The sequence below is a fragment of the Pseudorasbora parva genome, chromosome 18 (assembly GCF_024679245.1).
Source record: "Pseudorasbora parva isolate DD20220531a chromosome 18, ASM2467924v1, whole genome shotgun sequence".
NCBI classification, from domain to species: Eukaryota; Metazoa; Chordata; class Actinopteri; order Cypriniformes; family Gobionidae; genus Pseudorasbora; species Pseudorasbora parva.
The window spans coordinates 29,293,420-29,499,917 of NC_090189.1; the positions used below are offsets into that span (position 1 = coordinate 29,293,420).

Consider the following 206,498-nt stretch of genomic DNA (forward strand, 5'->3'; position numbering starts at 1 on the left):
ACATACATGACCACACACTCACACAGTCCTGAAATATTTGTAAAGGAAGTGTTTAAGCTCCAACATTAATATCACATCTATCACATGTGCTTTAAAAATGAAAAACTAGCTCAAACTACTGCTTATTTGCAAGGTCACAGACTTTTATGTATAGATGCATTATAGGTCTACATTGCTCATATGCAAAATATAACCTATTTAAGACATTCATAAAATTTGATCTAACATAATCAGTTCAATATTGTTTAGAAGACGGTGGGCAATTTAATGCATGAATCATCTTCCTGTTTCAGGAGGTGTTGTGCTCCTCTCCATTACCATCAGGAAACAGAAGCCTGCAGCCTCCACAACGTGTCTTTTCATCAGCCTCATTTTCACACCCCGTTCCTTTCTCCATGTACCACTATCAGCGCCAATTTAGATAAATATTACTTATCAACAGTGAAGGTAGACATTGGTTGCTGGAACAACTTTCCAACCATTAACTTGCAATGCCATCCATGCAAATCAGCAGAACCCATTGAAACCTTTAAAAATGACTAAAGACAATCATTTTTGCAAGAAAACTAGATTATTACTTTTATTATTAGGTTATTTGGTGACGCTTTACAATAAGGTATCATTAATTAACATTAGCTAACTTCTTTAGTTAGCATGAACTGCAAAGGATTTATTAATCTTTGTTCATTTCAACATTTACTAATACATTATTAAAAGTTTTTCATTAACAGAGGAGAATTAGTTAATGCACTATGAACTAACATAATGAACAGCTGTATTTGTAATTACTAACATTAACAAAGATTAAAAACAAAATTACTTCTCATGGGTGGTTTATGTTAGTTAATACATTAACAAATGTTAACTCATGAAACCTTATTGTAAAATGTTACTGGTTATTTAATTATGCTTTTTAAATCTTTTTTTGTTTTTATTATATATATAAAATGTATCAAATTATATCATGTTTATTTATTTTAATTTTGATGATTATAACTGACAACTGAGTGGTACCCAGTGGGGTCTTCTGCTGTTGTAGCCCATCCGCCTCAAGGTTGTGCGTGTTGTGGCTTCACAAATGCTTTGGTGCATACCTCGGTTGTAACGAGTGGTTATTTCAGTCAAAGTTGCTCTTCTATAAGCTTGAATCCGTCGGCTCATTCTCCTCTGACCTCTAGCATCAACAATATTGGATAATGGATGTTTTTCCCTTTTCACACCATTCTTTGTAAACCCTAGAAATGGTTGTGCGTGAACATCCCAGTAACTGAGCAGATTGTGAAATACTCAGACCGGCCCGTCTGGCACCAACAACACTGCCGCGCTCAAAATTTCTTAAATCACCTTTCTTTCCCATTCTGACAATCTTTTAAACAATGGCGTGCACGCGCAATTATCTAGACTATTTAAACCTGACTCAAATTAGTAAGATCACATGATCCTCAACTTACTGTTATTTAAGCGCGGATGTTTAGCTCGGCTCATTCAAGTCAGGTTTTGGACTTGAATCCCTGCTTTTCTAAGCGGCTTTTATGGAACAGCTCCCTGGTTGCTTAAAGGGTTACTTCAGCGATTAGCATATGGCTTTGTATCAGTAGAAACCCTGGAGTATATTCAAATGATTGTGCTTTCCCCCCTCATATCCCCCTGAGACAAGAGATTTATGCATTTTATTTCGATATTTGCATCATAGGAGGAACGCTTGGCCAGAGGCTAAAGACTACAGCCAGCAGAGGGAGCCATTACCGCATGTTTTGAATCCGCGCATGGGGGATGGGAGATTACACTCAGCTTGCAGGGACAGCTCAGCTGGCAGCTACTAAACAGGTACTCATTTAAACGGAGATATGGTGAGCAATGTAAGTCTTTTAACTTCTCAAATTAATTTTTATGAAAGTTATGCTTGCAAAGGTGTAGTCGCGATTACCTCAGCTCTCATCACTCCTGCAGTTAGTGCTCAGTGCTGTGATACTCGCGCGGTGACTCACTCATTATATTGAACAGACACGTTCAGTTTTTAATTGTAGTGTCTTCTCTAACTCAGTCACAGTAATCTCGTTGGTGGGAATGGCCTCACAGGGCAGCGAAGCATTCTGGGAATTGTAGTCTTTCATCCCCATGGGACAAAAATACATTTTCTATCTTTTCTCAGTCAAGAAGGCACCAAATTCAAAAATAATTTCACATTTCTACTCCATTGATGACCCAGTTTAAATACAGATTCATCTTCCCAGCGCTGAAGTTCCCCTTTAAGCATATCGAACATAACTTAATGATTATTTAATGGATTTATTAAAATTATTTATGAATGACAGGCAACACTGCAGTGACAAGGCAATCTTTATTTGAACAAATCATCATGTAGCCTAGTGTGAAATAAACCCCGCGTCAACCTATAAAGACACATTACATTTAATGCATTAAATTAAATAATAATATAGGTGCTCGAGTCTGTCAGTGTAGGTGTCACGACCATCATAGAATGTAAAAAACGCACACACGGCGACATGTTCCGCAACTCGGTGTCATGTCAGTGTCAGTGTTTGTTGCGATAATGTCAGTGACATGACAATGAAGACCGGATGTGCCAATACACGCATAGTTATAGATGTATATGTACACATATCTGCGCATAGTGACATATGTGCCATTGGCTTCTGTGTGTCACGTCATGTTTCATGTCACTTAATGTTGCCATAGATATGTATACATATCTGTGGTTGATACTGCCAGCTGCCACTGTCACTCTGTTTGCAAGCGTAACTGTGTTACTATGGTTACCGGTGTTTATAGTGGCGGATTAATTTCGAACTGCAATCAAACCAACTGTAACTACCTGTGCATTAAACGGTTTTACTGCACACCTTCCAGCCAATCAGAATCGAGTATTAAAACAGACCATGGTATAAACATATATATAGAGTGCCTTGCGAAAATATCCGGCCCCCTTGAACTTTGCGACCTTTTGCCACATTTCAGGCTTCAAACATAATGATATGAAACTGTAATTTTTTGTGAAGAATCAACAACAAGTGGGTCACAATCATGAAGTGGAACAAAATTTATTGGATATTTCAAACTTTTTTAACAAATCAAAAACTGAAAAATTGGGCGTGCTAAATTATTCGGCCCCTTTACTTTCAGTGCAGCAAACTCTCTCCAGAAGTTCAGTGAGGATCTCTGAATGATCCAATGTTGACCTAAATGACTAATAATGATGAAGAGAATCGACCTGTGTGTAATCAAGTCTCCGTATAAATGCACCTGCACTGTGATAGTCTCAGAGGTCCGTTTAAAGTGCAGAGAGCATCATGAAGAGCAAGGAACACACCAGGCAGGTCCGAGATACTGTTGTGGAGAAGTTTAAAGCCGGATTTGGATACAAAAAGATTTCCCAAGCTTTAAACATCCCAAGGAGCACTGTGCAAGCGATAATATTGAAATGGAAGGAGTATCAGACCACTGCAAATCTACCAAGTCCTGGCTGTCCCTCTAAACTTTCAGCTCATACAAGGAGAAGACTGATCAGAGATGCAGCCAAGAGGCCCATGATTACTCTGGATGAACTGCAGAGATCTACAGCTGAGGTGGGAGACTCTGTCCATAGGACAACAATCAGTCGAATACTGCACAAATCTGGCCTTTATGGAAGAGTGGCAAGAAGAAAGCCATTTCTTAAAGATATCCATAAAAAGTGTTGTTTAAAGTTTGCCACAAGCCACCTGGGAGACACAGCAAACATGTGGAAGAAGGTGCTCTGGTCAGATGAAACCAAAATTGAACTTTTTGGCAACAATGCAAAACGTTATGTTTGGCGTAAAAGCAACAAAGCTCATCACCCTGAACACACCATCCCCACTGTCAAACATGGTGGTGGCAGCATCATGGTTTGGGTCTGATTTTCTTCAGCAGGGACAGGGAAGATGGTTAAAATTGATGGGAAGATGGGTGGAGCCAAATACAGGACCATTCTGGAAGAAAACCTGATGGAGTCTGCAAAAGACCTGAGACTGGGACAGAGATTTGTCTTCCAACAAGACAATGATCCAAAACATAAAGCAAAATCTACAATGGAATGGTTCAAAAATAAACATATCCAGGTGTTAGAATGGCCAAGTCAAAGTCCAGACCTGAATCCAATCGAGAATCTGTGGAAAAAACTGAAAACTACTGTTCACAAACGCTCTCCATCCAACCTCACTGAGCTCGAGCTGTTCTGCAAGGAGGAATGGGCAAAAATTTCAGTCTCTCGATGTGCAAAACTGATAGAGACATACCCCAAGCGACTTACACCTGTAATCGCAGCAAAAGGTGGCGCTACAAAGTATTAACTTAAGGGGGCCGAATAATTTTGAACGCCCGATTTTTCAGTTTTTGATTCGTTAAAAAAGTTTGAAATATCCAATAAATTTCGTTCCACTTTATGATTGTGTCCCACTTGTTGTTGATTCTTCACAAAAAAGTACAGTTTCAAATCATTATGTTTGAAGCCTGAAATGTGGCAAAAGGTCGCAAAGTTCAAGGGGGGCGAATATTTTATAGGGCCGTAGGCTATAGGGCTGGACAATAATTCAATATCAATATATATCGCAATATAATTTTTTTTCCAACAACGGTGATATGATAAAAAAAATCATGATTTAAACACATTTCGATATACATTAGCCTACAGCATTTCTCACTGACGGATGTTTAGGTCAACCAACCCTCTTCAGAGAAGTCAACCCTCTTCACCTCTCAGAAACAACCCTCTTCACCCTGGGCGACTAATAATATCTATCATAAAGGCTTAGATTTTACTCAACAGTGCGTGTCTAAGAGGCTAAGAATAAGTTTAGCATTTTCACTCTCCGTCAAGCAATATGTCCGTTTCAGGTCAGCTCAACTGATGCGCACCTGCATTTGACATACCGTAAACTCTAGCGTGAAGGCGCACAACTCGCAGTCGCTTTGCTAAGAGTGCTGTTTCTCTCTTTCGCACTCTCTCTCACACACACACACACATGCACACAAAGAGAAAGAGGCTTACATACCAAGCAGAATCGACTCGCTACATGTAAACAGTATTCTTTGTTGTATTTTCCTCTCATGTGAGATATTTTGTATTGATTTGAGCTGGTTATTGTATTGGTGAGTTATTTTGAATTCAACTTCAAAGATTATAAAGAATTTGCTCAAAGGAAGTATATGTAAGATTGTGGCCAAAACTGGTACTGCAAACATTTTCAAATGACTGTAGAGGCGTATCCCCTCTCCCCTCCCCCCTGACTCAGGGTTGCCAGATAAGCTGCAGGATCTGCAGGAACATTTGTAGCTGCAGCTGTAGTAACTAGAGCAGAGCTGGCAACCCAGATGCCTAAACACTACTGACTTCGTGATTGGTAGATAGGTGGAGGGCGGAGCTTCAGGCCAAATGCAACAAAGTATTTAAAAAATAACATGATTTCTTAATGTCTAGTGACATATCGGGCATTTTATGATTAATTGAAATACATTTCTAACAGTTCCTTTAAATTAGCGTAGAAATCGCACCCCAGCAGCAGCAAATGTATGCCGCGAGTGTCGTCTAGCAACTCTCAATAGGGCTGTAAAAGCCTAACTCTGGGCTAATCACATTGTGTATAGAGTCGGTGGGTGGGGCTTAACATAATGATGGCCAAGTTGAGCTTGCGTGCAACTAATAAACACAGGAACTGGCAAACGGCGGTCTTTCGAATCAGCTTTGATCATATTTTCTTTTCTCTGAGAAAAAAACTAAGAACGGCACTGAAGTCATTCTTAAGAAGGGAAGATGTGTTCTGATTTTTGCCGACCGGATATGGCGAAAGTTTAATCTGTCAACAAGCTCTGTTTCACCTTCGTTGTTCTGGTTGGTGTAGCGCTATCCTATCGCGTGCAGAGGGAGTTTGAAAGACAACCGTTTATCCCGCCCCTCGGATTGAGCCCTGTCAATGGTGAGTTTCCAGACCAAACATCTTGATGTGGGTCTGGCTTGTCAGGCTACCTTTAAATTATATTTATTGATAAAATCTAGTAATTTAAAGGTAAATAAAATAAAAATAATAACAAAAGAAATTACAAAAAGTATAATATAATATATAAAAGTAGGTCATTTTGACCCACAAGGGAAGTTTTTGCTACAAGATGCGAGAGAGGGATAAAGGTTAAAGACAGCATGAAACGGAAGTTGCAATAGTCTTTTCTTGACTATTTTCCCCATTTCCCTATTTCTACCCTAATTACATAATAAAAATTGTGTATTTTGTTTAAACGAACAATGGTCAAGTCCTATACTTAATTTTTTTTTTTTTCATGTTGGTTTAGGCATCTGGTGTACATAAGGTAAGCAGGTCAAGTGTGCACTTTTCTGCAGTCCTACTTCTGCAGGAACTTTTTTAAAATGACAACTCCGGTGAGAAATGAACCTAGGGGTAATTAACAGATGGTTACAGAGTAGATCGTTCTCTGGGATGCATTTTCATGGAACTCGAATGTAAAGAGTTTTATCTTTAAAAACAGATTAGCTTATAACACTAGTCTATGGGGCACAGAGTAGTGAAATTAAATCGCTAGTTAATACCACTAACAAGGCTAAAAATAGCCTCACACTAACACAGCAGCATAATGAGGGTCCCTACATGCAAAACGAAGCATTGAGAACTTTGTAAGAGTACAAACAGTTTAATAAGAAGACAGTTTATAGACATAGTGCATTACGCGTTCACGGACAGGCACCATCTTGGAAAACACTCTCGACTCATCGAGCGACGAGAGCTATGCTAAGTGATGAACTGTGACTTGGAATCTCATATGGTCCGTTGTTTCCGGAAGAAAACATTGAACACAACAGAGAAAATAAATAAATAAATAAAAAAATGTCCATGTTATTACATTTCACAAACTTAATTCCTATCGACCAGCTCACTTAGAACAGCGCTCGTAGATCGATTCATCGAGACTGTTTTTCGAGATGGTGCCTGTCCGTGAACGCGTAAGGCACTATGTTTACAACGTATCTTCTTATTAAACTGTTAGTACTCTTACAAAGTTCTCAATGCTTCGGTTTGCATGTAGGGACCCTCATTATGCTACCGTGTTAGTGTGAGGCTATTTTGAGCCTTATTAGTGGTATTAACTAGCGATTTAATTTTACCACCCTGTGTCTACCCTGTGCCCCATAGGCAAGCATTATAAGCTGATCTGTTTTTAGAGATAAACTCTTTACATTCGATTTTCAAGAAAACGCATCCCAGAGAACGATCTACTCTGTAACCATCTGTTAATTACCCCTAGGTTCATTTCTCACCGGAGTTGTCCTTTAAGACTAACACATGATTTACCCAACAAGTCCCTTAATGGTTCAAATCAGTCCCTTTGGTCCTCACTGAGAGAATGTGCTGACTGATGCAAGGTATAAAAAATGGAAACAAGTCTCAGTTGAGTGACCCATTGTCGACAGATTTCGGGAAGGAGCAAAACACCACTGCAGGTGAAGATTGAGTAATTAAAAAAAGATGAATGAGAAAGAGATGAGATAAACCTCTCGTCGATATCGGGTCCTGAAGGGAGAAGATAAAAAGTACCCGAGCGGCCTGTTAAGTGAATAGGGGTCAGCATGTATGTAGGTACAATTAAACCGCAACCCACTGCGAGAGAATTGCCACAATGACATCAAAAGCTCCACCATGCTTGCTCTCTCTCTCTCTCTCTCTCTCTCTCTCTCTCTCTCTCTCTCTCTCTCTCTCTCTCTCTATTTATAGACTCTCATCAGCATTGGATGGAAGGTAGTGTGGCTGCTTCCCTCCCAGTATTTTCTCTCCATGGCCACCTATGAATAGTCTGTCACAATGTCCATTTCTGCTCCTCACATTTTCTGTTACCTTGAAATTCAATTTTTAGAGGTTGAATGGCTGTCAGATGGCGTGGGCTGATGTGCTAGTAAATGTGGGCTATAAGGTGTTTCTCAATGTCAAGGATGCTTCCTTGGAAGGACGGATCCTTCAAAGTCACTTCCTTCAGAGGCTAGGCGAGGCTCCTCTTTAGCATTCGGAGAACACGTAAATGGAACAGGCTAGCAAGTGCACGTCATTGCGTCATTATGTCAGTGAAAAGGTCCGTTGGCCATCAATAACGTTGTGTAAAAAAAATAAAAAAGTAAAAAAAAATAATAATAATAATAATAATAAAAAAAAACGTGTAACGTTATTTTTATTTTTTTAATATCAATACAGTAGTAATTTGTACCGGTATTTAAACGTTAAACTTTACTTATATTTACTACGGTTATAACAAATGTTTGGTAACGTAAATAAAAGCATTGTGGCAAGCAGCGAGGTGAGGGTCCGTGGAGTGATAATGAGCGGCAGCTGATCGCCGCCACACCGGTCTCGGCTCACGGCAGTGACGGGAGTATAATTGGAGGAGCATGGAAGACGAGAGAGGACTAGGCCTGGACTTTATGTTATGGTTTTTTTATGTTTTATTATGTGTGTGCTGGCAGTCGCACGTGAGAGGGCTATTATAAAGTTGTTGAACGTTTGCCGGTTCCCGCCTCCTTCCTTCCCATCTACAAACAAACCGATACAAGCATATTTGCCCCGTTCACGCTCCAAGTCCGACTCCGGGAACGTCTGATGGCAAAGCTGCGCGCATAGGATTGTGGGTGATTTGAGAACGCGAAGTGCGCGAAGGCTACTCATATGCATCCTTTCCTGTATATGACATATTTTTCGAACGAAGGACTCAGTCCTTGGTTGAATTCCGAGGATCCTCGACATTGGAACAGTCCTTCGTCGGATGTCGATGACGTGGCATCCTTAGAATTCTGGCTTCCGAGGATCCTTCCTTGACATTGAGAAACGCCTATAGTCAAACTATATCCTTAGGCAATCATAACATGCATTCAAATATTCTCTTTACAGAAGAATATTACAATAAACCTCATGTTTATTTAAGGAAAACCATCAAAATTCTGATCCATCTAGTCAAAAGCTGGATAAGACTTTAGAATAATGGTCTGTCATGAATAAGATGCAGGAAGTAACACAGGAAGAAAGAAGAAGAAGAAGAAGAAGAAGAAGAAGAAGAAGAGGAAGAAGAAGATATACAATATGTGCCATCACACCATCAGTAGCCTAAAATTTAGGGATTTCCTTATTAGGTAATCAATAACTGCTGAATGAGATTATAGTGATTAATAACTATTAACTAACTATAAAAAAAATCATAAATAAGTACCAATTCATGATTAATCACAACATTATTGTGGCTCTGCAGGAACTACTAGTGATCTGGACCATTATTTTAAATTCAAAAACAATTTTCACTTTAAAATAATGGTCCTGAACACTAGTTCTTCAAGAGTGACTAGGTAACACTTGAGTAATTAGTGATGCATGTTATGATTATAATAATGACATTAAAGTTGTTGAATAGTGTATTTATCAAACTGGCAACAGTCTTGTGACTCAAAAGATTGGTCAAAGCTCAAGTTTTAGTAGTCATATGAACAGTAGAGATGAAACCGGCAGTGCAGCTGAGCCTAAATTGTGTAATCAATTTCTCTATTGATCACTGTGCCTGCTTTCCATTGTCGATCGAGGTCATTCACATGTAATACGTTCCCATTTTCTGTCCTGGCATCCTTTATGGAAAATAAAGAGTGGAAAAGCATGTTTAATGGACAGGACAGTATTATGTATGCACGTACGTACGGATGGATCAGCCAAAATTACAGCTTAGATGATACATAATTACCTTGTAATGAATTCCCTTTCCCTCCTAATCAACAGCTGGGCTCTCATTCCACTTCAGCAGGCAGCAGTGATCATCATATTCTCACATGCACACTTACACTTGATCACGGATGGGCAATCATTGCTCTCTTAGTCAGCTTTGTTTTTATGTACATTATCCAGCCAGCTTGATGATCAAAGACACAGTGTCCTGCACATAAATGTATCATGACAAATCACATCAAATCAAAGTTGGAATAGTGAACACTGTCGATTAACTAGACGCCTCGTTTCCCACTCAAAATACAGTACGCTTGCGGCCTCTAGTGGCTTAATTCTGTAATACGGTACTTTAAAAAAAAACTGCTTAATTATTTCTCACCTTTATACAGAGACAGAGAACAAGTCTTTTCATTTTAATGACCTGATGTATTTCAGTTATCAAGTGTCATATGGCATTAAGGTTGATATCGTCATGAAAAAAATAACCATACAATTTCATAAGATGTTCTGAGATTAGCTATAATTTAGCAGGCACCTAAATAATGTAAGAGTTGCAGAGTCTTGCATCTGCTGTTTCGAGAAGCACAGGAAAAGAAGGACTCGGCTGGTTAAAACGCAACAAGTCTGCCTAAATAATAGATGAAAACACAGTTCAAGTCTAACCTCTCCCTGAGAAAAGGCAGAATGCGCACTTGAAATAAAGAAACTTTCTGACACTGGTAGAAATAGATGATTTTTTGAAAACATCTGACCGAGGAATAATGCATGTGGTACATGTATTCAAGTAGATCTGTGTTAGTTATATTTACAAAATGTTTTATAACTCTTAAATGCATTAAAGTCTCGCCAATCGTTATTACATTTTCGGGTCTTTAGCGACCCGGATCTATATTTAACACCGATGAATCTCTAACCTGTCGTGACAATAAAACTTTACTGATGTTAGAGTAACATTACAGAAGAATAAAATTAAGCATATTGAGTGTAGCATCGCTTTATCATTGTGTATAAGACATTGCCACCTTATGGAATAAAAATGAACGTGGAGTCACTGAAGACCCGAGGTATGCATGTAAGGGTTAACATTACCCGTTTTATTCTTAATATCTTTATATGCTATATTTATTTATTAATTTACTGACATCTCTAATAAATCAAGAATAATTTTCAATTTTATTTTGTTTTATAGATGAATGAAATCCTAATCAGAATAAAAGACTTTCATTTGCATACAAGTATTTAAATATCATACACAGAAAAGCACACTGGATGCTTTTATAATACATAACGATTATGTAAGGATTGCATGGCATCGTCTTGTTTATTTCATGACGCTGTGGTCTCTGTTAAATTCTTATCTTCTCAGCCAGAGACAGCAGCTGCTTCCTTCCTTCAAAGAGCAAAATACTCGCAGACATGGCAGAGTTCAGGCTGTCCACACCGTGTACCATGGGGATCAGTAATCTCCGTCCTCCAGTCCTCTCAGCCAATCGCAAAGCCTCCCGGCTCAGACCGTGTGTTTCTCCACCAATTATGAGGCCTGTGTGCCTAGCAACCCAGTCTATGTAATAATACTGAGTCTCAAGGGATTTGCTAGTATCAGAATCCTCAAAACCACACAAATCGCCATCCTCATATTCCATCTTCCTTGGGTGCTGATGGCCTCTGACCCAACCATAATCAGAAGGCTTTTTTTGTTTCTGAGGGGTTACAGTATGGTCATCTTCAGTCACGGCATAGCTACAGTTGTCAGCTACGTGAATGGCTGCTGTTTTGGGCAGGTGACATGGAATCTCTTTCCAAGTTAGGCTTGGGATTATGGGGAGACGGAAATGAGCGCCCATGGCTGCCCTAAGAACTTTGGGCTCCCAAACATCCACACAACCTGAAATATAAACAAAACACATTTTTTAAAATCAATATCAGCATGTGTAATAAATTTCCATTTCCTTTTATAATAATTTGATAAATTCATGGCATATATTACTTTATTCTATAAAATCTATTTGGTTTGAATACATTTGTAGTACTTTTAAATACATATGTAATTGTATTTAAACAAAGCCACAATATGTAATTTTTTGCCACTAAAGGTTGCTTATTTAAAACAAAGGCATAGATTGTTGATGCCTTGATTTTGCAGAGCTTTTATTCTGCCGCAGACGAGTGCTTCCGCTTCTTCCGCTAACGCGCCTGTGGGGTAACGTAGCGCTTTTTCCTGGGAAATGCAGGTACGATGTCATTGATTGGCGACGCACAGACTTGGACCATGTCCTGGTTAAAATTGCTTATTTGTCTGGATTTAAAAATTCTTAGAAACATTTGGTTTAAATGTATGTACACAACTCAACAAAATATATAACATTGTTCTAGGGATGGGCATTTTTGTCAATTTTTCATTTCGATCATCGATAGGTCTCAAAAAACAAGTAATCGATTAACCGTGTGCGGGGCTTGTGCGGGACGTTTCCGTCACGGAGATATGAAACTATTTTAAGACTGTTATGAAAATGTATGCTGACAAAAACATGAGATGTCTATGGAAATATGAAAATAAAAAATAACTGCTAGATTATGATGCATTAATGTCCTTGAAAAAGAAAACAACCGTCTCAAATAACACAGTCAATGATCGGGCATTGTATTTGAGCTGAAACTGTGAATACACCACACCGCAGAGCTTTGCTAGAAAATTAATAAACTCAGTCAAACGCATCCAATTACATCCATTACAATTTACATCTGTCCAAAAGGACGCAAATGCGCACGTGAACTTGGCCATGCTAGTGTTTTACAGGCTTGAAAACGAAACTCATTTTGAATACGCTCTTCTCTTAACAACAACACTAATACACGGCAGCGAAACCACATATCATTTACAACACTATAATCGTGTTCTTATTATAATTTTATGTAGCCTACATGACAGACTGCACGTAATTTTATTTTCATGATCAAAGTGAGTAGCCTACAGCATCTCTGCGCATTTTCGAATCCATGAGAAACAACTTTAAAACAAATCTACTGTTAAAAAATGAGTAACACTGCTGCATCATAAATGAATGATTCTGAAAAAGAAATAGCGTACCTAAAAATAATATGACCGTCTCAAATAATCCAGAGTCAATAATGTCGGGCTGTTCGCATTTGAGCTGGAGCTGAAGCTGAAGACAATGAACGCCAGCCGAAATAACGGCAGCGCTTTGCCAGCTGGTTATTAAACTCAAACAAATGTCCTCCTATATGAGATTAATCAGATAGATATAGACAACATATAATCAAGTATTAAACAAGTAATCTTACAACTTGCATCTGTGGAAAAGGACGCGGATACGCAAATGAACCTGACCGCGCTCTGACTAAGGTTGGGGATTTCCTTTATTGACAGATTGGCGCCGCACATCTTGCACTGTATTTCATGATCATTCAGAGAGATTTAGGCATCACTGCGTGCTTCAGTTTCACTTTATTTTGCCGTCTGGAAGGCGTGCTGTCTAATGCTAACCAATCAGACCTCAGTTACCGTCCAAAATGCCGCAATAACCAATCCAAGAAATATACAAATATATTTTTTAAAGATCATCGTTTTCATGATCGATCGTCGCTGTCACGTTCAAGTGCTCGAGTATTCGACCACTGTTGCCCATCCCTACATTGTTCTAGTAGTTTTTGGATATTTTGTTCCACAAATCGTACATATTGTGCCTTAAAAGCCCAAAATGTAATTTGTCTGACTGTCCTAACAAATTAACAGAAAACAATTCAAATAATAATAATAATAATACAATAAAACCCTAAATACTATGGCCTCATTTTAGGTTTAAAACCTAAACAAATGTTATAACTACCAGTCATTTTAAAGCTGTTGAGATAATTAAAAAACTTTTGTCCAGCAATTTGTATATTCTCCAATGTAAAGGTGGAACAACTGCAAACATGGCTCTTTTATTATGAATAGGTAATAACAGTAAACATGATCATGCCTCATCCAGAGTACCCCAACTAATCTTGGTAGCAGAGTGAAAAGGTTTGTAGATCTCTCTTAAATACTGGTAAAAATGACTCATTTCAGGTATTGGTAGGTTGGTACGCTTTCCATGTCAGGTGGTACAACTACAGTATATATACCATTCAGGCATAACATTATTCCTAATATTGTGTTGGTCCCCGTTTTGGTGTGAAAACAGCCGTGACCTGTAAAGGCATGGATTCTACTAGACCCCTGAAGGTGTGCTGTGGTGTGGCATCAATATGATCCTTTACAGATCCTTTAAGTCCTGTAAGTTGTGAGGTGGAGCCTCCATGGATCGGACTTGTTTGTTTAGCACATCCTACAGATGCTCAATTAATTTGAGATCTGGGGAATTTATCATCTCAAACTCGTTGTTGTGCTCCTCAAACCATTCCTGAACCAGTTTTGCTTTGTGGCAGGATGCATTATCCTGCAGAAAGAGGCCACAGCCACCAAGGAATACCATTTCCATGAAAGGGTGTACAAGGTCTGCAACAATGCTTAGGTAGGTGTTAAGTGTCATCCACATGGATGGCAGGACCCAAGGTTTTCCAGCAGAACATTGCCAAAAAACAAGACGCTGCCTTCATCCTGGTGCCATGTGTTCCCCATGTAAGCGTACTCGGCCATCCATCTGATGTCAAAGAAAACGTGATTCATCAGACCAGGCCACCTTCTTCCATTGCTCTGTGGTCCAGTTCTGATGCTCACGTGCCCACTATTGTCGCTTGCAGCGGTGGACAGGGTTAGCATGGGCACCCTGAATGGTCTGTGGCTATGCATCCCCATACGCAACTGAAAAAGCAATGCACTGTGTATTCTGACACCTTTCTATCAGAACCAGCATTAACTTCTTGAGTAATTTTAGTTACAGTAGCTCATCTGTTTGATCGGACCACACGGTTCAGTCTTTGCTTCCCACGTGCATCAATGACCCTGTTGCCGGTTCACCAAGGTTCCTTCCTTGGGCCAATTTTGATAGATGCTGACCACTGCAGACCAGGAACACCCCACAAGAGCTGCAGATTTGCAGATGCTCTGACCCAGTTGTCTACCCATCACAATCTGGCCCTTGGCAAACTTGCTCAAATCCTTACGCTTGCCCATTTTTCCTGCTTCTAACAAATCAACTTTTGAGGACAAATTTATTCACTTCCCCTGTCAATGAATATAAAATCATAATGTTATGCATGATCTGTGTATATACACAACTATTTGGTTGTACCGACTGACAGTTAAAAAATAATTTAAACACTTTATGACCCACCCATATACACCTGTTTCTAAAGTAATTTGTTTAAGTAATGCTTGTGCTATTTTGTGAAAATATGTTATTACTTTTTACGTGATGGTTACACCACATGATATTTTTTGAATGACTAAAATTAACTTTTGGTTATGAAAATTGTATAAAGGTTTTTTAAACCCATAAGAAAACAACATGAACACAAAGAGTACATTTATTAAACTTGGCACGTGGTTTAAAGTAGTGTTTTTTTTCTTTATCATGGACACTTGTTTGTCATTGAGCCTAATAAAACAAGTATCTTTATACACAGTTAACTGTTACGCCGCATTCACACGGGGCGTAGGCGTTAACGCTTCCCATTTACTTTGAATGGGTGACATCATCCGTTGCCGAACTGAATTGTGGGTTCCGTCGCGGCGCTTCACTCGCGTTGCAAGCGGCAGAAGTTGAAGAATTCTCAACTTTTCAAGCGCCAGCGCAGGCGTCATCCAATCAGATCGCCGTATGCAAATATCCTACAGCAGACGCAAGCCAATTGCGTTCATTACTGCTCCGTGAACCATCCAGACTATAGACCGTTAAAAATCCAGACGCAGCTCGTGGACCACTACGTGATATTCTTCCCGCTGTCGGCGCTTTTTCAGGATTTAATGTACTTAACAGCTTCGTGCACCTGTGCAGTGCGCTGACAACAACTACACGGGCAATCGCACTCGCACATACAACCAAAAAAGGCGCTTTTTTGTGTTGTGTTTTGGTCCAAGCGGCAAGTTAATGTGATTGGCTGTTGTCACTATGACGATCGCGTCAGCACCATAGACTGTAAAAAAATATGGACGTAGTGTCCGTGACGTCACCCATAGGATTCTGATAAGCCGTTCTGAAGCTTAAAGTATGGGCGAGCTGGGCGTTGCCATCTTGTGAGCGAGTCAACGCGTGTCACTCCCGGATAACAGAAAATGGGCAAAAAGGCGGGATGTGCGCGGAGCTGAGGTGACGCAATAACTATAGACGGCAGATAAATGGCTATCCACTTGTAACCACGCCCTTAATTATGCAGAACCTTAAGGCTTTATATAACGTAAACGAATGAGTTATAAAAAAATCCACCCCCCTCAGAGTTGTCATGAAGATCAAAATTAGCCTTATAAGCCAAAACCACAATTTGTACCAGGCTGTAAACATGCTTTTTTTCTGCTTTAAAGTTGAGAATTTTAACATGGGGCTCAATGAGATTCTGCTCCCTTCTGGAGCCTGTCCCTAGTGGCCAGTTGAGGAATTGCAGTTTACATTACTTCCGTATTGGCTTCAAGAGAGATCGCGGGAGGTTGCCGCTTGGTCAGCACCCAGCTTCAGCCACGCCCTCCGTCAAGCGTTAACGCCTACGCCCCGTGTGAATGCGGCGTTATTGTTCAAATAAAGGAATACTTTATGCTAACTGCTCATTAAAGGAATCACAAGTCTAATCCTTTAATACTTTGGCATAGAAAAGTTTCAAAACTTCAAAGAAAAAGCATTGCTGGTACCTTTAGTCAGCAGTACACTATGGCACCCTGCAGCAGCGGCGGAGCGTAACACTGCGCCCAGGTTCCCAGGGTCCCTCATGTTGTCACAAATCAATGTCAGAGGCACAGGCATGCCATACTTTTCTTGTGAGAATGTTAAAAGGGAAGCATCAGGCCGTTTGAATATGGCTGCAATTAGAGAATGTCATGTCAAGCATGGCTTCAGCAAAACAGGTTCCAAATGAAGGTGCTTCAGACAATCAGGACAATTTAATTTACTTAAGATACGTCTTCTTACCTATTATGTCTTGTGAGGTATCAAGATCAGACCAGACTTTATGATCTTCCATCCTCACTTTCACAATGCTGGTACTTCTTAGTTTATCCAGGGGAAGCTCCCGCAGCGCATCCACAGAACTGAAATAAACAGTTTGTGCTATAGCCCCTGCATCCAGAGCACTGCACACGAGACGCTTTCCCTCCAGAACAACTTTACCCTGCTGCTCACGAAGCTTCTTAGAACGTGCTATGTTGACCAACCTCCTGCATATGAAATGGAGAATAAATGCACATTTTCAGTTAATAAGGGGACTACAGCACTTACTGCAAATGCGTTACATAAAAAACTACAGTTACTACTATTATTAGCAACTTTTTCAAATTGAAGAGTAAATGTAGAATTGCATAAAATCAGGCACCAAAGTTGGTAACTCCAAAGATTGGATTAAACAACAACAATGACATTCACAAGATGCCAAATACAGATTCAAAAAGATGTACCTTTTTCATAACCATTGGGAAATTCACCCAACAATGAAAATTGTCATAGTTTACTCGCCGTCATGTTGTTACAAATCTGTATGAGTTTCTTTCTTCTGTTGAACACAAAAGAAGACATTTTAAAGAATGTTCAATGTAGCCATTGATTTACATAGTAGTAGTTTTTTCTACTATGAAAGTCAATGGCTACCATCAACTGTTTGATTACCAAAATTCTTTAAAATATCTACTTTTGTGTTCAACAGTAGAAACTCATACAGGATTGGAATAACATGAGGGTGAGTAAATGTCTGATGACAAAATTTTATTTTTTGGGAATATCCCTTTAAGTGATTATATTTGCTCTTAAGAGCACATTTGTAACTATTATGAATAAATAATTTGGAATGATAACATTTACAAAATTGCCAATACATTTGCCTTCATTCACATAACAAATCATGTATTTAATATTCAAATGTTATCTTTAGTTTTTTGCAGAAAAAGTACAATATAATTTTAAAAAATAAAAATGTCTGCACATGTTTACATTAACAAAGCAAGTGATTTAAAGAATCATCCATATTTAGTAACTATTGCATGATTTCTGATCAAATACAACATGAGATATGGCGACCAGTGCACATAGAAGACCTTTTGTGTGTGTCTGGAGTCTTTATTTCATGTGAATATAGGTTATAAATCATATCTCTTTTTTGTGCAATTTTTTTTGTATTAGACTGATTTATTTGTACTATCAGGCATAGTAACAGCTAGCAACACAATATCAATAAAAGAGAGCGTCACTCACGTCAAACGTTTGTCGCCAGGCTGTGTTTTTTCATACAGCAAACCATCAACTTCTCCTAAACGGAAGGTGGTGGATTGAGGAGCTTTATTAAGAACCTTTTCCCGACGTAATTGTGAGAACCCAAATGAAAGCTTGTTGTTGTCACTTTGGCTGACATTTGTAGCAAAGTCGGGTATTAGAATGCTCGCTTCTTCAGGCGGGTTTCTGAAAGTGTTGTCTTTCTGTTTATTGGTTTGACAGACGGCCTGATTCGAATTTTCTATCGGGTCATTCACTGAAGTTAAACCAGATACACGTGTGCGTCTACGCACATATCTTTTGATATTAACGTCATTACATCGCAATGTCAAAGCTGGTTGAAATATTGGGCACAAGAATCTCATGCTTGCAATGCGCGTCGCCATTTTGACAACTGGATTTCCGGTATGCGATTGCGAATTTACAAATACTACTATGGCGAAGGATGGATCTAATATTAATGAGTCACGCATTTGTTCCAGAAATATAACCCATAACCGAATTAATTTTCAAGAGCCATGTGTTAGCCAAACTTTATACACTGATTTTAATATTTCAACCTGTTCGAATTTTCGACTATATTTCGATCAAATATTCTGAAATATCTTAAAATAACCCTTCTCGCTGATTCAATTCGATTTTCATTTATTGTTAGCTCAGGGGTTTAAATTTACAAGAGTGGAGTAACCTTCTATGAGGGAAAAATACGTCATAATGTAATTACAGTTATAAGATTATTTAGGCTACAAAATACTTCAGCACATATTCATATCGCAAATTGTATAATAACACATTTTAGCAAACATATTTTATCTAAAATGTTCATAGTCATGCTTTTGATGCGATTATCATTTAAAGAAATATTAAATATTTAATATTAAAACCGCATACAGGCCTTGACTACATTTTAAATTAACAACATGTTCATGGCATGAAAGTTTTAATATGTTTCTCTGTTTTCCCTATGAAAAGCCTCACGTGTCCTCTAAAAGGGGCCACATATGGTTGCTAATTGTAGGAGAATGATTTTAGCATTGCTTTCTCAGCATCATAATTCATGCATTATGGGCAATTATGCAGCTACTGTTATAATCTATTCATTTCAAAGACATTTGATGTGTGTATTTGTGTTTGCGCATGTATGCGTATTTGTGAAAAAGAAAAACAGAGACAGAGAGAGGAGTTAAAGCTAAACTATCATTATACAATAAGGCTGTGAGAAACATGTTTATTATTTGTCAATGTAGGCTACCATATGTGCAGAGATGAATCAATAATGTGATCATCTCTGTACTTTAATGGAATATATGTGATATGTTTTATGTAGCCTACACGTTTTTTTAACATGGAAAAAAGTTTTTGTAAATTGTCTTTTTGTGTGTAAAGTTGTCTTTTTTAAATTGTACTTTTTGTAGGATATAACATCAATGTTTAAGACAACAAAACATTTTTTAAATAAAATTTATAATCAATGATTTAGAAACAATGCTAAAAAAATATTGAAGGTTTATAGAAAACATGTTTTCATAACATAAGTCATACCAACTGTCCAGTCATACCAATAACACTGAGATAATCCAATCCCTTGTTTTATGCAACCCACTGATCCCAAACAGATCAGCTGTCACAGGACGTCACTCCACATTTGAAAAAACAAAGCAAATGCATTGTCAGTAACTGACATATACAAACATTTATTAATTAATATTATAGTTATATATGATTAAAACCTATAAAAAAAAATTGAACTTGAAACTTCTTTACTTGAAATAAAACAAACAAAAAAATAACTGGTAGCCTATGAGGTAATGCAACAACAACACATTACAATATGACTATAGATGAACTGGAAGCACGATCCTTTAGTGCTAAATGTTTGATAGCGTCGTCATGTTTCATCATTAGGTGTCAATAATTCAGCATGGACAGCTCCTGATACTATTTTGAGAGGTCGCTCAAGTGGGCGTGGTCTAAAAACTAGCAAGCAATCCGATTGGGTGACAGCAACGTGGGAGGATGCGCAGTATTCGTCGACGCTATCGGAGATTATCTTGTTTTTGTCGCCATATCTGTCAGAAAGATAACGCTTGTTTTTGATGGAAAATTAGTTCGACCTCATACTTCAGTGTAAGACACAATGTAAAAGCGCTTGGCCTGACCGTACTTGAGCGATCATAACAGTAATGCACATAGGTTGTGCTCTGTCACTGAAACTACAGGCGACAACATGGATGAATGTATAAGATTCAACTAATGTTTCACGCAGAGAGACAAATGTGATGGGTGCCGATGCTAGCAAAAACAGCAAGGTTAGTCTTTATATTATGTTCTTAGTATGAGTGATGAGAAAAGCTTATACTTTGCAGAAGTATTTTGTTCATGGCTGCTCACTGTGTTACTTTTATGTTTGATCTCCCAGTGTAGAAGTAAAGCTAAATCTTATTAGAGAAATTTAAGTCACATTTGATTACACAAAAAAAGTATACTGATAATAGGTATGTTATATAAAATATGTTATGTTTTTTATTTATTTTATATACAACTAGGGTCTTATGAAGCTGCAGTTTTTGTTGCCATGCAGGGCATTAGAGTGAGTTTAAAACATTTATTTATTTACTGTAATGACCAATGAATCATGTAGAACTGTCTTTTTTACTTCTTACTTCTTCTCTCTTCACAATAATGAGTCATTTACATGAGTCATTTCTCATTTGTGTGGATTTGGACTGAAAGCAAAGCCAAAGGACAAGCTGGGACATTGGAATATGGATAATTGGAATATGGATAATATATATATATATATATATATATATATATATATATATATATATATATATATATATATATATATATATATATATATATTCTTCTTTTGGCTTTTCCCTTTCCGGTCGCCACAGCGAATCATCTGCCTCCATCTAGTCCTATCCTCTGTATCCTCTTCTTTCAGACCGACTACCTTCATGTCCTCCTTCACTACATCCATAAACCTCCTCTTTGGTCTTCCTCTTGACCTCCTGCCTGGCAGCTCTAAGTTCTAACCTCAGCATCTTATCCATTTTTTGTTCAATTAAATGTGACTTAAATTAAATTTCTCTATTAAGATTATATATATCCCATGAGTCATGATGCATATCTATACACTATATTGCCAGAAGTTTTGGGACGCCTGCCTTTACATGCACATGAACTTTAATGACATCCCATTCTTAATCCGTAGGGTTTAATATAGAGTTGGCCTACCATTTGCTGCTATAACAGCTTTAATTCATACCAAAGGTGTTCTTTCGGGTTGAGGTCAGTTCAGGCCTGTCAAGTTCCTGTTGAAGCAGGAAGGGGCTGTCCCCAAACTGTTCCCACAAAGTTGGGAGCATGAAACTGTCCAAAATGTCTTAAGCATTAAGTGTTCCTATCAGTGGAACTAAGGGTTTAAGCCCAAATCAATACCTGAAAAACAACCCCACAACATAATCCACCCTCCACCAAACTTTACACTCAGGCAAGTACTGTTCTCCTGGCAACTGCCAAACCCAGACTCGTCCATCGGAATGCCAGACAAAGAAGTGTGATTCATCACTCCAGAGAACACATCTCCACTGCTCTAGAGTTCAGTGATGGCGTGCTTTACACCACTGTAAATCTTGGATGCAGCTGCTCGGCCATGGAAACCCATTCCATGAAGCTCTCTACACACTGTTCTTGAGCTAATCTGAAGGCCACACAAAGTTTGGAGGTGTAGCTATTGGTTTCTGTGTACTGTGTGCCTCAGCATGCGCTGACCCCGCTCTGTTATTTTATGTGGCACACCACTTCGTGGCTGAGTTGCTGTTATCCCCAAACTATTTCTAATTTGTTATAATACCTATTGTTATACCTTTGTTATAATATAATTAGGGCTGTCAAAATTAACGCACTAATAACGTGTTAATGCAAATACATTTTAACGGCACTACATTTATTAACCCAGCGCGCATTTTCTGTTTGATCCATAGCCGTAGTTGGAGGAATATAGATCAGCCAGAGACCTAAAGTATACCCCAGCAAACATTAATAGGGAAAGAAAAGAGTTAAAAATAACTCTGAAACAAGTGCAGTTATAGCCTGCATGAGCTGCCATATTTTCTGCTTAGCTTTTATTAGATTCCAGGTCGAAAGAAAAGTGTGTTTTTTACACAGAGCACATTCTCTGCAGTCCGAACGCGAATACACTGAAGCTCACTCTCGCTCATGTCTGAGATAAAACATTAACACCATCACCGCTTACAGTACAAGTGTTGCCTTGAACTAAATACATTACAATCAGCTAAAACGAATACACAGGTTACTTTTCTGAACAAGAGCACTCCCGAGTCTGTGTTCTCCACACTTCTTCAAGACTTCACGTGAATCGCGGCACAGTTTGGCACGCACACACACACACACACACACACACACACACAAAATAGGGAACCTGCAGCTCTTAAAGGATCCACGCTATATTCCTACTCGTGGAATATGGACCTCCTTCAGGTATGGTGTGGTTCTGGTCCGCTCACAGGTCTTCATGACAGCTTTAACATTACCAATGTTTCATACAAACTGTGTCCTGTTCTGAACTAAACTGCCAGCGTAAAACTCCCTTTATTTATATTCTTAAAATGAGAGAAATCACTGCTTATTCTGAATTTATAAGCTTAGGCTTAAGAGACATGAACAAGTTCTTTGAAAAACATCCATGACCTTTGATACATGTCTAGTCTTTATGCTCTGAGTATGGTTTCACTAATAATAAACATACATTTCCATAAAGCATGCATATTTGTCCATACCCGTGTTGATTAGAGTATTATAAACGTAAAAACATTCATTTAAGGTACATTTAGAACTAATAAAAATTTGCGATTAAATTGTGATTAATCGCGAGGTAATTCATGACAATATGCGATTAATCAGGATTAAATATTTTAATCGATTGACAGCCCTAAATATAATACATTTTACAAATGGAGATTGCCCCTTCTTTTTACAAATGGTTGTAAGCGTGTCTGCTTGGCTAGGTGCTTGTATAGTTTGTTTATTTATGTATAATGGTGACAAAGAATAAAACATCCTACAAGGAGGAGGATATTTTACACAAGCATATTTTTTTATTTACAAAAAAAATGCATTAGAATAATTTTTACTTAAATATATATATATATATATATATATATATATATATATATATATATATATATATATATATATATATATATATATATATATATATATATATATATATATTTATTTATTTACCTTAAATTGTTTTGTTTGTAACCCATTATTTTCTAGTACATTTATCTCCTAGTAGTTTATTGTTTGTAATGAGGGCTGGGATTGAAAATTAGATACAGAAACACCCGTGAGCATTTTTAAAAATAGGTCATTGATGGGATACGGGTAAACATGTAATGATTTTTTATAATACCGTTTATTCACAGCAGTACACAGGGTCAGAGGAGCAATCACAAATATCCAGATGGAGGGGATTTCTCTCTGCTGTGGGGATTTCTCTCCCAGCTGGGCTCTGCAGAATCAACCCATTACAAATCAGATCACATAGAATGATTTGTGACAAGGAACCGTCCATTCCTGATGACCTGGTGTCCTCATTACCGGGCCCTGAGAAACTTCATATGGAATGGAGTTTTCCAAGCTTTATCAACATGTTTCTGCCTGAATTCCCCCACCGCAATGTCCCAGGACATGAACATTTTCAGGTGAGAGATGCCAAAGGCAAAATATGAAAATAAGCTCACTTATCAGTCAACAGTTTCTTATTTATTTTATGTGTTTTTCACAGTATTTTATCATATCGTCCAACTCCTAGGTCCTGGGTTACATAGCAAAAGGATCTTTTGGTCCCATTTTAAAGGTTAAGGATAAGTCGAAGCAAAAGACCTACGCAGTTAAGGTAAAAACTTCATCTATAAGCCAATCAAACATTTGTACACACCTACATATTGATATACATATTGATACACACACCTTTACATACTGATCAACGCTGCCCTGTGACTTTTATTATTAAAATAGCTTTGTCACTGAATCGCTACATTTTATTTTTTAGCAATGAGGGGGTAACATTGCTGGTTTTGAAGTAATTAAACTCACAGCTCTCTCTCTCGATCTCGATAATGAACTCAAATGAATGCTATAATTCATTCATTTAAAAAAGTATGCATTACTTTATCACTGTGTCCGATTCAAAGCAGGCCAAAAGCTAGATCTTACGTGCCTTTTTCATGTAACTGATGAAAAAAAACCTCTCCGGCCAAATATAACCTCTCTGGTGGTGCTGGAAACATCAATAACAGCTTTAAGTGGTCAATGCTGGCAAATGACCATGGTACAGGGCTCTACATAACGCCCATTTTGGGCGCATTTACGCCTGAAAATTACTGCGTGTGACTGAAAAATATTTAGACGCACAGATGCGGGTGACCCGATCGATTCTCATGAATGGATGTGTACAATCGGAATAAAAACTACAACTCCCAAAGTGCATCAACACAGAGAAACTGTTAGGCTACGTTTTCTACTGCAATCAACTGCTTTTCATGCATTCATTCAGCAGAATAAGTGCAAAAACGTGTGCGACGGACTACACTTCTTGAACAACGATTATTTACGAGGTGAAGCGGGTGTGATGACGCAGCCACACGCACTTTACCAGACACATCACGCTGATGATTTACAGCCAAATCAAAATTAACTGGAAATACCACATTTGGATTATCATAAACAGGCTCAGAAATTAGCGGATGCTTGAGGCAAAAATGCCATCAAAAAATAATTTATTATTAATACATTCAAAAAGCTCTTGAGTTTAATCTTTATCACTTATGCTATTTCAAAAAATACTAAATGTATTTAATGAGCAAGTATATCATGGAGATTTTTTTCCAAACCGTGTTTTTGTCTTATCCTGAACCACTATGGTACACATAAAATAAGTGTTTATATTCCCGCTGCGGATTAGCACCGTATCTGCGAGACTACCATAGACACAAACAGAGAGATGTAGATCCGGCTGCAATGTTCTTCCGCAAGACGCATGCGGTTCTGTTTATGAAGCACCAGAGCGCCAAAAGTTACAGCTTGCTATTGCTCAGAGTATTGATTGCATATGTAATACTGATCTTGTACAAAAATCCAATAGACAAGTTGATATTAAGTAACAACGTTTTACCTACAACACTTTCTTTTTGTGAAAATCAAAGCCACAGAAGATGACATTGCCATTTATTTTGCCATTTATTTTGTCTAATGTAGGTTATTCCAAAATCTGAGATTTTGCGCTTGGGAGTTTTGGAGCAGTCTAAGGAGGAAGTCATAGTCCAGGTGAGCCCAAGTCTTTACTTTTCTTTGATGTCATCATTATTTTATTTAATGGTATGTCATCTTTTACAGGCACTGACTTTAAGCTTATGTAATAAGTAGTACACTCAAAAAAGTAAGCCTTTTTTTAAGATGTCTGCTATTTAATTAATAGTAAAATTCCATTAAAATTAACTGAATATAGCTTTTTTTGTGTACGATAGAGAATGCGGTGGTGCATGTTTTAGTATCAACAGAAAGAAAATAAATGCAAACTCACTGAAAGAGAGCTGAGATGAATATTAGCAGGTCTCTTTATCGCCCTGGTACATGAAGAGGTTGAGTTCAAAACCCGCAGAGGTTTGTGACTCACTGTGACTGTGCTCTTGTTGTCAAACTGTTGCCTTGCAGCGTCAGGTCCGCCACCCTTTTGTCCATGACCTGCAGGACTGCTGGCAGACCCAGCGGCACATCTACATTAGTGAGTGAATCAGAACACACCCCTGCCCCAACTCTCCTCCTGCCTTTCCCACCACTAAATCAGTCTCCCCTCACACAGTGCAATGTGGCCCTTTACCCACCAAGAAACGAAAATCTCCCTGGAGCTCCCACAAACTATCATTCCACTTCAAATCTGTGAGCAGCTGTGAAGAGGACATGTAAAATAAAATCGATACACTAATTTTCAACGTTTGAGGTAGTTCCACCTCAAACTCATGCAATTGGTTGAGCAAACGTTGCTGTGTCAGGATGCTCAAAAGCCAATGTTTGGGAAGTGCCCTGCGCCACTTTATTTCAACCTTTGGAATGGCTGACCTACAGTTGTCTCAACATACCAGGGGAACAGGGGAAAAAAAGATTTTTCTTGATATCTCCTCGCAAATAAAAGTTATTGAGATTTATCTGACCAAAGTTTCTAATAACTCCTACTCATCTGCATTGACATAAACTGGCCACTAGGAAATCGAAAAGAAGGCTCCGCCTCTTTAACTTTGTTAGCTCGGGCTCTGATTGGTCTAGAATCATGATCGACATGTCTATAAAGAGCTGAGATTCTCAGCTTTTTTGTCGCATGATGCAATATGTGATGACATCAAAAATTGTGGCTTACATCGACAATCAAAACTAGCAATAATAAGAGTATTTGTCTGCATCACATGTTTTGATCTGGACATCGGTGACATATTACAGTGTCATTTGGCCATGCTTGCTCACAGACATGTAAAAATAGTCTCATTTTGAAGCAAACAACCTAAGGAACAAGCATGTTTGAGCTAGTAAGCAAGTAGCTTTACAACGAGTTTGTGATCCGAACAGGAATATGACTCATGTGTTTGCCTGTTTAAAGGAGTCATTTCCATCTTTGTGATTCTTTTGATAATAAATTTACTGTAAATTATGGGATCGGTGCAATTAACTGCTCAGCAATATTCCTGAGGTCGATAGCTTTCATTTGATATATGACTTGTCTATTTTAGGTGTGTTTGTGTGGTAAAAATATGAAATTTTATATTATTTGCATGATTTTCATTGGGGGGGGGGGTCAAATTCAGGGGGGTCGAATTCAGACCGTATTATTTTCTTCTATGTAATATAAATGCAGAAGTTATTGGGTTATTAAGAAAGCTGAGGTTCTAATCTTTCAAATGATACCATATATGTCTAGTTTTGTGGTGCAGAAGTTATAGATTTTTTTTAAAGATTATGATGATGCAATTTTGGACCCACGGGTGGGTCCAAGGGGGGGTGCAGAGCTGATGTGGTTAATGTGAATTCACGCCATGTTGTAATTACCGCAATTATGTGATTTCAACTTGTAAAAAGCATCCATGTCCTTGTAGATCTCGTAATTACAGCTTGTAAAATGGGAATTGTTTGAGAGTGCCTACATGTGCCATGTGACTGCTGTACCAGGCTTTGATAGTGGTGCCATGGAAATGCATAATTCAGAACAGCTCAGAATATAATGTCATGGGCTGTCATCTTGTGACTAGACATTTAACCCAAGTTTATGGCCCGTCCAACTTGGGTATCAAAATGATCCACAATCTTCCCAGTGGTAAATACGAATTGAAGGGGGAATTCATGTCCGTTTTTTTCTAGGAAACTCGTGTTTACCCTAAATCCCGAAAGCATGTGAAGGCAACATTAGTCGCACTCCTATGTTTTAGGACACCTCAATCCAAACCCAAAGTCCTTTCCCAGTGATTTTGATTGACTGCATTCGTGAACGTGAATTTCCTTCTACTTTGATGTTCAGTTCACCCCTTGAAGGCTTTCTCCTAGCTAAAGCTACTGTATGATGAACGTGTTACTGCCTTACCACCATTTGATTACCACCTAATTCCTTTATTCACAGACTGCACTGTTTTGCTTCTTGTTTTGCTTACACTGTTTTTTAGTGTAGATCACTATTGGGATTTGTTTATATCACCGGGATTCTTAAACTTAAGATCCTGTTTAATAGCACAGATGCCTGGGTTTCACAGACAAGGCTGACTGCAGTTCCTTGAAACATGCAATGTTATTCAATGAGTTTACGTAATGTCCACTGAAAGAAATAGGGTGAGACATATCAAACAGCCCCTCCCCTTTTTAAAAATAGCTAATAGCGTTTAGTTTATATCACAGCTTGGCCAGAGCCATTGAGCTCGGTAAATAGCTCGTCTTTCACCTCATAATCACTTTAAAAATTCATTCTGTGCACAATTAAAATGGGTCCGATACGTTTTGTGGTCTGCGCTGACTCGCGCATATGATCCGCTCTATACTCTCGTGTCTCTGGTCCGAAGCAGAATGTGTGCGGTGCCGAGGTTCGCATGACACTAGCGCAAAACTAGACTTCATTCTCCCCAATGGAAAGCACATTTACACTGTCTGAATCATTTCATATCCCCTATAGAGTGCACCATGAAGAAAATAGTAAATGTGCGAACAAGTGACAGATTTTAGCCGCAGCTTCAGCGGCTATTTAAAATGGAAGGGGCAGGATGTTTCAGATTCGAGCGAGCATTTGACTGGACAGAAAATCTGATGAGAAGCTGAAGTGCGGAGTGATGTCATCAAAATCATTGATCCATATTGGCTAGGGGTGTAACAGTACACAAAACGGACGGTTTGGTACGTACCGCGGTTTTGAAGTCACTGTTCGGTACGGGTTTGGTACAGCTTTTATACAAAATTGTTTTTATTTATTTTTGTTAAACAGTGGTTTACTGAAAAAAATGTGTCTATCCTTAAATTAATTCAGTTATAACTAAAAGTTTCTTAAATATAATGCTGTAAACTATATAGGGAGCCCGTACTTGCACATTACCATAATATTAAAGGTTAACAACAGAGCCCAAAATAGAACTATTAGCCTAAATTCAGTTGGTATTTATTTTTAGACACTCAAATAACACATTGTATGAAAACATGTAAACTTCACAAAAGGCTTAAGTTTTTGCATTAACTTCTAAATCTAATTATAAAATTATTATTTTTCTCCACATTGCTGAAATATAATCATTTATACACAGTGGCTGTCATTTTCATATTTTTATTTAAACACACATTAAATAATCAAGACATCACTAACAGGTTAAGTAGAATGTATATTCTACTATATATATAAATAATATTAGCCTTTATAATATTAGCCTTATACTATATATATATATATATAGGCTAATATAGTGCATATATTTAGCGTAAGAGTTGATTTCTTTAGTGAACTGTTTATGTGAGCTGTTTTATTGACATCTTCTGCACGGTTGAAACACTGATTGAGTGATTACACGACATATGATATGTATCCTCAACATACCTTAAGATATTAATTCATGTTTATTCTTTAGAAAGAGATAATTGGGCCGCTTCTTGAACTGACGTGCCTATATGACTGAATACTTAATATGTCCGTGTGGGAACTCGGATTGAAGTGTGTTCCGCACTTAAAACAAGCTGACTGTAAACTGTTAAAGATTTTATTTGCAACCGTACAGTACACACGTGCGCGTCCGTACCGAAAGCCCTATACTGAAACGCTTTGATACGAATATGCGAATTGGCAGAAGTGAGTGACTGTGTGTTTTGAACACTTATATCTTCTAAATGTGAATTTTGTCATTGTTTTGGAGCAAACTAGCTTATAGATAAGAGTAAGGGTAACATTCATATTCAAATTCAAAACAATTCCATTTTGACAGACTAAAATACATGTTTGAGCTGTTAACTTGCATTGGCGTATCTTAAAATATATCAGTGCCATTGTTTTGTCTCAAGTAAACACCAGTAATGTTTACAGAAGCTACTTAAATGCCCTAACTGAACTACGGCCAAATCCTGGCTTAATCTAAGCCCTGTCTGTGAAACCAGGCCAGAATGTTCTGTACTTCATCTAAACCGTGATTGTTTTACCAGCCAGTGGTCTGGTGAGAGCATAACTGTTAGAAACAGATGGTCTTAACTGATGTATTATGAATCTGGTCATCTCCCAAAGTGACATGTTTTCTCTGCGTTCACTTGCCCTTTCTAATGTTTTTATGTTTATTTGGGATTTCTACAATCAGGCACTGTTTATATGATTTAATTTTCTTTATTCCCTCTTTAGTGTGTGATTACTGCAGCACAGGAGACTTGTACACATACTGGGTGATGATTGGTCAGTTCGGAGAGGATGTGGTAAAAGTGTTTGCTGCCGAATTGGGTTCTGCTTTAGGTAAGCAGATTGCTGAGTCACATGATCCTTTGGAAATCAATGCTAATTTGGTGCTCAAGAAGCAATTGTTAATTTTCTCAATGTTGAAAGCAGTTGTGCTGGTTAATATTTTTGTCGAAACCATGATGCTGTTTTTTTTTAGGATTATTTGGAATCAAAATCTTTTGTAACATTATACTGTTACTGTTTTCAATTTAATTTCTCCTACTGTCCTTGATGAAAAAATATTAGTTTCTTATAAAATAAATACAATAAAATAAAAATCCTACTGTCCCCAAGTTTTTAAAAGGTGGTGTATATTACATGGTTTCTGCAGGTCTAAAGGCTCGTTCACACCAAGGAAATATAGTTTTAAAATCATTCTAAATGTAGAATAGCATAGTCCATAGTCCATACCACAACTATAGAGATGAGGAATTAATAAGTAACGGATATCTGTTGAAAGTTATATTTCAGTCTTGCTAATACAACTCATTGTTTCTCCCTAGACAATTACATTTGTAAAACATATTGATGTATTGTTTTCCCTTCAATTTATTCCTTCCATTTTCTTTATATGGGCTTGAAAAGGTCTTTAAAGGGGTCATATAATGCCATTTTTGTACAAATGAATATATTTTGGAGAAAGAGTCTCTGAGGACAAATCCATATCATTTTGTACCGGAGTCGGACCTGGAACAAGATGACGGCCCGACAATTAAGGCTCGAACGGGACGTTTCTGAATGGTTGGTTAACGAAATGTCACTTTGATCTATCTTTGTATGTACTATCAGGAAAAATGTTAGCGTAGTGAGATACAAATACTAGTTAGTTCATTGAGAGATTGATGTTACAGCTAATGCCAATAAACTTTTTATCTGTAAATGTAGGCTTGTCAGTGATGCGTAACGTTATCTATGCAGTGTAATTACTGTTACAACATGATTTTTATTGTTGACAGTAACAGACACTGTTAAAAACCATCTACAAACGTAAGCTTAGGTGTAGTGTTACCACATTAACTTTATCACCAGCGTACACAGTTTGTAATAACACAATAACCATAACGCGCTGTTCATTATAAACGTGGGATTATGAATTATATTGAGAACGTCATACATAAAAAGCATCCCGTAATGTAAGTTAACTTACCCTGTAAACTTTAGCCGCATTCATCGTGAAGCGTGCAAGCGTTTCAAACTACACTCACTTCTTCTGGAGGTGCAGCAGGAACACAAATAGCTAGTACAGATCCTTTTTTGAGGAGCAGCTTCTTAGTAAAACCTGTCTTCAGCGGTTAGGACTTAGGAACATCAGAATGACTGCTGTGTTCATTATTACAGCCAAGAACAGAACCCCACAATCGCTTAGACGCCATTCTGCTCTAGCGTATCAACAATGGCGGACTGTGCTGATGACAGAGCTTGCTCAGGGCGGGTCTGAGGTGAAACGCTGCTGTCAATCAACAATTGTGGGAGGGGCGTCCGACTGTATGACATCACACGGTCGAACTGCTCGATTTAAGACAGTGGAAAACATATAAGGAGATTAAAAGAAGAAAAAAAAAAGCATAAGGAGATTAAAACAAATCCACTGGATGGATTTTTATCATTGTAGGATGGTTGTGTACAGGCACTGCCAACACACATTTCCGTACAATCAACTTGTAAAAGTACATGTACCATTATATGACCCCTTTTAAATGTCTTACGTTTACCTTCTAGATCGCCTGCATTATATACATTTCATATTATATTGTATACATTTTTACTTATCCTGTTAATGAATAAGTTATAAGTGCTCACCACAATAATTGTGTTTTATCGTCTCTGTTTTATAGGATTCCTTCATGACTGTGCAATCATCCACCGTGATGTGAAGGTATACACTTGTTTTATATAGTGATGTAATGATAATAAATATGTCTGAACCCAAAAAAAAAATATTTAAAAAAACATTCACTGTTGTATTTTAACAGATGGAAAATGTCCTTCTAACAGATCAGGGTAAGGCAGTTGGTGTTCTTTGGTAACTCCAGTGGAGGGCAGTATGTGACAGCTTTTTCCATGTAAACATGGAATATTCTAGAACATCCAGCCATCACGCTTTCAAAAAGGCCTAGAGTATTTACAGAAATATGACATAGCAATACAATATTAACATATAATCCAATTTCTATTGTAATATTTCAATATTTGTTTGTTAAAATGCTGAAGTGAAATGTGGCATCAAAGCTCCTAAAATTAAAACAAACATCTAATACACACACACATACACACACACACACACACACATATATATATATAAACATCTATATATGTACTGTGTGTATAATTAATATTAATTAATAGTCTTATACAATAATAATCTTGTATTAAAGGATAAAAAATAAACTTCCAGTGTCATTATATAAATGTGAGGTTCTACTTATTACTTGTATCTTATTACAGGTCACCTACGACTGGCTGACTTCGGTTTGTCCCGGCGTCTTGAGCGTGGAGGGAGGGCATTCACTATTTGTGGAACAATTCAATATATGGGTAAATCTATAATAAAACAAGAAATGAAAACAAATAAAGAATTACTTTGAATCATGTGTAGAATAATGTACATAAATAGTCACTTGAAAATGCATTAAATTATATTTATGGCTGAGCAAATGAAAGGATGTTTATGTCTAGCGATGTGTGGAATGTAAGCAGTATTCTTCTGAAATCTGTCTCTTCAGCTCCTGAAGTCCTTAGCGGTGGTCCGTACAACCACGCTGCTGATTGGTGGTCTTTCGGCATCCTCCTCTTTGCACTGGCCACTGGAAAGGTGAGGACAAATGCACATATATCTGCACAAACATGGTGTGTTTTTTTGTTTATTGTGTGGGGGGAGTGGCATGTTTGTGTGTGTGTGATGTGTTTTTTCTGCCAAGTCATTCTTAACTCCCCCTCCCCTCTCCACGCTTGTCTCAGTTTCCTGTGTCTCCAGAACCGGATCACTGTAGCATGCTGAGGAGGGTACGCAGCTTCCCTTATGAGATGCCAAAAAACTTCTCTCCTCCTTTTGCTCTGCTGCTTACAGAGGTGAGACCTGGTCACCTGATGGGGTGCTTGATTCGCTAAAATGTTCAATTCAAAGTAGTATCAAAGATTTTATACATAGGAAGACGGAGGTGCACTTTGATTACTTATGAATTGGTCAAAGTGCAACGCCCAATATGGCGAATAAGCCCCCCATTCTAAATGAAACAGCCAATTGATTGGTGAAGTCATCGCGTCACTGCAGCTGCCTTTAGAAGCGCCGGTTGCTATAGAAACAGGCAGTGTTCTGCGACGTGCGCATGTGCATTAGCTTTGTCCATGCTGAAATATGTTTGTTTTTTTTGTCTTGATTTGTGCATCTATTGTTGTCAGATTTCATTTTTTTATTTTAAATATGAAATTTAGTGGTAAGTTTGGTGAACAGGTTCCTTTAGTCAAAGAGATAGGAGCTGCACTTGCATGGCTGAGAGGCGTTTCAAAGATGGCCGCCAATTGATATGACTTGTCTTAAAGGGACTTTGGTAGTATCAATTTTGTCTCTGAAATAAACCCAAAAAATAGATTCAAATGAGATCATTAAAAAAAAGTTAAATAAAGGGATACTCCACCCATAATATTCTGAATATTCTGCTATCATTTACCCACCCTTGTGTCATTCCAAACCTGTATATATTTAGAAAAATGCTGGGAACCAAATAACATTCAAGTCCATTGACTTCCATTGTACAGACAAAAAACACAGACATTTCTCAAATGATCTTCTTGTTCCGCACATAGCGCTACACCATCAGAGCAACATGAAGTTGAAGCAGAGCTCGCTGACTGATTAAACATTCGCCGTATCCGGTCGGTTAAACTCCGAACACATCTTCCCTTTTTAAGAATGACTTCAGTGCCGCTCTTTGTTCTTTTCTCAGAGAAAAGCTTAACTCCAAGTCTTCCGAAGTCGCGGTCAAAGCTGATTCGAAAGACCGCCGCCGTTCGCCAGTTTCTGTGTTTACTAGAAGCACGCAAACTCAACTCGGCCGTCATCATTATGGCCCTGCCCGCCGACTCTATACACGATGTGATTGGGCCGTCCAGATTGAGAGGAATACAGCTCAGATGGGTATTGAGAGTTCCTGGACGACACTTGCGGGCAAATTAAATTTGCTGCCGCTAGGGTGCGTCTAGATTTCTAGGCTAGCGCTTCCGGGTTCTACGTCAGAATGCTGGCTCTGCATTGGCCGGCTTCTGCGTCAGTATCACACACATGCGTTGTGGTGCTCACGTGAACAGCGTCGGCCAATACAGAACCAGCATTCTGACGTAGAACCCGGTAGCAGTGCACTGTAACACAGAAGAGAAGAAATATTTCTTTTTGGGAGTTTTTTGCACACACAAAATATTCTTGTTGCTTCATAACATTAAGGTTGAACCACTGTAGTCACATGGACTATTTTAACGATGTCTCTACTACCTTTCTGGGCCTTGAAAGTGGCAATACAATGAAGTCTATTGGGGGATACATAAAGCTTTTGGCTTTCATCAAACATATCTTAACTTGCGTTCAGAAGATGAACGACATGAGGGCGAGGAATTAATAACAGAATTTTTATATTGGGGTGAACTAACCCTTTTTTTTAAAAGGCAGCGCACTAATTCCTGGTGTTGATGTGTCACTTCACGTCACCTTCAAGAAATAACTCATTTAAACCTATTTTTACTCTCCTCAGCTTCTTTGTAAGACTCCAGCACGTCGCCTTCGAACCCTGGAACGCTTCAAGCGCCAAACCTTTTTCCACGGCACGCCATTTGATTCCCAACTGCTCCAAAAGACCCCCACGGAGCTGATCCTGGAGCTGAAGAACCGGCCTGACCGTCCTGCCAAAGCCCGTCGAGGCCTGACCCTGGAGCCCTTCGCAAACTTTGACTGTGACTTTCTCTTAACCTCACCATGCACCCCCACAGTTCCAGACCTTTCCCCAACTCTGGCCAACATGGAGCGGGTAGAAGCGCTCATGCAAAGCCATGTACCTCAGGACGATGCTTCCCAAAGAGAAGTGTTTGTTTAACTTTTTAAGAAATAACACACTTTCGAGTGTGTTCACTCTTGGCACGTTTGGTTAGATTAAAACAAACCCTGTTGCGATTGCTCTGTTGTGCAAGTGTGAATGCTGCCATCTGAAACCTAGTGTGCATCAAACAAGCAGACTCTGGTGGCCGTTCGAATGAAATATGAACGCAATACAGACCACAGACATCTAAATTAAGCAAAAACAGGACATGTGTTTAAGATGCGACAAGCATTCCTGGTGCTGTTTTGACTCCTTTACACATTTTATAAGCTCTTCACGAGTTCTAAGCTGGCCAAAATACCATCATACGTTGGCCGCGCACATACAACGTGCGCATTTATCAGAATGCACTGCATTGTTTTGGATGTTTGGTGAGTTTTGTCACAAAATATGTCATAAAAGCTGTTTTTTTAATATCTCTTTAGGTTAAGTGTTAAAAAAATATAGTGTGAACGCTAAGCAAACCAAGAATAAATCTATCATTTTCTTTTTTCTGACCAAGAGGACCGAACTACAAGTGTGAACACACACTAAGAAGCATGTGGGGGAATGCTAAAACCTTAATAGTAGGTAATTCTTCCACGAAGGAATATGCTTAAGTGTATTTCATTTTTATTGAGACACTATAGCTCTTACATTGAATTCCTTACCTTTTGTTGAGACATTTGGTGAAATGTGGTTCATAGTTCCTCATATCCTTTGACGTTATTTGTCTATGTTGTCCTTATTAATGATCCAGCACTGCATTTTCTTTCAACAAACATACCATAAATTCAGCTCTCCCTGGTTTTATAATGTTTTGAAAGCTATGCAAACCCTCAGGGATATACTTTAGTACTAAAGACAAAATCTACACTAATTTCCTAACTACTAAACCTAAGCCTTCTGAAAAAGTATTGTTCATGGGAAAAATAGTCAAATGTGGACATCTATACTTTTATATGAAACAATATGCTTAGCACTGTTCATTTTATTTGCATAGTGCACAGGAAAGGAACTGTGGTAATGTGTTATACAAATTTTCCTATTGGCTTTATTGTTCCTGATGTTATTTTAACCACTGCTGTGGGTCTGGCTGGATCAATGCCCTTGTATGCATGAATAACCTTGTCTCCCTGAGATAACAGTTCTTGTTTTACGCCCAGAATGCCTGACACCAGTGATCCTTTATTAAATACGAAGCAAAGAAAAGGGAAATAATGTAGTAAAATGTGTGGGTTTTTTATTAGTTTTTTTATTCATGCAATGTAATTTATGCTGTATGTGGTTTTTTTTTTTTAAAGCTCCACCCACTGGGGGAACACAATACTGCAGTGTCATCTCAGGGTTCCTACGCAGTTTGGAAAAGTATGATTTTTTTTTTATTTGAGTCATTTCAAGGTCAAAGTATGGGGGGAAAAACGGAGCATGGAACATTTGTTTCCAAACTATTGCCCTATTCAGTTTTGTGTGTGTGTGTGTGTGTGTGTGTGTGTGTGTGTGTGTGTGTGTGTGTGTGTGTGTGTGTGTGTGTGTGTGTGTGTGTGTGGATAGAGAGAGAGAGAGAGAGAATTAATTCAAAGCGTACATTTTCATTATGCAAAACTGATTGTCTTTACCGTAAGTTCTTGTTTATGTATGTTTACTACTCAAACCAGCAACAGATATGAGCTATTATTATTGAGCTACAGTATATATTTGAAAGCACTTTTTTCCATACCAGATAAATATAACTAACCATTTTATTGGTTTGTATTAAATATCCACTATAGAACTTTTTTTTTTCTTTTTACATTGACTAACTAGCTATTCCGGCATGTTTTATTATATTTGTAAGCGCCTACGTGCTGGTGTACAGCACACCTCAAGCAATGAGATGTACCGATGTGACGACCACGCGAGGTCACTTTAAATGCTCATGAATATTAACTATTATTACAATAAGGTCGTGACCAAAGCCACGCCCCGATGTGGGTTGCTTTTTCTAAGCGGTCACGTTGCGTTGCGGCATTGAAACTGGAGGCTGTCGACAGCAGGGTATCTTTTGCATCACTCTCCTAAGCAGGTAAGTTTTTAAAGTCTTTAAATTAAATATGTATATAATTATAATGACACTGCAACTTTAAAGAATGAAATGTCATGTATTCGTTTTGTATCAGATTATTTTTTGTTGAATATAATTTTGTTAATTGCTGTATTTGAAACGTGTGTGTGTGTGTTCAAATGTATTTTTAAATGTACTATTTGTTTACATTGTAGTGTGTTTATTTGCTTTGACGTCAGAAGTTAATGCGTATCATCCGACAGGTGGTTCTCATTTTGTTATCAAAGGCCTTCTCCATCATGGTAACGTTAACTTACAATAATTAACACTTGTATATAGCAGATACTTCATAAAAGCTGCCTCTTTAATTTAGACAACTTTTGTGACGCATCTGCTATATTCACACACCTTATTTTTTGATTCAAATAGCAACTGTATAAAGAGACAAACATCATCACGTCTACATTCATGACATTCAATGTCACCCTGGGCAGCACGGGTGAAGACCCCATCCTCATCATCATCTCTCTTCCGTATATTTAGTGGAGCTAATAGACAGCTGACAAACCAAACTCATGTAACAGTGTTTATTAAAAGCATAATATTCATGTATAGGTCTGTAGAGTATCAGGGATGCGACTGATGTCTTCAGCAGGGAGTGTGGCCATTCTGCACGTAGGCATTTCATACATCAGTGTAGCTTTAGCCTAGCGGAAATTGAGCTAACGCGACGAGACTAGCGTGTCCTAATGTCCTTCAGATTTAATACACATCCTCACAACATACATGTTCTCCAACGAGCTATTACAGTAATTTACATCTAATTTAGGACCTGTCACTCGCTTTAAATGTTCCCCTCGGTGGCTTAAACATCCCACCTGCACCACTACCGACGCAAGCAGAACGCGCGCGTCGCGCTGCGTCACAGCAGTGCAGGAGGTTTGTAATGAATCACGCGAGCTGTCGTGCATGTATACGTGATGAAGATGGTGTCTCTCCTCTCTGAGGACGTAGCAGGGTCATGTATAATGTTGCTCAAGGTTAAACGGACTAAGCTGATGAAAAAACGACTAAGCTCAGGATGCGGTTCTCTAAAAACGGTGGCCTTTGACGCATATATTTTTCTTTTATGCAATTTCCTGTATCCTTCGCATGGACATTGTAGTTCTCAATGTATATTACATCTGTTTAAAGAAGTGCACGTGATGTGACACAATAAGCTCATCATACAATTTTCTCAATTGAGAAAGTGGTTTTGAATGTACATTTAAAACAAATAGTTTAGTGGGCAAATTATCTGTAAAGAATACTACCCATAATCCTGAAGTGAAATCAGACAAAGTGTTACCATGGAAACTAAAATGGTTGCGAATGAACTTGGCAGACACTCTCAAACAGCTATTTTTAAATTAAGGAATATTTTGCATTGACCTGGAAGACATGAAATTAGACTTGACAATTCCTATTTTTTTATGGAATATTGATGTATTTATTATAATTTATCTGTACACCCTATGTTTTTTTATTTTTTATTAATCTACATACCTTAACTTTAATCATAATAACTTCCTCCCTCTTGCAATGACATCATCTGTGATGCTTACTGGCACACAGATGGGAGATGGCACTCATGTGAGAATGGCCAATAGCACTTTTTTTTCCTAGTTTGAGAAACAGTTTGAAATGTCTTGCATATACATCATAATAGGGAAAGCTATTGTGACTTCTATTTCATGCTGACTTTAAAAGATATTGTTTTTATTTTAAGTCATTGTTTTTATTGTCTTTCATCGATCATAAATATTTTTTTGCTTTAGTTCAGTTTAGTTAGTTTGTAATGCCATGATTTGTCTCGCTGGCTGGTTTGTTTTATTGAAATCCCTATTGAGAAAACAACTGTGAAAGATGCTTCCAGAACAAATGTAGCTGATAAATGCACGTGTGGGTAGGAGTAGTGGACGTCACGTGACGAAAGGTCTTTGCAATTGGTCGGGAGGGCTGCCTGTTAGGGTGTGGCGAAAGGGTTATGTTCTAGCATTTCATCTCTCGGCATGCATATTACTCAGACCTGCAGAGATCCCTGTCTAAAAAAAAAAAAGGCCGGTCACTGTTGCGCATGATGCAGTACAGAGAAATCGATCTTGTCAGCTGTCACTGATGCCTAAAGTGTTTTCTTTTAGAAGCATCTTCTGCAAGGCCACCCACAGTACTGTGTATTTATATATCCCTATAAACATTTTTTTTTATATAGTTAGATCTGGATATATTAAAGGCTTGTATATTCAAGCATTATAGCATTAATTTGAAATCGTTAACTAAATGATTTAGAAGCGCTGTCTAATAAACTGTGTCATCATGACTCATCAAATATATTCACTTGCATGTAATGACTCTTTGTTAATGGCTAGCTAGCTAATGTGGTTTTCTGAAGAAGCTGTTGTTTAAACGGGGCTGCAAAATGCCTTATAATGAACTGTGACATTAGCAAGCAGTCTAAATAATATCATAAAATAACATTCATCAAAAAAACTTCTATTATAGTCATACTATTATAGTTCTATTATAGCATCCTTTTTGTTAAAGAATATACGATTGTGGCCAAAACTGGTTCTGCAATCATTTAAATGACTGTAGAGGTGTATCCCCTCTCCCCCTCCTCTCAACTCTAGGTTGCCAGATAAGCTGCAGGATCTGCAGGAACGTTTGTAGCTGCAGCTGTAGTAACTAGAGCAGAGCTGGCAACCCGGATGCCGAAACACTACTGACTTTGTGATTGGTAGATAGGTGGAGGGCGGAGCTTCAGGCCAAACGCAACATCAACATCAACAACAGTTAAGGGCTGCAACAACAACTTTTAAATGACAATATCCTGGCCTGACTACTGTTGTCTGTGATATAAGTATTCAAAATTAACATGATTTCTTAATGTCTAGTGACATATCAGGGCCATTTTATGATTAATTGAAATACATTTCTTACATACAGTTCCTTTAAAATACTTTTACAAAAAATAAATAAATACATTTAGATGCAAAATAAAAACATGCTATCAAGAATACAATGTAAAAAAAATCCAAAGTAAATTGCATATAAGCTACCATATAGAAGTGAGTTTTAGGACTAGAATATAAGTAACAATAAAAAGTGAATGCAAATAATGAATTAAAATAATTATTATCAAATAGATAAGCTCTGAACCCTCAGTACAATCCAGTAATGCCTGTGAAGTAAGTATTTACTTCATTATTAGTGTAGCACACAGTCTTATGGCAAGTAAAAAATGCTTTCAAAGCAGCTTTCAAAATGGCCGCCAGACAGTGAACACATGAAACTCATAACTCAGTGTGCAATCGTCTGATTAGCTTGAAATTACAGGAGGTATATAGTAACACATATCAGTTGGTTAGTAGGATGATGAAATTATTTTGAGCTCAAAGATAGTAGTGTTCTTAATGGGTTATTGAGATCCATCCATCCATCCACTTTTATTGAAGTTCATGGTTTATGTGACAGCAATTGTGTTGCAAGCAAAGGGCCAATGAAGGTCACTCACTTTGAATCAGGACCAGTGGACATCTATTCACCATGGGTCACTGACTATGGTCACACATCAAAATGACCTCTGTTTACCCTTTGCTCACAACACAATGCCAATCAAGCCAATGCAGTCCTTTAGCAGTAGCATTGCTCAAACTAAAGCCAGTAAGTGAAGCCTCCCATCTTACAGAGTGAAGAGATGGAATGTTAAAAGCATGCCGTAACGCATCCCTCGCAAAACTCAATAGATTTGAAATAGCTCTATGAATGAGGTGAGCGGCAGCCCTGGGCTGTGTTGTCCAGTGGAAAACCAATTGGAATCATCCACAGAGCTTCAGAGATTGTGTGCTTTCCTGTCATTTCAGTAATACTGTGATAAGTCATCTGCTAGCAAAGAAATACAGCAGTAGACGTTAGATGTAGAGAAACAGAAAGTTATTGGTTTCAGCCAGCTTGAAACCAATAACTGATTAATTTAGTTTCTCATTAAAACCTACATGAATTAATTTTAGTAAAATATCAGTTAAGGACAATACGTGAAAGGTTTCTCTTTTTCCATGCATTTTGTGCATGAACTGGTGTGTTTAGGGACACTGCGCAACCAACCTTGATTTACATCTACACCGACCAGCCAGTCTGTGCCGGTTTTGGCTTGTTCCATTCAGCACCGAGATGGGGGAGCACTCAACCTGGAAGACTATAAAGACATAGGAAGAGATTTAGACAAGCAGTGAACTGCAGTCAATTTAAAATATGAGTCATAAATATGGCAACATCTGACTAAGTGGCTGAGAGTATGAAAAGGATCCTTGTGAAAAGTGCACTTAATTTAATTTTTAATCTTGTAATTTACCTTAAATCATAAAATATACTTTTAAAAACTGTACTTGGCAATTAGTATTAATTTAACACAATTCCACAAAATTGGCCATGCTTTAAAGGGGTCATTGACATTGATTGTTTTTATTATTTTAATGTTCCTTGAGGTTCACTTGTCCTTCCAAACCTCTAAGACCTTTGTTCATCTTCGGAGCACAAATTAAGATATTTTTGATCAAATCTGAGCAATTTCTGAACTAACCTAGACTGCAGCATTATTGCCACTTTCAAGGCCCAAAAAAATGGTAAAGACATTGTTAAAATTGTTCATGTGATTCCAGTGGTTCAACCGTAATTTTATGAAGTGAGGAGAATACTTTTTGTGCAAAAAACAAACAAAAATAACAACTTTATTCAACAATCGTTTCTCATTTGTGTGAGACTTTTGCACTGTTAAAGGTGCCCTAGAATGAGTTGAAACAATATGTTCAAATGTTCCCTGATATCTACATAGAGGGTATGTGGTAGGGCTGCACGATATTGGGAAAAAATTACATAGCGATATTTTTTTCCCCAACGATATATATTGCGATATTGAGACCCATCAATCCAGGCTAAAGTCAATAATTACCATTCCATGATATTAATAATTTCACTAATAAGCAAGCTTCATTACAAGTGACAAAAAGAAATGTTGGAAAGTATGTGCAAACATGAAACTCAGGGTTGCCAACTTTTAAGTTTAGGTTGGAGTGAGATTTTTTGAGGGGCCGGGGGGGGGGGGGGGGGTGTAATGCTTTTGATCTTGATTCAGTATCAGTTTATATCTAGTATATATACTGTACATAATAATATGTTTGTTTTGGCACTAGTTTAAACATTTCTTGGGTCAAATTATATGTGCCATTCCATAATATTCACTTGTGACTGCTTATATAAGTATCTTTATTCATTAAAAAGATTAGGATGCAAGTTATTTAAGTTTTGAAATTTCACATTTAAAGAAATCTAGTGTTTGATCATCATATCTAAATATTTATTAGAATGCAAAGACTGCAATATATTTTTGAGCAACTAGATTAGATACATGTATATTTATTAAAGAGCCATAAGGCACCTAATGGCATTACAAATAAACATTAATATTTTTTAGCCACAAAATGACTCTAATTTGCCTCTTTGAATTGGAATTCTCTATTTTAATATTAATTACTACACTAATTGGAATATACATTTTAGAAGAAATACAAATATTAGAAGAAAAATATTTTAAGTGGTCATTTATTGACAATAATTGTTGCACAAATAGTATTTAGTACCAAAAGATCTCCTCAAAATATTCAATAAATATAATTTAATGAGTATGAGTGTGACCTATTAGTAAGGAATACCTGAGGGCTAAATTCAAGAATAACATTAATGTTAACAATGTTGAATCTCTATCACTCTCCATAATAAAACGATCCTGTAAATATGGCTGACTTAATAATCAATAAACACTAACACTATGCTGTACTGTTTACCAAAACTTGCAGCAAACATCTATATGGTGAAACTGTTGTGTATCCGCTTAAGCCATTTAAATTCATTGGCACGGCGCTAGAAGTATTGAGCGCTCATGGGCCACGTGACCAGCGCTCGCCGCAGGAAGACGAGAGCATGCAACTCCGCTTTTCAACGCCTCTGGCTTTAACATTATGCCACATTAGCGCCAAAACGCTATTTATTGTTTGAATTTCATTAAAACACATTTAAAAAAATTAAAGCTTATAGCTTTGTTTAATATCAAAAGCAGGTTTGGCAATTTGGCGTGAGATTGAGTTGGGCGGAGTGAGAGCGTGAGACAGAGCCTGAAAGCGTGAGTATCACGCCAGATGCGTGAGAGTTGGCAACCCTGGAAACTAAACCTACAGTAGGTGGCAGCTAGCCTGACAAGCCAGACCCACATCAAGATGTTTGGTCTGGAAACTCACCATAGACAGGGCTCAATCTGAGGGGCGGGATAAACGGTTGTCTTTCAAACTCCCTCTGCACGCGATAGGATAGCGCTACACCAACCAGAGCAATGAAGGTGAAACAGAGTTTGTTGATAGATTAAACATTCACCATATCCGGTTGTCAAAACTCTGAACACATCTTCCCTTTTTAAGAACTTCAGTGCCGCTCTTTGTTCTTTTCTCAGAGAAAAGCTTAACTCCAAGTCTTCCAGAATCGCCGTCAAAGCTGATTCGAAGGACCGCCGCCGTTCGCCAGTTTCTGTGTTTACTAGAAGCACACAAACGCAACTCAGCCGTCGTCATTATGGCCCCGCCCGCCGACTCTATACACGATGTGATTGGCCCGTCCAGATTGAGAGGAATACAGCTCAGAAGGATATTGAGAGTTCCTAGACGACACTTGCTGGCAGATTAAATTTGCTGCCGCTAGGGTGCGTCTAGATTTCTAGGCTAGGTGGCAGCAGGTGACCGTCTTAATGAGTGAGTCACTGAGTTGTTCATTCAAACTGAATCGTTCAGTAACACTTGTTGCTGTGAGTGAGACGCGTTACGGGTCTGCTGTGAATGATTTTCACTGCTGAAATAGAACAACAACACTAAATATTGCATCTAAAATGTAAGTGACTTTAAGTGAATGTTAATTAGTTGTTTATGGAACTGTCATATGAAATCAGTGTCATTTTCAGTCGTGATGGTATTCAGAAAACGCTCAAATCTTGTCATTTTTCTTTGAGAGGATGCACGAGCGTAAACAGTGTGACCTTATTATCGTCAGTTCATTGTATATTATTATCCTCTATCGATCTTCACTTGCACTAAATTAATGCACAGACATTCTTTCATTTTGGTGATTCGCTCGTTATTTTTTGTTTTAATCAGGCTCTTGTCCGTCGGGCAAGTAAAATTCTCTTTCACTTGTCTTTCAAAAAATCCACTTGTCCGGGACAAGCATTAATGTCGAGCCCTGCTTTGTATTCGTCGTAAAGAGCTTTGTGGTGTCGTTTTAAGTGATCAGACAAATTGGTGGTTTTCTTGTTTTGTGGCCACAGGTTTCTGACACACTATGCAAAGTACCTCATCCTCCTTTTTGTAGCCGAAATAGTCCTAAGAAGATGATTTCTGATACGAATGGGTTTTTTTTTTTGCAGCGGATCCTCTTCGTCGAACATTTTAGCAATAAATATTTGGCCGTGAGCGGTAAGCAGCAGCAGCAAAGCCAACCAATCACTGTGCAGGCACGCGGAACGTGCATGTCACCCCAGCAACAAACTTGTGTTTACTGTGTGCTACCGTTCTCTTAATATACCATGGGCTACTACCCTTCACATCGCATGTGCCGGCGATGTGACTATCGCTCACGCGCACATCAAGATGTCGATGTTAAAACAGAATATCGTTCAGCCCTAGTATGTGGCTTATTTAAGGGCAAAAAATGTCCAGATACAGTTTTACAGGTCCATTTACAACCCTATAAATTGTCCCTAGGATGTAATGCTGTTTTTGCCTTATTTGGAAGAGTAATGGATATTAATGCTGAGCTCTGCTCTGATTGGCTTATTTCAGCAACTCACAGCACACAGCAGTTCAGTTGTTCAGCGAAGCGGCTCGTGAGTCCTGACAGAACACAGACCGACTGAATGACACTTTAAACAGAACATCTCAAATGGAGATTGCTAAAATGCAGCTTAGCCTACTTGTTTATTGGTGTTTTCAGAGGATCCGCACGCGAGAGAGAGCTCACGTGCATATGGTTGCCAGATTGTACATGTTTAGGTAAAACACCGGATACTATAATACTATACGTGTTCTTCTTATAGAAAAGCTCTGTTTGGGGGATTTAAATTGACTGAAATCTGGCAAACACACGAACACTCTTCATGCCCTTAGACAAAACCAAAACCAGTAATTTTAGACTCGTCTTTTTTCGTCAACGATATTGCATGTTTATATAAGGCTAGTCACAATGTAAGCTACGCAGTGACTGTGATGTACTCTGAAATATTTTATCTGTGGGAAGGGTATGAAAAGTCCTCACGTCTCCTGCACAGCCTGGAACAAGGCGTGTCCATGAGAGCTGCCGTTTTCACTGTCCTCGAGGGTTGCTTGTTTATCTGCAGTCCCGATGATTCGGCTCCGTCAGTTCCGCCTGACAATGAACATTTTTGGACAGATGCAAATGTTGGGGGCGTACATATTAATGATCCCCAACAATTGCATCACGGTTGGCCTTATGTTGAGAACCACTTATTTTTCCGTGGTGTTTTTCATGCATGAGATTTATATAAGAAGGAGGAGGCAATGGTGTTTGAGACTCACTGTATGTGATGTCCATGTACTCAACTCTTATTATTTCACTATGGAAAGGTTAATTAAATTTTTCATTCTAGGGCATCTTTAATGTAGTGTAAACAGTGCAGCGTTTCCGAGTTCTATGTCAGAACACCGTCTTACCATTGGCCGACACTGTTCATGACGAATGCGTTATTTCCAAGTTCTCTTTATCCTAAAGTGCACTTCTTTTCCACAAAGGAAATAAACAATGTCCTTTAAATGAAATGCTGCCAATCCAGCTCACTAAAAGCGTGTAGTAACAGATATTCACAGACAGTGGGGCATGTCTAATGGGGATTGACAGCAGAGATTAGAGAATTGTGATTGCATAACAGCAGTAGAAAAACGCTCTGCTGGCTTTAGTCTGCATTATGCAATTCGGCCTCACTGAAGAGCTGTGAGGGAGAGTGGGCAGGAATATTAACCAACCATTTTAGATGCATACTGAATAATAGGACACGGTTTTGTTTATTCATAGCCAGCAGTCAGATGTATCCAGGGAGACAAATTGTTGTTCCTTGTGTGACTCTATGGGTAAAAAGACTAACCTGCTTGGAGCACTGGCAGGCAGTTTCCCATTCAAGTCATGATCTGACTCCCAAATTAAGAGCAGCACAAATGTTTTTTGAGCAGAAAATCAGCATATTAGATTGATTTCTGAGGGATCATGTGACACCGAAGACTGGCGTAACGATGCTGAAAATTCAGCTTTGCAATCACTGGAATAAATGCCTTTTTATATATTTTAAAACATATAAAAAGAAAACAACTGTGATTTTTAAATCGGAACAATGTTTCACAGTATTACTCTTTTTACTTATATTAGTTTTTTTATGACTGTGGGGAAGGGAAATATTTAATAGTTTTTAAATATGAAGGGGGGAAAAACACTAAACTTGGTGACGTTATCTGGCAAAAACATGACAACTGTGCAAAATAAAGCATACATCGACTACAACATAATTGGTTATTAACATTTCATTTGTCATCTCTTGTTTTTGCACGTTCATAATTTCTTTGAATGACAGCCTGTCAAAATGATGACCGATTTCATTGTGTTATCACAAATAAAACGATTGACTTAAACAATACGCCTAGAAAATCTTTAACAAATTTTATGTAATATTTAAATAAAGTCTGTCATAAAATGTACATTTTCCTAGGCTGGAGATCACTTGTGGCCACTACCACATGTGTGTTTGTATATACACTGCTCAAATTAAGGGACAACTTAATTATCACAGTATAACACCAAGTTGATTAAACTTCAGGGATATCAGTCTGTCCAATTAGGAAACTAAGTGAGTGTGAATCTGTTTCAACTGCTTTGGTTCAAATGCAAGTGACAACAGGTGCACTGGAGAGGCAACAGCAAGACAACCCCCAAAAAGGGAATGATTGCAGGTGGTTCTTGTCACTGTCTGTAGCATGAGGCACTACCTTCAAACCAATCAGGTTGCACAGTCAGTCCTGCTCCTCCAGTATGGCACATCCATGCGTCCCATCGCAAGGAGGTTTGGTCAGAAACAGATTTTATGAGGGCCAGACGTCCTCTAGTGGGACCTGTGCTCACAGCTCGATTGGCATTTGACAGAACACCAGAATTCCGTAGTCCGCCATTGGCGCCCGTGCTCTTCATGGATGAGAACAGGTTCACACTGAGCGCACGTGACAGATGTGAGAGAGTCTGGAAATTCCACAAGTGTGTGCGACATCATCCAGCATGACTGATTTGACGGTGGGTCAGTAATGGTCTGGGAAGGAATATCCTTAAAAAGTCACACAGACCTCCACGTGCTAGTCAATGGTTCCCTTACTGCTGTTAGGTACCAGGATGAAATCCTCAGAGCCATTTTCAGACTGGTGCAGTGGGCCAAGGTTCCTCCTGGTTCATAAAAATGCATGGCCACTTGTAGCTAGAGTGTGTAGGCTGTTTTGAAATCACGAAGCCATTGACTGGCCCTCACGTTCCCCAGACATTAATCCAATTGAGAACCCCTGGGACATCTGATTCTGAAGCTGCCAAGTAGCACCACAGACTAACCAGAAGCTCACTGATGCCCTGATCCAGGTCTGGGAGATCACCCAGGACACCATCCACCATATTGGCATATTAGCACATATGTTGCTTTGATGAACTTCATGAAAGTTGGATCAGTCTGTAACTTCAGTTTTGTTTTTTGTTTTTTTGATGTACATTTTGGGTATATTTTTGAATCCAGCCCTCAGTATGTTCATGATTTTGGTTTCCATTGACTGTTTTCACATAATATTTAGTTCTTAAATTATAGAATGTATTTAAAGTTTTTCAAATGTAATCTTTCATTCACTGAGATCCAATGTGTGAATTTTATTCTCTTTTTTTGAGTAGTGTATATACCATAGACTGTAAAAAAAAATGAACGTAGTGTCTGTGACATCACGCATTGGATTTTGATAATCCACTCTCAGAAAAAAAAAGTAAAGACGAGCTGGCCGTTGCCATCTTGGCAATGCGTGAGTCACGCCCGGATAACACAAAATGGGTAAACAGGTGTGATATGGGCGGAGCTTAGGTGACGCAATGACTATAGACTGCAGATAAATGGCTATCCACCTGTCACTCAAAGTAACCATGCCCTTAATTATGCAGAATTTATATGCGATTAATTTATATAATGTAAACGAATTGAGTTATAAAAAAGTCACCCCCTCACAGTTGTCATGAAGGGCAAAATTAGCCGTATGGACTAAACCAAACGTTTTTTTCTGCTGTAAAGTTGGGAATTTTAACATGGGGTTCAATGGAATTTTGCTCCCTTCTGGAGCCTGTCCCTAGTGGCCATCGAGGAATTGCAGTTTAAATTATTGGCTTCAAGACAGACCGTGGGAGGTTGCCGCTCTGTATATACGCACAGATTTTTTCCAATTTGTGAAGTTGCTGGTGAGATGGATAAAATGACAGTCATGTCTGTTCCTCTGTTACAGGTCACTTTGAGCCACAGACATCATGACACACCAATACCCCGCACTCACAACTGCGCAGAAGAAGGAGCTGCAGGACATCGCTCAGCGCATCGTAGCTCCTGGGAAGGGCATCCTCGCTGCAGATGAGTCCACAGGTCAGTGAGGGTTGCACCATATATGAATATAATGCATTCAGTTTGACCATTTACTCTCGCATCATGTTGACGTTTGACATTCTGTCATTCTTTGGAAATCGAGACATGCTGCAAAACACCCACGTCTGCTTTCTGCCAGTCTCTAACATCATGATTTTTATGTCTGCATCTTTACAGGTAGTATGGCAAAGCGTCTGAACCCAATCGGCGTCGAGAACACAGAGGAGAACCGCCGTCTTTATCGTCAGCTCCTTTTCACTGCTGATGAGCGCATTGACAAGTGCATCGGTGGTGTAATCTTCTTCCACGAGACTCTCTACCAGAACGCCGATGATGGCACATGCTTTGCCAAAATGATCAAGGACAGAGGCATCGTTGTGGGAATCAAGGTACAAGAACGATCAAACCGGTGTGATTAGAATGTTCAGTGCGTCACATGATCCACTGCAAAATTCAAATGTGGTTTCTTGGTTTGGCTGGTGCTGATCCAGAGATGCATGTGCTTAGCACTTCTCATATATCACAACTATTTAAATTTTTTTTTATAGTTTTTAAAATACACACTGATGTGTAGCAGTAGTAATCCTACATACACACCTATAAGGGGAAGACTTTATAAATAACACAGTAGGCAAAGGATTAGCATAAGATTATCAGGATAATGGAGGTTGTTTATGTTTGCAACAACCAAGTGCCCTAATTGTAGCTGTTTGAAGATTAAAGGCGTATTTGTGTGAAATATTCTTCCAAATTATACTTGTATTATTGCTTACTTATTGTTTATTGGTGAATAAAGCATAATTAAAATAAAATACTTTTCAGATTTATTAAATTATTAGAAAATAAATTTTAGTACTGGATTATTAGCAATGCTGCAATGCATGACAATTTGATCCTAAAGCAGGTTTTTTCTCTTTTTCAGGTTGACAAAGGTGTCGTCCCTCTGGCAGGAACAAACGGAGAGACCACAACACAGGGTAAGCTTACAGTTAACGCTATTTAATTTGTTAAAAAGGATGGCAGTTATGATGTTATGTTAATGGGCATAATGGGTTAATGGTTTGTCTTAAGGGCTTGATGGTCTGTCAGAACGCTGTGCTCAGTATAAGAAAGACGGTGCGGACTTTGCCAAGTGGCGCTGCGTGCTGAAGATCAGTGAGACCACTCCCTCAGAGTTAGCCATCATGGAGAACGCTAACGTCTTGGCTCGCTACGCCAGCATCTGCCAGCAGGTGAGCTCTTTAATTCTTGGCCAGTTTTGTGTTGATTTTAAAGGGGTGGTTCCGTGTTTTTTTTCTAGACTTGGTTGTGTTTATGGGGCGCAGTATAACATGTCTTAATACTTCTTTTAAACCTTTTAAACTTTTAAAACACCGTATTTTTTTAAATATTTTGCCTTTATTTCACACCGCTGTCTCCACTGTCCTTTGAACGGCTCGTTTGGTTCCTGCTTCTATGAAAGCCCATCCCTCCGAAAAAAAACGCAATGGTCTTAGATTGGTTAGATGGCTAAATGTAATTTCATGTATTTTTATTGGCTGAAGTGCCAAGCACAAGTTGTCCAGAAACGCCACGCCCCTTACCATTACGGGCAGAAGTCACATCTGGGGCAGTGTTTCTGTTAATAGCAAGGGTTTATGATGTCACCAACCCGTGAAGAAGCTCGTTGTAGTCCAAACCGGCCGTTTTTGTAGGCAATAAACAGCCATAACTTTAAAAGACAATATCTCTGTTTGCATCGAACTTTCAGCTCTGTAACTTTACATATACTGCTATGCTCAAGCAGAAAAATTACACACTAACTAAAGTTACAAAAAGTGAAATCGCATGCAACCACCCCTTTAAAGCAGTGTTATTATTGTTAATAAAAATAAAAAAAAATATGTCATTTACTCGCCCTCATGCTGTCCCAAACCTGCAAGGGTTTCGGTCATCTTCAAAACACAAATGAAGATAATTTTATTGAAATCTGGGAGATTTGTCACTCCATTGACAGTCTTACTTGACAATACCTTATTGGTTTTTGCAGAAGCTGAAACATGCTGTGGAACACAACTTTTTTCAAAAGTTTTCCAAAAACGTCAACCTGCACCAAATTTAACTTACTGCACATGCGTAAAATCTCACTGAGATGATACAGACATCATAACGTTATCACTATTCTTCTGGCAGGATCATTTTATTTAGCAAAATATCCAGGTCGCACTCAGTCAACCATCATGTTTGGTTTAAAACGCAACTCCACTCGTGTTTTGCAAATGCTTGTACATTTTCTGTCATCCTTGCAGGACTGTGATATGAAATGTGGAAAGTAAGGTATTTTAGCAACTGTGAATAGCACATAACTGGCAAAATAGCAGTATAAAGATACATATCTATTGGTACAAAATGCGCCACATCATTAAATATGCGTCATAGTTTTCAAATATCTCCATCTTCACAGTTCACACTATGACACGAAGACGGCATTTTCAAATGTCTGCTTTGGAGAGTGATTTCAAAAAGCTACGCTTTCGTTGACTAAAACTGCCATTTCAGTGTGGACGGAAGGCCAAAACGGAGAGAAAAATGTGTTTTTTTTAAACGAAAACGTATTAGTGTGGCCATGGACAGTACAAAAATGATTAATCGAAAAAATGATTAAAGCTAATTAGAAATATATCAGGGGAGAAAACCAAAACGATAAAAAAAGAAATGGCAAAAGCACATTGTCGGAAAGCTGTAACAACCACGGCCATCTTGGGTTTGTAGAGCTTCTACTACCTGGTGTCAGATGGCTGGGTGTATACAGTTTACCTGAGTTGTCCTCACACATGCTCCAAATAAAGTTCAAAACCAACAAAAATACACAAATGAAACCGTCCAACCATGCATGTTCATCATCACACTAATATCATTTCTAAAATGTAAAGTTTATAAATACTCCAATAATATTTATAATAAAAAACTACTAAAATGACACAAAAGAGATCCAAGTCACAAGGGTCTTGATGTTTAGATATTTTGTCGAAGCTAAACAATAGATATGACAGAGATAGTCAATGGAATGTGAGGATTTTTTTTATGTAATAAATATCGTCTTTGTTTTTCAGAATGGAATTGTGCCCATTGTGGAGCCAGAGATTTTACCTGATGGTGACCATGACTTGAAGCGCTGCCAGTATGTTACAGAGAAGGTACATAAAAACAGAAATCAAGTTATATCATTTGAACCGAAGTTTGTTAATGGGTTGACACGTTTCATTTACTTATTTCCCATGTATCTCCAGGTCCTTGCTGCCTGCTACAAGGCCCTGTCTGACCATCATGTCTATCTGGAGGGAACTCTTCTGAAACCCAACATGGTGACACCTGGTCACTCCTGCCCCACCAAATTCAGCAATCATGAAATTGCCATGGCAACCGTGACAGCGTTGCGCCGCACCGTTCCCCCCGCAGTAACAGGTGAGTCTATGCTGTTTGAGGCCTAAAGAATGAGGTTGCTTGTCATTTAAGATTATGAAGAATGCAAGAATACAGTTACTACTGGAAACATAATCCGTTTCGTAATTCCTCTGGCAGGCGTGACTTTCCTCTCTGGAGGTCAGAGCGAGGAGGAGGCGTCCATCAACCTGAACGCCATCAACACCGTCCCTCTGACAAAACCCTGGGCCCTCACCTTCTCTTATGGACGTGCCCTGCAGGCCTCTGCCCTGAACGCCTGGCGCGGGGCCAAGGACAATGAAAAGGCCGCCACGGAGGAGTTCATCAAGCGTGCCGAGGTCAGTTATTCAAATAATTTCCTGATTAAGGTGCAGTCAAATTACCAAAGTTTCACTGGCAAGTAAGGTCCATTGTCACTTTCAAACCAAGCAGCTTTCTGTTGGTTAATATGGCAACTTTGTTTGCACACTTTTGCACAAAAATTAAGCACACTTTAATGCAAATTAACATTGTATGAATTATGTTGTTAAATATAGTTTTTATTTATGCTAATTTTTCTAAATTAATATTATTATTAAATTATTATTATTTATTTTATAGATTTTTCTATATTATATTCATTTAGATCGTTAATCTCTTACAGAGCCCCTAAAGGGACATGGTAAGGGAAAAATGATTTCAATGTTTTTGCGTTCTCTCGCAAATGTTTTGCGTTCCCCATAAACTTTGTGTTCCCTCACAAAACTGTTCTTTGCAAGCGAATACAAAGTTTTCTGGATAACGCAAAACATTTGTGAGTGAACGCAAAAACATTGACATAATTTTCTATTCCTTCTCATTTTTTTCATGTCCTTTTAGGGGGCTCCATAAATCTCAAATAAAGGTTTTTTAAATTATTTTCATAAATCATGATAGGCTAAATTCATAGGTAAACCTTGAATGACTTTAGAGCTGTTACTAACGATTATTTTGGTAATCGTGTAATTGGTTGATTATTTTGACGATTAATCGAGTAATCGGATATTATTATTTTTATGGTAATAAAAATCAACCCAAGCAAAGACCTAAACCTTTAAAATTACTTTAAAATAGATATACAAAAAGGCAATAATATTTGGCTACACTGTTAAAAGTCATAATTTGCTAAATATAAACATTTAAACAAATATAAACATAAGAATATAAATCATTGTGTGTACATTCGGTAACTGGTTTTTAATATCTTGTGCAGCCTTAGAAAATGATCTAATAATGCGGTTCATTGATTCTTCTCAGTGGAATGCGGCACCTCCAGTATTTTGCCGTTACTCAACACTGGTAATTTGCAGTCAAGGACTTTTTTAAATCGAGTATTAATCATTCCAGTGTGCGCTTTGCTTTAAAACATAAGCTCTGTCGTATTCTATAGTACTTGAAGAGGGACAATAATACTTGAAGAGTACAATAAGTGCGCAAGAGCCTGTTACATTGACGCACAAAGAACAAACTGCGTATGTGCGCGCTCTCAATCACTGATCGCACGTTGCATTCACGTACAGACACATTTCAGTACATTTGCGTCGTTTCCACACACACTCGGGAAGGATAGGCTAAGGATAGGATGTGTAGGCTGCTGTGTTTAGTAATCGTAGGTTTGTGTAGTCAAATTGGCTGTCAAAACAATCTTGTTTGTTGTTGTTGCTCTGTACACACTATACACTGAATTCTGTAACGTTTTTTTTCTTTCATGGTGTGTTAGGTGTATTATAAAATATGGATGCCTTATATTTAGTTTTCAGATTGTTAACTCTGCTGGATATAGCAAATGATGACAAAATGAATGTGTTTAATGAGAGAAATGCTGTAAGCGCAATTTTTTACGATAATTACGCATTTAATCATGATTAATCACACAACAAGAGTGTGAAAAAATAATCGATTGACAGCCCTAATATATAGCTATGTGAATCTGTATGTAACTGCTGGGCTGCAATTATTCTTTATGTAAGGCTAATGTAATAAAATTGCTGATTCAGGCAGCATAACCTGACCTTTGTGAACTTTCCTCAGGCTAACGGATTGGCTGCTCAGGGCAAGTACGTCTCCAGTGGAACCGGCGGAGCAGCAGGACAGTCCCTTTACGTGGCCGATCATTCCTACTGAGCATCCCAGCATTCCAGCTTCCGCCAGCCAATAGTATAGTGCACAGCTGCTACCCTTCCTGTCACCAACCAATCACAGGCCTGCGCTGTCTTCTGTACTTTAGGGTTGTCGTTGCAATGTCTTATATCTATTTAAAATGTATTAAACTTTAGAAACAGAAATGGGAGAACAATAAAGGTACGAAGCAGATTTTTATTTTTGAAGAGTTCTAGGCGTGGTTTCATGCTGAAAACAAGAAAACAGTATTTTTTTGTGAGTGGTTAGCAAATGTATATGTATGTCAGCCATTTGTTTTTATTATTCCAGTTTAAGTCATTCCAATGCAGGCACCAGCCACTCGAATTGACTTGTCACATTCCTTTCAGTGCGGTATGACCTCATCAGTCCTCGTGATGTGTGGATGATTTGAGTATTGGAGTTCAGAACTGTGTATCCCAGCAGGGGCCGTTTATTATATAGGAAATGAAACAGAGTAATATATAATTGCTAGTTAACATTAACTCCAGACTCTGATAAATATTATTTTGTGTTGTTCACGTGTAATATTAATGCATTGTCTGGGTTGTGATTACTTTTCAAGAAATTTAATATAAAATACTAATAATATTAGTTTGAAACAATGACAGTTATTTTAAAATTCTGCTCTGTTGTGTTGTGTGCTTGGGTGTATCATGCTCTCCCTTTCCTCCACATATAAGTGACAGTGCTACATGAATAAAAAACTTCTGTTGGTTGTAAATGGCGGGGCGGACCAAAATGTGGAGCTTCTGGGAAGGGGAGTACTCACTGCTCTGTTCACAAAATGTGATGTGATTTGATGTTGTTCTCTAAGCACTTTGTGTGTCAGATAGTAAAAACTAACATAAAAATAATTTAAAACCCAGAGCCTCTTCGTCATTATTATGCAGGTATTTCATACACCATCGCTTACAGTTGCAAATTCAATTAAATTTGACAGCTTTCCTCTACAGACCCCTAGCAATTATCTGAATTAAGCATATTTAGTTTAGTAAGCATATTTAGTTTTTTTACTTAATATTATAGAAGGCAGTTTGTATAATAAATGGGCAATAAACATCTGTTTAATCACTTAATGGAGAAACATCAACAACATCACAATGGAGTTCATTCATTATTTTAAAGCATTAAAGGCACATCCAATGTTGTGAGACCTTTAGATGTATTTGATTAAATATTACAGAAAATGAATATTAAAATTAGCTGTTTAAATTAAAAAATTTTCAGGTCTTTTATTGTTTTAATACTGAAGATTTTGGCATACAGCTCAGGAAAACCCCAAATTCATATCTTAAAAAATTAGCATATCATGAAAAGGTTCTCTAAACGAGCTATTAACCTAATCATCTGAATCAACTAATTAACTCCAAAAGATTCCTGAGGCTTTTAAAAACTCCCAGCCTGGTTCATTACTCAAAACCGCAATCAAGGGTAAGACTGCCAACCCGAACCTGTCCAGAAGGTCATCATTGACACCCTCAAGCGAGAGGGTAAGACACCGAAAGAAATTTCTGAACGAATAGGCTGTTCCCAGAGTGCTGTATCAAGGCACCTCAGTGGGAAGTATGTGGGATGGAAAAAGTGTGTCAAAAAACACTGCACAACGAGAAGAGGTGACCGGACCCTAAGGAAGACTGTGGAGAAGGACCGATTCCAGACCTTGGGGGACCTGCGGAAGCAGTGGACTGAGTCTGGAGTAGAAACATCCAGAGCCACCGTGCACAGGCGTGTGCAGGAAATGGGCTACAGGTGCCGCATTCCCCAGGTCAAGACACTTTGGGCTACAGAGAAGCAGCACTGGACTGCTGCTCAGTGGTCCAAAGTACTTTTTTCGGATGAAAGCTAATTTTGCATGTCATTCGGAAATCAAGGTGCCAGAGTCTGGAGGAAGACTGGGGAGAAGGAAATGCCAAAATGCCTGAAGTGTCAGTACCCACAGTCAGTGATGGTCTGGGGTGCCATGTCAGCTGCTGGTGTTGGTCCACTGTGTTTTATCAAGGGCAGGGTCAATGCAGCTAGCTATCAGGAGATTTTGGAGCACTTCATGCTTCCATCTGCTGAAAAGCTTTATGGAGATGAAGATTTGTTTTTTCAGCACGACCTGGCATCTGCTCTTCTGGCATCCGACCTGGCAGTGCCAAAACCACTGGTAAATGGTTTACTGACCATGGTATTACTGTGCTCAATTGGCCTGCCAACTCTCCTGACCTGAACCCCATAGAGAATCTGTGGGATATTGTGAAGAGAAAGTTGCGAGACGCAAGACCCGACACTCTGGATGAGTTTAAGGCCGCTATCGAAGCACCCTGGGCCTCCATAACACCTCAGCAGTGCCACAGACTGATTGCCTCCATGCCACACCGCACTGAAGCAGTCATTTCTGCAAAAGGATTCCCGACCAAGTATTGAGTGCATAACTGAACATAATTATTTGAAGGTTGACTTTTTTTGTATTAAAAACACTTTTCTTTTATTGGTCGGATGAAATATGCTAATTTTTTAAGATATGAATTTTGGGTTTTCCTGAGCTGTATGCCAAAATCATCAGTATTAAAACAATGAAAGACCTGAAATATTTCAGTTGGTGGGCAATGAATCTAAAATATATGAACGTTTAATTTTTATCATTACATTATGGAAAATAATGAACTTTATCACAATATGCAATTTTTTTGAGAAGGACCTGTATTGTTTACTTAGTCCTTTGAATTCATATGGTATTAATTGAAGTAAAACGTTTTTAATTATTTACCATTACCCAAAATGTTATATTTAATATAAAATATTTAACCCACATTCTATGAATTCTATAACTATTTATACACTTGCAAAAAAAATTGAGCCACTTGCAGTATGAAAATTGGAATAAGAGGGATCATACAAAATGCATGTTATTTTTTATGTAGTATTGTTCTGAATAATATATCTAACTTTTTTTTTAACATAAAGTCCACAAGACAAACAAAAAAAAAAATCCTGAATTTATAAAAAAATAACCCTGTTCAAAGGTTTATGAACCACTGAATATTTAAACTTTTTTTTAAATAGTTGTGTTTGATTCCCTCAATTGTCTCAGTATGAAAATATGGAAAATAAACTCGAACAACCATTAAAAAAAATAATAGTTGTAGATCATCCACGGAACGACCTATTTTTTACACTCTATGGGAACGACGCACAGTATGGAGAATCAATGGTTTATAAATTGATTGGTTACCAACATTCTTCCAAATATCTTCTTTTGTGATCCGAAGAATGAAATGTATACACTGGTTTGGAACGACATGAGGGTAAGTTAAATGATCACAGAATTTTAATTTTGAAAGTAAAATAACCCTTTAAAAGTGGCATAATTTATAACTTATACCGGAAGAAAAACGCTGACTAAACCCGCCCATCTTTAACTCTGATTGGAAGCCTGCCTTCTAGCATCTGATTGGATAGAATCGACCAATCGCGGGTCTTGTGGTGGTCATTTCACGCAGCAATGGCAGCCTTGCAGCTTGGTGAGTCTTGTGCATGAATTCAAAACCATTTCCTTATTTTACTTTCGATTTTTTTTGTGTGTTTTTCACGTATTCTTCTCATGAATTTCTCTTTATGAGTGCAGGACACTGTCAGCGTCTCGCTTAGTCATGTTAAGCTCTGGTTTATGTTGAAAGGGCAGTGTCGGCTTTACTCACAATGTTTTTTTGAATGGTTGTGACATGCCTGTTTACCACAGTTTGAATGAATAGTCCCTATTTAGCATAATTCCCTAATATGTTCCCTTTGGTTATACCAGAAAAGCAGCGAGGGCGATATGCTGCTCTGGCCATCGCTGCAGTCGTCATTGGTGTGGGCATCCCGCTATGGTGGAAGACCACAGAGACCTACCGCGCCTGGCTGCCTTTCTCTGAGATCAGCGAACTCGACAGCCTCCAGGTAACCGCCACTGCGTCCTTCCTCAAGTCAGACTCATGTTTGTGTCAATGTAAGTTCAGAAATGATACATTATCATGTGCTTGACAGCTCCAGCTAAGTGTAGATATCGAGGTGGTCTTCTCTCGGGGAACACTGACCCCAGAACAGCAGAAAAAGGTTCCACTCAGTCATGTCAATGAAAAGGAGCACCAAGTTGATAGTAAGTGACCCATTTGTGTTTGGAAGCTTCATAAGGTTAGTTCACCCAAAAATGAAAATTTTGTCATGAATTACTCACCCAGATGTTGTTCCAAACCCTTCTTTTTGATGAAATCTGACAGGTTTCTGTACCATCCATAGACAGCAACGTAATTGCAACTTTCAGGATCCAGAAAGGTAGTAAAGACATCGTTAAAATAGCCCATGTTACTCCAGTGGTTCAACATTTATGTTATGAAGCAAAAATGAAACAAAAGTAACGATTTTTATTCAACAATTTCGTCTCGTGTGCATCAGACTCCTACACTGTTGACATTGTAACAGTGCAGCACTTCCAGGATTTACGACAGAATGCCGACTCGCCATTGGCTGATGTTGTTCACGTGAGCACCACCACGCATGTGTGTGATGCTGACGCAGGAGCTAGCCAATGGTGAGCTGCCGTTCTGCCATAGAACCTGGAAGTGCTGCAATGTTCTTACTACATGAATAGCATAGGAGTGGCGTTGAAGAGAAGACATTGTTAAATAAATTGTTGGTAAACAAGGTTTTTTTGTGTGGTTTTTTTTGCATACAAAAAGTATTCTTGTCGCTGCGTAACATTTAAGTTGAACCACTGGAGTCAAATGGATTACTTTCTTTAAAATGGCCTATTGTCTTTACTATCTTTCTGGGCCTTGAAAGTTGCAATGACACTGCTGCCTGTAGATGGTTCAGAAAGCTCTCGGATTTCATCAAAAATATCTTCATTTGTGTTCATTTTGCGGGTTTGGAAGGACATGGGTAATTTAATGACAGAATTTAATTTTTTGTGGGAATGAACCCTTTCATCATAAAACAAACAATAAACAATGAACTGAGATTCTGATATCCAAAACACATTTTCCCCTTCTCATCTCCAGCTAAAACAGGTTTGCGTTACAAATATGAAACCAGATATCGCACTGCCACTATAATGGAGGAAGATGCCTTGAATCAGCCCACTGCTGCAGGTTGAGTGGTTTTTATTGTTGCTAGTATTTTCTTTGGTGTATACAAATAAACACGTTTGTTGTGGGGGTTCGTTATGGAAGCTTGTTTCCGCCACAGAATTAAAAATGAAAATTGCTACTTACAATTCTGACTTTCTCTCAGAATTGCATGATATAAACTTACAATCGCGACTTATAAAGTCAGAACTGAGACAGAAACTCATTCTGACTTTATATCGCAAATGTCAGTCTTTTTCCCCCTCAGAATTAGACTATAATTTAGAAGAGTCTGAATTGTGAAATATAAGCTTGCAGTTGCGAGAGAAAAAAATCAGAATTGCAAGTTATAAAGTCAGAATTGCATTATATATACTCGCAATTGTGAAAAATAAGGTCAGAACCACGACATTATATCACGGAATTTTGACTTTGTAACTCGCAAATTATGAGTTTGTCTCACAATTCTTAGGGGGAAAAAATAAGAATTGCGAGATGTAAACTCTCAATCGTGAGAAAAAAAGTCATAATTGTGAGTTAAAATGATCTTTTAAATTATTTTATTCCATGGTGAAAACAAGGTTCCACAGTTCATCAACAATTTGGACAGAATGTTTTGTTTGAAAATATAAAGTGGAACTATAACATTTTATATAGGTAAAAACAGCATCGCATTATATTTTAAAAGTTTAAGATGTATTTGTTCCTTTATTTGCACTTAATCACTTATTTAATTTAATTATTTATTAATACAATTTTAGTATGTTAATCGGGCTATATTAATAGATTATGGCATATTTCAAATAATTGTATTTTGTTTTCGCAATGTCAATTGAAGGAAGAACACTTGCCATATATATTATTCTTAATGGTCCTACTTTATATTAGGTGGCCTTAACTACTATGTACTTAAGCCCCGTTTCCACCAAAATTACCCGGAACAATTTGTACCAGGAACTTTTTTACAGGAACTTTTCTCCCCCCAGACCTGCAGCTGTCTGCGTTTCGACCGCGATAAAGTTCCGAGAAGATTAGGCAAATTAGTCCGGTGATGTAGGACTGTGCGCGACTGCTCCTCCAAATCAGTGAAGGACAGTAATCATTTTTAAGTGTACCGATTGAAAGATTTAGTGGACTGTTTACATGAGACGTTATCTAAACTGATCTGGTGTTTACATGTGATGACTTTCAATCGCAATCATTTTGTCACATGCAGTTTGTCTGCCGCATCAAAAATGTCGCCGCTGTTTTCTCCAGCAGCTGGAGTGTGTTAACTGTAGCCATAGCAACTCTTAACGGCCACCAGGACTAATACAGTATTATTTATAGCTATTTGTTGTAAAGTGTAATAATCATCTCAGAAAAAAAAATCTTCTGTCAGGCGCAGTTAAAGTAAAAACTGCCTGGGGCAATATACGCTGTGTCATTACTCCAACATTATCTTCATAACTTACGAAATGAAAAGTTTACCCCTCAGAAAAATGTACTTTCCTCTCTTGTCAACATGAGCGCGGCGCGCGCCGTCACATCATGTAAGGATGCACACATAAAAGTAATCGGTCAGGTCGTTTACATGGTGAAAAAAAATTTATAACGAGTATGGAAGAGATTCAAGCTGTGCTGCTTTTGCTGGTTATGTATAGGTTTACGAGGTAATTAACAACGACAGAAAAGAGCACTAATATCCAGATTCAGCAGCATATTCAGAAAGCTTGTAAAGCTAGATTTAAAATGACAATGTATATTATTATCAGCTATTACGGACATTGAACGTGAGATGGCTGAGACGACCGCGCGCCACCAGACAGAGAGCAAGACTGATATTTACTGAACGCAGAACGAACCTCAAAAAAGACTTTTAAAAATGCCGGTTGAACTAAAATGCTGCGTGAGCTCAACCAATCAGCATGTTCAGCGCCCAAGTCCCGCCCTCGAAAGTTCCTGAACTTTGAAAAAGTACTACCTCGCGAGCAGGGCCGTTTGGAGGGGCAAATATTTACCCGGAACTTCATTTAGACCCTGGTTCCTGCGGTCTAAACACACGAAGTACCACCCAAAGTTCCTAGTTCCTGGGTAAAGTTCCTGTGGTGGAAACGGGGCTATACATCAAAAAATATGTACAATATACTTAAGCCCCGTTTCCACCACAGGAACTTTAAATATTTGCCCCTCCAAACGGCCCTGCTCGCGAGGTAGTACTTTTTCAAAGTTCAGGAACTTTCGAGGGCGGGACTTGGGCGCTGAACATGCTGATTGGTTGAGCTCACGCAGCATTTTAGTTCAACCGGCATTTTTAAAAGTCTTTTTTGAGGTTCGTTCTGCGTTCAGTAAATATCAGTCTTGCTCTCTGTCTGGTGGCGCGCGGTCGTCTCAGCCATCTCACGTTCAATGTCCGTAATAGCTGATAATAATATACATTGTCATTTTAAATCTAGCTTTACAAGCTTTCTGAATATGCTGCTGAATCTGCATATTAGTGCTCTTTTCTGTCGTTGTTAATTACCTCTTTAGTAAACCTATACATAACCAGCAAAAGCGGCACAGCTTGAATCTCTTCCATACTCGTTATTAATTTGTTTTCACCATGTAAACGACCTGACCGATTACTTTTAAGTGTGTGTCCTTACATGACGTGACGGCGCGCGCCGCGCTCATGTTGACAAGAGAGGAAAGTACATTTTTCTGAGGGGTAAACTTTTCATTTCGTAAGTTATGAAGATAATGTTGGAAGTGTGTGTCCTTACATGACGTGACGGAACGCGCCGCGCTCATGTTGACAAGAGAGGAAAGTACATTTTTCTGAGGGGTAAACTTTTCATTTCGTAAGTTATGAAGATAATGTTGGAGTAATGACACAGCGTATATTGCCCCAGGCAGTTTTTACTTTAACTGCGCCTGACAGAAGATTTTTTTTTCTGAGATGATTATTACACTTTACAACAAATAGCTATAAATAATACTGTATTAGTCCCTGTGGCCGTTAAGAGTTGCTATGGCTGCAGTTAACACACTCCAGCTGCTGGAGAAAACAGCGGCGACATTTTTGATGCGGCAGACAAACTGCATGTGACAAAATGATTGCGATTGAAAGTCATCACATGTAAACACCAGATCAGTTTAGATAACGTCTCATGTAAACAGTCCACTAAATCTTTCAATCGGTACACTTAAAAATGATTACTGTCCTTCACTGATTTGGAGGAGCAGTCGCGCACAGTCCTACATCACCGGACTAATTTGCCTAATCTTCTCGGAACTTTATCGCGGTCGAAACGCAGACAGCTGCAGGTCTGGGGGGAGAAAAGTTCCTGGTACAAATTGTTCCGGGTAATTTTGGTGAAAACGGGGCTTTATTGTGTTTATATTATAGTGAAAAACAGTTTTGCTGATATTGAGGTGTGATACGGGTAGAGTTAGGGACAGGTGTGGCGGTATTGGGTAAGTTTAAGGGTAGAGTTCAGTGTAAGAAAAAGTGTCAACTGTAATTATAAATGTAACTACAGAAATTAATTACAGATGCAATTACATGCATGCAATTTTTAAAATGGAAGTACAATGTAAAAACATGTATGTACACAAGTGCACCGTATCAAATTATTAATTTAAACGTTATTACATAGTAGTTAAGGCCACCTAATATAAAGTGGGTAGTTATTATTATTATCATCATTATTAAAAATAATAATAGTATTTGTTGAATTATTCTAAGCTTATTTAAAATGATCAGTTTGGGTTTTCAGTTTTTTTTTATTCGCATCACTAATTTTTAAATGTAGATTTGTTTATCTATTGGTAGGATCACTGAAAAATTCCCATTTGCTTTTCCCTCCATAGAGGCAGATCTATCCCTACACATGCTCACTGAGAGTCCTTGTGGGTCTGTGGTTGTGTATGTGATCCCTGAATCCTCCACCCTATTAGCAGCGGTAAGATTCATTTACACAGAATACCTAAACTGAATCCCCTTCGCCGCTCATTCTGGCCTTATCCTTTCAGGATGTGAAAGTGTACGTGGGGCAACGGCGCACTGCATTGCTGCGTTCTGCTCCTTCGTGGAGTTCGGGGAGTCTGAAGGAAGTCCTTTCAAATCTGGACCTGCAAGTGGAGCAAGTAGTGAGCACCATGTCCTTCAGTCACCAGGATATTGTAGCTGCTCTGAGCAACCGCGTTCGCATGACTAAAATGACAAAGGAGGGTATGGCAGACAGCATGAGGGCCATCAAATCCAGTCCAGGTGAGTATTCCCTCTCATTTTAGCAGGTTTTCTCAAAAGTATATTCTCATTTAAAGCTTCATAATCTGATTTTGCCTTCTCTTAGGCTATGAGATCACATTCAGTCTGCTCAACCCAGACCCAAAGTCGCATAGTCTTCACTGGGATATCGAGGGCGCCCTTTATAGCTACATTCAGCCTTTAATGGACAAACTTGCCCCTATAGCCAACTTTTCAGTGGACTCTCAGGTAACTATGAGCAAGTAGAGTGTAGTTTGGTTGGAGGGCTGGGTGAGACGTTCAGGGACGGTATGACCTCTGACCCCTAGGGAATTTGCTGTACTGTTTATATCACAATGGATTTATTTGTGCTGCTGTTAAGAGCTGCCTTGGGGTTTTAAATAATGAGTAAACATGGAGTAATGCAAAATGTATAGAGCAGAGGATATTTACAACAGCATTGAGATTCATCCAGTCATCATTTAAAGTCAGAAATCAGCATATTATAATGATTTCAGAAGGATCATGTGCGTCCGAAGACTGGTGTAATGATGCTGAAAATTCAGCTTTGCATCACAGGAATAAATAACATTTCAAATATCATAATAAAATAGAAAACAGTTACAGATATTTTAAAATGAATATTTCTCAAGGTTTGTTTTACTGTATTTTTGATCAAATAAATGCAGCCTAACAGTATTAAATAATCTTAATTATTTGGGCAGATTCTTCAAATATTTCACATTTTACAATGATGCAAGATTTATCATTCCTTGCTTATGAATAAACTTTTTTTTTTTTACATTCATCAACTTTTAAATAAAAGAAGGAAAGCTTTATTTATGGCACCTTTTAAAAACAGTGTTTACAAAGTAGAAATACATATGAATTAACAGAAAATAAAAACGGTTATGAAAAAGGCACAAAATACAAAATTAAAATGTTTATTTTATATTCACAAAATACAAAAGAAAAAAATTGTATATGAAAAATATTTGCTGTAAATCTAAACAAGCTGTGTTCCAAATTTGAGGTTGATATCTCAACAAATTAGCTTTCAGTAAGAATTTTTTTCATTTCCACTGTGGTCATTTTTGAATTTGTTTCAGGACCATTAACCTTTTTGATTCATGTCCATGATTTGCATGCATGCGTGCGTGTTCACATGCCAAAAACGGGCCAAAACCTTTACCAAGTTTTGTACTATTCCACTGAGTAAAAAAAATTCTAAAAATGACCGAACACCACCAAAAGATTAAAAATAATAGTTTACCCATGGTTAAATAATGGATAAACATTTTCCTGTTTTCCATTGAGTTTCTAGCAAAAATAATTGTCATGATAGATCAATCAATCAACTTATATAGCACTTTTACAATGACGATTGTTTCAAAGCAGCTTCACAGTGTTAAACAGGACAATATTGCAACAAAATTTATATCTGGCAGTCACTCTGGAGAAAACAGTGATGTTATCAGCTTTTAATTGATCATATAGCGACAATGTTGGCAGATCAGTATTATAATTTATAGAATTCAGTAAATAAATAATTAATTTTATTTGTATATTTAGTTGAATAACTTAGAAATTGTATTGTCCCCAACTGAGCAAGCCAAGCCAAAGGTGACAAGTGGCAAGGAACCAAAACTCCACCAGGGCATGATGGAGAAAAATAAACCTTGGGAGAAACCAGACTCAGTCAGGGTGCCAGTTCTCCTCTGGCCTATTAACACACCGTGTATGATTATTATTCTGGCAACATTACAGGTCAGAAATCATATTTGATCGGAATATTTAAAATTTCTGGGTATCACGCAAGAGACAGGAGATGGCAAGAGACCTTATATTATCACAATCATTTACTGTAATTCATGATATAATATTTTGGACATATTGCCTACCACAAACTCTCAGCTTCTATTTGTGTTTATCTTTTCAGATTCTGTATTATGCGGTTCTAGGTGTGAACCCTCGTTTTGACAACAGTGTGTCTGCATATACACTCAATGCAGACAGTCTGTCACATGTTATCAACCCTGTCGAGGCCAGACTAGGTGAGATTTGGACTTTAACTCATGAGAAATTATCTTAAAACAGTTTTTATGCTTATTTACATTTACACAAGTTGTTATTGTCTTTTACACAGGTTCAAATGCTGCTTCCTCTAACCCTGTCTTGAACTTCCTGCTATATGTGCCAGATGCCCACCACTCTCCTCTCTTCATCAGAGACCATGGCAAAAGGGAGGTGCCCTCTAACGCCTTTCACAGCCCTCGTTGGGGTGGCATCATGGTACTGTCCAGATGTATTCAAGGGGTCATGAAATGTATTTTCACATAGTTATGCTTCTAGAGGTTAAAGTCCCCATGAAATCAAAATGTAATGTATTTTATTATGAATGTTAGCCTTAATGTTATCTATGAGCTAGCTAGTTTGCTCCAACAACAATGTCAAAATTCAGAAGATTTTTAGAAGATAAGCGTTCAAAACTTCTCTAACTTCTGCCAATATGCATTAGCTATTTTAATGACATTACTTTGCCCTTTTTTTCTGTCCAATCAAATGCTCTCTCGAATCTATAGCGTCCTGCACCCTACTCTGCACCCTACAGCTCAGTCTGGAAACCTGTACATTAATATCTACTGCTTCTGTTACACTTTTTTTGTAAGAACCAATCACAGACTGGCTAATCTACCTGGCACGCTATTGGCGGGTTTTACAAAATGACGGACAGAGAAGCGATGGGTCGTTGCCCGTTGATCATGCCTCTTGTGGTCTGATTGGTTGAAGGACTATCCAATTGCATACGGAATAATTTGAATTATGCTGGTTGATCACGCCTCATGTGCAGTATAAAATATAGAGCAGACTCCCCAGACCAATGTTCAACTGATAGCCAGACAAGCCTACTCTATAAATAAATGCTGAAGCTGCGTCTGAAATCGGTCATTTGTTTACACACTTACTATTTTTTACATGTCACAGTGCACTATATAGGTGATAGGAAATGATTCAGTCAGTGTAAAATGCGTTCCATTGTGGTGAATGAAGTCTTGTTTCAGTAGTAGAAGTATGTTTGTTTGTTTTTTAATATCAAGGAAATTGATTTCCCATTTCATGAACCATTTAAAGTAGGCATACGACAGAAGTTGCAGTTGTCTTTTCTTCCTTATTGTAATGAGTCAATATACGAGTGAAGTGGCTTCTCGAACAAGAAAAATGTAAGGCAGGTCTTGATTTTTGTCCACTGGGACAAAATGGATGGATGGATGTGGTTTGCTATTGGTCAATCTCATGTGGGTGACAGGTTGTCCAGCCCTCATGCCATTAAGCATGTCTTTAGAGAAGAGAGATGAGATGTTGCTGCAAGAGTGAGGGGAATTTTTTTTTATTTTATTTAAGGATAATGAGGACGCATAATTAAAAAAAAAAAAAAAAAAAATATATATATGTGCGTGGATAAATTATAATAAGCACTGCAATATTCCATTAAAAATACAAATTGTCCATCTTGATTTCATCATGGTGACTTTAAACATTGTGTTCTTTTGTATTTTTCTGTGTAAATATTGTTTGTAAATGTGCTGGATGTTGTAAACAAGCCTATATTTCAAAGTTGATCATCTTATCTACGTCCTCAGGTGTACAATGTAAATGAAATGTACGGACCTGAAACAGAACGTCCCGTCGATATTACCATCAATATGGCTAAAGTGATGGGTGTGTTCTTGGCACAGTTACGGTTAGTACTTGACCATTTGACTTTCACAAATTTAGGTTAAAATGCCTGGTTTGCCATTTCACTTTCACATTTCAATTCCCTCTGTCCCTCGCCGTGTTTTCAGGCTCATGCTGGGAGTGCAGCGTACTCGTCCTCCAGCAGGCTTTGTGCTTCAGAGTCCAGGCAGCGCCGGACTGGCTGACTGGGAGCTGGACCGACTCCTGTGGAGCCGCAGTGTGGAGAACATCGCCACCGCCAGCACCACCATCACCTCGCTGGCTCAGCTCCTCGACCAGATTGGAAACATCGTCATCAATGACAACATTGCACAGCAGGTGGGAGGTCCAGATGTTTATGGCTCTTCGCGTAATGAAATCATTCCGCCGTAACGTTTTGTCCTCAATGGTAGGAATAGGAAAATATGCAATTTTGCTATTGTTTCTATACAGGTTTCCAGTGCAGTGTCGTCGCTCCAGTCTGCTGTCGCTGAGCTAGAGGCTGGGAACTTGGCTTTTGCGCTCCAGTATAGCAGGGAAGCTATTTTGGCTTCGGAGAGGGCCTTTTTCGACCCCTCTCTTTTGCATCTTCTTTATTTTCCAGACGATCAGAAATTTGCCATCTACATTCCTCTTTTTCTACCCATGTGTGTACCAATTGTACTCTCGCTACTGAAAATTGTGAGTGAAACCAAGAAAAGGCGAGCAGATAAACAAGCCAAAAGTGACTGAGAAACCACGATAGATACACATACTAACGGCTGCACTTCTGTGGCATGTTTAAAAACACACAGAGTCATTAAAAGATGATGTGTGTGGTGTATATTTCATTCTTATTTATGAGACTAATACTCTAGCAGCAAAAAATTGGTGCTGCTTAAATTTACAAAGGCAGCTGCACTGAACATTTTAAGGATGACATGGTCGATTCTGTCTGAGAGGAATTTTTGGTTTCTATCGCTGCACAGTATGTGTTAGCAATCCATTTTGGATTGGGATGCCCTTGAATTCTCCTGGAGACTGTTCCTTTTGTCATAGTCACATGCCTAATTATTATAAATAGTAATGAACAACTACTGCAAGCACAATTCGATAAAACAGGCCATATCTTTTCCCTTCAAGGCTGAGTTTTATCAGGACTTCACAGCACTGATACAAACTTCTACACGATTCACTGTCATAGCTTAACATGGTGACAAATTGTGCTATAAATCATAAGTATGCTAATGCGATGGTGGATGCATGTAATGCGTTTTCTTGCATGTCTCATACAGCTATGATGAGAAGAGCAGAATAAAGTTCAAACTGACTATTCTCTTTCTACAAAAAACTCTTGATTAATTTGGTTGAAATAATACATAAAAAAAAGATTAATAACAAGTACATGTTAATTCTCTGAAAGAGAGGCTAAATGAGTAAACTGCATTCCTGTCATGGGCCAGACCCTCAGTCACCTCAGATATGGCCTGTAACAGAAATAACAGAATAGATACACTGGTTTTAAGAAAACTGAGTTCCAATTCATTATATAATATAAGAGGGGTGTAAATCCACCCCTTCAAACTAAATACATAATTCGATTTTAAAAGTTTGTCAAAACTTTGAATTTGGTTTAAGAAAGCCAGACCAGAAAGTATGAATAAGTTTTAAAACTCAAAATTATTCAAAACTTTGATGATTTTGTCTTATTAATCCACCCCCTTCAAACTAAATACATAATTAGATTTTGAAAGAATTAATAAAAATTACATTACAATTAAGTTTAGAAGGCTACTAAAGTGAGTAGGGAAAAAATACGAAATATTTTACAAATAGGCCTAACATGTAAAAATAATTCCAAGAAAATATATAGCTGCTTTTTCAATTTAAGGATTGGGGTCCCTTACTTTAGGATGGTCATATTTGGGGGTCCGTGGCATCTAAAAGACTGAAAACTCCTGAACGACATAATTAAGAAGCAGCAATAGAACCGAGTGAAAGTGTTTCATTATGTATTCCAGTATTCACACAGAAATGATGTCATGTTTTTATGTTACTTTGCCAGAATATTCCCATGATTATGTCCATAAAGCTGTTAATCATACAGAAAGATATCTATTTCTTTTTAAAATATTCTTATAAGTTCTTAATACACAGTTGCACTTTTTACCTCAGTAACTCGTTTTTAGCGATAATTCCGAGAGCACGTGAAGGCAGCATTACAACTCAAAACAGAATTGAATAACCACACAAAATGATAAAATTTCTGATTTGCGTCATACCGGAACATTAAGGTGAATAAAGTGAAAATGATAATAATTCCAAACTTAGATTAGTAAGAATGAGTTGGCTGATAAACTAACTGTGAGGTCGATCAAATTCGCTTAGTTATTGCAATTAAACGCAGTGTAAAATAATCAGCAGCACTTGTTTAGATCTAGATATGCCGAAGTACTGCCAGGCGCGTATCCTTCCGCGGTGCGTCGCCCGGCCTCCGCGCAGTCGCGAGCTTGTGCTGAGGGAGGAAAGGACGGCGCCATATTGTGAGGAATCTTCTTGTTTTTTTGTTTTTTTTTTAATGTGAAAACTAATACTTTGAAGCTAATTTGTAGCTTCAGTTGGTGAGCATATATAGATCCAGTAGCGCTAACGGATTTCTTTAATATCACCTGACGGATAAATTATCCACGTCTTCTGTCTAACTTCTGCCTAAACATGTCGGGCGGTGTAATCAGAGGGCCTGCAGGGAACAACGACTGTCGGATTTATGTGGGTAATTTACCTCCCGACATTCGCACCAAGGACGTAGAGGATGTGTTTTATAAATACGGAGCCATTCGGGATATCGATCTGAAAAACAGAAGAGGAGGTCCACCGTTTGCTTTCGTGGAGTTCGAGGACCCGAGGTAACGTAACGTAACGTCAACATGCAAACCCAGCTTGGCCTGGATCTAACATGTCTATGAATTCTACAACACGATGCAGTCTTTATCACATTATATGCGTTATATACGGTTTATTTATGCGCAAACACTAGTCTTTTAAATTAAGGACTTGTATAAAGCGCGCGAACTTGTCAGTCAGGTCATAACTTTCAACGGAAGTAGGGAAGGTTAAGTAATGTATCTGTCAGCTAAACCAGAATTCTGAGAAATATGCAAAACGTTCAAGAACTCAGTGTATTTTAATAGAACTGCTGTCAATTTTGCTTGTAATGCCATTTTCAAATGTGCTATCATGTTTTGATCTTGGGAGTATTTCTGCGCATGCGCACCGATCTTCTTGCGTGTGATTGATTGGGCATCACCTTTCTGTCCACTATTTCTGTAGAGATGCAGAGGATGCTGTTTATGGACGAGATGGCTATGACTATGACGGCTATCGACTTCGAGTGGAGTTCCCAAGAAGTGGCAGGGGGGGTGGAAGAGGTGGAGGTGGTGGTGGTGGTGGTGTTGGAGCTCCCAGAGGCAGATATGGCCCTCCGTCCAGGCGTTCTGAGTACAGGGTCATAGTGTCAGGTGAGGAAATGGGCAGGACATCTTTGTCATGCAACTTAGGATGCTTTCACACTTGGTTCGATTGCTTGGTCCGAACTTGAATTTGATTGCTCACCTTGCACCCTCTGGACTTCACATTGTATTTTTTATCCCAAATTGTGGTACTTTAGATTTTGCATCCAAGGCGTTAACAATATATAATGGTACTTGCAACTATGTGCCATGCATGTACTGCAAATAAAAAGGATGTGCAAAGCGAGCAGAAATTAGAGATTCGTTCTCTTTGTTTGCAGTGTCAGTCCTGCTTGTCAGGAAAGTCAGTGAGCGAGCACACAGGTTTAGGAAACGATGAACTGTCCCAGACCACCTTTTCAAAGGAGACTTGCACAGTTTAGAAAACTACTAAAACATAAAAGTTTTAGTGTTCAATTGAAATATTGCCAAGATATTTTTTTTCTGTTTGGCCAATAAGTGCTGGATTTATTTCCACAGCCCAGAAGATCTTCAATAGTTTGCTGTCTCAGTTTTAACAGTTCTGTGTAATAATTGAAAGACAAATGCTGTTTCATATACTGTAGGAATTCAGCAAATGTGCATTTAAAAAAAACATTTGGAACATTTAATGCCCAAACCTCTGGAAATCCTGCTGATGGATGATCTTGTGTGCATAGCCTGTATAAAATGTGTGTACTGTGCGTGATGGTCCATTTGTGTGAAGGATCCAAGCCGTGTGAATTGGATGCGGACAGGAGAGTTTGGCTGTCACTGGAGAGATGCAAGAGCAGGCAACTTTAAATCCTTGATTTAATGATAAATCCGTTTAGTTTGCTGCTATGTCATATTTACTGTGTACTGTATTTAAAATGAGCTTTACCTGATCTTTGATTATTCCCAGTGGTCAAAATTTCGGCACTTGGTTACAGTGTTTACTAGGGCTGGGTTTTGACACATTTCACAATTCGATACCCAAGCTTTCAAATTCGATATAGATTCATTTGGATATATATCAGGTAAATTAGGGATGCACGATATTATCGGCACGACATCGGAATCGGCCGATAAACGCTTAAAATATAAAAATCGGCATCGGCCGATATGAAAACATTATGCCGATATGCCTTGCCGATATGATACCGTGTTGATATGCGCCTGCAATAACTCACGTGTGCAAGGAGTGCTACAGCGATAAGACCATGTCAGCACTGCAGTCATTCTTCAAGTGAAAACAAGAAAATACATTGCATTTACAGTGATTTATATTGACTGTTTTTAAATGCTGCCTTGAATATCTAAATGCACCTACAGAAGGACGTGACCGTCAGCAGCAGATTTGCCACGTTTTCACAACAAAACTAGCCCAAAACAAGCCCAATCGCGTCTCCCCACTCTCTAGCGCATGCGGCAGCCTCCACAGCAGCAGAAGCTCCTCCAGGTCCTAGTGCCCTCCAGCTAGTCCGCTATATATTTATACATGTAGTGGGGGCGCTGTTGTTACAGTAATACAATGAAAAGTAGACTACACAAATAAATTGAAGTTACTTCTTGTTCTGAATAAACAAATCAGTAATGATGTCATAAATCACAAGCATGACACTTGTAAATTAAATACTTTTATATACAGTGTATTAATCTGTAATAAAATTTTACGAAATGGATGATGAAAAATAATCCAAGGAGCTCTACAATAATTGTAGAATTAAAAGACAGCATCAATGGATGTCATGCCACCCCCACTTCATGTGCACAAACGTTAAATCCAAAAATACAATATTAAGGTTACAGCTGCATCTGGGGTGAAAAATGACTGACTTTATTATTGTTATTTTCAGAGTTTTAATATACTCTTATCATAAAAAGAACTTTATTAACATTTATTTATCTTCAACAAGAATCCTTTTAGTAAGGATACCTCAGAAATCTTAAACCAGAATGAAAAAAAATAGTTTTTGCTCAAAATGGTGTTGTTTCCAAACAAAGGGAAAAAATAAACATATATCGGTATCGGCATATCGGATATCGGCAAAAATCCAATATCGTGCATCCCTAAGGTAAATGTATATCAGGTACAGTACATGGTAAATTTTCTAAAGGAAAAAAATCTCTAATGTAACTATACAGTCAGTTGATTCTACATTACTATAATATTGAAGGTTAAAATGAACTGATTTGTTTACAAACACTTAAGGAATAATACTAACTTAATAATAACAATTGTTTCTACTCCAATTCGTCTTTTGAAATATAAACGTTTAAATGGTGGCTGAGACATGATTTTTGGTAAGTTGTACTGTATTTCAACATACCTTCTGATGTTCATTCATGTTTGTTTCATGCTGTAACTAGTAGTAAAGCTGAAGAGATGAACAGTTCACGTTCGCTCCGCGCTGTGGCTTCGCTTGAACCGAGACGCTACAGCGATCTATGATGCCACATTAAAGAGTGCCAAAACGGTATTTATTGTTTGAATTTCATGATAAAATGGACTAAATGTGAAATCTGAGACATTGTTTCATATCAAAAATAACAAAGCATAAAGTGCATTGCGATTTTGTGCATTGGATGTTCTGTTCATTCATCACCTGAAAACAACGTAGACCTAAAAGATCAATTCTTGGGATTAAGAAATTATATCAGTTTATAAAAATTAGGGATGTGTTGATCTGATACTCTGTATCGATATTCGGCTCTGATACTGGCATTATTTGCCGGATCAGGTATCGGTCAGACAGGACTAATCCAAATCGGATAAAAGTAATCAGATAAAATTACTTAATCTTGCTGGAATTCTGCCGCGTTCTAGGCGACCCGTGTTTTTCCAATCTTCTACCTAGGGCTGGGTGATTATGACCCCAAAAAATTATCACAAAATGATAATTTATAAATGTAAAATCTTTATTTCTTTAATGTTTAAAAGCATATTATTGATCCTAAGTGAAAGATGTAGAAAACAGACAGTTAACTGTGGTTTAAAACTATCCTTTATTGTCAAAACATGACAAACACTTCCCAAACTGGTGAACTTATTAAAAATGAGGTAGATCTATTTATTACTAATAAAAGCAATATTAATAGAGTAGAATATTATTAATATAAATAGAATACATAAAGTAAATATCCATAGTAAAATCTAGAACTGAAATATAATATTTGGCTCTGCTGACTGAATGCAAAGTCAACGTTTTTTAAAGATAATGTTTGTCAATAAACAAAAATATAATTAAAAAATATATATATTTTTGGTCAGCATGCAAAACCTTATAAATAGATGACATTGACAATATAAATAAATTTAAAAAAAATAACTGGTCAGCTTTTTATTTTACTCTACACTATATATCAATAATATAATTATATATACTTAATTGTGTAAGTAATAAAACACTAAAAACGCAAACGGGCAAAAAAAAATGCGTTAAGTTTAGAAACATTTTCAGTCCCCCCTCTCTTGCCTCACAGTGACTTGGTCCACCACGCATCTCACCGACACACACACACACACCTCACTGACAGTGGGCTGTCACTAAATGTTTTTTTTCCCCATTAAATGTTTAGATTTTATACAATTATTATGCACTCATGGTTTCTCTAGAGTAAGTTTTGCTGCTGAAGTGCTAATCTAGTTTATCCACCATCTAGTTTATAGTATTTTTGTCATAGATTGTTATTATATATTTTTTAATGTATTGTTTTTCTGTATTTAGTAGATTTGTGTGTTTAAAACACAAAAGAGAAATTATCAGTTCAACACACTAAGGTAGAAATTCTACAATACATTTTTTATATCAGTTCTCTAAAGCTGGGTGTACACGGCCCGATTTTTTTGCTGTCGTAAAAACTCGCAGACGTTATTTTTTTCACTCACGTGGAAATCGTTGATGATATAGTATGTTCGAGGAATTAAAAGACGGGCAGAGCATGTTAAGAGCACGTTAAAAAGGTCCATGTTTAGCGCAGCTCGCTCGGAGCGTTCAATATGCTGTAAAACTTAAATTAATATTAATAATATTTGTTTCAAATACTGAATGAAGCCTGCTATATTTGGGACAAGAGTCGCGATCTTAAATTACTTGCACAAAACTCTTGATCAGCACTCAAAATTTGTTCATTTAAACCGTTATGCGCAGAGAGGGTGAGGGTGAGGGCGAGAGAGAGTGAGGTCTGCAGTCTGGGCCATTATGATGTGAGCTCCAGACCGTCAGCGGCATTCATCGCTCATGTACCCGCAGAGAACAGCTTCATCTAGTTGATTTACTTGTTTTTGTGTAAGTAATACGTTGTCAAATATGTTTAAAATAAATAGACTAGCTATACAAGTAGTTATGTCTCTGTATTATTTCTCCTGTTAATGACGTAATGCAAAATGCACAATCAGATGTATGAATAGTTCAAATATTTGTTTTTATAATAATAATTATTATAAAATAATCATTTGAATGTCATTTTTGAGCAATTTTGACAGCTCTACACAGTGTATGCCTGCCTTAAAGTGGGGGTTCCGTGTTTTTTTTCTAGGCTTGGTTGTGTTTATTGGGCGCAGTATAACATGTCTTAATACTTCTTTTTTTTTTTACTCCATATTTTTCTTATATTTTACCTTTATTCCACCTCGCTGTCTCCACTGTCCTTTGATAGGCTCGTTTGGTTCCTGCTTCTATGAAGCCCATACCTTCGAAAAACGCAATGGTCTTCGATTGGTTAGATGGCCAAATGTAATTTCATGTATTTTTATTGGCTGAAGTGCCAAGCACAGGTTGTCCGGAAACGCCACGCCCCTTAGCATTACGGGCAGAAGTCACATCTGGGGCAGTGTTTCTGTTAATAGCAAGGGTTTATGATTTCACCAACCCGTGAAGAAGCTCGTTGTAGTCCAAACCAGCCGTTTTTGTAGGCAATAAACAGCCATAACTTTAAAAGACAATATCTCCGTTTGCATTGAACTTTCAGCGCTGTAACTTTACTGTAAGATACTTAATCTACTACTGCTGTAAGATACTGTTTATGCTCAAGCAGCAACATTACACACTAACTAAAGTTAAAAAAGTGAAATCGCATGCAACCACCCCTTTAAGATACTGAAATTGTCCAAATAACCCATTTCGGTCGATCACTCACTAAAAAGCATTCATATCCAAAAGTAACTGAACTACGCCATCAAACAAACCCGGTTGCACAGGAACAAAGTTTTCCTGTCCTCCTTCCTCGAACGGTTCACTTTCAGTACTGAAGTCAGTTACTTGCATTATGATTGTTGTGTTGCTCGTGAAAAGATATTGATCTACTTAGTTAATGGTTATGATTGTCTTTTTTTTTCAGGACTTCCTCCTAGTGGCAGCTGGCAGGACCTTAAGGATCACATGCGTGAAGCAGGTGATGTATGTTATGCTGACGTTTTCCGGGATGGCACCGGCGTTGTGGAGTTTGTGCGCAAAGAAGACATGACCTACGCCGTTCGAAAGCTGGATAACACTAAGTTCCGGTCACATGAGGTAGGTGTGAGTTCATAAACATAGACCGCCATTGGAAAGGACAGGACAGGGCATAGCTTAAGGATTTGGGAACATCAAGGTAAGCTTGATGTCAGAGACCCATGATGGAGCCACATGGACTAGGAGGATCCATGGAATGGATCTTTTGAATGTAAGTGATTTTGTCAGTGGGCTGCATTAAATATAGAAGGAACTGTAATTTGGTGTAGCGCTAAATCTAAAAAAACGATCTTTATTAGATTCGCCAAGTGAGCCATGAATTAGCAGTAACCCAACATCTGGTAGTTCTTCGTTAGAAAGTGTGCCGTTATGTGTTTCTCAGGGGGAGACGGCTTACATTCGCGTAAAGGTGGACGGCCCGCGCAGCCCCAGTTACGGGCGCTCGCGCTCTCGCAGCCGCAGCAGGAGTCGCAGCAGGAGCAACAGCCGCAGTCGCAGCTACTCTCCACGCCGCAGCCGAGGATCACCACGATACTCGCCCCGCCACAGCCGCTCCCGTTCCCGCACCTAAACATCCACATTCCAGCTAGTTGGCTGGCCACAATCATATACACCCTGTGTCGCCCTCTATTGGACCCACTGTTGTACCTCATTGCTCTCTTGACTTGTTTCGTCTCTCCATTTCCCCCAGTTCGCTATCTCTCATCTTTGGTTTGTTTATTTTTTATGACTTGACTGTCATTTTGCTAATGACAGCTATGTGTAGCTAAGTGAATGTTTCCCTTTCTCTCCTTTCCTCCCGTCGATCCTTTTTTTTTTTTGTCGCTGTCCCCTATCTCATGACCCTGTTGTGTGTTTGTCCTGCATTCCCATTTTAACTGGATCTTCATACTTCATCCCTTGTACTCTATTTGACATGAGGGAAATGTTGAAATGCTTTAAATAGCTGTATGTGGGATGGATTAACTGCTACTGTTTTATTTTTTTAACAATGCTTCATTGGCTTTTTCTGGGGTGGGATATTATTTTGTTGGAAAACTGTTCTACTTTTACCTTTTCATGTCTTTCTATAGACAACAGAAGAGCAGGATTAAAGAAAGCTTTGGAATAAAGGATTTTGAAGCACAGTTCATTCATATTAGGATATTTGGAGGAGGAGGAGCAGGCATTTCATTTAAGGAGGCAATGGTATGACGGCAAGCGGCTTTAGTCACCTTTAAAAAGGCAGTTGTTGTTTTTCAACAGACATCCAGTACTCTGGATTGTCTTAGTTCAGTAACACATTAGTTTTGCTTTGCCATTCTTCCCCTCTTCACAACACTCCCCTTCCCTGTTTAATTTACCTTTTCTCACTGGTCATGTGCTGCTAAGCATGCATGTGTACTGTCTGGATGTTGCAATGCTTGTGCGTACATTAAGACAGCATTGTTTTTTTGGTGTTTCGTTTCTAAATCCAAAAACATTACTTTTTTTCCTGTTGTCCAAAATGTACTGGGATTCACCACTATTGATCTCCCATGTAGACTTATTACTAGACAAGCCAAAGGCTTGCAATGTTCAGTTGTTCTCATGTAAAATGTGATTTTGTCAAGAGAAAGTGTGTTTTTCTCTAGGTTAGTTTTGCTTGTTTTTCCAGTGAATAAGCACAATTGAATGTGTTTTAGGAGGTGCTTTAAATTTCTTCCGGAGCATATCATAGTCTGGTATCCTTTTTGTCATTTACAACAAAAAAACAAAAACAAAAAAATAAACAAATACCGCTCCTATGATCAATTTATTGAAGCTTTAAAATGATGGCTCTTTATTTAGCTGTGATTCTAACTTGTTACCTCCCTCTTTTTGATTTTGCTGGTATTTAAAGGTTTGGATTGGAGGAGGGGCTCACTGTGTCCCGATCCTTGGAGCCGGATCATTGGATCAGTTCAGGATCAGGAGCAGAATTAGGCTTAGGATAAGGATGGATACATACATGGAGCGGGATCAATTTACCGGGAGCGGGAACCATAGGAGAGGATCCCAACCCCAGCCCCGCATCCCCCCCACCAAACCACAGTTAAAGGATACGTGACGTCGTAATTGGCTTCTCTAGAACCAAATTCTTTTTTCTTTTTTTTTTGGAGCCCAAATGATGCGCGCGCAGAAGGGATCCAGGTGCCTGTTTTGTTTTTGTGAGATGAGTTTTTCGGTATAAAAAGGAGCAGAGCAAGGAACCAGAAGGCTGGATCAGTTGCTTTGGATGGAATCGGCATGAGGAGTGTGGTAAATAGAAGGGAATTAGTGGGAGGGTGGGATATAGGCACATTTTCAGGGGGATGCTGTAGTTTATTTAGGGTTTCAAAAAATTACTTTTCAAATTATATTTGTTGGCATTTGCTGTGTTGGCAGTGGTGTTTCTTTGCCCCCCTCAATTGGCTACTTTATATTTCTAGATTGTATGGTTGTTTTTTTTCTCTCTTTCCCTCTCTTTAAATAAAGACTGAATGTTCAATTAAAGTGTTGTTCTCCTTGTCATTTCTTATTCCTCTAGAAAACAGTTACTCAATGATAAAAGTGTACAAATATATTTGTGATTCTATAATTAGATACATTTAGCATTGCAAAAAGATCACTAACAGAAAATCTTTGCAGTGTTTTATTGACATGCCAGTTGCTTCCATTTTTCTTTTACCAAAAAAGTAATTTTGTCAAGTAATTTTACCAAAAAAAAGTAATTTCTTTATAGTACTGTCAACTGTTACAGACAAATTAAACAATGTGTAGAAATAAAATTAGTAATGAGTTTGATGGTAACAGGAGTGACTTTTTTTCCTTCTTTTTTTAACTCTACTTGCTAGCATAAATCCTAACAGGCTCATGACTAAAAAAATCATTACCTGTGTGATCAGTAAAATCAGCTTTCCATTTGATATTGTAGCAATTTTTATGTTTTACAAAATAACTGATTAGTGAGGGAAAGTGACATAATTTCCTGTCATTTCCTTACATGGCTGTGGGTGGGAGATCCACCAATACAAAGTATGGTGCAGTAACAATTGGCGCAAGATTAATGGACACTTTTGTAAAAGATAAAAATTATTTTTTTTAAATGTAATGTAGAATTGGCAAATGACTATTTAGGGGTTTTATAAATTAAATATTGCCAAAAGAAAAGTAATTAATTACACAATTATACATAATGGGAATAATACACTAATTTGGACAAGAAAACATTATTTTTAGCTATATAAGACACTTTTTACAGAATATATTATATGGTTACGGCCTGTAACGTGATCCCTAAAATAATTAAAACTAATTATTTGAAAGGCAGGGGGGTGTGGGGGAGGGGAAGGAATGATATGGAGACCAAATGTACCAGCAATTCTAGAATCACCCATATGTAGTGTCTTATGCCTGTCACAGTAGATTGAGGTCATTTATCGGTATACAGATGTTCAAGTCCGTCTTTTGTCAATAAATCAGATTAATCAAATTAAATTCATATTGTTAGTGGACTAATAAGGGTTTTTCAATGGTAGGACAGCTGATAATATTCAATGGCCGATATATCGGTATATCAAAGTAGTAATAGATTTGCTTTTGCATGTAGCTGTGGATTATGTGCACTCATTGAAAAATTATGAAATTGACCTTTGTTAACTCCAAAATTGAACGGTCTACACGACATTTAAAGATAAGGAATATCACTACAGGAACCGCTACATACAAATTTGACCTAATGGGTCTCCGGTTTCACCTAGTCCCAGATTATCTACATTTGAGCTGCTTTAACTGAAGAAACGTGCATTATGTTAAAATAAGTCAGAACAGTTGTTTTGTCTCGAGATGCACATCAATCTTTTTTTCTTCTTCTTCTTACCAATGCATGTTTATAAAAGCTACTTGAATGTCCTAATTGAACTAAGGCCTAATCCTGGCTTAATCTAAACCCTGTTTGTGAAACCAACAGGCCATTGTGGTAAGTAAATCCAGTAATACCTCACAGGAATCAATACCTTTGGCCTGAGCATGTGGTATGGGATTCTGAATCCAGACGGGCCCTGGTGCATTGTGGGATGAAATAAAATGCGGGCAGTGAGAAGCTAGTGGAAAACGCTCGTAACACGCGGGGAGAGGCTCCGCGCGAGCCAACCAGAGAGCCGGTGCAGTGCAGTGGGCGGGTCGCCTCGGGTTTCGTGACGCGAAGTTGGATGTGAGTTACGAGCACAGCCGCATGGGTAGAGTTACTTACGACTGACATAGTGGTTAGTGAAGTCAAGCGTGAACACCGCGGCTCAAAAAAGCCTGAGCTAAACAGTATTCCAGTGTAAAAGCATCAAAAGAGGGTGAGCAGTGTGGATTTATTTACTATGCATGCATCCGAAGTGTTGACCATATAGCTTGTGATGTTGTATTTAAACATTTAGATGCATGTGTGGGGAAGTTTAGTAATTAGTGCTGTATTCAGATGAAGCATCATGGACGCAGCACGAGCCGCTACCTGTACTTTGCAGCAATTCAATAAGGCGTTCGCATTTGACATCATTATTATTGTTGGATGCGGAGTTCATGGACGTTTTTTAAAATAAATATTTAGCGCATATTGTTTTTATAGTCAAATAATCGGGCGGTGGTGTGAGATTAAAGTTACAAGTGCTCGGCGTCTAGAGAAAAATGTTACGTAATTCTGCCAATCAGGAGAGCGCGTTGAGCAGATGCTGAGGACATCGCCGCCGTACGGCTTTAATGGACTCATCTGTGGAGACCAGAGTCCAGCCAAAGCCTGTTTTATGGCAGCACTTAGCTGAAAGTTACTCCAATTTGCCTTATATCCAATAGCCACAGCTTGCAACAAATATCAGTCTTCTGTGATTCCCTCTCCATGACCTATTATCAAAGGCAGACACCTGTGCTTTGTGAATTATTTATTGTGCTTTGCAGCATAATTGACTTTAATTCTGCCCAATGAAATTTAATTCTTAACTCGTGCGTTACTTGAGGAACTGCTTGGGACATTCGGCCATTTGTATTTGTTTTAATTTCCCGATAATCGGTCTGACTGATATTTTTACACACTTTTTTTCCCTTTGGTTTTCTGATCTGACGAGAAGCTGCAAAATCTGATAACAATTCTTTGTTTGAAAACATTTTGGAATTAGCATGTCAAATAACGATAATACAAATATTAACTATAGGCCTGCACAATGTTTTTTTGTTGTTGTTAAAGCTGCAGTCCTTAACTTTTTGCACTCTAGTGGTTAATAAACAGAACTGCACGCGTTTCGCGGAAGAACATTGCAGCTGGAGCTACTTCTCTCTGTTTATGTCTATGGCGAATCACGCAGTGACTGCGCTCCTCCGCAGCAGTTCCTACCAGATCGGTCTGAAATAGTCCCAATAAAAAACACTTATTATAAGTGAACCAAAATGATTCAGGGAAAGACAAAAACACGGTTTGGAAAATGGATTCATGTTGTAAATTCTCAGATAGTTTTTGTAAATCTTGAACACAAAAAAAAGTAACAAACAGCAGCTTTAAGCAGAAATAAAACGCTTTTCAGATTTGTTTTTTCCAAACATGCCTCCCAAGTGCTATTGGCCAGTCAAACAAATAGTCCCGCCCCAAACTTATGTGATCAGTTGAGTCACTTTTGATATTAACATTGTTTAAACTGTTCAGGGAAATTAAATTACACTGTAAAAAAAAATATTTTGATAAAAAGTTACCTGGTTGCCTTAATTTTGAGTTCATTGAAATTAAAATTGAGTTAATACAATGAACATTTTTTGAGATTCGACAACCTTTATTAAAATATTATTAAAAGATTTTGTAAGCATATTGGGTAATTGTGTGTGTGTTTTATTTCTGATGACGCAGTGAAACATGCCAAATTGTGCTATTTCCATGATTTATCAAAAAAAAATGTATGTGGTTCAGATACAATAATATTTTGAGTTTCTATTTATTAAACAAATTTCCTTCATTGTATCAACTCAAGTTTTTAATTTCAATAAACTCAAAATTTTAAGGCAACCAGGTTACTTACTTTAAGTTAAACCAACAAAAAAATTTACAGTGTACAAATGTATTTGAGGGTATGATACACGACAGTGATGTACTAAAACCAGAAAAGTGTTTTTCTTTATTCATGTATAGACGACAACGTTGTCAAATAAGACTGTAGACTGAACGTGTAACAAATTTACGTTTTCATTGTTTTCATACAGACAATAACGGTATTGTTTTCAAAAACCCCGTTTTCAAAAGTTTGCGTTTTCAGCGCTTCAAAACAGCATTCAAAACTTAGCGTCAAAGCAGTCATGTAAATGAATGGCCAAAATGCGAGCCCCTCTGTAGTTTTATCGGCATACTTAACGGGATAGAAATAATTTGCATTCAGTAAACTGGCATTTAGAATTAAGAGATCAGTGAATATGGTTTTTATGACTCATGAAGCTAAAGTGTGTTATTTAACTTTCTCCTATCTCCGCTTGGCATGCAGATAAATCTAAAAAATGTGTAAAGCAATTTGTATATTATCAGTGCTGTTAAATTGCTTAATCGTGATTAATCACTTCCAAAATAAAAGCTTGTATTTACATAAAATGTATACATGAAAATATGTATTAAATATATACATGTATATGTGAGTATTAAAATATGCATAACTATACACAGTACACACACAGGAATAGGAGTAGATGGAGGCAGATGATTCGCTGTGGCGACCCCTTGAAGGGAACAGCCGAAGGAAAAAGAATACACAGTACACACACACACACACACACACTATGTAAACACAAGCTTTTATTTTGGATGTAATTAATTGCTTTAATAATATGAAAATTGCTTTTCACATAATTTAAGCGCAACCCCCATCCCAAGTATCATTGGTCAGTTGGAAATAAAAAGTCCCACCCCAAACTTATGCAATTGGTTGCGGCAGTTTTGCTATGGCTTTTAGATTTATCCGCATGCTAAACGGAGATAGGAGACAGTTAAATAACACACTTAAGCTTCATGAGTCATAAAAAACAATATTCGTCGATCTCTAATTCTAAATGCCAGTTTACTGAATGCAAATGATTTGAAATGTCTCTGCTGTAGATGACCTCTCTGTTGCATATGCATTAGGCCTTGGGTTAGTTTCATTTCAGTAAACTGAGCTGGATAAAGATCTGTGCTTTCTCATACGTCCCTCTCACTCGCTGAATGGATTTCATCAACCCTTTCCGTCTCCTGGGCCCGACACAGAGTGCCTGAGAGTCTTTTACAGAGGGAGCTGATTGAGGTGGCCTCCTTTTTGTCAAATCATGACTGCACGTTTTCATTTTTAGTAGATGCACTAGTTCCTTAATAAGCTGATTGGAAAGAACGATGACTCCGTAAACTCAGACAAAGTCCCAGAGCGGACCGTTTACATCTGTTTTTGCCTTTAAAAGAACTGACAAGCACATATAGTGATTTGGGCCCATATTTATTTATTTGTAAGTGACATGCGAATATTTCAAAATTGTAAAGTTGCAGTCTTGGCCAAGAATAAAGCAACAGCTTTTGATGTTAGTAAAGTTAATGCAGTTTTTACAGAACGTCATGTGCTTTGGGAACTCTTTTTATTTTTATTTTATTTTTTTAATTATGATATTTAAGTTTGTCCATGTCAACATAAAATACTATCTCTCCATGATTTTAAAATAAGAAACAATCCTTTAAACAGTCAAGTAATTTTCTGATATTAAAACATATCATCACAACTAAATGTGCAATCAACTATAATGTAAATATCCAAATTTTACTTTTTCGTGTAACTTTTTCCTTATTTTGTAACCATTACGAGCACAGGTTGTAATTAAGTTTGTGTGTCTTGTAATTAACATTGTGTATTGTTAAATACATAAACTAAGCACATAACATTATTATTATTGCTGTATATTACTGCTATACGAACATTATGATACTCATCTCTGGTTGATAATCGAATACTTCATAATTTGAACATTTGAAACAAGCATTTTCTATGCTGCTTTGAAACCGTATGTATTGTGTTATAAACTTGAATTGAATAAATAAACTTGAACTATAAGTAAGACATGGGTAAAGTGATAGTTCACCCAAAAAATTTAAATGGTTTACACTTTATTTCAAGGTGTCGTTGTTACAGTTTAATTATATATTTATGTACTGAGTATGAGTAATATTAATTAACTACATGTACTTACTATAATGTTAGGGTTGGGTTGAGAGGTTAGTTCCATGTAATTATGCATAATTTTGTGTTATTACTATGTAACGTGTAACAAGGACACTGTAAAATAAGTGTTACCTGAAAATGTTGTCGTCATTTACTCGCCCTCATGTTGTTCCAAAGCTGAGTTTTTTCTTCTGTTGAACACACACAAAAAAGATATTGTAAAGATTGTTGGTAACAGCTGATGCTAGCCATTGACTTTCATAGTAAGAAATAAAATACTATAGACAGTGGCCACCGTCAACTGTCTGGTTACTAACATTCTTTCAAATATTGGTTGTGTTCAACAGAAGAAAGATACTCATACCGGTTTGCAACAACATGAGGGCGAGTAGATGACGATTAAACATTTTTGGGTGAACTATCCCTTTAAGAATTGTTGACATCCTGAAGCAGCATAATTGGCTTAACCAGTTATGGGGCGGGATCAAAAATTCTGTTTGATGACCGTAGTCACACCGTTAAATGAGAGAGTTTGATATTAAAAGCACAGGTAGTTCCTTGTTCTTCTGACTTTATAACAGATGGTCAGTGAATCTCCTTTGCGTTTTCTCTTTCTTCATATTCACAGCCATCATGACTGACAGGAAGGCAGTAATAAAGAACGCTGATATGTCTGAGGACATGCAGCAGGATGCAGTGGATTGTGCCACACAGGCCATGGAGAAGTACAATATTGAGAAAGACATTGCTGCATATATCAAAAAGGTCATCCACTGAACGGTTATGATTGACACCTCCACAGACTTCATCAACAATATTTTATTTTTAAGATATCATGTCTTGCTTCTTAGAAATGTTCAGGAAAGCAAGGGTCAGTTATATCAGTTATACATTAACAATACAACAAAGGTTAGACTAGCTAATGCACTTCCAAACTTATGCTCAGCTAAATGTTTCATTGCCCCTCGTGTTAAAATGTATTGTGTAAAATTAAATTTTAATGACAAGTGTATGTACATTATTAATGATTACTTTGCAGCGCTTGTATTGCAAAGCCATTACAATATGTAAATACATTAATATGGTACTATACATTTTATAGATCTGAGAAGTTTGAAGACCCCTGCACTCCTTTTTGGCTCTGTTTACACCTGGAATTAAAGGGATAGTTCACCCAGAAATGAGACTTTGTTTATCTGCTTACCCCCAGGGCATTCAAGTTATGGGTGACTTTGTTTCTTCGGTAGAACACAAATGAAGATTTTTAACTCTAACCGTTGCAGTCTGTCAGTCGTATAATGCATGTCAATGGTAACGATCTATGAGAGGAAAAAAACATACACATACGAATCCATATTAAGCACTGCAGCCTGCATGTCTTAAAACATGAAACAATTGGTTTGTGCGAGGAACTGAACAGTATTTATATATATTTTTTTTTTATAAATACTGTTCGGGAATGTGTCTGCCTCGTCTACTTGTGATAATGCACCATGTCCAACAGCCTTGAGCGCGAGAGATCACTTCACGGTGATCAGATCACGGAAGTGATCGCGCGCTCAAGGCTGTTGGACATGGTGCATTATCACAAGTAGACGAGGCAGACACATTCCCGTTTACACCTGGTGTTTTAATCCGTCTCTTTTGTCCACTTTCAACCACTTCTGTCCTGATTTTTCAAGGGGAGGGTCTATGGGCGGGTAAATGGATGGGCTTTTTCAGATCTTTCGATCTAATGGACAAAATAAGATCACGCAATTTACATATGAACGCAACCGGAGACAAAGAACAACACGTGGAGAGCAGCAGCTTTCGTTTCTTTTCTGACAGCTGCAAGATCAATACTGTGAGTGTGTGTTAGAAGTCAGGAATGGTGAGAGAAAATTGTGTCTGGTACGTTTTTCGTCTAAACTTAGGTTGACAAAGTTTAAACCTTGGTCATTTGTGGATGTTCGAAAGCAATTGCTCAAAAGTGGACTTTTAACTTTTAGACCTCGTTTACGTCCGTATTTAGTGTCATCCACTTGCGATCCGGTCGACCAAAATGCATCTTAATATCAGGTGTAAACGGAGACTTTGACTTCAAGGCCAACCTCATTCACAATTATTCTGAAGCTTGGCATAACTAGAAAGATGTACATTTTTGTTTTGTTTTTATAGCAAACATTGCAAACAAATGCTTGATTTTTAGTTGTTAAGCTTATTTTCTTGCTTATTTTTATTTATTTATTATACAGGGTTTGTTGAGGCCCTGTGATTGAGAACCACTGTTCTTGAATATTGAATAATGTTGGTCTTACTAAAGTATACATTACTGTTCTTGCTTTTCAACAGGAGTTTGATAAGAAGTATAATCCAACGTGGCATTGTATTGTGGGACGGAACTTTGGCAGTTACGTGACGCATGAAACGAAGCATTTCATCTACTTTTACTTGGGTCAAGTGGCCATTCTACTCTTCAAATCAGGCTGAGAGGAAGTCTGTCGTTTCTGAAAGTTGGACATCAACTCCAAACCTGGACTGTGATGCACTGATGGCTTGAGCCACTCTCAGATGACACGCGCGCACACACACATGCATACATACATACATACACACACACACACACATGCGCTTTCCTTCTCTTTCACATACACACTCATGAATTTAGCTATAGAGGCTGTGCATAAATGCATGGACCATGTATATTATTTAATTTGTATATGTTGCATTACATTAACCTTTTTTGCTTTCTGTAGTTGCACGAGATGACGCAACAAGATGATTTTTGTTAGTTTTTTCCAAGTCCAAATTTGTTTTGCACTGAAGTTGTACAAAATGCTTTGACCGCTGCCTTTAAAGTATATTAAAGAATGAAATGTCATACATATTTTGGGTAAGAAGTGATTTTAACTTTTATTTGTAAATCCAAATATAGGATTGTCTTTATTTGGTTTCTAGTTAATGGCTGTCCGTTATATGTAAAAAATTACCCCACATCCTTTTTTTGTCTCTTTTTTTTTTTTTGCGCCATAATGTAACATGATTAATTGTCTTTATTTGCATCCTAGGAAGTGCAGCTCAAGAATGTAACAAACTTCACTATCTCAGCAGACAAGGGCACTTGCTGCATGCATTTTTGCTGAGGTAGGGAGTAATCAGGCTGAGTTCAATTACTAATGAGCAGACAAGTCTGGAAACGGGGCCATTAATGGCATACAGTACCTCTCGAATTTCAAGGACCCATTTACTAAAGGCGTTGCTGCTTTTTATGCACCTCTTATGAAAGTATATATTTAAAAATGTCAAGGATCGCCCTCGCATTCCCTTTGTCATGACACAAAAGCCCTCCTAGGTGAGTGCCAGTCCCACTAAATATTTGAAACGGTGATGAGTAAAGTCTTCTGTAGCTCTGCCTATTGAAGATAATGCGCTGTGTACATGGCCAGACATGTCCATCACTTCTAATGTAACGATGTAGACAGTCAGAGGAGAGACAAGAGGCGTTCTACAACATAAATGACACAGCATCACGCTCATAAATAGAACACTGCCATTATAAAACCCCATAGAAAATTCCTGAGGGAACCAATCTTGGCCCCTACCATAGCCTTATATTACTATATAAAGTAATATAATATAAGTAATATAGCCCCCATGTCAGCTTTTGACAAGCACTATGTTGAGGTAGGACATGTAAAAAGTGGTTTGTCTTTCAAATAGCTTTTTGCAAAATAGCAAAACAAGTTTACGTTTGTTAAAAGCCATGAACCAAATCAACCAGCTACGAGGTCAATCACAACGTTACAAACTTTGATTTGAAGAATTTGAAATATCTGACAAGACAAAGGTACAAGAGTGCATACTAAACGGCTTTATGGGGGGAAAAATACAATCCCATTGTGACTGACAAATTTTTTTTTTTTTTGGGGAGGGGGTAGGTGCTAAAGTTCTTTGGGTACCTTTTTGACGTGATTCCCTGATTGGTGGAGATTTCTCTGTGGAATTATGGGTAATGTAGTTTATCACCAGAAATTCCCCTTCGTTCAATTCACAATTGTTTTAAAATGTTATAATGATGGCTGATGGTTAACAACCTCGCAGTTCATAGGTCTGTTTTTAATTATTTATAATGTATTATTAAAATCAGATCCAATGTGGAGAAAATGAATGCGAGTTTTACTTCTGGACACACTTCTTGCATTATTTGGAAACTTGAGATGCCATATAACAAGACAAAATAAAACTAAATTTGCTCATATATAGATGGATGTTTTTTTTCCACTAGCTCGCCGTTTTGACTGGTCTGAAATCAATATTTTTTTTATTTGACTGGTCTAACCTTCTGGGTGCTACTGGCTTTGTACATGCAGGACATTGTATTTTAGTAAATTTCTCAGACACCATAAATGTCAATTGCCAGAATGTCCTGCAAAGAGCACATTCGGGGCTTTTCAGAGATACCATTTGTTTTGAGGTTTCACTATGAAAAAACATTTTTAAAATGCCTGAATTATCAAATTTAGCACTCTTATGGAATATGACCATATTTTGTCATAATTTAAATAATGACTAATTTTCAAATGGTTTGTTATAAATTAACATCTCATGAAGATATTATGAGGTTTCCAATAAAAATATGACTTTCAAAACAGGGCATGGATTTCATACATGTCCACTGTAGAGACACCAGGACTTAAATCATGTTTATCGGGCATTTTAGGAGACACAAGTGAATAGGGAAGGAAATTGCATATCACTGTTCCAATAAAATGTTAGATATTATTATGAAAATTTTACTAACTAAGTAGTAGTAACATTTTCATAATAATATCTAACATTTTTACACTTCTTTTTTCACTACATGTTGCTACAAGAACACATTGACATTGGAAAACCCATGTATGGTCATTTTACCCACCTACTATAAGTAAAATTGTATTTCAGTTAATTCTGTTATATCTTGAACATATTTGAGAATCATCTTTAAACCATTTTTTAAATAGTAAATTGGAGTAAATTGGGACGCAGCATGACCGTGGTAAAAACGTGTTTGAAAAATAAATGGTAGAGAGAACATCTTACTGTGTTCAGATGAGTTGTCTTCCTGCAGAGCATTCTGATTTACAAACGTATGGAGTTTTTATTGTAACGTTTACCTTTTTGCCACATAATGTAGAGCATACATAAATTTAGTAAACAGTGCACCCTTAAAGTATTCACAGCGCTTCACTTTTTCCACATTTTGTTATAGTAGTCATATTTTTTCCTCAATTCTATCCATAATGACAATGGGAAAGAAGTTTGTTTGAAATCTGCAAATTTATTAAAAATAAAAAAAACATCTCAACAGATTTCAGATCTCTCCAGAGATGTTCAATTGGCTGTGTACTTAGGGTCGACGAACCTTCACCCCAGTCTGACGTTGAGAGTGCTCTGGAGCAGGTTTTCATCAAGGATGTCTCTTTACATTGCTGCATCTTTCCCTCGATCCTGACTAGTCTCCCAGTTCCTGCTACTGAAAATCATCCCCACAGCATGATGCTGCCACTCCCATGCTTCACTGTAGGGATGGTATTGGCCAAGTGATGAGCGGTACCTGGTTTCCTCCACACATGACGTTTTCCATTCAGGCCAAAGAGTTTAATCTTTGTTTCATCAGACCAGAGAATTTTCTTTCTTGTGGTCTTTGAGTCCTTTTGGGAAACTCAGGGTGGGCTGCCATGTGCCTTTTAGTGAGGAGTGGTCACTCTACCATACAGGCCTGATTGTTGGATTGCTGCAGAGATGGTTGTTCTTCTGGAAGGTTCTCCTCTCTCCACAGAGAAACGCTAGAGCTCTGTCAGAATAACCATCAGGCTCTTGGTCACCTCCCTGACTAAGACCCTTCTCCCCCGTTCAATCAGTTTGGCTGGGGTGGCCAGCTCTATGAAGAATCGTGATGGTTCTAAACTTCTTCCATTTACGGAAGGCCACTGTGCTCATTGGAACCTCCAATGCTGCAAAAATTGTTCGGTACCCTTCCCCAGATCTGTGCCTTGATACAATCTTGTTTCAGAAGTTTAAAGAAAATTCCTTGGACTTCATGGCCTGGTTTGTTCTCTCACGTGCACTGTTAACTGCAGGATCTTATATAGACAGTTATATAGGCACAGTGTGTGCCTTTCCAAATCATGTCCCATCAACTGAATTTACCACAGGTGGACAATCAAGTTGTAGAAACATCTCAAGGAAAATAGGTGGAAACAGGAGCGTCATGGGCTCATTTTTGAGTGTCATGGCAAAGGCTCTGAATAATTATACGTGTTATAAAAATAAAAAAAATTCTAAATACATTTGCAGAGATTTCAAACAGACTTCTTTCACATTGTCATTATGGGGTATTGTTTGTAGAATTGAGAAGGGAAAAATGTATTTAATCCATTTTGAAATAAGGCTGTAACATACAAATTTAAGTGCTGTGAATACTCTCCAGATGCACTGTATATGACTGACTGGTATATTACCTCAGAGATAATATTAGGTAGCTAACCAGCACAGACGAATATAGAAGGTGACCAGGTTTCTGAAATGGGGACATTTTAGTGGTCAAAATATCACTGAAATCTCATTTGTTATTTATTCATAAATAATAATAATAAAAAAAACACTATTACAATACATTTTTTATGTATAAATGTGTTATTATTGTTGTGAGTTCCCTAAAATAAGTTTAGTTTGATTATTTAAATTTTTGGTCTGGCTTTAATACAATTTACCCCACCCGCAAAAAGAAAAGAAAAAAAAATAATTCACACAATGAAAACAGTTAATAGTAGCTAATAACCATTGTAAATAGCAAGCAGTTTAACACAATATTATAACTAAATAATGACTTCACGAAAGAAAACAACCTAAATATATAATAAACTATTATTAAATATTATATAAACAAATATTTCTACTTTATTTAATATATTCACTTTCGCAAGCTTTACAGAAATTAATAATTTCAAATGTGTTTTTTAAATTTCAAATAGGCTTACGTTTGTGTTTCAAAATTAGGCCTACTGACTCCTTAATTGGGCTTGTTATTTTGCTTGTTTGGCTTTCAAGCAAAAAGTATGTGTATTCTGAAAATGTATTTGGTGCAAGTGTAGACTGATTGTTTTTTAAATCATTATTATTATTATTTATTTTGATGTAGATATAGTTAAGGTGTGTGGAAATTACTGCGTTGTGACTGCTGAACGGACGTTTACAATTGTGTATAAAGCACATACATACAAACAATAAATACTTTAATTTAACAGGAATAATTAGTTACTACCTTGAAAACGATAACGATGTTTCTTTTTATATTTGATCTCGTCGAAGTGGAGTCAGCGACAGCGTAGCTCGCAGCGCCATCTGTTGGTCAAATCACTACACGTAACGTACACGGTTCCAGGCTGCTGTATGCTGGTCAGGCTTTTTTTTTTACAATGTATTTGCAGGTTGTTTTGAACGAGCTGTAAAACTTGCACATTTCCGGGGACAGAAGACCAACAACAATAAAATAAAAGAATAAAAAAGTCTGGTCAGCATAAAAGTTAATAGGAAAAGTTTGGAATAATTATTTAAAAAAAAGACTTTTAATTAAAAAACAATAACTTCCTTTTGACCGCGGATGTAGTTCATGGTAACCATAGTAAAGCCGCTATTTTGACCCCGTAAAGATGGCCGGTAAGGCAACGTTTTTTGATGCGAACTTAAGTTTTTCTCCTAATCGCAACACACAGGGATTTCAGTCCGCCTCGCCCGATACATCAAGGTTTGTCCCTCTATCAAAATCACAGCATGAGCTCGACGGTTCTGCGCAGGCGCAGGATCAGATCAGTCGCTGCTCTAATAAACTCCGATCTCTGAGACCGTCTGACAGCGCGACTCAGAAAACTGAGCTCAACTCACTGTTCGACCAGCTCATCTCAGAAAACTACAGCAGCAGCAACCATGACAACATTCATCCAGAGGTATGACCGGATTTATGCTGTTGTTCTCAATGCTGTCAAACCCAGGCAAGCTATTAGTCAACCAAAACATTGTGTCATAGTCATTACCTAGACTACATGTGTGTACATCGCTTCGATACTAGGATGCTCAGACATGCTGCCTATGTAGACATGAGACAACCGTTACAAATTATTATTCCAAAATTCATTATACAACAAACGACGCAAAACAAGATAGAAACTTGCACATTTTAAAAAATGAATATAACTTGTATATCAACATAAATATACCACTTAATATACAAAGCAATGAAATGTTAATAAGACAAATGCATGCATATATACACTACACTATAGCAGTCTAAATGTAAATATGCATATCTACAAATAAACATGTGCCGGTCGAAAGTTTCGAGTAATTCAGATTTTTTTTTAAATGTTTTTGAAAGTGTCTTATGCTAATCAAGAATGCATTTATAAAAACAATACAGTAAACTATTGTAACAACTTAAAAATGCCTTTTCTGCTTTGACATATTTTAAAATGTAATTTATTCATGTGTTGACACAGCTGAATTTTCAGCATACATATTCTTCAGTGTCACATGACCCTTCAGAAATCATTCTAGTAAGATTTTGTGCTCAGTTATGAATTAGTAATGCTTATTATTATTATTAATATTATCAGTGCTCAAAACATTTTTGTCTGCTTATTATTTTTGTGGTGATTGTTTCATGATTCTTTGATTAGAAAGTTTTGATGACCGTTAACAGCATTAGGACTCTTTTGTAACATCATAAATGTATCTATGCAAATTTTAAATTGTAATCATATTTCCCAATATTACTGTTTTTATTGTATTTTTATTTCATCTTATTTTTTTACAAAAAAATAAATGCAGTCATGGTGAGCATAAGAGAATTCTTTCAAAAATATATTTAAAAAAAAGTAATTCCAAAAATTTGACAGGTACATGTATATTTGAACATATACAAAAATAAATTGTTACGCATGAAATAACAGAAAAAAATAAAAATAAATATAAACTTATACAAAAAATACATAGGGGTTGTCCAATATGGCTTTTTAAATGAACACCTGTCATCTATCATAGGTTGTGTGTGAGATGCTTACGCAAGCAAGCCGACTGGTTCCTCTCAGCCAAGAGCATCTCATCATCAAATTGTGCCAATTGATTCATCAGCTTTTAAACCAGCTACAGGTACTTACACTATGGCCATAAATGGCCTCCTATCAAGAGACGTAATCTTCTGAAAAATAATCCTGTGTTACTGCTTACAGATAATAGTGGATGAGCATACACTTGATGTTTTGGTATCGTACTGCGTGCGTGCTCTGCGCACATGCAGCTCATGGACTCACCCGGAGGTGTTGCTTGCCCTCTCCTCACTGGTCTACGGCAATGGATCCAAATGTCAGCGGGTAGGAGCAACAAATCTGGCGACTGGCACGTATTTTTTTTTTTTTTTTAAAGATGTTTTTAATTGAATCATCTTAATTTTGGAATCCTCTCCAGCATCTTCCAGAGCTCCTTGGATTGAGTGGTATTCTGGTGAGCTATGGTGACCCCGATCAGCCCGACATAGAGCTGCGCCGCTCGGCTGTGCATTGCATAGCTAATCTGTGTCTCAGGTGAGGATGTCCAGTGTCTTGAGAATGAAATCATGTAATGAATCCAGACTTATGACCGGCTGCTGTTTAATATCGATTTAAAATTTAGAAATGTAACTAACAGCTGGAATGCACCTCACGACTTTTAGTAGATGCAAGTTGCCAAAGTCAGGGCTAGTCAGCAGATTTTTGGCAGTGAAAATTGTTTAGCCTATCACACAAAGTTTTTTTCTATGATTCCATACAGTTGGAGAAGATCAGACATGTTTGATTTTTCAGCCGATTTAAGAACACATTTTGTTTTCACTATTTTACTGTGCTGAGCATAAGAGAGCATAATAAAACATACAAACATTTGAATAGACAACTGCTTCACTGTGCAGGTATTTGCAGCAATTTTTGTTTAACATTTATTTTTTCAATTTTTAACAATTTTTTCTTTTAGTTTAACATTTATTGAATATTTTGATACTACATACTTTTTGTGAAATAATTATGGTCCATTAATGACCACTTATATTTGTATCGTTTATATTACAATTAGTGTAGTAGTTAGGGCTAAAATAGAGAATTCCATTGCAAAGAAACAAATAAGTCCTTTCATTTGTAATGCCATTATCCACTAAGTGCCTGTATGACCTAATAAATATACATGTATCTAGTCTAGTTGCTCAAAGTGTTGCAGATCATAACTGCTTACTTATTTTTAGGTTTTGCATGTGAATACATATTCAGACATGATCAAGCACTAGATTTCTTTAAATGTGACATTTTAAAACGTTAATGACTTGTATCCTAATATTTTAATGATACTTATAAGCACACACAAGTAAAATTAACGAATGTGAGCAAATATAATTTAACCCAAGAAGTTTAAAATAGTGCTAAAAATTCAAACGTATGTTTCCTTGTATGTAAGCTATATTCATATGAGCTGATACTGAATAAAGATTGAAATCGATATTTGTGCCAATCTAACTAATTACAATACACTATTTGGATTAAGGTATAAGTTATACCAAGTTATTCTAATTCATAATTAATATACATTAATTATAGCTGTAGTTACTTGCAGTTAATATAAGTACATTGTAAAATCATGTACACAATAAGTACATTGTATGATTACTTTAAATGTTAGTATATTTGGGACAAGTAGGACTGCCTTTTCTTCAAATAAAAAAAAAAAAGTAAAATAATTACATTTAAACATTTATGATGATAAATGGATATTCTGTTTTTTAGATATGCTAATCATAATGTTACATTTTATCTGTGTTTTTAAATGATTTAATATTTATTTATAATATTATATATTTATTTATAATATTTATTTATTTATTATACTATTTTTAAAGATTAACTTTGAATTAGATGATGGCAATCTCAATGTAAAATATATTAAATGTCAGCTGATATGGTACCAATATATAACATGCCTCCATTATTTTCAACATTCGATAATGCTTTACAATGAGGTTACATTAGTTAACATTAGTTAACTATATTAGTTAACATTAACTAAGAGTAATAAATGCTGTAGCAGTGCAGTTCATTACTGTTAATTTCAACACGTACTAATACATGATTAAAATCAAAAGTTGTATTTGTTAACATTACTTAATGCACTGTGAACTAATGTGAACACAATGAACAGCTGGATGTTTATTAACTAACATTTAGAAAGATTAGTAAATACTTAACAAATGTACTGCTCATGATTAGTTCATTTTAGTTAATACATGAACTAATGTTAACAAAGGAGACCTTATTATAAAGCAGAGACTTTTGAAAAATCTATAAAAATGAAAGTTCTGTCGTCATTTACTCCCTCTCAAGTTGTTTCAAACTTGTATGTTTTTCTTTCTTCTGCTAAACACAGAAGAAGGTATTTTGAAGAATGTCGATAACTACTATCAACGGTTTGATTATTGACTTCCGTAGTGTTTAATAGAGTTCTAATTGTTGTTAAAGGGTTAGTTCACCCACAAATTTGGTCATTAATTACTTACCCTTATGCCTTTTGACACCCGTAAGACCTCCGTTCATCTTCGGAACACTAATGAGCATATTTTTTGTTGAAATCCGATGGCTCAGAAAGACCTCCATTGACACCAATGTCATTTCCTCTCTCAAGACCCATAAAGGCACTAAAGACGTTACAAAACCCATCTCACTACAGCGATGCTATGAAGCCACGAGAATATTTTTTGTGCCAAAAAAAACCCCAAAATAAAGACTTTCATAGGGATGGCCTGTTTCAAAACACAGCTTCGTAAAGCTTCAAACTGTTATGAATCAGTTTATCGAATTAACGGTTCGAATCATGAATCGATACGCTGAATCATTAAGCTCCGAAGCTTTACAAAGCAGTGTTTTGAAATCGGCCATCACTATATAAGTCTTTATTTAGGGTTTTTTTGCGCACAAAAACTATTATTGTCACTTCATACAATTATTGTAGATCCACTGTAGTGAGATGGACTTTGTAACAACTTTTTAGGGCCTTTTATGGGTCTTGAGAGAGTAAATGACATTGGTGCCTTTCTGAGCCATCGGATTTCAACAAAAATATCTTCATTTGTGTTCCGAAGATGAACGGAGGTCTTACGGGTGTCGAAAGGCATGAGGTAAGTAAGTAATTAATGACAGAATTTTCATTTTTGGGTGAACTAAGCCTTCAAAGTCATCACCATCCTTGGTGTGAACAGACATTTACAGTGAAATGTCAATTTGGTTGTGTACTAGTGTTCCTGGTCAGCCATATTTAGAGGAGCCATATAAAGGTGTATGCTATGGAATCCTCCTGCGGACACTGCAGTCCCCCAAACCGCCTGATGTGGAGGACATTGTCTTCTGTACAGTCAGTACTGCATGTTTTCTGATGTTGCCAGAACTCAAGGCACGGTCACATTAGCCAAATTTAGGCAAAGTCCAATTTCTATCGTCAATAGTGTACCAATGTGTAAAGCAAAACTCACATTATCACTTTCAAACCGAGTAGCTTTCTGCTGGTCAATGCGGCACATTCATGTGACCAGCTTGAATGTGTGTAAAATCTGAGTAGGGACACTTTTCGCCCTCAAACAAAACTCGATCGCATGGATTCCTATTGAGATGACTGTATTTTGTCTAATAACAGTAAATGTGACCGTGCCTTCACTCAAGCCACTTTGGTTGCTGTAGTCAAACTGTTGGTTTTTCACCTTTTCTCTTGTCTGTTTCAGTTATTGCAGAGCGCTCTGAAGGGAATGCAGTATTTTCTCAATGGTGGAAAATGGAAAGCCATTCCAAACCAGGATCTGGGCACCTTATTGGCTGTGCTCAAAGTATGATTTGTATTCTATTCATGTTTTTATAGGTGTTGATTTGCAGATTCGTAATGCAGTTGAGAAAGGGAGCTGAATTGAGTAGTGCTGGGGAGATCATTTTATTTTCTCTGAGAATTGTCTCATTGTGTCCTTGGCAGAGATTCATGTTCTACGGGCTGCCAGGAATAAGTGTGGAAATGCCACAGGTGTTGTACCCAGCTCCTCTCCCTCAGTACGGAGACTGTTTCTGCTGCAAAACCTGAACCCTTGCAGGACTCAACGGTGCAGAAAAAAACTGCTGGGGTAGGTGGCAAAAAAAAGAGTACAAAGTTGGGATGTCGCGTGTAGTTTTGTATTGGTTTAGTTTTTTCCAAAAATACTGGATGATCTTGACCAAAAACCAAAACCAGTAATGCATATATATATATATATATTATATATATATATATATATATATATATATATATATATATATATATATATATATATATATATATATAATATTAAACCTAACAAATACACTAATTACAAGCATAGATGAAGTCTAACAAAGTTACAAATAAAGTAGGGTCTAACTGAAGTCTATTCAGGTAGAGAGAGACATGTAATAATTAGGCCTAAATGTAAAATAACACTTGTGTTCACTGTATAAATTAAATATACATTTATAAATATAATCTTTAACCTGTGGTTTGTTGTGTTTTTGTAAAGACGGCAGCAGGTATCAGTAGATTGCTGTCACTTTAAGAGCGAATGCATGGATTTTAGGGGTGGGCGATATAGCCTCAAAAAAATTTGCGATTATGATATTTATGCCGATATAGAAAAAAATATATGAAAAAGCTGGTATATAAATATTATTTATTATTGCAAACAAATGAAGAGGATTGTCCATCCTTTTCCAATGTGCTAGTGTTATTGATGACTGAATATTTAATTCAAAGTGTAAATCTATTGTCATATGGTGGCAACAGCAACACACAGGATGGAGTCAAATGAAAGCAGAGTAGCCTTGGTACTTATTAGTGTTTTCATTGGAAATCTAAAGTAAAGCTATAACATAACATTTTAGTTTAACTATAACTAAAAGTAATTTATGCCATGGTCTGTCTGAATATTCGATTCTGATTGGCTGGAAGGAGTGCAATAAATAATTGAATGCACAGGCAGTTCCAAGTCAGATGAATCATCTTTCTATATTAATGCGCTGTATTCATTATGAAGCATGCGCACACATCACTTGCATGCAGAGAGTGGAGATCGCGCTGCAGATTCAGGGGCACACTAACTTGTTATCAACGCCGGCCCGTGACTTTTAGCAATAAAATAAAATTCGTCACTGGATCACTGCATTATATTTCTCAGCAAAGTTACATGCTATTTTTAAGTAATACACGCACATCTTCATTGTTAAGAGAGACCGTGTCAGACACAGACGCAGTCACGAATCTCTCTCTCTCTCTCTCTCTCTCTTCTCTCTCTCTCTCTCTCTCTCTCTCTCTCTCTCTCTCTCTCTCTCTCTCTCTCTCTCTCTCTCTTCTCTCTCTTCTCTCTCTTCTCTCTCTCTCTCTCTCTCTCTCTCTCTCTCTCTCTCTCTCTCTCTCTCTCTCTCTCTCTCTCTCTCAATTCAATACAATTAAATTCAATTAAATTCAGCTTTATTGGCATGACTGTCGGATAGTACAATGTTGCCAAAGCATTAAACATGTAACAAGTTATACAGGTATAGATATCAAAATACAAAATATAATTAAAGAAGAAAAAAACAAACATATACATATAACTATAAACATATAACTCTCTCTCTCTCTCTCTCTCTCGTTAATTAATTAAAATAAACGTAATCCTACGCACTACTTTATCTCTGTGTCTGATTCAAAGGAGGAAGAATGCTAGATCTAACAAGCCGTAACTGACGAAAATAGCCGTCAATGTAACCCTTATATATTGTGCTGCAAACATCAATAACAGCTTTAAGTTGTCAGTGTTATATCAGTTGTCAAGAGGGCTGAACTCTTGTAACCAAATAGCTCCTTTTTAGGTACTAAATCTTCATCGGAGGCTAACATTTACACATAACTTTGTGTATGCTCTCAGACAGGTGTTGTTGTGCTAGGGAACATAAAACGGGCCATACTTCATCGCATCGCTATGTCAATGATATTGCGACATGACACTTTTTTTTAACATGTAAACATTTATACAGGTATTATCTTGAACGGTATGATATGGCACACCCCTAATGGATTCAATATAATGATACACACCAGATTTGTTTTATTCAACTGTTTACGTTCCCTTAAAGGGATAGTTCCCCCAAAAATGAAATGGTGATGTTTATCTGCTTACCCCCAGTGCATCCAACATGTAGGTGTTTTTGTTTCTTCAGTAGAACACAGATGAAGATTTTTAAACTCAACCGTTGCTGTGTGCCAGTCATATAATGCATGTGAATGAAGGAGTAAGTACGTTGTGGATGCGCTTATCCCGTTACAACGGGCGCACAAAGAATTCGCAACATCTTTTACAGTAGTGTTCTCATAATTTGATGTAGCCTATATGACAGACTTGCACTGCACATGTGGCACTTAACTGTATTTTCTTGTAATTCCACTCATTATTCGACTCAAATGATTAACTGTATTTCCAATCATATTTCAAGCAATCTAAAACCTTCATGGCGATCAGTGGGCATCTGAAGTGTCCCAGCTGGAGGAAATAATCAATTTTCTTATCGGGCCAATAACCATAACATTAAAATTGAACATAGATCGCACATGTATAGTATAAAAGTTGTTGTAAATTCTGAACCTGGACGATCTCCCAGAGGAGGAAAAAGTTTATAATTCTACTTTAGTCCCAACAGAACAAGAAGCGTAAGTCTCGTGGGAAAGGGAAGAAAGCTGGAACCGAGGGAAAGAGGGATGCAGAGGAAGGAGAAGGCGACGATGTCTCTGGGCCTCTTAAAACTGCGGGAGGTGGAGTAGATCAGAGTGGTTGGTCTCCCGGTTCACAGTCCGCTAGTGTTACTTCAGCGTCAGGAGCGACTCCACAGCTCTACCCTTCCTGGAAGAAAGGGAGCTCTGACTCAGAGTTCTCCGACCCGGAGGGAGGAATGCAATCTAAACTCAGGTATGACTCTCGGACCACTAGTGCCAGGAAACGTTTCTTACGTTATTAGGTCAAATAAAATTCACAGGTGCAAAATGACCTAGAAAAAGATGCACAAATGTTTAAATATGTAAAAATTTAAATATTTTCTACATGCACTATGTAGAAATCAAGATTTTTTTTTTCAAGACTAATGATTGTGTGCGATTAAGTTTCCAATAACAGATATGCTCACTTTAATTGTTTTTTATTTTGCATGTATGTATGTATGACATAATGTATGTATTTATGTATGACATATGTATGTATGTAATATGTATGTATGACATATGTATGTATGACATATGTATGTATGAATGACGTATGTATGACATATGTATGTATGACATATGTATGTATGACCAGGGCTTGACATTAACACCCGCCAACCCGCCAAATACGGGTAGATTTCGGCTGTGGCGGGTACGGCAGCCACTCCCACTAGCCACTTTGGCGGGTTGAATATAATTTCAGCCTACAGCCAAATGAAATGCCAAGACCGTCGTATCACAAAATTACAATTCTATTTCAATTCTTTAACGATCAACTTGCAGTAAGTGAAGGTGGGATAGGCGGAATCACGCTGAATGACACACAAAAGAAGCGTGCTCTCTCTGTCACACGCGCAATCAGTTCTCCAGTGTTGGGCATAGCGTCGCTACAAGCAGTGACGCTACTAGCTTAACCACATTCTTTGTTTGCACTTTCCCAAGCATTTCTGAAGATCAAGCTCAAATTGGAAACACAACTGCCAAGTCGCCGATATACTTCACATTCTATGTTCCTTTCTGCCTCGCGCCGACGCGCACAGATGCGCGTGAGCCTTCCAAAGGACTCCTTTCGCAGTGCGGAAAGACGGGTTCAGCGCGTGTACTGGATACGCGCTCTATCTAGTTGACGTTTGATTCCGAGCGCTCAGTTCGCTGTTGTACGCGCGTCATCCGTGCGATGACAAAAGAGAAATCGTCTTCAGACACACACACACACACACACACACACACACACACAAGCACACACACACACACGTCGTGTTTCCATGTTTTATGGGGACTTTCCATAGGCGTAATGGATTTCATACTGTACAAACTGTACATCCTATCCCCCTACACTGCCCCTGCCCCTAAACCTACCCATCACAGGAAGCATTCTGCATTTTTACTTTCTCAAAAAAACTCCTTTTTTTTTAAAGATGTTTTCCTCATGGGGACCTAAAAATGTCCCCACAAGGACAAGGATTTCGGATATTGCCATCTTTGTGGGGACATTTTGTCCCCATAACGTAGGGATTACCATGTACACACACACACACACACACACACATACACGTCTGGTTCACTGTCTTTGTGGGGGACTCTCCATAGACGTAATGGTTTTAATACTGTAAAAACCGTATTTTCTATCCCCCAACACTGCCCCTAAACCTACCCATCACAGGAAACATTCTGCATTTTTACAAAAAAACTCATCCAGTATGATTTATAAGCCTTCTGAAAAGTGAGACCCGCTGGCTGGTCCCTACAATGTAGGTAATCTCATGTTTTACTATCCTTATGGGGTATTTGGTCCCCACAATGTAATATAAACAAGGGCGCACACACAGATATAGGCACATGATTTGTTTTTTTGCCATGTTGGTACTGTTTGCAGCAGGTCTTAATTATTTTGCTACTGTATGTTGAGCTGAGTTGAATTGTAAATTAACTTACAGTTTCCTGCAAAAGTGCCAAAGTCTAAATTGAGCATAAACATGCAAACACAGGTGTGCATATCATACACATACAGTTTGAAACTTTGAAATGGTTTTAAATCTTCAAAATCAAGAAAATGAGTCAAAATCAAGTAATTTAAGCATGCCAAAGTCAACTTTAATCATATAAAATGTAAGTTCCAAAATGCAAAATTGTGGCTAGTGAAAATGCTGAGTGGCTAGTTACTTTGGAAAACCACTAGCCACGGTGGCTGGTGAGCAAAAAAGTTAATGTCAAGCCCTGTGTATGACATATGTATGTATGATATACATATGTATGTATGAATGACGTATGTGTGTATGTATGTATGAATGACGTATGTATGTATGTATGTGTATGTATGTATGAATGACGTATGTATGTATGTATGTATGTGTATGTATGTATGTATGCATGTATGTATGATGTATGTATGATGTATGTATGTATGTGTATGTATGTATGTATGCATGTATGTATGATGTATGTAGGTATGTATGTATGTATGTATGTGTATGTATGCATGTATGTATGATGTATGTATGTATGTATGCATGTATGTATGATGTATGTATGCATGTATGTATGATGTATGTATGTATGTATGTATGTATGTATGTATGTATGTGTATGTATGTATGCATGTATGTATGACATATGTATGTCTGTATGTATATATGATTATTATTTTTACTATTATTTAAAATAGGCCATTTAATTCAATAACAATGAATCTTTTCATTAATGTTCAATAATTAATAATTCACATTATCATGTTACATCATTACTACTATTAATTATTGTTATTATATTCACTTTTTTTGCTCTCATTAATTGCCCATTAACTAATACTATATATTTGCGCTGACACAAATGTAGTAGTAATTGTAAAACTAAATAGTAATTACAACAATAAAATGCATTATGATTATGCAATTGTATATTATACAATAAATCATTAGTATAAAAATGGGCCATTTAATAACAATAAATAACAATCCATATGTTTTAATTGAAGGTGCCCTAGAATGAAAAATGTAATTAACCTTGCCATTGTTAAATAAAAGGAGTTCAGTACATTTCCTGCCAGTGTTGTCATAAAATACAACAGTAGATACGGATGTCGATCCCTTTTGACGGATTGAAATCTAAATTAGCCTATATTTCATCATTAACACACAACTCAGAAACTAACTACGCTTACTACTACTGTTTAGTTGCTTACAGATCGCTCACTCGAGCCTTGTAGCTAACATCACCTTCTTCACCATCTAAGTTGAAACGATAGTCATTTGACAAGGCTTCTAGTCAATTTGTTAAATAAATATAAATTTTTGAGAACTGAAGTATGATTATTTTGCAGCAGGTGAGTAGTAAACATGACGCTGCCTATTTTAGTGGCTTCTACATTACTTTGTTTGGCTAAATAATTAAACTTTTAAATTAGTACTCTACTGTCAAACTGTAACGTTACTGTACAAACAACATTTACGTGCTACCCAGTTCAGTTCGTGATTCAAAGTTAAGAAGCTATCATTGTAAAATTGCCATGATGTGTCATTAAGCAGCAGTGGAGTGAAACAGCCAATCACAGCAGAACTCTGCATTAATATTCACGACCCTTCTAAATAAGGCAAAAACAGAGCATTACATCCTAGGGACAATTTATAGGGATGTAAACGGACCTGTAAAACTGAATCTGGACAATTTTTGCCCTTAAATAAGCCACGTACCCTCTATGTAGATATCAAAAAACAATTTAACATATTGTTTCAAATCATTCTAGAGCACCTTTAATGTTTAATAGTTCACATTAATTGTATTCAATATAATTTAAATTTTATTGTTATTATAAATAATCACTTTTTTGCATGTCTTAAGTGTCTGATACTGTTTCTGCTTTGACAACTTTAGTAGTTATTTTATAACAAAACGAATCATATTACAACAATAATTAAAGTCATTATACTGTTGTAAATTGGACAATAAATGATTATTAAAACAGAGAGTGCAATATAAGTGCTGCATGGGTGCACTCTTTAGATGTAAGGAATGGTTCCACTCAATAAATAAAGAATTTCCAAGGCCCTCAATGGTATTGAAAATTCATAATTCATCATGGCTTATTCATTTAAAAACAGGTAACAAATACACCTACGCGTTGTGGGTGTTCGAGTGCCTTGGAAATTCTTTATTTATTAAATAAATGATTATTATTTTATTTAAAAAGCTATATCAAACCTTTCACTTTAAGCCTGATTGGCTGTTACTTGAGAAGTTGGGGCAGTCGCGGCCTAATGGTTTTGTGTGTGTGTGTGTGTGTGTGTGTGTGCGCGCTACTCACTGCACCTAATCTGTGTGCACTAACTTGCATGCAGATGATAAACTCCAAGTATGGGTCGGCCTTCATGTCATGCCCCTTTAATTAGCTAATTAGAGTTTTCTATTTTAATGAGTCTGTGTTTGTATCGGTCACTCTCTCATCTAGGTTATATCAAGCACGTGTACGGCAGAGTTCGCTTCAGTGCTTCCTGGGTGTGGTCAAGTGTGTTGAGAAACGAATCCTCTATGGCTACTGGTCTTCCTTTGTTCCAGATGCTCCTGGGATTGGAGGCCCTCCTCCTCTTACCCTCCTGACCATAGTCCTAAAGGACCCCTCCCCAAAGGTAAAACAAGAGCCCACAGTTGCCCATTTAGTTTCTGATATCAGGTAAATGTAGCATATTTGACATAATCCATTTGCTCTTAGGTGCGTGCAGGTTCTCTGCAGGTTCTGTCTGCTCTTCTAGAAGGTTCCCGACAGTTCCTCTCCACCGCTGAAGACACCAGTGTGCCCCGACAGGCCTTCACTCCTTTCTCAGCCACATTAGCTGCCAGTGTCAGAGAGCTGCACCGCTGCTTGCTGCTAGCGCTCGTAGCGGAGTCCTCCTGCCAGACCCTCACACAGGTCTTAAAGGTAACAGAACACACAATCATGCCATGATATTGCTAAGATATTGTTGTTATTATTATTAGCTACAACTAAAAGGATTAACCATGTACAGCCTGACATAAGAAATAACAGTTTGGAAATGCAACAATTTACTGAAACTCCAGATAAAATATTAAAAAAATTGAAATAAGTTGTTTTGTAAGGCTCTGATAGTATGATATAGGAAAATATGGAGCTCATACTCGAGGAGAATAAAAATACCTCAGTATTTTTCAAAGGATCAGACCCAAACTGAGCAAAAATGACAACAGTATAGCAGATTATTTGCATATAAATAGCAGGTGTCACTCCCAATAATATGTTTTAATAAGATAATATTTAAATGCTTAGTTTTATGATCAAAGCTCAGTAGTTTTTGTTGTGGGGGTGGGGGGGGCAAGACATAATGCAGCACAATGAAAAATATTAATAACGATTGAGAAATGTACAAATAAATGTTCCTCAAAAGCCTGGATATATCATTTGAAACCTACATTTTAACGTGATTTTTCTAAAAAAAAATATATATATATATGTACGGAGGATCAAGTAAACTCGAAGGTGAACGTAAAAGGAAGGTTGGTTCAGTCCAGTAATGTTCATCTTCAAATATTACTAACAATATTAAAAAGATTTTTACATTTACTTGATAAAAATCAGAAAAGATATCACCACAGAAAGGCACGTGTACCCCAACCTGAAGATGGACAGTTTTAAAATGATACTAGCTGATTCTTTTTCTTGCTAAAAAAAAAGTATAAACTACCAATCAGACGACAGAAGACATGTAGATTGTGTTATCAGCAAAGTTTTGATTATGTTGAATATTTAGAGGCTTTCGAAATTTGCATTTCAAATGATGAAGTAGACTTTATAGGTGTAACGACAATGACTTATGAGTTTAATGTCTCGGGGAATAATTAACTCAAAAGGGATTTAATATTCAATATTCATGAATTTATGAATATAATATGCTAGTCGTTCATTATGTATTAAGATTTTCCGATAGGGAAAATTGTTTAATTAAATACAAGTAACCCTTTACGGAATTGCTTGAAATTATCCTACTAAGTTTGTCCTGCAAATTAGTTATAGACTTTTCAAATCAATTCTCAATAAGGGATTACTGCTTTACGAGCGCATAAGAAACATTAACTTTACTGATCAGGATAAGTTCAATATTTCAAATGGTCATACAGTTTACTTTACTAACATAGTAGCATAAGCAGTTAGGTAACGTTAGATCGTAAGTTTCATTGACTTTGAGTATGTGGCAGAATAACAGATTCAACTCATTAAATGTCTTTTGGAGGTTTAATAAACACAGACTAAAAATAACACTACAATTCACACAGAAAGTACATACTAAATATGCATCAAGAGAGTAGAAATATAGATATTAACGAAAGAATACATAAAAGAGAATAATGAATAGACTGAAATTAGAGAGAGATAAAAGAGAGAGAGAGATGAGAGAGATGGGACAAAGAATTAGGGGTAAGAAGCAGCTTTCCTTCAGTTCATCAAATACGACCTTCACGGAGTTAACTTGTCCCAACGGGAAAATAACACACCCTCTTAACAGCAGTTTGAATTTGGAAGATAATACTTGCTCTAGTTGTGGCTTCTCGCGTGTGTGTGTGTGTTCCGAGTTCAAATGCCCTGCGTGTCCGGTGGTTCTTTCCGAGGTCGAGAGGGAGCGGCAGGTTGCTTTTAGGGATGCTCCGTGTTCTCCTTCTGAAGAATGCCCTTGGGGCTAGTAAGTTGATGAAGCGAGGAGAAAAGGATTGTTGAAGAACGGATTGTAGAAGAGAAGATTTTTGGAAGAGCCGAGGCCTGTTGGCCCCATAGTGTGGTGGGCCTCCGTTTCTGGTCCCACACAGCACATGGCTCTGTGTCTGGAGACCCCCCCTGCTTGGGGGGACGTGTTGGTTCAGCTAGGGAGAGAAGACAAGAGCATTTCGGAAGAGATTTTCAGAAGAAAAAAGAGAGAAGAGAGAGAGATGGAGAAGTAAGAGAGAGGAAGGGCATCCGAGCACATCCCTTTTAAGGGTCTGGAAGTAGTCCCACCCTCCAGGGTTAGACTTAACCAATGAGATTGTTGGGATTTCCAGGCGGGAAATTCCTCAGCAGATTTTATGGCTCTTTGTTTCAAAACTTGAATCAGTGGGTCTCTGACCATTCATATTCTAATTAATGCAACAAACACACACTGCATTTTCTGAATAAGTGATATACATGGAAGTGTAAGTCGTGAAGTGAGCATTAATTTGATAGGAGACATGACATATATGAGGTTATCTGAACTAGTAATTTGTTAAGACAAAGATAAAAAAAAATGCAAAATACCATACAGAAGAAACATTTTACAAGACAGTTATGTGTTTACATACAATGTCCTGGGGTGCATGTTCATTTATAGATGGTCGTCTATAATTTGAGGCAAAACGCGTGTGTTTTACAAGCCTCGTGTTTTAAAGTCTTTGTGGCTAAGACACTTTTCTGTGGCCAAATTCTTTTGGGCCATAAAACATCTTATCAGATGGTTTCCAGGGTAACGAAGAATCTTTCTCTGTTGTGTTGGGGGAAGGTCTGCCACCAAGCACAACTTTCAAAACATATTTGTTAAATGTAACTGGCGATTGTGTGTTTGATTCGCCTGAGTCGCTACATAGGGTATACATTCATTTTCAGTAATTGAAATAAAGCGGAAATAAATAAAATAGAAATATTAAATGAAAAACTTGTGTAAACATGAAAAAATATATATATATGAAAAACCTAAATATGAAATGTTGCCTGTGCAAAAAACTGAAGTAAGTTGAAGTACTAAAATTACTAAAGCTAAAACTGAAAAAAAAACATGGTGTTAAGATGGTGACACTTATTTTAAGGTGTTGTACTCAAATAAATACTGAGTAATATTAATTAACTATATGTACTTACTATAGGGTTAGGTTTTGAGGTTGGTTTGGTTTAGGGTTAGTTGTAGTAATGTTATTACTATATTAAGTACATTTAATAATGTGTAACTACACAACTAATCACTTTAAAATAATGTGTAACCAAAATGTCAAAAGCACAACAAAATGACAAATAAATTAACTAAATAATTAAGAACTGGAAGAGAATAAACTGTTATACTATAAAATAATGCAAACTCTCATGCAAACCGTATACAGTGGCCTCAGAATGATACTTGACCTTTTCTCAAAACATACTTGCTTACATTTCACTCAGATTAACTATACCAGTGATTACTCTGCTATAACATCATTACTATGAACATGCTTCATACTAAAGTATTCCATAGGAGGAATATAATGTGGTTTGGTTAGTATCTGCAGTTCTTCTAATCTAGGGTATGCAAGTTTTTCTCGAACTAAGAGCTTGTGAACACGGTTTGTGTTTTGTCTTCCAGTGCCTCGCACACCTGGTGTCCAACGTTCCCTACAACCGTCTCAGACCAGGCCTGTTGAGCCCACTGTGGAAACAGATCCGTCCATATATACGCCACAGAGGTATGGTTCTATGACGCTGCAGTAGTTGTACTATTAAAGGCTTAGTTTGGCCAACATTTTTATGGGCGCTGAGATGTTTCTGTGCCTCCATTGAAAGTCCAGATAACCAAAAATGAGGTCATAAAAGTGTCATAAAATTAATCCACTTCAATCAGTCTTGTGAAGAGATACAATCCGATTTATTTTGTGCCTATTTACATTTATAAACATTGATGCACACACAAGCTTCAGTGTCTACCATGGAATTTTCTCTATGTATGCGTGTTGTGGTTACCTGGTAAATATCTCTAAAAATATCTTAAGTTCAAAGTTTTGAAGATTAACCAACGTCTTATGGGTTTGGAACAACATGAGGGTGGATAAAATATGACACAACTTTCATTTTGGTTTGAACTAACGCTTTAAAACTGTCCAGATGTTCAGTGTTTGCCCTGATAATTGATACAAATCCAGCCAGTTCAAACATTCACAATCACAAACATCCCCTCTCTCCCTCCCATGTTAGATGTGAATGTCCGCGTGTCCTGTCTCACCCTCTTCGGTGCATTAGTCTCAACACAAGCACCCCTCCCTGAGATCCAGCTCCTCCTCCAGCAGCCCGGATCCACGTCCGGCCACAACACCCCCGGCATCAGGACCCCGCAGGAGCTCTCTCACAACTGGAGACATCCCGCTCGGAAAGACGGAGATGCCTCGTCTCCTGCAGAAGGAGTTGAGGGGGGTACGGAGGGGCAGTGCTGGCTGTTGCAATTGTGCATGAGTCTGGTCACACAGCCTCGCGAGGAACCGTACTCTGATAGTGACCACGGGGGGTCTGGCGGAGCATCGCTGGAACCGTCACCTGTTCGACTTGAAGCCCTGCAGGTGAGTGGTCCGTTTGCAAATATGTTTAAAGCCACAATATTTGTGCTTCTTGAAATGTTTGTGTTTAATTCTTTGCTGTGGTTTATTTCAGGTTTTGGCTCATCTGGTTAAGGGTTACTTCTCATTGGCTCAGACGTCTCTGTTGGAGTTGGGGCAACTCAGTGCTCGCTGTCTCGCTGAGCAAGAGCCATCTGTGCAACTTCATGGCGCTAAAGTACCAGATCTTTGTCATTTCCTGTCTCATAAGTGGATCTTGCTAAAGCAAACATCACTATTATTATTGCTTATATTTACTATAACTATAACAATTACTATAACGTTTTAGTACTCGCTTTAATTCTATGATAATACCACAGTTCACACCACAACTAATAACAATATTGACACAGAGATACAACGATATCTTTGGCTGTCAACATTTTTATTGCTTATCAGCTGTAAAAAAATAATCCAATGAGAATCCACCTGACTGTAAAGAGTTAGAGCATTCAAAAAAATTCACACCATGGACGAAAAAGTATATTGCTATCTATAGCCCCTTTAGCACAGTAAATTAGCATAAAATTACCAGAATGACTTTACTGGAAAATACACAAATATGCTGTTTACATAAGCAACGTTGTTCTGGCTTTTTACCGTTAGAAGACCACATTGGGTTGGGGTGCGTGTGTTTTATTTGCCTTGCGCACCAACTAAGCCAGAAATGCTACTCTATCCGACTGCAGAGGCGCAGCGCTGATACAGACATTAAAGGGGTCATGAACTGGCTTTTTAAACAAATGTTATACTGTTGTCTGAGGTTAACGTATGACATTTGCATGGTTTTTATATTCAAAAACATCATAATGAATAAGTAATAGGCGATATTCTATCCTGGTTTTGAGCCTAGATCTTGAAACACTCATTTTTCATGGGCATGCCACATTAAAGACTTACACCCACTGCTATGATTGGATAAGAGTTGTTCATATTATAATGAGCTTCAACTCCCTTACACCTGAGGAATTGTTTTGAAAACTTCCAATGTGGAGAAACGGCAACCAGAATGGCTCGCAAAATGTCTTTATCAAACAAGCAATGATTTATTTTTCATCCACCCTCAATTAATTGGAATGTAATTTTTTAATTACTTGTCCGGGTCGATCAGTGGATAACCGTGAACCATGCATAACTAACACACACATGCGTGCATACCCACAAGACAAGTATGTGCATCAGCACAACTGAACCAACAACACCTCAAATACATAGGATACTCCAGCCTGACAGCGTGGAAGTTATGTTTAGTTAGATACGTACATAATCAGTAGATATCAGACGTAACAATGCAGTACTATTACACATTTAAAAAAAAAAAAAATAATAATAAAATAAAATAAAAAATATATATATATATATTGTTTGAAACATGCCATAAGTTTTATTGCTTTGAAGTTTGATACGGTTTAGCTCTAGGTAGGCCTATGTTATTTATCTAACATGTCAGGACAGGCACAAGTCGGTGGGCTGAGCTACAGAATGAGGTGTTGGTCTCGAGGGCGAGGGTTTCACTGCACTCACAGAGACGCACATTCACAGATCGATCGTTTGATGACCCAGATGTCAATAAAAGCTTTTCTTTGACTAACAAGGAAGTTTTCAGCTCTGAAACTTACAGGATATTCTTATCTTACAAACTTTTATATATACCAAAGGCTGAATGAAAGTTGATTTCTCAATTCATGACCCCTTTAAAAAGCAGCAGAGCTTACTAAAAAGTGCATCATCTCCATTAGATCTTTATGATTGCCCAAAGCGGACTTCTTATGTCAGCGCGTTCAGACCTTGTACATTTTCAATACCATATCTTTATTCCTTGTTCACACACAGCATCATACCAGTAATTTACTGGTAATGTTACCAGAAACCATGGACTGGTATTTTTGAAAAGGTCGTATTTACACTTGATCCCTAAAATTTAATGTACCGCTAATATACCGGTAAACACTGTATGTGTGAAAGTGGTTATATTAGCGCCCAAAACAACAGGTGTAACATTTTGTTTATTTAAGATTATTTTATCATCTTAAAAAAAAAAAAAAAAAACTGTTCTGAAAGTGATTCCAACAATGTTGTTGTATAATAGCCTGGTCCTAACAGACTCTTCAATTGTACAGAGAGTCTGGCCACTCTCCATTGACAAGCATTAACTTCCTTGAAGGCGGTACTCTGTTGAAGTTTAAAACTATTGGATCTGCCCAGAGCTTTCTGGATCTGCCATAACCAATCGCTAACGTTTGGTCGTGACGTATGTCATCTCAAACTAGTGCACAACATAAACGTCATCGTTCTCAGCCACTCCCTCTGTTCCCTGATTGGACCGGTTAAAATTTGACCAGAGAATATAACGCAATCCCAGGCGGAGTACTGAAGGAAAATGAAAGATGAGTGGAAGTACATAGAAGGGCGGAGCTAGACTAGTTGTATTAAAGTTATGGTGTGGATTTTGTTTTTCTCATAGTATTAGAATGATCATTACATTTTATTATTATAGTCCATGATATTGTTTTCTTTCTCTTTCTCTGTCCATTTTAACACTTCTGTTGCTTTCCCAAGCTTCTGGAAGAACTGGGAACAGGCATTATCCAGCAGTACAGAACTGATGCCAACACGCCACAAAGTGCCAAACGTGTGCCCGTCTGCCAGGTTAAAAAAAACAACAGTGTGACGCGTTACAAATCCAAACTGAATTCACAGATCATCTTAATGTACTGCTGTTCTTTTGTCCATTTCAGGTGGTTCAGTTCTGGTCGGAAGTCTTGAGTGGTCCACTGATCAGTGCCTTACAGAACGAGCAGCATCCCACCCTACAGACCAGTGCCTGTGACACCCTCTCCTCCATCTTGCCACAGGCTTTCAGCCAGCTGCCCGTGAGTGTCTGACCTCTTGAGTTTCCAGGTGTTCAGGAAATCGTTTGATCGAATGTGGAGCTGAGTTATAAAATGTGTTTGCGATATTCGTATACATATATCCATATCTGCAGGATAAGACACAAGTGCTGTGTATCACGATACTGTTGGGACTGACGTACAGCGAGAACTCTCTGGTGAAGGCGGCAGCTGTGAGAGCTTTAGGTGTCTACATCCTCTTTCCCTGCCTGAGAGAGGTACAGGACCAGCCTTCTCATATGTGACCCTGGAGCACAAAACAAGTCATAAGTCGCACGGGTATATTTGTGGCAATAGCCATTGTACAATACTGTATGGGTCAAAATTATTGATTTTTTTATTATGCCAAATATCAATAGGACACTAAGGAAAGATCATGTTCCAAGATATTTTGTAAATTTCTTACCGAAAATATATGTATAAAAAATATTAGTAGTAGTAATATGCATTGCTAATGACTTCATTTGGACAACTTTAAAGGGTTAGTTCTCCCAAAATGAAATTGATGTCATTAATGACTCACCCTAATGTCGTTCCACACCCGTAAGACCTCCGTTCATCTTCAGAACACAGTTTAAGATATTTTATATTTAGTCCGAGAGTGTATCCAAGTGTATGCACACTATACTGTCCATGTCCTGAAAGGGAATAAAAACATCATCAAAGTAGTCCACATGTGACATCAGTTAGTTCATTAGAATCTCTTGAAGCATCGAAAATACATTTTGGTCCAAAAATAACAAAAACTATGACTTTATTCAGCATTGTCTTCAATCCTTCAAATAAAGATTCAAACGGTCATGAATCAGTGAATCGATCAATGATTCGGATCACCAGTGTCACGTGATTTCAGCAGTTTGACACGCGATCCAAATCATGGATCAATACGCTGATTCACAACCGTTTGAATCTTTATTTGAGGATTGAAGATAAACGCAGAAGAGAAGACAATGCTGAATAAAGTCGTAGTTTTTGTTATTTTTGGACCAAAATGTATTTTCGATGCTTCAAGAGATTCTAATTAACTAACTGATGTCACATATGGACTACTTTAATGATGTTTTTATTCCCTTTCTGGACATGGACAGTATAGTGTGCATACTTAAACTGTGTTCTGAAGATGAACGGAGGTCTTACTGGTGTGGAACGACAATAGGGTGAGTCATTAATGACATCAATTTTGTTTTTGGGTGAACTAACCCTTTAAGGCGATTTTCTCAATATTTAGATTTTTTTTGCACCCTCAGATTCCAGATTTTCAAATAGTTGCATCTCGGCCAAATATTGTCATTTCCTAACAAACCATCATCAATGGAAAGCTTTCAGATTATTTAATGATTCAGATGGCTTTGTAGCCTGACAAGCCAGACCTACATCAAGATGTTTGGTCTGAAAACTCACCATAGACAGGGCTCAATCCGAGGGGCGGAATAAACGGTTGTCTGCAAACCCTCTGCACGCGATAAGGTAGCGCTACACCCAACCAGAGCAACGAAGGTGAAACAGAGCTTGTTGATAGATTAAACATTCGCCGTATCCGGTCAGCAAAACTCTGAACACATCTTCCCTTTTTAAGAATGACTTCAGTGCCGTTCTTTGTTCTCTTGTCAGAGAAAAGCTTAACTCCAAGTCTTCCAGAGTTGCAGTCAAAGCTAATTCGAAAGGCCGCCGTTGGCCAGTTTCTGTGTTTACTAGAAGCACGCAAACGCAACTCGGCCGTCATCATTATGGCCCCGCCCACCGACTCTATACTCTATACATGATGTGATTGGCCCGACCAGAGTTAGGCGAATACAGCTCAGAAGGGTATTGAGAGTTGCTAGACGACACTCGCGGGCAGATTAAATTCGCTGGCGCTAGGGTGCATCTAGATTTCTAGGCTAATGGTTTTGTGGTCCAGGGTCAAATTTATTGTATTAGTTTAACTATAAGTAAATCCACCTTCATCCAACTAGAACAATAGTGCCCATCTCAAAAGGATGATTGATTTAATTTTACTCATTCACTATATATTTTTTTATGACCACAGGATGTGATGTTTGTGGCAGACACGGCTAATGCCATCCTAACCGCTCTGGATGACCGCTCACCTAACGTCCGTGCAAAGGCAGCCTGGTCTCTCGGCAACCTCACCGACACGCTCATTGTCAACATGTGAGAGCGGCAAACGAGCACATCTGCGTGTGTGTTTGATGCATAAATCTTGCAGACTGATGGTTTTCCTTTGCTCATCTGTTGTTTTCAGGCAGTCAGTGGGGCTGGAGTTTCAGGAGGAGTTCTCTGATATGCTGCTGCTGAACATGTTGAGATCTGCCACTAAAGCTTCAGGAGATAAAGACAGGGTGGGTACTTTTTTTAATTATTAGTAGGGCTGTCAGATTTAACATGTGGTACATTTTTTTGATTTTAACATGTTAAAAATATTTAAGCAATTAATGCAGCATCTGCTTTTTCTCGTCATCCTTTGGCTACCGTTACATTATGTGACCATGCTCTTATTCATGCAAATGCTTTTAAACCATTCACACGTGATAAGACGCAAAAGAGAACGCAGTGTGGTACAGGTGCGCATCTGTGAAATCTCCTGTATGTGTGACACACACCACTTCAGACAGTGCTTAAATGGAAAAAAACACAAAATTATGTTTGTGCGTCACAATTACAGTTTTGAGTTGAATGAGTAAAAAGAAGTCTTAAAGCAGCACTTGGTAACTTTTGCTCTCGGGGTCCCCCTACAGTTGGGAAAAAATAATGTCCTCAACTTCTGTCGTAAGTTCTGTCCTCCTACAACAGAACTCCAAAACTATGCTCAAGTCTGAAAATGTTCTAACGCATCTGAAATGACTGAATTTGAATAAAGTTTGTGAGACACAATTTTCCAAAGACTCCTCAATATTATTTTATTTTCAAAATATTGCAAATCGTTATTGTCTAATCGCAATACAAATGCCTTACAATGGGAACAAATGCGATCAGAGCTTGATGTTTTCTGTTCAACGGTCAATCTGAGATGTTTCAGTCGGTCAGTGGCTGTGGACACCCGCTATTATCATATTTCTTTTACAACAACGGCAAAAGTCGTCAGAAGCCATTGCGACATTTTCCTCGACATCACAAAAAGAGAATTGCTGTCTCGGATGTTTCTCCGTCGCTCTGCATAGTTTACGTCATCGTCCATTGGTGACGCCCCTTTGGAAATGATTTGTCTATGAAACTCAGTTACTACTGAGAATGGTCTGGTTTTAACCAGGCTAATAAGCAGCTTAATATACTTTCTTATTATCACAGTTTTTGTTGTTTTTGTTGTTTTTTCAGGATTCTTTGACGAATAGAAAATTTAAAAGATCAGCATTTATATAAAATATTAATCTTCTGTGACATTATAAATGTGTTTACTTTCACTTTTGACCATTTTTAGGCGTCCTTCTTGAATAAAAGAATTAATTTCTTTCTACAAAAAAAAATTTATCCGAACTTTTCAATGGTAATGCATATTTACATATAGTTTAAACAGCTTTGCTATTGTTGTTGCTTTTAGTTCAGAAAACTTTCAGAAGAGTAGGACAGGTTGACTACAGTTAAAATACATTCAATTACGTTTAGTATTTACGTTTACGTTTACATTTACATTTACGCATTTGGCAGACGCTTTTATCCAAAGCGACTTACATTGCATTCAAGGTACACATTTTATATTTTTTTTGGTCAATTCTTGCTTTCCATTTCATTTAGCTTTCCATTTCAAACTGTTTTTTAGTCATTATTTTATCAGTTGATTATTAACTGGACATTTTTGCTGGACGATTTAACTTATTAAAGAGCACCTTTTCTTGAAGAGAGTATAAAGTGTATAAAGTAAAATTAAATAAAGTGTAACCCATTTAGTTATTATCTTATCAGTAACATTTTGAATTTTGCAGCATCCTCATTACAGGCACAATATGTAAGATTTATGGATTAAAATATCCGAAAAACACTAGAACAGTGTTATATATTTTATTGACTCGTGTACTGACATTATCCCATATGTTTCCAAGAATCTTTAAATCTAGAGGAATAAGCAAATAACCGTGTCCGTTCGTTGCCTATCAATGGCATCATACCCTCGATTATTTTGTTGAAACTATCAAAGACACAAAATATGTTTTATTAGACAGATGAGCAACTGTTTGGATACATTCATTGACAGAAAACAAATTATTGTTATAAAGCTCAACAGTCTTATTGGTTTAATGTTGTTTTCTTGATTTAGTGCCATGTTTACCATTCCTAATATGGATCTAGCTTATGGCAGAGAGCAAGTGTCTCATAGTAGCCTGCATTACCCCACATACGCATGAGCGGAAGAAGCAGAAGCGGTCGCCTGCGGCATAATAAAAGCTCCGGCTAAATCAATCCGTCATCAAGCTACGCCTTTGTTTTGAATAAACGACCTCTAGCTGTGAAAAATGACATATTGTGGCTTTAAAGGCAGAAACAAAAGTCATCTTTCTATAATTTATTATAGAGTAATGCTGTAAGTAGAATGAACTTCAAGTCCAAGAAGATAAGGGTTTCCTGTGTTGCAGGTAAAGAGCAATGCTGTCCGTGCACTCGGGAATCTGCTTCACTTCCTGCAACCGGTCCACCTGGGAAAGCCTGTGTTTGAGCAGCCTCTGCAGGAGGCCATGACGGCACTTATCGAGACGGTTAGAGGAGATGCCACCATGAAAGTGCGCTGGAACGCCTGCTATGCACTGGGCAATACCTTCAGAAATCGCAGCCTGCCTCTAGGTTAGTGAACATACAAAAATCTCTTATTCTGGGTTAGGGATTTTTGCTAATCTCTAATCCTGAATATAAAACTTCTTCATAACTCATCTGTCATGTTTCGGGAGATGAATGATACCTGCAGTCAGTTGGTATGTTGAGGAGAGGTGTGCAGTTAAATTTCAGGAGGCATACATTAAAAAAAATGTCAGGGTGATGTAACTGTCCTGATTAAATAATGACGCAAAACAAAACATTTAAACAAATTTATTTCTTGAAAGGAAAGCATTGTTAAACCCTTCACTGCTTATTAATATTTTAAAAAACTTTTATCCGCCCAGTCAAAGTGTTTTTTTTGTTACAGCTTCCTGGAAACAATATTTGTATAGAAGAAGAAAAAATCCAGAAAATCACATTGTCTGATTTTTAAAGAATTTATTTGTAAATTATGGTGGAAAATATGTAGTTGGTCAATAACAAAAGTTAATCTTAATACTTTGTTATATACCCTTTGTTAAAAATGAAAGCGATCAAACGTTTTCTGTAAGTCGCCACAAGATTTTTTACACACATCTGGAAACTGGCTAGGCCACTCCAGGACCTTCAAATGCTTCTTACGAAGCCACTCCTTCATTGCCCAGGCAGTGTGTTTGTGATCATTGTCATGCTGAAAGACCCAGCCACGTTTCATCTTCATTGCCTTGCTGATGGAAGGAGGTTTTTACTCAAAATCTCACGATACATGGCCCCATTCATTCTTTCCTTTACACAGATCAGTCATCCTGCTCCCTTTGCAGAAAAACAGCCCCAAAGCATGATGTTTCCACCCACATGCTTCCCAGTAGGTATGGTGCAACTTAGCATTCTTTCTCCTCCAAACACGACGAGTTGAGTTTTTACCAAAACGTTCTATTCTGGTTTAATCTGACATTCTCCCATTGCTCTTCTGGATCATCCAAATGCTCTCTAGAAAACTTCAGATGGGCCTGGACATGTACTGGCTTAAGCAGGGGGACACATATGGCACTGCAGGATTTGAATCCCTTGCGGTGTAGTGTGTTAGTGATGGTAGCCTTTGTTAGTTTGACCCCAGCTCTCTGCAGGTCATTCACTAGGTCCCCCTGTGTGGTTCTGGGATTTTTGCTCACTGTTCTTGTGATCATTTTGACCCCACGGGGTGAGATCTTGTGTGGAGCCCCAGATCGAGGGAGATTATCAGTGGTCTTGTAAGTCTTCCATTTGCTAGTAATTGCTCCCACAGTTGATTTCTTCACACCAGCTGCTTAGCTATTGCAGATTCAGTCTTCCCTGCCTTATGCAGGCCTACAATTTTGTTTCTGGTGTCCTTTGACAGCTCTTTGTCTTGGCCATAGTGGAGTTTGGAGTCTAACTGTTTGAGGTTGTGGACAGGTGTCTTTTATACTGATAACAAGTTCAAAGAGGTGCCATTAATACAGGTAACGAGTGGAGGACAGAAGAAGAAGTTGTTACAGGTCTGTGAGAGCCATAAATCTTGCTTTTTTGTTGGTGACCAAATACTTATTTTCCACCATAATTTGCAAATAAATTCTTTAAAGGGGGGGTGAAACACTCAGTTTCAGTCAGTGTCATGTCAATCTTGAGTACCTATAGAGTAGCATTGCATCCTGCAATCTCCGAAAAGTCTTTATTTTTTGTATAATTATATAAGAAAGATGCGCTGTTCCGAGTCTTTCCGAAAAAAGCCGAGCGGGTGGGGGCGTATCGTGTGAGCGGAGCTAAATAATGACGTGTGTGCGCCGCTGTTATTGTGTTGAGTGCGTCGTAAAACTGTGTCATCCCTAGCTGTGGGAAAAAACTTTATTCAAAATAAAAATATGGCTTTTAATCAGATACAGCCATACATCTATGATCCGGAATCAGACCCAGAGGCTGCAGTTGAACAGGAGCAGCAGCAAAAACGACTAGAGCAGGACGTCTCTATGTGGTACAAGTTATACACTAACTATATAATAAGCTTAGCGACTTGTGTTATTTACATATTTATACTTGAATTATATCGTCATATTTTTGTCTTTGAAGGTGTACATGTGGGAAGTGCAGTTGTGCACGTGTGTGTGTGTGTTTTTTTACGCGTGGTTTGTGTAGACAATTGTAGAAAGCGGACTGGTTTTGCACGGCAGGCTAAGTTAGTGTTTACATAGAAAGAGATGGAATAGTAGCGCATTTGAATGAAGAAGCGCGCTTATTTAGTTCAACATATTTCCCCCCTCTTTGTGTATTGTTGTTTGGAGTGCTTTTACAATACACAAACATAAAGTTACACATATAGTGGCCAGCTAAACAAATGTACACGCACTACACATTGCATGCTCCATTGATCAATTAACTATACGTGATCATGTTTGGGCTACTTGATGAGCATAGGCAAAAACACAGACATTTGAAGCAGTCTTACTCACCGCCCGTGGTTCTAACGTTGGGACCTTTATTGTTGGGACTGCTCCATCCTTTAGCAATAGGCGATTGGAAAATCCGGCGTCGAGCTGGGCCTTGTTTATGAAACAGTCGGCACCGAAATGCAGTGAACAGACATAAACCTTTGCGCAACTCAGTTGCTGATCCGGAAAAGCAAATTACATCCACTGTTGCCTTAACGCGGGGTTTTTTGGCAATCTGTACAGGACTGTCTTGGTCTGGCAACCAAAAACGCACTTTTGTGGTGACATTGTTAATTTCTTGAAGTCACATCACCTGTGCAGCGCAGCCTACGAGCCCCGCTTTGATGGGCGTAGCCTGTTGCTTTCGCTCTCTCCCTCTCTCTCTCTCACGCTCTTCCGGTAGAATTGTCCGTACGGCCCATACAAGGAAATTCCGACCTATTAACGTCAAGTGGACCCATGATCGAAAAAAACTTGCCGAAACTTATGACTAACCGGAAGTAGTATTTTTGACAAAGAAATACTCCCATCAAACGTCCACCTTAACTTTTGAAACTTTGTCTATGTTTAGTATGGGATTCCAAGTCTTTAACAGTGTAAAAAGATCAGTATGCATGAAACAGCATTTCACCCCCCCTTTAAAAATAAGACAATGATTTTCTGGATGTTTTCTCATTCTGTCTCTCATAGTTGAAGTGTACCTATGATCCAAATTACAGGCCTCTCTCATCTTTTTATGTGGGAGAACTTGCACAATTGGTGGCTGACTAAATACTTTTTTGCCACACTGTACATAATAATGAGGGATACCCTGTGCATTTAAAAGTGGGGTCCTGATCAAGAGTTGGGAGTGAGAATGTGTTGGCTCTTCACATTGTAATCAATCAATCAATCAACTTTATTTATATAGCGCTTTTACAATCACGATTGTGTCAAAGCAGCTTCACAGTGTCAAACAGGATAATATTGCGACAAAATTAGATTTGGCTGTACAGTCGTACTGGAGAAAACAGTGATGTTATCAGCTTATTTTAATTTATCATATAGCGACAATGTTGGCAGATCAGTATTATAGTTTATAGAATTAAATAAGACCTAATTCATACATTTTATTTGTATAATAAGTTGAATAACTTTAATCATATTTTTAGTGTCCCCAACTGAGCAAGCCAAGCCAAAGGCGGCAGTGGCAAGTGTAAGACTCAGAATTCCATTCTAAAGCAACACTATCAACATCTAAATTAATCTTCTGTTGTCATGTGGTACAAATCAGAGTTTACAAGTAAAAAGTGCTCACATCCTCGCACATTACAAGAAGTCGGAATCTTGTAATTACAGTAATTCTGACTTTGTGTGAATACACCTTAACACACACCACTTCACTTCCAGGTTCTGCTGTCTGGTCTAAGGAAGCTTACTCTGCCCTGTCCCACGTCGTCACTTCCTGCAAGAACTTTAAAGTACGCATTAAATCCGCTGCTGCACTTTCTGTTCCCTCAACGCGAGATTGCTATGGTGACATTCACCAATTTGCAGAGGTTTGGCAAGCTTTGGCTCAGGCCCTTGAACACAGTGAAGATACAGAAGACTTCCTTGAGTATCGATACTGTGCTAGTTTACGCTCACAGCTCTGCCGTGCTCTCCTGCACCTCCTGTCCTTATGCCAGCCTGATGACCTTCCAGCACTAAAGTCATCACTAAGTGACCAATCCAGGCCAGTACTACAGGGCTTTCTGGTTCGTTACCTTGGCGATAAGGGCGTGGCTTTGGTTGCTGGGGTTGACTGTGCTGCAGGGGACGAGGTGGGGGATCAAGCGGAGCCTGAAGATGGGTTGATGGTGCTCAATGAGACACTGACCAGGCTAAGGGGGCAGCTAGGAGAGACTGTGTTGGACAGCAGTGATGATCTGAAGACTGTAGTGAATTTCCTTGAGGATGTAGTGAGAAACTTTGAGCAGATTCAAGAATCGGACAGCAAAGATTCATCTCTTGCGCTCAGCAATTCACCATAGTGAAAGTAAAAAGTGAATGAAGCAATACGGAATGACTGTCTGACATTATAACAACCTTTATATTTTATTCAAAATGTATATATTAAAAATATATTTCAAAGTATCAAAGAATGTTGAGCCTCAAGTTTCACTATAAAACTAATTTCTCTTGAATGATTTGACAAATAAAAACACGCTTGTAGTATGAGTGAACAAATAAAACTACTTGTAAACTCAAGTGTACCATTTTTCCAAGTTCTCAGTTAAAACTTGATATGAAATATTAACTTCAGAAGGAGATTGTCGTTCTGAATCATGATGGTAAGCATGTCTACACAGAATATAAAGTTACTAAAATGTTTGCTTTAGTAGTGTTTGTTTTTCATTATATTGGACTAATGCAGATATTTGGTTCGCAAAATGCTGTAACTGTACATGCAAAGAGACATTTCAGACATTTTTCTGCATATTTCCCACTTTAGAAAACTTGAAACACTTTTTAATTGTTTAAATCATCTACAGCTTGAAATCTCATGTTTACAGCCTCTAAAGGTAACTCACCATTTTCAGTCATTTTCAGTCATAAATCAGTAATTTGTATTAGCAGCCATTAGGTTAATAGTTAGATTACCACTACGTCTCATTATAATGTTTTTTATAAACAGTGTATATTGACACTTTTTGCATGTCAAATGTTATTGAAACATGTTCATATTGAATGTGATGAACTACACCTGTGTAAACTTATGGAAAACTGTCTTGGAAATTACTAAAGATTCCCAATTAATTACAAATAACAGGGTTTATTTGGCTCTTAAAAAAGTCCTCAGTACTTTTGTCCTGTTTTCCAATGCAAATATCTAAACATCTAAGTCAAGATACATTTAAGATGCAAGTCTAAAATTAAGTCTTAAAACTAATTGAACAAAATTAAGTTTATGCTTAAAACAATAACAGAGGAATTGCTGTTATATCTGTATTTTATAATTACAGATTTAAGGTCATGTCTTCAAGCAATGTGTCATCCCTTAAAAATGATCACCCAATGCTGGATTCACATGCAATGAAGCAGATTCTGATGCAAAAGAGGCACTTTCAGCAAACCTCAAAAACTGCACAATACCTCCTATGGATCTAAAAATATGTATAATTAATTGGCAAACAGAGTGGGATATATACACCATAAACAAACTGCACTAAATTAGCCCAAATGTTGGGAGAAGTTCCCAAATGTTGGGAACAAATTGTTTATACCTGTTGCCAAATAGGCCATTCTAAGATGTTACACAAGTTTTTAATATTAGCAAGATTTTTAAGCAAGAATAGATCGAAACAATATCGTTTTTCCATAATTTTTTGCCAAAGAAGTTGGCAACATATCTGTCAATGTGAATTATGGACACTTCCCTTTGAAATAGGTTGACAATTATGAACCCACCGGCATCATTTTTCTTGTTTAAAACAAACTTGCTTTATTTTCATCAGGTTTTTTTTTATTTTTATGTCAACTTGCATCTCCAGTAAATGTATCTTGATGTAAGAATCTTCATCACTCCATCACAGAAAAAAACATCACTTTTGTGTATAGTACTGTACCTTTTGAGGTGTAGGTATGTATGTGGATTGGTAGGTAGGTACATGTGTAGGGCTATAGGTATGTAGGTAGGTACGCTGATAGTTAGGAAAGTAGATACATGCGTAGGTAAGGTAGGTACGTAGGAAGGTATGCAGGTAGGTAGGTAGGTAGGTAGGTAGGTACGTAGGTGCATATATAGGTAGGTAGGTACATGCGTAGGTATGTAGGTACCAAGCGGCAACCTCCCGTGATCTCTCTTGAAGCCAATACGGAAGTAATGTAAACTGCAATTCATCGACTGGCCACTAGGAACAGGCTCCAGAAGGGAGCTCTCATAGGGGTTCCTCCTTGAGCCCCATGTTAAAAATCCCAACTTTACAGCAGAAAAAAACATGTTTACAGCCTGGTACAAATTGTGGTTTTGGCCTATACGGCTAATTTTGACCTTCATGAAGACTCTTAAGGGGGTGATTTTTTTTATAAGTCATTCGTTTATATTATCGTTGCCTTAAGTTATTAAATGGGGGGGGGGGGATTCTATGTAGATCTATAGTATACTTATATGCGTGAATCTATATATAGTATACTTATATGTGTGAATCTATATATAGTATACTTATATGCGTGAATCTATATATAGTATACTTATATGTAGTACATAATAAGGAAAAATATGTTTGTCGTAGCACTATTTTACACGTTTCTTGGGTCAAATTATATGTGCCATTCATTAAAATTCACTTGTGAATGCTTATATAAGTATCATTATTCATTAAAAATATTAGGGTGCAAGTTATTAAAGTTTTAAAATTTCACATTTAAAGAAATCTAGTGTTTTATCATCATATCTAAATATTTATTAGAATGCAAAGACTGCAATACTTTTTTGAGCAACTAGATTAGATACATGTATATTTATTAAAGAGCCATAAGGCCCCTACTGGTTAATGGCAATACAAATAAACATTTTTTTTTTTAGCCACAAAATGACTCTAATTTGCCTCTGTGAATTGGAATTCTCTATTTTAACCTTAATTACTACACTAATTGTAATATAAATAATACAAATATTAGAAGAAAAATATTTTAAGTGGTCATTTATTGACAATAATTATTGCACAAATAGTATTTAGTACCAAAAGATCTCCTCAAAATATTCAATAAATATTACTGAACTAAAATATAGAACATTTATTTAATTGAAAAATAGTTATGGTGTATGGTCACATTTGACCATCAATGAGTAGGCTGAGTTTGACTAATTATAAGGAATACCTGAGGGCTAAATACATTACTGTTACAACGTTGCATCTCTATCACTCTCTATAATAAAACGATCCTGTAAATATGTCTGACTTAATAATCAATGCACACTAACACTATGCTGTACTGTTTACCAAAACTTGCTGCAAACATCTATATAGGCCTAGTGAAACCTTGTGTATTCGCTTAAGCCATTCAAATGCATTGACATAGCGCTAGAAGTATTGAGCGCTCAGAGCCACGTGACCAGCGTGCGCCGCCGGAAGACGAGATCATGCCGCAACTCCTCTTTTCAACGCCTCTGGCTTTAATATTGTGCCACATTAGCGCCAAAACGCTATTTATTGTTTGAATTTCACATTAAAACAGATTTTAAAAAATTAAAGCTTAGCTTTGTTTAAAGGGGGGGTGAAATGCTGTTTCATGCATACTGAGCTTTTTACACTGTTAAAGACTTGGATTCCCATCCTAAACATAGACAAAGTTTCAAAAACTAATGTTGGACGTTTGATGAGTATTTCTGTGTCAAAAATACTCCTTCCGGTTTCTCACAAGTTTCGGCGAGTTTTTTTCGAGTATGGTTCTACTTGACGTTAATAAGAGCGGAAGGTCCTTGTATGGGCAGTACGGGCTCTTCTCCCGGTAGGGTGTGCGCGCGCGTGACTAGAGCATGCCGTAAACAGTCCCTCAGATGCAGATCCAGTCGTCCGTGAACACTTATGTGGCGCCGCGCTTCTCTTTATTCCTATGGGTGACGTCGAGCGACTTCAACGCTTCAGCACAGCATTCCGGGAAGGCATGTCACGTACACACAAAGGAAATGGTGCGAGGACTCAAGTGCAGAAAAGGATATATTTATTTATAACAAATAAAACATAAACTCAAAACAAAACCCACGAGGGGGAAAAACACACAATAGAATAATAAAATATAAACTTAAACAAACCAACAGAATCACAGGGAGAACGGGAGACGCAGACATTACACAAGGATCCAACACAGACTGACAAACACAAGGAGAATATAAAGGGAACAAACAAGGCAGATAATGAGGGAGAACAGGTGGGGCAAATAAACCAATAATCAGATAACAAGAAGGGCGGGGTTGACAGTAGCACATGCAAGACATGACAAAACCCACATGTGCACACAAGACAGGACAGGCATGTGACATTACCCCCTCCTTAAGGAGCGGCTACCAGACGCTCCACTAGGGACGGGCGGGACAGACCAGGGAGGGACGGGAGGGACAGACCAGGGCGGGACGGGAGGGACAGACCAGGGCGGGGCGGGAGGGACAGACCAGGGCGGGGCGGGAGGGACAGACCAGGGGGGCACGGGAGGGACTGACCAGGGGGGCACGGGAGGGACTGACCAGGGGGGCACGGGAGGGACTGACCAGGGGGGCACGGGAGGGACAGGGGAAACAGACAAGGAAGGAACAGACAAGGGAGGGGTCAACAAGGGACACATGAGGAAAACAAAAAGTTCAGGCACCCAGGGCGGCGCAGGGAGAGCAGGACGCCTCAGCGGCGCAGGGAGAGCAGGACGCCTCAGCGGCGCACGGAGAGCAGGACGCCTCAGCGGTGCACGGAGAGCAGGACGCCTCAGCGGCGCACGGAGAGCAGGACGCCTGGGAGGCGCACGGAGAGCAGGACGCCTGGGAGGCGCACGGAGAGCAGGACGCCTGGGAGGCGCACGGAGAGCAGGACGCCTGGGAGGCGCACGGAGAGCAGGACGCCTGGGAGGCGCACGGAGAGCAGGACGCCTGGGAGGCGCACGGAGAGCAGGACGCCTGGGAGGCGCACGGAGAGCAGGACGCCTCAGCGGCGCACGGAGAGCAGGACGCCTGGGAGGCGCACGGAGAGCAGGACGCCTGGGAGGCGCACGGAGAGCAGGACGCCTGGGAGGCGCGGTGAGAGCAGGACGCCTGGGAGGCGCGGTGAGAGCAGGACGCCTGGGAGGCGCGGTGAGAGCAGGACGCCTGGGAGGCGCGGTGCACGGAGAGCAGGACGCCTCAGCGGCGCACGGAGAGCAGGACGCCTCAGCGGCGCACGGAGAGCAGGACGCCTCAGCGGCGCACGGAGAGCAGGACCCCTCAGCGGCGCACGGAGAGCAGGACGCCTCAGCGGCGCAGGCAGAGCAGGACGCCTGGGAGGCGCGGTGAGAGCTGGACGCCTGGGAGGCGCGGTGAGAGCTGGACGCCTGGGAGGCGCGGTGAGAGCTGGACGCCTGGGAGGCGCGGTGAGAGCTGGACGCCTGGGAGGCGCGGTGAGAGCTGGACGCCTGGGAGGCGCGGTGAGAGCTGGACGCCTGGGAGGCGCGGTGAGAGCTGGACGCCTGGGAGGCGCGGTGAGAGCTGGACGCCTGGGAGGCGCGGTGAGAGCAGGACGCCTGGGAGGCGCGGTGAGAGCAGGACGCCTGGGAGGCATCTCCGGCCCAGCGGCGTCCACCGGAATGCGATCCACCAGCACAGGGACCACCGGAACACTATCCACCAGAACAGAGACCACCGGCATCGGGACCACCGGAACACGATCCACCGGAATAGAGACCACCGGAACACAATCTACCGGTACAGGGACCTCTGGAACACGATCCACCGGAATAGGGACCACCAGAACACGATCCACCGGAATAGGGACCACCGGAACACAGTCCACCGGCATAGGGACCACCGGAACACGATCCACCGGTACAGGGACCTCCGGAACACGATCCACCGGAATAGGGACCACCGGAACACAGTCCACCGGCATAGGGACCACCGGAATACGATCCGCCAGCATTGGGACCACCGGAACACGATCCGCTGGCACTGGGACCACCGGCACAGGGACCACCGGCACAGGCACGGAGGGAGACTTCCTTCTCCTCCTCCGTTTCAGGACCACTGGAACACGATCTACTGGTATCGGGACCACCGGAACACGATCCACCGGCATCGGGACCACCGGAACACGATCCACCGGCATCGGGACCACCGGAACACGTTCCACCGGCAGCGGGACCACCGGAACACGATCCACCAGCAACGGGACCACCGGAACAGGGTGCGCTAGAACTGGGGCCACCAGAACTGGGACCACTGGAGTGGGGGCAGAGGAAGCCTTTCTCCTCCTACGGCTCGGAGCCACTGGAGCAGGGACCACCGATCTTGGGACTGCCAGGGCAGGGGCCATCTCCCTGGCAGCTCTCTCCTGCTGGCAGGCGATAGCTTCCACCATTGCCTCAAATGTGCCTCCGTCATATGCCCTTCTGAGCCACCACTCCATGGGCTCATCTAGGGCATAATTAAAAAGGTCCTTGAGTGCAGAGTCACTGAGCCTCAGCCCCTTGGCTGTCTCCAGGAACTTCTTTGCAAAATTCCTAATCTCCATTCCCTCCTGGTGAAGTAAGTGGAGGACTCGAAACCGTAGAATCCGCTCATAGTGAGGACAGGTGGTGAGCGATTCCGGGATCGAGTCCTCTCTCTGCTGAGTCCTCAACATGGTTGGATCCTTCTGTCACGTACACACAAAGGAAATGGTGCGAGGACTCAAGTGCAGAAAAGGATATATTTATTTATAACAAATAAAACATAAACTCAAAACAAAACCCACGAGGGGGAAAAACACAATAGAATAATAAAATATAAACTTAAACAAACCAACAGAATCACAGGGAGAACGGGAGACGCAGACATTACACAAGGATCCAACACAGACTGACAAACACAAGGAGAATATAAAGGGAACAAACAAGGCAGATAATGAGGGAGAACAGGTGGGGCAAATAAACCAATAATCAGATAACAAGAAGGGCGGGGTTGACAGTAGCACATGCAAGACATGACAAAACCCACATGTGCACACAAGACAGGACAGGCATGTGACAAGGCAGCGCTGCATTTGAACCGATTTGAACGCAGAAATGACGGGAAGCTTCACAACATCGTTTCAGTTGCGTCTCAAAATGGCTTCATCATTCAAATGCGCTAACGGTTACTCCATTGTTGTTCTCTGTATAACGTTACAGTATGCTTGCTACTTCTAAGGTCTAGTCGCATACAATAGTCCATAAACCGAATCATGTCCTCATACACTGCGAGTAAACACACAGAAATGTGGAGAGGCCATTAAATACAGTAACTTACATACCACAGAGACGGACGTCCTGATGTTGCCGTTTCTCCTGTTCAATTTATTTCCCTCAGATTTGATTGTGGATCATTATCTGTATTAGCTGAGAGAGCCATGGGTTTCTCCACGCTTGAGGACGTCACCGCTTTGCGTGCTTGTCATTCTTTAGCTCCGCCCACACGATACGCCTCCAGGCGCTCGGTTTTTTCCGGAAAGACTCGGTACAGCCTATATTTCTTTTATAAATATGATAAAACTAAAGACTTTTCGGAGATATGAAGGATGCAATACTACTCTATAGGTACTCAAGATTGACATGAGATTGACTGAAACTGAGTGTTTCACCCCCCCTTTAATATCAAAAGCAGGTTTGGCAATTTGGCGTGAGATTGAGCTGGGCGGAGTGAGAGCGTGACACAGAGCCTGAAAGCGTGAGTCTCACGCCAGATGCGTGAGAGTTGGCAACCCTGGGAATCCTATGGGTGACGTCACGGACATATACATATGTCTATGGTATATACATATGTAGGTAGGTACACAGGGGAGTGTGCTGTAGGGATGTAGATAAGTAGGTCTGCAAGTAGGTAGGTAGGTACGTATGTGGATAATGTAGAACAAATGCACTTTTCTGTGATGGGGTATGGTTAAGGGATATAATATATAGTTTCTACAGTATAAATCATTATGTTTATGGAATGTTCCCATAAAACAAAAAAACAACAACATTTGATTCTGTCGGTGGAGATGTAATATCAATTTAGCTTAAGTGCAACAACACCTAATTTCCAGGAAGATTGTTTTGGAATCTTTTGCATTTTTAATAATTCAATAATATATTCTGAGTTGTTATTATTGTGTATTATTATAGAATTTGTTTGTATTGTAGAAAAGTAGCATGTCTTGAATGGCAGGAGCAATAACCGCACCAAAAAAGCTGTAACGAAATTGCCGTTGAGTTTTAGTTTGACCTGATACCTTGATTGACTTTGGCCCTCTGGGGCCTCGGGGTCACTGAGGCATGAGAGAGAAAAGCAGCAGGAGGAGTGCAATCAGGATGAAGAAGAGGGCGAAACGTGTGATTCCTGTGAAGAGCAGAGCAAGCGAGCATGAGGTTCAGCGGGGCAGAGTCCACTCATCTCTAACAGGAGGGAGGAATCGGGGGGTGGAATGCTGATTCAGGCACGTCTGTTCCTGAGCGCTCACCCTCATCCCCCTCTTCCCACTTGGGGGTCCCGTAAGATGAGGGACAATTAAGACCTATATAAAGCACAATAAAACCTTTTAGAAAGGGTTGGATGAGTCTCTCCAAAATTCTAATCAATGTTGAAGTAAATAATTTAAATATGTTATCTTAAATATGGTATATTTTAAAATCTTGTGTAAAAAAAACTTGCTAGAAATACTGTTTACTTTAAGAGGCTTTTGTGTATATACATTTTGCCTAGGAAGATAGTACACGGTCAAAATATTGTTGGCTTAACTTAAAAAAGTAAGTAACCTGGTTGCCTTAAAATTTTGAGTTTATTGAAATTAAACATTTGAGTTGATACAATGAAGGAAATTAGTTTAATAAATAGAAATTCAAAATAGTATTGTATTTGAACCACATAAAAAATATGATAAATCATGAAAATAGCGCAATTTGGCATGTTTCACTGCGTCTTCACAAATAAAACACACAATTACCAAACATGCTTACAAAATCTTTTAATAATCTTTTAATAAAGGTTATCGATTCTCAAAAATGTTCATCGTATTAACTCAAAATTTTTATTTCAATGAAATTTTAAGGCAACCAGGTAACGTATTTTTTAAATAATCTTTTACAGTGTAGATGCTAACATGGTGTTTGTGTTGGTTGAAAGATTTGCAGTGTGTTAAGCAATGCCTGATTAACCCAAGTAACCATTTAGCTAAATGACTATGGGATGGGTGAGAGTAATGAGTGAAAGAGAAAAAGCAGACCATTTTAAGATGTTGAATCCCTGTTGAAATACAAAAGAATTCACTTCAGATTTGCTGTAGATTTAGATCTCAGACATTTGAAGCGTCTGGTACTGTGCCAGCATCACATGCTCTGCCTGTATTTGTTCTCCTTCTTACATTTACGGTGCCCATTCCTTCAGATTTTGACCCCTTATGAGGAGCCATCAAAGTCTTCTTTTAAACGTTGTATCCATAAAAAGGTTGTGAATTCTTTACTGTGTTGTAAAACCGCAGTACAGCATCATAGATGTTGACTGATATGTGTTATAACGCTGTTAATTGTTCTGCCTGTGCAATTTACATGATATGTCAAGTGATTTTTGCAAACACTGAGTGGGGGGGTCAAAAGTTTGTAGATTAAAGGGGATGGCCTTCATAATAATTATGTTAAATGTTAGTAGAGTTTACTTGAAATTAATGTTGATGATTATTTCAGGCAAAAATTGTGAAATTCTTGAAAATTATTTATCTATATGTGCTTCTTATGAAGATTATTTAATACCAATTTTCTTTTTTTTAAATATTTAACATAATATTTTAATACCAATAATTTTTCCCTTCTGATCCACAACAATTAAATTAATTACTATACAAAATCATGGAGACAGAGATGACATTGTTCAGACTTTTTAAGAGGGAACACAGTATGTCAATATGAAAATACAACTTCCAACCGATAATTTATTCTACAAAAAAAAGTAGCTTGAATCATGCCACTCCCAACCTAAATATAGAAATATATTTTACTGTACCTTTTGATGACACTACACAAAAATGTTCTTACTCTGTATTTTTGGCTTTTCCAGTGCAAATGTCTCAAGATTTTTAAATCAAGATACACTGTAAAACCCAACAAGTTACGGTAACTCAAACCATTTGAGGAAACCGATTGCTTCAAACCAATTAAGTTTTAAAACCATTAAGTATGAGTACTGAAAACTCATATACATTGAGTTAAATTAACTCATATTTTAGTGTTGTTTAAGTGTTAAAACTTATATTTTAGTGTTGTGTTGATCAATTATTAAGAGTAAACTGAACTTAAAGATTTTAAGTTAATTTTATTAATTCAGTTTGAATTCAGGTAACAAATCTAACTAAGTCTTAACAACTACATGGTTACTTAAATGGTTTTAGGAAACAGATTGCGGCAAATGGTTTAAGTTCATCAAACTCAAAGTGATTAAGTTACATAAGACTAAGCACAAGCTAACATTGGTACAAAATGAAGACAGAACAGGAGGGTATTTTTAAGTAATTTATTGAAATATAACATTTACATCATAAATACAGTATGCCATATGTTCACAAATATAACTAGACAAAAAATATTAGACTTTTTCACCAAATAAAACAGCACAAACATGTTTAAAAAAGTCATAACATTTAAATAACCAAACATATAAAATAAAAAAAAATATGTAAAAAGGTACGTTTCCTCAAAAAGCAAAAGCACTGTATGATCTTTAATGTACTCTAAGTGTATTGCACTGACCGGAGACTTGGCAGACATCACCACCTCATCTTTAAAGACAATCAAAGCATCCAGTGGGTTTAAAGGTAACGTTCCCTCTTCCTCCTCGACAGTAAGGATGGTGACTGTTGGCTTCTGCACCTGGTCAAGCTCCTTTTTCTATATGCATTGGAAAAAAAGTTTGTATGTCACCACATATAAAAATAACCCTTGTCAGGGCAGACACCATATTTCAATTTTCATAAATAAAAAAAACGTTGTTATAAGGAACGGATTATTGTTGATTTAATTGGGCGTGTGCTTATTTAAAACCCTGTAGTTCAATTTTGTAAAGATGTTAAGTTGTTTGTCAGCAAGGTTTAATTGGGGGAAAAACATTTTCAGGGGTGTATCAGCCGAATGTTCTAGACCTTGAATTGAATGACGAATTGAATTGAATTGAATTCAAGCGATAATGCACACATTGCAAAACATTTGTTTTTCATGTCAGTATGTCATAAATAGAAAGAGGCAACAGTTTACTGTCAAAGATTTGTCGCTCACATCACGCCGCATCCAGTGTAGACAACATAACGGACTATAAGGGGCTCTTTTGTCCTGTCGCGCTGCTCACATCCGGTGTAGACAAAGTGAAACAAGACAGATTTGATTAACAAATTTTAAATGGATAATGGCAAGACATCATTGGTGTAAATTACGTTCTTCTTTCAGATTAATATAATCAGAGCGGTATTAATAAATGTCCTGGTTAATCCAAGCATTATAATGGCAGTAAATGGCTGTCCAAAATTTGAAGCCAAAAAAGTGCATCTATTCATTATAAAAGTAATCCACATGACTCTGGAGGGTTAATAAAGTACTTCCGAAGTGAATCGATGGGTTTATATAAGAAAAATATCCATATTTAACTCGTTATAAAATAAGAAAATAACTAGTTTCCGGCGCAACGATGACGTCGGATATAGCGTAAAAAAGCATAACAGCCACGGCGTTGACGGCGGACGCAGCGTAAAAAACATAAATGATGTGACGATGATGTCGGGCGTTGCACAAGCGTTTTGAATCACGAGAGGATATTTTTCTTACACAAACCCATCGATTTAATTCAGAAGGCCTTTATTATTCCCCCGGAGCCGTGTGGAGCACTTTTAAAATGGATGGATGCACTTTTTTGGGCTACAAATTTTGGGCTGCCATTCACTGCCATTATAAAGCTTGGACGAGCCAGGACACGTATTAATATAACTCTGATTGTATTCGTCTGAAAGAAGAATGTCATTTACACCAAGGAGGACTTGAGGGGGGGAGTAAATCAGGGTGAACGATTCCTTTAAGCTTGAGCTGAGATTGGTTTATTATGTGTCAAATAAGCTTTTGCTGTGCTCAATGTATATGCTAATGAAAGCCTAAATTAAACGTTTTGAAGACTAGATTTTCAATGGACAGATTAATAAAATTCTTATGTGTTTGGAACAATATGAGGGTTGGTAATTTATGAATCATGACTGAATTTGTATTGGCAAGTGGACTATACATTTAAGACAACTTGAATGATCAACTATCAGTCACTGTAACCACACCATGCATTTATGCTGGTGGCAGCTGAAAGGTTAACATGTTGCTAAATAAATGTAATGTAGTTTTGACATGTGTCCTACCTTGTGTCTTGAAAACATCTCCTGACTCTTCCTTTTAAATAGTAACAGACCTGCCAGGATCGTAGTTTTTTTTATGATTCATGACAAGACTTCTTTTAACCACTGCAAATCTAGCATTGCCAATTACCTTACACCTTTACAAACCCAAGGCAACTTCAGGATAACTGCCAGTGAAAATATAACACACGAAATGTTTCTGTTTATATTAGGAAAGCCGACTATAACAACAACTTTCAAGACTTGACCAGTATTCTCCTGAAGCAATACAACATGACTTTGAATGATAGACAGACTGGACTTTGGACTTTAAGCCTTTTTAAAAAATCATATTGCTTCAGAAGACTTACAAGTTGTGCTAAAAGACATTTATGGTCATAATTACGTTTGCAAAAATAGCAATTCATTCAAAAATTTAAATTGAAGAACAAACTTATATTTGTATGAACATTATGTAACTGTTCATAACGTTATCATTTGCATTTTGCACAGTAACGTTACAAAATTCCATTGATTTGTTCAATGTTAATTCTAACTTACTTACTCATAGAATTGTAGCCACGTTGCTGCCATTGCACCTTCGTCTTTGCTCTGAAAAGATTTAAAAGCATGGCAACAATGTGTTAGTGTGAGTTTCAAATGAGAAAACGTCATGAGAAACAAATAACAGTTTAAAATTATCTAACGTTAGCAAAACAGGATCTAAAATGCTCCTCAAGTCACTTTGTTCACCCCGGAGCTTCAGCTGCTTTAGTCAAATTAACTAGCATCACATATGATAGAGGAAACTCGAATTCGATTAATAATACATTTAAAACGGTTGTAATATAAGGAATGCGTGAGTTTGCATTAACGTTACCTTTTGCTTTAACATAAGTTAGTTAACGTCACTGTGGCACGAGACGAGAGACATGGAAAGATGACCAACTGTCTCAAAAGCCAGCGTTTATCTGTCCGACTGTGAGAAAGCACAAACATATATTTTTTAATTCCCCGCTGACAAACTGCAGTGTAAAACAGCATAATTAACTCCAAACGTGTACATTACCGTTGATAACACTGGTGCAATAGCGCATTTGCTCCTAATGTTAGATTGTTTGCTGGCTAACTTTACACACAACATTACTGAGCTGGTTAATCTTCGGATAAACATAAAAGAGTTACGAAAATAACACTGAAAACGTTCAAACATGAGCGAAATATGAATAAATAAGTTTGAAACGCTTACCTTTTGTTTTTCTTGACTGTAGCGCGAGCCGTCCTGCTGTGACTGGACTGAAGGAGGGAAAATGGTGCGGTTTTTGTTACCTCGGAAACTCACTGGGATGATACTTTGACATGACTAAATGTAATGACTTTAAAAGAGCTTAATGTAAGACTGTAGGCTTAATATGAGGTAGATTAATGTATATACTATTGTTTATTTATTTATTTTATCAGCTTTTAGTCTTTCCTGTAGCTCAATGAGTAGAGCATGGCGCAACGCCAAGGTCATGGGTTCGATTCCCAGGGAAAGCAAGACTTGACAAAAATGTAAAATGTGTACCTTGAATACAATGTAAGTCGCTTTGGATAAAAGCGTCTGCCAAATGCATAAATGTAAAATGTAAATGTAGTTATTTAATTGGCCATAGATGTAAAATACTAGATTAAATAAATATCTGTAACTTAAACCATTAGAGTTAAAAAGTTTTAGTAACTTATTTAGATTGAGGTTTGCTTACAATAATACATTTTTGAGTTAACATCACACATATTTGTTAAGTTGAATTAACTTTTTTGGTAACATTAAGTAAAATGAACTTATTTCATTTAGTGAATTTCACTGTTAGGTTTTACAGTGTACATACCGGAGACAAAATATTATGAAAATTAAGTGAGTTTGTTTTAAACAATTAAGAACAAATATCTGCAGGTGGGCTCAGAAAAATCTATATTTCAAAGGGGGGGGGGGGGGGGTTAATAACTCATTGACACACTGTAAACCCTTACACTCAAAATAATTGGTTTGAGTAGAGGCAACTCAAATTAAAAAAATTAATTCAAACAAATGAACTTTTATGAGTATTTAGAACTTTCTTTTTCTTTTGAGTTATCTGTAAGTAATCTGAATTGTTTTAATGTTTTGAGTTTTATGAACTTGTTTCTTTTGATTTAGAAAAACTTTATTTTAAATTAACCGAAATACGGGCTGGGATTTCTATTTCCCAGTATGCTTTGCCATGACACTTAAAAGGGACAGTAAATGCCAACATTTAAAAACAACTATGGTAAAACTATATTATGTTTTTACAATCTAATTTAGCTTTTTTTTTTTTTTACTATAATTGGATTAACTTACTTTTTTTTTTCAAATGTTCATTAACAGAATAAAAAAAGTATTGGGGTTAAATAGCACAATATAATAAAATATTTTGACAGAACATGTTGTAGGGGTAGGGCAAGTTGGTTATGAAAAATAAAGGAAACTTCTTCCAACATTTGGGCTAATTTATTGGAGTTTGTTTATAATGTATATCCCTCTCTGCAAATTAATGATAGGTTTTAGATCCAGGAGGTATTGTGCAATTTTCGAGGTTTGCTAAAAGTGCCTCTTTTGCGTCAGTCTGATTCATTGCCTGCGATTCCAGAGTGCCCAGGTACTCAACCAAAGTAGATATTAAAATTATGAACCTCGAATTGCAGCCGTTGGCATAAAATCTTTACAAGCGTTTGGGTGATCATTTTTAAGGGATTGACACATTGCTTTTTTGACACATGACTTTGTAGGGTTCTGTAATCTGTAAATATTAAGAACTTCATTTTCATCTGTCTGTGTCTAAACAGAAGATTTCTCTACAGGGGCCGTTTAAATCAGCGGGGGCTTCAGAGCTGCAGTCCGTTCTGGGAGAGTAGCTCCACTCACACTCCTTATTTCCTCTGCGACTGATCTCATTTGCTCCTCGGCCTCCTTAAAGGAAATGAGTGTGATTTCTTTCAGTCACTTTAATTTTGACAAATGCTCAGAGCTTGTGGACAAGTCTACCTCACGACTCAATCAATAATCTATAATGTCAAGAAATGAGTCAAAAGTCATTTCATGAGTCAAATGAGTCACAAATCCTATAATACCGCGCAAAAGATGTAGGAAAATGTATTGTGTGTATATTCACACACCTAGGCTGTTTTATCACACAATCATAATCATTGCGCATCATCATGAAAAGGAAGCTCGTGAAGGTTAGATTACTGTGGTTAATGTCTAACAGGGTGATCAACAGAGTCTTTATATGGTGTGTACACCTGTGGACACAGTTCTGTCACTGCAAACACGGACAATAAATGCCTCGAGACCTCACCTATCTCTCAGAACACCAGCTCTCAACATGTCACACAGAAATAAACTTTCCATCTTCGTCTGTGTGTGTGTGACTTGTGTTTATGTGTCCTTTTGAGTCCAACTCAAGGTCCAGCTTACTGACCGGAACTCATCTTTCTGGTCACTGATTCCCCAGCTTACCCATCATGTCTAAAATGTGTGTGTGAGTAAAAGGTTTACTAAATGCACAATTTTAGCTTATTTTAGCCATACTTATAAAAGTATGATAATATCTGTAAATGCCTCACTTAGATCAAATATCTATGAATGGGTGCCTATCGATCTACTCTGATACCTTTTGGTTGAAACTGCAGGCAAATTAGCCATATTTACACACACACACACACAAAAACCAGTGATGGAACTAGAAGGATCTTTGTTTGGGAGACAGCAGAGCCTTTGATAGTGTCAAGGAACCACATTCAAAACCTCCTGGTCAGAAGAGAGAGAGAAACATCTAACAAATTATTCATCCGATACAGTCACACTCCACTGCAGCTTTCACAACAGAAGTAGTTTCACATCCTGGAAAAAAATATGTAATTTCTGTAAGTTTGTTATTAACTGCTGTTAATGATTGAGAACTGAGCAGTCCCCAAAATGTGTGAGAAAGGTTGAAATGCAGCGTGCATTAAAATTCTGTTCCGGCAGCAGATTTGATCTTGTGAATTACTTATAATGTGTTCTACAGTTTCAAATTTCATAATGATTTCTTTTTATGTAACATATTTTTGACTTTTTAATTAAAAAATATTAATAATAATAATAAATGCTGGATTTTCACACACATGCTGTTGTTGTGCACCTTATCACCGATCAACATTTATGCTGATTAAAAAGTCACATTTTGCTTTTCAGAATCACATAAATGAGAAAATGATTAAGATCTACATTTTAAAAAATGAGGAGTCTACAAATAGGGTAATTATTAGGCCAATCTCATAAAATTAGCACATTATTCATTATCAAGAAAACTGATTCTAAACAGTACCAAAATATGGTTATTTAGCTTGGACCAATAGCAGAACATTTTTTGGTGCTGAATGGAACCCTTTTTTATAAGGTTCCATAAAGAACCATGCTTTAAAAGTGCAATTAAGGGGTTACCCCTCTATCTGCCTGGTCTTATAGTATCATGCGGTCTCTATTTGGGTTTCACACATATATATATATATATATATATATATATATATATATATATATATATATATATATATATATATATATATATATATATATATATATATATATATATATATATATAAAACAGCATGTTGTGTCAATTAGTTAGTTTTATTACAGTTATTAGCTGAATACATTAATAAATAACAATTGACATTGAACATGATATACAATGAGGAAAATAAGTATTTGAACATGTCCACTGTGTTTAAAAATAATAATAATCCAGAATTCACAATGCATGATTTTTGTAAAATATTTATTTGTTTGATACAGCTTTAAATAAGTATTTGAACCCCTGAGAAAATCAATGTTAATATTTGGTACAGTAGCCTTTGTTTGCAATTACAGAGGTCAAACGTTTCCTGTAGGTTTGCACACACTGCAGGTGGGATTTTGGCCCACTCCTCCACACAGATCTTCTCTAGATCCGTCAGGTTTCTGGCCTGTCGCTGAGAAACACGGAGTTTGAGCTCCCTCCAAAGATTCTCTATTGGGTTTAGGTCTGGAGACTGGCTAGGCCACGCCAGAACCTTGATATGCTTCTTACAGAGCCACCCCTAGGTTATCCTGGCTGTGTGCTTCGGGTCATTGTCATGTTGGAAGACCCAGCCTCGACCCATCTTCAATGCTCTAACTGAGGGAAGGAGGTTGTTTACAAAATCTCACAATACATGGCCCTGGTCATCCTCTCCTTAATACAGTGCAGTCGCCCTGTCCCATGTGCAGAAAAAAAAACCCAAAGCATGATGCTACCACCCCAATGCTTCACAGTAGGGATGGTGTTCTTCATCATTCTCCTTCCTTCCAAACACTTTAAGTGGAATTATAACCAAAAAGTTATATTTTGGTCTCATCTGACCACATGATTTGCTCCCATGACTCCTCTAGATCATCCAAATGGTCACTGGCAAACTTAGGACGGGCCTGGACATTTTCTGGTTTAAGCAGGGAACCTTCCGTGCCATGCATGATTTCAAACCATGACGTCTTAGTTTATTACCAACAGTAACCTTGGAAACGGTGGTCCCAGCTCTTTTCAGGTCATTTACCAGCACCTTCCATGTACTTCTGGGCTGATTTCTCACCTTTCTTAGGATCATTGAGACCCCACTAGGTGAGATCTTTCATGGAGCCCCCAGCCCGAGGGAGATTGACAGTCATGTTTAGTTTCTTCCATTTTCTAAAGATTGCTCCAACAGTGGACCTTTTTTCACCAAGCTGCTTGGCAATTTCCCCGTAGCCCTTTCAGGACTTGTGGAGGTGTACAATTCTATCTCTAGTGTCTTTGGGCAGCTCTTTTCTTTGGGCTTGGCCATGTTAGTAGTTGGATTCTTACTGATTGTATGGGGTGGACAGGTGTCTTTATGCAGCTAACGACCTCTAACTGGTGCTTCTAATTTAGGATAATAAATGGAGTGGAGGTGGACATTTTAAAGGCAGACTAACAGGTCTTTGAGGGTCAGAATTTTAGCTGATAGACAGGTCTTCAAATACTTATTTGCAGCTGTATCATACAAATAAATCTTTAAAAAACGCATATATTGTGATTTCTGGGTTTTTTTTAAAGGTTTTTTTTTCCCTTTGATTATTTCTCTCACAGTGGACATGCACCTATGATGACAATTTCAGACCCCTCCATTATTTCCAAGTGGGAGAACTTGCAAAATAGCAGGGTGTTCAAATACTTATTTTCCTCACTGAAGATGAAATGAAGACCGAGTTCCAGTGAAATGTCTTAATCATCTATGTCTTTACGTCCTTCATTTTGTGTGTTTTGGGTTGTCATTTACTCTGTTAAAAGGAAAAAGTGACTATGTTTATTCATAAAGTAGCCTATTTTTTTTTATCAAACAATATTGATCATAAATGTAATATCACTGTTACTTAGTGAAGAAGAGAAGTATCCTGAACAGAGCTTCACAGGTATGTTTTTTTAAACTAAAAACTAAAAAAAAAAAAACATGATTGTTAGGAAACCTGTTACAATTTTAAAGTTAAAATATAGACATTTAAAAAAAAAAAATTCTGTTGAGGGTGTGTTGACAGTTTGTGTAATTGGATGGCCGCTGAGTGTAACTGCTTCAGAAAATCAATAATAAGGTGGTTTTGACAGATTTTAAAAACAAAAATGTGGGAATAAAGAGGTAAATTGATATAAAGGTAAAGGGAATAAAGGTGGGTTCTTCAGAACGAACTAATACTAGGCCTACGTGTAAAGGCCATCTTTTTTTTTCTTTTTCTTTTTACAGTGACGGAACAGAAAACACAACCAATAATAACAAATATAACGATAACTCAATTATTATTATTTTTTTCAGAGGGGGCTGCCGTATTTTATTCTCGAGTAAAAAACGCATAATTTAAGATTGACAATTTAAGACATGCAAAGCAAATAAATAGGCTAAGGAATACAAATAAACGTGTACTATTTAAATCCCCAAACAGCCTATTATTGTTATTGAATGTCTATAATGTGTTCATTGTGTTTAAAGCTTTTATTTAATGGACACAAGAAGCTAAATTAACTGTGTAACCCTGTGCCATGTTTTTTCCCGCCTAGCCTATACAAAAGTAAACTTAATACCAAATTCTTAATTTATATTAGCATATTCATAAACGAGTAAATATAATTTGCATAGTGTGCAACAGCCAATGACCATGAAGTCAGCTCCGCCCACCTGGAACGTGGAACTACTTCCTTCAGCAGGTGCGCTCGTGCACTGGACAACTGCAAAACTTTGCGTAAAGACCACTTTAGTCTCATGTGCTTCCGTCCTCTTGGTTTCTGTTAATTTCACACGTCTATTTACCGAGGCCGCGAGGATTTTCAACCAGACCGGATTGATGTTTACCGACATGGTGTCCAAGTTGACATCGCTTCAGCAGGAGCTCCTGAACGCCTTGTTGGACTCGGGGGTCACTAAGGATGTGCTGGTCCAGGCGCTGGAGGATTTATGCCCGTGTCCCGCCGAATTCGGAATAAAAATGGAAAAACCCTTGTCCCCGGCTAGTGTCAACGGCGGCAGTGACTCCAATGATTCAAAACCGGTGTTTCTGACACTGACCAGCGCCCAGGGTAAAGGCGGCAAACTGTCCGGTGATGAAGGCTCGGATGACGGGGATGACTTCGACACGCCGCCGATCCTGCGCGAGCTGCAGTCTCTCAACACGGAGGAGGCGGCGGAGCAGCGCGCGGCGGTCGAGGGCATGCTATCGTGAGTTATTAGACACAGATATAGACTTGAATTTTCAGTTCATAATCTAAATGTCACCTTACTCAAATATTATATGGGAATAATGCAATACAAAATTACAATGTAGGCCTACATGTTATTTATTTTTTATTATTTGAGTCGCATTTAGAACAGTTGCGCAATAATGAGCAGCTCTATAAAATAGCCTAACCGTGTGGATGTAATTTCGCAGTAGAAACCGGTCTAATTGTATCCTAAATAAATTATGTATTTTGTTTTGTTTTATTAATGAAAAATATTTTGCTTGCCTAATATTTTTTATAAATTGATCTTACGAAACCAAACCTGTTGTAATCAAGCAAAATTGTTCTTATTTCAGTATTATTTTATTATTGTAGTAATTACTTAATTATGCCATTTTAGGCACAAAAAAACGATTTTTTATTTTATTTTATTTAAGCGACAAAAACAAGACAATATATATATTGACGTAAAGTCAAAACGAAACCACGTGTAGTTGTTATTAATTTATTTCTATAAATCATCAACAGAAAGATACACAATGCCGTATGAATAGAGGTAAAAGATATCTAGTTATTCATTGTCCAAAGTTATAGTCTTAAATCAACATCCTCGAGCACACTAATGTGAGGGGTTATTTCCCCAAACAAACATTAGCGGATCCGTCAGACATTTTCATCTTTTTGTTTATTAAACTTGTTGAACTGATCACAAACGGTTTAGGTGTTGTATGCCGAATGCTCAAATTTATTTCACAGGATTCCTCAAATGAACCGAGTTATTCTATTTGTCGGCTACGTCAATTACAATCATTTAAAATTATAGGCTATATACAACCGATGTCAGGCTATGCGGCCTGTAATTGCATTATTATTTATTTATTATTTTATTAAATGACTATATCCAGTTCTTCTATATAATAATAATAATTATTATTTTTATTATTATTATACACTAGGCATAGGCCTACTACTAGCTAGCTATTATACACTTTAAGTATGGGAACCCTAAAATTAAGTTATTCAACTAAATATAGGCTACAAATAAAATGAATTAATTAGGTCTTATTTATTCTATAAATATAATACTGATCTGCCAACATTGTCGCTATATGATAAATTAAAATAAGCTGACATCACTGTTTTCTCAAGAACGACTGTACAGCCGAATCAAATTATGTTGCAATATTATCCTGTTTGACACTGTGAAGCTGCTTTGAAACAATCGTCATTGTAAAAGCGCTATATAAATAAAGTTGATTGAATCCCAATAATCAACTCATTATCGATTTAAGGGAAAATCTTTTTTTAATGTATTTATTAATAATAATAATGAACATTAATTATTTTTTATTAGGATGTCTGAGTTAGCCTAGCCTACTTATAAAATAATTTTGCATGTTTTTATTTTTATTTTTATTTTTTTAATAAAATGATATTTAGACGTTTGTAGCCTTTTTATATTTTGGACATTTCAAAACAGAAGTCATAATTTTACGCAACCTGACTAAAACACATCAAAATAATGACGTGTTACCTGTGAATGCTGATATAGCAGTGTGTCGTGTCGTTGTCAGTGAGGACCCGTGGCGTGTGGCGCGCACAGTCAAAGGCTACATGCAGCAGCACAATATTCCCCAGCGAGAGGTGGTGGATGTGACGGGTCTCAATCAGTCTCACCTGTCGCAGCACCTGAATAAAGGCACACCGATGAAGACCACCAAACGAGCCGCGCTTTACACCTGGTATGTCCAGAAACAGCGCGAAATCGACAGACGTAAGTCATGCACCGTCTGAATATAACGATCACATGTTAAACACAAGTGTGTAGAATAGCCTATGTTTTGTTCCGCTTTCAGGACACCATGCTTAAAAATAAATTAATCTCTTGATATATAAAACAATGCTATAAATAATTATTTTATATAGCCTAATACATTTGTTTACACATTATATTACATATTACATGGTTACACTTTATTTTAAGGTGTCATTGTTTCAGTGTACTTATATTTAAGGGCTGAGTAATGTACTTAGCCTACTATATGGTTAGGGTTTATTTTAGGGTTAGTTGCAAGTAATTATGCATAATTTAATGTTATTACTATGGTAAATACATGTATCGTATGTAACAATGACACTTAAGTGTTATACGTTCATATTTTCCTTATATACCTATTACATTGTATAACATTACATACAATGTCTATTATAAATGATGGTAACACTTTATTTTACAGTGTACTTGTTACACCTTACCTATAAATTATGCATAATTACATGCAACTAACCCTAAAACAAACCCCAATAACCGTAATAAAAAAGTTGCTACCTTAAATTTTAAATTACAATCAACTTTGATGTTGGAAGTCATTTCAACTTAAATGACATTAAACTGACTTTTAAAATAGTTAAAGCAATCAAAAAACATTTGTTGTTATAACGTATTGATCATGTGTTTTTTTTACAGTGTAGTAAGTACATGTAGTTAATTAATATTACAATAATTAAATGCATAATTACACTGTAACAGACAACTTAAAATAAAGTGTAACCGATATGACCTACACCACATTTAATTCAATCTATATAAAAAGGTTTGGTAACACTTTACTTAAAGCCTTTATGTATTCTGCTGGTATTCATAATGTATGTTGTAATACATTATATATTTTAATGAATAACTGTAACCAAAGTTAAACTGCATTATAATATATTTGCATGTTCCTTGTTACATCTGAAATTGGTTGTTTGTTTAGTTTTAATGCATTATACTTTCCAAAGGTATATTATAATGAATTATAACTGTTGTTACAATTATTCCATAAAATGCATTATAAGACCATAAAATGCATTATAAGATGCATTTATATAAGGCATAGCTATTGCATTAAAAATACTTTTATATAGGCTTTTTTTATTAATGTTTTTATTTTGTTATTTGGTAAATCCTCTTGGTTGTTTGGTAAATCCTCCTCAAAGTTTGGGCAGATAATTTAGAAGATTTTTCATAAATTTGTAGACTGTATAATATATGTTTTTTTTACTGAAATAGCCTACATTTATGAAGGTCAGTCATTTTCAAGGTCAAAATATGTTAATAAGCAAGTAATTAGTGCCACTGTGAAAGTATATATATATATATATATATATATATATATATATATATATATATATATATATATATATATATATATATATATATACACTCACCTTAAGGATTATTAGGAACACCATACTAATACTGTGTTTGACCCCCTTTTGCCTTCAGAACTGCCTTAATTCTACGTGGCACTGATTCAACAAGGTGCTGAAAGCATTCTTTAGAAATGTTGGCCCATATTGATAGGATAGCATCTTGCAGTTGATGGAGATTTGTGGGATGCACATCCAGGGCATGAAGCTCCCATTCCGCCACATCCCAAAGATGCTCTATTGGGTTGAGATCTGGTGACTGTGAGGCCATTTTAGTACAGTGAACTCATTGTCATGTTCAAGAAACCAGTTTAAAATGATTCGAGCTTTGTGACATGGTGCATTATCCTGCTGAAAGTAGCCATCAGAGTAGCCAAGGGATGGATATGGTCAGAAACCATGCTCAGGTAGGCTGTGGCATTTAAACGATGCCCAATTGGCACTAAGGGGCCTAAAGTGTGCCAAGAAAACATCCCCCACACCATTACACCACCACCACCAGTCTGCACAGTGGAAACAAGGCATGATGGATCCATGTTGTCGTTCTGTTTACGCCAAATTCTGACTCTACCATCTGAATGTCTCAACAGAAATCAAGGCTCATCAGACCAGGCAACATTTTTCCAGTCTTCAACTGTCCAATTTTGGTGAGCTTGTGCAAATTGTAGCCTCTTTTTCCTATTTGTAGTGGAGATGAGTGGTACCCGGTGGGGTCTTCTGCTGTTGTAGCCCATCCGCCTCAAGGTTGTGCGTGTTGTGGCTTCACAAATGCTTTGCAGCATACCTCGGTTGAAACGAGTGGTTATTTCAGTCAAAGTTGCTCTTCTATCAGCTTGAATCAGTCGGCCCATTCTCCTCTGACCTCTACCATCAACAAGGCATTTTCGTCCATACTGGATGTTTTTCCTTTTCACACCATTCTTTGTAAACCCTAGAAATGGTTGTGTGTGAAAATCCCAGTAACTGAGCAGATTGTGAAATACTCAGACCGGCCCTTCTGGCACCAACAACCACCCTCAAAATTTCTTAAATCACCTTTCTTTCCCATTCTGACATTCAGTTTGGAGTTCAGGAGATTGTCTTGACCAGGACCACACCCCTAAATGCATTGAACCAACTGCCATGTGATTGGTTGATTAGATAATTGCATTAATGAGAAATTGAACAGGTGTTCCTAATAATCCTTTAGGTGAGTGTATATATGTATACTCCGTCTGTACTTGCCCCATACTTGGATCTATTATTATTACCATCCTCAAAAATGACATCTTCATTATGGGCCTTCCCGTCCAAGCACTATCATTATTCTGCCTTACTCTGCCCCAATCGTGTTCCCCTCTTATTTCCGCAGAATTCGACCGTGTTCAGGGCTCTGACCCCAGTGACTTAGGCAGTCAGGATCAGTTCCCGTTTTTTTTCTCAGAATTCAATCATACAGGACACAGTTCGGGCGCTGTGGGAGGTTCTGGAGGACCAGTCGGAGACGAGGGGGAGCCAGTCTCGAAGAGAATGAGACGAAACCGTTTCAAATGGGGTCCGGCATCTCAAGAGATACTTTATCAGGCTTATGAACGCCAGAAGAACCCCAGCAAAGAAGAGAGGGAGGCGCTGGTGGAGGAATGCAACAGGTAATGTCCGTTTCAGTGAAATTACAACATGGACGATTGCATCCACAGACATGCAACTGCAATGTAGTTTTATTTAAAAATAAGTTTATATAAAGTTATTAGTATTAGTTTTAGTTTAAAAAAAAATTTAAATATATTTATTTATTTACATATATTTATTTATACTTTAAAAAATATACACTAAAAAGTAGTGCTAATATTTGGTAGACACACACACATATATATATAATTAGTATTATTTTTTATTAATTTTTTCATGTTTCTCAGACTTTGGTTGGTTAATTATTAATTTTTATTTATACTTTAAAACACAGTGGCACTCATGCTGTAGTTTTAGTTTTTATTAAAAAATATGTTTAATATATCTGTTAAGTGACATTTGATTAATTACATCTCTTTAATGAATTACATTTGTTCCTTTTTTTCTCATTTAGACAGTATAAGTTATACATTCATTTGAACACATTTGATCTATTGGTTATTTTTCGGGTTGTTTTCAGGGCAGAGTGTGTGCAGAGGGGTGTGTCTCCCTCTAAAGCTCATGGACTTGGATCTAACCTGGTCACGGAGGTTCGTGTGTACAACTGGTTTGCTAACCGGCGTAAGGAGGAAGCCTTCAGACAGAAGCTGGCTATGGACACGTATCCACCCCACAGCATGAACCCCCTGTTGTCCCATGTGTCGTCACACACCCAGCACCATCACAGTAACGATTCAAGTAAGATCCCACTGCTGTGTGTGTATAATAATCACACAGAAAGCAGAAGCACACACTCTGTTCACACCTAGTATTAACATCCGTCTCAGATGATCCGATGTCATGCAAACCATTTTAGTATCATTTATAGCCTATGCTATTATAGCTTTTAGTAATATTTTTATATTTTTAGTTTTATGTGGTTTTGTCATGTTTTATTGTTTTAAAATTACTATTTAGGTTTCATTTAAAATATTTTAGTTCAGGTTTTGTTTTTTATCGATTTATTTCCAGCTAGTAATTTAAGTTTTTCATCTAATATTTACACTTTATTTTATTTTTGTAATAGTTTTAGTTAGCGATAATAACCCTGGTTTATGTCTGTATTTAGTCATGGCCTGGTTTCCCAAACCGGGTTTAGATTAAGAATTAGGTCTTAGACAAATTAGGACATTTAAGTAGCTTTTATAAACGTGCCTTAGAAAAAACTACTGATATAAATATGGAGACACAACAATGGCACTGACATATTTTAAGATATGCCAGTGCAAGTTGCTTTTAAAAAGCTTTTAAAAAGTTAAAATGCATTTCAATCTGGGACTATTTTACACCTCGTGCATTAAGTGTTAATATCGGGTGTAAACAGGGTCACATATGCAGTAAGAGTGTGTGTGTATGGAATTCCTCCGTCCCATTGCTGTGAACAAAACACACAGCCACACCCGCAGACACATGTGAGATACAAGGACATAAAATCTTTAGGGTCAAACCAGGGTCAAGTCAAGGTTCGAGCTTTGTGTCTGGGAGGGTGTGTAACACAAATTCACTCCCTCAGAAGATCGATAGCTTCTTGGGGGGAAAAAAGTATTTTAAGCCCTGAAGGATCACGCAGTGGCTTAAACCGATCATATAATAAAAATGAAATGCTTCAGCTTAACTTTTGGCAACTACAAAAGGACACTTTTTCTGCTGAAAAGCTGTAAACTGTCAGCCTGTGAAATGGACCGAATTCCGTAGAATGTTTACAAATGGATTAATATTACGTCAAGCGAGTGAGTCAGAGAACAGCATGTTTGCTCAAGCTGTGTGTTCTGCTACAGTCACTGACCTCCAACTGAATAAAAACCCTTTGATTGTATTTGTTTGCCCGGAGCAAGAAAATGCACAAAATTTAGCATAATCAGTTTTCAGGTATATGTTTATGAGAATGCGTTTAAGGAATAGACGGTCTCATAAAGGCCTTTCAGTGTTTGGACTGCAGACTCTTATCACTTTAGCTGCATTTACAACTATGCAACGAGGTCAAATAAAGATAGACAGAATCAGGTCAGTATGTGCCGACTAGCAGGTTTCTCTTTTTCTCACCATTTTCAGTTACAAAACCACAAACTGCACATTTTTGTTGTCAAGGCATTGACTGTGGACATCATTACAGATGCGCTTCTTGTGTTTTTCGATGCAGAACTCAGGTACAGTCAACAAGGAACCAGTGAGGTCACTTCCTCCACGACCATCAGTCACCATGGTAGCAGCCAATCGGTATTGCAACAGGTGTCTCCGGGTAGTCTGGACCACTGCCACGGCTTGTTATCGCCGGATGCCAAAATGGTAAAGAAAAAACTGTCACGACGTGCACGCTTTGACAAGTACGGGTCTACCTGCCCTTTTTTTCAACCGCATAGTCGCAGAGATCAATGTACATTTTACAGACATGATTGATAAAGTCGCCTTTATTTGAAAAGTGACTCAACTAGGTCAAAGAAAGCATTGATCTAGCATGTGCAGGCAGTCTGTTGAACGCTGCAACCCTGCCTTAATTCACTTTTATGGCCGGTGTGAATTGCCCTACCCCCAATAAACATTTGTTATGTTATGTTAGTGCGCTCTCGCAGTCCAAAAACAACGTTTTTCACCAGAGGAAAGGAACCACGTCCTTACTTGCAAAGTGTTTGTGTACCTTATATGTATTGACATTGTGTGTGTGTGTGTGTGTGTGTGTGTGTGTGTGTGTGTGTGTGTGTGTGTGTGTGTGTGTGTGTGTGTGTGTGTGTGTGTGTGTGTGTCCAGATCTCGGTCTCTGGTGGAGTTTTGCCTCCTGTAAGCACTTTGACCAACATTCATAGTCTGTCTCAGTCGTCTCATCATCATCAGCAAGCACAGAGCCTCATTATGAGCCTGGCCGCTCAAAGTGAGTGTATCAGCATTTTATTTCCTCCTCCTCTTCTTCATATCTTAGATCATAAACTGTGGTGTGTACTGTACACTGTAAAACATATCCTATTAAATGTAGGGTAAAAACTGCAAGCTGTGCTTGCCAGAAATGAATACAGTGTTTCAGGTATTTCTGGATGGCATATTTGTGGATGTATATATATTCTTATTTTCCACTGTAATTATGAAGCAATTCATAGTTTTTCTTGCAAAAAACACAAATATGCTATGTTAAACCATTTTGATTTTTTTACGTATATGGTAAGGTATCTTACAGTTAACCAATATAGTTTGTACTCTAGCATTTTAGGAAAAGTGGCATTTGGAGTAAAACGTTTAAGAAACACTAACCTACACTTACACATTAGTTATCAAACAGAATTTCAAAAATAATTCAAGCAGGTTCTCTAAAGACCCTCCGCTCCTTTCATTGGTCAGACAAACAGTAGCCAACCGCCCCAAACTCACGTCATTGGTTGAGACACTGTTGCTGTGCTATTCGAGACTCTTAAACTGAGTAATATTTTGATTGCAGGAGCAACAGTCTGAATATGCATCTTGCTGATCTAGTTAGATCTTATATACCTTTTTTATAGCTAGCTACCTGAAACATCTGGCTCAATGACATTTAAGGTCACTCTATCGCCGTCTGGAGTACTGGAGTGACTGACTGCAACATTAACACAAGAACATTTGATGCGTAGGTCAAGCATTTGAGTCTGTGTTTGCACAGTTACCTAAGCCAGTAAACGGACGTCATCCAATCATAACAGAGTTTTATTTACAAGCCTTAAATGTAAAATAGCAAAATCCAGTCCAATTCTAAAATGTGACAGTTCTGGTGCAAAAAGAACATTATAAATGGACTTGAAATTTGTTATTGTGAATTTTGAAAAAAAACGTGGCCCCTTTATTTATTATTATTTTTTTATTTATTTTATTGCAAGGTAACATTTTACATAAACATTAGAGAATAAAAGAATATTAATAAACGGACAAAAATGTCAAATGAAATTCCATATGAAATATATGTGAAAAAAATAGTACTGTTTGTGGGGTCATAAATATCAGTGTTATTTTACTATCATTGAGAAACTATTATAGTTTTTATTCATATTTTCATTTTTTTTTTTATATGTTAGTTTAATTCTAAAATGTTTGTAATTTTTGTCATTAGTCATTATTAGTCATGTCTATATAGTTTTTAAACATTTTTATTTTCATTTAAGTTTTAGAATTGTTTTAGTTTTTTTTAGTACATCAAGTGAAACTATATAAAAAAAGAAGAAAAAAAATAGTTTTTTTTTTACCTTCATTTTTTTATTATTTTAAGTAACAAAAATATTTGTATGGTTTAAGTTTTAGTCAACTATAATAACCCTGGTGTGTGTGTATATATATATATATATATATATATATATAGTCTAGTATAAATTATTATTATTATTTGAAGTTTGGAACTTTTAGAACCATTTGAACATTTAGTTTGACTTTGACTTTGACACATTTTTTTACATTTGGCCAGGTCTGGCATCTCCTCAGTCTCAAAGCGTGCCCGTCATCAACAGCGTGTCTGGACTCACCACCCTGCAGCCGATGCAGTTCCCACAGAACACCAGCCTGACGCAGCTGACCACAGCTCACCTCTCCCAGCAGCCCTTCACACAGTCGCACAGTAATTACCACTGCTTATCAATGCAGAACATATTGAGATTCTGAAGAACAGTGTGCAAAACTCAAATTTCGCTCGTCTTTTTCAGTGTACTCTACCAAACAAGAAGCTGCCCAGTTTTCCCATCCATCTAGATATACGACCATGGACACCAGCAGCATCACACACTTGGGCTCCAGCAAGCAGGTCAAACTTCGTTTCTTGTACTTTTTATCCACCTTACTTCTAACATAAGAGCGGGTGCAGCCGTTTGCAACTTACACATAAACACTGGTTTGTTACAACTGTTGTTTGTAGTTGACGCTAAATACAGGTGTAAACAGGGTCTTAAACGTTTTGAGCTTGTTCACTTTCAACCATTTCGGAACAGCCACAAAAGACCGCCACAAATACTCTCCACCTACTGACTAAATGCGTAAACATATGAGAAGTGCGCTAGCAGGACGGGATGTACTTTGTCGGCTGAAGACCCAAGTGTGGTTTGAAGACGAAAAACGTATCAAGCACATTCTCTTATCATTCCTGATTTCTAACACACATTCACAGTATTTGGCGTGATCTTGTGGCTGTCAGAGCAGAAACGGAAGCTGTCGTCTTCGTTTACATGTAAATGTGCGTGAGCTTATTTTGTCCATTAGATCCAAAGATCTGAAAAAGACCATACATTTACCCATCCATAGACCCTCCCCTCGAAAGGAACCAGGACAGAAGTGGTTGAATGTGGGCAAAAGGGACGGATTAATACACCTGCGGCTGTATTCACAAAATATCTTAAGGTTAAAAGTAGCTCCAAATATGCAAAATTTTGGAGAAACTCTTAGTAGTAAGACAAAGTGTTTTGTGAATACGGCCCCAGGTGAACACTTGTGATCTGATTGACCAAAACGCATCTTAATACCAAAATAAGGTTACATTTTTCTAAAGTTCTCAATGTTGCTATTTCTCTCTCTGAACATAGACAGTGTATATCTGTATTTGTGGTCATGATGGATAATCGTTACTCTCTGTTGTCATTGCAGTGTCCATTGCAGGCCTGGTGAACAAACGCAACCGAAGCGAGAACTTCCTCGGCAGCTTAGCAACAGCAGTCCGTGACCTCTGCATTTCTCAGTTACGTTGGTAACCTGTCAGCATGGAGAAACAATAGGAGCAGCACTGCCTCTGGATACTGCAACAAATGAAGAATAATGATTGATATATTACAGCTTTAAGCCATAATGGATGAAAGAACAAACTGGAGGAACTCGCTAAGACGATTGAATACTGAGCCGAAGTTTTCACACCCATCGGTTTTAGGTGAAGAAATCTTCAATGATACTGTACATACGGTTTAATGAGGAAATATGGTTTGTTGTTAAATACAAGGTCAAGTTTTCAGGCAAAGCAACAACAACAACAAAAAAAAATAGTCAGTCGATCACGGATGAGATTTTGTTTTCCGCACACATGTTGAGATTTGAAATGTATCCCATATTCTAAAAGAAAATCATCACATTACTGTGTTAATTTTTCACAACATCAAAGTGGTCTTTCCATTTCAACGCATGGACTTGCACATAAAAGTGATCCCAAAAGATGCTACAAAGATAATTGCCTCTCAGGGATTGATTTCACACTACTCCATTGTAGCTAATATTATGAGAATGTGTATAACTGCCTAAAGGCTTTGCTATTTTTTATATAAGTTTTGAAATCACCTCAATCATATTTATATTTGTGTAAATCGTACATAATACATTTTTGAAGAATACCTCCTGGCTTCAGTGCTTGTTTTTATTAGTTTAAGATGTGCTTTATTTCTTTGAGATTTTTTGGTCAGGTAATGTGCCATAGCAGAAAGTAGGGCCATGCTTTGCATAGAGAATGAGTTCACACACTAATGGAAACACAGAGGTGTGAAGGAGGGGTGGAGACAGGACAGAGATGGGTAATAAAAGGGTGTGTATTTGTTTTCCCTGCCCCATTAGGTCTATTTCCCTTGTTGTCTCACTGGTCAAAGGGCATACAAGTATCATCTGAGTTCACTTTTAGGAAGTGAACAGCTGAAGTAATTTCCTTTCCTCTTCTCACATGACTTCTCTAGCATGTGATTGCAGTTGTGTGTTGTGTGAAAACTAAATTAACTAAAACACCACCCTGGGGATACTTTCTTTAATGAAACAAGTGCACGACTTTAAAAGTAATCTGCACTGTTAGACCTTACCAGGCTCTTTTACAATAAAAACTATAAAACACTGTTGGCAGTAATTTACTGTGCATTTTACAGTCATTTACTGTAATCTACTTAACAGTATGTTACTGTAAAATACCATGTACTAATTTATAACTCAAAGTGAAACTCATTTCATTTGCAGAAACTGACTGCCTTAAATTAGCCAGCTACCGTTTAAATTTATAAACTAATATTTATAATGCGTTAGTGATGTCAGCATTTTATTACTGTGAATTTATTTCATTTGAGTGAACTAACAAATATTTTAAATAAAGATATTTTTTAAATGGATCAGCAACTACACAGTCACTGTCTGTTAAATAAAGCAACATGCAGCATTTCATCAGTGTTTCTTGGTCTTCTGCTGGATTGAAGCACAGGCTCTTCTCTTCAGCACAATTGCTGGAAACAATGTTGCCATGGAAACAATTGCTGGAAACAATGTTGCCAGTATATTACTTTTTTAACTTCGTTTATTACTGTTAAAATACATTTCATGGGTGTGTTGTTTTATCTTACACATTTAACCCTTTCAACCACACAGAAACATCCTGTAATGTCCACGCTACAACGAGTAAAAGTAACATTCACTCTGTGATGCACTGAGAAAAGGGATGATTGAGCATTAATGATGAACACCTGCCATTAACAAGCAGAATCACTGAAGAAAAGATAAACAAGAAGAACAGAAAAAGAAACAATAACTACAACTGACATCCAGCCTTTACATGTTATTACACTTATTACTAACCACTATTTTTGTCACACATATACAGAAGCTCTTGTTGAGTATTAACAGAGGTTTAGATGTTGATGTTTAATTGAATATGCTGGGTTTGGAGGTGGCCATTATGGAGATAAATAGTGTTTGCTTTAGTTGAGCTCTTGACCATTGACTTTTTTTCTCTGGCTGCTGCTGTTTTTGCAAACCACATTTGTTATGTCCTTTATCAAAAGTGTTACATTAACAGACTTATATTTTACACTAACACCGCTATGAAACAAGCTTCCTATATAATAATTGCTTCCTGAACCATTGCTGGATCTCATGCTGTAGAATCACAGGGCTACTTTTTAATCAATAAAATTAAAATACCCATAAAAGATTAGATACTGGATGAAATCGGTGAATTGGATAAGTCCAAAATGAATGTGGCATAATAAAAGCCAAAAACACCGGATCAACTTCCTCTTGCCTTTTTCTTGCCATTACAAATGTGCTTTGGGAACTTTAGCAAGCGCTGATCACCATAATGGTGACTACAAGCTTAATTATTATTATTTATTTATTTTAAATAAAACACCAACATCTAAATCTCTGCTAATTCTCAACAAGAGCATTTGTACTGGTTTCACACTCAGTGTAGCTGAAGTCAATTGTAGTTGTTGTGTTTCTATTTATCTCTTCTTTTTCTGTTCTTGTTTCTCTGTCCTTCAGTGATTCTGCTTGTCAGGTGTTCATCAGTGACTGAATTCTCTTACTTCAGCGTTTTCAATAGGTGATGCGCGCCTCCCCTGGGGGGCGCCAAAGAGCCACAGGGGAGGCGCAACGTAAAGAAAAAATAAAAATAAACCATATACTCGCGTCGCGGTATACTGGGTAAAAGTATTTTGGAGAGGACGCAATGGGAAATCAGGGGGTGAGAAATCCGTTCGCTTTCCCCGCCACACCCAGTGATGGACTGAGCCTGCAGGAGGAGGAGGCCCTGGTCGATCTCAGCTCGAATGTGGACATGAAGCAGAGACTGGCAGAAATGCCGATCACGCGTTTCTGGTTGTGTTGAGAGCGAGTTCCCTCCGTTTCACACCGCAATCGTGAGCAGTGCGTGAGCAGCGTGTATTTTTTTCGGCGCCCATGTTAATCAATGAGTGCATTCACACCGGGAGTAGGAGCAGCGCGTGAGCGTCAAGCAGGAGCGGCGCGTGAGCAGCAGTGAAGCGGGGGTTTCGGCTGCGAGCCTATTTCTGCTGCGCTGCTGACACTCCTGACGCTCCTGATGCTCAATTAAAGTGAAAGCACACTTTTAAAGGACAAAATAAATGTGATTTCACACAAAAAGTGCCTAAAATGCACACAGGAAGCACTTGTAGTGTATTTGAACAATAACTAGGAGTTATTCAGAAAATATGAAAATAAGTATGTCAGAAAAGAAAACGAAGAATAAAAAATATCTGTGGAAGATTTTAGCAATTTACCGTCAGAATTTGGACGTTTTTTTACAGCAAGGTTTAACAGTGTGTATCAGTTGTTGAAACTAAAGAGAACAAATACTGATTTATTACTGAAATAGGCAGTGGTTAAGCTCAGGTTCAGAAAAGAAATAATAGGGAAAATATGCACAAATTAAATATATTTAAATAATGTGTAAAGTATTAGACCACTCCTTGTGCAAAGTGAAGAAATAAATTAATGTTTCCTGAGCAGAAAATCGGCTAATTAGAATGACTTCTAAAGGATCATGTGACACTGAAGACTGGTAGCCTGACAAGCCAGACCCCCCATCAAGATGTTTGGTCTGAAAACTCACCATAGACAGGGCTCAATCCGAGGGGCGGAATAAACGGTTGTCTTTTAAACTCCCTCTGCACGCAATAGGATAGCGCTACCAATGCTACAACCAACCAGAGCAACGTGAAGCAGAGCTCGTTGACAGATTAAACTTTCGCCGTATCCGGTCGGCAAAAATCAGAACACATCTTCCCTTTTTAAGAATGACTTCAGTGCCGTTCTTTGTTCTCTTGTCAGAGAAAAGCTTAACTCCAAGTGTTCCAGAGTCGCGGCCAAAGCTGATTTGAAAGACCGCTGTTCGCCAGTTTCTGTGTTTACTAGAAGCACGCAAACGCAACTCGGCCGTCACTTTGTTAAGCCCCGCCCAATGACTCTATACACAATGTGATTGGCCCGACCAGAGTTTGGTTTTTACAGCTCAGAACTGTATTGAGAGTTGCTAGACGACACTCGCAGCAGATAAGATTTTTAGCCGCTAGGGTGCGTCTAGATTTCTAGGCTAGAAGACTGGAGTAATGATGCTGAAAACTGAGCTTTGATCACAGGAATACATTATTTAATTTAAAATATTATTTAAATTGTAAAAATAATACAATTTTATATATATATATATATATATATATATATATATATATATATATATATATATATATATATATATATATATATACACACCAATCAGGCCTAACATGTTATGCACACCTTCCTAATATTGTGCTGGTCCCCCTATTGCTGTCAATACAGCCCTGAAGCCCTGAAGGTGTGCTGTGGTATCTGGCACCAAGATGTTAGCAGAAGATCCTTAAGTCCTGTAAGTTGCGAGGTGGGCCCTCCATGAATCGGACTTGTTTGTTCAGCACATCCCACAGATGCTGGATTGGATTGAGATCTCGGGAATTTGGAGGCCAAGTCAACGACTCAAACTCATTGTTGTGCCCCTCAAACACTGATTGCAACAGCAAACATATTATAGGTAAGAAGTTTACTGAAAATTAAGATTCTGGGCTGGTCTGTGTATGAACAGAATCAACAGTACTGTAATTGTAATACATTAGCAATTAGCATAATAGCTTGTTCTGTAAAGTCCAGAGGCAGCAGAGGACACATGCTGGGACGTGGACAAGAGAGGACAACGTGGAGGCGTGGAGCAAAGAATGTGAAGACATCGTTCAGAGCAAGTCGGCAGAAGAGATCTGTCAGCTACTGCTGGTGTCAAAGGTCAGAAAGAAAGGGGACAAAAAAGCTGACTTTACTCCTGTAACCCTCTGTTCTCTACCCACACTGCCATACCTTGTGTTAGAGGAATGTTCCAGATTCAACACAAATTGCTTTATCAACAGATTATGATGTTTGACTTATTCCTTAGTTTGTAGAAACAAACATACATTTTATTTACAGAAATGCATTGCATTTACGTCATGAGGCAATACATTCTGGAGGGGTTAAAAGCATAAATAGGCTTATTTGTGTTTTTGTTGACAAATTGATATAGCTCCTTTATAGCTTCTTTTCGTTTAAAAAAGTGTTATATTGGAGCTGTAAGGTTTAAATTGTTTTATGTGGTAAATGAATGGTCATGCATAACTCTTGTTAGAGTATTTTTCTTTAACCTGTCATGCAAAAGAGACTTTTTCCTGTTTTACATGGACATCACAGAGGGTCAAATATGATGTTGGCTTGATGAAATTAGAGTAAGGACCATTTCCACCCCCGAGTCCTGCTATCAGGGGGTCCAGTGTGTGGGCCAAACAGAGTGACCCCATACCGAGATCTTCTTGACTTAGGTTTAAACATGCTGACTAAGGATATATATATATATATATATATATATATATATATATATATATATATATATATATATATATATATATATATATAACAAGATTATAATACACTGAGTATAAATATATATAAATGTATATATGTATATAAAATATATACAAACAGAGTGACCCCACACACACACACACACACACACACACACACACTGTTCGAAAGTTTTAGGTTGGTGTGATTTTAAAAAAAATCCTACTTTTATTTTGCAAGATTAATAAAATTATAAAATTATCAAAAGATACAGTAAAAGCTTTTTAAATGTTACAAAAGATTTCTTTCTAGGTCAAATGCTGTTCTCATGTTTTTTCTATTAATCAAAGAATCCTGAAAAAAATACATTTTCCACAAAATTTTAAGAAGCACAACTGTTTTCAACATTGATAATAATAAGCAATGTTTCTTCAGCACCAAATCATCAGAATGATTTCCGAAGGATATTGTGATGGAAATTATTACTCAGTTCAACTTTGCCATCACAGGATTACATTTAAAAATATATTTATATACAACTACAGTGTCACTCAGAGTCTTTTGAAGGGGAAAAACATTTGGAGGAATAGTACTATACCATATTGTTCTAAAACACTCACAGAATTGCACTCTCTGATTTATTACCCTCTTTGGTCTCTAAAGCCAATTTTAGCTTTTGCCAGAAGATCTTAGTATCATCTCCAGGTTTGGGCCAGCGGAGGTAAGATTTTTTCTTCACCTGCTTCCGCATCTTGTGGTACGGAGAGAGCTGATGTGTGGGAATATCCTCCAGGAACACCAGGATCAGCACATCCTTCTGCTCATCAAAGAGTCTGAAGCTCGCCACTTGCACCTCACTTGAACACCAGTTGCTCTCCAGGTAGTTCTTAGTGATCACGCAGATGGTCTTGCGGCTACTGTATATGCCATCAACAATGTTGTCTATTATTGGTCTTCCTGGTTCAAAGTCTCGGTGGTGAAGGCACAATCTCCAGCCCTGATCTCCTTCTAATTTGGGAATGAGTTCCTCCATTACCCAAGGCTCATCATTGGTGTTGTAGGAAATGAAGGCATCGTACTGGAACGTTGAACCGCTTTGCTTCTTCTTGTTGTCGTAAAGGAAGGCCAAGAGGAGGTAGTACGCATAAATCACCTGATAGCGCAAAAACTGCCAGATAAATGACAAGAGGAGGGTTAGAATGACGACCATACTGCTGCAAAGAAAGCAGATGAAGTCGATGTTCAAGGTGCAGGATTCAGTGTTGAAAGAAGACAAGCTCATGCCTCGTAAGGAACGAGGATAGCTACACATGTACCTGTTTAAATAAAGCACCTGAGTAGAATTACTTTTCATGGCCCACTCAATGAAGAACTCGTTGTGACAGTCACAAGTGAACGTGTTTTTCTGCAAGTCGAGATATTTTAGTCGAGGCAGTGACTGAATCAGAGTTTCGTTGATCGTGTCAATCTCATTGCCCGGGGCTTTTAAGTATGAGAGTCCGGTGAGATTTGCATGCAGCAGAAAATTCAGTGAGCGAAGCTGCGTTCTCGATAGGATGAGTTTGGTTAGCCTCGAAATGGGGTGGAAGGACTCGGCTGGGATCGAGTTGTCTTCAGACAGTGCATTCTTGGAGAGATCCAGGAACCAAAGCTGGGGGCTGTACTTGAATGTATCAGAATTTAGATGAACAAGATGTATGTTTCCCGCGTAAAACATTTCCAAGGAGGATAAACCTTGAAGCAGATTTGAGGGTATTTGGCCAATTCCACGACGTTGACTGTGAAGGGTCAATACCCTGAGTTGCTTCAGGTCCTTAAAAGGAGGGTTTCTTAATTTATTATCCGGAAATGAAATGCTGTTGGCGTACAAATCCAGAAATTGGAGGTTGGGCATGCCTGAGAACACATGCGGGTGTCTGGTTAATGTTTTAGCAGTTATTTTGTTTGATGACATAAACAGAGAGGTCAGGTTCTTCAGGTCTCCGAAAGCATAAGCCTCGATCTCTGAAATCTGATTGTCTTGTAAGCTCAAACTGTTTAACTGTGACAAATTTCTAAAAGTGTGTTTTTCTATTTTGCTCAGCTTATTAAAATTAATTTGCAGATCCTTCAGGGAATGTGGCCCATTGCTGAAAGCATCGCCTATCTTTAACAGATCATTTGTTCCAAGCTTCAGCAATTCAAGACTTATGAGGTCCTTGAACAAACAGGACCTAAGGTGTGAGATTTGGTTACTATACAAGTACAGAGTTTTCACCTGTGTTAAATTGGCAAAGTCTTCACAGGTGAGCTCGTTGATGCTGTTTCTACTGAGATCTATGAACTCAAGAGTGGAGAGAATTTGAAAGGAGTTTGTTATTTGAGTCAGTTTATTGATTTGGAGAAGCAGTTTTTTTAGTTGAGTAAAACCTCTGAACATACTCGGTGATAACTGGGATATTTCATTTTGTCCTAAATCTAATTCCGTCAGGTTAGAACAGGGATCAAACATGTGGTCAGTGAGGTGTTTTATTTTGGTAGAAATAAGCCGCACAACTCTTAGCGTTGGAGAACATGCGTTCAGCAGAAGGTTCGTCTTGTTAAGCTCAACATTTCCATTGAGCCTGATTTTATTCAATGAGTTCTTGAAGCTTGAAAGCACATTAGCAGCACTCTCGGGTGACATATGAACATCCATGAAGTATAATGTTTGGACTGAGGTCAAGTACGTCTTTTCTGTAACATTCCACATCATGGTTCCATTTCGACCACAATAGGATAAATCAAGGTGATCTAGGGATGGAAATATGTTGTCAGTGAGCTGAAATGTTGCTAAAGAGTTGTTGGAAAAATCAAGCTTTTTTAATGACAAGGGCTTTGTTGACATCTCATATGAGTAGAAAGCATTAAAATAGTTGCTTCCGAGGTAGAGTTCCTCCAAATATGGTGATGCAAGAACCGGCTTGACTTTGTCTATGTAATGGAGGTCGTTTTTCGTTAGGTTTAACACCTTTAAATTCTGAAGTGTGCTGAAAGCGAACTCTTTAAGTTCATTGATATTGTTGTCATCCAGACGTAGCTCCAGAAGGTTGCTTAGGCCGTGTAGCATCCTGCTTGAGACGACTTTCAGTCTGTTGCTGGCTAGATTGAGATAGGTCAAATTGGAAAGATTGTCAAGTGCGCCATCTTGAATTTGTGAGATATTATTGTTGGATATGTTCAAGTACTGCAAATTTGATAAATGCCCAAAGTCCCTGATCTGGATCTGTGCAAAATTATTGAAGGAAATATCTAAAACCCAGGCATTTCTGGGTATAGGCGGAATCCTGAAAAAGCCCATTTTGTAGCAAAGCACTTTCGGATAGGTGTCTCTAAGGGGACCGCTGATTGAGCAATTTTTTAAGGAAAATGTACTAGATGGGGATATGAAACCACAAAGGGCAATATATAATGTGATTTTTTTTAGTGTCCCCATGTTATTTCTTGATTCTTTTTTCCTTGAAAAAAATAAATAAAATTAAAAATAAATTAAAAATAAAAATCTTTGAAATGTATTTATACTGTGACCTTCACCCAGCAATGTTCGGCATTGAATTTCCTACAAATAAAAAAAATTAAAAAAGAATTATTAAAAATGACCACATTTAAAAATAAATAAATAATAATAATATTTAAGTGAATCAGTAAATAAACTATTGAATAGTCAAAATATATATATAAAGCTTAATGTTACAATGATAAGACAAACTCAACCTTTTGCAATAGAGAAACACAACCTGCAATACTTCATTCCATCAGCGTAAACAAAAGTAAAATAATATTTCTTTGTCTCCTAATTTTACTTCAGACAGTGGCAAAAAAATGCAGTTCTTTATCAAAAACACATCAGTGTATGATAAATATGTAGCCACATTTAATTTAATTTACTTTCCAAAATCCTTATAATCTATACACTGTAAAACGTATGTTTTGTATGACAAATGCAGCTTTTAAAATGTATTAAACTATTTAACATGAAAAAAGTTTAGATAACTCAAACAAAGTTTGTACAACTATTGACCCAAGTCGAGAAAACTCAAAAATGTTCTGCAGCTGGTTGCCTTCAACTTTTACGTTTCTTGAATTTTTTTTATTTTATTTTTACAGTTTAAAATCAATTTATCAAAATAGAATAGAATAGAAAACTTACAAACATATGCCTCCAACCGTAGTTGCTGATATACAGAAACTAACAACAGTTCCTCTCTTCACAGTTTTTGTCCGCTAAAACATCAGGAAACAGTCTGGTCTTGTGTTATGTTGTAAAACAGGAAGTGGATAATCTATAAAAGGGTAAAAAAAACAGAGGTAAAACCTGTATATACATCCACAAATGTTATTAACCAATAGTAATGCAACACTTGTGGCAAATGGATCTAACCTTATTCTGATCAGACAAGCGCTGTATCATGATTCATGAATTATCATTTTCATCAAATTTATGCTTATGGGATACCTCATAGCCAGTATTATCATGAGATAGCACTGCTGTCATTCTGTAGTCATGAAATGAGATTTTAGTTATTTGGATGTGACCAAATTAGACAATGAGCCACAAAGACAACTGTAGTAAGTAAGATTACTTATCTCAATCAAATGAAATCTATTTCATCCAGTCATATAGGAAGAGTTTTATTTTAGTTAATGATTTATTGCTTTGGAATGTTGTGTTTAACCTCTCTTCCTGACAATCATTACAATAAAAATCATATGTTGGTACTGCAACACACCTTTTGGTTTTGTGCATGGCAATGCATGTTTAGCCTAAATATAGCTAGTAGAAAAAGAATGTGACACAGCAATATTAATTTAGCATATATTCAGGCTAATTTTTGATAGGAGGATCCCCAAAGAGATTAAAATCATAAAATCACCTGTTCAATGCTTCAATGATTTTGTTACAAGATCAAAAAATACACTCACCTAAAGGATTATTAGGAGCACCTGTTCAAATTCTCATTAATGCAATTATCTTATCAACCAATCATGGCAGTGCATTTAGTCCTGGTCAAGACAATCTCCTGAACTCCAAACTGAATGTCAGAATGGGAAAGAAAGGTGATTTAAGCAATTTTAAGCATGGCATGGTTGTTGGTGCCAGACGGGCCGGTCTGATCTGCTCAGTTACTGGGATTTTCACTCACAACCATTTTTTAGGGTTTACAAAGAATGGTGTGAAAAGTGAAAAACATCCAGTATGCGGCAATCCTGTGGGCGAAAATGCCTTGTTGATGCTAGAGGTCAGAGGAGAATGGGCCGACTGATTCAAGCTGATAGAAGAGCAACTTTGACTGAAATAATCACTCGTTTGTGAAGCCACAACACGCACTACCTTGAGGCAGATGGGCTACAACAGCAGAAGACCCCACCCGGTACCACTCATCTCCACTACAAATAGGAAAAAGAGGCTACAATTTGCACAAGCTCACCAAAATTGGACAGTTGAAGACTGGAAAAATGTTGCCTGGTCTGATGAGTCAATTTCTGTTGAGACATTCAGATGGTAGAGTCAGAATTTGGCGTAAACAGAACGACAACATGGATCTATCATGGCTTGTTACCACTGTACAGGCTGGTGGTGGTGGTGTAATGGTGTGGAGGATGTTTTCTTGGCACACTTTAGGTCCCTTAGTGCCAATTGGGCATCGTTTAAATGCCACAGCCTACCTGAGCATTGTTTCTAAACATGTCCATCTCTTTATGACCACCATGTACCCATCCTCTGATGGCTACTTCCAGCTGGATAATGCACCATGTCACAAAGCTCGAATCATTTCAAGTAGTTTTTTTGAACATGACAATAAGTTCACTGTACTAAAATGTCTCCCATAGTCACCAGATCTCAACCCAATAGAGCATCTTTGGGATGTGGTGGAAGTTTCATGCCCTGGATGTGCATCCCACAAATCTCCATCAACTGCAAGATACTATCCTATCAATATGGGCCAACATTTCTAAATAATGGTTTCAGCACCTCCCTCTCTTATTTCTGTCAATAGGGGGGAGGGGGAGATGTGAGGGAGGATTTTTCAGCCGGGACTTTTTACTGTGCCGAGTCAAAATACTCTCAGAAGTGCTATTCCACCATTCATTATAGTTCTCCTTTTTAATACGCTTAGAAAAGCACCACATTTTATTTTGTCACACCATACTTGGTCGTTCAACTACTCATGTAACTGTATTTAAATAGGGAAAACGTGGAGGTGTTTGGTCGATTTTAACTTGATCTCTGTTTGGTACCATAGTGAATGAACTGGGCTTATTGGGCTAAGCTAAATGCTATCAGATCGTCACCGCGCGTCAGAGCGATTAAATGCAGGCACTCAGATGAGCGAGGTGTACATCAACTCGTTTTAGTTAAGGGAATAACAGTTTAATATGAAAAAGTGGTGAAGTATCCCTTTAAAACAAATATTATGTGGACAAGATGCACGTTTTGGGTGCTTATCCATACAGCCCCTGCTGCAGTATTTCAATGACTAATAATAATAATAATAATAATACGTTTTATTTATATAGTGCCTTTCCAGAGCTCAAGGACACTTTACAATAAAAAACAACAATAAAGGCAATTGAGAAAAAGAGCAGACAGACACAATTTAAATTCAAGACCTATAACATTCAGAAAAGAGGTGTGTTTTGAGCATGGATTTGAATTCAGAGATAGTGGTAACAAAACGGAGTGATCGGGGTAGAGAGTTCCACATTTTGGGTGCAATAACACTGAATGATCTGCCCCCCATTGAAGCAAGGCGATGCCGAGGGACAACGAGAAGGTTGGAATCAGCAGATCGTAAAGAGCGAGTAGGGGTGAAGGGGAGAAGCAAGTTACAGAGGTAGGGGGGAGCAAGGCCCTGCAGAGACTTAAAAGTGAGAAGAAGAATTTTGAATTTAATACTGTACAGTAAGACACAGGAAGCCAGTGAAGATCATGCAGAATTGGGGAAATATGAGCAGAACGTTTGGTGTGGGTGAGTAGTCTGGCAGCAGAGTTTTGAATATATTGTAATTTGAAAATGGAGCTAGCTGGTAGGCCAATGAAAAGTGCATTGCAGTAATCAAGACGTGATGTGACAAACGCATGGATGACAGTTTCAGCATCAGAGATACTAATAAAGGGATAGAGCTGAGCGATGCGACGTAGATGAAAGAATGCTAATTTAGTGACGGAATTAATGTGAGAGTGGAAAGATAAAGAGGAATCAAAAATTACACTAACAGTAGTAGATGGTTTGATAAGAGTGCCAGCAGTCTCACAGGTGAAGTTGGTAGGAATTTTATTAGTGAGTGACGAAGGTCCAGTAAAAATAATCTCAGTTTTGTCCATGTGAAGTTTTAGAAAATTTGCATGACGCCAATCTTTTATTTCATGTACACAAGCTGAGATTTTTTCAGTTGTGAAAGATAAAGTTGATGTACAGGTATAATTGAATGTCGTCAGCGTAAAAATGATCATTAAAACCATGTATTATATAGATTATAAATAATAATGGCCCAAGAACGGATCCCTGAGGGACACCTTGCTTCAGGGAGGCAGTGGGTGAGCGAAAATTCTGAAGTGAAACGTAGAACAGAGAGAGATAGGAGGAGAACCAAGAAAGAGCAGCACCATTCGAAAGGCGCAGAATGAGTAGTTGATGGGAGATGGTATCAAAGGCAGAGCTAAGGTCGAGCAGCAAAAGCATAGACAGAGAACCAGAATCACCAGAGAGAAGCAGATCATTCAGTACCTTAACTAGTGCAGTTTCAGTACTATGCAAAGGGCGAAAACCTGATTGAAAAGGATCAAAACGATTATTTTCGACTAGAAAAGACTGAAGCTGGGCGGCAACAGTACTTTCCAGTAATTTGGCTATGAAGGGGAGATTTGAAATGAAAAAAGAGGCAGGGATTGACCAGGTTGATTCGGCAGATTGTTAGTGGCATCATAAAAGAGGCACTGGTTTACGGCATCTGTCTTTTCCAGCATGTGAGCTAAGAATGAAGTGCAGAGTTCATCAGAAGCTAGAGCAGCATGAGACAGAGGTTTGATAAGTTTATTTATTGAGTTGAATAATGCTTTTGGCCTGTTGATTGATTTAGTAATTATAGCAGATACATAATTGGAACGAGCCAAATTCCGGGCCGATTTATAATTTTTGATATGTTCTTTGAATGCCAAATGGTGAACAGTCAGGCCAGTTTTCCTGTAGTAACGCTCAAGCCGTCTACCAGTGGCCTACGGAGCTCAGGAGTGTACCAAGGAGACGAATGTGTGGAAGGGACACTTCTGGTCTTGACTGGAGCATGCTCATCTAAGATATCTAAGATTATGGAGTTATAGTTGGATAGTATCAGTGAGGGTGAGGAGATATCAAAGAAATTAGAGAGATTAGAAGAGGAAATGGAGGTACAAAATAATGCAGTATCAACAGCTTTGAGTTTGAGTTTTTGAGTTTTTTGACTAAAAAACAGTGGGACGTTTTTTAAACGCTTGACGTGAAAAACACTATCGGGTGAGTTACACCATTAAGGATTCAATTAAGCAAATTTTAATTTCTAATCTAGAATTTGGTGTTTTATTTTAAAACAAGTTGTTGCACCACATTTTTAAGATTAATTACGCAGTGAGAGCTGATCAAGCAGCAGACAGGGTGAACTGACAACTGATGCATATATAGCCTACATACAGGCGAGTAGATGAGCCAAAAATAGGCAAAGTTTCTTTGGGTTTCGATGGGGAGCCTAACAAGAAACCATTTGTTGAGCTATTATTCTGTGGTCAAAGTGTGCAACTCAATAAGGTGCTTACTAAATTTGGTATTTTAGTATCACTATCTTACTGCATTTGATGACAAACCAGGTAAAAATTACTGGCATTGGCTCTGCAGAAAGATTGCTCCAGGTGGGCGTTCCTAGCGTGTGACGACACACGAAACTACATGCCTGATCGGTGTAAGTGTAAATGTGTAACGTTACCGGTAGTCTTAGATGTTTATTTAATTATTTCGCCTATCTGTTGGTAATGATTCCAGTTACATTGAAATGTATTATCAACTTAATGTTTAAGAAAAAAAGGCAGGAGGTTATAGATTAACAAGAAAAATATATGTTTTTTTTTCTAAACAAATGTTTAAAAAGGAAACAGCGCTCTCTTGTGATCGAAAAAGAAACAAAAAAAGGCGTAATAGTTGAACCCCGAGAGCGTGTTACTTATAAAATCGAGATCGATTAGTCACGTCTTAAACACTGTATCAATGGACGCCTTTGACTTGTTTAGAAAGCTTGGGTCTGGAGCGAAGTTTGATCTGAAAAGGTTTGCTAGAGATGCAGAGAGGTTTAAGGTAGGTTTTGATGCAAGGTACACAATAAAGTTAACGTATGCTGGGCTGTTGTTGTATAAAACGGAAGAAATACGTGAATTTCGGCTTGAAATGCTGCCACATGGCTAACATGTGTTCCCATTTCATATTGGATGTCTCTGGAATTGCTAGTGCTAATCAGAATCAACACAAACAGCGCTGATAATTTTTGTAAAGCACTTTGAATTGCCATTGTGTATTAAATGTGCTATACAAACAAACTCGCCTTGCCTAATGAGCACCTTAACAAACTGGGAGATTTAACATTATTAGGTTGCTGCGTTGCACAGCCTATAGAAACAAGAATGGTGGTTGTTACTCTACTTGAGTAGTAAATAAAGTAAACACATATTCATTTGATCAATATTAATCTCAGGTCATCTCACTCTCCTCTCAGGTAGTGAAATCTCAGAACAAGAGCAGCTCCCAACAGCTGGCTGGAATCAGCTTTTTTGGCACAGAGACACAAGAAAACACATCTCTGGAGTCCAGACTGAGTGATGATGATGGTGCAGAAGAGAGTGATGAAAAGCAGGCCTCTGGTAAACGGAATCGGATTGAAGTGGATGAGCCAGTGAAGGCAGAGCGGAAGAAAAAGAAAGGAGCTAAGAGAAAATCCGAAGGCAAGTCATCTTTTAATCTCTTCAGATTGCTACTAATTTTATTACGCTTTTCAAACAGCTCTTTCTTTCTTCTTTTTGGAAACGGACACAGAAACTGAAAAGAGCGAGGGCGAAGGGATCCAATGGATGTCATCCCAAGACACAGCGAAAGACCCCAAGATAGAGTCCAAAGACAAGCTCTCTTTGAAAAGACTAAAGCAGCTTCATCAAGAGAAGGTACACAGTGTTAATATTGCTTTTAATATTGCTTACACCACATTTCATTCTTCTGTGGTCAACTACAGTTGAATATTTTGGTTTAATAGGGCTGATTAAAATTCTGGCAAATGCTAATCATTTTCATGTTATGGATGGTAAAAGTTGATACTCTTTTTATCAAAATAAATTGAAACACTGAAATCTAAAATCATTTTATTATATTTATTTAGATTTAATGCCATGCGTGAATTTAGACATCACAGCATTATAATGTACGGTATTAAAAATAAATATTAATTTTGATAATTACATGTTACAGTGTTTTTAAATCATGAGCAGTATTATTATTTTAAAAGATTAACTTTGTGAAAATGTTGCAATGAACATCACGGTTACAAAAAAATCCCCCAATATTAACACCAGCCAATCTATCTTTAATATCTTTCATAAAAATCTGTCAGTTATAATATTAATTTTAATATTGACTATATTTTTTTCTTGCGCTGATGTGTCCTATGGGATGTATGCTACTGATTTGATCTCTTGATTAAACTAAAGCCCATTATTGTTGTGTTGTTGGTGTGTGTTTTAGGTGAATCGGATACGACACCAAAACCGGATTAACGTGCACGGGACCGACATCCCAGATCCAGTTTCCACTTTTGAGGAGCTGCAGAAGGAGTATGATCTGGACCCACGAGTCATTCAGAACATCAAGACAGCGGGTTTTGAAACCCCCACACCCATTCAGATGCAGGCTATTCCTCTCATGATGCATGTATGACATTTTTCTGTTGCATCAGATATAAACATGTTCTGACCCTAAATTCAGGGTTTTGATTCCATTGATCCATTTGTTTTAGAAAAGGGAGATCCTGGCATGTGCACCTACAGGCTCCGGTAAAACTATGGCCTTCTGTCTGCCCCTGCTGGCCCATCTTCGCCAGCCCCTCAACAAGGGTTTCAGAGCCCTCATCATCTCCCCCACCAGAGAGCTCGCCACACAGGTAAACATTCAGCCCCTTAAAGGCAGGGCAGGTCATTTTCAGTGAGCAATACTGAGCTACAAACCTGATTCCAAAAAAAGTTGTGACACTGTACAAATTGTGAATAAAATAAAAAAAAAGCAATAATTTACAAATCTCATAAACATATGTTATTCACAATAGAATATAGATAACATATCAAACGTTCTAAGTAGGGCTGTCAAACGATTTAAATATGTAATTGAGTTTACTCACACAATCACAGATTTTTATTTGTTGTAAATGTATCTTAAATTAAGTTTGAATTAAGTTTTTACCACTCTAATCAACATGGGTATATGGACAAATATGCATGCTTTATGCAAATGTACGTTTATTATTAGTGAAACCATACTTACTTAATAATAATCAATGAAACAGCATGAAGACTAGATATATATCAAAGGTCATAGATGTTTATCAGAGAACTTTTTCATGTCTATTAAGCCTAGCTTAAAAATTCAGAATAAGCAGGTATTTCTCTAATTTTAATAATATAAATAAAGGTAGTATTACTGGCAGTTTAGTTCAGAACTGGGCACAGTTCGTATGAAAAACTGGTAATGTGAAAGCTGTCATGCGGGCCTGAGAGCGCACCAGCTCCACACAATACCCGGATGAGGTTCATATTCCACGAGTAGGAATATAGTGTGGCCCCTTTAAGAGATGAAGCTATCTATTGAACTGCCGGTATTTTGCGTGTTCGCGCCGAACTATGCCGCGATTCACGTGAACGTGTCAATGATTTACCTCAGACATGAGCGAGAGTGAGCTTCAGTGTATTCACGCATCGCGCTGTGAATGTGCTTAATATAAACAGACTTTTCTTTTAAACTGGTGTTTATGGTTAAACAGAAAATATGGTAGCTTATAGGCAATAACTGCACTTTTGGTTTAGAATATTAATGTTAACCATTTTCTTTCCCTATTAATGTTTGCTGCTGCATCCTGTACGTCTATGGCTTATCCCGATTTCTCCAACTACGGGCCATGGATCAAACAGAAAATGCGCGCTGCGTTAACGGGTGGTAATAAATGTAGTGCCGTTAAAATTAATTTGCGTTAACGCGTTAACTTTGACAGCCCTAGTTCTAAGTGAGATATTTTGAAATGTCATGCCAACTATTGGCTCGTTTTGGATTTCATGAGAGCTATACATTCCAAAAAAGTTGGGACAGGTAGCAATACGTTTTTCTTCACAATTTGTACAGTGTCCCAACTTTTTTGGAACTGGGTTTGTAGCTTTGATGGAATTAGATGAGGGGAAAAAAAGCGTCATGAGAGACTGTATCAAGCTACCTCATGTCTCAGCACATAACATTACAATAATAATGAACACAAACAACTTTGAACACTGACCTGTACCACCAGATTCGTTTTGGCGTTGATAGTGTGCCATTGCAATGCACAAATTTAAGTCAGAAACTGAGTATAAGGCAGGGTTCATACGGTCATGAAAAACCTGGAAAAGTCATGGAATTTTAGAATGACAATTTCCAGGCCTGGAAAAGTTTTGGAAAAACAAAAACCTGAAAGTTTTGGAAAAGTAATGGAAATTTATTTCAAAATATGTATGTAATAGAATATATGTTTAAGTGATAATATTGGTTAAACAAACTTTGTAAACATACACGAGACGAGGATGCGTTCGATTTAAGTAATTGTTTAATTTAAGTATTTGACAAATGACAACACAGGTAATCATTAAAATTGTACTTATATGCTCCTGGAAAATTAATTGCAAGGAGCCCCTTAATGGAAAATGTAATTTCTGACCCTTGCATTGGGGAACGTCTAGCATTTTTAGTTTGTAATGTTATTGGCCTAGGTGTAAATTACAGAAATTTAAAATATATTCAGCCAGGGACGATGATTTGATGATTTGCGATGATTGATGGGTTTCCAGTGAGATGAATGGTAAATAAAATCTTTTTAAATTCTTATCTCATTAAATTTTGTATTCCAAAAGTTTGTCTCTGGCACTCCTGCCACCTTGTAAAGTTACTGTCAGTGTTACTGGACACTTATTTAACATTGTTGCCTCCCATTGATGCATGTTAAAGGGATAGTTCACCCAAAAATGAAAATGTGATGTTTATCTGCTTACCCCCAGACCATCCAACATATAGGTGTGTCTGTTTTTTCAGTAGAACACAAATGAAGATTTTTAACTCAACCATTGCTGTGTGTAGGCTAGGTCATATAATCGTGTGAATAGGTAACAATTCTATGATAGCAAAAAAACATGCTTAGACAACATGCACAAAAAGCCCTGTGGCTCATGATTTTTTACCTCAAACACAATGCTATATCCAACAGCCTTCATGCACTTCACTTCCGGTAAGGTCAATATACACGCTCTGGGTATATGAGCCAGAGTGTGTATTATTGACAGAAGTGAAGTGCATGAAGGCTGTTGGATATAGCGTTGTATTTGAGGTAAAACATTTTTTATATAAATACAGATTGAATTCTCACACAGATAAACATCACATTTTCATTTTTGTTTGAACTATCCCTTTAATTCATTGCTAGGGTCAGATTTTTTTTCTAACCATCTTTTGTATTTTGTATTAAACCACATAGCTTGTCGTTAATTAATTAGTTAAAGATATGCTGTGATTTGACATTTAAACATGGATTTTTCTTATTTTACATGTATACACAGACGTTTCATGGAAGCTTAGGTCATGAATATTTGTCTAAAAGTCATGGAAAGGTCATGGAAATTTATTGGTAAAAGTGTATGAACCCTGATAAGGTCACAGCCAGGTTTCCATCTCTTCCAAATGACAGTAGTTGTGGTGTGAACGCTGCATAACCCCGTTGGTTTTGTTCAGGAGGAACTGTGAAATGTGGCTGCTTTTTCGATTGTGGTGCTCGTGACTGACGTCTGTCCAACTCTGCATACCATGAAATGCTCTGACAACGCGATATGGGACCAAATGCAATGATCAGACGGGGTTTGAGCTAAACACTGAAGGACAGTGGCCCTCCAGGAGCAGGGTTGGACACCCCTGATATATACATATGAATACATTTAAACCACTTAACTTAGTGATTGCTGTAAGTTAGGGGTGGATGGAATATCAATACAGCATAGTATTTCGATATGGTGATATTGTCAAGGTTGAGTTTCAGCTTGTATTGTGCAAAATATTACAGTAATATACTCTTATACTATATAGGCAAATATTCTCTTATACTATATAGGCAATTTCACAACCAAAATTACTCCATAGTGGCATGTAATGTCCAAATTATTTGCTGTTAATGGCAAATGTATGCATTTTCCTATAAATATAATAGAAATATAATTCAGCATATAATTACGTTTCATAACTGAATAGTGTCAACTTTAAATTGTTCATTAGAGTGTTAGGGTTGTTCTTTATAAAACTGCTTATTATATGTATTGAAAAAACATACTTTGCAATTGAGTGTGTGAACATTATTTGACAAATGTAATTTTTATTTAAAAAAATGTCTAAAATGTGAGAGAGGAAAACATTTGACAAGGAAGGGATGTGGATTTGAAGATGTAAAATGAACAGTCTGAGAACCTTATAGATATAAAATATGTGTGGACAAATTTGCAGTTTGGGGACATTTGCAGTTGAAAAAAAATCACAATAATATCGTATCATGATAATATCACCTCATGGGGAATCTGGCGATTCCCACCACTACTATCAGGATGTGATGAGACTGTCAACCAGCATAACAAAAAATGTTTCTGGAACAAGTCATCTACCCTACCTTGAAGTTGATAAATGTTGTAGACCACATCAAGTAATCTACATAGAGCTTTTTTTTTTTTATTTGCCGACTTACTTTTTTTCAATCTCTAGACTCACAGAGAGATGCTGAAACTGTCAGAAGGAGTGGGCTTCAGAGTTCACATGATCAATAAAGGAGTTGAAGCTGTGAAGAAATATGGGCCCAAGTCAGCAAAGAAGTTTGGTATGTTTTGGCCCCAAGGCTCTAGGAACTGTAATATTTATGTAACATTTATATAAGTGAAGTCATTGAATCATTCATTCAGAACCTCTAGTAAAATGTTTTTGTTTAGTTTTGTCTAAAGGATTGTCATTGCGATTCGAAAATCATGACTCTCAATTTATCCAGAATCGTGCAGCGCTACTGCATTTATGGAATGTAATTTAAAAAAAACTCCTAGCTTCTAGTTCTTCATTTTAACAAAATAATATAGATTCTTAAATATTATGATAATGTTTTTTTCAGTCAATGCTGTTTCAGATGATGCATGAATAAAACCTCCACTAGACGTTATATGGCACACCTCCCATTTAAAAATCGCAGGAAGCGTAGCATTTTATTAATCTCGGAAATAAACGAGAAAGTCTCGAATAAAAGTCTCCATTTCCAAATTCTGTTCATTTTATGAGGAAATTCAAACAATAAATGCTCACATATTTTGGCGCTCTTTAATGTGGCGTGACAGATGGCTGTATAAATGCCTCAGTTTAAGTGGCAGCGGAGCACGAGTGAACGCGATCATCTCTTCCTCTTTAGTGCTAGTTATTACATGAAAAAACCACTTCTCATATAATCGCTGTGTAATCATGTGAAGACATCAATAAAACAGCTTATGAATAATGTCACAGGACTACATAGGCAAGTCATACAGCTTCTTAGTTTGCTAGAGAAACTAACTCAAGGAGAGTATTTTCACTATATTCTATAAGTATATTCTATATATACTTTAACCTGTAATGATGTCGTATTTATTTGAAGCATGTTCAAATAAATCTTTCATGAAAACAAGTTATGAACGCCTCTGTTAATTATTCTATTTCAATAACGAATTGGAGTAGAAACATATTTAGCGTTGATGTAAAAACTGGCTTATATGCAATTTACATGTTTGAGTGTTGATGATTATATCTAAAAATATAGCAATTAAATGTAATAGATAATAATAATAATAATAATAATAATAATAATAAACTTTATTTTATATAGCGCCTTTAAATGTTACATCTCAAAGCACTTTACATAAAAATACACATAACATTACAGGCAGTAAAAAAAAAAAAGAATAAAAAAAAAGACAGCAACAAAGTAGACAAATGAATCACATAAAAGCTATCCTAAAATAATATGTTTTGAGTGATGATTTAAAAACACTAAGGGGTTCTGCATTCCTAATCTCAGAGGGCAGGGAATTCCACAACTTAGGAGCCAAAGAAGAAAAAGCCCGATCACCCATAGTTTTCAACCGTGTTGTTTGGACAGTTAAAAAGACCAGCTTCAGAGGAGCGTAGAGCACGTGTTGGTGTATAGAGGGTTAAAAGCGCACACAAATAATGAGGGGCCAAATTACTCAAGGCCTTATACGTAAGATGGATAGATGGCTTTGTTGATAGTTGTAGCCTTTATTATAGTAATGTGCAAGTAATAGGGCTACTTATATTGTTTACAGCATTAGCTGAGAGATTTTTTTTCCTTTTTGTTTTCCAGATATATTGGTGACGACCCCTAACAGATTGATATATTTATTAAATCACGACCCTCCTGCGATCAACTTAAGCAGGTGAGTGATTTGCAAAAGCTCTGTGGCTTTAGTTTAAGAAGAAAACATCTCAAGGAGCTCCAGGTTCACCGTCATACAGAAAATGAATGCGTGATTGTGTGTTTGCTGTTTGTAGCGTGGAGTGGCTGGTGGTGGATGAGTCTGATAAGCTCTTTGAGGATGGTAAGATGGGTTTCAGAGAGCAGCTAGCTACCATCTTCTTGGCCTGCTCTTCTCCCCAAATCCGCCGGGTTCTCTTCAGCGCAACCTTCGCCACAGACGTAGAGCAATGGTGCAAACTTAACTTAGACAACCTCGTGTCGGTCAACATTGGACCCAGGTATCGAAACACCCATTTCACATCATGTAATTTGAGTTACGAGCTGAAGTTTTAATGCTTATTTTGTATTAAGAATTGAAAGTGTTTTGGTTGACGCTTGTAAAGACCGCAATAGGACAATATACATCAATACATTTTTTATTTGAATTAATTTTGATGTAAAATGCATTTCATTTTGATTTAAAAGTTATGATCACTTTAGCACATACCCTCTATTAACTTATTGCTTTAATAAATAATTGTAAGAGGTTTAACCATGGTAAAAACATGTTGAAATAAAATTCTGCTCTAGTAGGGTTGAATTAAATGTACCTGATTGTGTCCGTCCTCAGAAACTCTGCAGCTGACACTGTGGAGCAGCAGCTGCTGTTTGTGGGTGCAGAAAATGGAAAGCTGCTTGCAATGAGAAACCTTATAAAGCAGGTCAGTCAAGTTCTTACTTCAGTTATTCGGATGAGCAAATATCAGATCTTACCTCATAGGAAAAAAGAAAGAAAGATCCTGAATTTCATCAGTCAAGCGCGTCATATCAATCATAAGGAGAAGTGATTTTTTTAGCACTATAATCATCATAACCCTGCATTATTTCCTCTCAGGGGTTTTTGCCGCCAGTGTTGGTGTTTGTTCAGTCTATTGACCGAGCCCGAGAGCTCTTCCATGAGCTGGTGTACGAGGGAATAAATGTGGACGTGATCCATGCAGATCGTACACAACAGCAGGTGATTAAACAGAAAAAGACTTTCTCATTAAAATAACGACGTTAAGCATTAATTATGCATACTTGTGTTTGTGTGTGTGTATATACATATATATATAAAATACTATATTAAGTACATATAACAGGGATACTGTAAAATAGTGAGTTATGCAGTGGTTAGGATAAGGGTTTTGTTTAGGGTTAGTTGCATGTAATTATGCATATTTTATAGTTATTACTTTAGTAACTACATGTACCATATGTAACAATGATACTGTAAGATTAAGTGTTACCAAATAGTGTTACCTAGGGCTTTCACTAACAAATAATCAAATGACATAATTGGTTAAAATAAAGTCTAGAAAAAAAGTAATTATAAGTAATCAAAGAGGCCACAGCCACCAGGGAATACCGTTTCCATTAAAGGGTGTACATGGTCTGCAACAATGCTTAGGTATGTGGTACGTGTCAAAGTAACATCCACATGGATGGCAGGACCCAAGTTTTCCAGCAGAACATTGCCCAAAGCATCGCACTGCCTCAGCCTCAGGCTTGCTTTTATGGGCGCCCTGACTGGTCTGTGGCTATGCAGCCCTTATACGCAACACACTATGTCAGTGTATTCTGACACCTTTCTATCAGAACCAGCATTAACTTCTTGAGCAATTTGAGCTAGAGGAGCTTGTCTCTTTGATCAGACCACACGGGTCAGTCTTCACTCCCCACGTGCATCACTGAGCCTTGTCCGCCCATGACCCTGTCGCCGCTTCACCACTGTTCCTTCCTTGGACCAATTTTGATAGATACTGACCACTGCAGACCAGGAACACCTCACAAGAGCTGCAGTTCTGGAGATGCTCTGACCCAGTCGTCTAGCTAGCCATCACAATTTGTAAACTCCTTTACATTTGCCAATTTTTCCATGCTTCAGACACATCAACTTTGAGGACAAAATGTTCACGCCAACTTACAGGTGCCGTGATAAAGTGTGTTATTTTCTTCACCTGTCAGTGTGGTCATAGTGTTATGTTTGATCTGTGTGTGTACATTATGTATTATAACGCATGTCTGCAGAGGGCGCCAACAGCCTGGTGTTGTTACAAATCCTTGTTTAATTTAGTCCTAACCACATTTAATTAAAATGTCCACTTAATCTTTAATATTTAGCCTCTTCTTTACGATAGAAATGCTACAGCCGCTGTAATTTCTTGAACAAGTACATGTGGACATCATAACATGCAAAATAAGAGTGAGGGCTTGAACTCATAATGAACAACAATTTGCATATTTAGAAACATTGATGTATTCTGCTGTTTTGGCATAGGTTTATAAATGATTTACATTACAAATCTGGTGAAATTGCAGACATTGGGTTTTCTGCTCTGCAGAACTAAATCCTCTTTGTAAACTCTTCCAGAGGATGTGAAGAATCAGTGGTTAAAATATAGCAGTGTAACCTTTTGACGATTTCTTCTCATATCTCTGTTCGGTATAAATAGGATTTACAAAACACTTATTTATTAAAGGTGGGACAGTACTCCTATTGTAGGAGACCTCCAAAACAAAATTAGGAACCTTGTAAATAAATTATTATTTATTAATATTTAATATATTAATGCTTTAGAATTATATTCTACCTTATTGTTACATATAATAGTATATTAGTATATGCATTTTCATATCTCCATTTGGTTTATTTCTATTTATATGACACAAAATATAATTTATTCCCCTGGTCTTTCTCTTATTAGAGGGACAATGTTGTGAGCAGTTTCCGTTCGGGGAAGATCTGGGTGCTGATCTGCACGGCTCTTCTGGCTCGTGGAATCGACTTCAAGGGCATCAATCTGGTTGTCAACTATGACTTTCCTACCACTGCAGTGGAGTACATCCACCGGATCGGTTAGTCCGTTGTAGTCGGAGTAGCTGAGCATAGAACAGGAATTCATATCATGTAACTTTATTATACTAAGCTTGTTGCTTTGTTTTCCTCTTTAGGGCGAACAGGAAGAGCTGGACACAAAGGAAAGGCAATAACTTTCTTCACAGAGGATGACAAACCTCTCCTTCGCAGGTAATGACAGCACTGTAGAACTTATCACAAGGTTAAATCACCATTTGAGATTTCATGGGCATCGGTTTTCTTGTGGCAAATGATTGCATGAACTTCTAACTTTTTTGTTGTTACGGACCAGCATTGCTACTGTCATAAAGAAGGCTGGATGTCCTGTCCCTGACTACATGATCGGGTTGAAGAAAATCAAACGGTGAGGTTGCACCATAATATTATAACCTATAGGCATGTGTTTTTCTCAATGCCACATGCTTTTACAGTTTATTTGTACCATATTATGCCACTGTCAAAATCAGTCTACTATCAGTTCCTTATAACTGTGGTTAAAGCATGTCTAGGATGTTCATATAATGCTTTATGAACTGCTATTGTTGCCATCAAATGTCACAATATAAAACCTTTCATTTTTATTTTTCCCTCAGCAAACTGAAACGTCAGCTTGCGACAAAACCACCCAGACGGTCAACTATTCGCACAACGCCTCGAATGCTCTTTGAGAAAAATCTTGGCAAGGGAAAAAGGTTTGTTCTGGATCACAGTTCAGATGCTGGAGTTTGTTTGTAGCCTCACAGGACCAGAATCACATTGTTTGACTTAATTTTGGTGGTTTTTGATCCTCGTATTTTTAACTTTCACTGTTAATTTTCAGGAAAAAAAGAAAAGCTCCTGCAAAAGAAGCAGAAGCAAAAGGCGACGCATCAGAAGTCATTTCTAATAGCTGATGTGACACACCGTACAGACTGATCTTTTTTTTTTTTATCCATCTTATTGTCTTTAATAAACTGAATGTTTACCAATGTGTGTGTGAAGGTGTTGTTGTAGTGACCATCTACCAAAGGAACAGCTTATTGAAACCTGTAGTGGTTTTCCAGTTTATAGCACATAAAACTGTACCACCAAGTACTGGAAGAGGGTCCATAGAATGATTTATTTTTGTCCGATAGGACAGGCTTTTAAAAACAGGTGCCAATCTCTAGTTTACATACTCGACACAAACTGATGTGGCTCAGAGACTCTCGATCTCATCACGTTGAGCTGGAAGCATCAAGCTTTTTCTGTCCAATGCTGTGAGCTCAGCCAATCAGAACATACTTGAGGGGTTTTGAACAGAATTAAATTATTTCATTGAATTCTGGGTCCATTTGGACACTGTTGAACGTAAACTTATTAAAGAGTTTCCAAATAAAACTATATAGTATCTAATCAATAATTGAATGTATTGGTGATTGCACAAAAGTCTTAATATTTTGTATGTTACCATGTTATAAATGTTCTATTTTTTATTACTTAAATGTATGTCCATGAAATGTAAAATAAACTACAGAAAAAAGTGTTGGATAAAAAAATATATTTTAAGAAATTATATTTTAGAAATTTAGTTTGTACATATGTGAAATTTATCAGAACATATCTGAGAGTTACCTGTATCAATATTGATATCAATGGATTTAATTAAATACGTTTGACTGCCCAAAAAAATAAAGCATAAGACTGCATTACATTTAAATTGATCAGTTACCCTGGTCAAAATGGACCAGAATAGTTATATCTCATAAAAAATAAAAAAAAATTGAATAGTCATAGCTCAAAAACTATGATGCACAAAAATATTCATTGGTCATTGGGAAAGTCCCTAACTAAGTGTGTAGCAAGCCGGTATGCCGGTATTGTGACATACAGCTATGTCTTGTGGTTTCAAGCATTATAGTGAAATTTATTTCCTTCAAATTTAGCATATTACATATAAGCCTGACAAAAAAATTATGTAAACATGTTTATACTCCAATCCATTATAGCTTGACTCAGCAGCTCTGAGTCTTGAGGCCTTCAGTTTCACTTTAATGTTGGACTGTTTGAAAGGCACAGAGAAGCAGTTAAGCAATCCTAGACAGAAATCAGGATTCCTGAGTGGCTCCTCTTCTCCTTTATAATCATTAGCCAAATCATCGTCGCCCACTGAAGCTAAGCAGGGTTGAGCCTGGGCTGCGTTTCCCAAAAGCATCGTAAGCCTAAGTAGATCGTAAAAACAACCGCGTGAATCATCTTAGACTTAGGAGCCATTTCCCCAAACCATCATAACTTTAGTATTTGAAAAGGATTCGCCAGAGGGAGACAATAGTGGAGTATTTTTACTTTCCAAGTCATTTTATTTTTCAAGTATATGTACTTTGTCAGTGTTCTTCTTTGGAAAACATTTACTTCACAACATTTCAAAACATAATATTGTACTTTTTATTGCACTGCGTTTTATATCGAATATCATTTAATACTTAATTACATAAAAAATGTAGTGCTGCATACTTTTACTCAAGTAAAAGTAATTAAAATGTTACTTTAGTACAAATAAGAAAGTACTATATGTTTAAGGTAATTAAGAGTTAAAGGTAAAAAAAACTACTTTAATTTATTAAATGTAGTGCAGTAAAAAGTATGACATTATATATTATGCTGTGGAATGTAGTGAAGTAAAAGTTTTCCAAAGAAAAACACTGATAAAGTATATACTTGAAAAAATTACTTGAGTAGAAAAAAAAAATACTCCACTACTGTCCGCATCTGGGATTTGCTGAAGACATTGCTCAATGGGATGAGTCCTAACTACATATGGAAAATAATATTTAATGTTGCACAAGAGATTATTAAAACATATAATTAGTCAGGAATAACCAGCAATATTACCTAAATCATCTGGAAAGATAATTGGCACTGAAATGGAGGGCTTTGCAAACCTCATCTCCTCCAGTGCCAGTCTCCTCTCTTCTAAAGCCAGCTTGGCCTTCTGAGGTCAGTGAGCTGCTGCTGAAAGCTGATGTCTTTTAATAATAATTAATTACATTTATATAGCGCTTTTCTAGGCACTCAAAGCGCTTTATATGGGGGAATCTCCTCAACCACCACCAATGTGCAGCATCCACTTGGATGATGCGACGGTAGCCATATTGCGCCAGAACGCCCACCACACACCAGCTGATTGGTGGAGAGGAGACCGAGTGATTAAGCCAATCAAGAGAGGGGGATTATTAGAAGGCCATGATGGACAGGGGGCCAATGGGCAAATTTGGCCTGGATGCCGGGGTTACACCCCTACTCTTTATCTAAGGACATCCTGGGATTTTTAATGACCACAGAGAGTCGAGACCTCGGTTTAACGTCTCATCCGAAAGATGGGACATCGTTTTTCGGATTTTTTTTAGGACATCTTCTCCCTCTCCAGCTGCACTACATCTTTACTACAACCACACATTCTCAAACCACTGAGGTGTTGTGGTCTGACGATGGAAGTTGGAGGCTCTAAAATGGGTGGGCTGTTGCGAGGACTGGGAGATAGTCTGCCAATGGGAGGTGAAGCAGATTGCTCCTGGTTCAGATTCAGGCATCCCTACTACTCCATGGAGCTCAAACCCCCCACAAATCCCATCTGAGGGCAAGTATTGACAGTGTCTTATCTTATTCTGGTGTAACTGAGGAGTCATTGGGCCCACCTCCTCTTTTGCTCATTGTTGATCTTTGCGTTTCCCTTGAGGTTTGCAAAGTCCTACAACTTCTTCCTGACCTCCTTCCCTGAACTTTTAATGCCCCTGCTTGCCGTTAGTTTTATAGCAATATCCTCCAGCAATATCTGCTGAAACTTATGTTTGTTTAGCTCCACCTCCTGTAAAATACCATCAGTTTCCTCTTTTTGAAAAATACATTTTCTTTTTTGTCTCTCTGCCAGGCCTATGTAGCCTTAAATCCCTCTCATCATTGTGTGTCGTAAGCTCCGGTTGGATGGTCTGCTTTGTCCAATCCGTAGACTAAAACACTGGCATATTTTTATTTATAAACCTATTCTGTGTCTACTTCCTTCTTATCTTAAAGGGGGGGTGAAATGCTGTTTCATGCATACTGAGCTTTTTACACCTTTAAAGACTTGGATTCCCATCCTAAACATAGACAAAGTTTCAAAAACTAATGTTGGACGTTTGATGGAGTATTTCTGTGTCAAAAATACTCCTTCCGGTTTCTCACAAGTTTCGGCGAGTTTTTTTCGAGTATGGGTCTACTTGACGTTAAATAGAGCGGAAGGTCCTTGTATGGGCCATATGGGCTCTTCTCCCGGTAGGGTGCGCGCGCGTGACTAGAGGGAGAGAGAGGAAATGCACGCTGTAAACAGTCTCTCAGGTGCAGATCCAGTCGTCTGTGAACACTTATGTCGCGCCGCGCTCCACTTTATTCCTATGGGTGACGTCGAGCGACTTCAACGCTTCAGCACAGCATTCCGGGAAGGCAGTGCTGCATTTGAACCGATTTGAACGCAGAAATGACGGGAAGCTTCAAGGCATCGCTTCAGTCGCGTCGCAAAGTGGATTTCCACGGTCACTGCTGTCACAGGACTTCACCAAATCATACCAAAGAAGTGTGTTTTTGACAGAGCGGTCCTGCTTTGGAAGATGCCGGTGAGTAAATCAACTTCAAATGTCTCTGCTATTGGCTACCATCGCATGAGTAAACATCAGTAAACGATACGATCGCGTGCTTCGTCATTCAAATGCGCTAACGGTTACTCCATTGTTGTTCTATGTATAACGTTACACTATTCTGACTCTGACGTGCAAAACCGTTTTGCTTGCTACCTCTAAGGTCTAGTCACATACAATAGTCCATAAACCGAATCATGTCCTCATAAACTGCACACAAAGGCCCCTAAATACAGTACATACCACAGAGACGGACATCCTGATGTTGCCGTTTCTCCTGTTCAATTTATTTCAGCCTCAGATTTGATTGTGGATCATTATCTGTATTAGCTGAGATAGATGGGTTTCTCCACGCTTGAGGACGTCACCGCTTTGCGCGCTTGTCATTCTTTAGCTCCGCCCACACGATACGCCTCCAGGCGCTCGGTTTTTTCCGGAAAGACTCGGTACAGCCCATATTTCTTTTATAAATATGATAAAACTAAAGACTTTTCGGAGATATGAAGGATGCAATACTACTCTATAGGTACTCAAGATTGACATGAGATTGACTGAAACTGAGTGTTTCACCCCCCCTTTAATATTTACATCAGTAAAAAAACATGTTGGTAGCTATAGCCTTCGGTCCCAGGAATTCTTCCTTCTGTCTGTTCCAAGGGTATGTACTGAATTAGGAAAAAAGGCATTTACATTTGCTGCTCCCTCTGCTTGGAATAACTTGCAAGTGTCATTGAAACAGGGAGAGGGTGTCACTGGACATTTTTAAAGTGATGGTAAATGACATGGAGAGAGAAACATCGGCTTGTAGATGTTGTTGACTAGTTATGTAATTTTTTATTTTTTTGTAAATATGTATGTATAAATGTTATCTGTTAAATCCACGTGAGATTTGTTGCTGTCACTCTTGGGATGCTCTTGTAAAAGAGATTCTTAATCTCAATGTACTTCTTGTACTTGAAATAAAGGTTCTAATAATAATAATAATGTGCTATATAGATTTTTGACCTTGATAATTGAAAAAATGATAATTGGGCTAAACAGTTTGAAATGCAAGCGAGTGCTAAAACTGCGAGCAAGTCCATAAGGAGACATTTCAGAATCTGACAAACTGACAGCTACTTTTAACTTACTGTTAACTGGAGCCATTGACTTCCATAGTTGGAAGAAAAAAAAATACTATAGAAGTCAATGGCTCCAGTTAACTGTTTTAGTTACCGACATTCTTCAAAATATCTTCCCTTGTGTTCAGCTGAAGAAAATCCATACAGGTATGAAACAACTTGAGGGTGTGTAAAGGATGACAGAATTTTCATTTAAAGTGAACTATCCCTTTAAATGTTTTTCATGCAGTACAGAAACGGAAAATCGTATCTATTGAAATGATATATGAAACAGTTTTAGTTTCAGCCTCTCAGCTGAAAATGGGCTGAGAGCTCAGCAGTGCCTAACCCATTTCCTTGAGATCTACTTTCCTGCTAAGTTTGATCAACCCTGATCAAACTCAGCTGAACTAGCTAAATCAGATCTGCAGGCACACTTGATCCTTACAGAGAGATGTGTTAGATCATTATTGTTATAAACCTTCAGTTAATCATGCAGTTGTTATAAGGCGACCAATAGCATATTACGTATTATTTTATGGGTACTAATCAGAGAGGAAACGTTGATATGTTTTATTGTTTGCGTGCTTAATCAGCAGTGGTTTTGCTGAGTTTGGTTTTTGGTTTGGCTCAACATTAGCCTACATCCTGTGTTTGCAGTTTCATTTACAGCTTAGCCAATACATTCATTTCAAAAGTTGCCAAATCTCACCCATTTGGCGTGAGACACACGCTTTCAAGCAGGGGCGTGGGACTGGGGGGATAAAGGGTACTGAGTAACCAGGGCCCGAGGCAGGGGGGGGGCCTTAGAAGTCAGTTTTCTATACATACACATACATGGTACGGGGGCCCAGCAAGATGGTTTGTACCCAGGGCCCAAAATTTGGTGCTACGCCCCTGCTTTCAAGGTTTGTCACACGCTCTCACTCTGCCCAACTTAAAGGACAACTCCAGTGAGAAATGACCCTAGGGGTAGTTAACAGATGGTTACAGAGTAGGTCGTTCTCTGGGATGCGTTTTCATGAAAATTGAATGTAAAGAGTTTATCTCTAAAAACAGATCAGCTTATAACGCTTGTCTATGGGGCACAGGGAAGTAAAATTAAATCGCTAGTTAATACCACTAGCAATGTTAAAAATAGCTTCACACTAACACAGTAGCATAATGAGGGTCCCTACGTGCAAACCGAAGCATTGAGAACTTTGTAAGTGCACAAACAGTTTAATAAGAAGATACTTTATAAACACAGTGCATTACGTGTTCACAAACAGTCTCAACGAGCCATGAGCCACAACATGTAGCAAGAATAGGTCATGAACACAGAGACTCAAAAGTCACGGCAACCCGTCAAAATAAAAGTTCGATTTCAACGTGAATAAATTGACAAAATATATTAGGTTTCTAGTTGTCATTGTTGCCAATTTGAACACATTTGTGTATTGTATTTGTCAAGCAATAAAAACGATTGTTTTAACAGTCTAAACATTCATTCTTCATTTGTTCTTTCATGATTGTCTAGTTTTACACTAGGCTAATGCACAGGAGATTTTTTAAGAACAACCCAGCAAGAATAACCCAGAATAGCAAATCCATTAATGGTAAAAAAAAATTGACTACATTTTGGGTTTTCTCAACAGCCCAGCCTGCTGGGTTAAAATGCCACTGGGTTAATTTAACCCAGCATGTGTTCTGTGCTAAAAACCGGCGAACGTTCAACAAACTTTTTAATTTCCAAATAAATAAACAAAATGAAAGTAATAAGTATTTTCTGTCCAATGCTGTGAGCTCAGCCAATCAGAACATAGTGGATGTTGAGTGGGCTTTTTGACCAATCAGATTTCATTGCATTGCATGGTCCTTTGTTGACACTGTTGTACGCTTATAAAATGGTTTACAAATAAAACCATATAATATGTAATCAATAATTTATTGGTGAATGAAAAAAAAAAAAAATGTTGGATAAAAATTATTTTTTATAATTTAAGAAATTATATTTTAGAAATTTTGTTTGAAGATATTTGAAATTTGAAGTTGCTCTGGTTAAAATGGACCATAATAGTTATATCTCTTAAAACAAAAATTAAAATCGTTAAAATGTATTTTAAATGTCTTGGTTCAAAAACGATGCACTAAAATATGTATTTCATTGGCCATAGGGAAAGTCCCTAATCTTGAGTATGTCTTGATACCACATATATAGTTGCAAGCATTATAGCTTAATTGCATTCAAATTTAACATATTACATTTAAACCAGGCAAAAAAAAATTGTAAACATGTTCATACTTATATATGAACATGTTCCATTTTAGCTTGACTCAGCAGCTCTGAGTCCTGTGGCAGAATCAGGCCTTCACTTTAATGTTGTACTGTTTGAAAGGCACAGAGAAACAGAAATCAGAATTCCTGAGTGGCTCCTTTTCTCCTTTATAATCATTAGCCAAATCATCGTCGCCCACTGAAGCTAAGCAGGGTTGAGCCTGGTTAGTACCCAGATGAGAGGTGTTAGTAAGGCCAGCAGGGGGGCGCTAACCCTGTGGTCTGTGTGTGTCCTAATGTCCCAGTTTAGTGACTGCATGGGACATTATATTGCGTAACAAGCACCGTCCTTTGGGTGAGACGTTAAACCAATATCCTGACTCTGTGGTCATAAAAAAACAAAAAAAACCTAACATTTATCAAAAACGCTCCAAATAATCCCCACCCACTGAATTGGCTCTTTCAGTCTCAGTCATCACCTATAGTTGGTGTGTGGTGAGCGCTTGCATTGGCACCATTGTTCTGTGGCTGTTGTCATAGATTCTGCACACTGGATGTGGTTGAAAAGATATCCCTGATATGATTGTAAAGCGCTTTGGGTGTAAATTAGTAGGCTACATAGTAAAGTGCTATATAAATAGCTAATTCATTTTCTGAAGTCTTAGTAAAGTTGCAAAAGCATGTTTGACACATTTGGATTAAATGTTTCCCATGGAAGACAATACAGGGACAGAAAATCAAATCTACTGAAATGATACAAGAAACAGTTTCGTTTGAAAATGGGCTGCCTCAGAGGTGCCTAACCCAGTCCCGTTAGATCTAATTTCCTGTAATGTTTACCCATACGGAAATGTAATATATATGCATATACTAGGGATGTCCCGATCAGGTTTTTTTGCCCTTGAGTCCGAGTCTGAGTCATTTGATTTTGAGTATCTGCCGATACCGAGTCCCGATCCGATACTTCTATAATACATTAAAAAAAGAATAAAGAAGAGCAAAAAAACGAACCAGGATGTTCCTTATTTTTTATTTTATTCACCTTATTTTAACACTCAACAACTCTAACAAATAGAGCACTTCTGTGAGGTAGCTTGAACAATCAAGTAATAAATAACATAAATTCTTCACTTTTGGATTTTAGTGCAACAGTAAATATAAAAAAGTCCGGGACCAGAGTTGCGCAGAGCAGGAAGTACAACGGCGATATCAAAAGCACACCCATACTCTCACAGATGCAGAACAATTAATTATGTTGGTGTGAAATAAACGTTATGGAAATTAAATTTAATTAAATAATCTGCTCCCAAAAGTCCCGAAAAAAAGTCTGTTAGTGCCTCAGTGACAACTTCACTCAGAGAAGACGTCGATCTCAGCTGTCAATCATGACATCACACAGCCGTTTTCTATAGCATCAAACAACTAACTAAAACTAAACTTATTTAAAAAACTAACACTTGAAATGAAATAATTGTGACGATAACTGCCTACAAAGAGCTTTCCTGTAGCTCAACCAGTAGAGCGTGGCGCTAGCAACGCCAAGGTCATGGGTTTGATTCCCAGGGAAAGCAAGTACTGACTATAGTGTGAAAATGTGTACATTGAATGCAATGTAAGTCGCTTTGGATAAAAGCGTCTGCTAAATGTAAATGTACAATGACATAAACTAACTTTGGGGAAAAAATATTTGAAGTGTAATTAACAATGCTTTTCAGGTTTTTATAGGTCTAACATTAGTTTTTAGGTAGAGAAATTGAATAAAGTAGGCTAATCAAATGTAAAATAGCTGCATATTTAACTGTTTAAATTAAAGACTAATCCTTACAAAAGCTATTCAATCAAGAGCAGTGAGTGATTCCTTCTCTTCTGTTTGACATTAATCAGACAGACCGCAGTAAAGGCTACTGCCCCTTTAAGACCTAATGGAAGGCTCTGCGTCGTCTTTCTCGACTGTATAAAGTCCTCTTTAGGCATATTCAGACTATATCTGCTTGGATACTCATCAAGATGGACATGTTGACATACTTCTTGTGTGAGTTGGTCCGTTTAAGCGTAAGACTTGAAAGAGAACTCAATATTTGCCCGCTGTGAGACGAGTGCGCGCCTTCAGATGATGCACAGAGACAGATCAGCGCGTGCATTCTCATTCGCGTCTTCTGGCGAATATACCCGGGTAATGACTGTGAAAATGACTACTCGTATTCGACAATAGGGCTTGGGCGCCGCGTTGCATTCTGGGACGTCGCGGCCATGTTGATGGCCTCGCGAATGTAAACATACAGCAAGTCGAATGAGGAGAAGCAGAGTTGGGAGAATGAAAAAACATGTTAAAATCCCTAAACGGATGTGGAATTTACCGGGATACGTTAAATAGGGAAGGCAGGGACCGCTATAGAGACAAAATCGGAACTATTAAAGTTTTGGATCCACATGAATTTCCAAAGAAAGAGCGGAGCACCGACGACGACGAAAGCTTTATTTTGTTGGTCCCCAACAGACATTCTACTGACTATAAGTAACTTTGCAACTACAATTCAACTTATTCTACTAACCCGAACCCAACACATATAACCATAACCTACCAGTCTACTAACAGTACAGTTAATACTCTAATTAGTGTTAGTTGACATGCTGTTGAAAACGTACAGTTAGTAGAATGTTTAAAGTGGACTATCGAAATAAAGTCTAACCGAAACGTATATATTATTATTATTATTTTTATTATATAAGAAATTGCTCTGCCTCCGTTTTTATTTGTTATTGCAATGTTATTGTTTACTATATTTATAATTTGCACTTCCTCCATTTTCTGTGTCTTTTGTCTTTATTTTATAGATACCTATTTATTTGCTTATATAGTATTGAAAGAATTTATTTATTTTTAAAGTGTATTTATTATTGTTATCTAAAGTGCACTCCGTTATATAAAGTGCAACAACTTGCACTCCTGTGTTCATTTTTTATTTGTAACCTTTTACCTTGAAGCATTCCACATTTCTGTGTTCTCAGGTTGCACTACTTGCAAATAAACACAAAAAAAAACCATCTGATTGTGTGACAATTCTTGCTTTTTGCACATCGTACTGTTATTAGTTCTTGTCCGTGGTTGCGCCTCCAAGCATGAAAGCGGTGGAAAGTTAATCCATTTTCGACATTTCCCATGGTGATTATGTGTTGCGTTGTTACACCCCAAAATGCAGCAACGGTTTACCATAGTTGAAATAACGCCAAAATAATCAAATTAAGACACACGACTGAGAGGGAGTACGTCTATAAACAGTGCGCAGTAGTCCGAGTAGTAGTAAAGGATGCCATCAACATGGCCGCCACGCCAAGTAATGACGCCCAAGCCCTATACGGCAACACTCACATGAATTGAACAAAGTTTACACCGATAGACCGTTTTGCACACGTTTTTCTTTTATTAGCGCTGTTGTAATGCATCACTGAGGAGCCAGCACGTGTATCCATCAACAGAAACATACATAAAGCATTATTTTCAAGTTACAACCATAGACCGTAAAAAAATATGGACGACTCGACATCATCCGTTTCCGCTTGGCAGATTTGAAGCTTTCAGGCGGCCTTGCATGGCGCGGACATCTTGGGACCGAGTCTGCGCAGTAGCGATTTCGGGACCGGAGTTGCGCAGTAGAGCGCAGGAAATAGAGCAGGAAGTATAGCTGCGATATCAAAAGCCCGCCCACTCTCTCGCAGATGCAGAACAATTAATTATGTTGGTGTGAAATAAACAGTTATGGAAATGTGGGAATTAAAGCTAAAGCTCTAATCTGCTCCCAAAAATTTCGAAAAAAGTCCGTTAGTGCCTCAGTGACAACTTCACTCAGAGAAGCCGTCAGTCTCAGCTGTCAATCATGACGTCACACCCCCCGTTTTTATAGCATCAAATAACTAACTCAAACTAAACTTATTTTTAAAACAAACACCTGAAATGAAATCATCGTGATGATAACTGCCTTCAGTGACAAACTAACTTTGGGGAAAACATTTTGAAGTGTAATTTTATTATTTAGTTTGCCTCGCGTCCATTAGAAATCACTGAGGGGCGGCTATACTGGGACCGGTCACCGGGGGGCGATCGAGGCGCGAAAGCTTCAGTAAATGAGAGGGAGACTGCAGGCTTGGTTACAACCCATATTATTGATGCGTCATCAGATGTGAGATGAACCGCGGTGCAAGTGCTCACTTTGTCTCTCACCCAAGAATATACATATATATCCGAGTCCTGATCGGGATGTGACGTCCGATTCCGATCGAGTCTGAAATCACGTGATCGGGCCCGATTTCCGATCACGTGATCGGATCGGGACATCCCTAGTATGAAATACCAATATATGCAATATATGCTCATATAAAGTAAAAACATATATGAAACATATTATAAATTAGAACAATTGCATATATTTATGATATAATATGGAACAATTTATTTAATATATTATATATGTTTATGTATGTTTAATACATATTTTTACATATATATCTCATATTTGAAATATCCTAACATGCCCAGGTTTTTCGCATTTATATTACCTGCTGATGAGCCGAGGCAGACCGCCCCGGCCATACCAGTGGGACAGTGGATGTGGCATGAGGACGTAACATCTCTGTTCCCTTCCTTCAGGGAACGAGGGTTACATACGTAACCAATACTTTCCCTTTCAGTCAGTACACTCGAAATGGGGGTCCCAGTCTAATCACGCCACAGCGGCTGTCTTCCAGCATCCTGGGCTGACCTGAGCACCCTGCCTCGGAATTTAACATGAGGGGCCGGCTCAGCTACCAAGGTACACTGGGAAGCATATCCCATTTGGAGAAATGGACTAAACATATTACCCACGTATGGGCTGCATACTGAAGAACCTGGAGTATCCAGCTGCAGATGGAATAATTCAACCCCAGGTGTGGCAAGGGTCTTGTTAAGGGAAGACACACGCTCAGGGAGACTTACTGTGGAAAATACATGTGACGGTTGGCCTGCGGGGAACCATGCACACGGGGCACCTGGCCAGACACGAGGGCTGGGAACACTCAGGCATGCACTCTGGTGCCTGCGTCAACAGTGCTGGAGGAACTCAGGGCCTTCGGGGAGGCTCACCTGAGTGAATAAGTGCACGCATCCAGTCCGTGGAGTGGAATGGCGCAGCAAGCGAAGACATCTGAGCCTGGCCATCTGGGGCGAGTACACGAGAGGGCAATGGCTCCACTCAGAGATTATAGAATCCGGCGAATGTGTTGGGTGTCACCCAGCCTGCAGCTCTACAGATGTCTGACAGCGAGGCGCCATGCGCTAGAGCTCAAGAGGAAGCTATGCTCCTGGTGGAGTGTGCTTTAACCCCAAGGGGGTATGGCAAGCCTTGAACCTGGTAAGCCAGGACAATGGCGTCCACACTCCACTGAGACAACCTCTGCTAGGAGATGCTTGGCCCAGGACGGGAAACACCAGCGCCTTCATCTGGAAGCACCAAAGGGGGGTGTGGCCTGAGGAACGTTCGTCGGGTTGCTCCACACCATCACCCTCAGATCACTCTGACCACCAGCCAAAGTACTGCCTCTTGTGGAGTGGGACTCACGCTCCTGCATGGAGATCATTGAGTCTCGATCTCAACACTGCGATGGTTATGTTCCCGCAGTGAGAACATGACGCATCCATGAACGCCCGCAGAGGATGCACTAAGCCCAAGCATACCAAGTGCTCATGCCCGTCAAGCGGACTAACCTGACGAGCGCACCCAGGATCAGAGCACAGGAAGAGTGCTGAGAACACACACACTTGTACAGACCACTGCACAGATCGACAGGAATGCGGAACTCGCTGGAATGCGCCGTATCACCAACAGTCTGGGGAGACACTCGTCTTGAAAAAGATAATTGCTAAGATAGGCAAGTTGAACTCGGCTCCGAAGCAGAAACATAAATGTGAGACTGCAATGCAACGGCATTTATACCCACGCAGTGGGGCGGAGTTGAATTATGCAAATTCCGCAGCTTGCTTTCTAAGCGAAACCCCCATTTTTTCAGTACTGACGTAACTCGGAGAGTACTGACTGAAAGGAAACTTAAACAACATAAAAGCTGATAGCAGCCCGCTTGAAAATTGAAATTACTTACTTACACTGTTGTTTGTTGTCCCTTTTTCCATTTATTATCCTTGTTTAACTCCACAATATACCTTATTTGACTCCACAACACCTTAAGAGCTACAACATATATAATACAAAAATAAAACAGCAAAGAGAAACTAAATGTCCTAAATTTAAATAAAACAAATCCCTGGGTACCTCTGGTTGAATTAACACAGAATGACCCTAATAATACCACAAAATATACTTAAAGGGATACTTCACCACTTTTTCATATTAAACTATGTTATTCCCTTAACTAAAATGAGTTAATACATACCTCTCGTCTGAGTGTTCTAACCCTGCAAGCAAACTATTTTTCTCAGCTGGGGTTAGTCTGGTCAATGACCCATATTCATGCCCAGCCCCCATTTCAGTGTTCTGGTCGTTCCACTCCGAATGTCAGATCGGGGCGGCAAAGACTGTTTTTCTGGGTTTATATGCCTCAACAGAGGACAATCTGATATTCTTGACCCCTGTGGTTAATTTACTTTTTGCTTGTGCAGAAAGAACCTCTGGGTTGTATGGGGGAGGGATTTCAACCTGTGCATTCAATATTGGGCGTGCCTTTTCATACGGTCCCTCCTCTCTGTTATCAGGAAGCAGGGTGGATCCCTGAGTGGGGGCCACCTGCACTTCCTGATAAGAGTCAGTTGGGATAGAGGGAGGAAGGGACCTGGCAGCATTTTCTACTTTGTCACAAGACTTTCCCAGCCCCTTATTAAAACCTCCAAGATCATGGCCCACCTGCACTTCCTTTAATTTTGCTATTCTGTCACGTGCATCTAGGTCGTACCACTCATTAGCCCCATTGGGGATTGATTTAATTGGTACACCTCCCATTTTACAGCAAACGCAAACGGCTATAAATTTGGGTTCATCTGACGCCTATTTGGTTTTTAGCAGCGTAAGGCAATGAATCTTATTTTTATCCTCAAATTAGTTTTTAATAGAATAGAAGTGAGTTCTAAGATACCACAAAGTATCTTTTTACTCCTGGTCATATATACTGGTCCTTACCAATTTGGGTCTTATTTTTGTGAGCGTACTCAACCCAAGAAATCAGTTGGCTCCAAGAGGAAGGGTTCTTGGCAGCGATACATCGTAACACTCGCTCAAGATCTTGGTTGGCTCATTCAGTTTGACCATTGCTCTGGGGATGGAAACCCGAAGACAGACTAACTGTCTAACTAACTGACTAACTAACTGACCCCCAGTAAATTACAGAATTCACGCCAAAATTTGGATACAAATGGGGGCCCCCTGTCAGAAACCACGTCTGTCGGAAGGCCATGTAAGCGAAAGACGTGGTCTACGACAGCCACCGCTGTCTCCTTGGCGGAAGGTAATTTAGGCAAGGGAATAAAATTAACCATTTTCGAGAACCGGTCCACGACGGTCAAAACGACCGTCTTGCCCTGGGAGGGCGGGAGGGCGGTAACAAAATCTAGAGCGATATGGGACCAGGGTCTTGAAGGAACAGACAGCGGATGGAGTAACCCATCTGGGGAGCGATTGGAAGTCTTAGCCATGGCGCAAACTGAACAAGCCAAAACAAATTCCCGGATGTCACGAGCCATACCAGGCCACCAAAACCGTTGCTGTACCAAAAATTTGGTTCTATTGACTCCCGGATGGCAAAATGCACTCGGGAGTAGACGGGTGTTCGGAGCGGTCAAAAACGCGAGATAAATCATCGGGTTTGATGTTCTTGGAACCCGGGCGGTACAATAGAGTAAAATCAAAACGTCCGAAAAAAAGAGCCCACCGAGCCTGCCTCGAGTTGAGTCTTTTGGCAGATCTGATATATTCCAGATTCTTATGGTCAGTCCAAACGATAAAAGGAACCCCCGCTCCCTCTAACCAATGACGCCATTCCTCCAATGCGAGCTTAACTGCCAACAGTTCTCTGTTACTAATGTCATAGTTACAGCTGGCGATAAACGGTGAGACAAAAACGCGCACGGATGCATCTTGTCGTCCGAGGGAGAGCGCTGGGAAAGAACCAATCCTACCCCCACCTCTGAAGCGTCCAGCTCCACCACAAACTGACATGATGGATCAGGGGCGATGAGAATGGGAGCCGAAACAAAGCGGTTCTTGAGGTTGGTAAATGCAGTTTCGGCTGCACCAGACCACCTGAACGTCCCTTTGGGGGAGGCGCGGCTAGTTGGCTGAAATTACGAATAAAACGTCGATAAAAATTGGCAAACCCCAGGAACCTCTGCAGGGCCTTGCGGGAATCTGGGGTTCGCCAATCTATCACAGCCTTAACCTTGTCGAGATCCATGCGCATTCCCTCGGACGAGACGATGTGTCCAAGGAACGGAACAGACTGTGCATTGAAAGCACATTTCTCCGCCTTGACAAAAAGCCCATTCGCTAGCAACCTCTGGAGCACTAGTCGAACGTGCACTAGTCGAAAGTGCTGGATATGTTCCTGGAGAGACATGTCCCTTCCATTCATCCCCCTCTCTTATGCGGACCAAATGATAAGCATTACGTAAATCCAGTTTTGTGAATATGAATGCTCCTTGCAACCTCTCAAAGGCTGAAGACATCAACGGCAAAGGATAGGTATTCTTTACCGTGATGTTGTTCAGCCCTCGGTAATCAATGCAAGGTCGCAGGGACCCATCCTTCTTACCCACAAAAAAGAACCCCGCTGAAGAAGAAAAGGGGCGGATGAACTTGGAGGCTGGCGAATCAGAAATATATTTCTCCATGGCCTCCCTTTCTGGAATAGAAAGTGAGTATAACTTGCCCTTGGCATAAGCTCTATGGCACAGTCATAGGGACGATGAGGAGGAAGAGAAGCAGCCCTGGACTTACTGAACACTTCCTTTAGGTCGAGATACTCCTTGGGCACGTTAGACAAATTCACCGCCTCCTCCTGTAACACAGAACTAGACACAGACGTACGAGCAGACACAAGACAAGAGGCATAGCACTGATTACTCCAAGCAGATACTGAACTGCGTCCCCAGTCAACCCCGGGGTTATGCTTGACCAACCAGGGATGACCGAGGACGACGGGCATGAGGGGTGTGTCAGTGATGTAAAAGGTGAGAGTCTCTGTGTGGTTGCCCGTGATAGTGAGTGTGACAGGGTCTGTAGTGTGTGTGATGGTGGGGAGTGTCTATCCATTAAGTGCGTGTACGGCAATGGGAGTGCATGGGGATTTGGAGCTAAGTGGCCAGTGCACGGTCCATAAAATTACTCTCCGCTCCACAAGTCCACAAACACCTTGCAGCTGTGTGACCGGTCTGCCCATTGCACTCTTACCGGCAAGAGAGTTGCAGACGAGGATTTCCTCAACGCTCCACCCGACAGTAGCCTCCTCTCTACTGCCGGGCTAGATCTCTTTAAAGGGCAATTATGGAGGAAATGCCCCGCCGCACCACAGTACATGAACCGCCCCTCGGCTCTACGGTGCTCTCTCTCCTGCCGGCAAAGCCGAGCTCGACTCACCTGCATGGGCTCGGTGTCGCTGGGTGGGCTGACCGTGTCTTTCGCCGACGGCTGGGAAGGCTCAGGAGACTCTCTGACAAGGGTGTGCCGGTCTCGCCTCTCTAGTCTGGAGTCCACCCGTAGCGCTAATTCCATGAGGTTGTCAAGGCGATGGGGAAGTTCCAGGGTGTAGATTTCCTGTTGGACATGGTCAGCCAGCCCATGCTGGAATCTTCGTTCCACTTACTCTCAGCGGCCAATGTCCGAAACTGGATCATGTAATCCGACGCCGAATCCTTGCCTTGGCATAATTCTGAGACCTGGCGGGCCGCTTCATGACCTGTAGCGGCACGGTCGAAGACCCGTCTGAGTTCCGCTGAGAGTGCTCGGAAAGAAGAGCAGCAATGATGGTCATTCTCCCACACCGCCGTTCCCCAGACTGCCGCATGGCCAGACAGTAGGTTGATCACCAGCGCAACCTTGGCTTTCTCCGTGGCAAACGTAAGCGGCTGGAGTGAAAAGAACAGAGAACAGCGAGTCAAGAAAGGTCTGCATAACTCAGGCTCACCTGCGTATCTCTCTGGTGTGGGGATGCGTGGTTCCAGATGGTTAGGGGCGGCGGCTGGATTGGGGAAACGGACGGCGGGCTGGGCGCAGTGGGCGATGTCAGCTGTTTGATTTGAGTCGTGAGCTTGGACACCTGCTTCACTAGTGCCTGCACGGCCCGGGCGTTGGCAGTGACATGCTCCTCCTGCCGCTCCATCCGCTGACTGTGGGCAGTCAAATACTCCTGTAACTCGATCTGTTTCGCTGGATCCATCTTTGGGTCAGATCGTTCTGTCGTGTGCGCTGGGAAGAAAGAACTGCAAGATCCAATAGCAAAAATAGTAATGATTTATTTCTCTCAGTCATGTAGCAAAGAACAGTATCTCTCATGAAAGTCAGGTAGATCGGTCTCAAGTGGTAATCAGGCAGTGAGGCAGCAAAGTCCGTGCGGGAAAGCTGGCAGACACAGATGATCCGTGAGCAGGGAGACAAGGGCAGACGCGGTCGGCGGAACCGGAACCGGAGCAAAGCAATCCCACGAAGAACATAACACACAGGAACCCACAAGACACACTGCAACGATCTGACACAAGACTGAGTGAGACACAGGAATATATAAGCCCGGAAATGAGGTGCAGCAGGTGAGGTTGATCGGTGATGAGTAATCAGTGACCACGCCTCCAACAACACCACACAACACATACAGAAGGAGACAGTGAATTCATGAACCGTGACAATTTTATTCTACTCGATTTCGTTCCAGATGCATCCCTGGCAAACAACTCCTGAATCTATTTTACTTGTTTAAACAAGGGGATCCCTTTATCTGAGATGGAAGAGACTGGCGCAGGTTTGCGATGCCTACTGGACTCACACACCGTTCCAGGGACGTACTCCTGTAGGGGTAGTGACTGCACTCAATGCCCACCGGAGCCCCCTTTTTAAGTACGCTTCAATGCACTGTCTGCTACCGTTAACCGTAACGACGCTATCAGCGACTTTGCTTTATACTATCACACAAGTATAATTAACTCCTCACTCCTATCGAAAGTGAAGCTCTCTCGTTCCCCTTTACCAATCTTCCATTCAGATAACCTTATCCAAACAATAAAATAAATAAATACTACCTTATTTGTTGTTTTGCCAGGGGTGTCACCAAGGAATTATTGCCCGCGCATCCTCCACCAAAAACTGTTAGGGGTTGACAGTTTTGACCCATAGACCAGATATGCAAAATGAAGACCAGGAGTCAGGATGTTCAATCACCGGAGAGAATTTTACTGAAGAGTAGTTTGCAGTTTCATCGGTAGAGACAGCTTCAGAGTCTCTCAGTGCGGTGTCAGGCCAGACTCTACTCTACCTTACACAAAATTACCACACCAGTTATACCAATTTCAAGGGCATGATTTACATCATTATGGACATGTGGAATATTACTGATTGACATTAAGTCTAAACAATGTGTCACACGAGAATAGATAGGAGATGTTGTTGTTGTTGTTGTTAATCAGTATACATCAGACAATCCCAAGATTGGGGTAGTGTTGACTTCAGGGGAGTCCTAGAAAGACGCCAAGAGGTCTAGGGTGTGAGAAAAGCGGTCCAATCCAGTCGGAAGACCTGCACAGAACATGTAACACACACACACACACAAGAGGGCACATCTCTCCATCTCTTCCATGGAACACATCACTAGCTTCGCATCCATTGGCAGGATTCTTCGATCCTGGAAAAGAGTCTAGAGGCCTGGTTTCACAAATGTATAATTCTCTTTTAAAAACACAGTGTAAACGGTTATCAGTTGAGATAGTATGGGAAAAGGACTTAGAGCAGGCTGGACTTCGTCCTGATTGGCTCTCAGTATGGTCAAATATGAGTGAAACATTTTGGAATTGGAGTCATCAACTTATTCATTTCAAAACGATCCATAGAGCCTATGAGACGCTATATAGATGATACAGAATGGGATTAATATCTGACCCTAACTGCACTATATGTCAAAGTTCCATAACTGGTTCATTGAGTCTTGGGGCAGAATTACATCCTTAGTTTTACTTCAGAGATGTTGACTCTTTGAAAGGCACAAAGTTTCAAGAAAAAACTGTCAGGCAATCAAGGACAGAGATGAGATTTGGCTCCTGTTTATTTTCTGAATTTATTTTCTGAAGTCATATTAAAGTAAAAAAATTAAATTGGAAAAAGCATTTTAATACCTTTGTATTAAATGTTTCTCATGTAAGACACTACGGAATTGAAATATTACCAGAATTCTCAGAAGGAAATGATACAAAATACAATAATTTCAGTTTCAGCCTCTGCTTGAAATGTAATTATTAATGTTAATATGTGTAAAATGGGTTTAGCTGTTTAACTGAGATAATTATAATGTAATAAACCTAGAGTTAATCATCCATTTGCTGTTATTAGGTAATTGATAGCATATTAAAGGTTATTTTATTGGTACTAATCATAGAGGTAACTGTTGAAATGTTTTTGCTTGCTCATTTGGTTTGTGCTGTTGTGGTTTGGTTTGGCTTATAAAAGCTGCATCAGAGCTGTCTGCAGGCGTGTGACGGTTTCATTAATACCTAGATAACTGCCAGTTAGTTGCACAGATGTATTTCATGGACCAATCAGTCACTTTTTATTTACAGATTTCATATTTGGTATGGTGATCTTAAGACCAAAAATAATGGAAGAACCTTCAGAAGACTCTTGGAAACCAACTAAAGGATGGAAGCCTCGACCCAAATACAGAAGACATGAAAACAGCAGCAATCTGTGACTAGACCATGACTGGAAGTGATAGACAAAGAGGACGTGTGACAGATAAGTTTGATTAAATTAAACATACAGCTTTTACGGTTGTTTACTCATATATTGATGATGCCTGTAAAAGGCGCTGTTACAGTATTAGACATAATTAGTTGTGTCATAAAAAAAGTTTGTGGTTCTTAATGATTATATTAAAGAATAATTATCAGATTTTCAGATTTCAGATTTCAGATTTATACTTTATTGTCCTCAGGAGAGGAAATATGTTTCCACAGACTGTACCAGTGCAACATTCAGCACACATAACATACACATACTTCTCATCATACACAAATTATTGGTCACGAAAATATAAGCATACACAGACGGTATCAGCAGCAAACCTATAAGATGTGAGACTTAATCACTATGTAGATTCAGTGCTCTTAATTATCGTATACATATACATTTATTTTATATTTTAACAATATTTGTATAATTTAAAAAGTGGTGCAATGATACACTTTTTATTATTATTATTTGCTAGTACTATATTTTTTATCTGTAAAGATTTTTTTTATAGCTAATCTTTGGAGGACTGTCGTTAGGCGGCGCGCTTCCGTGGGGTGATTGTGATTTGTCGATCAGTACCGTTGTTATGGTATGTATATTACTCATCAAATAGTAAATATTTCCATCAAAATCTATTTTATTATTCCACTATAAAGCAGATATTGATAACATTAAGTAATTACTGTAGCTTTTATTGTATGTGACAATGACAACAACATTGCTACGTTTAGGTGATTGCCAAAACTCCGACTGTTGCCTCACTATTAGCTTTGTGGCTTTTGTGAACTGCTACATGTTGCGCGTGTGGTTATGTTATCTGGCAAAATCTTGATTATTTAGCAGTTTTTCTAGCTTCTTTGATCGTTTCTTGGACACTTGTTCATCCATCAAGATCATCGTCAAATGGCTTTAACCACATAAATAAAGTTGAAATATTTCTTTATAGCACAAATGGAATCAACAAGCCCTGATCCACAAGCTACTGTCATTGCATATGATAAATTGAATAATGTTATTATATTAATTAATAGAGCGACTTGGGTTTTCAAGTCTTAATTACTTCATAATTCCCACTCTGAATTTGTGTCCAGCTGACTACAACATTTGTTTTATTTGCATTTGTTTGCAGGGTTCGGAATTCAGCCACCCCCATCAACCCACAGTGGGTCAAATTAAGGTACCTTTTATATTTGACCGTATAGTGTTTGTTTGTAAAATGGTTCATGTTTTCATATCAAGTCAGCAAAATGGCAGAAATCATTATTTTTAAAAATTGAATAGATCTTGCAATTGTTACACGAAAGAAGCACTTTCAGGTAATCAAACCAATTAACCAAGATAAGTCTGCTGTATATACTGTATATATTTCTGTTCGTTGACAGTTTATCAGCATCCCTCCACCACCCCATCTCATCACTCCTAGTTCTAACTACCCCTATCACATAGCTCTCCCCCCAAACAGCACGCCAAATACGCATAACCTTTACTCTATTTAATTATATGTAAGTGTGAAACTTGTGAAATGCAAATAAAAATACCAGCAAATTAAGAAACAAAAATTCCTCAGTTTGACAACACATGCACTGCAAATACTCACAATCCAACCAAATACAGAAACACAAATGCGCGATTGACCAATCAGAATCAAGTATTTCACAGAGCTGTGTAATAAATGACATTAACAAATAAAACTGTATATATTTAGACACCTGTCCAGAGCATGGAAAACCCTAAAGGATTGGGTGGAGTGATCATATATGATAAGGAGACATTCAACATCAATAAACCGCACTTGGTAGGTTAACATGCTTTACTTTTTTCACTCCTAATATTGAATTACTAGCGACGTAGTAAAAGACTCATTTTGTCTTCTGCAGGTTGCAGTTCCTGATCATAGAGCCTTGATTAGGTGAGATATATCTCTGAAAATTATTTTCAGCAGTTTTCTCAATAACAATGGCAAATTTGATATGGCTTTGCTTCTATTTGTGGCTTATAATCCTATAACTTTACTAGTAAACAAAATCTTCTCTTAGGCAAAACAGTTCTGTCAGACCAGTTCAGCTTTAAAGGGAAGTGAAGACAAGAAAGACAAATGCCTTCTCATGGGTTGTACCTGCATATAAATTGTAAAGCATATAAATCTCATGATTGCCTTTATTTGTTTTCCTGACTTTGGACCATCATTTAATAAATTGGTTATAGTGAATTCCTGGCACCCTGTCTTTGTTATGACAACTTTACATAAACCAATACATCATAACCTGTCATTGTCTTTGTCATGACAACTTGACATTACCAAGACAACATAACCTGCCATAAACATGAAATAGCAGATTATCAAATTTAAGAAACTACTTAGCTTTATAGGGTTAACATTAAACTGTCATGTGGTTTGTTTTAATGTTGACTGAGGCCATTATAATGTCATACAATATTTTCAGTGGCATAAGTTTAATTTGTCCTTAAAATGTCATTAAGTGTTAATACTTTGTCGAATTATTATTTTATAACGACATCTTTTATATTTTTTTAGTTCATAATGTTTTTTTTTTTAAGTTTTCTCCACCAGCTTCAACAGAAGGTCAGATAATAGGCAACTTCAAATGTCTTAAAAGTATGAACAGGAGTTTGAGAAACAAAATCAATCCTTTGCTTTTTAAGACCTGTTCTGTCGTAGGTTGCATCCGAAAACCTAGGCAGCTGACTCGTTGCCTCGCTACCTTAGTAGTAACAGTTTAATGATCTACAGCAAAATAGAGAGAGCTTTGGTGAGAACTAAACACATATTTAACACATGATTGCCTTTATTTGTTTTCCTGACTTTGGACCATCATTTAATAAATTGGTTATAGTGAATTCCTCGCACTCTACAAATTGTAACTCTTCCTTAAGAATCCTCCTTTCTTTATAATGAGCCTTACATTTCTTCAATACATGTCCTACTGTCTCCTCTATTACACAAACATCACATAAACCTGTACCCTTCCCTATAACATGTAAAGTATGATTTAGATTTGAATGTCCTGTTCTTATTTGTGTGAAAATAACTTGTTCTCTTCTACTTAAGTTGTGAATTCTATTACTTCTTGTAGTCAGGTTTGTGTTTTTAACTCTCTTGTGGGAAAGGAAGAAGGCGGGGTCGGTATGACTAGGACTAGTGAAACTTTATTTCTCAAACATGTGTAAACACAAACACGCACGAGGGCGTAAAACTCTGTCTCTCCAACTCAATCTCACAACTCGTAAACTCTTCAGTATCACTCGCTATCGCCTCAGGCTCAGGGGTGTCCGCCTAGTCCCAGTCCAACTCTCTCTCTCTCTTGTAGTGCCGACCTGTATGACACGAGTCCTAGGGATGGCTGGCGTGAAAGTGACGTTTCGACGCTGTTTCGAGATCCCAAAGCGCAGATGTTTCGAAACACTGCTCAGAACTGTGATTCGAAACACCCGTGTCATGTGACTACTGCTAAATGAAGCACCGAAGTGTTTCATCAGGTGCGCTATGAAAGCCCGTTTCCGTCACAATTTTAAAAATATAATTCTTTAAGTCAAAATAATGAAAAACTTTCTCAAAATATTGACTTAACGTCTCGAAATAATTAGAAACTTTCTCGAAATAATGACTTAACATCTCAAAATAATGAGAAACCTTCTCGAAATATTGTTTCTCATTATTTTGAGATGCTTTCTCTAAGTATTGACTTAACATTGCGAAATAATGAGAAACTTTCTGGAATGTTAAGTGTAAGATGTTACGTCAATATTTCGAGAAAGTTTCTCATTATTTCGAGATGTTAAGTCAATATTTCAAGAAGGCTTTTATTATGACTTAAAGAATCATATTTTAAAACAACTCTGGCGGAAACGAACTTCCATAGGTGCGCCTGTCGAAACTGCTTTGATTAAAAGGGGCGGGAACAAACCACACAGTCACACATATGTATGAACAGACAGGGGTGTAGCTAGCAATTTTGGGCCCTATGAAAGAATATAAGCTTGGGCCTCCTATCGTACCAAACATGCAGGCCAACCTATAGCGATCCAAAATCGTTGTCAGCCATTTAATTATACACTACTCAAACAAAAGTTTGAGAACGGTATGATTTTTTAAAAACGTTTTTAAAGAAGTCTCTTCTGCTCCCTAATGCTGCATTTATGTTATTAAAATACAACAAAAAGCTGTAATTATTGTGCAATATTATTCAAATGTTAAATAACTTATCTCTGTGAATATACAGTAAAGTGTAATTTATTCCTGTGATCAAAGCTGAATTTATCATCATTACTCCAGTCTTCAGTGGCACATGATCCTTCACTAATCATTCTCATATGAGGATTCACTGTAGCCTAGAAATCTAGACACACCCTAGCGGCAGCAAATTTAATCTGCCCGCAAGTGTCGTCTAGGAACTCTCAATACCATTCTGAGCTGTATAGAGTGCCGAAGTCATGACGTCACTTTGTAGGCCAACCCGGAAGTTAGCGGCGCATGGGTTCCCTCGATCAAAAGCCTATGCATTTTCCCCATAGACTTTTCGACAATCGCAAAAAATAAGATCTATGTTCAACAAAGAGTTATGACTCTTACACATTTTGTCTATCAAGATAATCTTTACAAGTGAATCCAACATGTATACCATTTAAAGCCTAAATAAAGCCGTCAGATATAAAATGCTAACGGTAGGCTATAAATGGACTACAGCACGCAGTCGCGGATCTACGTCATCATTAAGCTTCCTCAAACTTTATTTAAAAAACACGTTCGCTCATTATGATCTGCGCTGTGTATGAACACTTATCCACTTTTTCATGAGAAATATTGCCCATTCGTTTTTTTCAAAAATGTTAGAAACTAATTGGGTTTATGCGTGCCTCTCTGAGATTTGTTTTCTCTTTTGTTAATGTTTTATTTATTCTTTTATTATTTTGTTAGTTTATATAAAGCTTAATATTATTTTCTTTGTGATTAAGATTAGGCTGTTATGCCTGATCATCGTGCCCCAAATAGACTTTAAAGAATCTTTTTAAGAATCTTTCACTGTATTATGTTTGATTGTATGTTTGCATACCATTTGCTAATTCGGCAGAAAAAAATTGCTTCTCAGGACAAAACAAAACATTACAGTCTCTCCACAGAAATGAAGAACTGGTAATCGGTTACCTTAATATCACAGATTTCTGTGTATAACAATATTTGGAAACACCACTATTTGAAAGGACTATATATATGACTATGTATATTATGAAAGGTAAACTTCTAAGAATGTGAGGCTGAAACACGGGCTAGTTTTGTATTTTTATTAAACTTACAGAATTCAAAAGTGAATGAAATGCGGGCTGGTGAGATTTCCCGTTTGTCACGATGACGTCTAAAGTCCCGGCCAAAGGATGTAGTCCCTTTTAGCAACTTGTTAGCAACCGCCGTTTTTAAGACACAATAAAGTTTAAAAAAATCACAAGCAGTTTAGAACTAGTGGGTTTTATGTCATAGATCAAAACGTGAAAATATTTAGAGGCTTTGTTAACCACAGACCTTATTTCAGGCGATTTAGCAAAAACCCATTAAAAAAAACCATAGACTTTTGAGCGAGGGAACCGAGGTCATTCTTAAAAAGGGAAGATGTGTTCGGAGTTTAGCCGACCGGATACGGTGAATGTTTAATTTATCAACAAGCTCTGTTTCACCTTCGTTGCTCTGGTTGGTGTAGCGCTATCCTATCGCGTGCAGAGGGAGTTTGAAAGACAACCGTTTATCCCGCCCCTCGGATTGAGCCCTGTCTATGGTGAGTTTCCAGACCAAACATCTTGATGTGGGTCTGGCTTGTCAGGCTAGATTCACTGCTCAAGAAGCTTTAATGATTATTATCAATGATGAAAGTAGTTTTATAGACTTATAAACATTTTTTTTAGGATTATTTGATGAATAGAAAGGTTTTTTTTTTATTCTTTTTGAGAAATAACTTAAATAAATGAATACATTATTCATTAAGGATGCATTAAATTGATCAAGTGACAGTATAGACATTTATAATGTTGCAAAAGCTTTATATTTCAGATAAATGCTGTTCTTTTGAACTTTCTATTCGTTAACTTATCCTCATATTAGAAGGATTTCTGAAGGATTATGTGAGTCTTGAGACTGGAGTAATGAGGATAAATTCAGCTTTGATCACAGGAATACAATTTCTTTTTTTATTTATTTATTCAAAGAGAAAAATATATATTTTACATTGTAAAAATATTACACAATAATACTGTTTTTGCTGTATTTTGGATCAAATAAATGTAGCCTTGGTGAGCAGATGATACTTCTTACAAAAACATTTTAAAAATCTTACCGTTCTCAAACTTTTGACCGGTAGTGTAGCCTATATCTGTGTTAAACAGCACAATAGCTTCTTCTCATGTCCATCACCTTCTCCTTCTTCCTGACCTGCATATTCCCCTTCTCAAAGCTGAGCTTTGGTCGATGCAGTCTTTGCAAACTGATTGTTTCTGTCGCTCGTTTAACTTCTATTGTAACACTGTAACACAGCTAGTTAACTTACACATCTCATCTTGCACTTTATGTTAACTGAAGCACAGCAGCTGTGAACATAAAGCCCACGGAATGTTGTTTTTTTTTATTTTTTTTATTTTATTATTTGACGTTAAAAGCATTATATGAGTCACATTTACGAAAGCCAAAATTACATTCTTTTTATTTTCAGTGGTGAAAAACATAACCTATTGAATAGACTATCGCTGTAGCCTCGGTTCCCTTTCGAACGATCAGTCGTACTGCGTCTTGAAGATGCAAATGGGAAATAAATCTATTTCTCGAATTACTGAAGTATTTTTGTAAAATCACACAGTGCTACTGCAAAGTCAAAACAGTGTAGAGATTCTCGCACGCTATTGGCTGGCCAGTGGGAACTGCATAAACTAATGGTAGAGCAGCGTAACTGAGCGAATGGGCACAAAACCCGAATCAGGGTTTAAAGCCCACAGACGGGGCACAAATGCCCACCAAAGGGCGCCCTCGAGAAGGGCGATCTTTGATAAGAAGGGCGATCTTATTAAAGATCACCCTTCTCGATCATTGCAGATAAAACTCGAAGCTACACCACTTCACCGAGAAAAGACGAGCCGGCAGCAGAATCGTGTCTGAGCCAGCCCGGACATCCTGCAACAAGTCAGCCGCCTGTTTCAGCGCACTCAATTGCCAGCGGTCCCGCGAGCTGTCGCGCCCTTCCCCTGCACTCTCCGGCTAACACTATGGTGTGTCCTTAAAAAAATGTTTTACTGAATAGCGACTTACGTAATGTCACAACATATATGTGTTACATGCAGCACTCACTTGCATGAAGAGGATGGCGACGATGTGTGTGTGCACTGTCTGGGTAAAGCCCACGCAGACACCGCTCTCTCTGGGTCTGGCTGCTCTCACTGCAAGAGTATGCCCATCTCCTCTCTCACTCACGGATAGTGCTCTTTTCAGGGCACAGTGCCCACGTGCCTTGTTCTTGCCGCAGAGAGACGTTTCTCCCGTGACGTTCTCTCGAACAGACCTGCTCCCTCCGCTCAAAGCCGAGGGCCTGGTCTCATTCGGCGGCAATGAGGACGAGGAGCATCCACACGATGACTCATGTCTCTCGTCACTTCAGATGCTGAGGAATGGTCGGGGCTCGGTCGATGACCGCATCCCCTCGGCTTCCCAGCAGTGCAGCGACTCAAAGGCTGGTGCGGACACCGAGCTGATCCATGTCATCACGAAGGCCGTCAATGAGCTCGGCCTGGACTAGGCCTCCCCTGAAGAGCCTGCATGCAGCCGCCTCGACGAGTGGCCCCTCAGCAGAGAGCTGCGCCGTCCTTTCCTGAGGTGCACTAAGAATTGGCGAAGTCGTGGCGCGCCGGGGTTTGCTGCATTCAAGGACATCCAAATTCTGCCTGCACACCTGTATCGAAAAAAAAAAAAAGGTTGGACATTAGACTGCACATAATTCAGAAAAAGGTTAAAAGTTCATATTAACAGAAGAATAAGAGAAAAAAAAAGGACTTTCGAATCTGATAACATTTTTGGTTGATTATTTGGAACACATGAACTGTTTTTTTCTCCTGGGGTCATTATCTTTTGCCAGGGGGCGTATCTTTGGTGAACTTGAACAGACACCACTTAGAAGGACTGTTAATATTGGTTCTCTTGATTTCTGTTCTACCCGTAACC

At 38.2% G+C, this 206,498-nt stretch overlaps 10 protein-coding genes and 2 long non-coding RNA genes across 16 annotated transcripts; 9 read left to right on the top strand and 3 right to left on the bottom strand.

Moving 5' to 3' along the window:
• Nucleotides 1-10,891: 10,891 nt before the first annotated feature.
• On the bottom strand, nucleotides 10,892-18,490 carry mrm3b (mitochondrial rRNA methyltransferase 3b). Its single transcript, XM_067423001.1, has 4 exons — nucleotides 18,074-18,490; nucleotides 16,802-17,046; nucleotides 16,525-16,692; nucleotides 10,892-11,622 (listed from the first exon to the last, which is right to left on the bottom strand). The coding sequence occupies exons 1-4, from the start codon at nucleotides 18,475-18,477 to the stop codon at nucleotides 11,084-11,086; spliced, it is 1,356 nt and encodes a 451-aa protein (XP_067279102.1). The 5' UTR covers nucleotides 18,478-18,490; the 3' UTR covers nucleotides 10,892-11,083.
• A 1,611-nt stretch (nucleotides 18,491-20,101) lies between these two features.
• On the top strand, nucleotides 20,102-36,387 carry rskrb (ribosomal protein S6 kinase related b). 2 transcript variants are annotated; one of them, XM_067423660.1, is made up of 12 exons: nucleotides 20,102-20,400; nucleotides 23,551-23,829; nucleotides 23,940-24,023; nucleotides 25,385-25,453; nucleotides 25,841-25,910; nucleotides 30,024-30,131; nucleotides 31,952-31,992; nucleotides 32,090-32,117; nucleotides 32,562-32,651; nucleotides 32,840-32,928; nucleotides 33,075-33,185; nucleotides 34,859-36,387. In XM_067423660.1, the coding sequence occupies exons 1-12, from the start codon at nucleotides 20,371-20,373 to the stop codon at nucleotides 35,195-35,197; spliced, it is 1,338 nt and encodes a 445-aa protein (XP_067279761.1). In that variant the 5' UTR covers nucleotides 20,102-20,370; the 3' UTR covers nucleotides 35,198-36,387. The 2 variants fall into 2 exon arrangements, with proteins under 2 accessions (XP_067279761.1, XP_067279762.1); XM_067423661.1 differs by lacking the exon at nucleotides 20,102-20,400 and adding an exon at nucleotides 22,538-22,600.
• A 710-nt stretch (nucleotides 36,388-37,097) lies between these two features.
• Nucleotides 37,098-55,454, top strand: aldocb (aldolase C, fructose-bisphosphate, b). The gene is made up of 9 exons (XM_067423664.1): nucleotides 37,098-37,244; nucleotides 48,875-49,008; nucleotides 49,186-49,397; nucleotides 49,931-49,985; nucleotides 50,080-50,240; nucleotides 52,101-52,184; nucleotides 52,278-52,452; nucleotides 52,570-52,769; nucleotides 54,481-55,454. Exons 2-9 carry the CDS (start codon nucleotides 48,897-48,899, stop codon nucleotides 54,571-54,573), a joined length of 1,092 nt encoding a protein of 363 aa, XP_067279765.1. The 5' UTR covers nucleotides 37,098-37,244; nucleotides 48,875-48,896; the 3' UTR covers nucleotides 54,574-55,454.
• A 2,503-nt stretch (nucleotides 55,455-57,957) lies between these two features.
• On the top strand, nucleotides 57,958-68,594 carry pigs (phosphatidylinositol glycan anchor biosynthesis, class S). Its single transcript, XM_067423659.1, has 12 exons — nucleotides 57,958-58,097; nucleotides 58,376-58,515; nucleotides 58,603-58,714; nucleotides 59,616-59,705; nucleotides 63,516-63,607; nucleotides 63,678-63,915; nucleotides 64,001-64,143; nucleotides 65,834-65,948; nucleotides 66,041-66,186; nucleotides 67,536-67,636; nucleotides 67,740-67,950; nucleotides 68,065-68,594. The coding sequence occupies exons 1-12, from the start codon at nucleotides 58,079-58,081 to the stop codon at nucleotides 68,341-68,343; spliced, it is 1,686 nt and encodes a 561-aa protein (XP_067279760.1). The 5' UTR covers nucleotides 57,958-58,078; the 3' UTR covers nucleotides 68,344-68,594.
• A 1,470-nt stretch (nucleotides 68,595-70,064) lies between these two features.
• srsf1b (serine and arginine rich splicing factor 1b) lies at nucleotides 70,065-79,006 on the top strand. Of its 2 annotated transcripts, XR_010898965.1 has the most exons (5): nucleotides 70,065-70,496; nucleotides 70,921-71,108; nucleotides 76,401-76,573; nucleotides 76,896-77,701; nucleotides 78,375-79,006. XR_010898965.1 is itself a non-coding variant. In XM_067423665.1 (4 exons), the coding sequence occupies exons 1-4, from the start codon at nucleotides 70,306-70,308 to the stop codon at nucleotides 77,082-77,084; spliced, it is 741 nt and encodes a 246-aa protein (XP_067279766.1). In that variant the 5' UTR covers nucleotides 70,065-70,305; the 3' UTR covers nucleotides 77,085-79,006. The 2 variants fall into 2 exon arrangements, 1 of the variants encoding a protein (XP_067279766.1); XM_067423665.1 differs by having other exon boundaries at nucleotides 76,896-79,006.
• Nucleotides 79,007-80,679: 1,673 nt separating this feature from the next.
• dynll2b (dynein, light chain, LC8-type 2b) lies at nucleotides 80,680-87,551 on the top strand. Its single transcript, XM_067423437.1, has 3 exons — nucleotides 80,680-80,838; nucleotides 85,313-85,449; nucleotides 87,019-87,551. The coding sequence occupies exons 2-3, from the start codon at nucleotides 85,318-85,320 to the stop codon at nucleotides 87,154-87,156; spliced, it is 270 nt and encodes an 89-aa protein (XP_067279538.1). The 5' UTR covers nucleotides 80,680-80,838; nucleotides 85,313-85,317; the 3' UTR covers nucleotides 87,157-87,551.
• A 4,775-nt stretch (nucleotides 87,552-92,326) lies between these two features.
• Nucleotides 92,327-122,606, top strand: heatr6 (HEAT repeat containing 6). The gene is given in 21 exon segments (XM_067423346.1): nucleotides 92,327-92,654; nucleotides 93,748-93,855; nucleotides 93,936-94,076; nucleotides 94,171-94,286; nucleotides 97,014-97,128; nucleotides 97,493-97,594; nucleotides 97,735-97,812; nucleotides 97,814-97,879; nucleotides 100,434-100,708; nucleotides 104,942-105,119; nucleotides 105,203-105,409; nucleotides 108,846-108,945; nucleotides 109,451-109,809; nucleotides 109,901-110,023; nucleotides 112,405-112,494; nucleotides 112,584-112,718; nucleotides 112,832-112,954; nucleotides 114,766-114,890; nucleotides 114,982-115,078; nucleotides 117,305-117,509; nucleotides 121,295-122,606. Coding segments are annotated over 21 exon segments (3,660 nt in total). The 5' UTR covers nucleotides 92,327-92,360; the 3' UTR covers nucleotides 121,918-122,606.
• Nucleotides 122,607-132,903: 10,297 nt separating this feature from the next.
• LOC137046436 (uncharacterized) lies at nucleotides 132,904-135,745 on the bottom strand. Its single transcript, XR_010898963.1, has 4 exons — nucleotides 134,831-135,745; nucleotides 134,516-134,562; nucleotides 133,975-134,024; nucleotides 132,904-132,921 (listed from the first exon to the last, which is right to left on the bottom strand). It is a non-coding gene; the product is annotated as an uncharacterized lncRNA (long non-coding RNA).
• Nucleotides 135,746-141,228: 5,483 nt separating this feature from the next.
• hnf1bb (HNF1 homeobox Bb) lies at nucleotides 141,229-153,083 on the top strand. Of its 2 annotated transcripts, none has more exons than XM_067423826.1 (9): nucleotides 141,229-141,729; nucleotides 143,306-143,505; nucleotides 146,347-146,551; nucleotides 147,052-147,269; nucleotides 148,711-148,856; nucleotides 149,316-149,436; nucleotides 150,985-151,134; nucleotides 151,220-151,317; nucleotides 152,151-153,083. In XM_067423826.1, exons 1-9 carry the CDS (start codon nucleotides 141,359-141,361, stop codon nucleotides 152,169-152,171), a joined length of 1,530 nt encoding a protein of 509 aa, XP_067279927.1. In that variant the 5' UTR covers nucleotides 141,229-141,358; the 3' UTR covers nucleotides 152,172-153,083. The 2 variants fall into 2 exon arrangements, with proteins under 2 accessions (XP_067279927.1, XP_067279926.1); XM_067423825.1 differs by having other exon boundaries at nucleotides 141,230-141,729; nucleotides 146,275-146,551.
• Nucleotides 153,084-157,872: 4,789 nt separating this feature from the next.
• On the bottom strand, nucleotides 157,873-175,137 carry tlr22 (toll-like receptor 22). The gene is made up of 3 exons (XM_067423300.1): nucleotides 175,052-175,137; nucleotides 161,827-161,959; nucleotides 157,873-161,235 (listed from the first exon to the last, which is right to left on the bottom strand). The coding sequence occupies exon 3, from the start codon at nucleotides 161,110-161,112 to the stop codon at nucleotides 158,275-158,277; it is 2,838 nt and encodes a 945-aa protein (XP_067279401.1). The 5' UTR covers nucleotides 161,113-161,235; nucleotides 161,827-161,959; nucleotides 175,052-175,137; the 3' UTR covers nucleotides 157,873-158,274.
• Nucleotides 166,856-178,307, top strand: ddx52 (DEAD (Asp-Glu-Ala-Asp) box polypeptide 52). Of its 2 annotated transcripts, none has more exons than XM_067423302.1 (15): nucleotides 166,856-166,999; nucleotides 167,415-167,640; nucleotides 167,732-167,856; nucleotides 168,431-168,616; nucleotides 168,702-168,845; nucleotides 172,715-172,826; nucleotides 174,348-174,420; nucleotides 174,536-174,739; nucleotides 175,072-175,162; nucleotides 175,336-175,458; nucleotides 177,188-177,338; nucleotides 177,435-177,510; nucleotides 177,632-177,703; nucleotides 177,933-178,031; nucleotides 178,160-178,307. In XM_067423302.1, the coding sequence occupies exons 1-15, from the start codon at nucleotides 166,913-166,915 to the stop codon at nucleotides 178,230-178,232; spliced, it is 1,842 nt and encodes a 613-aa protein (XP_067279403.1). In that variant the 5' UTR covers nucleotides 166,856-166,912; the 3' UTR covers nucleotides 178,233-178,307. The 2 variants fall into 2 exon arrangements, with proteins under 2 accessions (XP_067279403.1, XP_067279402.1); XM_067423301.1 differs by having other exon boundaries at nucleotides 167,415-167,639; nucleotides 167,725-167,856.
• Nucleotides 178,308-181,618: 3,311 nt separating this feature from the next.
• On the top strand, nucleotides 181,619-200,086 carry LOC137046889 (uncharacterized). The gene is made up of 4 exons (XR_010899109.1): nucleotides 181,619-181,946; nucleotides 198,118-198,878; nucleotides 199,419-199,466; nucleotides 199,995-200,086. It is a non-coding gene; the product is annotated as an uncharacterized lncRNA (long non-coding RNA).
• Nucleotides 200,087-206,498: the final 6,412 nt, after the last annotated feature.

Bases quoted from the DNA above. Each gene is read 5' to 3' on its own strand.
- tlr22 (XM_067423300.1), bottom strand. From the start codon at position 161,112: ATGGGGACACTAAAAAAAATCACATTATATATTGCCCTTTGTGGTTTC.
- rskrb (XM_067423660.1), top strand. From the start codon at position 20,371: ATGGGTGCCGATGCTAGCAAAAACAGCAAG. The intron at 23,830-23,939 runs GTGAGAGATGCC...TCCAACTCCTAG, and splicing joins CAGGACATGAACATTTTCAG to GTCCTGGGTTACATAGCAAA. The intron at 32,929-33,074 runs GTGAGGACAAAT...CGCTTGTCTCAG, and splicing joins TTGCACTGGCCACTGGAAAG to TTTCCTGTGTCTCCAGAACC.
- srsf1b (XM_067423665.1), top strand. From the start codon at position 70,306: ATGTCGGGCGGTGTAATCAGAGGGCCTGCAGGGAACAACGACTGTCGG. The intron at 70,497-70,920 runs GTAACGTAACGT...CTATTTCTGTAG, and splicing joins GTGGAGTTCGAGGACCCGAG to AGATGCAGAGGATGCTGTTT. The intron at 76,574-76,895 runs GTAGGTGTGAGT...TGTGTTTCTCAG, and splicing joins CTAAGTTCCGGTCACATGAG to GGGGAGACGGCTTACATTCG.
- dynll2b (XM_067423437.1), top strand. From the start codon at position 85,318: ATGACTGACAGGAAGGCAGTAATAAAGAACGCTGATATGTCTGAGGAC. The intron at 85,450-87,018 runs GTCATCCACTGA...GCTTTTCAACAG, and splicing joins TTGCTGCATATATCAAAAAG to GAGTTTGATAAGAAGTATAA.
- hnf1bb (XM_067423825.1), top strand. From the start codon at position 141,359: ATGTTTACCGACATGGTGTCCAAGTTGACATCGCTTCAGCAGGAGCTC. The intron at 147,270-148,710 runs GTAAGATCCCAC...TTTTCGATGCAG, and splicing joins CCATCACAGTAACGATTCAA to AACTCAGGTACAGTCAACAA. The intron at 151,135-151,219 runs GTAATTACCACT...CGTCTTTTTCAG, and splicing joins GCCCTTCACACAGTCGCACA to TGTACTCTACCAAACAAGAA.
- mrm3b (XM_067423001.1), bottom strand. From the start codon at position 18,477: ATGGCGACGCGCATTGCAAGCATGAGATTCTTGTGCCCAATATTTCAA. The intron at 17,047-18,073 runs GTGAGTGACGCT...TTTCATATGCAG, and splicing joins CCTGGCGACAAACGTTTGAC to GAGGTTGGTCAACATAGCAC. The intron at 11,623-16,524 runs GTACCAGCAATG...TTTATATTTCAG, and splicing joins TAGTGTACTGCTGACTAAAG to GTTGTGTGGATGTTTGGGAG.
- aldocb (XM_067423664.1), top strand. From the start codon at position 48,897: ATGACACACCAATACCCCGCACTCACAACTGCGCAGAAGAAGGAGCTG. The intron at 49,398-49,930 runs GTACAAGAACGA...TCTCTTTTTCAG, and splicing joins GCATCGTTGTGGGAATCAAG to GTTGACAAAGGTGTCGTCCC. The intron at 50,241-52,100 runs GTGAGCTCTTTA...TTTGTTTTTCAG, and splicing joins ACGCCAGCATCTGCCAGCAG to AATGGAATTGTGCCCATTGT.
- pigs (XM_067423659.1), top strand. The intron at 59,706-63,515 runs GTTGAGTGGTTT...TTCCCTCCATAG, and splicing joins GAATCAGCCCACTGCTGCAG to AGGCAGATCTATCCCTACAC. The intron at 65,949-66,040 runs GTGAGATTTGGA...TCTTTTACACAG, and splicing joins CCCTGTCGAGGCCAGACTAG to GTTCAAATGCTGCTTCCTCT.
- ddx52 (XM_067423301.1), top strand. From the start codon at position 166,913: ATGGACGCCTTTGACTTGTTTAGAAAGCTTGGGTCTGGAGCGAAGTTT. The intron at 168,846-172,714 runs GTAAACATTCAG...TTCAATCTCTAG, and splicing joins CCAGAGAGCTCGCCACACAG to ACTCACAGAGAGATGCTGAA. The intron at 175,163-175,335 runs GTCAGTCAAGTT...ATTTCCTCTCAG, and splicing joins TGAGAAACCTTATAAAGCAG to GGGTTTTTGCCGCCAGTGTT.